Genomic DNA, 214,692 nt, shown 5'->3' with positions numbered 1-214,692 from the left:
CCACACTTGGTTGACTAGCTTCGCTCAGCCTCTGCCTCTGATCTGTTTTCTTCTATTTCTGTGCATCTTCCTTGAACCATCTGTTTCTCCCACCTTCATTAATGAAGTTCCCTTGGAGGCCCCTGCAGTGTTTCACTTAAAAAAGCAAGTTCTTCAGGGGCGCCTGGGTGGCTCAGTGGGTTAAGCCTCTGCCTTCAGCTCAGGTCATGATCTCAGGGTCCTGGGATCGAACCCCACATTGGGCTCTCTGCTCAGCAGGGAGCCTGCTTCCCCCCACCCCCGTGCCTGCTGCTCTGCCTACTTGTGATCTCACTCTCTGTCAAATCAAGAGATAAAACCTTAAAAAAAAATTAAGTTCTTCAGTATTTTTTAGGTCATTTTTTTCATTAGTTGGTCAATATTTAAGATCTTTTGGTATAAAATTTTTCAGCTAAATAGTGTTTAGTGATTCTTAGTCCCTTTGGGGAATAATGTAAAATGGTTTGTGGCTTTTGTTATAATTTTTCCTCAGCCTTTGACTCTGCAGTCCATTATTGGGGAACATGTATGCATTAAATACAGAATTAGGTAGAACATTTATAGTCAATAAGAACCTTTTTTAAAAAACAAAACAAAACATTTATTTGTCAGAGAGAGAGCACAAGCAGGGGGAGGGAGAAGCAGGCTCCCCGCTGAGCAAGGAGCCCAATATGGGACTTGATCCCAGATCCCAGGACACTTAACTGACTGAGTCACCCAGATGTCCCAATAAGAACCTTTTAAAAAATTTTTTCTGATAGATGATGAGCACCTGGCTGGCTCAGTTGGAAGAGCATGCAACTCTTGATCTTGGGGTTGTGACTTCAAGCCCCAAGGTAGGTGTAGAGATTATTTAACTAAAACTTAGAAAAAAATTTTTTTTAAATTTTTTGATAGATGACATTAATCTTTTGGAAGGGGGTTAAATAGTAATGTATTATGCCCACCCACCTTCCTCTTAAAATTGTGACTTACTGATTTAAAAGCACTTTGGGAAGAGATTGCCATCTCTTCAGCAAAGAAAGGCCAGTAGGCAGACGTGCAGATAACATGGTTTTCCTGTCGTAAACTGTGGATGGCTCTAAGAGACAACTGACCATGCAATTTTTTTTTTTTTAAGATTTTATTTATTTGGGGCACCTGGGTGGCTCAGTGGGTTAAATCCTCTGCCTTTGGTTCAGATCATGATCCTAAGGTCCTGGGATCGAGCCCCACATTGGGCTCTCTGCTCAGCAGGGAGCCTGCTTCCTCCTTCTCTTTCTGCCTGCCTCTCTGCCTACTTGTGATCTCTCTCTGTCAAATAAATAAATAAAATATGTTTTAGAGCACCTGGGTGGCTCAGTGGGATAAGCCGCTGCCTTCGGCTCAGGTCATGATCTCAGGGTCCTGGGATCGAGTCCCACATCGGGCTCTCTGCTCAGCAGGGAGCCTGCTTCCCTCTCTCTCTCTCTCTGCCTGCCTCTCTGCCTACTTGTGATCTCTCTCTGTCAAATAAATAAATAAAACCTTTTTAAAAATATATATATTTTTAAAGATTTTACTTATTTATTTGACAGAGAGAGACACAGCGAGAGAGGGAACACAAGCATGGGGAGTGAGAGAGGGAGGAGCAGGCCTTCCGATGAGTAGGGAGCCCGACTCGGGGCTCGATCCCAGGACCCTGAGACCATGACCTGAGCCGTAGGCAGCAGCTTAACGTACTGAGCCGCCCAGGCGCCCCCTGACTGTGCGATTTAACAGCAGAACAAGTTGGAGGTAAACTGTTCTGTAACCCACATGTTTGTTACCAGTCCTCTCTAATTTATTTTGCCTACAGTCCACAATTCTGAATCGTGAGTTCACTCCTTTGCCTTTTTGGGAGGAATGGAAGGCCAGTTCTAGGAGCACTGGAGCACCTGTGGCGGTGACGGCCGTCCCTGTGGCCGTCCGTTTAGCCACACATCCGGGTCAGACTCTCATTGTAATGAGGGTACTCCTCTCACCAGCTTCGGTGATTGCTCAGCTAGGCAGCCCCTTGCTTATCTGGCCCCGTGGAACAGCTGGGCTCCAGGAAGCTTCCTGTAGATCCATACGGTCAGCATCTCGCCCAGTCCCAGAAAGCACTGGGCACAGCGGACACAAGGCGAATGGTAGTAAGAGATAAAGAAAGCTGGGTGCAGAGACAGCATCGAGGAGAGTCACCAACAGCTCGGGAGACGGGTTGGGGCTGGATTTGTGGTGGGCACTCCCACATACATGTGCACTCTTTTCTTCAAGCTACTCTGAACTTGATCCCTAGATTAAGTCCAGCCAGCAGAGAACTAGCTGTGCATCTAGGCTGAACTTGGGGGTCATCTTTTGTCATAGCCCACCCTCAGAAATGGATTTTACGACTTGTATTGGGTCTAGAGATGATAAGGGCACTGCTGATCCCGTCTTCTGCAGAGCCAGTGAGAAACTGCCCTCCGGCCACAGCAGCAGGAACAGTCAGGATCCCAAGTCACTTGAAAAAGTCCCTTTTCCTTGACTTTAAATAGAACTTGCATATTATAGAGTTAAAATACAAAATCACTGCAGCCTAGTACCAGTATTACTCATACGGGCGCTGCTAGCCTGAGTTTTGAGTTCTTTAATGGGTTCATGTCATTTGTTTTTTTGTTTTTTTCTTTTTTAATGAAAAAAAATTTTTTAAAGATTTTATTTATTTATTTGACAGGCAGAGATCACAGAGAAGCAGGCAGAGAAAGAGGAGGAAGCAGGCTCCCTGCTGAGAGAGCCCGATGCGGGGCTCCATCCCAGGACCCTGGGATCATGACCTGAGCGGAAGGCAGAGGCTTTAACCCACTGAACCACCCAGGCGCCCCTATTTGTTTTTTGTTTTTTGTTTTTCCCAACTAATGCATTTTGAACATCCTGTATTTAAAAAGATGCCCTAGGGGCACCTGGGTGGCTCAGTGGGTTAAGCCTCTGCCTTTGGCTCAACCAGGGTCCTGGGATCGAGCCCCACATCGGGCTCTCTGCTCAGCAGGGAGCCTGATTCACCCCCTCCCCTCTCTCTACCTGCCTGTCTGCCTACTTGTGATCTCTGTCTGTCAAATAAATCAATAAAATCTTAAAAATAAATAAATAAATAAATAAAAAGATGACCTAAATCCTTTCTGGAACAAAGTATGACAGAAAAAAATACTCAGTTCCTGAAGTATGTGTTTGAGACTATTTAAAGATTTTATTTATCTTTAATAAATAATATTATAAATAAAATAAATAATAATGAGCCACCCCGGTGTCCAGCTCCCCACACTCTTAATAGTGCTCCCACTGCTCCCAACAAATAGTTCCCCAAGTGGTTACACCTCCTTCATAGAAGAAGCCTTAGGGGATTTGTCCCTAGTTTTTAAAATTTCTACAGTGCCTTTGGTGACTTAGAAATTGTATTTACAGGGGCGCCTGGGTGGCTCAGCGGGTTGAGGCCTCTGCCTTCGGCTCGGGTCATGATCCCAGGGTCCTGGGATCGAGCCCCGCATCGGGCTCTCTGCTCAGCAGGGAGCCTGCTTCCTCCTCTCTCTCTGTCTGCCTCTCTGCCTACTTGTGATCTATCTCTCTCTCTCTCTGTCAAATAAATAAATAAATAATCTTTAAAAAAAAAAATTGTATTTACAGGTGCCTGGGTGGCTCAGTGGGTTAAGCCTCTGCCTTTGGCTCAGGTCATGATCTCAGGGTCCTGGGATCGAGTCCCACATCAGGCTCTCTGCTCAGTGGGGAGCCTGCTTCCCCCTCTCTCTCCACCTGCCTCTCTGCATACTTGTGATCTCTCTCTGTCAAATAAATAAATAAAATCTTAAAAAAAAAAAGAAGAAATTGTATTTACTGGGACACCCGGGTAGGTCAGTCGGTTAAGCTCTGGTCCTGATCCCAGGAGCAGATCGAGCCCCACATAAGGCTCCCTGCTCAACAGGGAGTCTGCTTCTCCCTTTCTCTCTGCCACCCCCCTGCCTGTGCTCTCCTGCTCTCTGTCAAATAAATAAATACAATCTTTAAAGAAGAAGGGGGAAAAAAGGAATTGTATTTACTGAGATGCCAAGAGATAGATCTACTCATCTTTTTCTGGAGGGCTCTGGAATACGAGCTCCAACAAACCCTATCTAATACCTAAAATGGATGCTCACAAGATCAATATGGGAATTGAGCTTTACGATACCATAGCTTCTGTTTTATTTTATTTTTAAAAGATTTTATTTATTTGGCAGAGATCACAAGTAGGCAGAGAGAGAAGAGAAAGCATGTTCCTCACCAAGCAGAAACCCAATGCAGGGCTCGATCCCAGGACCCTGATACCATGGCCCGAGCTGAAGGCAGAGGCTTAACCCACTGAGCCACCCAGGTGTCCCCAGAAGGACTTTTATATCCTAAAGAAAACCCTCAGGAGGGAGGCCTGGGTGTCACAGTCAGTTAAGCATCTGCTTTCAGCTCAGGTCATGATCTCAGGGTCCTGGAATCAAGTCCTGCATCAGGCTCCTTGCTCAGAGGGGAGCCTGCTTCTCCCTCTGCCTCTCCCCCTGCTTGTCTGTGCATTCTCTCTCTCTCTGACAATTAAATAAAATCTCAAAAAAAAAAAAAAAGAAGAAGAAGAAGACCTTCAGGACACTGGAGGCCTTGTTATTATCAAGCTAAATTTGTTTTTCCCTCTAGCAAAGCATTAAGATAGTTGGAAATTTCCTGGAGGAGGGTCACACAAATCCCACCCAGGAGTGGGGGGCGGGTAGTGGGGGAGGTTGCAGGGGGCCAACTTGTACTTTGTCCTCAGCTAGCCTTCTGTTCCCTCATCAAAATTTGGTTTCCAAGTGCTTTATTTAAAAAGACTATTTAAGAAAAAAAAAATTATGCCTAAACCAGTAAGATGACACTCTCCTTCAAAACCTTCCCCATTCTCTTTCCCTGAGGTTACCACTGAACAACCTGTCATATATCTCTCCAGATCCCATAATATTCTGCAACTTGATTTTATCACTTAATGTATTACAGAGAGCTTTCCATATTAGCAATATGGATTTCCTAAACACTTTCTCTTAGGGTCACAAGGTTGAAATTCTTAAGTGTTATTCCATTAGAGATTTTTATGAGATCAATCGAATGCTCTTTCAGGCAAGTCTATTTTGTATTATTTAGACCATCATTCCAGTAAAGATTTATAATAACATAAAGGATGTGTGCACACCCGCCTCCTCTTAAGGCACTACTGCCCTTGAGACTGACCTCCAACCAAGAAACCATTTTTTCCCCAGCACTGAGGCTTATGTAAATTTCTGATCCATGACACTGAGAAAGTATCTTTCCCAGTATGCAGACTGAAGACATGTAGGAAGGTGTCTTTACAAAATAGTCACAGATTTATACGGAAGCATTCTTCATCTACCATCACATCACATACAATCAGAATGAGTGAAAGTCAATAAAGCCAACTAAAAATGAGCATTTCAAGGCACATTTACTCGTAATTGCCACTGTTCTTTACAGTTTTGGTGATGTTGTATATTCCATGTGCTGTCATACAATAATCCAGGTTAGAAGACTGACAGGCCAGAATGCCAGTTTACAGAGGATAATGAAGACGATAGTTCTGAAAAGGAGAACACTTACAACTGGTAGTTGGAATGCACATCCTATAAAAAAGCCTGTATAAGAAATTAAGATGCTATTATAAGCTTGTTTGGTTATTCTGGACTTAGAAGATTTGATAGCAACACATGGTTTTTAGGATACGCATCCTTCTGCTAAGAGACCAGAACGTTCATGTCTGCTGACCAAGACAGCTCCCATCCTGTCCCCTAACAGTGCTAAAGGATACAGTACAGTCATTTGACTCCACTTTCTAGACTTTTTTTTAAAGATTTTTATTTATTTACTTGACAGACAGAGATCACAAGTAGGCAGAGAGGCAGGCAGAGAGAGAGAGAGGAGGAAGCAGGCTCCCTGCTGAGCAGAGAGCCCGATGCGGAACTCGATCCCAGGACCCTGAGATCATGACCTGAGCTGAAGGCAGAGGCTTTAACCCACTGGGCCACGCAGGCACCCCTTTTTCTAGACTTTTAAGTACACTACTTTCCTTCTGCTAAGTGCCTGTCACAGATGTCATTACATTCAAATTATGTTTGAATCATGTTTGAGTCATAAAGCAAAGTAATTACAAACTGGTTTTTTAAACTTTTTAATTTGATGTAATTTCAGACTTAGAGTATGTTGCAAGAGTAGTACAAAGAATTCTCAGATACCCTCCACTCAGATTCTCCAAATGTTAAATGTTTTTCCACATTTGCTTTATACTTCTCCCTATCTCTAAATCTGGTGGTCCAAAATTTGCTGACTGTAAATCCTAAACAATGGCAACAGAGGGTCTGAGGAAAACAAAAGTCATTTTACAAAACAAAACTTTTTTTTAAAGACTTTATTTATTGGGGTGCCTGAGTGGCTCAGTCAGTTAAACACCTGCGTCTGGCTCAGGTCATGATCTCAGGGTCCTAGAATGGAGCCCCATGCTGCCTCCCTGCTCAGTGGGGAGTCGTCTTCTCCGTTTCCTGTTGCCTCTCCCTCTGATCTTGCTCTCGCTCTCAAATAAATAAATACATAAAATCTTTTTATTTTATTTTTAAAAGATTTTATGTATTTATTTGACAGAGATTACAAGTAGGCAGAGAGGCAGTCAGAGAGAGAGAGATGGGGAAGCAGGCTCCCCACTGAGCAGAGAGTCCGACGCCAGGCTCGATTTCAGGACCCTGGATCATGACCTGAGCCAAACGCAGAGGCTTTAACCCACTGAGCCACCCAGGCGCCCCAATCAATAAAATCTTTTAAAAAGAGAGTGAGCAGGGGGAGGAGCAGAGGGACAGAAGATAAGCTGACTCCATGCTGAGTGCAGACCTCTACATGGGGCTCCATCCCAGGACCCTGAGATCATGACCTGAGCTGAAATCAAAAGTACCTAGCTTGACCAACTGAGACCCTGAGGGGCCCCTAAAACAAAACTCTTCTGATACATTTGCGACCTCATATAAATTATTTGGGTTAAGCTGAATTAGTGTTATCTATCTAAGCTTCATTTGGTAGAAGTTTGCCAGTCAAGCTTTTAATTAATTAATTCACATTGGCTGTTACTGAAGAGCATTGCAAATTTGGATGTTCACCTTATTATACTTTTAGTAATTTCTTTTTTTTTTATTTTTAATGTTTTTTTTTTTTTAAGATTTTATTTATTTATTTGTCAGAGAGAGAGAGGAGCGAGAGTGAGCACAAGTAGCCAGAGAGGCAGGCAGAGGCAGAGAGAGAAGCAGGCTCCCTGCCGAGCAAGGAGCCCGATGTGGGACTCGATCCCAGGACGCTGGGATCATGACCTGAGCCGAAGGCAGCTGCTTAACCAACTGAGCCACCCAGGCGTCCCTCTTTTTTTTTTTTTTTTAAGATTTTATTTATTTATTTGACAGAGAGAAATCACAAGTAGGTGGAGAGGCAGGCAGAGAGAGAGAGAGGAGGAAGCAGGCTCCCTGCTGAGCAGAGAGCCCGATGCGGGACTCGATCCCAGGACCCTGAGATCATGACCTGAGCCGAAGGCAGCAGCTTAACCCACTGAGCCACCCAGGCGCCCTACTTTTAGTAATTTCAATTGTGCTCTTTTCTCCCTCAGTTTCCTGTAAGTCTTGCTTGCTGCTATTCTGTAAAACTGACATTCTATTCTAGTCCTTGTACAATTGCCAGAATTGCAAGAAGGCTGCAAGGCACATTTTCTTCTTTGTTTTAAATTCATACCATATAAGATGCAGTATTATGAGAAAAATAATCAATACTTGTGGATTACAAATGACTATACTATTACTAAATTGAATTAGGCTTCTAATCTATTTCCATATATCTTTAAAAATCATAAAAATCTTAAACCATAAAATCATAAAATCTTTAAAAAATATATATATATTTTAAAGATTTTATTTATTTGACAGATGGAGATCACAAGTAGGCAGAGAGGCAGGCAGAGAAAGAAGAGGCTTCCCGCTGAGCAGAAGGGGCTCCATCCCAGGACGCTGGGATCATGACCCGAGCTGAAGGCAGAGGCTTTAACCCACTGAGCCACCCAGGCGCCCCTCCTTATAGTATAAAAAAAAAAAAAAAGAATTTGTTTATTTATTTATTTGTCAGAGAGGGAGAGAGAGAGTGCGAGCACAAGCAGAGGGAGAAGCAGGCTCCCTGCGCAGCCTGACACAGGGCTCGATCCCAGGACTCTGGGATCATGACCCAAGTGGAAGGCAGACACCCCACTGATTGAGCCACTGGGGTGTCCCTAATTCCTTATATTCTTGAAGTGAAAGGAAAAAGAAAATCTCCCTTCAGAACAAGTTACCAAAAAAGAAAAAAGAAAATCTCCCTTCGGAACGAGTTACCAAAAAGGAGCAGCTCTCCGTTTGTAGCTGTTTTGCATTAGGAGTTTCCATAAAATATGCACTGTTGGTTCTTGTAACTTTGTAAAAGCTGGAGAACAGACTGATCTCTGTTGCCCCTGGGAGTTAATACCTGTGATTTACTTAAGTAACAAATAATGCACAACTCTTATCAGATGGAATTTTTTTGAAATAAAAACTGCCAATATTTCTGGCTTTGAGGTTCCTGGAGTGAATGACAATGACCTCTTGTTGTTTTCATTTTATTCATTTTATTTTGTTAAGAGATATTTTAAGAATTTTATTTATTTATTAAGGGGGGGAGAGTGACAGAATCTTTTTTTTAATGTGTTTTTCATTTAAAAAATTATTTATTTTCAGCATAACAGTATTCATTATTTTTTCACCACACCCAGTGCTCTATGCAATCCGTGCCCTCTATAATACCTACCACCTGGTACCCCAACCCCCCCCCCCCGTCCCCACCCCCCGCCACTTCAAACCCCTCAGATTGTTTTCCGGAGTCCATAGTCTCTCATGGTTCACCTCCCCTTCCAATTTGCTGCAACTCCCTTCTCCTAACTCCCCATAAAAGATTTTATTTATTTATTTGTCAGACAGAGATCACAAGCAGGCAGAGAGGCAGGCAGAGAGAAAGGAGGAAGGGCTCCCTGCTGAACAGAGAGACTGATGCAGGGCTCAATGCGGGGCTCAATCCCAGGACGCTGGGATCATGACTTGAGCGGAAGGCAGAGGCTTTAACCCACTGAGCCACCCAGGTGCCCCAGAGTGACAGAATCTTAAGCAGGTTCCATGCTGAGTACAGAGCTTGATGGAGGGGGCTTGATTTCGTGACCCTGAGATCATGACCTGGGCCGAAATCAAGAGTTTGGTGCGCCTGGGTGGCTCAGTTGATTAGTTGCCTGCCTTCAGCTCAGGTCATGATCCCGGGGTCCTGGGATCGAGGACTGCATTGGGCTCCCTGCTCAGTGGAGAGCCCACTTTTCCCTCTCCCTCTGCCTGCCACTCTGCCTATTTGTGCTCTGTCAAGTAAAAAAAAAAATCTTTAAAGAGTGGAACCGTTAGGCTACTAAGCCACCCACATCCCCCTTGTTTTTAGATTGAAGTATAATTTTTAACTGCTAAGGTGTACACATCAAAACCATATAGTTGAATGAATATTGTGTGCATATCCATGTAATCATGACCCCTGTCAAGATACAGAATGTTTTTACTTCCCTGCGAATTTCTTCACACTTCCTCCTAGTCTGAGTTCCCACACTGATACCATTCCGTCATGGCTGCTTAATTTTTTTCTTTCACTGCACTTCTTGTAATACGATCATATCATATCATATCTCTCTTTTGTAAGTTTTAAAATTTTAGTTCTTTACCCAGCCACTTGTGATTAGAAGGAAACGAATATTTTAAATCCTTCAGTTACTAATTTATAGAAATTATTATTCTTTGGTTTCTATCTTATTTTCTGTACTAGAGTATTAGAAGCTTGTGTTTTGTCTAGAAGTCTTTTTTAGTCCTCTGTGTATTGTGTTCCTTATCTAAATTTAGAATGTGGAGGGGCACCGGGCTGGCTCAGTTGGTAGAGCATGTGACTCTTGATTCCATGGTCCTGAATTCAAGTCCTATGGTAGATGCACAGTTTACTTAAAAAAAAAAAAAATTAGAATGTGGATGCCATTCCAAATCTTTGCAGCAACGCAAGAACACATCTCCAATACGGGAACTGATGTGGTATTTATAAGAAGGATCTTTTTTTTGTTTTGAAGATTTTATTTATTTGTTTGACAGATAAATAATAAATTATTTATTTATTTGACAGAGCAAGACAGAGCACAATCAGGGGGAGCTGCAGAAGGAGAGGGAGAAGCAGACTCCCCATCTAGCAGGGAGCAAGATGTGGGGCTAAATCCCAGAACCCTGGGATCATAACCTGAGCTGAAGGCAGATGCTTAACGGACTGAACCACCAAGGCACCCCTATAAAGATCTTAACCTGGAGGGGTGCCTGGGTGGCTCCGTGGGTAAAAGTGTCTGCCTTTGGCTCAGGTCATGATCCCAGGGTCCGGGGATGCCACCCCCCCCCCCCCCCCCCCCCGCATTGGCTCTCTGCTCAGCGGGGAGCCTGCTTCCCTTCCTCCTCTCTTTGCCTGCCTCTCTGCCTACTTGTGTCCTCTGTCTATCAAATAAATAAATAAATAAAATCTTAAAAAAAAAAATCTTAACCTGGAGTGCTTTTCTAAATCTACGAGCCAGAAATATTAAAAAGTAATGCGAGCTTTTACGTATAGGAGCAAATTTCCCATGACAGTCTGCATTTGCCTTTTTACTCTCTTCCAGCCGTAGGTGGAGGGGGACAGAGGGGAGCAGGAACTTTTGATCCTCTATTATTTCCTGAAACCTTTCCAGGAGAAGCTCTGCAGATTAATTTTGTCCTTTGGGTAAAATAAAGCTAACCTCCCAAGAGCCACTCTGCAGATTTAAAACCTTCTCCTTCAGGCTCTGGTTCAGTATCTTGAATTAGTGCAATACTTGCCGTTATTACTTTTTGTATGTTTATGTTTAAGAAATCTGCTATTGTCCATTATTATCCCGAGAAAATAAAAGTAAATCTCTACGGTTATCATTAAAGCCAGGTTTTCCTCCAAGAGTAGCCTTGACGGCATTTTATCCCTAATGCAAAATAGCTCTTTTCTGACTACAAGTGGAAATCGATCATCAGATACCAATTTATTTATCAGAACTACACGGGTAACAAAAGGAGGTCATCCAAAACTTCGGGAAGAATTTCAGGGCTTCAGGATTTCAAACCATGCACAGTTCTTGCGAAGATGTCTTTATTTAGGCAGACTGGGGGTCACAGGGCCCAGGGCTTGACGTCCTCCACTGACACCTCCCCATCCCCGCCCGCCCAGAATGTCCTCGAAGCATGCTTAGTTTTCCTTGAGCCAACTGTCAAGGCCAACTGCTTTTACCTCTTAGATCTGGAACTCAGATCGCTATATCGGCAAAAAGCCCGTTATTAAGCTTACATTCTTTCTTTGCTGGTAGAAAAATGGGGGAAACACAACCTGCCGGGACAAACTGCAAAGAGCGATGTAACATGTAAGCTGGTAATATTATTAGTGAGGGTAATCAAAACACAACAGGGATTTGGGACTAGTAACAGCGAGAGGTGGCGCGGGGAGCAGAAAGTTTTGTAGACTACGTAGCGCTGTCGTATCACTTTGTGGGGGACATTCGGGAGGGAAGCAAGCGGGTGAGTGATCAGACTCTCGTCCTTAGCTGTCTCCGGTCGGGGCCACTATATCCGCAGATGCATAGCCTGTTCCGCTGTGCGGGTCTTGCTAACTTCAACCAAATCTCCAACTCACCTTTCCCGGTTGCCCCGGAGCCACTTCGCTCCTACTAACACGAACGACTCCCAGCGCGCAGGCGCGGGGATTGCCCCTCCCCCCCCGCCTCCTACTAAGGCGTAAATCCTGCGCAGCCGCAGTTCCTCCGGCTCGCCTACTCCGGGGCCGCCTTTCTCCTGAGAGCTGAGGGAGGTCGCCCTGAGCGTCGCGTGTTTTGCTCTGCGACTGCGTCGCACAGTCTGACACACGGATTGCGTCACTTCCGCCCCCTCCCGGGAGGCGGCGCTAGGCCGGTGGCAAGCCCCCGAAGGGAGCCGCAGTAGTACGACGGAAGATGGCGACGAGCGGCGGCGAAGAGGCAGCGGCGCCGGCGCCCGGGGCCCCGGCGACGGGGGCTGACACAACCCCGGGCTGGGAGGTGGCGGTTCGGCCCCTGCTGTCTGCGTCCTATTCAGCCTTCGAGATGAAGGAGTTGCCGCAGCTGGTGGCCTCAGTCATCGAGAGGTACCGGGCGGCGGCCCCGGCGAGGCGGGCGCTGAGAGGGGGAGGGGAGGTCGTGCAGGATAGTGTGGACCTGCTTCCAGGGCCGCCTTCTGCTGCTGGGCGCCCCCCGCCCCAGCCCCGGCTTCGGGGCTCCCCGATCCAGGCGGACGAGGGCTTGTCCAGTGCTCCTTCCGCCGGTCCATGTAAATTATCGTGCCTCGATTTCCCTTCCGAGGAAAACTTTTGAAGACGCCCTCTTCAGAGGGCGTGGCTGGACCCGTTTGGGAGTGACTTCGGGACGCTTCGCGCTCTTCGGGGAATGTCCCCGGGGCTGACCCCTGTGTTAAGGTCATAGCACTGATGAGTTTGCATTTCTTGCCCGCACTCATCCCCCTGGCCTGGGCCAGAGCGGAGCCTGGGGTTTAAATTGGAGATGTGCCGCATAATTTAATAACGGTCTTTCCGTGGCGCTGTAATCACTGGGGGCACGTGCTGTTTCTGTGGTTGAAGCCACTAGTGACCACTCAGGACTTTGTTTTCAGGTTGCACTTACTGTATGTTGCTACTGTAACGGTCTTTGATGAGACCATTTCAGTGTTAGTCTGAGGTCATTTTCCCACAGAAACAGTGCCCTCGCTTGCGCGCGCGCTCCCTCTCAAAGTCATCTTCAGGCTCTTACAAACGGGGTCATTTATTGGTTTGGTATTAAATCGCTTCGTCATTTTCTCCAGATTTCTTAGATCGTGATAGTTGTGTTCAACAAGGCCATGGTATCAGGATGCTTGTGTTTTCCTGACTTAACATCGCTCAGAGGAGTCTTTCATTGGTTTAATGGTAGACGTGCTTTTAAAGGGAGTCTCACTTTTATTTTGCTAGTCAAACCTTCAACAATCTGCAGTTGCTGACTGGGTCATTTTAGCCTCTTGCCAGCAAGGGTATATCTTAATGTCATCCAGAAGGTTAGAAATTGCTTTTTATTACTAAGGAAGGCCCGTGACTTGACAGATTGTTTATTGCATTGCCTGTTGTTAGGTTTATGATGCTTTGTATGAAGTTGTTTTTTTTTTTTTTTTAAGTTGTAATAAAATAATGGCCGGGTTTGGTAATTTTACTGTTAACTTTACAGATGGATTTTCCTATCTAATTATTAAGCCCGGAATATTTTAAAGATGGAAGCAAGTATCAAGATACTGCTTTCAAGTTATGTGGCCTCTTTTTTAACTGTTTTAAACATTTGGCTTGGCGATATTTTTCCTACATTATGCTCATCATGTGACTTGTAAATATTTGCTCTAAATAAAATACTCTAAAATATATGCATTTATTTATTTATTTATTTCAAAGTTTTTTTTTTTTTTAAGATTTTATTTATTGATTTGACAGAGATCACAAGTAGGCAGAGAAGCAGGCAGAGAGAGAGGGGGAAGTAGGCGTCCTGCTGAGCAGAGAGCCTGATGCGGGGCTCAGTCCCAGGACCCTGAGATCATGACCTGAGCCTAAGGCAGAGGCTTGACCCACTGAGCCACCCAGGCGCCCCAAAGATTTTATTTTTAAGTTATCTCCACACCCAATGTGGGGCTTGAATTCTCAAACCCAAGATCAATACTTGCGTGCCCCACTAAGCCAGCCAGCTGCCCCTGCTTTTATGTGTGTGGTTTTTTTTTTAAAAAAAATTTATTTATTTATTTATTTATTTGACAGACAGAGATCACAAATAGAGAGGCAGGGGGAGAGAGAGAGGGAAGCAGGCTCCCTGCTGAGCAGAGAGTCCTATGTGGGGCTCTATCCCGGGACCCTGGGATCATGACCCAAACTGAAGGCAGAGGCTTTAACCCACTGAGCCACCCAGGTGCCCCTGCTTTTATGTTTTTATGGACGTGACGCCCTCCCATTCATCTGGTATTCCAGATCCATCTTTTTAAAACTAGAATGGTTTAGCAACTCTGTCAAGCTTGTAGAAGGAGCCAAAACCGAATATATCAAACTAGGTTTGAATTTTGCCAAGTGAGTGACAGTGCCCCCTCGTGCACCCTAAGGTAATCAAGAGTTTCCTGTGTTTGTAGACAGAAGTAAGAACTCTCTTCACAATTTAGGAAAGATATCCAAACTAATGGATGTTTACTAACAAAAGCTTTTATTGTAAGGCAGGATCCGGGAAGTCTTGCTTCCGGTTTTGTTGCTCAGTTCACTTAGAAAGGTGGTTCTCTGTCCTCTTTAGGGTCTCTGAGAGGAATATCATCCTAAGAAAAGTTTTCAGAATACCTGGTTTACAAGTTGTTTACAGTAAAAAACAACCAAACCTACTAGTGTTCAGCAGACGTCGGCATGTAGAGCAGAGGTCGGCATGCCTTTTTTTTTTTTTTTTTTGAAAGGGCCGGAGAGTAAATATTTGCAGGCTGTACATTCTCTGTGTGTATTAGTCAACTCACTCATTGTATAGCAAAAGCAGCCTTAACACAAGATGTAAGTGAATGGGTGTGGCTGTGTTCCACATCTTATTAGTAGACACTAAAATGTGAATTTCATATATTTATATGTCACAAAATGGTTTTAACAGTTATTTTTCAGCCAAATAAACATTGCAAAACCCAGTCTTAAATATGGGCTGTTACAAAAACAGTGCTAGACCCTGGTTTAGAGCAGAAGTTAATACCCTACTATTCTGTTTCTCGTAAGTTTCTGCCTTTCAAAAAAAAAAAAAAAATGAGGGGCGCCATGGTATCTCCGTCGGTTAAACATCCGACTCTTTTTTTTTTTTTTTTAAGATTTTATTTATTTATTTGAGAGAGAGAGACAGTGAGAGAGAGCATGAGCGAGGAGAAGGTCAGAGAGCGAAGCAGACTCCCCATGGAGCTGGGAGCCCGATGTGGGACTCGATCCCGGGACTCCAGGATCACGACCCGAGCCGAAGGCAGTCGTCCAACCAACTGAGCCACCCAGGCGTCCCTAAACATCCGACTCTTGATTTCAGCTCAGGTCATGATCTGGTGGTGAGATGAAGCTCAGCGCAGAGTCTGCTTGAGATTTTCTCTCTCTGCCCTCCCTGCGTGCACCTGCACTCTCTAAAGAAAGAAAGAAAGAAAGAAAAGAAAGAAAGTCTTTATTTAAAAAATAATTTTAAAGAAGATTTTATTTATTTGGCAGTGAGAGTGAGAGAGCACAAGCAGGGAGAGCAGCTCTAGGAGAGGGAGAAGCAGGAGCCTGATGTGGGTTCCATTCCAGGACCCTGGGATCTTGACCTGAGCCAAAGACAGACACTTAACTGAATAAGCCACCCAGGTGCCCCAATAAATAAAATCTTTTAAAAAAAAATGAAATGAAGGTGTCAGAATTGTGGAAGTATTTCTTGAATCTAAAGTTATTGCCATGGATTATAGGGCCAGATCAGAGCCATCACTGTACAGATGCTGTGGTGGGCTTTGTTTTGTAGGTAATCAAAGGGTTAGTAGGTGCCTAGGCTGCTACTTCTGGGATTGCTGCTCTCCTTTGGGGTCCCCTTTCTGTTAGCATGACTGCCATCCATGTTTCCCTCCCTTGCCTCCAGAGACCCGTTTTTCTGTTGGAATCTGCTATTCTCTGCTTCCCTTTTAGATGTCCTGACTCCATCTTTGCCAGCTCTTCCTTGCTGTGTGACAGCCCGCTCATCCATTGAATTCCTCCCTATTTAACCACTGGAGACGATGATTTGCCCTGAGACTCCTCCGTGCTCCCCCATTCCACTTGCCATCTCTAGTCTTTCATACCTTTATAGTTGGAATTGAACTTTGGGTTTGAAGAAGAGGTAGATAACAATGTCTAGGTCTAGATCCTGTTAATTAAGTTTGACTTCGTAACCAGCTGTGAAACAAAGGGGGAATAGATTTGTATGGGTAAACTGGGAAACATACTTTCAAAAGTGTCCTTTGATTTTTATTTTTTATTTTACTTACTTATTTATTTATTTATTTAAATATATATTTTATTAATTTATTTGAAAGAGAGAAATCACAAGCAGGCAGAGAGGCAGGCAGAGAGAGGGGGAAGCAGGCTCCCCACTGAGCAGAGAGCCTGATGTGGGGCTCGATCCCAGGACCCTAAGATCATGACCTGAGCCGAAGGCAGAGGCTTAACCCACTGAGCCACCCAGGTGCCCCTATTTATTTATTTTTAAAGATTTTATTTATTTATTTGACAGAGATCACAAGTAGGCAGAGAGAGAGGAGAAAGCAGGCTCCCTACTGAGCAGAGAGCCTGATGTGGGGCTCGATCCCAGGACCCTGGGATCATGACCCAAACTGAAGGCAGAGGCTTTAACCCACTGAGCCACCGAGGCGCCCCAAAAGTTGTTTGTTTGTTTGTTTGTTTGTTTTAGATTTTATTTATTTATTTGACAGAGAGACATCACAAGTAGACAGACAGGCAGAGAGAGAGAGAGAGGAAAGCAGGCTCCCCGCTGAGCAGAGAGCCCGATGCGGGGCTCAGTCCCAGGACCCTGAGATCATGAACTGAGCCCAAGGCAGCGGCTTAACCCACTGAGCCACCCAGGCGCCTGTCCTTTGATTTTTAAAAGAAAAACATACCCGAGTTGACTTAACAAGAAATTTATTTTCATTTCTACTGCCTTTTGCTAGCATTTGTTTTAATAGTAAGGATTGAAAATCTTTACAGTGCTTTTACTTTTCCAGACCAGAAATGGAGCTAGAATAAGCTCAGTGGAACACGTGCCATATTTGGGATTAGTTAGTATAATTGTTGAATGTAACCTTGTATTTTAAGGTCCTGTCAAACACAGAATTCCTTTCATAACTCTGTGTGAGATATGTTGGTGACCATGATTATCATTGAACACTTTGACCTTTCATAAGTTAAAAAAAAAAAAGTCTGTTTCCCATGAGCCAGCCCTTCCTAGGCTGTCCTGGCCTCTTAATGATGTCTCTTTCAGTCTCTGCCTCCCAGGTATTTGATAAAATTTAGGCCAGAGAGACCTACTTGGGAAGGCGGAAGCTATTACAAAATCTCTATTAGATAGTGTTTGGTCATTTCCTAAATTTCTTGAAAGGGAGAAAGGGATACACTGGTGTCAAGCTTCTGTCAGGCTATAGCACAGAAGTTCATGATTGACCTACAGGAAAAAAAAAGCTTGCCACCAAATGATAGCGTGTAATTGTGAGATTAGTCCTAATGTCTTATTGTACGTTCACCACAGGTTTGTCAAGAGTGAAGGAGGTGCCGGAAAGCTTTTAGTTCTTTGGTTAAATGTGTGGTACTCTGACATACAGCAGATGTTCAGTAAGCATATTTTTCTTAATGCTGTTATTCTTAAATTGTATTTATTATGCTTACTTGTTTCCTGATTGTGTCATGAAACAGGCATAGTGGATTCTGCTCTTGGGAGTTTATGACTTTGATGAAGGGAAAGGGGTGTGTGGAGTTTCCATAGTTTAGAAAAAAGATATAGGTAGTATGGTGTCTGAGGGGGAGAAGGAAGGTGAATCTGTAGGCTTTTATTTTGTCCTCTTGGCATTCCACCTCTTCCTGAAAAAAGCTAGATATTTCCAGACCTGAGCCAGTTATTTTTTACTTAGATGTCAAATTAGATTTCTGTGACCAGACTGCTAGCTGCTGTTTCCCTTTGTTCTCTGCCTCACATTTATTTTGTATGGGATATAAGCGTTTCAGATTCCCTGTTTTTCAGGAGTGTTTCAACCCCAGCGGTGTTGTGGTTGGAATGTTTGTTAGAAGAAGCAGATGTCTGAGGAAGATAGCTCGACCACCCAGAGGAGAGAGATATTTTTACATATAAGTCTTATTTTCCTTTCTCTTTGTTGTATTTGCCTGCAGTTCTTCATTCTTCCCCATTCCTACCTAACTTCTTGCCCTTTGTCCCATTTTTTCCATTTCTTTGAGTCTTCTGGTATCTTGGTGTTTTTCAGATTATTGGGGAATGAGGGTGGCAGCAAGTTTTAGACTACTCATACACACTTGTTTCTTTAAAATCAAGAGATATGATAATGTCCTTTGGGCCACATGTCCACATGTCCTACTCCCTCCTTCAAGTCTTTTCAAATTAATTTCCCCATGTTTATCCTTAGTTGCCCTAAGCAAACTGTAAGTGGAGCTTGGGAGTGCTACAGTTTTTTGCATGCCAATGTCCATCTTTCCTCAAAGTACATTCTTGTGTTTGTGTTTTTTTTTTTTTTTTAAATTGGAATAAGGCAGTTGTGCATTTCTAGAGCAGGAAAATCACAAAGGGTCAACATTGAACCAGCCAGTTAAATGAGTTTATTCTTGTATTATGGATGTATTTCATTATCTGAATGGAAATGAAAACAAGTAAGTTCATCCTTTGGGTGGGTAGTTTTTCTCTTAGTTCTAGTAAGCCTGTTCAGCCAAAGAAAATGGGGATAAGCAGTTCTGAACTTTTGAAGTAAAACAGAAGGTAAATGACTCAGTAAAATACATCAAATTACAGGGTGGGGAAACCTTAGAACAATGACTAAGAAAATACAAGGACGAAAGTGAAAGAACAACTAAGTGTATGAGGTAGAAGAGGGGATTTAGTAGAAGTTTTCTGCTGAGTAGGATATGACCTCTGCCAGTATGATGGCCACGAAGTTGAGCATTACAAGTGTTTAAAGGTTTCTGTTTCCTCTTTTTTTGTCCACCTGACAAGTAGAAATGATCCTTGGTGGGCAGGAAAGCCCTTACACATCATAGAGTCTCCATAAATATTTTTTCTTGGTGAAGCAGTTATTCTGAGATAAGGAACTGATCTTTGATAAATCCCCATTTATCCTAGATAAATCCCCACATAGCAGAGTGTTTGCAATGCCAGACTCCTACGTGCTATTTGAGGTGATTCATCACTCACACCGGCACCTCCCCAGTATTGAACTTCTCTTTTTGGCTCTTACGTTGATTTGGCAAGGGGATAGAGTCCTGACTGTGTACATTTCCCTTCAGAGTCTAATACTGGCTGGAGAATTAACTCACTGAAGAAGCTGTTTAGCCACAGCCTTCCGTTCTTTCCTTCTTTACGTTTAATAAGATAGTTTTGTTTTCTTTTGTTTTCATTGTCTTCTTGTTTCATGGGTTGTGGATTAGCATCTGATTTGCTAGAATTACATAAATGTATAGTTTTAAGATTTACGGGCTCCAGATTTTCATAGAAGAGGGCATTTCCTCAGCTCAGGATAAGGGATATGGTTAAAATCCCTGAATTTGTTGTGATCTACCTGTGTCCCGGTTGGAGATAGGAGGGCGTGGGGAGACAGGAGAGCTCTGGTACCTGGTGAGTTTTGGGTTTTAACATTAATCAGGTGATTTTTCCCTGAACTGTTGATTCTTGCATTATGGACTGGTCTTGTTTGGTTTTCAAAGTGGGTTATGATGACCTGTATTCCCATTAGCAGTATTTTGAGTGTTCTTGGTCTACTCCTTTTTGGTCAGCACATAATATTACTAGCTTTTGGTCTTTGGCAACCAGTGATATAAAACAAATTGGCATCCTGCTATGTTTTAACTTCTACTTCTTCAATTCTAAGTGAGTGTGAAAATGATTCCTGCCTATTAGCCTTTGCTACTCCTTAAGCCTGACGCACCTTGAGCAAGGTGCTTACTTTCAATTTGCTGAGCTTCCCTTTCTCAGTCTTGAACATAGGGATGGTAATAGTGCCTCCCAGATGGGGCTGCTGTAAGTACCGTAATGCCTGTGAAGGGGTAGGGTGTCTGGCGGATAGGAAACACTAAGTAAATACTAGCTGAATTATTTTCTTTGCAGTGAATCCGAAATCCTGCACCATGAGAAGCAGTACGAGCCCTTCTACTCCTCTTTTGTTGCACTTTCCACACACTATATCACAACAGTTTGCAGCCTCAGTGAGTATTCCATGCTTGTCACTCCCTTCTGAGGGCTTCGGGATGGGGGTACGGTTGTGTCTTCTCTTTGCAGGTCTCTGAACAGGTTGTTAACGAAGTCTGTTTTAACACTCCTAACCTGTTCACCCAGCAGTGGAGACCGCTGTCAGTCTGATAAGGCTCTGGAAGTTCCTTTACATAGGCCAACCAAGAGGGATTTGCAGAGTACTTGGTTTGGATGTCTGCTTTGTAATCGATTAAGTTAAACTGTACCTTCTTAATAAAAGCATTTTATTGGTTTCATACATGCACATGTAATTACTAGTGTGTTAATTTCTGGGGGTTGAGGGGGGATGGGCGGATACCAGCTTGAGGTTCGGATGCCACTGATGAAGGCACTGTTTATTTGGTTTTGGTGAGAAAATAAATTCTCCTTTTGTATTCTCTAGTATGTCAAGGGATTTCAATTTCAGTTCCCCATCTTTTAAACTTTTTTTAATTCTTAATTTTCTACATTTTTACATTTTTACTTATTTTGAAAAAAGTCCTTAAAAAAAAAAAAAAAACCTCTAACAGAGTTCTGAAGAATTTGAATTATTTACTTAAATAGTTTGCTAAGCAAGTAAAATGAGAGGAAGCTAAAGGTTGCTGGGTAACTGTTGTGTGCTATGGTGTTTATTAGCACCACTGGCTACTGGTGGAGGAATCACTTTTAGCGTGAAGAAATTTTGTGTAGGAAATCTCTTGTAAAAGACATTTAGAACCTATGGGAAAGGAGAAGTAGTATATTCTAGTAGTTAAGAGCTTGAACTCTAGAGCCAGACTTCCTGGATTTGATTTTAGCCCTGTGACTTTGGGCAAGTCATTTAACCTCTCTATGGTGTAATTTCCCTATCTGTTATGAAAAAGAGGGGGAGGGGGTAACAATAGTACCTACTCAAAATGTTGGTTTAAGGAATCAGTGGGTTAATATATTTGAAGTGTTTGGTACTTTGTGTGTTGTATTTCCTATTATAATGAATTTCCAGTAAATGTGAGATAGATTGATCTAGAAGCAGTGGATGGTATCAGTGCCAGGATGCCTTTGTTTGGCCCTTGGATTGTTGGTTCTGAATGATTTTTGTTATGGAATGGTGCTGGGAAGCTGGACACAGAGCTTGGGAGTTGTCTGGTTTGATGTGCTAGCCATGAGGCTGACCAAGCTGTGGCGGTGTGAGGTTAAGTCAAGCCCATTTCTTTCTCAGTTCCCCGGAACCAGCTTCAGTCGGTGGCAGCAGCCTGTAAAGTCCTGATTGAGTTTTCTCTCCTGCGTTTGGAGAATCCAGATGAGGCTTGTGCCGTGTCCCAGGTGAGAGTGATGGGTTCATTTGTGGCCCTTATTTTGAGGTAGGACTCTGACACGCTAGTGGCATGATGGAGAAGGGTGGTATAGAGCAGGGATTGGTGAACTTTTCCTGTACCAGGCCGGATAGTGAACAATTTGCTGACCATTTGGTCCCTTTTGCAACTAGTCTCTGTCTTTTAAACTCTGCCTTTGTAGTATGAAAGCAGCCACAGACAATACATAAATGGAAAAGCATAGCTGTGGTGCAGTAAACTCCATTTACAAAAGCAGACAGTGGGCTGAATTGGAGCTGTGGTTCACCAGCCTCTGGTATAGAGGCTGCAGAGGATTTTGCAATGATCGCAAACTTCCGTGTTCCCAGGGGTCAGGCACATAACATAAAACGGCTGAAGTGTGCCAGTTGAGAAGGTGCCCGACCCAGCTGTAGAGGGCCAGTCACTGTGCGGCTCCAGTCAGTCGTTGCCAGATAGCGGTGGAGACTCAGTTGCTGTATCTTGTGAATTATTATTATTATTATTATTTTTTAAAGATTTTATTTATTTATTTGTCAGAGGAGGAGAGAGAGCGAGCACAGGCAGACCGAGAGGCAGGCAGAGGCAGAGAGGGAAGCAGGCTCCCCGCCAAGCAAGGAGCCCGATGCGGGACTCGATCCCAGGATGCCGGGATCATGACCTGAGCCGAAGGCAGCTGCTTAACCAACTGAGCCACCCAGGCGTCCCTATCTTGTGAATTATTGAGAAAGATAAGAATTCTGGATTTGTCTTTTGAACCTTCCATGTTTTAAAAAGTTAATGTAACTTCAAGTATAAAAATAACAATCCAACAACAACACTGTGAGCATAGTCTGACGAATTTGCAAACCAGATAGGGTCTGAGGACCATCAGCTTGTGATCTCCGCTTTAGTGTTTTCCCCGATTTCAGTTCTTGATATGAACCTGAATTTGGCCCTGTGCCAGTGAGAAGTCCCAAAAGAGTAGTATCTTCTGAAAGACATATTTGACTTTGTTTTCTTTTCAGAAACACTTGATTCTCCTCATCAAGGGCCTGTGTACTGGCTGTAGTCGACTAGACAGGACTGAAATTATCACGTTCACAGCAATGATGAAATCAGCCAAGCTGCCACAAACGGTGAAGACCCTCTCAGACGGTGAGCCCTCACTTTCCAGACCCAGTTCTTTGACTGCTTCCCTGGCCAACTTTTCCTGCTTTGGCTTCTAGTGGCTCTCTGCTCATCCTTGGTTTTGGTTTTATATTTGCAGTGGAAGATCAGAAAGAGCTGGCCTCACCTGTAAGCCCAGAGCTGAGACAGAAGGAGGTACAGATGAATTTTTTGAATCAGTTGACGTCGGTTTTCAACCCTAGAACTGTAGCATCACCACCCATAGGTCCACAGACTCCGGTGAGTTACTCTACCCAAATGTCCTCATCCCTTGGAGCTTTTTTTTTTTTTTTTTTTTTTAAAGATTTTATTTAGTTATTTGACAGAGAAAGATCACAAGTAGACAGAGAGGCAGGCAGAGAGAGAGAGAGGGAAGCAAGCTCGCTGCTGAGCAGAGAGCCCGATGCGGGGCTCGATCCCAGGACCCTGAGATCATGACCTGAGCCGAAGGCAGCGGCTTAACCCACTGAGCCACCCAGGCGCCCCCCCTTGGAGCTTTTAAGATGATAATACTAGAAAAAAGTAACAATTGTATCTGATATTTGTGATGTAAAATGATGTATTTGCCTAGGGTAGAAAGAAATAGAAGAATACAAACCAAAAAGAAAAAACGAGGTGATTTTCTTTCTACTATTGATATATTTTTTAAAAAATTTATTTATTTATTTGACAGAGATCACAAGCAGGCAGAGAGGTAGGCAGAGAGAGAGGAGGAAGCAGGCTCCCCTCTGAGCAAAGAGCCTGACCTGGGGCTCGATCCCAGAACCCTGGGATCATGACCTGAGCTGAAGGCAGAGGTTTTAACCCACTGAGGCACCCAGGCGCCCCTCTACTGTTGATATTATTTTGATGATCATTCTTCTAAAATTTCTTAATGCAAATAAACAGATATAAAAGATACATACAGTTTTCTGTAAAAGGCATCACACTATTAATTGTAGAATATATGTATCTTCAAGCTCTATATTTTTCTCCTCCTCTTGGGAAAATAACTCTATTTTCCCTAGTATTAGTGAGGGATTCCCCTCCTCATTAACTGGGAATTCTCAAGAGTATCCATAGACCTTCTGCTTAGTTTGGGCTCTTGCTTAGATTCTGAACTGTAGGGCCGTTGTCAGCAGGTGATAATACCATGATAGGCCTTTCACATCCTTTGTTTCTCTTCAGGCTGAAGGGGAAAATGAGGAGCAGTCATCCACAGATCAAGCCTCTGCTATTAAAACCAAGAATGTGTTTATAGCTCAGAATGTGGCTAGTCTTCAAGAGCTTGGTAAGACTCTTAATTGTTGTCATAAAGCTGGTTTCTCTGCTTTCAAAAATTCCGTTAAATGGAATTGTAAGGTTGAGCCTTGTCATTAATGCAGGTGGCTCCGAGAAGCTCCTGCGCGTGTGTTTGAACCTTCCCTATTTCCTGCGCTACATCAATCGGTTTCAAGATGCAGTGTTGGCCAATTCTTTCTTCATCATGCCGGCCACAGTAGCAGATGCCACTGCTGTTCGGAATGGGTAAGGTGCTCCGGGATGTGTGCTTTACCTTCTAAAGCTGCTCTCGAGAGAAACTGGATAGTTGTTTATGGCACGCTAACTTTCTTTAATTATCAGATTATAGAAGCAAGGGATTCAAGGAGACACTTTGGTTAACCTCCTTCTCTGTCATGTTGTAGTTTTCATTCACTGGTGATTGATGTAACCATGGCATTGGATACCCTCTCTCTCCCCGTGTTGGAACCTCTCAATCCTTCCCGTCTGCAAGATGTGACAGTCCTCAGCCTAAGTTGTCTGTATGCAGGTGAGGGGTTGTGATGTCTGATCTCATATTCTTAGTTCAGTGCAAGTATACTTTCTGGAAGCCATGTGATCACCCTGTGTGCTCTTCTCTCTTCCCTTTCCTTGAGCCCTTACCCCTGAGGATCATCTGCTGTCTCATCTAGGTGAAAGGAGGTCTCCAGATGAATCCTGTGAATGATACTGCTGTTGCACAACTGTTGGCATGTGATGTGCATCTTTGCTTTCATAGTATATGCAGATAGTAAATATCTGTTGTATGGAAAGCAAAATGCCAAGTGCTGTTGGGATTTTGAGATAAACAGTATGTAATCCATGCCGTCAAGGAGCCTTTATCGAGAACAGTTAGGACCACATAGAGTAATATATAGTGGGGTATGATAAAGGCAATAAGAGAAATGTAGAGTAGTTGGGTGCACAAAGAAGGGAGAGATGGAGTCTTGCTGTGGGAGCAAGTCTCAGGAAGCCTTTACAGAACAGGTGGTATCTGTTTATATTGATAAATACAGCAGATGTTACCCTTCATGCTCCCGCAAATCCCCTTTCTTCCTGTTGCTCATGCTGCCTCGAGAGTGGGATTTGACAGCTGGTGTTCGCTCTCTTTTAAGTTGCTGTGACAGGGACTTTTTAATTCAATTCACTGATCCTTGGTTTTAAATACTGTAGTCCTGTATGTCTTAGAAGGTATACCAATTTCTGATGTTTACTTGGTTCTTTGAGTGAGGATTTGAACAGCTTTGGCAACCTCACCTTGGGGACACCAATAAATGCTGAGGTTGATCATCTCCCTACTTTCTTTCAGTAGCTTTATTTTGAACATCTGGATGCAAAAGGGATATAAAGAGAAAGGCACCTTAAATTGGGTAAAGCAGTAGTAATGAAGGAGTTCTGTAGGGCAGGTGGGATTGCAGCTTGGCTATCCGGAGGTAGAGGCCGAAGCAGGACTCAAAATATCCTCGAGTTTGGGGGAACATACTGTATAAGTGTGTGGAGGGAAGGGATGAAGGGAGAGAATATGTGATTAGTGGTTATTGTATAGCCAGAGAGAAAAGAGGACACAGTCACAGAGGTCTTAGAAATGCAGTCTAAGTCATTTGGACAAAGTCCTATAAACAGTGGAAACCACTGAAAATTCCGAGCTATATTCAAGCAGCAGTGTGCAGGATATTTTGTTAGGAGGAATTTTTGTAGTCATTCAGGCAAGACACAATAAGAGCCTGAGCTCGGGCAGCAGCAGGGGAATGAGAAACCTAAAGGTACATGGGAAAATGTGTTCTCCCCTAGATCGTCTCCAGTGCTCATTTCCTCATCCTCTGTCTTTGATTTTTTGCAGATTTTAAGTTGGGATTATTTAATTTTTAGGAAATTTCTTGAGTATCACACGGCTATCTGTATACTCAGTTAATATTGGTTAAAGAGTCCTTAAAATTTTTTAGTTGGATTAAAGATCCCAGGTGTGGGTTGTTGAAATTTGATGGCCTGGGATTTGACATAAAGACAAGGATTTGGCCTTTGTGCCTTTGAGGAACACCAGACATGGAATGTTTTTCCACATAATCTTGGAAAAATGGGAAATCATTTTGTGATGTTTTAAAGTTAATAGGTTTTATTTTATTTTTAAGATTTTATTTATTTATTTGACAGAGATCACAAGTAGGCAGAGCGGCAAGCAGAGAGAGAGGAAGGGAGGCAGGCTCCATGCTGAGCAGAGAGCCTGACTTGGGGCTTGATCCCAGGACCCTGGGATCATGACCTGTGCCGAAGGCAGAAACTTCAACCAACTAAGCCCCCAGGCGCCCCCAATAGATTTTATTTTTAAAGCAGTTTTAGATTTATAGAGAAGTTGAGCAGGTTATACAGAGTTCCTATCTACCCTCTCTCCCCAGTACTGTTTCCCTTATTATTCACGTATTGCATTACTAAGGTAATGAACTTTGTTATAATGATGAACCCAGTATTTGATATACTATTATCTGAAGTCCGTTGTTTAAGTCAGGGTTTCCTTTTGTTAGGCGGTTCTGTGGGTTTTGACAAATGTGTAATGTCCTGTACTTATCATCACTGTGACACAATGTAGTTTCGCTGCTCTGCAGTTCCCCTGGGCTCCGCCTAGTAATCCCGCTCTCCTGCCCGCGCTGCCAGAAACCACTGAGCTTTTTACTGTCTCCATGGTTTTAACTTCGCCAGAGTGCCCTAAAATTGGAATCAGTTATACATTATGTTGTCTTTACAGGCTGGCTTCTTCTGCTTGGAGTGCACATTTAAGTTTCCTCCTGATTTTTTTATGACTTGATCTCGCTCACCCTTTTTTATTGCTGAATAATATTCTCTGTGTGGGTGTGCCATAGTTCGTGGTAGAGCATCTCAGTTGCTTCTCATTGTTGGCAGTTACAGACAAAGCTATACGAAGTGCTCGTGTGCAGGTTTTGATGTGGATGCAAGGGTTCAGCTCGTTCAGGTAAATACTCCGGAGTGTGATTGCTGGACCGGATGGTAATGCTGTCTAGTCTTGCTCTTGTGGACATTACTCTCAGTTGTCAGATCATGGAATGGCTTGGGGGGTAGCTTGTATTTTCTGGACTTCTGGGACTGTGCCATGATTGGAATCTGTGCATCTTTCCCTCCTCCTCCAGGTGTGAGTGTGGCAACTTGCATGGCCATCCTGCATGTGGGTAGTGCCCAGCAGGTGCGGACGGGGTCCACGAGCTCCAAAGAAGAGGACTACGAGAGCGATGCGGCTACCATTGTCCAGAAATGTGTAAGCTGGGTCCCCTCACACCGGGGACCTCCGTCGTTCAGTGAGGAGGTAGTGCCAGGTCTACCCTCTTTCCGGGGAGAGGAAAGGATGTGGGGTCCTCTCCATACCCTTCCCCTCGGTAGCAGGTCTGAGAGGTGGGCATTCACATGATTCACCACGTCATCGTGGTGGCAGTGGACCTTGTGAAAGATGAGTCACTCAGTGTGCACGTGTGCTGAGGGCTTGCTGTGCATCACTGCGCTTTGAGCGGAGGCCTACAGTACACGAGAGAGTCTCCCAGAATGGTGGGTGCGTAGGATGCGTTCCTGTGAGGTGCTGCGATCTGATGGGGGCCTGGCTGTGTTGCTTTAGGTTGTGTGGGGGAGACATCTCTGAGAAGGTGAGCCGTGAGCTGAGTGTAACAAGGAGTCACCACCATGTGAAGGTCCAGGAAAGTGTGATGGAGTCCCGTCATTAGAAAGTGACTTGAGGATACTAAATTCTCCAAGTGAAATTAATTCGGGTGGGATTAAAATTTGTAATGAAGTAAGTCAGCTCGCTCAGATTTCTTTCTGTGTATGTTTGATGTTGGACAGCTCGAAATCTATGACATGATTGGACAAGCGATCAGCAACTCCCGGCGGGCTGGTGGAGAGGTAAGAAGTATGTCTCTGCTGCATTCCTGTCTCATAGCTCGTAAGATCTCCGCGGTCATCCTTTTCTTTTGTACTTTTTCAACAGCACTATCAGAACTTCCAGCTGCTGGGTGCCTGGTGCTTGTTAAACAGCCTTTTCCTCATACTGAACCTCAGTCCCACTGCCTTGGCCGATAAGGGGAAAGAGAAAGACCCACTGGCTGCACTCCGAGTCAGAGACATCCTTTCTCGAACAAAAGAGGGAGTGGGCTCTCCCAAACTGGGACCTGGGAAAGGGTACGTGTCTACTCGATGGCTGTTCATGTTGTGTTTTGTGTCACCATTTTGTATTGATGGGGAGCTAGGGTAAGCCTCTAATCTTCACATCAGTGGAACTGTTTGCCACTGTGCCTGGTTAAATTTAACAACTAAGGTAATGATCATTGTCTCCTCTCTACATCATAGCTGTGTGAATTTGGACAAATTGCTCATTTTTTTCTGAGTCTGCTTATCTCTAAGGGGGAAATGTCTGTGTAATGTAACTTTCAGAGTTTTTATGAGGTTCAAATCAGAAAAAAATGCCTCTGTTTTGTAAAACGGGCTGGTGTGACTTGCAGTTCATTACTCACCTGTGTGTTTGACCTGAGGGGAGGATTGTCAGGTCCTCTTGGCTTGTTTCCTAGAACATTTGCTGCCGTCCTTATGCAGTCTGGACAGTAAGCCCTGCTTTCTTGGAGAGGAGTTAGAGATAGAACTTCCATGTGGTTCAAGGTTTTACTTTCTAAGCCCAGGCATTTCTGCATTTTATTTATTTTTTGAGTCCCTACTACGTGCTGGGCTCTTCCAGGCATGGAGGATGTAGTGCTGTTCAAAGCAAATGTCTGCTTTCGTGGAGCTTATTTTCTAATTGGAGCAACCGTGAAGACAAGTACACTAGTAATTTCATGATTGATTCTTATAGGAGTGTTATGAAGAAAAATAGGCCTCAGCGAGGGGCTGGAGAGTGACAGGGGTGTTATTTAAGTTAGGATGATAAGGAATGGGCTCTAAGGACAAGGTGGAGAGAACATATGTGAGGTGACAGAGTGAGCCATGCAAATTTTGGGGGTACAGTTCAGATTTGGAGGTGGAGGTATGATTAACATTTTTTTCTTTAAAGATTTTATATATTTATTTGACAGATCATAAGTAGGCAGAAAGGCAGGCAGAGAGAGAGGGGAAAGCAGGCTCCCTGCTGAGCAGAGAGCCCGATGCAGGGCTCGACCCCAGGACCCCTGGATCATGACCTGAGCTGAAGGCAGAGGCTTAATCTGGCTGGGATCGAGCGGGGCTTAATCCCAGGACCCTGAGACTGTGACCCGAGGCAAAGGCAGAGGCTTTAACCTACTGAGCCACCCAGGCACCCCATGATTGACATTTTTAAGGATCATCAAGGTCAGTGTGGCTGGAGTGGAGCCCTTGTGGAGAGTGGTAGAAAGTTATGTCAGAGAGGTTGCCAGGGGCCAGATCTGCCTGGGCCAACTGTAATCTGTAAGTGGTGGAGGGTTTTCCCTAGGGGATTGATCTGATCTATTAATTCTTAGTGACCCAAGAACCCAGCTGGTGTGGGAATAAGACTGCAGGGACTAAGGCAGAAAGGAGGGAGAGTAGTTGGGAAGCTCATGCATTATTCCAGATGAGAGATGAAGGGAATTGGAATAGGGTGCTTGTGGGAAAGGTAGAGAGAAGAGGTCAAAGCAGCATGTGTTTGGAAGGTACAGCTGACAGGATTTGGTGATGACTTGGATGGTGAGTGTGAAAGATATGACATCAGAATTTTTTCACATAATCAATTGGGTTGTATAATTTATGGAGACAGGGAACAATGGCTTAGGGCTTGGGTGGCAGGAAGAGGAAGAAGTATAGAATTTCGTTATTGCCATGCTGAGTTTTTTTTTTTTATTTTTTTTATTTTTTTTATTTTTTATTTTTAAAGATTTTATTTATTTATTTGACAGACAGAGATTACAAGTAGACAGAGAGGCAGGCAGAGAGAGAGAGAGAGGGAAGCAGGCTCCCTGCTGAGCAGAGAGCCCGATGCGGGACTCGATCCCAGGACCCTGAGATCATGACCTGAGCCGAAGGCAGCGGTCCAACCCACTGAGCCACCCAGGCGCCCTGCCATGCTGAGTTTGAGATGACTTTCAGACCTCTTTTTGTGAGATGGTGAATGGGCTGTTGGTATGGATGTCTGGAATTCAAGGAGGAAGTCCAATTCTGGACCTCATTTAAGAGATTATTCACTGGGCGCCTGGGTGGCTCAGTGGGTTAAGCCGCTGCCTTCGGCTCAGGTCATGATCTCAGGGTTCTGGGATCGAGTCCCACATCGGGCTCTCTGCTCAGAAAGGAGCCTGCTTCCCTCTCTCTCTCTCTCTCTGCCTGCCTCTCCATCTACTTGTGATCTCTCTCTGTCAAATAAATAAATAAAATCTTTAAATAAAAAAAAAAAAAAAAAAAGAGATTATTCACTGAGTATCTTCTCTGTCCTGAGCTCTGTGTTAGTTCTGGAATGCTGTGATGTATGTTAAAAAAAACAAAACAAAACCCACAGAAACAAAAACACATTTCTTTTTTTTTTTTAATTTTTAAAAAAATTTTTTAAAAAAAGATTTTATTTATTTATTTGACAGAGAGAAATCACAAGTAGACGGAGAGGCAGGCAGAGAGAGAGAGAGAGAGGGAAGCAGGCTCCCTGCTGAGCAGAGAGCCCGATGTGGGACTCGATCCCAGGACCCTGAGATCATGATCTGAGCTGAAGGCAGCGGCTTAACCCACTGAGCTACCCAGGCGCCCCAAAAACACATTTCTAAGAGACGTGAAAAGGTCATGTCAGATTGTATCTAGGGAGTATTCTAATCGGTATTTTGCCTGGGCAGAGAAATCAAGGCAGGTTTCCTTGAGGAAGTGTTAAGTGAACTGAAATTTGAAATAGACGTTGGGATGGTAGATATTAGATACCAGGCAAAGAAGGGATATGAGCATGTTCCAGAGAGAACAGTAGTTTGTGATTTTTTGAATTTCTGTCTTCACACTTGGCACTGTAGCAGGAAATGGGAGGGCTCCAAAAGGTCTATCCTTCAAAGTAACAGTAATGTTTAAAAAACAGCTCTTGTTTCTTGACATTTAAAAACAAAATCTATACCTTATGTAAGTTACAAACCTTAAGAAAGGGGAAAATAAGTCATTCTAATTCTAAATTCTGCCTCCCAAACTGGTTAAACACTCTTCCAGACATTTTTCAGTGCACGTGATGTGCACTGATGTGCACAAGATGTGTATGTTTACAGAACAGGATTGCCTTTAGAAAATATCGTAGATGGGGCTCCTGGGTGGCTCAGTGGGTTAAAGCCTCTGCCTTCGGCTCAGGTCATGATCCCAGGGCGCTGGGATGGAGCCCTTCTTCGGGCCCTCTGCTCAGCAGGGAGCCTGCTTCCTCCCCTCTCTCTCTGTCTGTCTCTCTGCCTACTTGTGATCTCTTTCTGTCAAATAAATAAAATCTTCAAGGGACGCCTGGGTGGCTCAGTTGGTTAAGCAGCTGTCTTCGGCTCAGGTCATGATCCCAGCGTCCCGGGATCGAGTCCCACATCGGGCTCCTTGCTCGGCAGGGAGCCTGCTCCTCTCTCTGCCTGCCTCTCTGCCTGCCTGTGCTCACTCTCTCTCCCTCTCTCTCTGACAAATAAATAAATAAAATCTTTAAAAAAAAAAATCTTCAAAAAAGAAAATAAATTGTAGATAACTTTTCAGTGGTGCTGTTTCGGACTCACTATGAGTGTTTAATGGCTGGCGGTTTTCCACCCTATAAACATGCCGTTGTTAACTGATTACCCTATTGAAGCACTTATTTAGGCTATATTAAATTTCTTGTGTTGATAAACTATGCTTTGATAAGTTTTCTGACTATAAATCTTTGTGAACTTGTTTAATTATCCCCTTGGGGTAAATTCCCAGAATTATGATTGTTGGAACAAAATGGCATACTTATGTAAAAATTGCAGGGTTTTGCTAGACTGTTCTGATGGCACTCTCACTATCGGTATGTGCCCATGTGCCCATTTCTCCCGGTCATCTTTGACAGTGGCTGTCATTAATCTTCATGTTTGTATAATCTTAAAAGAGAAGGATGGTATTACATTGCTCCTACTTGTGTTTCTTTATGAGTACTGCTGTAACTGTTTTTTTTTTTTTTTTAAAGATTTTATTTATTTATTTGGCAGAGAGAGAGAGAGAGAGAGAGATCACAAGTAGGCAGAGAGGCAGGCAGAGAGAGAGGAGGAAGCAGGCTCCCCGCCGAGCAGAGTCTGAGGTGGGGCTCGACCCAGGACCCTGGGATCATGACCCGAGCCGAAGGAAGAGGCTTAACCCACTGAGCCACCTAGGTGCCCCATAACTGTGTTTTTTACCCCCATTTTCTCTTCAGTATTTCTCCTTTTTTCTTACTGATGGACATGAGCTCTTTGTGTATTGGGTGTACTAATTTTTGTCCTGTGGTCATTTGAACAGAAAGAAAAAGTTTTACTCACATTTAAAGTGTAAAACTTTGTTTTTATTCTCTTTAGTTTATGACTAGGTACTTTATAGAAGTTGGTGATTTTTACCCTTTTTCTTCTCAGAAGAATGACTTTTTTTTTTTTTAAAGATTTTATTTATTTATTTGACAGACGGAGATCACAAGCAGGCAGAGAGGCAGGCAGAGAGAGAGGAGGAAGCAGGCTCCCCGCTGAGCAGAGAGCCCCATGCGGGGCTCGATCCCAGGACTCTGAGATCATGACCTGACCGAAGGCAGTGGCTTAACCCACTGAGCCACCCAGACGCCCCAGAATGACTTTTTTCTTAATTGATGAGCAGTTTCTTATAAGAGGCTGTCACCCTGGAACAGATCGAAGAGATACCTAGGGCAGGGTGTGGGGAAACAGCGCAGAGCATCCCTGCCCTCCAACACATAGCACTTTTTTATTTCCCTCTGTTTATCAGCCCAGAAGCTCTCTGAAAAGAATGACTTTTATTATTATTTTTTAAATTTTATGTTTTTTTTTTAGAGATTTTACTTATTAGAGAGAGTACAAGCAAGAGGTGTTGCAGGCAGAGGCAGAGGGACAGGGAGAAGCAAGCTGTCCACCGAGCAGGGAGCCTGATGCAGGGACCCTGAGATCATGACCTCAGCTGAAGGCAGATGCTTAACCCACTGAGCCACCAGGCACCCAAAAGAATGACTTTTTAAAAAGTTCAGTCAACCTTTGAATGTCATCATCTTTCACATCACCCTGTAAATTCAAACCGATAGTTTGAATTCTAAAATGCTGGTGTTTGGAAGCCTTTCTGTAGTCCTGGAATCCTTAACCTGAAGCCTATGGGTCCTGAGGCAGGCTGTGAGTGGGCTTCAGGGAGATGAAGCTTTTGAAATTACATGTAGATATTATATGTGCATTTTTTTTTTTCTTCTGGGGACAGGTCCATAGTTTCTAATTTTAGTATATGTGCTGCCGAAGCGAGCACAGGTCCATAGTTTCTGAAAGGGGTCAAGGCCCCAAATGGCAAGATGCCCTGTTTTTGAGGTTATAATTTGTTTGTTTGCTGTTTTGTTTTTTTGTGTGTGTGTAGGCACCAGGGATTTGGGGTGCTCTCCGTAATACTGGCAAACCATGCTGTCAAGCTGTTAACCTCTCTCTTTCAAGACCTACAAGTGGAAGCTCTGCACAAGGTGAGGGCTCGTGCTTGGGGTCAGCATCTCCATTGCTGGCTTCACTCCTGGGGAGCTTCCATGAGCCAGCCGATCCTGTTAACTTCCTGATCAGTTGGAGGACATGAATTCTCTTTTGCTACGGTTCCCTTAAGGGCTGGGAGACAGATGGTCCTCCTGCGGTCCTGAGTGTTATGGCCCAGAGCACCTCCATCCAGAGGATCCAGCGGCTGATTGACTCTGTTCCACTGACAAACCTGCTGTTGACGTTGCTCTCAACCTCCTACAGAAAGGTGGGTGTTGTCAGTGCTTCTGAGAATCGGAAGCTCTTACATAACCCTTTCAAAATGATGGAGAAGATTGTATACTGTGACCTTCATAATCACAAGAGTTGTGGTAATGGTTTTGAAGATGAGCAAAATTCTTAAATGATTGCACATTTGAATCTGTTGTTGATTGCAGTGCTGTGATACATATGATTGCTTGGTGCTTTGAGACGGTTGTCATGCTGATGCAGTAGCTTAGAGGGCACTCTGGAAGCACTCCTGATTCAGTTCTTGTCCATAGCTTTGGCTTTGGAGTGCCTTGGTGGGATAAAGTGCCTCGAAGGAAAGGTGTGATTAGAAGGACTTCCTAGATTTAGAGGAAAGGAAAAGACACAGAGAAAGTGTCTCATGTGGTGAACGAGGTGAATTAGGGCGGCTCCATTTTTGTGACCAGCAGTTACAAAGCCTCCTGCTTTCCTAGGCCTGCGTCCTGCAGCGTCAGAGGAAGGGCTCCATGAGCAGTGATGCCAGCGCCTCGACCGACTCAAACACCTACTATGAGGATGATTTCAGCAGCACGGAGGAAGACAGCAGCCAAGGTAGAGAGGGCTCTTTTTGGTCTTCAGGAGACAGGCAGCAGAGTGCAACGGGAAGGTCCCCCGTGGCTTCCTTTAGTGTTCTGTTTGCCGTCTTCACCTGCCTAGTGTGGATCTTGATTTTCTGTGCCCTCAAAGGTGACATCTTACTTAGGAGTAACTTGAACTGTGGAGACTGAAGGACAGAAACTACCCTCAGTGAAGCCCTGATTGCTTTTTAGCCCTTCCCCTCCAAGATCAGAATACATCTCCATTCCTCTTTCTTTTTGTGTGGATGCATTTCGGGAACTCTGTTCTGAGCTTTCCCAGTGAATCTCCAGGGGCTGTGTATGAGGGACTTGGTTTGGCTGTTGTCATCGATGTGCGGCTTGGGGAGGAGTAGGGAGAGGAACTCCAGACTCTGTTGCAGTGAGCAACAGGGCAAAACGAGCACTCCCTCTTGTCTTAGTTTGGAGATTGAATAAGAAAAATGTCTCAGGTTCTTTATAATCAGGTTTGTGGGAGTAATGTATAGTATTGTGAAAGGTGCAGCTCTTACTTTGGGCATTACAAGTGATAGACAAGTAAAAATTTGTTTTTCAAAATGTTTGGCTTGTTGCCAGTAAAATGACAACATTGGGTTCCTTTAAGAAATACCAGTTTTATTGAGGTACAGTATACATCCGTAAAATCCTCCTGTTTTATGGGTACATTTGGATGAGTACTGGCAGATTTATGCAGCCACGTAACTACCACCTGAAATCAAGATATCCTTGTGTTCCTTTTGACGTAGACACTTCCACAAAGCAGATGTACTGAAAATTTTGTAAAAATGTGTGATTTTTATTACTTATTTCTTTCTCTGTTTAGATGATGACAGTGAGCCAATTTTGGGGCAGTGGTTTGAGGAGACCATCTCCCCCAGTAAAGAGAAAGTGGCACCTCCGCCCCCTCCCCCGCCCCCTCCGCTGGAGAGCTCTCCTCGAGTTAAAAGCCCCAGTAAACAGGCCCCTGGTGAGAAGGGCAACATTTTGGCTAGTCGCAAAGATCCTGAGTTGGTAAGAGTGAATTTCTGAGGTTTAGGGGAGGGAGAGATGGGGAGAAGGGGTGTGAGAAGCAGATTGTTTGAACTAAAACATTTTGTAGGTTGGATTAACTGTAATATTTAGATATTTTTTTCTTAAGACTTACGTGTACCCCTGGTGTTTGAGTTGTATTCTTGGTATTGTTTCTCTGATTGAGAGTTAGTAACATGACCTTTGGAGTTAGAAGTGGGTTTGAGTCCTGCTTCTGCCACTCCTGGCTCCGAGACTTTGGGCAAGAGTCTAAAACTTCTCCAAGCCCCAGTTTTTTTTTTTTTTTTTTTTTTAAGATTTTATTTATTTATTTGACAGAGAGAGATCACAAGCAGGCAGAGAGGCAGGCAGAGAGAGAGAGAGGAGGAAGCAGGCTCCCCGCTGAGCAGAGAGCCCGATGCGGGACTCGATCCCAGGACCCTGAGATCATGACCTGAGCCGAAGGCAGCGGCTTAACCCACTGAGCCACCCAGGCGCCCCTCCAAGCCCCAGTTTTATCTTCTGTTATATGGGAGTGATTGTACCTGCCTTTAGGGGTGTTGTGAAGAATGAAAGAGCCCTTAGCGTAGGTGTGGTCCATCCCAAGTGCTTGCTAAATTATTTGTTCAGGCAGCGTTTCTAGATGATGTACTATGTGTCAGCGCTGTTCTAAAGCTAGATTGATAAACAAGGCAGATATGGAGCACACTTTCATACAGCTTCAGCTCATCAAGGTTGTGGACATAAAATATTTACACAATAATTCAATTCATTTTGAGAAACAAAGAGCTGAGAATTTTGTGTGTGTATAATGATCATACAGGCCTCAGAATTCCTTCTTTTTTTTTTTTTTCTAAAAGGTTTTATTTATTTATTTGTCAGAGAAAGAGAGCACAAGCAGGCAGAGTAGGAGGCAGAGGAAGAGGGAGAAGCAAGGCTCCCCACTGAGCAGGGAGCCAGAGGTGGGACTCGATCCCAGGACTCTGGGCTCATGATCTGAACTGAAGGGAGATTCTTAACCGACTGAGCCACTCAGGAGTCCCAGAATTCCTTATTTCAGTAATGTCCTTGAGCTGAAGAAATTCAGGGCCTTAGAGGAATGACAGAAGCAAGTCTATCTAGAAACCTCTGTCTTCCCACAGTGTTTTCTGAAGTCTTGTGTTCAATTTGTGCCATTTTGTGTAACTGGTAGAATTATGTGGGAAAGATTGTCATAATAAATTTTATCCCACTGTAGGGGATTTAAAATCTGACCCTTGAATTCATGGCTTTTGTTGCATCATATCTGTGGACGTGTTTTAGTTCTCTTTATATTCAGAATTTGGAGGCAGTCTGGGCCTATGGACCTGATATAAGGTTCTTTATGTTTTTTTTTTTTGCAGTTCTTAGGCCTGGCTTCCAACATTTTGAACTTCATCACTTCTTCCATGCTGAACTCGCGGAACAATTTTATCCGAAACTACCTGAGCGTGTCTCTTTCAGAACACCACATGGCTACCCTGGCCAGCATCATTAAGGAGGTGGACAAAGATGGACTCAAGGGTCAGTAGGCAGGATAGGGGCTTGGTGGATTTTTTTCCCCCAGTGACGTTTGGCTGTTGGCAGGGAGGTGTGATGCATCAAGGGGCTGCTTGAATAATGAGTGTCCTTATTTGCTTTCCAGGTTCATCAGATGAAGAGTTTGCTGCTGCTCTCTATCACTTCAACCACTCTCTGGTAACTTCTGACCTTCAGTCACCCATTCTGCAGGTTTGTCTGCACTGATACCTTTGGCCAAGTGCTGTGTGTCTGCTCCCAGTAGGCTGTAGTGTTCCGATTACAAAAGAACATGGCTTGTTGCGGAAGCACCTTCACTGGGAAGAGTTTGAGAGATTATTCTAATATGTCCCACTGCCCCGTCAGGATCATTTCAAGACAGAAAAAATGTGTTCTTTATCCTCAAGTCGTTCAGTAAGCTTAAAGCAAAGGAAAAACTACAAAACCAGCTCCTAATGAGTGTCCTAGGAGACAGGTGGGCAAGATAGGTAAGAGGGCAGTTTATAAAAAAGGGAAATATCAGTGGCTAACAATCCCAGGAATTGCTTAACTCCACCGGTAATCCAAGGAATCCGTGTTGGAAATGTGTTTTTATTTTTATTTTTATTTTTTTTAAAGATTTTATTTGTTTATTTAACAGACAGAGATTACAAATAGACAGAGAGGCAGGCAGAGAGAGAGAGAGGGAAGCAGGCTCCCTGCTGAGCAGAGAGCCCGATGCGGGACTCGATCCCAGGACCCTGGGATCATGATCTGAGTTGAAGGCAGCGGCTTAACCCACTGAGCCACCCAGGCGCCCCAGAAATGTGTTTTTAAAAAGTCATTCAAATTACAGGAGGTAGATGCTTTCTGATACAAGCTTACTTGCAAACTCACCAGCAAAATAAAGCCTAGGATCTTGATTGAGGCCTTAAAAAATCTTAGGGTTTTTTCTCCCCACTAGTAAGTGATGTCTTGAATCCTGTATCTCAAATTCCTCCTTTCATTAGTTTTATATATACGCTTATTTTTACATTTATATTCTTTAAAATTTCAAATTATTTGATTGCTTTTAGCTTTATAGTAAATGATACCATCCTCTCTATATATAGTATTGTTGGGCTTTCTTTTTTCATTTAGTATTATTTTCCAAGATTGTATTGCCAAGATTCATCTATGCTATTGCTAATTCTGTAGTTCTTGTTTTGCCATATGCTGTGCCATTGTGTTTGTGACTGTACCAATTTATTCACCTCCCCTCTGCTCCCACTCATGGACCTTTTGGTTGTGTCAGGGTTTGTTGCTACTCCAGGTATTGCTGTGATCTTGTGCGTGTCCCCTGGATAACCAGGGGGTTCTCATGGGCAGATAACTGGGAGTAGATCTGGTAGGAAACCGAGTATGTGACTGTTGCAGGTAATGCCAGACTGCTCTTTCAAGTGGCCGCACCAGTGAGGCACCTGGCTGGTTCAATCTGGAAGAATAGGCGACTCTTGATCTTAGCATTGGGAGTTTGAGCCCCACATTGGGTATAGAGATTACTTTTTTAAAAAAAAAAAAAGCACCAAGTTTTACCATTACCAGCAATGTGTCAGATTTATGGATTCACTTTTTCTCCCACCATTTGACAATGTGTTTTTTCCTCCAATCCCAATGCGAGGCTTGAACTCATGACCCTGAGATCAAGACCTGAACTGAGTTTAAGAGTCCGACACTGAACTGAGCCACCCAGGTACCCCCCACAGTGTCATATTTTAAGAATAATTTTTTAATGTGGTCAGAGTTAGTGATTCTCAATCTCTTAGTGTGCATAAAGATCCCTGGGGAATTTATTTAATAAATGCAGATTTCTGTTGCTGCTACCCTTCACTTCCCCTGGAAGAATTAAATTTGGTAGCTCTCTCTAATAGTTTGCCCTAAGATTGTTGTGAAAATTTTTCATTATTCTTAAGATTATTTTGGTGGATTCTCAGAATCAGGACACAGTTCAGGGGTATGCACTTCCCCCAAGGGAACAAAATCTACGAATCTATTTCAAAAGGTTAAACATGATTCTTAGCATCCCAAATTATTTGAAAAATTCTTAAAAAATTTATTTAATTGTTTAAAAAGATAATTATAAAAACTATTTATACATACCTAGTGTTAGATGAAAGAAACTGCTTTGGGGGCATCTGGGTGGCTCAGCCGTTAAGCATCTGCCTTCAGCTCAGGTCATCATCCTGGGGTTCTGGGCTCAAGTCTGACCTCAGGCTCCCTGCTCAGCAGGAAGCCCGGTTCTCCCTCTCCCACTCCCCCTGCTTGTGTTCCCTTTCTTGCTGTGTCTCTCTCTGTCAAATAACAAAATCTTAAAAAAAAAATTATAAAACCTATTTATACAAACATTGCATTGGGGGCACCTGGATGGTACAGTCAGTGGAGCGTACCACTCCACTCGAGTCAGTGGACTCTTGATTTTAGTTCAGGTTGTGATTTCAGGGTTCTGAGATCGAGCCTCACGTCAGGATCCATGCTCAGCGCAGTCTGCTTGAGAGTCTCTCTCTCTCTTTCTTCTTCCACCCCTCACCTCTGTGCATGCACATGTGTGTACTCTAGAACTCTCTATTTCACAAATAAGTAAATGTTAAAAAAATGATTTTTTAGCAGGAAAGGGAATATAACTTGAGTGGTAAAGTTGTTGACGTGAGATGAAGAGAACAAAATGCTTTAATTAATATGTGGCCTCTCGCACTTTCTCAGACTATATATGGTCAAGATGTCCGGCCAAAGTTAGTACCTCCTTGCTGAGATCTAAATTTATTTAGGGAAGTTTCAAAGTTCATGGACTTGGCCCTTTCCTGCCTAAACTTGTCCAAATAATGGGGGAAGAAATACTTTCCGTAGAGAATAGGAGTTCTTAAGATTCCTGTAATGATGTTGCCCTCTTAGCAATTAAAAAATAATTCCAGACTTTGTGTGGACGTGCAGTTTGGCCTCCCATAATCACTGACTTTATGGAGAGCAAATTATCAAACCTCCGTCTTCATTCCATTTCCAAACATGGGACTTTAAATTCTTCCCTGAAATTTCATTGCTGTCATGGAAGAAAGTGAAGGATGGTTAATGTAATTTAACTACCTGCTATTGATACTGTTTCTCTGGAATCGTGTACAAAGTTCTTTTTTTTTTTTTTTTTTTTTTTTTTTGGAGAGAGAGAGAGAGAGAGAACGTGTGTATGGAACTGGGGCAGAGGCAATAAAGGGAGGGGTAGCGAGAGAATGTTAAGCCAGCCTTACGCACAGCCCAGAGCCCTGAGATTATGACCTGAGTTGAAACCAAGAGTTGGACGCTTAACTGACTGAGCCACCTAGGCACCCCGCATACAAAGTTATATACCCAAGGTGTCTAACTTGCGCTGCAAGACATACACAGTGTCCTTTAAGGGAGGTTAATGAAATGGACCCCACCCAGTCTTTGAAAGAAAACAAATGTAAGTTGCATCATAAAAATTTTCTTCATCTGTCAGAGTGATAAAAAACTGGGTCTGAGCTAGTAAGACTGCTAGGCTTTCTCTCCTTACAGAAGAAATTGAACCCTATTTATTGAAGATGATTTATGAACATGTAGCAGAAAGAGGACTTTCTGTCAAAAGGCCATGTGCTTGGTTGGCGTGGCCTCTCTGTTCTTTTCTTTCAAATTTGTTTAATAGAGCAGTCTACTAAGATGATTTGTGTCTTCTGAAGCCAAATGAGAAAGCAGGCTTTGTCTGGCTTTCCGTTGGCATTTTGCTCTATTGGCCATTGGTGATTAGCTCAAACTCGAGCCCTGGTTGGAGATAGAATTAAAAGGTTGGGGATCCAGCCCTCTAATTATGTGGTTGGTTCCTCTGGCAACCAGCCCCCATCCTGAAGCTGTTTAGGGGCCTCATTATCATAAACACACGTAATATTGAAAGGGGCTTATTACGAAGAGCAAAACATGTTCTTACCCCCGCAGGAAATGACAAGATTTTAGGAGCTCTGTGCCAGGAATGGGACAAAGACCAAATAAGTATTTCTTCTTGTATCACAATATTAATATTGTATCACAGTGTCACAGGGAGTTAGTGTTTAACGGGCATAGGTTTCAGTTGGGAAAAATAAAAAAGTGCTGGAGATGGATGGTAGTGATGTTTGCGTAGTATATATGTGCTTAATGCCTCTTTAACTGTATAGTTAAAAATGATTTAAGTGGTAAATTTTATGTTACTTTATTTTATCATGAGATAAGTAAAATAAACATACCTGGCACATAGTACTAGTGCCTACTAGAGATTAGCTGCTGTCTTTATTAGTTTGTTACTATTACTGTTATTCGTGTTATATTTATTAACATATTTAATGTCTTAATGTTTATTACTATTGCGTATAGGAGTATAATGATTTAATATTACATGGTGGTATATGTTCACTTATCCATTCACTGAGTATTCATTGAACACCTTCTGTATACCAGGTAGTGTTGTAGGCATTGTCGAAATCCAGATGACTGGGATTAGTTTGGGATCATGAGGAAAGGGGGTGATAAGGTATGGATAAAGGGCCTGCAGCAGAGATCTTGAGAAATTATTTGAATGGGGTAAAGGACATGGATAGGAAGGTATTGAGATACTGCCTTTTCAACCCAAATGAGACCAGAAGGGTGCTGTTGTCTCATAGAAAGGGGATGTCAGCAAGAACAATTGGCTTGGTGGTAGAAAGAGCCATATTGAGTTCGCAGGGAGCTCACTCTCCTAGGTTTGAGTCAGCTCTCGGGTTCTTTTCGCTCATGGATAGCTTATTTACTGCATGTTTGCTCAGAATGATCCTCTGGGTTCTTGAGCTACATGAGATGCATTGTGTCATTTTCTTGTTTCTGAAAAACAAGTTGGGGATCCAGCTTGTTCGGCCAATCTGGAAGCCAGTGTGCGGTACAGCTTAGTGCAAAACTTTCTCTTCATGAAGGAGTAAGCTAGAGGCAATGAGCTGTGGCGTTACCGTGGGATTGTCTTGTTTTCTGTTGGAATGGAGAATTTTATAGCCCTTTTAGTCCAGTGAGAAAAGCAGTTTGTATGTTCTTGTATACAAGAATTACATATGAGTTTTGTATAAGAATTGTGCATTTTATCAAAGTTTTTAGTTAAAATAGTTATGACTACTACTATTAAAAAAATCATTTTAAGCAAGATGGCATTTTGAGGTGCCAGTGGGTTGAAGACATCTAGAAGGTAGTTGAAAATGTGAATCTGAAATTTAGTTCTTAAAAAATTAAGATGGAGGGGCCCTTGGGTGATTCATTTGGTTAAGCGTCTGCCTTTGGCTCAGAAAATGGTCTTGGGGTCCTGGGATGGAGCCCTGCATTGGGCTTCCTGCTCAGCGGGGAGTCTGCTTCTTTTCCCTCTGTCTCTGCCTCCCACTCATGCTTATTGTCTCTTTCAAATAAATTAAAAAATGCCCCCCAAAATTAACATTGACAATGGAGTTTGGGAATTAAGCACTAAGAGGCAGTTGTTGAAGTAATGAGAACAGTTACAGGGTTGGAAGATGGGACCTGAATGAGGAGGGTGGAGGAAGAAAACCCTGGTATGCCAGCACTAAGCAGGGGTGGGGACAGGGCACCCGAAGGGCTGGAGGAAAACGCTTTAAGCCAGGCCTTTGTGGGTTTGCTATGGCTCAGTTTTACTTAGAAAGTCAGTTCCTCTTAGGGCTACTGAGAGTTGGAGTGGATGGGGAAAACCAGGTTCTGAGGAATGTTTGCTCATTTCTTTTCTTTCTTTCTTTCTTTTTTTTTTTTAAAGATTGTATTTATTTATTTGACAGACAGAGATCACAAGTAGGCAGAGAGGCAGGCAGAGAGAGAGGAGGAAGCAGGCTCCCTGCTGAGCAGAGAGCCAGATGGGGGGCTGGATCCCAGGATGCTGAGATCATTACCTGAGCCAAAGGCAGAGGCTTTAACCCACTGAGCCACCCAGGTGCCCCTGTTTGTTCATTTCTTAGGGCTCTGAGGCCTGAAACAACTTGACACAAAACCAAAAATCCTCTTAAAAAATATATCAACATTATAACATCATATCCTTCCACCAAATTCATGATGCACATTTTTCTGTTTTCTTTCTAGTCCCTATCTGTATAGTTGCAGTTTCGCAGTTAAAATCAGAATATCGATACATCTCTTTTTTCCGCTTTTTAAAATTTTACTGCTTCAAATATTGTTTTCCTTGGTCTTTATAGTTGCCACTATTATGGCTGCATTTTTCTTGATGTGAACACTTAGATTTTTTTCTGAAAAATTTTTTTTATTATTATTACAGGAGTGCTTCAGGTAATATTTTTTATATAGCTCAGGCATGTTAATTTTTTTGAATTATTTCCTTGAGTTAGGAGTTGAGAAAATCTTTAAGGCTGTGTGGAGCATAATGATTAAGAGTGCAGATTTTTGAGATTAACCTGGCTTGGACACTTGGGAATCATGTGTCTTAGGTCATGTTCTTAAACCACCCTGAGCTCTATTTCCCCCATCAGTAAAATGGAGCACATACCCACCTGACACTATAACTGAGCATTTCGTGGGACGGTGTGTGTGCAGAGCTTAGTCTGTGATAGCTACCCAGTACATTTGAACTACTTTTTTTTTTTTTTTTTAAAGATTTTATGTATTTGAGAGAGAGAGAGAGAATGTGCACGAGCCAGGTTAAGGGGGGCGAGAGAAGCAGACTTCCCGCTGAGCAGAGAGCCTGATGCGGGCCTCGATCCTCAGACTCTGGGATCATGACCTGAGCCAGAGGCAGATGCTCAACCAGCTGAGCCACCCAGGCACTCCATGAACTCTTGATATCTGTGACATTTTGAATAATTATTTCCAAGGAGTGGGGTCCTCTGGGATGTTTTATAAGAATATAATTTAATTTGACAGACTTAGAAATTTATCCTATATCCCGAGGTAACTATGATTTGTGTCTTCTGAAGCCAAGTGAGAAAGCGGGCCTTTGGTTTTCCATTGGCATCATGCTCAGTTTGTCTGTGTGTTTGAGAAGATAAGTTGCAGCTTAGATAACTGAGCTGCAAGTCAAGCTCATTTGAAAGACATGGTGCAACTGGAGGCAAAGACAACCCTGACTAATTTGGGTGCCTTGACATCTTAAGAGGCAGACTTTCTCTGCTGATACTGCTGTGGAATACAGGCGGCTGGACCTGTGAGTTTCAGGACCTTCCCCCTTCCAGTGTTACTTGTATATAACTGGTTGTGAAAGAAAAACTGTCAGCCCGTTTGGATAGTCATCCAGATTCTGCTGTCTCAGTGCATCGCCCCTTTTTAGGACCCCATGTCTGAACTAACTATAGTTGTGAACAGGGTTAGATTAGTAATTTTCCCTTTATAGTTTTCTTCTTTGTTGAGTGAATGACCTTTCTCCAAACCAGGTCTAAATCTGAATTTCTGCATGCTTTTTAAAATACTCTTCCAGGGGGCACCTGGGTGGCTCAGTGGGTTAGAGCCTCTGCCTTCTGCTCAGGTCATGATCCCAGGGTCTTAGGATGGAGCCCTGCATCAGGCTCTCTGCTCAGCGGGGAGCCTGTTTCCTCCTCTCTTTCTCTGCCTGCCTCTCTGCCTACGTGTGATATTTGTCTGTCAAATAAATAAATAAAATCTTTAAAAAAAAAAAACTCTTCCAGGGGCACCTGGGTGGCTCAGTGGGTTAAAGCCTCGGCCTTTGGCTCGGGTCATGATCGCAGGGTCCTAGGATCGAGCCCTGCATCTGGCTCTACTCAGCGGGGAGCCTGTTTCCTCTTCTCTCTGCCTGCCTCTCTGCCTACTTGTGATCTCTGTCAAATAAATAAATAAAATCTTAAAAAAAAAAAATACTCTTCCAGCATTAAAGAGTAACATTTAGGGCTCATGGGTAACCTTTGGCCTCGTTGTCTTTTTCCTAATGGTTTCTTGTATGTCTTCCTTGGCAGAACACACTGTTGCAGCAGCTGGGAGTAGCTCCTTTCTCTGAGGGCCCTTGGCCCTTGTACATTCACCCTCAAAGCCTCTCTGTGCTTTCACGCCTTTTGCTCATCTGGCAACATAAAGCCGGCGCTCAAGGTGATCCCGATGTCCCTGAATGCCTTAAAGTTTGGGACAGGTAAGAGAATTCCAGGAGAAGCCCTGCAGAGGTGGTTACGTGCTTTTTTCACAATCTGTTTGACTTCTTTGTGGTTAGCCCGGGGCTCTGAGACAGGTATGTGATGAGAACGGTACAATAGTGAGGGCAGAGGAGTAGGTTTCTGATGGGGTTGGGGGAAGATACGCTATTTAAGAAGCAGAAATACCTACACTGTGGTCTGGAAACAAAATCATCCCTTAGCACATGGGGGATATGGATGCAGTTATGAGACAGAACCTGAATCCTGAATGTAACCAATTTAATTTTGTCCTAATTTTTTGAAAGACGAAACGGGGAAGCCAATTCTATCTTTGGTTATTTTGCTCTCAACATGAAAACCAGAGTGACTTGTCTTTTTTGGACAACTTTTAAAGAATTTTTTTACTTGGGGGAAGCTCACATTAATCATCTAAATCCTCTTTAGATGGACCTATATTTGCCATTTTTGTTTACATGGTTAAGAGTCTTCAAAGCAGTTTGTTTTCCTAAAAGGCTTTGCTTTTCTCTTCCCCATACTATGATCAAATAGCTCTAATGCTGGATTTGAGAAATCATAAACCTCCTTGAATGCCAAAGACCCACTGTATTTTTCTTGATGGAATCTTGCAAAAAGGCCAGGGAGTGGGGGAGGGGGAGGGGGAATGGGGGTGAGGGAAACCCGTATTAAAACACAAATCTCTTTCCTAATAGCCAAAGGCAGTGGAAACAGTTGGCTCTATTCATTCCTTTTTTGCATAAAAGCTTTTGACAGATTCTCTGAATAGTGTAATTTATTTTTTATTGCTTTTTAGTACATTGAGTTATTTTTTAAGTGCTGTCATGCAGTGATTTTAACCTGTAGTGTAAACTCTCAAAGTAAGAATTAAGCTGTTGAGTCAAATTACAGAGAAAAGTTAATTGAACAGTTTCTAGTTTATAAAACTGTCCAGGTTTATTAATTAAAAAATGAGACACCTTTTGGGGGAGCTTACGGTTCTTTTTGTGGTTATAAGGGGCAGAAGGGGTTTTTTATGCTATTGCCACAGTCGAGAAGGGAAAATTATTCTGTGGCCGAATTTACCTTTTTTTTTTTTAAATTAAAAAATTTTTTTAAATTTATTTTCAGCATAATAGTATTCATTGTTTTTGCACCAGACCCAGTGCTCCATGGAATTCGTGCCCTCTCCAATACCCACCACCTGGTTCCCCCAACCTCCCACCGCCTGCCCCTTCAAAACCCTCAGATTGTTTTTCAGAGTCCATAGTCTCTCATGGTTCACGAATTTACCTTTTTTGTAGCCAAGATTGAGTTTTTAATCTTCTCTTACATGTAGATTTTTGTCTTCCTTGATTTGTTGTATTAGTGCCTGGGTTTAAAAAGGGGTAACTCTTCCAGCCCTTGACATTGTAACTCTTGGGGATGTTCTGACTTCCTCCACCAGACACGTTCTCCTTTTCTCTGTGGTAGGTTTTTGTCGACAATGAAGCAGAACGCCATGCAAGGGGTGGTGCCCAACGAGACAGAAGACTTGAATGTAGAGCACCTGCAGCTGCTGCTCCTCATTTTCCACAACTTCACTGAGAAAGGCCGGCGGGCCATCCTGACCCTTTTCGTGCAGATCATCCAGGAGCTGAGCGCCAACATGGATGCTCAGGCGCGCTCTGTGCCCCTCATCCTGGCTCGCCTCCTTCTGATCTTCGATTATTTGCTTCATCAGTACTCCAAAGCCCCTGTGTATCTGTTTGAGCAGGTATAGACGAACACATTGTTTTTGTGTTTTTCTTCTTCTTCTTCTTCTTCTTTTTTTTTTTTAAAGATTTTATTTATTTTTTTGACAGAGAGAAATCACAAGTAGGTGGAGAGGCAGGCAGAGAGAGAGAGAGAGAGGGAAGCAGGCCCCCTGCTGAGCAGAGAGCCCGATGCGGGACTCGATCCCAGGACCCTGAGATCATGACCTGAGCCGAAGGCAGCGGCTTAACCCACTGAGCCACCCAGGCGCCCTGTGTTTTTCTTCTTGAGTTGCCATGGTCCAAAGCAAAATGACCTGCTGACTTTAGGTTTTAGGCATTTGTTGTGATAGCTTCATGATTAACCTTAGGAAGTCCTCTGGACTTGTGTATGTGCACTCACACTTTGTATCTAGCTAGGAGCAGTAAATGTAGGTTATTTGACTTGATGGTTTTGTGAAAATTGGATTATAGGTTCTGTTCACAGGTGTCCTTTGAATTAACCCAGTTTACCTGGTGTCCAGCTCATCTGCCCTTCTTGAATATTTGTTAGCAGTTGAAGGATGGATGAGCAGTAAGTTTTATGGATTAGTGAACTCTTCTGTTGTAGGGATCCAGCATGAGGGTGGGATGGCCAGTTAAGGACTTTTCAGCATTTCCTAAAATGTTTGCTTGAGCCCTGTTCCCATCATACTTTGGCAAAAAGATGCTCCCCAAAGAAGTCACAGAAAAAGCAAAACATTATGTTGGTTTGTGAGTTTCCCCAGCTTTGATATATTGATTAGTTATCACACCTGCAGTGAGATGCGGAATGTGGCTATGTATCTTTTTTTAATTTGAGTATTTGTGTTTTAAAAGGTGCAGCATAACTTGCTGAGTCCTCCTTTTGGGTGGGCAAATGGATCCCAGGACAGCAACAGCCGCCGGGCAACCACCCCTCTCTATCATGGGTTCAAAGAAGTAGAAGAAAACTGGTCTAAGCATTTTTCATCAGGTCAGAAAGAAGATTGTCCGTAAGGCACTGACTCATTGGTTTTCATTGAGGGGATTGAATTTGGTGCTTACAGACTGTTTAAGATTTAGTCTGTTCCCTACAGGTGGCAAATACCAAGGGATTCAAACATTTTTAGAAATACACTGTCACATATCCCACATTGATTTAAAAACAAAAGGCAAAACAACATTGAGGAGTAAGAATTAGGAATTCGTGTGTCTACTCATAGAGTACAGTACTTGGATTCCTGCCGCTCTGAATGATTACATTTAATTTTCCATAGGACTATGGTTTGAGCCCATAGGCTAAATATCTTTTCGGGTCATGGTGGGATACTGTTCAGAAAATAATGGGAGCCGTGACCTTCTCTCTGGTGTCTCTCAGGAGCCGTTGTCCATTCTTTTCATGAAGTGCCTCTTGTGTTTATTTTTTGTGTGTGTTTGCTCATCCAGAGGCATGTTGCTGTTAAATGTATTTTGTGGAAAGTCTCATCAAACCTGTGTATGAATTTACTATCACTGGGATCTATTACTTAGTCCCTTTGAAACTGGGGAGACAGCATTTAAGTTTAGTATATGTGCTGCCGAAGCGAGCACGGCAGCATTTAAGTTTAATGCAGTTAGTAGAAGACCCAGTTTTAATGATTAACTAGGTGATTGTAAGAGCACTTCTGTTATCTTCTAGAGGAGTGGTTCTTAACTAGGGATGATTGGGCCCCTCCCCCAGTGCAGACCCTTGGCAATGTCTGGAGACCTTTTTGGTTGTCACAGTGGAGGGTGCTGAACATCCTGTCCTGCACAGGACTGTAGCAGTTACGTGGCCCTGGGTGTCAGTAGTGCCAAGGCTGTTTGTGTCTTCAAGTGTCCAAAGTGTTTTCTTAGTTTTTATATTTTAGACTTGTTAAGAAGAGTTGAGAATGAAACCATTCTTTTAATGAGCCCATTGTTTTTCAGATGCTGTCCCACAACCCAGATTCTACTGTGTCCTGTCCCCAGAAGCCTCAGAGGATGATTTGAACCGACTCGATTCTGTGGTACCAGGAATTTTAAAACCCCATTTTACATGTGGGTCAGATGGTTTCCACCAAAATCAGTCTGTCAGGGGAAAAAGGGAATGACTTGGTTTTTGTAATGAGGGAATTTGGCCTGTATTAGGATTTGAACTTATTCTAGAAGGAAAATGTTATTTGCCGGGCTCCACTTTCGCTGTAGGGGCACCTTCTTCCTGTCTCTAGCATCTTCATGTGTAGATATATTTTTTAAGATTTTATTTATTTTTCAGAGAGAGGTGGGGAGAAAGGCAACACAAGCGGGGGAGTGGGGAGAGAGAGCCAGGCTTCCTGCTGAGCAGGGAACCTGGAGTGGGGCTCGATCCCAGGATCCCGGGAGCGTGACCTGAGCTGAAGGTAGATAGTTAACGACTGAGCCTCCCAGGCACCTTCTAGATATTTTTAATGACAAAAATAGTTGCCTCATTCTAATGCCTGCCCTCTGTGCTCGTAATAGCCCATAAACCGAGAGAGGTCCCTGAGTGGGAATCTTGCTGCAATGAGAAATTCGTACCTATAATTTGAATGAGGTATTTTGCCAGTCATGAGGTTAAATGATAGGGTATGGATGGGTAGTGGACAATATATTTCAGAAAGTAAGAAAAAATATTTTTTTCCCTCAATATTAGGCATGTGATGTTCTTTTCTCTAAGCTTGTCAAGTATGATGAGCTTTACACCGCCCTGACATCCCTGCTTGCAGCTGGATCCCAACTGGATACCGTCAGGAGAAAGGAAAACAAGAACGTAACGGCCCTGGTAAGACCACTGAAGCCCAGGCTGATTATTATTACGATTATTTTTTAAGATTTTATTTATTTATTTATTTGACAGAGAGATAGCAAGAGAGGGAGCATAGGCAGGGGGAGTGGGAGAGGGAGAAGCAGGCTCCTCGCTGACTAGGGAGCCTGATGTGAGGACCTGGGGTCGTGATCTGAGCCGAGGGCAGACACTAAATGACTGAGCCACCCAGACGTCCTACCCAGGCTGATTTTTAAAGAGTTTAGAATGTGATAATTGGGTAGTGGTTCTATCAGAAATATCTTTTTGGGATCTAATCAGTTACTGAACTACCTGTTTCCAGAACTGATAGATGCTTAAGGTTTTTTTTTTTTTTTTTTTTTAAGATTTTATTTATTTGCGAGAGAGAGTGAGAGAGAGATTGGGTGTGAGCACGAGTGGGGAGGGAGCAGAATGGGCAGAATGAGAACCAGGCTCCCCTCTGAGCAGGGAGCCAGATGTGAGGCTTGATCCCAGGACCCGGGGATTGTGCCCTGAGCTGACTGCTTAACCAGCTGAGCCACACAAGGCGCCCTGATAGTTCAGTATTTTTATGCGTTTGGGTAGTTATATTCACTTTGGAGATAATTTAACCATTTTTACCTTTCTTTTTGTTACATTGAGGGACCTATATGACTTTGAGAGTTAATGGCAACCTAAGTATCAGACCTTCAGTGAATGGTGGTCGATATGTGACAGTGAAAGTCTTCCACTGGTGTTTTTTCCTGTGATTCCATGAATATGTCTCTACCTCTAGAAGCCATAAGAGCAGTTTAGGCCATAAAAAGGGACATCTGATGATGGGGTTGCTGGCCAGGATGATCTGCTCTCTTTTGGTTACTTGGTAAATTCTTGGGGAGCCAGAGTTGTCTTAGAACAGTGACTTTGGCCTGTGAGATGTGCACAGGAGGAGCAAGTTACTTATGTGTGTGTGTTATTATTTTCTGCCCCCCCCCTTTAAAGATTTTTATTTATTTGACAGAGATCACAAGTAGGCAGAGAGGCAGGCACAGAGAGAGGATTTAAGTTTATTAGGGTTTTGAACTTATTAGGATTTGAACTTATTCTAGAAGGAAAATGTTATTTGCTGGGCTCCACTTTTGCTGTAGGGGCACCTTCTTCCTGTCTCTGTTAGCATCTTCACGTGTTGATATATATTTTTTTAAGATTATATTTACTTATTTGTCAGAGAGAGAGAAAGAGACAGGGAGAGAGGCAACACAAGCCGGGGAGTGGGGAGGGAGAAGCAGGCTTCCTAATGAGCAGGGAGCCCGATGTGGGGCTTGATCCCAGAATCCTGGGATCATGACCTGAGCTGAAGGCAGACGGTTAACGACTGTCTCTGCTGAGCAGAGAGCCTGATGCGGGGCTTAATCCCAGCACCCTGAGACCGTGACTGGAGGTGAAGGCAGAGGCTTAATCCACTGAGCCACCCAGGCGCCCTGTTTTCTGCTTTGTTATTAGATATATTCTCTGTCAAAGACGAGTGGACCAGACTTGTGAGTCAGATCTGAGCTGAAGATCAGGACTGCACACAGTCTGCTCTAAGCAGTGTATTTGGAATGGTTCTTGCTGTCTGCAGGCTCAGGACACGATACCAAGTGCCACTGCTGTGACTGGTCTCTTTGCTTCTTCCAGGAGGCCTGTGCCCTTCAGTGTTACTTCTTGATACTATGGAGGATCCTGGGGATTTTGCCACCATCAAAGACCTACATGAATCAGCTGGCCATGAACTCACCTGAGATGAGTGAATGTGACATCTTACACACCCTGCGCTGGTCTTCCCGCCTCCGTATCAGCTCCTATGTCAACTGGATAAAGGTACAACGGTGTCACATACGGCTTTCTGCTGAGGGGTGACCAAAGCCACCATGTTCTGTGCTTGTGGGAACTTGTCAGTTTTTAAGAGTAATGAAAGCTTTAGACTCTCTCTGTATTAATCTCCTGAGCACTTTTTCTTGCTGTCCAAACAGGATCACCTTATCAAACAGGGAATGAAGGCAGAACATGCTGGTTCTCTCCTAGAACTTGCATCCACCAAATGCAGCTCAGTGAAATATGACGTTGAAATTGTAGAGGAATACTTCGCTCGACAGGTATGTTCGTTTTGGGTCCATAATGCCAGGATTTAGCTTCTGCCGTAGCCCTTTGCCACAGCTAATTAATATCTTGGGTACTTTTGAAGATCTCATCATTCTGTAGCATCGACTGTACCACCATTTTGCAACTCCATGAAATTCCAAGTCTGCAGTCCATCTACACCCTTGATGCTGCCATTTCCAAGGTCCAGGTCTCCCTGGATGAGCATTTTTCCAAGATGGCTGCCGAGACGGATCCTCATAAGTCATCTGAGATCACCAAGAACCTCCTTCCAGCCACGCTACAACTCATTGACACCTACGCATCGTTCACTAGGTGCGATGGGCTGCCTGACCACAGATGTCGGAAATGGGGAGTTTAGATTCTTGGGTGGTTTATTTTTCTTTAGAAGCCTGAAAACTCTTCAATTTGAACTTAGTGGTTCTACGTACTGTGCAGATCCTTAATAACTCAGAATCTTACGTTATTTCCTTTTTGTCAGCCTAAGGTTTTTTTCCCTCTCAGTAAAATGTTTTTTTCTCTAATATAAAGAAAGGGATGTCTGATGAGAGAATTTTCAAATAGTTCAGGAAGAGTCAAGAAGTTGTTTGATTTCTGTGAACCTTTAAATATTTTCTAGCATTTTACTTGTAGGATACAAGGAAAGATAATGAAATTTTCCCAAACATGTCATTTTTGTCATGCACTAAGATGAAGCTTTAAATGCTCTTTCAATTTCATATAGGTAGAGAAACAAATTTTGTAATGAGTCAGGGAGTGTTTTGAAATCCAGTCTTTTCCAAAATAATACACGTTGCAAATTTCATCCCCTGTAGAACTAGCTCCGCATGATGTTTAATCTACTTCCACTGTATGCAGGTGGGGAGTTTATTCACAAAATAAGATTTCTGGCTTTTTTTACATAGGATGAACTGGTAAAACTGGGTCTGACTTGCCACATGACATTAGCACACCGTAGTCAAGATGTGGCTACCCCACATAGCTGTTCTTACTGGGTCCCTTTATACTTATTTACTTTCTCTGGTCCCAGTGGAGTTTCACCGTTCAGCTCCTGCTCTGTGGAGCCTTTTTTTTTTTTAAGATTTTGTTTATTTATTTGACAGAGAGAGAGAGAGGGAGGCAGAGAGAGAGGGGGAAACAGGCTTCCTGCTGACCAGAGAGCCAATTCAGGGCTTGATCCCAGGACCCTGAGATCATGACCTGAACCGAAGGCAGAGGCTTAACGCACTGAACCACTCCTGCTCTGTGGAGCTTTTATGCTAAAAGGGACTTGGATCCTTGTGAAGCTTAATTAATGCCTAAGTTTGAATGTCTTGCAATAAGTAGATTGAGGCCTGTTGTTGGAGGCACAGTTCTTGACGACCTACAAGCAGTAGGTATGAAGAGCAAATGGGAGTGCTTGCTGTGTGTCAAGGACTTCTCTAGGTGCTGACAGGGGCAAGGAGGTGGGGTATGGCAGTAGCAAAGCTGAGCAAGTCCCTGCCCTCTGAGAGCTTCTAGGCTCCAATCTGGACCATTAGGCCAACTCTTTTGTGCACTAAGCTGTGAGTAAATATTCCTGGCAAGTGAGTTTGGGAAGTCTTGAGTAAGTAATGGTTGAACTGCTTTTGAAAAAGTATAGTACAGTTGACCTCGAACACCGTGGGGCTGGAGGCACCAGTTCCCCTGTGCAGTTGGAAATGTGCATAGAACTTTTATTTCCCCCAAAACTACTATTGATAGCCTACTATTGACCGGATGGGGAAGTGAAAGGACTTGAGTAGAACTGGAGTTAAGGGCGGTAGTAACCCTCTAAATTTATAGCTGTTTGTGTTTTCCTGAATTGCAGTGATTGTTTATTGATAACAAAGAGTCTGTTGGCACATATTTTGTATATTTATGTATTATATCATGTATTCCTAGAATTACGCTAGTGCAAAGAAAATGCTATTAGGAACATCGTAAAGAAGACAGAATATGTTCACAGTATTATATACTTTATTTATTTATTTATTATATACTTTATTTATTTGATGTAGATCACAAGTAGGCAGAGAGAGAGAGAGAGAGAGAGAGAGGAAGCAGGGAGCCCGATGTGGGGCTCGATCCCAGGAAGCCGAAGGCAGAAGCTTTAACCCACTGAGTCACCCAGGTGCCCCCACAGTCTTATATTTTATTTACTGACAAAAATAGGCATATAAGTGGATCTGCGCAGTTAAAATTCCTGTTATTCAAAGGTGAACCGTACTTCTCAGATCCTGCAGTATATACACAGCCCATCTTTCAGGGCCAGGGGGAGGTGGGTAGATAGTGTTCAATGTTTGCCAAGCTCATTTGTCCTGGAATTGTGTTTTGGGAACATTTCAGAGGATGGGATGTTCTTTGGAAGACAGCTGCCCCTTGGAATTTTTACAAGATCACAAAGGGGCAGGGACTGTAAACTACATTTAACAGAGGTGCAGGTGTTTCAGTTTGTCTAGGGCAGTTTCTTCTAACCGTGATGGGAGTAGATTCTTCAGCTTTCATGTATCCCCTGTTTGTTTTCTCAGAGCCTATTTGCTACAGAACTTTAATGAAGAAGGATCCACTGAAAAACCTTCCCAGGAGAAACTGCATGGTTTTGCTGCTGTTTTGGCTATTGGCTCTAGTAGGTGCAAGGCGAACACTCTGGGTAAGTGAATGTACTTTTTTTTTTTTTTTAAAGATTTTATTTATTTTATTTGACAGATAGAGATCACAAGTAGGCACAGAGGCAGGCAGAGAGAGAGGGAGGAGGAAGCAGGCTCCCTGCTGAGCAGAGAGCCCAATGTGGGGCTCGATCCCAGGACCCTGGGATCATGACCTGAGCCGAAGGCAGAGGCTTTAACCCACTGAGCCACCCAGGCGCCCCTGAATGTGCTTTTGAAATGCCTTTACCACTAGTAGGACTAGTCCTACCACTTCTCTAACTGTTTATTGACGTTTACCACTTAACTGGAACCTTTCTGTATGTTGAAAGTTGACATAGATTTATCTCTGTCACTCTTCTTGGGATCTTTATGAAATGTTAGTTTTCCCTTTTAACTCCATAGGAGACAAAGTCTTAGAGAAGTTAATTTGCCCAAGATCCTACATCTTGCAGGATGTGGCGGCTGGGATCCAACCCAAAGCCATTTGGTTCTAAAGCATTAGCCTGTGTTCTCCGTTTCATTTGTGGAGATGAGGAAGACTGGCAAGCTGCTGCTTTGTGTTGGGCAAACCTCTTCCCTGTGTTAGGAATGATCTGGTAGAAATGGAGGATGGGGAAGCAAAAGGGCCTGAGGAGGACTGGAGTTAAGAGCAGTCATTATAGTCTCGATTTATAACAGTTTGTATTTTCCTGAATTGCAAGTGTTAAAATACCCTTTCAGTGTTCAGGTAGTCACACTTTCGGAAATTAAATTCTCCTACTTCATGGAATGCTGGCGTTTTTTGTTTTTGTTTTTGTTTTAGATTTTATTTAGTTATTTGGCAGAGGGCACAGCAGGGAGAGCAACAGAGGGAGAGGGTGAAGCAGGCTCCCCACTGAACAGGGAGCCTGACATGGGGCTCAATCCCAGGACCCAGGGATCATTATCTGAGCTGAAGGTAGATGCTTAACTGACTGAACTACCCAGGTGCCCCTAGAATGCTGTTCTTTTTTTTTTTTTAAAGATTTTATTTATTTATTTGACAGAGATCACAAGAAGACAGAGAGGCAGGCAGAGAGAGAGGGGGAAGCAGACTCCCTGCCGAGCAGAGAGCCCAACATGGGGCTCGATCCCAGGACCCTGGGATCATGACCTGAGCTGAAGGCAGAGGCTTTAACCCACTGAGCCACCCAGGCGCCCCTAGAATGCTGTTCTTGATGTGCATTAAGAATCCTTGCCCTCTGCCTGGGTGGCTCAGTGGGTTAAGCCTCTGCCTTCGGCTCAGGTTGATCCCAGGGTCCTGGGATCGAGCCCTGCATCGGGCTCCCTGCTCAGCGGGGAGCCTGCTTGCTCCTCTCTCTCTGCTGCCTGCCTCCCTTGCCTACTTGTGATCTCTGTCAAATAAATAAATAAATAAAATCTTAAAAAAAAAAAAATAATCCTTGCCCTCAGGGGTACCTGGTGGCAAAGTCAGTTAAGTGTCTGACTCTTGATTTTGGCTCTGGGTTGTGGGATCAGGCCAGTGTCAGGCTCCGTGCTCAGCGGAGAGTCTGCTTGAGATTCTCTCCCTCTCCTTTGCCCCTCACCTTTCTCTAAAATGTATAAATAAACCTTAAAAAAAAAAAAAAAAGAATCCTTGCCCTCAGATTTGTCTTGAGAGGAGATCAAAGTGCTACCTATCGGTGGAGGGTGTGGGAGATGCTGAGTAGCGGTCTTAGCCTGACTTGTAGTCACATGCTCCCACTTTGCATTCTGTTTTCAGTTGTTGCCTTTACTTGCAAGATTAGAAAGTGAACATGATAGGAAATGAAAACCTTATAATTGACATTGTTAGCTATTAAGCAATTAGCTAGTTCTTGGATGTAGTACTGCTATTGAAAGATCCATCTAAGTGATCTTAGTAATTATGCTGACAGCTTGGGCAATGGTGTATCTTTCTGTGTTTGGGCTTGGCTTTAAAGTAGTATGTGTCATTCTTCTCCCTTGTGATGAGTCGTCATCCTTCTTGTCGCCTCCAGGTCCTACGCTGGTTCAGAATTTACCATCCTGGGTGCAGGCTGTGTGTGAATCCTGGAACAACATCAACACCAACGAGTTTCCCAACATTGGATCCTGGGTGAGTGTCTGCTCTCACAGTAGATGTGCGGAGCGCTAGCCGTTCTGTGCTCTGTTCTTATTCCTTAGGCTGAAATTACCTGCCAAGAGGCCTTGGTATACTGCAGTGTATTTACTATGGCTGAATCGATAATCAAAGGCTTGATTTACCCAAATGGTACTTAAGTGGTTGTTTTGTTAAGAAATCTGTGTTAGTGCGTTGTAAGACCGCTGTTTTATTACTCGGGGTCTCCATTTCCTTCTCTTCTTAATACTGGGATGTGAAGATTAATTGTATTAAATCTGAGGTACCTGGTACAGTCTTTGGCTCCTGAATTCTCAGTAAATGTGAGCTGTTTTCATTATCTTTTTAGGAAAAATGTCAGGAACCTTCTCCTTTTGTCAGAGTTTTCTAGGGTAGCTTTCAGGTTCTGGAGGCTGTTAGAAGACTGTGGAGTCTCCTATCAGTTTACTTGACCTTTGTGTCTGCTCTGTCCAAGTTACCTCTATTAATAGATTATTCCCTTGCTATAGTTCTTCGGGAGAGTCAAGTATTATAATCTTGTTATCCCTGCTTTATAATCATGAGCTCTATTTACATCACCCAGAGCTGTAGTAGAAGGATAATGAAGATATTTTAATGGAGGCTCTGATGCTTTGCAAAATATGCATCCTTCTTAATTATTAGAGATAGTAGTTTTAGTGTTAAGTAAAATATATTATAATTATTTGAAAACTGATATTGGGTATCTTAACTTTGTACTAATGTTTTCACTTATTAGCTTTTTTTTTTTAAAGAGGTGGAGGGAGGGGAGGGGCAAAGGGAGAGAGAAAGAAGCTTAAGCAGATTTCCCCGCTGCGTTTGGAGCCTGATGCGGCTCTATTCCATGACCCTAATAAGATCTAATGAGCTGAGCCGAAACCAAGAGTTGATGCTCAGCTGACAGAGCCCCCACATGCCCGAGAGAGAGAATCTTAAGCAGGTTCCATGCCCAGTGCAGAGCCCGACATGGGGCTGGATCTCATGACCCTGAGATCATGACCTGAGCTGTTGGACACTCAACCAACTGAGCGACCCAGGTGCCCCTTAACTTTTTAAATTTTGCGTTACCTTTGTACTAGTTAAAATTTGTTTAACTGCTTCCTTTGCTTCACCCCGCTTTCCTTCCCAGGATGAGTAATAGTGTATACTGAGTAGAGCCATTGTCTAGAAGAAACCTCAATGGGGTATTAGTTTATGCCAGTTGGTTCTTTTCCCCCCATGTGAGAATTTCATCCTGTGTAGATAGATGGTCTGTCCATTCATGTCTGTTTTGCTTCCTTTCAGCGCAATGCCTTTGCTAACGACACCATCCCTTCAGAGAGTTACATCAGTGCTGTGCAGGCTGCTCACTTGGGGACTCTTTGTGGCCAAAGTCTGCCCCTGGCTGCTTCCCTGAAGCACACTCTCCTCTCACTGGTCAGGCTGACCGGAGATCTTATTGTGTGAGTAGCTACTATGGAGTCCTGCGTGCTCTCTGGTCCTGTGTTCCTTCGTAGCTAAATGAAGATGGAGTGTCATCAGTGATCATGCTTCCCTGTGCCCTTCTGTAGCAAAGAGAGTCTGGTTTCCGAGTGGAGTGTGAGCAGTGACCTAGAATGTGATGTAGCAGAATACTTCCTTCCCTCTGGCAGGACAGACCATGCAGGCTTTAAATCATACCATAATTTTGAGGTGCTTTGGGTTGGAGTTTTAAGGTGGCAGTGATGTATGTCAAATCCTGCATCTCCAGAATCCTCATGGGAGTGAGCTTCTCCTCCTATGGGGCCTGGGGCAAGCCAGTGGAGGTACTGCTTTGGCTGCCTGTACATAGGGCCTGGGTGAAAGCCTCGATCACATTGCCTTCACCGTGATCCAGGTTCCAGGCAGTCCTGTGAAAGTTGTCTGGGAGGGGTTGATTTTCTTTTCTGAATACTGGAAAATGCATCTTATATTGTTTAACATTTTATTAAATGTGGTTTATGTGTGAAAATGGTTTTGTTTCTGATATAATCACAAAAAATGAAATTATGAAGTTGTATGATTATACCTATGTAAAAAAATAACTATCAGGGGAAAAAAGACGGGAATAAAAGTCCTCCTGTCTCAGTAAATGATTGAGTTGCCCTATACTTGCCTTTGCACCTTTGTGGGGGGAGTTTATTCACTAACATGGTTCTGTTTTCTTTGCTGAAGTTGGTCCGATGAGATGAATCCGCCACAGGTAATTCGGACCCTTCTTCCCCTTCTTTTGGAGTCAAGCACCGAGAGTGTCGCTGAGATCAGTAGCAACTCCCTCGAGCGCATCCTGGGCCCCGCAGAGTCTGAGGAGTTCTTGGCTCGAGTGTATGAGAAGCTGATCACTGGCTGTTACAACATCCTGGCCAATCACGCAGATCCCAATAGGTGAGCCTGATGGAGACAGTCAGGCTCCCATGGCCTCCTGCTGCTCGCAGCGGAATGTCCCAGCACTGGCTTCTCTGTGTCTTTAATTAATGGCTTATTGTGCTTTTTAACAGAAAGTTCTGTACTTGTGTGCATTTTATGTTCTTGTGAACACACACGAAAGGTTATTTGGAATCTGCTTTTATGATTAATCGTTAGGAATCAATGCTGAGCAAGCGGAAGGCTTAAAGGTTCAGATTTGGAAACTTTAAGTAATTGAGCAGATGCTTATCAAGCGCCGTACCTGATGTAATGAAGTGTACAGAGGAGCCTTATAAAATTTCTTTTTCTTTCTTGCTTCATAGAATTTCTAATACTTTTGGAACTGTACCTCTGAGATGGGTGGTGGGGAATTAGGCAGGTGGTCTCTCACCACCGTTTGACTTTGGTGGTTTAGGCCATAGCGATGTGGGTGGGCCCCCAAGAGCAGTGGAGGAAGTTGCAGCTTCATCCCACTGACAACTGTACTAATGTACATCCCTTCCTTCCTTCCTCTTTCTCTCTACTTCTTTTTCTTTCTTTCCTTTTTTTTTTTCTATAATTTGAAACAGTAGCAATGATTCTTTGAACTCTAAGCTGTTGACTACATTCTTTAAGGTTTTAGGAACTTTTTTGTTTTGTTATAGTTTAATGTGTTAGATATACTGAGCTCCTGTGTAGCCAGGCTTAATGCTAAGCTTTGAAATTTTTTTTTTTTTTAAAGATTTTATTTATTTATTTGACAGCGAGAGATCACAAGTAGGCAGAGAGGCAGACAGAGAGAGAGGAAGGGAAGCAGGCTCCCTGCTGAGCAGAGAGCCTGATGTGGGACTCGATCCCAGGACCCTAAGATCATGACCTGAGCCGAAGGCAGCGGCTTAACCCACTGAGCCACCCAGGCGCCCCTGAAATTTTTTTTTTTTTAAAGATTTTATTTATTTATTTGACAGAGAGCGATCACAAGTAGGCAGAGAGGCAGGCAGAGAGAGAGGAAAGCAGGCTCTCAGCGGAGAGCCCGATGCGGGACTCGATCCCAGGACCCTGGGATCATGACCTAAGCCGAAGGCAGCGGCTTAACCCACTGAGCCACCCAGGCGCCCATCTTTGAAATTTTTTTAAAAAAGATTTTCTTTACTTATTTGACAGAGAGAGGGAGAACACAAGCAGGGGGAGCAGCATGTAGAGGGTGAGGGAGAAGGAGGCTCCCCGCTGAGCAGGGAACCCAGTGTGGGGGTCGATCCCAGGACCCTGGGATCATGACCTGAGCCGAAGGCAGACGTTTAACTGACTGAGCCACCCAGGCATCCCTTACACTAAGCTTTTTTTATTTAAAAAAAAAAAGTGACTGTTGCTCTTGAAGTTCAGTCATAAAGTTTGGATTTTTAAAAAATCAGTATTAGGAAGACATTGAAACAGACCTTATTTCTGGTAATTTTTTTTTTTAATCCTCAGTGGACTAGATGAATCCATCTTGGAGGAATGTCTCCAGTATTTGGAAAAGCAACTGGAAAGCAGCCAGGCTCGTAAAGCTATGGAGGAATTTTTCTCTGAGAGGTGAGCTGTATTTTGTTTTACTCGGTGAACATTTTTTGAATGTTTTAGGTATTTTTTGCCTCAGGGAACACTTGAAGCCTGCTTTAGGTATTTGTACTGTGGGGAGGACTTAGATTAGTTGCTCATTCTTCAGGTTGAAGGGGTGACATCATGATGAGGAGTCGACTTCATGAAAAACTAGGGTCGTTGACTGACCAGTGACCAGTTCCCCTAGGGGAGATGACATTGTGAAGAAATAGAAGCGGATGTCTTTTTTATGAGGCTTAATGTGATTCTCCCCTTTTCCCCCCTTCTGCCTCCCAGTGGAGAACTCGTGCAGATCATGATGGCGACAGCCAATGAGAACCTCTCTGCTAAATTCTGTAACCGAGTTCTGAAATTCTTCACCAAACTCTTCCAGCTGAGTGAGTGACAGCTTTTAGTAATCTTCTTATGGGAACTTTGATGTCCAGCTAATACTGTGCATATATTCTGCCCAAGTATAACTACCGAGTAACAAGTGCAGAGAATCCCTGCAAGGAAGTTGGGAAGGAAGTTGAAAACTTGCTCAAAGCCTTTCTTTCCCCCTTTCCTGGCTCCCAGTCGGCACCTTCCCTCCTGTCCCTCACCCTCCTTCACTGACCGTAGCCTCTCGGTCTGTCCCTAGCTGAGAAGAGCCCTAACCCGAGCCTCCTGCATCTCTGTGGCTCTCTGGCACAGCTGGCTTGTGTGGAGCCAGTGCGCCTCCAGGCCTGGCTCACCCGCATGACTGCGTCGCCCCCCAAAGACTCTGACCAGCTGGATGTGATTCAGGAGAACCGGCAGCTGTTGCAGCTGTTGACTACGTACATTGTTCGGGAAAACAGGTAGAACAAATGCATTTGGGTCATAAGTCCCTAAGGGCCCCAGGTGAATGTTTGGAGCATTTGCTGCATTCTTCCCTTCAGGCATTGGTCTGTAGCGTTTTGAGCAATTCAGGAGCTCCTGCAGTCGACGAAGGAATCTAGTAGAGCTCCTTAATTTCTCCTGTGGAAAAACTTCTGCAGTGACTGGGCCTGTTAGTTGTCAGATGGGTGACTGTTCTGTGCTCTCATAGCTGAAGTCCAAAACTGGGTGCATATATGTGGAGTGGGGAGGAAGGGGATGGGGAGTGTCATGTGTTGAATGTTTAATTTTCAACATCTCTTACTTTTATAAATTTAGAAGTATAGTCAGATTCCTGTTGTTTACTTACTAATCTGCGGTTTCTTGTCTACCAGCCAAGTTGGGGAAGGTGTGTGTGCTGTGCTTCTAGGCACCCTGATCCCCATGGCGACAGAGATGTTGGCCAATGGTGATGGGACTGGTTTCCCTGAACTCATGGTTGTGATGGCCACCCTGGCCAGTGCAGGTCAAGGTGCTGGCCATCTTCAGCTTCACAATGCTGCTGTGGACTGGCTGAGTAGATGGTAAGATGCTGAAATTGGAGGGGCCCATCTATAGGCCCAGCATTGCTCTTAGAAAAAAGGGGGATAATGAATTGCAAGTTATTTGTAGGTTGGAGTGAGTATGAAAGAACTTAAGTATCTACCTGTTTTGGTTTTTTTTTTTTTTTTTTAAAGATTTTATTTATTTATTTGACAGAGAGAGATTACAAGTAGGCAGAGAGGCAGGCAGAGAGAGAGAGGAGGAAGCAGGCTCCCTGCCGAGCAGAGAGCCCGATGCGGGACTCGATCCCAGGATCCTGAGATCATGACCTGAGCCGAAGGCAGCGGCTCAACCCACTGAGCCACCCAGGCGCCCCTGTTTTGGTTTTTTTTTTAAAGATTTTATTTATTTGTTTGACAGAGATCACAAGTAGGCCCAGAAGCAGGCAGAGGGGAGGAGGGGGAGAAGCAGGCTCCCTGCTGATGCAGGGCTCGATCCCAGGACCCTGAGATCATGACCCAAGCGGAAGGTAGAGGCTTAACCCACTGAGCCACCCAGGTGTCCCGTCTCTACCTTTTCATTGGGGATTGAGGGAGTAGTTTGTAAGTGTTCATTTGAGACTCAGTCTACATTCTTAGTAGGGATTCCTCTTCATTATTCCTAGGAGAAGTCTAAGGAAAATTGTATCAAGTGTCAGTGATAAGACCAGAGTGCCCCACCACACCTAAGATCAGAGCACCCCACACCTTGGTGTTTTCTAAGAATGCCTTTGCGTCCCAGTGTCACAAATTGATGCAGGGTTCATGAAACTGCTTCCTTTTGTTTAGTTCCTTGGGTGATTTTTGTGCCTCCTCTGCCTCTCCTTTTTTTTCCTTTGGGACAGCAAGAAATACCTATCACAGAAGAATGTGGTGGAAAAACTGAATGCCAATGTAATGCATGGAAAGGTAAGCGAAGTGCAGCGTGACAGCAGTTAGGGAGTGATGATTTTTCTTTGTGGTCATGTAGAAGGCTCTTCTCTTGACTGGCTTCTGGCCCTGGCCAGCCTGCCTACAATTTCAAAGCCTTGGGCGTGTGTGTACCGTGAACTGCCTGCCCTCCTCGGCCTTCTGCTGGATCATGAGGAGTGATGGGGGGAAATAACAGGGTAAACAAAACATCCACTGAATCCTTCTTAAAGCCTAGTGAATTCTTGCTATTTTTTAGACATTGGTATGCTGTAGAAAATTGTTCCCTCCTCCTGCATTGGAACTGTGTGATCTGAGTAGGTTACTGACTGCGTTCTCAGCTCTAGTCTACTTACTAGAATCGTTTAATTTACTTGAAAGTTCAGGTCACTGCTGCGAGAAAGGTTTTAAACTGACAGAAATCATGCATACAGGCATTCTTTTCTCCCACCTTGCCCCACCATGAACCTGACATAGGTGGCTAAGAGCAGCTAAGTGGCTTCTGAGACCCAGCACTGTACCATTCATGTCTCCTTCCTTCCTTGCTAGTCTTTTGCCTCTCAGCTCTGAATTGTCAGATTGCAGAGGGAAGGGACTTAGAAATCTGAGGCCTTGATGCCAGGCTGCTGGAATTTTAGTCAAACATGAGCTACTGGCTGTGGTTTGTTGGAAAACTTTTTGCTTGATTTCTGAAGCTGTTCCTCCCTTACTACATTAATTTAAAACCCAGTAATGTAAATGTCTTTCACTAATGGTTAAAAAAATGTTATTTGTAGGTAAAAAGCAATGAGAGCCCATTCATACTTTTAATCTAGGCTTTTTTAAAATTGAGGTGTCCTTGATATGTAATGCTATATTATTTTCAGGTGTACAGCATAATGATTCGATGTTTGTGTAGGTTGTGAAGTGATCATCATAATAAGGCTAGTTAACATTTCTCTCCATACATAGCTCGAAATGTTTTTTTCTTATAATGAGAACTTCTAAGATCTACTCTCTTACTTTACAGATATGCAGTACAGTATATTGTTAAGTATGGTCCTCACTGTATGTGCATTATATCCCTGTGACTGTTTATTTCATAACTGGATGATTCTATCTTTTGAACGTCCTTCATCCATTCTCCACCCACCCCCTACTCCTGTCTCTGGCAACTACCATTCTGTTCTCTGTACTGGTTGTCTTTTTTTGAATGATTTTCGCCTCCAGTTTTATTTTGTTTTTCTTTTTTTTCTTTTTACTTTGCTTTTCTTATTTCAATTTTACCTCCTATTAAGGTGTAAGACATTTTGTAGAGAGTTATCTTCCTGCTTAAGAATGAATTCAGTACAGTGTTCAGTACATTAATTCAGTACAGTGTGTTGACTGGCTGCATGTGGTCACAGTATTCAGAGCTGAGGAAATAGATAATTAAAGCCTGTTTTTTGTTCTGCTTTTATACCATGTCTCTCTGATCTTGAGCTTTATTGGGAAGAGTTTGAGAAAACATAGTATACAGTAATCAAATATAGAGAATTGAAGTTTCTTGGTTTGTGATGGTGGTCTTCTCTTCCAGCATGTGGTAGTCCTGGAGTGCACCTGCCACATTATGTCTTACTTGGCTGATGTCACCAATGCCCTGAGTCAGAGTAATGGTCAAGGCCCAAGTCACCTCTCGGTGGATGGAGAGGAGCGGGCCATTGAGGTGGACTCAGACTGGGTGGAGGAGTTGGCAGTGGAAGAGGAAGACTCCCAGGCTGAGGATTCAGTAAGTACCACGTCACCATCTAGGCGGCCGTGCTGGGTTATTAACAGCTGACTGGCAGTGACAGAGCTCATGCTAACAAGCCGTTAGCCCTCTTTTCTAGCTCCTGTGAGTTTCAAAACTCTCCCACTCCTGTCTGCTTTCTCCCTGCTTGCGTAACTAATGGCAGACTGATTTTACAGGTCTGCAGAGCAAGCTGTAGGGATCTGATCTCTAAGGGAAGGGACTGTTTAATAAGCACATGGCGTCTTCCATCCAGAGTCACTTCCTCTGCAGTTACTCAGGTTTTGTATCCTAAATGGAGACTTAGGGATGATTTCTTCATGTCAGTGGTCAGGGTTCCTTTACAGAGAAAGTGTAAGATCTCATTTATTTATTTTTTAAAAAGATTTATTTATTAGGGAGAGGGAGGGCGAGCATGTATGAGCAGCGGGAGGGGTAGAGGGAGAGAGCGAGAATCCCAGGCAGACTCCTGCTGAGCACGGAGCTGGATGCTGGGCTCAACCCCACGATCCTGAGATCATGACCTGAGCCAAAACCGAGAGTCAGATGTTCAATCGACTGAGCCACCCTGGCACCCCAGATTTATTTTTTTTCTAACCGTAAAACCTTAATCTCTCATCTAGAATTGTAGCACGTTTATAGATGCAGATTATTTCCAGGAGTAAGTTTTATTGGTCATTTATGAATCGACTGTTTATTCTCTAGGGTGTATTTTTGGGGGTGGTTGTGTAGAAGGATTTATTTCTGATTAAAAAGGCTTGCTATCTTTGAAGGATGAAGATTCTCTTTGCAATAAACTCTGCACTTTCACAATCACTCAGAAAGAATTCATGAATCAGCATTGGTAAGTGAAGTTCTTTCTTTCAGTTGAGTATTTGTTGGGTCTTGGGCCATTGGCACTGCTGGGCTCATTTGCTCATTCTTATTCTTTGTAGGTACCACTGTCACACCTGTAAAATGGTAGATGGGGTAGGTGTGTGCACAGTTTGTGCTAAGGTGTGCCACAAGGATCATGAGATTTCCTACGCCAAATATGGCTCCTTCTTCTGTGACTGTGGGGCCAAGGAAGATGGCAGCTGTTTGGTGAGAGTTTGGAACATTTGCTGGGTTAGGAGGGGTGACTTGTTAGTGACACGGGAATGCTGAAGCCAAACTAGGAAACTGCCATATCACCTTCATGGTGGCCCGGGTCTAGGAGTAAGTTCTTGGTCTGTCACTGATCATGGCCTAATAAGCTCTTTGCTTAGAATGTTAGAACTTGCAAGGTCTTTAAAAATCTTGTAGTTTAAAAAAAAAAGCATCTTGCAGTTTTCTTCTAAGACCTGCCACAGTTTCATATGTTGTAATTAAGAACTGTGGCTGTGAGTGGTGAAGTATTTTTGTTACTAGGGGTGTACCATGAAGCTTAGAATTCAGGTGTTTGGATATCATTTCAGTCGTTGGCCAATTTCTCCTCCAGGTCTGGATTTCCCACCAAGATCTTAGGCAGTGTTTAATCTGTGTTTGTGGTTCAAGCTTTGGGTTTCTGATGTTTTCTGTCTCCAGGCGCTGGTGAAGCGAACTCCCAGCAGTGGCATGAGCTCCACCATGAAGGAGTCAGCCTTTCAGAGTGAACCCAGGGTGTCCGAGAGTCTGGTGCGCCACACCAGCACTTCTCCAGCGGACAAGGCCAAAGTCACCATCAGCGACGGGAAGGTTGCTGATGAGGAGAAGCCCAAGAAGAGCAGCTTGTGCCGCACAGTGGAGGGCTGCCGAGAGGAGTTGCAGAACCAGGTGAGGGTTCTGGTGGTGCCGGGGACACTGGGCGGAGTGCGGAGCCGGGTTGGTTGGTTCCCGAGCAAGCCATGTGCAAGGTTCTCCTTGCAATGCCCCTGGTGGGGCTGAGAGTTGTTTTCTCCTTTCTGAGTTTACTCATTTTCACGGGATGCATCTGATAGGATGTGTTGTAAGCTCTTGCCTCATAGGGAGGGATTTGGGACTGAGGAGCCCTACGGGGGTTTGTGGGAGGGTGTGTTTTAGCTGTGTAATACCCCAGTTCTCCTTTCTTGGCCAGGGTTCCTCATCTAAAGCACAGAATACAGAAAGTGATTTACATGATTGTTTCTGCAGTTTTTTCAAGATGGCGCGTAACTAGAGTAATTCTAGATGCACAGGAGAGAATTTAGCTAATTCTGTGTGAGGGATGTGTTCTAGCATTAGGGTGTCAACATGGGACTCCTGGTTTAGAAAGATTGCTCTAGAGTTAGTAGCACGAATCCAGTATTACTGAGAGGAAGAGGTGGCTCGAATATTAAATTGGAAGTGCCCAAATGGGTTTCTAGATTCTGAAGGGTGTTATTGGCAAGATGTATTACGATGAGTATGATCCATTATTTTTCTTTTCTTTTTTTTTTTCTCCCCACTTGTGTATTTGGATTTTTCTCAGGCCAATTTCTCCTTCGCTCCTCTCGTGTTAGACATGCTCAATTTCCTCATGGATGCCATTCAGACCAACTTTCAGCAGGCTTCAGCTGTGGGGAGCAGCAGCCGGGCTCAGCAAGCCCTCCGGGAGCTGCACACAGTGGACAAGGTGGTTGAGATGACCGACCAGCTGATGGTGAGTGTGGCAGGAACAGCACATAAGCTGAGATGGTGCGGTGTACTGGATCATCTGGGGAATATCCTGAGGATGGCCAGTCCCTAGCTAGCCAGCTGGAGAGCCACATGTGAGGTGTGTCTTCAGAAGACACAAGAGCTCATTTGGGCCAACTCAGTGAATAAGTCCACTTTTCATTTCATAAGGATATACGAACCCCCAAGATGTGAAGAACAACATCTGGGGACAGTTATACTAGTGAGACTTTTTTTCTGTATATATAAAGTAGGAGACCTAAGGTTTCAGTGGCTTACAGAAATCATGTTTGTTGTCTTCTGCTTATAGCCCTTCGGGCAACTGTCTTTAGTTCTTTAATAAGAAATGACTTAGAAGGGGCACCTGGGTGGCTCAGTGGGTTAAGCTTCTGCCTTTGGCTCAGGTCATGATCTCAGGGTCCTGGGATTGAGCCCCACATCGGGCTCTCTGCTCAGCAGGGAGCCTGCCCCCCCCACGCTTGCCTCTACCTACTTGTGATCTCTCTCTCTCAAATAAATAAATAAAATCTTTAAAAAAAAAGAAAAAAAAAAGAAGAAATGATTTAGAAGTTGTAAGTCAGTATCTACTTTAAAACCTATTGCTCAGCACCAAGAATAGGAGTTCTGGTGTGTACTGCCTATCCTGTTTAGCAACAGGGTAAAATAGTAGAAACCATGTAAAGTGTCTGTGCTTCTGAAAGGGAAGTGTACAAATGAACGAGGTATAGGACTAGATCTCACAAGGAGCCTGTTTTTTTTAAAAGATTTTAATTTAATTTATTTATTTGACAGAGATCACAAGTACGCAGAGAGGCAAGTGGGGGGTGGGGGTGGGGAAGCAGGCTCCCTGCTGAGCAGAGAGCCTGATTCAGGGCTCGATCCCAGGACCCTGAGATCATGACCTGAGCTGAAGGCAGAGGCTTTACCCACTGAGCCACCCAGGTGCCCCAAGGAGACTGTTTCTAAGGGAAAAGTATTCCCTCAGAAATACACACATGTACATGCACACAGATACTCTGGTGTTGTAGTAAAAATGAGTCCCAGTTTTACAGTAGTGGCTTTTAGACCTTGAGCTATTAAAGATGAAGCAAGTAAGTGTTGGGACGGTGTTGGTGATTCATAAAGTTGTCGACTCAGTTTTGCCAGGTCGGGTCAATGAGAAACATTCCTATCTGTTATCTCTATCATTTGATTTCCAAAAAGGGTGTTTTAGCATTTTAAGAAGCCAGTACTTTGTATTAATTAAATTTACCTTTGTGAAACATTCACTACGTTGTTTTTATCAGATTGACAAAATTGCTTTGAGAGGCTTACCTGACTGTCCCTGGGTTAGAGACTGGAACCTGTTACTTTTCGAATGACGGCATCGTGCAAAGTCTTGGTCCGCACGGTGGTCTTCATCCATAAAGAGTGGATGAATCCACTGGCTCTCTTTGGTGTACTCCTGCCTATTCTCTGCTTCCTTCTTTGCCAGGTTCCCACCTTAGGCTCCCAGGAAGGCGCCTTTGAGAATGTTCGGATGAATTACAGTGGAGACCAGGGCCAGACTATTCGACAGCTTATCAGCGCCCACGTACTCAGGCGCGTGGCCATGTGTGTGCTCTCCTCTCCGCATGGGCGCCGCCAGCATTTGGCTGTTAGCCATGAGAAAGGGAAGGTGGGTTTCCAGTTCTTTCCTGCTCATTTTAGGTCATGTTTATCTTAAGTGCTAACAAAACAGTTAGAGGACTATGCTTAGACTGGCCCCCTGGGAAAAAGTCTTTTGGGTTCCAAGAATGCCTTACAGGACAGAGCTCAGTGAGCTTTTCTACTCCAGCTCTTGAGTTGGTTGATTAAACTTAGAAGCAATGTGACTAGAACAGTTGCCGTTTGTGATGAGTAGTTTCTTACTCAAAACCCATCCTTCAGGCCCTTGAGAAAGGGCTTGTGACTAGTGATTACCGACGACAGCACGGCTCCAGGCGTGGCATGGTTTGGTTATGCTGGAGGGGAGGGCACAAGCCAAGAGATGAGAGTCTTCATGGGAAGACACAGTGTTCCTTATTTAGTTCTTTCCTGCCCTCCCAGCCTGCTGCGGACACAGGGAAGCTTATGTCGTTTTAGAGAGCCAGTCAGTAAAAGTTGGAAGGGTGGCAGGTGTCTTAACATTTTTCTGTATTCTGGCTTCTCTAGTACTAGTGAAGTTGTTTAAGTTTATCTTAAGTGAAAAACAAACTAGAAATCTGATTAAGTCTGTAAGATCCCTCTAAAATACTGCAAAGCAAAACAAAAACAAAAGAAAACAAAATAAAACAAAAATACTTAAAAAAAACCACAATACAGCAGCGCTGCTGTGGCCCAGCGCTGGTATCTGTTAGCAATCTGTACAACGAAAATTTATACGGAAAACTAGAAAGGACGATAGTACATAGGGACTGGGTAATTGTTTTCATGAACTGTGTATAAAGAGCTGGTTTCATTACTCCTCTCTTTTGTGGGCACCTGATGGAGGAAGTGAAAGGCATTCCATCTCCACCTGGAGAGAGGGTTTTCCTAAGAGACTTAGCTGTGGACTAGGGTCGCAGGGAAGGAGCTTTTGTCAGGCTCTGCGTTCTCTAAAAGGATGGGGGTTGGAATAAACTGGCAGTTGTCCCCTTGCAGATCACCGTTCTGCAGCTCTCTGCGCTCTTGAAGCAAGCAGATTCCAGCAAAAGGAAGTTGACTTTGACCCGCCTGGCTTCTGCCCCCGTCCCGTTTACTGTGTTGAGCCTCACTGGGAACCCCTGCAAGGAGGACTACCTGGCTGTGTGCGGGCTGAAGGTAATAACCTGATGCAGATTTGAGTCCTTCACACCGTGGACCCTCTTCTTCTCTCTCCCGTTTTCAGTGCCGCTTTCTCGTACTCATTGTTAAGATGAACATCTAAAAGCCTTTGGAATATAAAAGGACTTTTACTCTGGGTTTCTCCCAGCTCTTGCAGATCTTTCTTGTATTGAAAGTGATTTTTGTGTGTTCTTGGAAGCCGAGTGCATTACTGTACAGTGCGAATAATACCCGGAGGCAGGGAATGTCAGGGAGGACTTGAGAGAGCTGAGATGGGTCTGTTTACTTCCCGCCGTCTTTTAACTAGTCTGTTCCTTAAACCCTGTCCAGGACTGCCACGTGTTGACCTTCAGTAGCTCCGGCTCTGTTTCGGATCACTTGGTGCTGCACCCACAGTTGGCGACGGGCAACTTCATCATCAAAGCTGTGTGGTTACCCGGGTCACAGACTGAGTTAGCCATTGTCACTGCAGACTTTGTCAAGGTACAGTTACTGCTCTTGGGTGTTGTGGTTCTAGAATTGTTTTGTTTTAAAATCCAAGTGGCTGGTTATTATTATTATTATGTACTATCTTCTCCCAGGGTGTGGGCTAGAGCTTTCTGGGTGTAGGCAGTATGACATTGCTTTTCCAAGTGCATGGGTCTTGTCACAGAAGATGTAGATGCCTTTCTCTCTCCTAGTCATTCCTTGAGGGAAAGTAAAAAGATACTCATCTTTGTATGCTCTGTGCCTGATACTTGGCAGACACTTGTTGGAGTGAGAATTGATATCCCTTACTCACCGATGGCAGGTTTTCGGATTCGCCAGGGTGATTTGAGGGTGTGACTGAACTAGATCTCCCTTCCTTCTGTCCTGCAGATTTACGACCTGTCTGTTGATGCCTTGAGCCCGACCTTCTACTTTCTTCTGCCAAGCTCAAAGATAAGAGATGTTACCTTCCTCTTCAATGAGGAGGGAAAGAACATCATTGTTATAATGTCTTCAGCTGGTTACATCTACACCCAGCTCATGGAAGAGGCCAGCAGTGCCCAGCAGGGACCCTTCTACGTCACTAATGTGCTGGAAATCAACCACGAGGACCTGAAGGTTCGGGCAGGTGTCGCTTCTCCTCCTCTTCCTGATGGATTAGCTTGGTAGCTCCTCCATTGTTTTTCATTTTTCTTCAGTCTCTGACTTGTCCCCTATTAGTAGAAACTCTTGTCCTTTAGGACCAAACTGATTCACTGTGAAGTTTCTTGACTCTCATGCTTTTTCTAAGATTTGCCCACATGGCTTAGATTATGAGAGCCACAGTCATGATTTAAAACTAATAATCTGCAAAACTGAGTGCTGGTCCTGGAGGCAGCATGTGAGGTTAATGCAAGTGTTGTGTCTTTGCCCCAACAGGACAGTAACAGCCAGGTGGCCGGTGGCGGTGTGTCCGTCTACTACTCCCACGTGCTGCAGATGTTGTTCTTCAGCTATAGTCAAGGCAAATCGTTTGCAGCCACCGTTAGCAGGACAACTCTGGAAGTGTTGCAGCTTTTCTCCATCAACATCAAAAGGTGGGAAGGCGCGCTTCAGGCTGAGCTCCCACGGTGCCTGCGTTCAGCAGGAGGCTCCTCTGGCCCAGTACTGGTGTCTGTTAGGAATCTGGTGAAGCTTTGCCCCAGCAGGCCTCTTCCTTTTGAAGGCAAGAGGCAGCCAGTGTTGGCCGGTTGGCTGTCTGCATGGTTTTGTCCTCCACCGTGTAGACCCCAAGCTGTAAGAGGTAGTCTGGGGACTGCTGTCACTCAGGAGAAGCATCTCTAGTCAAGGCAGCATACCTCACTTGAGGGTGATTAACTGAGTTTGGAGAGGGAAATGGTAGTTGCTCTTAGACACTGATGCAGCCAAAGTGCCCTTTAAGTTTCCCTGCTGGGATAGTTGATCAGAACACAGCATAGTGTCCGCAGTGAGGGCGTGGTCGGGGGGGTAAAGGGGGACAGGCAGAGGCTTGTATCGGTGTCCGGATAGTAGAGGTGCATTTGAGGTGCTGAGTGTTATTTTAGGGAGCTAGGGAGAAGCAGCTTAGGCTTTCTTCCTGTCTCTCCTATCTGCCACTGAAGAGCCTTAAAAGTGCTGTAGGCATTGTTTCTCTGGCCTCTGTGTTGTGAAAGCTTACCTCGTTGGAGATGAAATCAAATGGGGTGCCGTTCGCACAGAACTTGGTGTGCCTGCAGATACTTGATGGGCCCAGGGGTCATGCACCTCAGCCAGCTCCATGCAGTGGATGACCTCTAGGCACATTGGGCCACCTCTTCCCTCAGACAGTGGGAGCCAGCAGGGGAGATTTCTAAACCAGGACTCCTGCAATGGGCACAGGGAGGGGCGGGGCGGGGTGTGAGTATATGCATGGCTCAGAATAAAGCTGAGACTTGTGGGTGATTCAAGTCCCTGGGCACATACATTGCTCTCGGAGTCAGGTGTTTGGTAGGTATGGCCTTTAAGTCGAGAAGACAATGACTAGGTGGTGATTGACACCCTGACTGTGGCCAGTTTTCTTGTCTGCAGTTCCAATGGTGGCAGTAAGACGTCTCCTGCCCTTTGCCAGTGGTCCGAGGTGATGAACCACCCTGGCCTGGTGTGTTGTGTCCAGCAAACTACAGGTGTGCCACTGGTAGTGATGGTGAAACCAGACACTTTTCTTATCCAAGAGATTAAGACTCTGCCTGCGAAAGCAAAGGTCCGTGCCAGAGATCCCACCGCTTGGCTGTGAACCTGGTCTAATTCTGTATTTCTGTATTTGTATATTTTGTCCCTTCCCTGACCCTTTCGTTAGAAGAGGTTTATGAAAGAACTTTCGCCTGTTTTCTCTCTGTCACTCTTCTGCACCCCCTAAATGACCTTGGAACCAATTGCTTCTCTGCCTCTTTCTATAGGTTCTGATCTCTAGTTATGGGAACTAATACCCTCCTTTGTCCCCTCTGTCAGATCCAAGACATGGTTGCCATTCGGCACACGGCCTGCAACGAGCAGCAGCGGACCACGATGATCCTCCTGTGTGAGGACGGCAGCCTGCGCATTTACATGGCCAACGTGGAGAACACCTCCTACTGGCTCCAGCCGTCCCTGCAGCCCAGCAGCGTCATCAGCATAATGAAGCCTGTTCGGAAGCGCAAGACAGCCACCGTCAGTAAGTGCCCTCCTGCAAAGACCGGTGGGGGGGTGCGATGGCAGTCTTCTAGTCGAGACATGGAACAGATGGAGGTAAGTGTGAAGAAGTGACTCAGGGCGCCTGGGTGGCTCAGTGGGTTAAGCCTCTACCTTCGGCTCAGGTCATGATCCCAGGGTCCTGGGATCGAGCCCCACTTCGGGCTCTCTGCTCATCAGGGAGCCTGCTTCCCCTCCTCTCTCTGCCTGCCTCTCTGCCTACTTGTGATCTCAGTCTGTCAAATAAATAAATAAAATCTTAAAAAAAAAAAAAAAGAAGTGGTGACTCTCCCACTTGCCTGTTTCGTAAAGGTAGGGATACGTGCTAGCTGATTTCCCCAAAGCAGTGTCCTGTTTCCTGAGGCCAGCGGTGTTTTTGTGGCTTTTAGAGACTCGTCATACAAATGACAAGCGCTCATTCGTTCTCCACTTGTGATCTGCAGTTCTCTGGTGCCCAGGAAAGAATGATCTCATGCATCTTGTGAGAGAGATTTTTCTCTGGGTTTGGGGAACGCAGCTTGCCTGATGTGAAGTCTGAGAATGAACCAGTGGAGGATAGATTGCTTCTCCTCGTCAGTTTCCCACTGAGTAGTGAAGAACCTGTCATAGATCTCTGAGCTGGGAGTCTTGCTCCTGACTGATAGAGGACGCTTCAGGGTGTGGAGACCTGAATTCAGGAATGAGTGATCGAGGCTAAGCAGAGACCTTTGCAGGGGTCGTCCCGTGACTGAAGTTTGTTTTATACTTTATTTATTTATTTGTTTGTTGGAGAGAGAGAGAGAGAGAACACAAGTAGGGGGAGATGCAGAGGGAGAAGCAGACTCCCCACTGAGCAGAGAGCCTGATGGGGGATTCGATTCCAGGACCCTGGGATCATGACCTTAGCTGAAGGCAGTTGCTTAACGAACTGAGCCATGCAGGTGCCCCTGAAATTTTAGAGTCCGTGTTTGAGATGACAATGTAGCTTATTCTCCTGTAAAGGAATAGTTTCTATTGTTTATTTATTTACTTAAAAGAGTTTTAATTATTTATTAGAGGGAGAGAGCATGAGCAAGAGAGGGAAGAGCAGACTCCCCGCTAAGCAAGGAGTCTGACTTGGGTCTCTATTCCATGACCCTGTGATCATGACCTGAGCTGAAGGGAGACACTTAACCATTGGTGCCACCCAGGCGCCCCTGAGTTGTTTATTTTCAATCAGCCAGTCACGAGGGAGCCTGTTGTTTCTAACTGCACTCAATACCACACCTCAATTCTTTGTCCTGCTGGGTTGGGGTGTGATTAGGGATGGTGACTGTTGGCCTGTGGGCCGCGTGCAGGCATCACACTGATGCAGACGTTCACATCCCGGTCGTCTGGAAGAGGTTAGAGTGTCCTAACCTGGTAGAGGTTAGGAGTGTGGCATCAGTCTGGGAGGGGCTTTCCTTGAGGGGTGGGTGCAGAAGTGGGAGTGCCGCACTTACGGATGCTCTGTGTCCGCTGGTCCTGTTCCCCACAGCAACCCGCACATCTAGCCAGGTGACATTCCCCATCGACTTCTTTGAGCACAACCAGCAGCTGACGGATGTGGAGTTTGGTGGGAATGATCTCCTGCAGGTGTACAATGCGCAGCAGATAAAGCACCGGCTGAACTCCACCGGCATGTACGTGGCCAACACCAAGGTGAGGACTGCGCTGTGTGGGGGCTGTGCCTGGGTAGAAGGACTTCTGGACGGTGTGGCTGGAAAACACCTGTCCTCTTAGAACGCAGGTGTGAAATAGATACTTAGAGTCACTAACCCTTGCGTTCTTCCTAAGTGGTCCCTGGAATAAATGGCTATTCTCAGCTTCTGCACAGAAGGGCTCCTGTTCCAGTATTAGCAGCAGGAGGCGGTTAGTGATGGAGAGAAAGTAGCTTGAAACTGGAGACTGTCCCACTCCCTGCCTCCCCCACCCCCCATCCTTGGAAGTAAGGAAATCCTTACCAAGAAGTTAGGAGGGTAATGGACTTGCCTGGGGTCACACACTTTGGCGCCAGCAGACGAAGGGTTACAGGTTTACCCTAAAGAACTTGTTGTCTGACTTGTGCCTGTCTCCCTCTAGCCCGGTGGTTTCACCATCGAGATCAGCAACAACAACAGCACTATGGTGATGACAGGCATGCGGATCCAGATCGGGACCCAGGCCATTGAACGGGCTCCATCGTACATTGAGATTTTCGGCAGGACCATGCAGCTCAACTTGAGTCGCTCCCGCTGGTTTGACTTCCCCTTCACCAGAGAGGAAGCCCTGCAGGCCGACAAAAAACTGAACCTCTTCAGTGAGTCGCCACCCCCTGGCATGGCCTCCCCTTTTCATTTCTCCATGGCTGTCTGGTATTCTGGGAGTCCTCTGCTCTCTGCTGCTCAGTGGTCTCTGCCATCCTCAACGTCTGAACTTCCCTGGAGATGGCCAGGGGAGGGGCGTGCTGAAGAACGGGCGGGGTGAAGACAGGGCAAACCCTGCCTCTGCGTCTGCTTTGGTGGGCCTCGCTCAGCTTTGCCGGCCTGGCTGCCTACATGGGTGGGCGGAGAGGAGGCAAGGTCAGTGCATGAAAGCAGCAGGTGTTCTTAAAGCACAGATGAGGGCCTTGCTCACATGCCTCCTCGAGAGGGATGTGTAGTATCACCTGGGCTTGGTGAGCTGTCGAATACTTTAAACACTCAGAGAACAACTCCCTGAGCCTGTCAATAGCCTGGCGTCTTCCTCTGCCATTTAGTGACCGCCTGTCTGATGCTCTTGCTCCTAGAAATAGCTGCTGTTAGGATGAATGATGATTTGTGTTTTGAACCAAGGGAGTGCTTAGAGCTCTCTGGGGAGTGGAAGCTGGGGGATGCAGTGCCCCGATCGCACTGGAAGAGTCCTGCTGTGATGCTAAGGGGCTCTTTTTTTTTTTTTTTTTTAAGATTATTTATTTATTTATTTGACACAGAGAGAGAGAGAGAAAGAGATCACAAGTAGGCGAGGGGGTGGGTGGGGGGAAGCAGGCTCCCTGCCAAGCAGAGAGCCCAATGCAGGGCTTGGTCCCAGGACCCTGAGACCATGACCTGAGCTGAAGGCAGAGGCTTAACCCACTGAGCTACCCAGGCATAAGGGGCTCTTCTGAGAGCTGGACTTCCTAGGCCTTTGGTCAGTGGGACTGTTTCACATATAGTCAGTGTTCCCTCAGGGTTCAAGTGCTGTTTGAGTCACAGGAGACAAGGTTCCTCCCTGATGAAAATTGGTGGGATTTGCTACTTTGCCCTCTTAGTCCGGTCTCTGTTTTGGAGGCGCTCACTTTTGCCCTGTAGAGGATGTGCTTCCTAGAGCTCCTCTCACTTGTTGCAGTTGGGGCCTCGGTGGATCCGGCTGGCGTCACCATGATTGATGCTGTGAAAATTTACGGCAAGACCAAGGAGCAGTTTGGCTGGCCTGACGAGCCCCCGGAGGAGTTCCCTTCTGCCTCTGTCAGCAACATCTGCCCTTCCAACTTGAACCAGAGCAATGGCACTGGAGACAGTGACTCCGCAGCCCCTGTCACCACCAGTGGAACTGTCCTGGAGAGGTACCCGTGCTGGCAGGGGTCAGCCCTTGTCCTCGCCATTACCCCCTCTCCCGGCACAACCTGTTCTGAGAGAGGAGCCTCTCGCAACTACCCCTAGTGTAGCCTCTGAGTTTCAGGTCGTCCCCCAGCAGCCCAACACCCTGTCTCCTTTGTGAGCACAGAGCCTGGCGGTGTGCTGAGAGCCATGGGATCCTAGTTGGCCTGGGGTGTCTGTGCCGTCTCTTAATGCTCAGGCACCCTTTGGAGGAGCCAGAGGTTGTGGAGTAGAAGATGCTTAAGTCGCCGCTAGAGATTTGGGTCCAGTCTTGCTGAAATTAGAGGGGAGAGTCTTCTGTTCCTTCTGATGTCATCATCTTCTCTTTGCAGCGGCCACTTAGGTGGTGATGGCACTGCTGGCCAGATGCTGGCTGCAGCACCTACAGCAGAGTTCAGAGCCTCCCCGGGCTCCCCCCAGTGGCCTTCTGAAGCATTGCGCTTGGCTGCTTTGTGCTAGGCGGCTGCTGGTTTGCCGTGATAGATGAGTCGACTCATGATGTAAGACGCCGAGTTTCTTACATCCTAAGTCGGAAGAGTAGCCTGGCTTGAAATCACTGCCTCCTACCGTCAGACTGCCCCCTTCCTTCTCTCTCTCTCTCTCTCTGTTTCTCCCCACCCCACCCCGTTCTTACATTGATTGCTTAGGATGTGTTTCTAGGTTTCTCTGAGCTTCACATTTTTTTCCTTTTTTTTTTTTCCTTTGCTTCTCCCCCAAGTTCTGAAACTGAGTCCCTAACCAAGCTGGACCGGTTAGTATGCCCTCTTTCTTTTCTCTGCACGGGTGAGTGTGTGTCAGAGAGCAATGTAACCAATGGTGTGGCTTCGCGTTGATTCTGCTTCTGTGGAAGAGTCTTCCTGCTTCTTTCTGTTCTGGTCCTTGCATGGCTGCAAAGCTCTCCTGTGTAAGAGTGGAGTGTGTGGAGGGTTGTATGTGCACACTTGGTGGTTGCCGCTCCAGAACCTGCTAGCTCTGTCTTCCATACCCCGTCCCTCCGCTCCCTCTCCACAGTGGGTGAGAAGGAGGCGGGTGTGGGCAGTGGGATGATGGGGAAATCCTAGCATCTGACAAGTTAGCGGAGAGCTTGTTCTGCCCAACTTCGTTTTATGCCTCAGGCCCCTCTTCCCTTGCTCTTGGTTGCTCTCAGCTACCCCTTGACCCTTTTCTCTCCAGCTGCCTTCTCCATACCGTTCCTTTTGTGCCCGGAGCCTTGGCAACCTCAGGATGTTGATCTTCTCACCATGGCACAGTAAACTCCCAGGAGTAAGCCCTGAGGAGCATGTTGCTAGGTGCCCTTTAACAGCAGGGTTTCCAGTTCTTTCCCAGGAGATAGTGGCTCAGTTTTCTAAAGATGCTTTGTTGTGCCCTGTGAATGTTGGCAATTGGCATGCTCCTGAAAACAGTTTGTTTTCTCCCCATACTTAACGGACTCACGGGAAGTGCCTTTGTACATTTTCTTGGAGATATACGTAAAATATAATGTGTACCTTCCCAGTATAAGCAGATGGTTTTAACCTTTCCCTTTGCTATCCTTTTGCCTCCTGATCTGTGGGCACCTGAGCTTTGGGTCCCATTGCATCAAGACTGTTAAGCCCCTCTCAGTGATCCCTGCCACAGGCAGCAGAAGGAAGCACACTTATCCGCTTTGAGGAAGAAAAGCCCTGTCTTTCAGTTACGGATTATGAACATGGCCTTAGGTTGATCTCCAAGTGGGAGCCAGGTTTCTTCTGGCCTGTAACACAAGGAAACGATATGCATGGTGCCTGTGGCAGGTCTTATTGTGCTTTGATTCTGTATTTGGCATTCATTAGCTATCCCCAAGGTCCCCCTGACTATAGTTCGCACAGGCTAAAGCACAACCAGAGAGAGGGGTGGTGGTTGTACTCAATCCAGCTTTTCTGTCTCCCTAGGCTGGTTGTGAGTTCTTTAGAAGCCCTGGAAAGCTGCTTTGCTGTTGGCCCAATCATCGAGAAGGCAAGTGACTTTTTCAAAGCGCATGGGAGCCTTCCAAAGAGGCAGGAAGTCAGTGCAGTTGTCAGAGGCCCGAGGCCTTGCAGCTGAAGAGTGTTTATAGCATGATCTTGATTTGCAAGAAAGCACCATAGAAGTCTATAGCTTAAGGCCTCTGTCCTACTTTTGGGGGATCCATTGTGAGAGTGTTTCATGGACTAGGATGAGTGCTGGCAAAAAGAACAGTGTTTCCAGGAGTCGTAGGCTTGGACTCAATTCCTGCTCTTGTCTTGTGGGAGGATTGTAATTTCTGAAATTTTTCATTTTGCTCTTAGCAGTTCATGTGGCATAATCTAGCCCTTGTGGTCTAGAAAAAAGGAAGGGGGAAGGGCAGCGTGTACACAGTTAGTTCTGCATGGATTTGGTGGGGTCAGCGTTAACCCTGCTGTCTTCCGCATCAGGAGAGAAACAAGAACGCAGCTCAGGAGCTGGCCACTCTGCTGCTGTCCCTGCCAGCCCCTGCCAGCGTTCAGCAGCAGTCTAAGAGCCTTCTGGCCAGCTTGCACACCAGCCGCTCGGCCTATCACAGCCACAAGGTAATCGTTCCCTCCCTGGATGCCCTCTGTAGCAGGGCAAGGTTTGGAAGTTTTGGTACTGACAGGGATCAGGCCAGTTGGCTTTTCATGTGGAAAGCGAGGAGGACACAGTGAAGTCATTGAGATGAGATACCCACACTCTCTAAAGTCTCTCCTGAGAAACGAACAACTCCCCCTCAAAACTGGGGACAAGCCAACTAATGGGCCGCTGGTTTGCATTGATTTTTTTTGTCACTAGTAGGAGCCGCAAGATCTAAGTGAGACTGGTTTCTCTGGAAAAGAGCAAGGGCAGGGGAATCACTGAGGTCCCTCCTCCAGCTGTGGCACAGCTCTCGCTTAGGTGTCCTCGTTTGTGAGGAAATTGCCGAATGGTTGTTGGAGAGATTCTGAGGGGGAGATCTGGGGTCGGGGGAGGGGGTTGGGTCTCACTTATACTGAGAGTGGGAGCTGAGGGCAGTACGTTGGGCCAGTTGCCATAGATGGCAAAGGTGACTGTTTCAGTTCCTTGAGGAAGAAGCCAGCAGCCCAGGCGCCTTGGTGAGCTTTTGTGCCTCCAGCCCAGAGGCTTGCGAAATGCAAGTTGAACCTGTTGAACCTCTTGAGGGATGGCAGATGTAGAAACAGTCCTTGGGCGATAGGAACTTACAGAGAAATGGCTTTTCTGCTCTAGCAGAATCATCTGGGATGTTACAATTCTAGAGAATCAGGCGGTTCCACATTTTCCCATCGTCCTTCAGTACTTAATGACTTTCGAATTTTGTGCCTTTAATGTTTCATGATTTAAGAAGTTTACCTGTACTGGACTGCTTTGAAGACTTGTTCCAGGTAGTTGGCGGTAACTAACCTGTTCTCCAGGTGGCCATCCTGATGACCTGCCAGCTGACCTTTTCTCTTTGTTTTAGGTATTAACTCTACCCAGCCCTTGCTTTTGGTTCATCCCCTGTGATCCTTTCGTTATAGGATCAGGCCTTGCTGAGCAAAGCTGTGCAGTGTCTCAACACATCCAGCAAAGAAGGCAAGGATTTGGACCCTGAGGTCTTCCAGAGGCTGGTGATCACAGCTCGCTCCATTGCCATCATGCGCCCTAACAACCTTGTCCACTTTACGGAGTCCAAGCTGCCCCCAATGGAAACAGGTGAACTTGGCCTACATGGTCGTGGTCCTGAAATCTGCTTGATGCATCTTCTATACCTTCTCCTCCTCCTCTTGTTGTTTCTGGCCTCTGCCCGACTGCATGCTGTGAGATGGGTTTTACTCGTCTTTGTACCTTGTAGGGCTTTTGACATTGAGATTTTACCATTTAAGCAAATACTTTTCCCACTGCTTAACCCTTGGAAAATCTTGAGTTTATTTAGTGCTCTGCATGTCGGATATAATCTGTCTCTGAATTACCTATCTCTTTGGGATCTTCAGGGCAAAGCTAAGCTTTGGCCCGGTTGCTTTAAAACAATAGGGTCAAATCTTGCTTTCGTGCTATTCTTTGGCCAGTGTTTTATTAACATTGCTGTGGGCTTTCTGAGTGCTTGATTGTGTTTCCTCGTCTCTCCTCATGTTGGCTGGGTACCTGACTTGTTTTGCGTTATCACATAGAGCTTATTGATGCCTCTACAGTTCTGTTACTTGCATACTCCCATTTGCTGTCGTCGAGTGGTTCCTCCTCCTAATGTTCTTATCCAGGAATTATGTCAGAAAAATCTCAGCTGTTCCCCTAGTTTTTAGAAGTTGAGTAGTTGGACCTGAAATCCCTGAGTCTGCTGTAAAGATCCTGAATGCTCCCCTTTCTACTTAATTCTAACATACAATGTTTTCTGTGATATTCCTTTCCCAGACTGTTTTTTTCCTAGATGTGCCTGCTGGAGTCTAGGGATAGTTGGCATATTGATTGGGGCCCCACTTGAAACTCCCTCCCCAGGCAAGCTTCCTTGACCTGAGTTAACCTTAAAACAAATTAAATTCCATGTCAGATTTACCATCGTTAATCATTTTCTTTCTCCTGTTCTATTAGAAGGAGTGGATGAGGGGAGAGAACCTCAGAAGCAGCTGGAAGGAGACTGCTGTAGTTTCATCACCCAGCTGGTGAACCACTTCTGGAAACTCCACGCATCCAAACCCAAGAATGCCTTCTTGGCACCTGCCTGCCTGCCAGGTACCATATTTAAAGGGATAGTTGAAGCCCAGTCTGAGTTCTGTCTTCGAACAGGCTGAACCCTTATCCTTTTGCTTCAACATCTGTCTCTTCCAGAATTAGTGGAAGATCAGTGCATTCTTTTAGACACAGGAGTTATAGCAGTGTGGCAAAGAAGTGGGATTTTCTGGTACTGTAGCTCCTCCTGTGGGGTTGAATATTTCACATAAAGAGGAATTTTTATGTTCCTGTATATCCTCAGTGGTAGTTATAAGTGTTTTAAAAGTGTTTTTGAAAGCTTGGGCAAAGCCACTTCAGAAGGTGAGAGTGAAGCATCATCTTGAGAATTGTTTTATTTCCCAGCTACTCCTGTGTTTGGCATCTGACTTCTCACTGTCCAAAGCTTAAGTGGAAAGGTAAGGATCCCAAGAGCAGTCTAGGAAAGTAGAGCGAGCCCTGGTGCCCGTTTGTGTTTGAGGTTGCTTGGGCAGTCAACCAAAAAGGTCAGAGGCCGAGTTTATCATCACCTAAGGTTCGGGGATTGTGGGGAACAAGTACAATCTGCTCACCTCTTCACACTTTCCTGCCCTGTCTTTTGATTTCCAAGAGTAGAGAGTTACTTATTTCTGTGAAGCAGGATACCTGCAAGGGCTTTTGAGATCGTTTCGGAGATGAGACGTTAATAAAGCAAGTCACAAATAATGCTGACAGCCTACAATCTGTACGTGTGTGCTGTGTGCGCACCTTTCGTTTTTCTGTTAGTCTGACCTTTATGTGGGGATCAGAACTGGCACTCACCTTTATTCTAGATTCTCAAGTAGCTGGACGTTTTCCTACCATGTTTTCCTCCCCTGTAGGCCTGACTCATATCGAAGCTACCGTCAATGCCCTGGTAGACATCGTTCACGGCTACTGTACTTGTGAGCTGGACTGTATTAATACAGCAGCCAAGATCTACATGCAGATGCTGCTGTGTCCTGTACGTATCATTCATCCCAGATGATTTTGTACTGGTCTGGGAATGTCTAGAAATTTTTCTTTTAAACAAGTTTGTTAAATTAATGAAATACAGTAGAAGGTTGTGTGAAGAAAGTTTTTAAGTGTTGATAAAAGCTTTATGATCTCATTCATTCCATGCAAGGGAAGGGTTTGAAATGGAGATGGGTTTTGTTTTTCTTGTTAGGTGCTAAATCCCAAGGGAATGTACTGGTGGTTGCTGTGTTGTTAGTGCTGTTACTTAAATGAGCCTGTGAATGAACATCATCAAGATGCATTTCCAGGGACGGTGTCATAGAGGCGGAGCGTTAGAAGTACTGACTTTAGCCCAGTGCTTAAGATGAGTCTGCTATCTGACAAAAAGCCAGAATCCATTTGTGGAGAGACAGTGTGACCTCAGTAGCAAATGACCTTCCGGTGTCTTACCAGGAACTGAGATTCGGGGACATGGGGGAAGGGTCTTACCTATGCCACATCAGGAAGTGGGATTAATATTGAACTTGGTCAGCACAGTTGCAGGTGAGGGTAGGTAGAGAGATACTCCACATGTGTGTCAGTGATTGGCCAGAAAAGAAAGTCCTTTGTAGACTATTTCATGAATTACAAATGTAAAACGTAAGCATGTTTTTGTTTGTTTGTTTTTAACATCAGGATCCTGCTGTGAGCTTCTCTTGTAAACAAGCTCTAATTCGAGTCCTAAGGCCCAGGAACAAGCGGAGACATGTGACCTTGCCCTCCTCTCCTCGCAGCAACACTCCAATGGGTAATGTGAGGTCTGGGTTTAGGCTTGTGTGTGCATGTGGTGGGGCTGGGGGAAAGGGAGGTATAGCCTTAGGAGGGATTGCTCATGTGGACCAAGGTCCTGGAAACTTCTGTTTATGTATCCATTGTTTTTACCCTACCTTATTCCATGAAGAATTTACGGGGATACTTAAAAATGCATATGGTAAGTAGAATAAAAAAAAAATTGAGGCCATAGGAAAATAAAGATGTAATAGTAAAAGCAAGTCAAGGATGCAGAAAATGTCTTTTTTATTTTTTAAGATTTAATTATTTTAGAGAGTGTGTGCATGCACGTGAGCAGCGAGAGGGACAGAAGTGGGGGGGGGTGGAGAATCTTAAGCAGACTACCTGGCTGAGCATGGAGCCTGATTCGGGACTCCATCTCATGACCCTGGGGTCATTACCTGAGCCAGAATCAAAAGAGTTGGACACTTAAGCAGCTGAGCCACCCAGATGCCCCTGGTGCAGAAAATCTCTATCATGAGATTCTTGATGTGGCTCGTGTTATTGCTAAGTGAGGGTCTTCTCTTTGACTGAAAGCGTCCCAAGAGCTTATAGCAAAATTAAGAATAGTCACAAAAATAGGGGCCCCTGGGTAGCTCGGTGGGTTAAGTCTCTGCCTTCGGCTCGGTTCATGATCCTGGGGTCCTAGGATAGAATTTTCTGCTCTGTGGGGAGCCTCTCTGCCTACTTGTGAGCTCTGCCCGTTAAATAAATAAATAAAATCTTAAAAAAAAAAAAAAAAAAAAAGAATAGTCAAAAAATCACATGACCATATTTTTTGTGGCATAAAAAAACTCTTCATTAAGGGCCAGCTTTGCTGCGTAAGGGGTAGTAGCCCCAGTGAACTTAACCTGCAATTGGTTTGATAGCAAATATCGCATGAGATTTCCCTCCTGATATACTTGCACATAAGTCAAGGGCATAACATTGAGCATTTTAGTTAAAGCAGTTTTGCAAAGTATCTGAATGTGGATACATTCATTATTATATAACTCTTTGTTGTTTAGTTTTGCTCCAGATGAAATTTCCACCATAAGTCACATGTGTAATTTTTAATTTTCTATTAACCCCATTATAAAGAGCAAAGATAAATACATTTGGCATATAAAAAAAATACAGTTTTAAGGGAGTTAATATGAAAAATTAATGAGAAAGATTCCCTTTTTTGGGGGCGCCTGGGTGGCTCAGTTGGTTAAGCCACTACCTTCAGCTCAGGTCATGATCTCAGGGTCCTGGGATTGAGCCCCGCATCGCGCTCTCTGCTAAGCGGGGAACCTGCTTCCCTCTCTCTCTGCCTGCCTCTCTGCCTACTTATGATCTCTCTCTGTCAAATAAATAAATAAAATTAAAAAAAAAAAGAATTGTTGCCTTTTCTTTTTAAAGGATTTTATTTATTTATTTGAGAGAGTGAACGAGAAAGAGAGCACATGAGCAGGAGCAGAGGCAGAGGGAGAAGTAGGCTTCCTTGCCAAATAAGGAGCCGGATGCAGGACTCAATCTCAGGACCCTAGGACCATGACTTGAGCCGAAGGCAGACACTTAAGTGAGCCACTTAGGTTCCCTGAAAAATCTTCCTTTCTGTAAATTTTTTTTTGCATTGCTTTTAGAATCTAGTGGGTAGTTTACACTAAAACCACATCTCCACTTGGACTAGCCACATGTGGCCGGGGGTACAGTTGCAGATCTAAAGGAACGTGTGCAACTCGGTGGTCATCTATAAATCTTCCTTGAATATCATTTGTTGACATAAGCTTGAGTTAGGCAACTGTGTGTGCTGCTTTTCTCTGGCGAGAAGCTCGAGTACAGGGAGCGGTGTTTCCATTTCAGGCCACGGTCGCCTGTTTTCACATCCCGCACAACCCAGTGAGTGGAAGTTGAGGGCTCCCCCCTCTCCTGACAACTAGGAGTCTAGCCCTGACTTCTCCTTTATGCGGGGGGCTTTCTTCACACAGAAGCCAGCTTGGGCAGGACTTGCAGTGGTGTCCTTCAGCTTCCACGCGGTGGTTTTACATTTCAGCTCTCGTTCTCCTCGTAAGGATTATGTAGCATGAAAACAACTACACTGACCCAGTTATCTTGGGTGGGAGTAAAATGATACTCTGAGCTACCGTGACATCACAGATAAACATCTCCGGTGTAGTATTTTCCTGGTCTTCCCAAGGTCTCCTGGGAGTTGGCAGGAGCTCATGGGGTCTCCTGGTTTTTATTTCTCTGCCCTTGGAAATCTCTTGGGAATCCAAGGGTTTTTTTTTTTTGTTGTTGTTTGTTTTGTTTTGTTGTTTTTGTTTTTGTCACATCATCGGCTATGGGAAGGTATTTTCCTAAGGGGACAAACTATCACTGCCAACCCCATCTTCCCAGATCCTGCTGGGTCCAGGAAGTGGGAGGAAAAGGCTGGGATGACCTCGAAGCTTCCCTCTGAAGCATAGGGCTCTCACTGGTAGCTTGTCTCGGGTTTGTGTTGCTTTGTGACTTATCGCACCACATGCCAAGGGAGGAAAGAACAGGCATCTTCAGGTGACTGGGGTTTCTCTGACTCAGGAGACAAGGATGATGATGACGATGATGATGCAGACGAGAAAATGCAGTCATCAGGGATTCCGAATGGTGGTCACATCCGTCAGGAAAGCCAGGAACAAAGTGAGGTGGACCATGGAGATTTTGAGATGGTGGTGAGTCTCTGGCAGCAGGAGAGGGGAGGACGAGTCCCACAGCTCTCTTCCGGCTCTCACTCTGTGCACCTGTAAAAGCTGCCGTTTACCATGGGACACTGACAGCGCTCTCTCTCTGCAGTCTGAGTCGATGGTGCTGGAGACAGCCGAAAATGTCAACAATGGCAACCCCTCTCCCCTGGAGGCCCTGCTGGCAGGTGCAGAGGGCTTCCCCCCCATGCTGGACATCCCGCCTGATGCAGATGATGAGACCATGGTTGAACTAGCCATTGCCCTGAGCCTGCAGCAGGACCAGCAAGGTAGAGGCCATGCCAGGAACAGAGCCGCCCAGTGGCCTTGCACAGCAAAGAGGGTTTGGCAGTTACTGATACCCAGCTGACTTAGCTTGTCCCCAGATTTGGGGAGAGGTTGATCTGGGTGAGAGCTGTTCAGAGACACAGGTGGAGAGTGAGAGGGACGTGGTGGGATTTGCCATCTGGGAGTCCGTCTCCTCATTTCCGTTAGTTTGGTCTTTGGGGATTATTTCCTCCCAAATCTGTTAGATTACTCCAGCCTGTGTCTTGCCTGAGCTGAAGGAAGCCTTCCACCATGTCTGTAGCCAAACTTGGTGGGTAGACGGTGGCGGCTGTTGATGAACTTCCTCTAGGCCAGAGGGGGTCACACGCTGGTGAGTTTAGGCTCCCGAGGGCAGCAGGTGGCCAAAGCAGCGCTGTGGAGGGGGATTGGAGGGAATGCTGTGCTCACTCTCCACTTGTTTCCCAGGCAGCAGCAGCAGTGCCCTGGGCCTGCAGAGCCTGGGGCTGTCCGGCCAGGCACCCAGCTCTTCCTCTCTGGACGCAGGAACCCTCTCTGACACCACAGCATCAGGTAACTGTCCACAGCAAGGAGCACGGCTCAGGGCCCCAGGACCCTCCAGCCTTGTTTCCAGTGCTGTGAGAGTGGAACGGGCAGCTGCTTTGACAGGCCATTCTGGACTTCCTGCTTCTGCCTTTGCTTTAGAAATACGGGCATGGAGGGCACAGTGCTGCAGCTTGGCAAAGGCGCTCATGGCTCTGCTTCCTCACACTTTGCATGCTGCCTGGCTCCTGCTGGTTCCCAGGGAGAGGCCAAGAGAGCGGCTTGCAGGGTGTAGGGGTGCAGTGACAGCTTTTAGGGCTCTTCACCAGAGTCTGGACCGTTTAGACAACAGGAGCAGGGAGAGGAGAAGTAGAGCTCGTGCCATGCACTGTTTTCTCTTCATTTACAAGTAAAAGTGAAGCCGCAGGAAGCCGAGTCCTGCCTCAGGTCAGCGTGGCTCACCGCCAGGGCTGTGAGCTTGGGAGATAGCGGTGTGTGGACAGTTAAAATGCGAACAGTTAAAATGCGTAGGAGCTCTTCAGATGTCCTTTTGTCTTTGCACTCAGTCTCTTTGCTGATCTGGTAAAGGAAAAGAAAATGTCCTGAGTAGAGAGTTGGACCAATTAGAGGAGGAGGGAACACCTGAATGATCCCCTGGAAAATCACCTGAGGAATGGAAGGGTTGGGTTAGAGTTTTCCCAAGTGCTGCTTCCCTGTGTTTCTTTCTTCTTTTCTTCCCTTTCTTTCTCTTCTCTTGGGAGTGTTACTCTGGGTAGAAGAGAAAGGGAGACATTGGCTGTCCCCTCTCACCTGCTGCCATGCGTGTCGCTTTCCTCACTTCTCGTTAGCTGTTGTCCCCTAAGGCTTGGAGGTGGCTGTCATGCTGTGCCGATTGTGTTCTCTTGTGCTCTGTGGCTGTCTTGGCTTTCCTCCCCCATGTATCTCATTCAGCATTTTCCTCCTGTCTCAGCTCAGCCCTGATCCTGGATGCTGTGGCTGTCTCTGGGGGATTTCCTTGCTTCATTCTTAGTGTCTAAGGAGGATGATGAGGAGGGGTGAAATTTCCCCATGAGCTCCCCTCTGGACCACCTGACCAAACCAACCAACCAACAAACCAACAAGGTTGATTCAAGAGCTCATGACAAGTGATTTTCTACCATAAGCACAAATTAACTGCTTGCAAAACAAATCTCATTAAAATTGAGAGTCCCATGCTTTGACTGGTCATGGGTAGTTTCTGATCTCAGCAGGTGTCAGTAACACCTAGACAGTGGTGGCCATGGGGCATTCTAGCTAAAACTGAGCGTCCAACTCACAGATTCTCGTTGGATCTCTGCGCTGCTTGCACTATAGTGTAGCAGCAAAGGAAATGCCCAGCGAGCTGGGGTTTCCCTCTGTCTCAGTACTGTTTGCAACGCTCCATGTATAGTGTTTGTTCCTGTTGCTGATGAACCAGCAAAGCCGATCTTTCCCTTTTTCCTTCGATGACAGGGTGTATAAACTGCATCGTGTCCTCTGCGCTATGTGGTTTGATGCTGTCGCCCCCCAGGAGGGGTTTTTTACCTGTAACAGCTCTCGTTACTCTCTCAGCTCCAGCCTCGGATGACGAGGGCAGCACGGCAGCGACTGATGGCTCCACCCTTCGGACCTCCCCTGCTGACCATGGTGGTAGCGTGGGCTCGGAGAGCGGGGGAAGCGCTGTGGACTCGGTGGCTGGCGAGCACAGTGGTAATGTGGCTGAACGTCCTGATCTCCTTGGGCAGGGGTGGAAACGCACTAGGAATCTCTCACTGGCTCCTGGGATTGATGTCAGCAAAGGGAAATTTTGAGGACTCACTGAAAGTCTGGTGGGATTAACTTGACCTAAATACTGGAGTTTCAAATGTTTAGTGATAGGAGCTTAGGCATGACGTGGTTAATGTTGGAACATTTTACAGGCAGATTTTAATTGTGTCTTATTGGAAGAAAGCAAGGATATTTGTTATCCCAAATCAGGAGTAATCTAAAATAGTTACGGTATAACCTTGAAATCCATCATACTGTGGCTTTTGTCCCCGCTGTTGGGGGGCAGTCTTCCTCTGAACATAGCGGGCTGCCCTCACTGTCTGCGGCTGACTCGGTGGGGCTGTGGAGTGAGGAAGCATGCCGTTTTGGTTTGACCTTATAAGCCAGCCTGTGGTTAAAAATCAGATAGCAAAATATTTTTAGGGAAGGGACTAAGAGTAGCTGATAATTCCTAGATTCCCGAGTCCGTGTACATTTTCCCTGGGTAGGAGATGGAAATGCATCAACAGCAGAGGTTGTTCTTGTAGGTGGATCTTACCTACCACAGAAGGGTGAGGGGCTGCCCTGAGAGTCTTGTAGCATAGTGCTCTCGGGCCAGAATCTTGAATTCAGTCCTTGTTTATTCTCTTCTTCACAGAGAAGAAAAAAATTCTCTGAACAGGCATCTCTGAACTATTGCTGACTTCAGAGTGTATTGGATTCTGTCATGCTTGAGGATTTGATTTACACTTTTTTTTTAACCATTTCCCTCTAGTATCTGGCCGGAGCAGTGCTTATGGTGATGCCACAGTGGAGGGGCACCCAGCTGGACCAGGCAGTGTCAGCTCCAGCACTGGCGCCATCAGCACCACCACCGGACACCAGGAGGGAGATGGCTCCGAGGGAGAAGGCGAAGGGGAAGGGGAAGGCGATGTCCACACTAGCAACAGGTTAGGACCTGGTCATTTGCAGTCAGGAGGCTATGGGAGAGTATTTCGGGAATAAGAGATGTTAATAGGGTATTTTTTTTTTTTTTTGAATATGCAGGTAATAAACTCAGGAAATGGTTCAAGATCGTAGGAAACATTCTAGGCCTGGCTTCTTTGTCCTAATTAGAATTACATCAAATTAACTGTGGAGAGATTACAACATATTCCTTCTCTTAAGGCCCCTCAATATTCCTTATTACTGTAAAGTGATTGTCTTGAAAACTTGTATCCTCCTGCTTAGCTCTCTCTTGTTTCATCATTCCCCATAAACTCACTTTGTAGCATTCTTTTTAGAAGTGGCACTCTTCTAGGCTCAACAGTGATGGCTATTACATATATGCTAGAAATGGCTCATTGTTCAGTGTGTCTACAAGGTAACAGAGAAATAAGGCAGACCAAATACATATTTACGTCTAGAAATACCAGTGGGAGGGCATTTGGCAAACTGGAAGTAATCTATAAAATCTGCTCCATCCCCTTCAAGAAGTTCTGGTGGTGGTTGCTACTGGATTGGTGGAGTGAACATAGCTGTTAACTGAGAAGGGGAGACTGGAGAAGCACATTTGCGATCTAATGTTTATTAAATTTGTTGAGGCCCCAAAATTTCACATTAGTGCAGTGCAGAAATAACTAGCATTTTGGATTCTATGATTTCTTTTTTTTTTTTTTTTAAAGATTTAATTTATTTATTTGACAGAGAGAGATCACAAGTAGGCAGAGAGGCAGGCAGAGAGAGAGAGGAGGAAGCAGGCTCCCCGCTGAGCAGAGAGCCCGATGCGGGCCCAGGACCCTGAGATCATGACCTGAGCCGAAGGCAGCAGCTTAACCCACTGAGCCACCCAGGCGCCCTGGATTCTATGATTTCTATTCAAATAGAAGGTCATTGAAACTGGCAGGCGTAAGACGTTTTCAGAGGACTTCAAGGAGTGTCTCCTATACTCCCTGTTTCCTACCGCTTCAGCTTCAGTTCTTGGAACATCTCTTGGATGAGGGTGACCTCTGGCTCCACTAAATGATGATATTTTGATGGAGTCTGTTTTTTAACATTTTACCATAAAGGGGTTTTTACTTAATCTTTTTCTTTTTCTCTTAACAGGATGCCTAGGTTAATTCCATGTGTTTGGAGATGTGGTCTTTGCGATTTTTTGTTTTTTGAAATTTATTTAAAACATTTTTAATCCAGTCTGCCATTGCTTGTGAATTGAAACAGTTAGGTTCATTTGTGATAAGTGTTAATTACTGATGAATTGGAATTTATGCCTACCATTTACTTCCTGCTGCTTATTTGTTTTGCCTGTTTCTGTTTTTTTGTCTTTGCAGTCCTCTTTTGGGTCAGTTTGCTATGTTTTCCCCCCTTTTTCTTTTCTGTTTTCTGCCCCTCTCCTACATTTGCAGGTTGTTCACGGTTTCCAGTCTTTGGTGGTTACCCTGGTTATTCAACATGTACATTTAACTTACCCAAAACTAAATTTATCTCACAGTTGCATCTTCTTCCTGCATAATATAGAGGACGTTGGAAGACTTGACCCCTTCTTATCAATTCAGGCTGTTATTTTTGTGTGTTTTAATTCTTTTTCAAAAAAGGCTTTTGAAGCTTTTTCAAGGTACTATTGCTGTTTTGTACAGTTTGCATGGTCAGTGTTTGTTCATGTTTACTCACATGCGTACCACTTTCTGTGCTCAATATTTGCCTGTGCGTGTCAGACCTTCTGTCTAGGATCATTTCTTCTTGAAGTGCGTCATTTAGATTTTTCCATGAGGGAAGGGCCACCACTTATAAAATCGCATATTTTCTTAGACTGGAAATGTGTTCATTCAGCTCACATTTTGTGGGCATGTTTTTGATGGGTCTATAGTTTAGTGCCGGTAGTTTTTCTCCCCACAAATTAAAATGATACCCACTGTTACTGTCAGTGAGAAGTGACCTGCTGTCATAACCGCTGTTTATTTGAATATAGTATCCTTACTGCTGCTTATAAGATCTTTATTTAGGATATAGTTCAGATGGATTTCTTTCTTTCTTTTTAAGATTTTATTTATTTATTTGAGAGAGAGAGTGAGCAAGAATGTGTGCATGCACGATTGGGAGGTGGGAGAGGGAGAAGCAGACTCCCCGCTGAGCAGAGACCCATGTGTGGGCCTGGATCCCAGGACCCTGAGATCATGACCTGAGCCGAAGGCAGACGCTTAACTGATGGAGCCACTCAGGCGCCCCAGGATAGATTTCTTTATATTTATTCTGCTTCAGGAGGGACTCCTGAATGTTTGGGTTAGAGTCTTCTATTCTAAAAAATGCTCATCTATTAGTTTCCTTAGATATTGCTTCTGCCTCATTTTCTGTCATTTTTCTTCCTGGGACTCTATTTACATAGTTTTACTATCGTAGTCTTTTTTCCATGTCTCATGGTATCTTTATTTCTTTAAAAAAAAAAATTACTGTGCTTAATTATTTTTGGTTTCTTAAGATCTATTTGAGTAGCGGGCATAAAACATGAAATAGAGGGCTCCTGGGTGGCTCAGTTAGTTAAGCGTCTGACTCTTGGAAGCAAGAAAAAAGTTGATGAGTTCGTGTGATGGCGTTGTTAGTACACCTGTAAATTCTTGTAAAAACTCAGCAGTGGAGTCATCTGGTTCTGGACTTTTTTTTTTTTTTTTAAGATTTTACTCCTTTATTTGACACAGAGAGAGAGATATGTATCACAAGTAGGCAGAGAGGCAGTTAGAGAGAGGGAGCCTGATGCAGGTCTTGATCCCAGGACCCTGAGATCATGACCTGGGTCAAAATCAAGAGTCAGATGCTTAATCAGCTGAGCCACCAAGAGCCCCTATAATTTTTTTTAATCATCCTTTTAATGTCTTTAGGGTCTGTAGCGATGTACCTTTTTTCATTTTTAATGTTGGTAACTTATATGTGTGTTCTTTTTTCAAAGGTCAGCTTTGCTTGGAGTTACCAACTTTATTTACGGGGAACCAACTTCGGCTTTTATGTTTTATGTCCATTCTTCTGTTTTATTTCCATTCTTCATATTTCCTTTCTTTGCTTAATAAGCTTTTACGGTACCTTTTGAGAGTTAATTTTTTCTTCTTTTTTTAGCTTAATAAGATAGAAACTTGAATCACTGATTTTAAACCGTTCATTTTATTTTTTAAATTTTATTTATTTATTTTTTAAATAATGGGTTTTTTTTTTTTTTTAAGATTTTATTTATTTATTTGACAGACACCACAAGTAGGCAGAGAGGCAGGCAGAGACAGAGTGGGTGGCAGGCTCCCCGTTGAGCAGAGTCTCCAATGTGAGGCTCGATCCCAGGACCCTGAGATCATGATCCGAGCCGAAGGCAGAGGCTTAACCCACTGAGCCACCCATGCATCCCAAACTTTTCATTTTAAATACGTATTTAAAACTAGGTATTTCTCTCTGAACACCTTTAAAGTCTTCTTTGGCTGGGGCCCATATATTTTGATGTGTTATATTTTTATTGCTGTTCAGTTCAGAATGTTTTCTAAATTCTGTTGTAATTTTCATCTTTGGCCCATGGGATATTTAGAAGTATGTGGCTTAATTGCCATACCTTTGGGGAATTTCTAATTACTTTTCTGTTACCAATTTAATTTACTATGGTTGGGGAACATACTGTGTGAATTCAGTCCTTTCAAGTTTCTTGAGACACCACATTGCTTCTAAAATGATACTCTGTCTTTTTTGGAATTTTAATGTTTTTTAGGAGGACTGTTTTAGGTAACCTAGCCATGTTAGTAGAAGTCTAAAGTGTCTTTTTTTTTTTTTAATTTAAGATTTTGTTTATTTGAGAGAGAGACAGTGACAGAGCTAGCGAGAGAGAGCAGAAGTGGGGAAGAAAGGGAAAAGCAGGCATTCCCCCCCACCCCTGCCCTGCAGAGCAGGGAGCCTGACAACAGGGCTTGATCCCAGGACCCTGCGATCATGACCTGAGTCAAAGGCAGACACTCAACCAACTGAGCCACCCAGGTGCCTCTAATGTGGTTATAATTAAACTTTTTTTTTTAAGGATAAGTTAATCGAGTAATTATTAAATGACTTACTTGAAATAATATAGTAACTAATTTGTTTTTATTTTAAGTCACTAAACAAATGGAACTTGTAATCTTTGGTATAGGGTTTACTTTTTTTGTGAGATTCTAAGAGTTTAAAAAGCTGTAGTCTGGCAGCATCTTGGTCCAGGTCCAGACTCTGCTCATTTTGTTGCCTTTTTCTCTCATACATGTGCATTCACAAGTATGTTCTGCCAATCTGAAGACTTGCATCCATCTCAGAGCTTGCTGTTTTATCTTGCCAGTAGAAACTGAACTGCTAAATTTGAGCTGCTGTTGTCCTGTTTTCTTTGCTGTGTCTTGTACATTCTTGAACAATTCTTTTTTTTTTTTTCTTTAAGATTTTATTTATTTGACAGACAGAGATCACAAGTAGGCAGAGATGCAGAGAGAGGAGGAAGCAGGCTCCCCTCAGAGCAGAGAGCCCAATGTGGGGCTCGATCCCAGGACCCTGGGATCATGACCCAAGCCAAAGGCAGAGGCTTTAACGCACTGAGCCACCAAGGTGTCCCATTTCTGAGCAATTCTTACTCATTTGGTCCCTACACAGCTTGCTTTATTCTTTGGATGTATGTGTGAACTTTTACGTGTGACTGTATTCTGAAGGACTTTTATTTATTTATTTTTAAAGAGATTTTATTTATTTATTTGACAGATAGAGATCCCAAATAGGCAGAGAGGCAGGCAGAGAGAGAGGGAGAAGCAGGCTCCCGGCTGAGCAGAGAGCCCCAGGCAGGGCTCGACCCTAGGACCCCGCGATCATGACCTGAATTGAAGGCAGAGGCTTTAACTCACTGAGCCACCCAGGTGCCCCTGAAGGACTTTTAATAGCTCATTCCTTTGAGTTATTTTTGGAATCATGGTCATTTATCAATCAAGACCCCATACTTAGATTGAAATTTTAATATTTTGAAAATAATCTAGTTATCTCCTGGGTATATGTTACACATGAAAATCAGTGTTTTAGGCATATGTACACCTGTGGTTTATTATACACAGTCTGTAAAGTAAAATGAATCGAGAACAGTTTATGAACTGTGAGAGTGAAGGCATTAATTGATGCCACAAATGTGTTCTTCATCTGTGTATGATTGTGCGTTAGTTGGGACTGCCAACCAGATTGTCATCAGGACTGTACTTAATTCCTTTTCATTTCGGTCCTCTCTCGAAGCAGCATATTCACTAGAGCGCCAGAGGCACACATACAGTAGGGAAGCCCCGCCACGTTAGTGCCCCCCTGAATATATGGGAGAATTCATGGGTCCAGTGTGGAAAGGGTAGAGTTGAGATTGAATTTTCCACTAGGAAAAATGGTCGGCGAGTTGAGAGGGTAAAGCAGTGCCAGACTTTCCGGGAAGCAAGAAAAAAAAAAGGACTGGGTCACTGCAACTGGACAACGCAGACTTTGTAGATGGAGGGGTCCCAGAAGATAGTGCCGGGAGGCAGGATGGGGTCATGTGTTGGAAAAGGCCACAGAGTGCCCTACTGAGAATAGCTAGGGCTGATTGCTTGAGAAATGCTAACTTCTCCTGTAGCGGGTTTTCAGGGCCATCCGTTGTAGTTTGGACTAGTTTGTTCCTTTCAACAGAGCGAGATTTCTCTTTCTGTGTTGGTGGTGTTACCAGATAGGCATTTCTGAACACTTTGCTAATGGTAGGATTGTTTCTAAGCAGTAGGCTCTTTGTTTACTTTGGTAGCAGGAGGAAACTGTTTTCAGCCGGTTCGTGATTGTGAACTAGCTCACATCTCATGTATTTTCCTTGGCCTTTTAGACTGCACATGGTCCGTCTGATGCTGTTGGAGAGACTTCTGCAAACCTTGCCCCAGTTACGAAATGTTGGAGGTGTCCGGGCCATCCCGTACATGCAGGTATCCCTCAGTTCACCTGGGTCTGTCCCACTGTGGTCGGACCACCGTTCAGCATGCTCACATCTCTCTTCTAGAGGCTCTATAAGGCTTTGTTTGGTGTTAGGTCATAGAATAATGGAATGCAATTTTGAACTGCAAGTTGTAGCCCTTAACGCTGTAGATGAAAAGGCGGAGGGTCAGAGAATTGAAAGAGACGCCTGCAGTCACCCAGCTAGTTATTGACAGAGCCAGGAGCAAATGTCTGCCCCCGAGATTCTTAGTGTGTAGTTGAGTCTTTATTAACACCGTGTTGGAATGTGGTCTGGTAGCTGTTCTCCCATTAGCTGCCTTCCCCTTAAGCGGAAAGTTCTTTAGTTTTGAGCACAGCCCTTCACCCTCTGTTAAGCCACTTTGGTTGGTTATAATGTAGTTTAGTCAGTTTGTTTTACAAACTCTTTGCAAAACATTTTTTGTGATGCCAAGGTTGGCATGTACCAAAATTGACTCTTCTGACTCTGGACACTTAAAGACCTTTGGATACCTTGGGATTTAGGATCTTTTCGTGGATTATATTTATGATTGATTGGGTAGTCAGGAAGATTGGGATTTCCTCTGAACCATGTGTGTTTGGAGTCCTCTTTAGGGTCCTGGCGCTCATGTTTTTCTCTCTCTGTTGACTTCCAGGTCATCCTGATGCTCACTACAGATCTGGATGGAGAAGATGAGAAAGACAAGGGGGCCCTGGACAACCTGCTGTCCCAGCTAATTGCTGAACTGGGCATGGACAAAAAGGTAAGATTGGAGCGTCCGGACATGTGAGAAACAGGGACTGAGGTCCTTCTCTTAGAGGAACTTCACTTAGTTTCAGGGATAATCACCCACTGAGGGCTCTAGTTCTGTTGATTGAACAAAAATGTTGGCAGTGCCTTCTTCGGCCCAGGCCTCCTATTGGATCTGGATGTAAATGAGAAACAGACTGAGTGCCTGCCCTCACGTACCTTTTGTAGTTCCCTAAGCTGAAAACAGTAAATTAGTTGTTTGTCTCTTAATACAGTCTCTTAAGCGTATTGGGCTCTAGGTAATCCGGATCTAGTCCTGCGGGCACCTGTTTTGACTCTAATTCCACGTGAGGAACAGTTATTGCTGATAGGCTGAGGGGAACCTTGTTGAGTGGATGCCTCAAGCTTAAAGTAAGTGCGGGCTTCTGGGCTTTGCGTCTGCCTACAGGACGTCTCCAAGAAGAATGAGCGCAGTGCCCTGAATGAAGTCCATCTGGTCGTAATGAGACTCCTGAGTGTCTTCATGTCCCGGACCAAATCCGGATCCAAGTCTTCCATCTGCGAGGTACTGTCGCTTTGAGCACGGGGGTGTGGGGAAAGGTAAGAGGATTGTCAGCTAGGACTGCGGGCAGAGGTGATAGTTAGAATAGGCTGTTGTCGCTGTAGAGGAGAAAGGAGTCTAAGCTGTCACTTCTTTAAGAGCAGAGCCACCACCTTTTCCAGAATCCCTTCCAAGCCCTGATCTTTGCCAGCCATCCCTCCATTGGAGGGGTTACAGGGTTGGAAGTTCCATTATTGAAAAGGGGGGACTGTTCTGCCAGCTGCAGGGTGGCTAAGAGTATTCCCCTACTGTGTGTTGCTATAAGGTATGGAAATAAAGCAGAGAGAAAGCAGTGTGTGTGTGGTGGAAAGGAGATTAACACAAAGCAGAGAAGGTAGAAATGGAGGCTGGACTGCATCCAATCTTAATGAGCTTATGAGCTGTGGGGTTTGCGGGGATTGGCAAGGCTCTCCTAATGGTTTTATTTACAGTGGCTTTTCTCCCACTTTTTTTATTCATGGGATCACTTACCCCATCTCCTTTAGAAGCTGGTTTGGTGGGGAGAGCCCCTGTCTGGAGGGTGGGGTTGCTAAAAAGTGCTTGGAGTAGAAAGTTTTCTCTCTCCTTGAAATGGGCTTCTTTTCTGGTTGCCCAGGGAAGAAGAGAACCTGCCCCTACCAGGGGAAGGTATCCAGTCCTTGACCCCCTTGGCCTCTAGCATGTGTGCGTGGGCGAGTAGAGCCAGGACCTGGGGTTGGTTGGTTCCTAACATGCCATTGTTGGAAAGAGATGGGGAGTGTTTGAATTAGTTGGGGGACTTCTAACTCAAGAGATGAGCTCCCTCCCCCAGCGGCCCACTCTGAGACTGTCACTGGTGGGTTTCCTACCCCTGCCCCCAGCGGTCTTAACAAGCCATTCTGCCTCCCTCCCTATTTCCCCCAGTCGTCTTCCCTCATCTCCAGCGCCACAGCAGCAGCCCTGCTGAGCTCCGGCGCTGTGGACTACTGCCTGCACGTGCTCAAATCCCTGCTGGAGTACTGGAAGAGCCAGCAGAACGACGACGAGCCCGTGGCCACCAGCCAGCTGCTGAAACCGCACACCACTTCATCCCCGCCCGACATGAGCCCATTCTTCCTCCGCCAGTATGTGAAGGTGAGGCCTTTCCCCGGACGAAGGACCGCTCCTGCCCTCCTCCAGAGCACTCTCCTCCTTGTGCTCTGCGAGGAGGGCTGAAGGAGCCAGGGCAAGGGGCTGCCGGAGGCTTTGATCTTGGTGCCGTTTAGTGAGTAACCACTTGTCCTGCCCTTCTGCTGGGGTTCGGACTCCTGACTGTAAAGCAGAGGAACTGAATGAAATCAGATAGACCTGTCCTTTCATGTTAACTTCCTTAGAAAAAGGGGAGCAGGGTAATGTCACAGGTGTGTGTGTGTGTGTCAGGAACTCCCCCTGCTGTCATCAGAGGCCGTTGAGGGAGCTAGTTTAGAAGACGGGCTTTCTGATCAGCTGAGTTTGGGAACAAACATTCCCGCTTACCAGCTGGGAAGCTCGGACAAGTTATGTGCAGCTTCCGTGTGCCTCGGTTTGCACACCTGGAAACCGAGGATTTGCTGTGTAGGGTCGTTGTGAGCACTGGCTGACCTGACGCAGGAAAGCCCAGCGCTGAGTGCGCCAGGGCCTGTCCACGTCCATCATCAGTGCCTTTTCTGCACGTTTGTGTCTGGGCAGCGGCACGAGTGCCCCTCGCGGCACACTCCCAGCTGCTTTGCGACATGGATAGAACAGGCGTAAAATGTGAATCGCATCATGTTCTTCTCTTTTCTTAACCCTTTGCTGGTTTTCTAGAACTTTTAGGCCAAAAAGTTCTTTGAGTACCCCACCTATGAACTTAACTCTCTAGCTGTGTCACTACTGCCCCCGGCATGCAGCCCCCGTCCTGTGCCTTGGCCCAGATGCGGCATACTGCCTTCCTATTTCCTGTCCTGAGCTGCTCTCCCTCTGCATTGCTTGCTTCCCCTCTGAGTTAATTCCTAGTCTTGCAAGACCTGGCTCACACGCTGGGTCCTGGGAAAAACCTCCCCAACGTGCACTTCCTGCTAGCAGGTCAGATCAAGATGGTCTTGCCCTCGGTCCCCAGAGTCCCCTGTGCACACGTGGCGTCTTCCCCTTGTTTGCACCCCTAGTTGCTTGGCAAAGACCCGATGAGTAACTAGTGGTTGAATACGTGAGATACATTGTGCCCCAAATCCTTGTAGGCTCTTCCTGGGGGACCATGTGGCCTGCGGGATAGCTGCTGCTTCCACCGTCCTCACACCCCTCAGCTGCCCCTCCTCTGTGGGCTATGCATTAAGTGATCCTGGCTGCCTTGGTTGGGTGGTTGGTTTCTTTCTTTTTATAAGATTGATTTCTTTCAGAAGGAGTGAGCACATGCGTGTGCACACGCGTGCATGCGGGTGAGGGGAGGGCAGAGAGAGAGGGAGGATCTTCAAGCAGACGCCCTGCTGAACGCAGAGCCTGAGGTGGGGCTTTATTCCAGGACCCTCAGATCCTGACCTGACCTGAAATCCAGAGTTGGCCGTACAACTGACTGAGTCACCCAGTTTATTTAAAGTCTCTTGATATCCTAGAAGGTTTTGGTACTAGGGAATAGAGTGCATCTCTCACAGGAAGTCAGAAATCCTTCACGGCCACTGTTTTTCCCATTAGAAGTTTAATTTTTGTGTAAGCAAAGTACAGTCAGCCCAGGGGCAAAACTCAGAGTGTAATTTTGGGACTTTTGAGGCAAGTGGGGTCTGTGTCCTGGAGCCTGGGGCCTTGCTGGGTTTAAACCAAGCTGTCAGGCAGTGATGGCTCCAGCTTTGAAAGATGCTGTTTACAGCTCTGGTGTAAGCTGTGCCTAATGAGCAGTAAGCCCGCCCTTTTCCTGACCATGGTCGTGGACGCCTGTCCATCATAGGTTCTTACACAGATGTTCTTCCCCCAGGGTCATGCTGCTGATGTGTTTGAGGCCTATACGCAGCTTCTGACAGAGATGGTCCTGAGGCTTCCTTACCAAATCAAGAAGATTGCTGACACGAACGCCCGCATCCCACCTCCTGTCTTTGATCATTCGTGGTTTTACTTTCTCTCAGAGGTAAGTGAAGCCCAGGCAGTGCGCCAGTCACGGAGAGGACATTGCTGTGACTGCCTTTTTTTTCCTTTTCTTTTTCTTTTATTTAAGATTTTATTTATTTGAGAGCGCATGTGGATGCAAGCACGGGGGCGGGGGTGAGGAGGAGAGGGAGAAACGGGCTCCCTGCTGAGCAAGGAGCCCAGTGTGGGGCTCGATCCCAGGACCCCGGGATTATGTCCTGAGCCAAAGGCAGACACTTAACCAACTCAGGCACCCTGGCTCTGATGGCCTTTATGGCCCCCTTCTGTCCTCACTGTCAGGAAGCGTTTCCCCTAGCCGCGCCGCTCACGCCAGGTCGGTCTTGCGCCGGGTGAGCTGTGTGGTGAAGCTGCGGAAGATGGCTGTCAGGACAAGCCACGGCTTTAGTTTCTGATTCTGTATGTTTGACTGTTCTGTGTATGATGGTAAGGGATGAGTTTTTAATAATTTGGATCCTGTCTGGAAAACAGAAAATGTGCTAGTTGAATTACAAAGAGATTTTAACGTAGGGAGTTGGCTGAACGGCCACTAAGGAACCGAAAAGAAAAACAGGGAATGTTGAGGTAACGTTCTAGCTGCAGGCAGCAGCCACCCCAGACCTGTGTCTGAAGAGGATTCGGTATGGTGGACCTGAGGAGGGGGTGCTGCTTCTGATACCCCAGGAACTCTGAGGGGATGTCATGCGGTTGATTCTGGGAGTGTGGAAAAAAGCCGATGATTAAAGCCAACTATAGTTGGTTTGTCCTTGAATACCGGAGAGCTGATGGAGGCTGCCAGAACGAAGGGCTGCTGTCAGGGTAGCAGGCAGACAAGAAGGAGCCAGTGTTTTTTCCTCGGGCCCTCTGGTATCCCTTTTTGTTCCCTCTTGCAGGACGTGACGGGGAGCCAGCTGGCAGAGAAGCAGTGTAGTTCGTGCACTTTTGGGCCGGCCATCGCAGAGCAGTGTGTAGCCGGGGTAGTGGGGGGAGGTTGGAGGCAGCCGAGGGACGGTAGCTCACAGTTCGCTGCCATCACGTTATCACAGCGAGCTTAAGATTTACTCTGGGAAGACTGACATGTTAGCAAGCCCCCAATGACCATTTTGGGTTGTATAGATGGAACAACAACCTAATCTTTTCCCCACTTCTTTGACCTGAAAGATTTTAAAGATGTTTTCTTGACCATTTCATTCTGGGTGGGCTGGAGTGGAGGTCAGCTTCCTTGTAGATTCCAAAGGACTTCCAGGAGGGGAGTGGGAATATTGCTATTTTCCCCTCTTTGACAGTTTTCTTTTTCCTGTCCACTCTGTGAGAAGTACTGAATTCACTAGAGTCTAGCTTGGCTATGAGGGAATAGCTTGGTGTGTGTTTCTTACAAAAGTTCAAGAAGGGGCGCCTGGGTGGCTCAGTGGGTTAAGCCGCTGCCTTCGGCTCAGGTCATGATCTCAGGGTCCTGGGATCGAGGCCCGCATCGGGCTCTCTGCTCAGCAGGGAGCCTGCTTCCTCCTCTCTCTCTGCCTGCCTCTCTGCCTGCTTGTGATCTCGCTCTGTCAAATAAATAAATAAAATCTTTAAAAAAAAAAAAAAAAAAAGTTCAAGAAGACCCAGAGCACTGCTGTTGACACAGTTCCTGAATCACTGACTCTCTGTGTTGCCTTTCCTCTCAAGTACCTGATGATCCAGCAAACTCCATTTGTGCGCCGTCAAGTCCGCAAACTTCTGCTCTTCATCTGTGGGTCAAAGGAGAAGTACCGCCAGCTCCGGGATTTGCACACGCTGGACTCCCACGTGCGTGGGATCAAGAAGCTGCTGGAGGAACAGGGGATATTCCTCCGGGCAAGTGTGGTTACAGCCAGCTCAGGCTCTGCCTTGCAGTATGACACACTCATCAGCCTGGTACGAGTGGCGAGGGGGACGGTGGGGCAGGGAGCCTCATGTGATGCGGCTCAGGGAGGTAGGCAGTCGGCTGGAGGAGTACAGGGCTTGTGTATATTCAGAGAACGTCACGGCCGCAGTCGAGCTCAGAGTGGGTCCATAATGCTGCATATTAAGTGTAGTTGGCTTCAGGGTCTGTGATTTCCCCCTCACCATTCCCTCTCCCACCTGGTAGTGGTACCTCCATTATGAGGAGGAGTGGTTTGGGCTTCTTACCTTGTGTCATTGGCTCATATGGGCAAGACTGACCTGGAATTTGCCAACCTCTGATTTTTGCCTTTGAATACTAAAGAAATGATGGGTCTGAAGGTAAATTGTTCAGACTTCGAGGAAGCAAACAGTATATTGCATGGTCGCTCTAGGTGAGAGTGTCTTCAGTATTCTCCTAAACTAGTGTCCTTACTATTGTGCTTTCACAAGAAAAAAGTAAACTGGGAGGGGAGGAAGGAAAGGAAAGAAAAAAGTAAACTGGATTGTCGTTTTCCGTCGTGGCCTATCTTTACTGCCGCTTTACTGAGTGGTGTGATGTGCCCTTGCAAACAAAGGACATTTGTGTGGTAGGAGCTGAATAGAGGAGGCTCAGTAAAAGGGACAGTGTGTGGGCCTTGGTCCCAGGTTCCCCGGGGCACTGGATCAGCAGCCTCGCACAGACCCTTCAAGGCAGCAGGTGTGGTAGGTGCAGGCTGCTTGGTGGCTCTACTCAGTTGTGGAGGTCGGTTTCCATTTCAGATGGAGCACCTGAAGGCTTGTGCCGAGATTGCTGCCCAGCGAACCATCAACTGGCAGAAATTCTGCATCAAAGACGACTGTAAGCAGTGCAGCGACTTTTGGTGGCTGTTGTTCATTCATTCATCTCTTTGAGAACTGTTTACTGAGGACTGCCCTGTGCCAAGCACTGAACTGGAGACCAGAGATGAGGCTATGAGCGAGACACTAAGAACTAAGACCTCTCAAGTTCTTAAGATAAAACTCTTGTTCAACTGAGAAGACAAGACAGAACTTCAGAGTGATAAGGGTCATAGATAAAATGTGGGGTGCTATGGGGGTATAGTAGGAGTCGCTGACCTCCAGATTGTGGAGCGAAAGCTAAAGAGGAACCTGTGGAATCCAGAGAATCCTCTTAGTTGAAGAAGTGGAGGCTGGGAGTCGATGCTTAGGTAGCTGTTAGGACGTTTACCAGCTCATTTCTGCAGAGGGCGGGAGTTCTGGGCAACATCTGGCAGAGAGGACTCGGAGTACAAGCTGGTGGGGAGGGGAGCAGTCCTGTCCGCGGGCAGACACAGCTCCTGCGACTTGTCCGTCCAGTGCATTTGTGTCTGAGCTGAAGCCCCATCTCCTCTGCCTGCAGCCGTCCTGTACTTCCTCCTCCAAGTCAGCTTCCTGGTGGACGAGGGGGTGTCCCCGGTGCTGCTGCAGCTGCTTTCCTGTGCCCTATGTGGCAGCAAAGTCCTCGCCGCCCTGGCGGCCTCGGCCGGCTCCTCGAGTGCCTCCTCCTCTGCGGCGCCTGTGGCTGCCAGCTCCGGACAGGCCACGACACAGTCCAAGTCCTCCACAAAGAAGAGCAAGAAAGAAGAAAAGGAAAAAGAGAAAGAGGGTAAGCATCACTCTCTTGTCTTGGTGACCTGGGCGAGGTGTTCTGATTTCTCTTGGATCACATGGCTTATGCTCCTCTTTAGAAAGGGCTTTTTTTTTTAGTTTTTAGTTTTTTTTTTTTTTTTGGCAGACAGATCACAAATAGGCAGAGAGGCAGGCAGAGAGAGAGGGGGAAGCAGGCTCCCCGCAGAGCAGAGAGCCCGATGCGGGGCTCCACCCCAGGACCCCGAGATCATGACCTGAGCTAAAGGCAGAGGCTTTAACCCATTGAGCCCCCCAGGCGCCTCCAGAAAGGGCTTTTATTCCGATTTACTAGGACCTATAATTCTCATGCTCTCCAGTGTCTAGTTTTCGTGTCCTTGTCAGTTACACCTTGAACATGTGGCTTCCCATCCCAAGGAATGGTTAAAGTATACTAAATGGTTTTAGTAAGCCAAGTTTGTTTTCCTGTGAAATAATAAATGACACTGGCTGCGTGGAGAGGTTGTCAGTGTCAAATGATGCTTGCAGACATGCCTTGTGAACTCTTAAATGCTCTGCATATGAAGTTGTTTTAGCTGATTCCTTATTATCAGAAAGACAAAAGCCTCTTCTGCTTCACTGCTTTTCATGGTCCTTGGAGGCCTAGGACGGGTGATCGGGGTGGAGAGCAGCAGAGGTGGCTTACCTTTTCCCAGTTAATTATTCAGCTAGCTGTTTTGGGTAGCAAACCTTTGAAAGGAAATGCCTCCTCCAGGGTAGCTGTGCGTGTGCTCGGTGCCCCTCCAGGGTGGCTGTGCACGTGCTCAGTGTCAGGCCTGTGTCGGCACTTTTCTCTATGCTTTTTGGGTAGCGTTATTGTCACATGTCTCATATGGGGCTGGCCTTGGTTTTCCAATACACCAGTAAAAGTTGTTTTCAAATTAGAACCATTTAGTTGAAGAAACTTAAACTTTCAACTCTTAGATTCCCTCCCTCTCCATCTGATAGCACTGGCTCTAAGACCCTAGAGCCTGCTTCCTGCTCTCCAGTCCTCAGGTCTTCCATGATCTTGCAGGTGAGAGCGCGGGCAGCCAGGAGGACCAGCTGTGCACAGCTCTGGTGAACCAGCTGAACAAATTTGCAGATAAGGAGACCTTGGTTCAGTTCCTGCGTTGCTTCTTGTTAGAGTCCAATTCTTCCTCGGTGCGCTGGCAGGCCCACTGTCTGACCCTGCACATCTACAGGTAGGGTCCTGGGCTAAGTTTTGATGGTCTGCATGGGTCCAGGAGATGAGCAGTTGATGTAGTTCTGTCTTGTGTTGTGTTACACACTCACAGTCACGGTGCCCGTATTTACATCAGCCTGGATCCCCTTGACTTACAGATGTCTTCATCTGGTTATCTGCTTTTAGCCATTAAACTGACATCATAAGCAAGACATGATCACTTATTCCCTGAGAGGGCTATGTTTAGAAGTTTGTAAGGTGACCAGGCTTGACTCTTTAGGCCACCTTCTAGAGACAGGAAAGGAACTGAGCTACACCTGTTAGGATCTGCTGTCGAAAGAGTGCAAAATGATTCGAACTTAAATGCTCGCTGTGGGGACGTAGGCCTATCTACAGAAGCAATACCTGGGCCTTGTTGATAAATAAAAGGAACCTCAGGGTTTTCTTCTTGGTAACATGAACTGTCCTTTATCTACAGAAACTCTAGCAAATCTCAACAGGAACTCCTGCTAGATCTGATGTGGTCCATATGGCCAGAACTCCCAGCCTACGGTCGTAAGGCTGCCCAGTTTGTGGACCTGCTAGGCTATTTCTCCTTGAAAACCCCACAAACAGAGAAGAAGGTAACAGCTGATATGTGGTTAGAGGGGCTAACTTTGCGTATTTGACCTTTTTCTCGCTTGAGTTAAGGACATTGTGACCAACCTGCATAGGGGGTACCCATGTGAAATCTCTTGAGATGGATCTTAAGCACAGCCACCAACTGTCCCACACAGATGACACATGCAACTAAGTACAGGCTGAATTTGCCTTAGCCAGCAGGAGATCAGGTGGGGAGGATAATACAGCCCATTACAATTGCTTTTGGAAAGAAGGTGTCCCCCTGGTTTTCCTGGCAGCCCTGATGACATCCCTAGAAATGTCTTTGCAACAGGATAACCATTTCATTACTTCTGCATGGGAATAAAAATGACCTTCATCCACAGGGTCTGAAAAGATGGCTGTTGCGCAAAGATTGTGGAAACTTGGAGGAGTTAGGCCCAGCTTTGTATGACTCTGGTGGGGTGGTCTTGGGCAGTATCAGCGAGACAGTAGAAGACCAAAGTCTTTCCCAGTAAGACTTTTCCTTGGGTTTTAATGTGGTCTTGATTGATTTCTGTTTCAGTTGAAGGAATATTCACAGAAGGCTGTGGAGATTCTGCGGACCCAGAACCATATTCTTACCAACCATCCCAACTCCAACATTTACAAGTGAGCTTGTTCCGCTTTGTCCCTATTTGAAGCTCCATTAACAGTCCCAGTTGCTCTCTCCACATCAGTTTTCTCTTACCCGAGAATCGATATACCTCTCTCTGCTTGGTCTTTGACTCACCCCCCTCATAGCTGGGGCTTTGCACACACAGGGTACTCAGAATATAACTGCTGATCTAGGTTTTGGTATGCGGTCATTTGAGAATGCCTCTGATTTTCGAGTGTCTAAGTTAGGTAAGATAGGTTTAAAGAAAATGGCTGTATTAAAAAAAAAACTTATTTCCCTGGTTTAATGGTGACTCTTTTTTTTTTCCCCTCTAAAGTTCATTGAGGCATCATTTATGTACCACAAAATTCACCTATTTTAAGTATACAATTCAAAGATTTTTAGTAAATTTAATTATAAAATTTCTTGGAGTCAGATTTTAATATTGCTTTTTAGGATTCCTCTGGCCTTAGAACAGCTCAGAAATAGGAAACATCAAGGGTTGATTGGTTGAAATTCTCTTCCTGTAACTTCAAGGCCCTACTGGGATTTCTTTCTTTTCCCTGTGTTCTTACTAGGGTGGGGCTCGCTTTAGGGAATGTTGAGCTGTGGCTCATTTGCGGCTTCTTCGTGAAGCTCAGTGCTTTCTAAGACGAAGATTTCCTTATGCTGAGACTGGTTTCTTCTTTAGCACCTTGTCTGGCTTAGTGGAATTTGATGGCTATTACCTGGAGAGTGATCCCTGCCTGGTGTGTAATAATCCAGAGGTGCCGTTTTGTGTAAGTGCCGTCTTTCCCCTGGGTGATCGTGAGGCTTGGAGGGCCCGTGGGTTTCTTGTTTGCAGAGGTTGAGTGTAGCTGCATAGGTATTCAGCCACCAGTGGTATGAATGCTTACCTGCCACACTTACCACCTTGAATAGAAACTTCATCCGTGGATGAAGAGTGGGCTGCAGTGATCAGTTTTGAAGGAGGCAGGATGAACCCGTGGCCTTGAACTGATACAGTGTTTTGTGTGTTACTCCCATGTCTAGTATATCAAGCTGTCTTCTGTTAAAGTGGACACACGGTACACCACCACCCAGCAGGTCGTGAAGCTCATCGGCAGCCACACCATCAGCAAAGTGACAGTGAAGATTGGAGATCTGAAACGGACAAAGATGGTGCGGACCATCAATCTCTATTACAACAACCGAACCGTGCAGGCCATCGTCGAGCTGAAAAACAAGTACGGGCTCTTCAGACTTGGGGAGGGGCAGCTTGTCAGGCTTAACACCAGTTGTTGGCTTTGATGGCTGTACTCGGGTGAAGCAGCATGTCCCTAGAGAGAGGCCTGGTATGTCTGCTTACCCACTGGAGTCCTGACAAGGGACAGAAGTGAGCTTGTGGAAACTTGTAGGAGTTAGGCTCAGCTTTGTATGACCCTGGTGGGGTCTTCTTGGGCAGTATCAGCGAGACAGTAGAAGACCAAAGTCTTTTCCAGTAAGACTTTTCCTTGGGCTTTAATGCGGTCTTGATTGATTTCTGTTTCAGTTGAAGGAATATTCACAGAAGGCTGTTCCTAAGGGTGTTCACAGAACACAGTTCCTAAGGGTGTTGACAAAGGTTCTTTTAAAATCCTGTCCAGTGGAGCCTGTGGCGTCTAAGGAAGCAATTCAGCAGCCTGTCTCAGGAGGGGAAGCTGAGTGGTGACTTCAAGCTTTTCCTTACCTATGTTAATTAGGGCAGTTCTAGTTTTATGTAACACCTGTGTTGGGAAGTAGTTGTTATTTCTTGGGTTAAGATGCTGTTTGCTCCCAGCGTAGGCAGTATCAGGAAGCTTCTCTGGCACACAGTCCTTCCATTTCTGCATGGCATGTTTCCTCTGTATCTGCCAGTGTTGGATCTTTCTAGCTCATGTTTCCCAGTGCCTTTATGGGGGGCACACTGTATGTGGGCCAGCGAAGGCGCCAGCATGGGGTAGAGTGTTGACTTCTGGAGACAGTGCTCTTGTTGACATCTCAGGTGTTGCTGTCAGCTAGAGGATGTGGGGAGGTGCTGCTTGAATAGTAAGGTGCTGTTCTGCATGGAACGGAAGTATTGGTATTATTCCGAGAGGCAGAATGTAGCTAGAGTTCACCACATCAGCAAACGGAATTCTTCCTGCTGGAAGCTTTTTTCCTTTGCAGAGCAGTTCACATTGGTGATCCGCAGGTAGAAGCTGTCCATTGGGATAACCCATTCCCTTTTGGAGGAGAAGGAAGATCTAATTTTCTGTTGTGTAGAGTCAGGCCAGCAGCTGGTAAAACTGACTCTGCGCCCCTCATGTTTCTTGACATGGGAAAAACTATGCAGCCTTGGCTTCTTTAACTGTAAAGTGGAGATCAGCCCACTCAGGGTATTTTTTTAAGGATTAGCTTGAGTTTGGTGTATGTAAAGTGCTGAGAACAGACCTAGCACACAGTAAGTGGCCAATAAATGTTATTTGTAATTACTATAATTATTCTAAGTGATTACATGCCTTTTCTTCTTCTGCCTCTACGTGGCACATGGTACAAGGCACCTCTTAGGATTTTAAGTGTCTGGGTGGCATACTTTTAGAGTAATGTCTTCCCTTGATATAGACTTTCTTGTTTTTCTAGAATTTTTTTTTTTTAAAAGATTTTATTTATTTATGAGAGAGCGAGCACAGGCAGACAGAATGGCAGGCAGAGGCAGAGGGAGAAGCAGGCTCCCTGCCGAGCAAGGAGCCCGATGTGGGACTCGATCCCAGGGATCATGACCTGAGCCGAAGGCAGCTGCTTAACCAACTGAGCCACCCAGGCGTCCCTTGTTTTTCTAGAATTTGAAAAATTATCTTGTATAGTATTTTAAAGCATTTGTGTTATATCCTTTTTTATAGAGAATGTTTTTAAAATTAGGTTGCTATTACTTGCCAGATCTCCTTTTCTTAGAGGAATCATTTCACTGCCTTAGGAGAACGCATGAGGACAGTCTTGCTCTTTGTCTCCTCAGACTGCCCTCAGTGGGGGGACGTGCATGGCTCTCAGGCCCTTGCCCCTCTAGCTGCCACTGTTTCTTCTAGGCCGGCCCGCTGGCATAAGGCCAAGAAGGTTCAACTGACCCCTGGGCAGACAGAGGTGAAGATCGACCTGCCCCTGCCCATTGTGGCTTCCAACCTGATGATTGAGTTTGCGGACTTCTATGAGAACTACCAGGCCTCCACAGAGACCTTACAGTGCCCACGCTGCAGCGCCTCCGTCCCTGCCAACCCTGGGGTCTGTGGCAACTGCGGAGAGAATGTCTACCAGTGTCACAAGTGCAGGTGAGGGAGGGAGTGGCGCCCCGGCCAGGGCCGTGTACGTTCCTTGTATCTCCTGCAAGAGTCTCAGTGTGCGCAGTTTCAGTGTCTGCTGCCTTCATCATAATTAGAGGGTTATGGGTCTGTGGAGTCCAAGCCTGGAAGGTGGGGGCGAGAAGAATGGTGCACACGTCCATTCCATGGTGGTCCAGGAGTGGGGGGGTGTCCCTTGGATTAGATCCAGGTCTTCTTTACTTGTTACCTGGTTGCGTGAGTCACCCTTGCCTCTTGTCGTCCCGATACAGTTCCAGAGAATGTGTGTGGCACTCATAGTCCCCCTCCCCCACCCCAGCCTCTGCTGTCCCCTGACTCAAACACTTCGGTTTTTCAGGTCTATCAACTACGACGAAAAGGATCCCTTCCTCTGCAATGCCTGTGGATTCTGTAAATACGCTCGCTTCGACTTTATGCTCTATGCAAAGCCTTGCTGCGCAGTGGATCCCATTGAGAATGAAGAAGACCGGAAGAAGGTGAGGCTGGGTCCGACCTAGACTCAGGGCATTGGCTTTAATGGGAGCTTTGGGCAGCAGGGCTGGGGAGGGTAGTATGCTTTTCTTCTCTCCTGAGTCTTCCTCAGCTCAGCTCTCTCTTCAGGGCCCAGCTTTTGGGGGTGAGCAAATAATGGCAGAGGGTATATTGGAACATGTGCTTTGTGTAGCACTTCAGAGAAGTGTTGGTTGGGAATGAATTAGGATGTCTGCAGGGGCAAATGACTTTAGATTTGGAAATGCAGGAGTCAGATGAGTGCCTTGTATTGGTTCCGCAGATGTCTTTGTGTTACAGCTGTTGGCCTTTCCTCAGTGTCTGCTTATCCGGGGGCTGATTCTCAGTTTGCGTGGTGTGGTGGGACTGGGGATTAGGTGGCAGTCAAAAGTGGGGAGCTTTTTGGGGCATCTGGCTGGCTCAGTGGGTTAAAGCCTCTGCCTTTGGCTTAGGTCATGATCCCGGGGTCCTGGGATCGAGCTCCATGCCGGGCTCTCTCCTCAGTGGGGAGCCTGCTTCCTCCTCTCTCTCTCTACCTGCCTCTCTGCCTACTCTCTCTGTCAAATAAATAAAATCTTAAAAAAAAAAAAAAAAAAAGTGGGGCGCTTTTGGGATTGCTGCTAGAAGCAGCACATGGGAAGCAGGACAGCATTTAGCTGTGGAGTCAGAAGGACAAAAGTTCCAGTTCCGGTTGTGCTTTTTTGGTGTGTGACCGAGTGTCAGTGATTTCTCGAAGCATTGCATGCTTACGTTATATGCTGTTATACAGTATGTTATACAGTTATGTACGTTATACAGTTGTTACAAATAACATCAAACACCATGGATTATTGTGAGGAATAGAAATAATGGATGTGTGAAATACAGCGCCTGACCTGTGGGAAGTATTTCAGGAAATGGTTAGCAATTGGGATCACTCAAGGAGAAGCCTTCACATGTGTGCCACTGTCTTTTCCTGCCAGGCGGTTTCCAACATCAATACGCTTCTGGACAAAGCTGACCGAGTGTATCACCAGCTGATGGGACACCGGCCACAGCTGGAGAACCTGCTCTGCAAAGTAAACGAGGCAGCCCCTGAAAAACCACAGGTAACCCCAAGCTAGAGGGGCAGGTGGAAAGGACTCTGGGTCAGAAGCAGGGGACTCACAGCTTGCTCCTTGGATTGCAGGACGACTCGGGGACGGCTGGGGGCATCAGCTCCACTTCAGCCAGCGTGAATCGGTATATCCTGCAGCTGGCTCAGGAGTACTGTGGAGATTGCAAGAACTCTTTCGATGAGCTCTCCAAAATCATCCAGGTAGAGAAATGGGAGCTACTCTAGAGTGTTTTGTCAAGCATTCCCCATGCTGTTTTCAGAGCCGTCCTCTTGCCCCGCTCCAGCAGCTGGAGTCTCGGGTTTCCCCTTGTCCGACTGGCTGGAAAGGCAGGGTCTGGGTGGCTGCACCTTATAACTTCTCTCCCACTGTAGGTTCGGTGCTTGGCAAAGACTTGAGGGTACCAGATTGTTACACATGTGGTTTCCTTGACCCGTTCACCAACCCATCTTTTACTAGAGGGCTTACTAATTTTAAAAAACAGGGTGTTAGGGTTCTGTTCCCTCCTCTTTTTCTGATAAGCCATGTTTGTAGGCTGGAAGGGGATGGCACACCAATGCCAGTCAGTGAGGGTGGGCTGGGCAGCCAGTGGAGTGTTACCGACCTAATCTCCATGGGACAGGAAGCTGGCCGCAGACAAGCCGGGTCCTTGCCCCCAAGAATTGCCTTTGGTGCATGGGCTTGGATCTCTGATCTTTGTGTTTGTTATGAGAGAGCATTGCGTGGGAGTTAAGGACATGTGCCTGTGATCAGGGGCTGACTTCTGCCTCTGCCATTTGCCTTAGGCAAACCAGTACTCTTAAGCCTCAGCTTCCTGCTCTGTAAAATGATGATGAAGTATCCAATTGGTGGGGTCACCAGAAAAGTTAAATTAAATAACGCATATAAAGTGGTTTTTCAGACCAAAGCTGATTTCCAGTTCACTTTCTCTTCTTCCTTCTTTTAATTGCTGATTTGTTTTTCTTTTATCCTTTTTTTTTTTTTAAATCGTTAGAAAGTCTTTGCTTCACGCAAAGAGTTGTTGGAATATGACCTGCAGCAGAGGGAAGCGGCCACCAAGTCGTCCCGAACCTCTGTGCAGCCCACCTTCACTGCCAGCCAGTACCGCGCCTTATCTGTCCTGGGCTGTGGCCACACATCCTCCACCAAGTGCTATGGCTGCGCCTCGGCCGTCACAGAACATTGTATCACGCTGCTCCGAGCCCTGGCCACCAATCCGGCCCTGAGGCACATCCTCGTCTCCCAGGGCCTCATCCGGGAGCTTTTTGATTACAATCTTCGCCGAGGCTCTGCGGCCATGCGGGAGGAGGTCCGCCAGCTCATGTGCCTGCTAACTCGGTCAGAGCCTGCATCAGGATTGTGGGCCCAGTAACCCCTGCTAGCTCGGGGGTGGGTGGTTGCAGGGACCTTAGGAGCTTAGGGGCAGTTTGTCATGAGGGAAGGAGAGGGAGAGATGCCCCAGGTCTGGGTGAGTGAACTCTGTGAGCATTTGGGACCAGGTTTCCTTGTAAATAGAGTAGTTGGCTTGTACTTTGTTGGTTCCAGTGAGGTTCCCTGAACAGTCTCTGGGCTCTGGTGAGAGAGGAGACGGGAGTGATCAGGCACTTGGACTCCAGATTCACATGGAAGAGGCCAGTGGAACAGCGGAGCCTAGAGATGAAGCTTAGGCTCGGTGTCTGATCCTCTGTGCCCTGGACAGCTTAGCTAACTTCTCTGAGCTGAGATTTTCCTTGACTGAAAAATACTGATGGTCGTAAATGCCTTAAAGGCTTGTGGTGAGGGTGGAATGGAGTAAGTCCTGTGGCAGTGACTTATTATGTGCAGTGCAGTCACCAGAGCTGGATTTACAGAGTGTGTGGCATAAGTTCTGGAACACATTAGGTGATGGGTAACCATTTCTTGCTGTCTTAGTCACTCACACAGCGGGGCTTTTTTGAGCATCTGCTGAATGCCAGGCGCTGTTCTGGACTTGGAGTGCGCAGTGGTAAATGGAGGGGAGTCCCTGCTTCCTGGAGCCTGCAGTCCAGCTGGGGAGAACTGCAGAAGCACACTTGCACAGTCTGGTGTCTGTCAGGAGATCGGCTTGTGAAGAGAGGCTCAGTTGGGGTGGCGCCCCTGACCACAGCGGGGATTGCTTCTGGGAGAAGAGGGTCAGGGAAGACCTCTGAGGGGTGATGCTTGAGGAGGCATGTGTGCAGTTGGGGACAAGCCAGGCAGATGTCTCAGCTGTGGCTGTGCACATAGGGCACATCAGGTGCAAAAGCAAGAGGCAGGGCTCTGCCAGGGACAGAGCAGGAGCTGCCAGAGGCTCATGTAAGTGGAGTGAAGGCCCCACATGGGAAATGGGCAGGAGAACCAGGAGTCGCTGGGGGCCAGGTCCTGGGCGATCTAGGCCATTGTAAGGACTTGGGATTTTACTCAAAATGGGGTAGGAAGGAAGAGAGTGATCTGGTACAGTTGACATTGTCAGGACCAATATAGATGTTGTTATAGTGGAGTGTCGGTGGAAGTGTGGATATCTTGTGGGAGATAAATTGGAGGCAGATGGAGAAGATGAGGAAAGTGTTGTGACCCATCCTGGTGGGACACTGTCAGATGCAGAGGCTGGAGGATTCGGTGTACCAGGCAGCACCTGGGGGCTCTGCAGCCTGGGCTGTGCACAGGGAGGAGCTCTCCTGGATGCTGGTGCTGCTCTCCCCTCAGTGACAGCTGCGGGAAAGGCGGCTGTGATGGGCACTTTGTTACAGACCCATGTTTTGTGGGGCCAGTCTTGTGGTCAGGCTCCTGGGGAGGCCAGGTAACCCTGGGCATTGAATGCCTTTTCTCTTTGCTCCTTCAGGTGGGAAGGAGGGACACAGCCAGTGGTAGATAACAGGACTCCTATTTCTTTGCTTCTCTAGAGACAATCCAGAAGCCACCCAGCAAATGAACGACTTGATTATTGGCAAAGTCTCCACTGCCTTGAAGGGCCACTGGGCCAATCCTGATCTGGTGAGCAGGACAACGGCCCTTTGACTCTTTCCTCTTTCTCTTTCTGCATTCCCTTGATTTCTTTCCAGGAGTCTCCCTGGGGTGTTTGGGGAGGGAAGGAGCAGCAGTCTGCAGAGTTCTCACCTTAGCATGACTGTCCCAGGTCAGAGCCAGCCCCAGACGGAGAGGAGGAATGGCTGGTTGGCCAGATGGAGGACAGGGGTCTCCACTTCTCCTTTCTCTTTTTCTTCATAAGATTTTTTTTTTTTTTTAAAGATCTATATATTTGAGAGAGACAGGGAGAGAGAGATCACAAGCGGGGAGGGTAGGTAGAAGGAGAAGCAGACTCCCCAGTGAGCAGGGATTCTGATGTGAGACTTGATCTCAAGACCCTGGGATCATGACCTGAGCCGAAGGCAGACACTTAACTGACTGAGCCACCCAGACACCCAATTCCTTTCTCCTTCTGACGGTGCCACCGGGTACCAGACATCTTGAATCCGAGTCCCCTGAGCAGAGCCTGGACATAAGCCCCAGTCCCGAGTCTCACCTGCAGACCTTCCTCTTCTCATGTATTCTTCCCTTGGCCTTCTAGGCAAGCAGCCTTCAATATGAAATGCTGTTGCTGACAGATTCCATCTCGAAGGAGGACAGCTGCTGGGAACTCCGCTTACGCTGTGGTAGGCTTGGGCCACTGCTGGTTAGGGGCTTTTCAGAGAGGGATGGGGGCTTTGGGTACAGTCTTAGCTACAGAGGTGGCGGGGTGGGACAGCTGCCACGTACAGCCTTGCTGGAGCCAGGTGCAGGGTGCTCTGTGACCGCAACTCGGCCTGTCCTTCCCATTCCTAGCTCTCAGCCTTTTCCTCATGGCCGTGAACATAAAGACTCCCGTGGTTGTGGAGAACATTACCCTAATGTGCCTGCGGATATTGCAGAAGCTGATTAAACCACCTGCTCCAACCAGCAAGAAGAACAAGGTATTGGGCAGGGGATCACAGAGAGCAGGGCAGGACGGTAGCCCCCTCCCGCCCCGGCCAGCATCGTGTCCTGCCTCGTAAAGGTCTGCCTTACTCTGCACTCAGCCTGCCCATGGCAGGGCACCAGTGCTTCCTTTACCATAGTTCAGCAGACAGGAGTTGGAAGATTTTTTTTTTTTTAAGATTTTTTTTTTTTTAAAGATTTTATTTATTTATTTGACAGAGAGAGATCACAGGTAGACAGAGAGGCAGGCAGAGAGAGAGAGGGAAGCAGGCTCACTGCTGAGCAGAGAGCCCGATGCAGGACTCGATCCCAAGACCCCGGGATCATGACCTGAGCCGAAGGCAGCGGCTTAACCCACTGAGCCACCCAGGCACCCTTTTTTTTAAGATTTTATTTATTTGGCAGGCAGAGATCACAAGTAGGCAGAGGCATGCAGAGAGAAAGAAGGGGAAGCAGGCTCCCCACTGAGCAGAGAGCCCAATGTGGGGCTCGATCCCAGGACCCTGAGATCATGACCTGAGCTGAAGGCAGAGGCTTAACCCACTGAGCCACCCAGGCGCCCCTAGAAGGAAGATTTCTCGGAGGAAAGTCAGGAGTAAGACAGACGTGAAAATACGAGAGCCTAGAACAGGGTGGTTTTCTGGAGGACTATCTTTCCAGTTATGTTGGAGGACTCCTAGCTTCCAGAAAGCACGGTGTCCTTTTCTGTCCCCGTGTGTTTGCCTGTGTGGCATTGCGCAGTGGTGAAGGTCCTAGGCTCTGAAGTGGACGTCTTGATTTCACGTCTCAGCTCTTCCCGTTTAATCGCGTGTGACTTTGGGCAAGTTCTTAACTCAGGCTCCTCAGTTTGCCCAGGTCTGAAATGAGGACACAACACATTAAAGTGTTGTAGAGAATCAGTTATTTGATGCAGGTCCGTGCACTGAATGCTGGCTCACGTTAGTCCTCAATGAATGCTGGCTGTGGCTGCGTGCGGTCTGCTCTGCGTAGGACCTGCCCTCTCTGTGAGCTGCTTGGCTCTCTAGAAGATCCAGTTCTCTGCTTGGCTGGTATGAGCTCGTTGAATCCAGGGATGTCCGTTTAGGAGTATTTTTTATGTCCAGGGCAGACTGTAATACCTAGCAGATGATAGCTACTCAGTGAATCAGTAAGTGAATGAGAAAAGCCCAGTTTTTATTCTAAAATAACCATAACTGAGCCCCAGATTGATCTCCTTGCACCAGTTTGTGGAAAACCCTGGCCATAATTCTTCCTCTCGGCCATACCTGAGGCTCTCTGTCCCTTACCCCTCTGTGGTCCTTAGGCCGTTTGACTCCTCCGTTTCCTGATGGAATCCTTTGATAGAAACAGAGTCCTCATCGTTTCAGGGAAGCTGCTTTCTGAGTGGTAAGCACTAGGGAGGAAGCTGGATCCTGAAGAGTTGACTACGTTTTCCTTGGCTCCCATCTTCCTAGAAAAAGGCAGGTTTGAGGGTTCCCACCTTCCTTCTCTTTGATGAGGTTTATTTCCCTTCAGAGCTCGTTCTCAGCAGATAAAATCAGTCCTTGATTAAAGAGGAACCCCATCCGCACATCGCTTACTCCCTTTCCTGAGTGAGGCACAGATTTTCAGAGTTGTTTACCTTCTAAGCACTGGAGCCCAGAGTTGATGTTCGTGCTGTGCTTAGTTTTAGCCTAGGGAAAGTATCAGTTCTCAAAATGTGCGCTCCCAGGTGCCTGGGTATTCCCCAGACTATTGAGGAATCTCTGAGGTTATCCCATGACCCTGTTTGCCCCCCTGTGGTCTGGCACTGTTGGTGCTGATGGTGCACAGTCACCGGAGGGGTGAGGTCACCAGAGGGTGAGGCTGCCAGGGCCCCGGTGGGAAAGGCAGTGGCACCCAGCTACCCTCCTAGCTGGGCTCTTCCATTGCTGTGCACTTTGGCTCAAGGGCATCCTTGAAGCCCAAGTGGCTATTAGTAGATCTTGACTCGGGGGTCCTCATGTTTTGAACACTCGGTGACAGCGTGGAAGGACACAGAGGTGCTCCTGCTGCCCACTGAAGTGCGGCGCTTGTCTTGAGAAGCACATGGTTGATTGTTTCAGATGCAGGCTGAGTCAGATGCTTTTCTTACACAGCCCCTGTGTGCTTGGGAAAACGTGTGCCAGACCAGCTTTGGTTATTCCGGATTGGGTGGTTGGGAGACATTTTCTTGAAAAATGAAAGAAGCGGACCTGTCATGTCCAGAGGAATTGACATAACTCATTGAGCCAGTATTTTCCGAATGACCAGCACATGCTGCAGAATCACGCATGGGTAAAAGATTGAGTTTAAGTGTTAAGGACTATGGGAAGTTTATCCGGTGATTTCAGTTGTCACGTAAGAGCTGCTCTTTAAGATTCTAGAACTTGCTAAAAGTAGTATCAAAGAAGGAAACCTGAAATTAAATGAGAAGGCTATTAAAACAGTCTTCTCTTTTCTAATTATGTATCTGTGTGCAGTTGGGTGTTTTTCACGGACTTTAACCCAAACAACATTTTCCAGCACTTGGAACACAGAAGCAGGTCAGAGTCCAGTTGTCTCATTAAGGCAGTCATTAAGCAAATTTTTAAAAACATAAAGTAGTGCCATTCCTTTAGATGATCTTCTCATTTAGGTACATAGGTAGTGGAATTATTATTTTAAGATGGAATTGGTAAATATTTTAGGGATCTCTCATGCTTAATTTTTAACATGGTAATTATTGGTAGATAGCTAGAACCACATGTACAAAAGCTGTTTAGGGTCCTCAGTAATTTAAGCGTAAACAAGTCCTGAGGCCAAAAAGCTTGAGAACGGCTGGCTTAGAGTTCTGTGTGGGTCTCTCTATTGTGCATGTTCGTTCTGCTCAGTAATGGCTCTTAAAATTCTGGAGACCGCTTGGGGACTCCTTGAAGGTTGACATTTAGGAAACTGAGTTGGGCTTGGGATAGGAGCTGTTGTCTGCCGCCGTAGGATGGTCTGGAGGAAGCCAGCTGCATCTGATCCTGCGTAGTCAAAGCAGCAACTATGAGCCCAGCGCGGAGATGCTGCTGCTAACTAAATTGGGCCAAAGTGCTTTAGCAGGAACACATATTGGGGCCTGATATGAATGTTGATTCTTCTGATCTTCATGCTTTTGTGTATGTCCCTCTGGGGCGTCTGTGCTGTTGTATTGGAGCCCAGCTTTCATCTGTGCTCTGAAGCTCCCCACCCTGTTTGGCTTTCACACTGTAGGATGTCCCCGTCGAGGCCCTCACCACAGTTAAGCCGTACTGCAATGAGATCCATGCTCAGGCCCAGCTGTGGCTCAAGAGAGACCCCAAAGCGTCCTATGAAGCCTGGAAGAAATGTCTTCCTATCAGAGGTCTGTCTGTCTTTTCAAGACATACCCTCTTAGCCCTGTCCTGACAGCCCTGCATTGCCCCCTTTCTTTCACTTCCTTTTCCTCACTCTTCGCTGTACCCCTGTGCCTGCCAGGGGTCGACAGCGATGGGAAGTCCCCCAGCAAGTCAGAGCTCCGCCACCTCTATTTGACTGAGAAGTACGTGTGGAGGTGGAAGCAGTTCCTGAGTCGTCGTGGGAAGAGAACACCCCCCTTGGATCTCAAGCTGGGCCATAACAACTGGCTGCGGCAAGTGAGTGACCTCCCCCTCTGCCCTGTCCCCGCTGCCCCGGCCCCCGAAGCCAAACAGCACATTTCTGCTCCTCCCATGTGTCTGTTCTGCTTTTGCTTGCAGCAGAGGGACGTTCTTGGTGGCAGCCGCCAGCGTGATAGACTGGCCAAGACAGGATTTTTCTGTGCCATTCTCATCAAGCTGGTGGGCTTGCCACTCCCCTCCCTGGCCACCTACCAGAACTTAGCCTCGGTGCCGCCCCCCCTTTTTCGCCTCCTCTCATCTCTACCTCCTGCTGCCCTCCCTCTCTTCTTTCTAGTGAACCCTATGAAGGATTAAAGTAATTAAGGGCATCTGTGGTCCATTAATACATAAAACGAGAAAGATACTGTTAGGCCTAAGCCGTTAGCTTATCGCTATCCCCAGAATACAGTTAGTAGAAATTTGTGCCGAGGAAAGGACTTGCCGGCTTCTTTTCCTGGCGCAGTCATCTTAGGCGTGTTCTCCAGATTCCTTGAGGGAGAAACTTTCTGTGAAATTTCGGGCTTCTGAGCAGCCACAGTTGCATCTGGCATCAGCTGGTGGCTGTCACCTTTGACCTTTCACTGGAGAGGTGCCCAGAGGCCTTCTGAAGGGTGGCAGTGGACTGTGCTCTGCTGGGGGCCTGGCGAGACCAGCTGTCACCTGAGCTGGGGCTTCTCTCCTGGGTCCCACAGGTGCTCTTCACTCCGGCGACACAGGCTGCGCGGCAGGCGGCCTGCACCATCGTGGAAGCTCTCGCCACCATTCCCAGCCGTAAGCAGCAGGTCCTCGACCTCCTTACCAGGTACCGCTCAGCCTTCACCTGGTCAGCCTTCCCCATGTTTCCGGGAGAGTCAGTAGGTCAGGGTGGCGGAAGGCACACCTGGGCTCCGTACCCATGCCGTGCTGCATAGAAGAGCGCAGGAACGGGAGAGGCCTAGAAGCTGAGTGGTCGCGCCGGGAGTGGTAACAGAGCAGCGGTGCCGGAGGTCTAACGAGCATATAAACGCACAGCCCGTGCCATCTTCTTCCACCCTCGCGGTGGCCTGGGCTTGCTGCGGCTGGAGGACTTGTCCGCTGAAGGCAGGGTTGGAAGGCAGTGGTCTTCCAAAGCCCATGCCATCAGCCACTAAACTCTGGCACTCTTGCCTTCTCTCTGAGCCGCTCAAAACCTCTGTTTCGCCTCCCAGAGAAGCACTGTGCAATCGGTCCAGAAGGGTGTAGCTGACTGCATCATGCTCCTCTTCGGTGCTCCGGATTGTCCCCACCTGTGGGGAGTTCCCGAGGGGGACTTTTGGGGTTTTCTCAGGTGCCCAGAAGGAAGGGGGAGTCCAGGACAGCAGAGGACGTGGGATGGGGGGAGGAGAGGGGAAGAGCTGGTGTCCCCAGAGCTGTGTTCTCACTGTGCCCTGTGTCTTCCGTGGCAGCTACCTGGACGAGCTGAGCATAGCTGGCGAGTGTGCCGCCGAGTACTTGGCTCTCTACCAGAAGCTCATCACTTCGGCCCACTGGAAAGTCTACCTGGCGGCTCGGGGAGTCCTGCCCTATGTGGGCAACCTCATTACCAAGGTAGCCACCCCTGCCCTGAAGAGCCCTTCCCCAGTTTTGCTCTCATCATAGTACCCTGATGTAGATTTCAGGCTACTCCTCTTTGCAGAGAAGAAATCTTTGTTGGAAAAAATCAATCTTTTTGGCTCTGTCGTAGCAACCTGCTGGGGTATTGTGGCTGTTCCAAGTCTTTAAGCTATCCCTTAACGTCACTGCCACTTCCCTCGGCTTCTCAGGAGTTCTGCAGGGGTTCAGTTCAAGGGGTCTTTGGAATAGAACAGTGACTGTGGAGTGTCTGGTTGCTGTTGTTGGCTCCTGGACCGCAGCTGGAGGGGGCCCATGTCGTCAGCAGTGCTGTCACTAATTGCTTGTCGTCCTGTGTAGGAAATCGCCCGCTTGCTGGCCCTGGAGGAGGCCACCCTGAGCACTGACCTGCAGCAGGGCTACGCCCTCAAAAGTCTCACAGGTAGACGTAGCCACTGTGCCCTTCCTTTAGGCAGCCTGGGTCTAGTTTGGGGGCTGACCTTAGTTCCTGGGGCACGGAGGTTGACGGTATCCTCCTGTGTGGACTTAGCACACATGTAAGCTCTTTGTGTCCCTCTTTAGGTAGGTTTATGTTTTTGAACAGCTGTTCTCAGTTGAGCAGTTCACTTCCTTGAGTGCCCACTCTGTGCTAGGAAATTGCCTTGGAATTGCTCATGACCTTTGGAAGATGTGGACCTTCCTCGCCTTCGTTCTCATTCAGAGCCCTTGCAGCAGCTTTTTCCTGTCCCCACAGGCCTTCTTTCCTCCTTTGTCGAGGTGGAGTCCATCAAAAGACACTTCAAGAGTCGCTTGGTAGGTACCGTGCTGAATGGGTACCTGTGCTTGCGAAAGCTGGTGGTGCAGAGGACCAAGCTGATCGACGAGACCCAGGACATGCTGCTGGAGATGCTGGAGGACATGACGACAGGTAGCACCGCCCAGTGGCCCGGAGCGGGGACATTGTTCCTGCTGGAGGACGGGGGGCAGGCGTCTCTCCACATCTGAGGAGGGAGGGCAAGCAGCTCTGGTTCTCAGAGCTGTGAAATTCCAGAGCTGGGCTCAGTCTGTTTAGACATTTAATTAATGAATTAATGTATCTATCTAACGTTTTATTTATTTGATGAGAGTGGGGGAATGCGCAGACAACAGGCAGAGCAGTAGGCAGAGGGAGAGGGAGCCCGATGTGGGGCTCTGTCTCAGGACCCTGTGATCATGACCTGAGCTGAAGGTAGTTGCTTAACTGACTCAGCCACCCAGGCATCCCCCATTTAGACATTTTATATAAGCTTACAGAACAGAAGGAACTATGTGTCCTCAGATTAGTGTCTTTTGCTGGTTCTGGAAAATTCTCTGCCATCATTTCCTCTGTTGCCTTTGTCCCGGTCTCTCTGTCATCCTTGTAGACGCCGCTCTCTCATCTGTCTCTTTACTGCTCCATCATGGGGCTCATCTCATGGTCTCTTTATGCTGACTCTGGAGAGTTCCTTCAGTTCTTTCATTTAGTTTGTTAATTTTTTTCTTCACTGTGTTCTTTAGTCTTAAACTGTTGAGTCCTTGTGGTTCTCTCTAGGTTTTATAGTCTGTTTTTCACTAACACTTCCCATTACTCTTGTAGTTTGCAAAAATGGCAAACATTTCTGTGTCTGATAATTCTAAGGCATGAAATAGTTATCCATTTGATTCTGCTGTTTTTTATTCCATCTCTTGCTTCTGGTGCCTAAATCTTTTTGTATTTTGTGATTTTTGACTGTGAGCTCATGCAACTCATGTTTCAAGGGGTTTATCTCTGGAAATTTTTTTTTTTTAATTTTTCGGAAAAATTTGTTTTTATTTTAAGGAGTATGAACGGGGGAAGGGGGCAGAGAAAGAGGCAGACTCCCTGGTCAGTGCCAGAGCCTGACGTGGGGTTTGATCTCAAGACCCTGAGATCATGACCTGAGCTGAGCTGAAGCCAAGAGTTGGACACTTAACTGAGTAAGCCTCCCAGGCTCCCTCTGTGGAAATTCTTTAGGAGCCAAGCCAAATACAGATTTCTCCAGTGAGGATTTGTGGCTGCTCCTGTGAAGCAGCTCCCAGCACTGCTGTCACGGGGTGGTCTTTTTTTTTTTTTTTTTTTTTAAAAGATTTTATTTATTTATTTGACAGAGAGAGATCACAAGTAGGCAGAGAGGCAGGCAGAGAGAGAGAGGAGGAAGCAGGCTCCCTGCTGAGCAGGAGCCCGATGCGGGACTCGATCCCAGGACCCTGAGATCATGACCTGAGCCGAAGGCAGCGGCTTAACCCACTGAGCCACCCAGGCACCCCACAGGGGGTCTTAAAGGAGGTTCTGAGCTTCAGCTTTTTCACACCTCAGGGGAGGATGGATTTTGAGCCACCAACCCCCGAGAAGGGCAGCCTGTTAGCTCTTTCAAGGGAGATATTTTCCCCCTCTACTCAATGCCACATCGTAAGGAAAGAAATTGTGTTTCAGTGACCTGCCTGGGGGATATGGAGAGTTATTTCTAGTTGACCTTGATGACACGGTATAGCTCTTTTTGGGGCCTCATACTTTTGTTGTGAGAGAGGCATTCCCATTGGGTTCTCCACATTGGCCAACCTGGGGCTTTGCATCTAGCTTTCAATTCCTGGCGGGTTGTGGAAACCAAAGCTCAGACACCAGCGTTAGAGTTTTGCTAACCTGCGTAGGTTTTGAATTTCACCTGGTTTTTTGTTTTTGGTTCATCTTTGCTAGTATGGCAGGTCACTGATAAACATTATTTAATATTTTACATTATTTTTAAGTGATGAGGAGTGAGAGTAGGTCAGGAAGTGTGGTCTGCCACGTTACCAGACACGGAGGCCCTTTGATGTATTTTCATCATGCCATGCTGAACACACCGCCCGTCATGGGGCTCGATCCCAGGATCCTAAGATCACTACCTGAGCTGAAACCAAGGGTTGGATGCTCAGCCAACTGAGCCACGCAGGCGCCCCACAGTTGGACCCTTTTGAAGCACAGTTCTTCCTTCTTCTGTGACCTGAGATTATCTCTTTGGCATAGAGAAGGCCGTCCACCTAATTGTTTTAAGACTGAAGCTCAAGTTATAACTTGCCTTTGATTTTCCTGGAGTACAATTAGGATTATTATTTGACATTTTGGAGTACCTGTTTTAGGCAAGGGGGATACTAGCTGAGTAAAGCACAGTTCCTTTCCTTGAGGTGATCATTTGAAGAGGAAGCAAGAGGTGTACACAGCCAACTATGATGCACTGTGTTGACTTGGGTGCTGGGGCTTTCAGATGGAATGTGGTCTGAGCATCGAGTCAGTCAGCTTCAAGTTTCCAATTGAAATATTGATACTGCCATGGAGGGCATTTGAAAACTGACCAGGAAGAAAGAACCTGTTGGTGACTGTACCTATAAAGTCTCATTGTGTGTGTGTGTGTGACGCTCTCTCCTAACTGACGTGGCCACTGATTTCTGGCAGGTACAGAATCGGAAACCAAGGCCTTCATGGCTGTGTGCATTGAGACAGCCAAGCGCTACAACCTGGATGACTACCGGACGCCTGTCTTCATCTTCGAGAGGCTCTGCAGCATCATTTATCCTGTAAGCGGGGCTTCTTCCTCTGCCTCCAGGGTTTCTGTGTGTGCCATTCTGCCGGGAAGCGTCTTGGTCATGGGCATTCTGATCAGCTGTCGGCCATTTAATCGGCATTTTAGAAAGCTCCACTGATGACACAGTTTCCTAATTTTCCTCCTCCTAATGATGGGAAATCTGATGACTTTCCTTTCGTGGTCTTACTTCCTAGATTTAAGGTCTAGGTCAGTCTTCTTAAAAATGGTGTCTAACCTCCGATTGCTAAGATCCTGTTGCTTTACCCATTCAATATGTTATGAAAGATGTAGTATGCAGCTAAAGTGAGAAGAAATCACTCTTCTTTGTTACCACACCTGTATTTGGTACGTACACACACGTTTGTGTGTGTGTTTCTCTCGCCTAGCTATCCAAGAGCATGGCGTGGTTCAACGACAAGGGTGAAAACCACCAGCGTCATCAGTTAATGATGAGAGGTCTTTGGGGTTAGGCGCACCTGAGCTTTATGTAAGAGAAGGACCCTCCTCTCGACGTGGGGATTATCAGTGGCAGAGTCATCCGGCTGCGGATGGGTTAGCATCGCTTGAGGCGAGCAGGAGGGAAGCCCCCCTCCCCTTGTTCAGCACCATGGCTTGGATGCATTGCCCTCATGCTCATTGTGGTAGGCTTTCTCCTCTCCCACCCTTGAGTTTCAGGGAAATGCTTGATATTGAAGGCTGTTTGAAGTGCATTTGGAATCCATTCTGAGTTTCCTATCATTATATCTTAAATGTGTAAGGGGCTGGGAGAGTTTGTGTTTCTCTCAGTGTCCTTGGAACGAAGTAGCGTTGTCTAAATCTGAAAGGTCTCTCCTGTCGTTCTGTGATGTCTTCTGCCGTTCCTGCCAGCGTGTCCTTTTCTCTGTCCTTCAGGAGGAGAATGAAGTCACTGAATTCTTCGTGACCTTGGAGAAGGACCCCCAGCAAGAAGACTTCTTACAGGGCAGGATGCCTGGGAACCCATATAGCAGCAATGAGCCAGGCATTGGGCCACTTATGAGGGATATAAAGAACAAGATTTGCCAGGACTGTGACTTGGTGGCTCTCCTGGAGGATGACAGCGGGATGGAGGTAACAAGCATAGGACGTTGCTACCATGGCTAAGAACTCGGGCTGGGGTCATACCCAGGTTCCTCCCTACTTAGTAGCCAGTTAACCATGGGCAGGTAGTTTGCTTCAGCTTCCTTTTTATAAACGGGGCCAGTGGGTCCCACCTACATACCTTACCTGGTGTTAAGGTTAATTTCCTGTAAAGGGCTCTGCCCAGTGCCTAGCATGCAGTAAGCAAATGGTTAGTGGCTCTTGCTTATCACGGAGTAGGAGTTTGTTATTCTTACTGTTCCGACAGAGACTTTTCAGAGATTCCAAGTTAATTAAGCTCCCTAAAACTAGCATAGTGGCCCCTGTAAAGATTTCTGGCCCTTGTCTGATACCTTGTGGTAGACGACCTTCAGGGTCTGGCCTTGTCACCTAGGGGTGGAAAGCATGTTGGGGAAAATAGAGAATGGTTTTTCCCCTGAGGGGGTCTCTGCGTGGGATCCTCGAGTCCGTGGTTTGGGATAAGGGTGTTTGCGGCCTCTGAAATTGTGCCCCAGATTGTGTGTGTTGTGCACACACGTGTAGTTTTTAGAGATGAGGAGTCGATGGGTCCAGAACACAAAAACGATGAGTTATCAACCACTGCTTCAAGTGTCCTTTGACCTTGAAATGTCCTTGCCTTATAATTATTTGGAATAACAGCTCATCTCCTCTGCTGTTCAGCTTCTAGTGAACAATAAGATCATTAGTTTGGACCTTCCTGTGGCCGAGGTTTACAAGAAGGTCTGGTGTACCACGAATGAGGTATGTGCTTGTTTCCTTGCTTGGATGTGGGGTTTTACTTTTCTGACTTAATGCAGACTTGTACTGGTAGGAGGCACTGTGAATCATCGCTGTCCCACTGGTGACCGCACTCCCACCGCTGGCCTTCCCTGTTTGTGGTTGTGGAGAAAACCAGTCGTCTTGTTCTCCTTTTGAGGCACCCGACCAGAGGTAGAAGAGCTTCAGGGAAAGATGAGCGTTTCTGACCGTGTGTAGTCGGACTGGGCAGTGTTGGAGGAAGCATGTGATGGGGCGTGCTTGCTTTATATCCTTTATACCCTTTATACACGGACACTTCTTGACTGAGACGAACTCTCTGCTTCTAGGGGCCTGGTCACTTAGAACATTTTCCTGTGGCGGCGTCAAGGAGCGAGCATGGTTCCGTGTTACTAGCTGGGGAATTGAGACGCAAACAGGCAGTTGTTCTTGAGGAGGGGGAAGGGAAGTGAAGGACATTCGGTGCTCTGGTCCTTTGGCCCCCTCAGTCCTATTTGACCCGTCCTAAGGGTCTCAGATACTCCGCTTCCTCCTCCCTCCTCTTTCTCTTCCCTTTTTCCCGTTCCTTCCTTTCCTCCTCTTCTGTTTCTTTCCCTTCTTTCTGTTTTCTTCGCGTTCCTTTGGTGGGGTAATTTTTAGTCAGTGAGTCAAACAAGGAACCAAGAGTAGGGCGAGCCAGTGTGCCGCTGAAGCACGGTGAACTTTTCTGTGTTTAGTCGCAGTATTTCTGGAGAGTTTAAGACACTACATTGGTAATGTCTGCTAGTATATTTTGGCCTTCAGTCTGTCACAGGCTTTTGCTTGTTTCCTTTCTGTTCTGCTGCTGTGCTGGGAGTCCTGGTCAGTTGGTACTGCCGCCGGTTGGCAGAGGTCCACATCGAAGGTTGCCCCATCTAGTGATCTTGTCGTTGACACTTGAGCCTCAATGCAGAGTGGTACAGATGTGATCCCTGGTACACAAAAAAGAAAGACCAAGCTTGTATGGCTGCCCTTGGAAATGGTGGCACAGAACCCAAAGAACATCCATGGGCAGCTCCCCTTTTGAACCACGAGGCAAGGAAGAAGTTGAGGGGGCCCTGCCTTTCACATTAGGACTCAGTCCACCGATGGGTTCTTCTGGCAAAGTCCAGAGTGTGTGGTACCTTTTTATCAGGGCCTTCATCAACTTGCCTTTTTTGCTCCACTCCTCTGTTTTCATGGATCAACAGCCTGTCTCCTTAGCTGCTGGCTAGAGCCTGTTCTGTTTTCCTTTTGTTTTTTAAGATTTCATTTATTTGAGAGAGCGAGAGATGCTCAAGGGAGAGAGAGAGACAGAGCGCACCAGCAGGGAGAGGGCCAGAGGGGGAAGGTGAGAGAGATCTCCGGGAGACTCCATGCTGAGTGGGGAGTCTGACACGGGGTCAGTCTCACAGTCCTGAGATCATGGCCTGAGTTGAAATCAAGAGTCAGACGTTTAACAGACTGTGCCAGCTAGGTGCCCTGAGCCTATTCTGTTTTCTCTGTCTCTGCCTTTGTTCTCCTGCTGTTCTTTCTGTAAGTTCCCATTGGGCTCCCATACTGGGAATCCTTCTACAAGCAGCCTTTCTGACTGGGAGGTTCTCTCCCACAAGGGTATCCTCTCCTGAAGCTCAGCATGGGGCTTAGGGGCCGGTAACTGAATTAATATGGTACCTGCTCTTCTACTTCATTTCTTACAGGGTGACTTCAGACCCGTTTCTTATCTCCAAAATGAGAACGATGTAGATGGGAGAGTGCCTAACTTAGTACCCAGTGTACAGGGACCTGTCACGATCCTTCAGTAAAACCTTGAGTAACTTGGGAAGAACCCTTTCCTTGTTACATGGTTACACGAAGACCTCCGGATCGGATTATGCTCTTGCTTTTGATTCCTGAGTCTTGAATCAAAGCTCTTTGATCTGATTGATCTTGCTTGTGCTGATTCTTTGGGAAGTAGTCCCCAGTGGTTGGAATTCATGCTCCTGAAGGAGGCACAGGCTTGGAATTAGACTGTGCTTATCATTGGATAACTCTGAAAAAGCTGCTTCACCTAGTGTAAGAGGATGATGTGAAGTGCTGGGTTAGCATAGAACTTAGCACAGAGTAAAACACTCAGTACATGATAGTGGTTATCGTTGTTATGTACAGTTTTAATGAAATTAAGCAAGATTGTGTTTATAAAATGTTTCACACAACTCCTGGCCCATAGTAGACACTACGTAAAATTAGCTGCTTTTCTTCTACGTGAATTGCAACACGCTTGGATTCTAGATGTGGTTAAGATCTTGTAGAGAAATAGAAGAACGAGGCCAGATATTGAGTCCCTGGCATTTACTGGACCTGTTTACAAGTATCTCTGTCCACTGCCTCTGCTCAGGGGGAACCCATGAGGATTGTGTACCGCATGCGAGGGCTGTTGGGCGATGCCACCGAGGAGTTTATCGAGTCCCTGGATTCCACTACAGGTAGGCCCTTCCCACAGACACTGCTGCGCCTTGTTGTGGTGGGGGGGGGGGGTCTGGGGCAGTGAGTGGTTCCCGACCTGGGATTTAGGGGTATTCTGAACACATTCTTCTCTAGCTCCAACTGGAATTGATGGGAGGTTACTTCTCCAACTGAAGAAAAGTGCAGGCATCTATGACTCGATTCCGACTCCTCGGGAGTTAAAACAACAACAAATTAGGGATAAAGTGTAGTTAGCAACACACTTGAGTTCAGATTTATTTTTAGTTTAGATTGTGTGTGTGTGTGTGTGTGTGTTTTGTGTTGGTGGTGGTGGTTGTGGTGCTTGTATTTTCACATACAGTAATTGTAATTGGCTTTAGTCTTGAGTTTAATATCCAGTTTCGATACTTTCCATTGCTACTTTCTGTTGCTTTTCTTGGAGATAAGAAAGAGGGAACTAGCTCTCAGCCTGGAAGAGGATTATCTGTTTTCTTTCCATCCTTCCCTTCCCTTCCATTTCTGTTTGGCTTCCCTTCTCCCTCAGATGAAGAAGAGGATGAAGAGGAAGTGTATAAGATGGCTGGGGTGATGGCCCAGTGCGGGGGCCTGGAGTGCATGCTCAACAGACTGGCTGGGATCAAAGATTTCAAGCAGGGACGCCACCTTCTCACTGTGAGTTGGGGGCAACAAGGTGGGAGCAGCCCTCTGCTTTGAGAGCAGCCCTTATGGAGAGAAGCTTGTGGCCACTGTGCTGTGTAACTCTAGAGGGCGGCATGGTGCCACAGGCCGGGGCAAGCCAGCCCAGGGCCTGGTAGCCTCCCTGAACCCTCTGGTCCCTTGGGTGTCCTGTGTGGTCGGCGTCTCCCACCGCCCCCGCTTCTTGGCTCTTGTCTCCCCACCAGAGCCAGTGCACTGGTGCTTTCAGCTGCGTCTTTTCAGTCACCTGTGGAGCCAGTGCCTGCCTGTTTTTCCTCGCCAAACTGCACTTGAGTCCATTATTTCTGCTGTTGCTTTTTAAATTGATGTTCTAGGTAGTTCTTTCATTTTTTTGGTAGGATCTTGCTTGGATCTTCATCTGTCTCCTAAGGAGTAGAGGATCCCAAAGGCACCATAAATATCACACTATTATTTTTGGCTCCGGAAGACATGAGAACGTGTGTTATTATAATCGTGTTTTAAATGACCTATGTGAAGATTTTTTTAAAAGCATTAAAAGAATTAAAATCTGAAAAATGTAAAAACCTTTCATATTTTGATAAAAGGAAAGTGTTACTTGATAAAAAAATAAATGACCTATATGGTTCTGAGTTCCCATAGGCCATGATCTTTGGGACCTTTCTGTTTACTCTTAGAGTCTGAGTTAGTAGTGGAATTTCCTCGAGACAACAGAAGTGTCACCTGTTCCGCTGGGAATCGGTGTCATTGCTATACTTTTAGAGATAGTAGAGACATGCCAAGCCCATGTGGACTGTTGCCAGAGAACATTGCTATTTAAGATGCCAGTCTGGCTGGAGAGCCTCCTCACCTTACTATATGTCTTCTCAAGAAACACTTTTCCTTACTGTTCCCACAATTCGGGAAGAGTGCCTACTGATTGTACATGACATTTTTTTCCTGCTTGTCCCCACGTTTTATACTCTTAGTTGGCCTCTTGAGTTTTGACCGGCTTTTCTTGGCAGGTGCTTCTGAAATTGTTCAGTTACTGCGTGAAGGTGAAAGTCAACCGACAGCAGCTGGTCAAGCTGGAAATGAACACCTTGAATGTCATGCTGGGAACCCTAAACCTGGTAAGGAGTATGGGCTGCAGATGACAGAGTGAGCCTCAGAAGTCCTGGGTGGAGGAGGGGCATCTCAACTCTGGGCTCAGATGAAATGGGTTTGTGGCCTTTTCAAACCCTTTATCTTTATCTGGATGATTGCCCCAGAGCATGGATCATTTAAATTGTCTCTTTTCCTGCTGGCTCACCCCTGTACTGCTGCCAGGACATGTAAGACCTTTCCTGGTCCCTTTTCTGAATTCAGATCAGAGATAAGAAGAAGTTAGTCTGTGAAACAGTCCAGACTCCACAGCGTTGGAGAAGTAATACCAGTATCCTCGGGTCAACCAAGATAGAGATCTGGAACATTACGATTTCATTGTCTGCAAGAGTCCACACACTTATCTCTCAACACACACACACACAGACACACGCACACACAGATACACACACACGCACACACACACATACACGTCTTTGGCAATAAGGCCAGGAAGGATATTGGTGAGGAGCAAATGCCATTAGCAGTGAGTGGTTGTGGTCTTACTCTCAGAGTAACTGAGTCTCCTCCTGCAGGCCCTGGTAGCTGAGCAAGAAAGCAAGGACAGTGGTGGTGCAGCTGTGGCCGAGCAGGTGCTTAGCATCATGGAGATCATTCTGGATGAGTCCAACGCCGAGCCCCTGAATGAGGACAAGGTGCGTGGGACCAGTCCATCTGTGTGCAGACACTGGGGGCATATACTGTGTCTCGTTGCGAGCAGCAGGCTTGTTTGTGTGTCCAGCTGTGTCCCCCAGGAATGATTGGACGTGCTCTGGTCATAGAAACGACAAAGCTCAACTAATGGTGATGTGATGGCATTGAAGCTTGAAGTCTGTGGCTTTGAAGGAAACGACACCGCTAAGGATATTCTTTGACTTGCAAGCTGCTCGTTAACAGACTGCTGGCGTGTTCCAGCTGATCTGGCCTTAGCCCGGCCCCTCATTGTCCAATAGAGGGAACTCCCAGCCCAGAGAAGTAAAGGGAGCTATTCAGTGTTCTGTAGTTGGCTGCTGGCAGAGTAAGGCCGAGAACCTGGGTCTCCAGCTTCCCAGTTCAGTGTCTCTCCACTGATTTCACCCTTACCTTCTCCTGTCCCTGATGGTACTCAGTGTTTTGGCTAGAGGTGTGAACAAGTTGAGTATAAGGCAGCCTTTGTTCTCCTGGGAGAGGGGAGATTGTATTAATATTTTTGACTATCTGAGATTATGAGTAGAGCCACAGAGAAACTTAGAAACTAGTATCAAGTAGAACTCACACTGTTCATTAATCTCCAGGAAGTACTGGGACAGTTTTTCTAGGGCAGCTTCTGATGGAGGTAGGTGACCTCTGGGGTTCAGATACTGGCTGGCCAAAGCCCTGGCCCTGTTTCTGAGCCTTTTGTCCTCTTTTCTGCTGCAGGGCAACCTCCTGCTGACGGGTGACAAAGATCAGCTTGTGATGCTCTTGGACCAGATCAACAGCACCTTCGTTCGCTCCAACCCTAGTGTGCTGCAGGGCCTGCTCCGTATCATCCCGTACCTGTCCTTCGGCGAGGTGGAGAAAATGCAGATCTTGGTGGAGCGGTTCAAGCCATACTGTAGCTTTGACAAGTATGTGCTTAGATTTCAGATGGCCATGTGAAGGTTCTCCCCACCACCCTGAGCTAGTTCTGTGAGACTTAGGAGAGGAATCGTGATTTACATTTTCGTTTGCTTGTCCCACCTTTAAGGGGTTCATTGTAAGTGGGGAGTCAGTATGTTGTGTTGGCTCAGCAGAGGGGGTGAAGGGACTGGTGAGATGGGACAGGGGCATGACAAGATGGAGAGAGTCATGTGTGCGACAGCATGAAAACGCGGGAGAACCTTGGGCATGTGGGAGACGTAGCAGGTAAGGAGGAGTGACAGGAACCAGATCAGCGGGCTTCTTGTATCATGCCAAGAAGTCTAAACTCGATCCTGTAGACTATTGAAAATCGTTAACCAGAAGGACAACATGATGCACATGTGTTCTCTCCTTCATACCTGGGTCTCTGCTCTTTGCTCCAGGTACGATGAAGACCACAGTGGCGATGATAAAGTCTTCCTGGACTGCTTCTGTAAGATCGCAGCTGGCATCAAGAACAGCAGCAATGGGCATCAGCTAAAGGATCTGATTCTCCAGAAGGGAATCACCCAGAGTGCGCTGGACTATATGAAAAAGCACATTCCCAGCGCCAAGAAGTAAGAAACAGCTCTGTCAGGGTGGCCGCTTTCCTTTCCTCTTCTGGTTCCTTTTCTCCATTGCTGTGGCCTAAAGCTCCATGCAGTCCCCTTTGACCCTCCTTAGGGTCTCCCTCCCCTTCTAGAAACCATCAAGGTGACCACTCAGCCACCGCAGAGCCCTTTGGGGCTGGGAATGGGGTGGGGGCAGCCTAGTGGTTCCTGTTTAGAATACTCACTTCTGTCTGGCTGCCTAGCTGATCTGGGTGCTGCTTCGTGATTCTTGAAGGCCTTCTGGAAGGGTCCCCTTTAAAGAAGCTGGAATAGAATCAACAGCTGGTTTCTAGGTAGGTTTTTCTCCTCTGGCCTGCTAATCAGCCCTTTTCCTTTTCAGTCTGGATGCTGACATCTGGAAAAAGTTCTTATCTCGCCCAGCCTTGCCATTCATCTTGAGGCTTCTTCGTGGGCTGGCTGTCCAGCACCCTGCCACCCAGGTGAGTGAGTAGCCAGCCTGCCCATGGACCTCACTCTGGAGGCGGGACATGTATGCTGAAGGAACCACACACTGTGGTCTCATCTGTCGTGGCTGAAGGAAGAGAACCACGTCGATTAGCCTTAGGATGTGACTTCCCCCAGCATGTAAGACCCCTAGAGTAGAGGGGCCTCGCAGGGGTCATCTTCCTGGTTCAGCTCTGTGTGGAGAGGAGTAAGCTATAGTGACTGACTTCATCTTTGACTCTTTCTTACATGGGGTTTTATTATTCCATGGGTCAGCTGAGCAGCGGTGTAGCTGAAGGTGTGGCTGGCCGGAGTGTGAAACAATCGTGATTTCTGGCTGTAGTCGTTGGGGTCATTTGGGACATTAACAGAACCATCACCGCCCTCTCCTGCTCTGCTTCGGGCAGCTGGAAACTTCGTTCTCAGAGAGACCCACCATTCCATTCTGCTGCTCATCCCTGATCTATCTCCCTGCACTGAGCGGGAGTATCTGGTACCCCTCACAGATCGTCACCGGCCCAGACAGGCGGTCAGGCTGGAGTTTTTCTAAATTAAACTTCATTTTGAGGTAATTGTAGGTTTTCCTGCACTGGTTAAGGAGAAATCCCATGTACCTATTTCTTGATGATAACATCGTATGAAGCCGTGTACAGTATCACAGTTGGGACCCTGACACTGATGTAGTCGGGACTCACGACAGTTCGTCATCGCAGAGATTCCCTCTTACTCCCTTTTGTACCCTCATCCACCCTGTCACTGGTCCCTGGCAGCTCCTGATCTGCTGTCCGTGGCCGAAATCCTGTCCCTTCAGGAGTGTTACGTCAGACAGCACGGAGCCTTTCGGGCTTGGCTTTTCTCACTCGGCACCGTTCTGGGGGCTCCTCCTGGGAGGAGCCAGACAGTCTGTTCTTCGTGTTGCTCAGTAGCGTTCCGTGCTGTGGGTTCCGCAGGCTGCCCCACCATTCACCCGTTGAAGAACACTGGGCTGTTGCCAGTTTTGGGAAGTCACAAATAAGACTGCCGTGAACATTCACGTGCGGTCGTTTTGTGTACGTGTAGAAGTCTTCATTTCTCTGGGCTGAGTGCGTAGGTGTGGAGTTGCTGGTTTGTACGGTGCTGGCGGATCTAATGTTATTAAACACGGCCAAGCTGCTTTCCAGAGTGGCTGCCGCATTTTATGTTCTCACGAGCAGTACGAGTGAGCTGCTGGCCCTGCATCGTCACCGGCGTTTGGGGGCACCTAGGCACTTCGATAGGTAGATGGTGATGTCTCACGGAGATTTTAATTTATATTTCCCTAATGTTTAATGGTGCTGTACATCTTTCCATGTGCTTTGCATGTCTTCAGTGACCTGCCTGCATATATCTTTTGCCCATTTTCTTTTTTTTTTTTTAAGATTTTATTTATTTATTTGAGAGAGAGACAGTGAGAGAGAGCATGAGTGAGGAGAAGGTCAGAGGGAGAAGCAGACTCCCCGTGGAGCTGGGAGCCCGCTGCGGGACTCGATCCCGGGACTCCAGGATCATGATCTGAGCCGAAGGCAGTCGTCCAACCAGCTGAGCCACCCAGGCGTCCCTCTTTTGCCCATTTTCTAATTGGATTTTTTTTTTTTGGATACTGAGTTTTGAAAGTCCTCGTGGCTGGTTTTTTTCTGTGAATGGTGTTCTTCATGGAATGTAAACCCATGTTCTTATTTGGTGATCGGTTCTGATAGCTCATTCCAAAAGTAGGGTAGGGTAGCTTGGCTGTAGGATTCTTACGTCTCACCCAGTCTCTGGTGTTTCGAATTTCTGTTCAGTTTGATGGGGGTGTTCATAATTAGTACATCTTTGTGGAGGTGATTCTTCTAGCATGGGAGTCGCCACATACATTAGTTTCTATGCTTCTGTCTCATCTGTTTATATGCCGGTGAGTCCAGGAGTGGGGCTGTGATGTGGCCATGCTCGGGCCTGCTGATTTCCAGCCTTTGGAGTTACTAAGTCAGATGACTTTCTTCAGACGAAGACTTTAGTTAGGGAGTCGGCATTCACACTTGACCGGCAGCATGCTGTTCAGCGCTTGTTGTGTACCTGTGACGTGCTAGGCCCACGTGACACTGGCGACCAGGGTGGTCACAGCCTGTGCCTCTGGGAGCTCACTGGTGGAAGGTAGAGCCACGTACCCGGTGACGAGTACAGTGGGAAAGGGGCCAAAAGAAGGAGGATGCTTTGGAAGAAAGTATGGCATCTGCGAAGGCTCAGGAACTGAAGGCTGCTGGGAGTGCTCGGGGCTTGGCGGCGGACGGGGCCGGAGATAGCCGACCCTGATGCAGCATGGGACCAGGGCACAGTCTCCAAAGAGAGGAGTATGTGTTTTCTCCCGAGGGCCGTGATCCAGGGCATGAACTGGAAGGAGGGGAGATGACAGATAGGAGAGACAGTTGGTTGCCTTTTATCGTAATCCAGGTAAGAGGTGAGGGCAGCTGAGCTAGCGTGAGGTAGACAGTGGGCGGGGCTCAGCGCAGTGTGGGAGGCAGAATGAATGGGATTTAGTAATTGGTTGCACATGAGGGGTGAAGAAGCTGGATGAGTCAACAACTCTGCTCAGTTTGGGGTTGGGCGACAGGGGAGTGATGGTGCCCCTGAAGGACATCCTAGGAAGTTCAAAGCTCGGTACAGGAGGGCTTGTTCCGTCAGACTGCTGATGTGCGTCTGCTTGCCCAGTTAGAGTGTAAGCTTCGGGAGGATCGGGCCTTTGTCTCCCCAGTACCTGATGCACGGCTTCCCGTGGATGTGTGCACGCGCACGCACGCACGCAGCGACCGCCCAGTGAGAGGCCGTCGGGGTGCTTGTGCACGGTTTCCCTAGACCGTTGTACTGTGGGCTCAGCATTTACGAGCAGGAGACAGGAGGTGACCTGTAGTTTTGCTGAGGTGCAGGTTGGAAGCGTACCGGCCATGAGGGCAGGTTTATAAGCGGCGAATGATCTCAGTTGAGTGCTAAGCTTTCACACTGCAAAGTTGGTTCTGTTGTTTGCCATTTATTGTCAAATCCATACGGTAGTAATTACCATTAACATACGTATGCAGGGGGTGGGGGGATTTTGGTGGGACAGGGCTCCTTCTCCACTCACCTGGAGAGCTTTGTCGAACCTGCCCTGGTTTCCGTGTTCCATTCTCCCGCCCGTGTCAGTGACATGATGCAGTCATGCAGTGACTGCCGGCTTTCTCAAGCACGGGGGTTTCGGGATGATAACTATTTGTTTTTAAGATTTTATTTATATTGTCAGAGAGGGACGGAGAGAGAGAGGTAGGCAGAGAGAGAAGCAAGTAGGGGGAGAAACAGATTCCCCGCTGAGCAGGGAGCCAAATGCAGGACTCAATCCCAGGACTCTGGGATCGTGACCTGAGCCAAAGGCAGACGCTTAACCAATTGAGCTACCCAGGTGTCCCTGGTGATAGATGTTTTTTAAAAAGTGTCTTCTTAAAAAAAAAAAAAAAATGTCTTCTTATCCCCACTTCCATTTGTAGTTGTATCTCTATCATCCCTCGGTTGAGAAAATCCTGTGTTCCTGGGTTTGGTGTGGACACAGGGCTCCCAGAGGAAGAACTTAGCATAGTCCCTATGAATGTCAAGGTCTGCTCTGCTCGGGTCCCTGAGCCCACCACGCAGGCCTCATTGGGCGCTGCTGCTGTAGGGAGTCTTACCTGAGCCCCTTTCTCTTTCAGTATGTTGGGTGCTTTACATCTGAATATTTGTGACTAATTTTTAATCTTCACTGCAACCATGACATTACTCTTTTTATTGTATTTTTTATTTTTTTAAAGATTTTATTTACTTACTTGACAGAGACACAGCAAGAGGAACACTAGCAGGGGGAACACTAGTGGGAGGAAGAAGCAGGCTTTCTGCTGAGCAGGGAGCCTGACGCAGGGCTCCATCTCTGGATCCTATGATCACTACCTGAGCCAAAAGCAGCCACTTAACGACTGAGCCACCCAGGCGCCCCATCCTCTTTTTTTTTTTTTAAATTTTGTTTATTTGGGGGGAGGGGGTGACAAGCCAGAGGAGAGGCAGAGAGAGAGGGAGAAGCAGACTCCCTGTTAAGTAGGGAGCCCGATGAGGGACTCGATCCCAGGACCCCAGGATCATGACATGAGCCGAAGGCAGATGCTTAACTGAGCCACCCAGGTGTCCCCACTATCCCCATTTTATAGACGGGGGCACTGGAGCCAAAGAGGAGAGTGACTGGTCAGAGGTCAATGACAGGGTCAAACCCTCTCCGTTTGTTGAAAGTTTTGAAGCACACAAAGGATCTGATTGAAACTGAACAGATGACATGAGATTGAGTACAGCCTGTTGAGTTTTCTAAACCTACAAGCTCCTGGATAGAATGCCTGTTCACCTAACTGGAAGCATATATCTCCCTGGTCTCTGCTTGGTAGGTTCTGATTGGCACAGACTCCATCACAAACTTACATAAACTGGAGCAGGTGTCCAGTGATGAGGGCATTGGGACCCTGGCGGAGAACCTGCTGGAGGCATTGCGGGAGCACCCTGATGTAAACAAGAAGATCGACGCAGCCCGCAGGGAGACTCGTGCTGAGAAGAAACGCATGGCCATGGCAATGAGGCAGAAGGCTCTGGGCACCCTGGGCATGACGGTAAAGCCACTCTCCAGGAGTCCCCGTGTTCTCGTCTGTGCTGCTGAGGAGGAGATAGCCATGCTTCAGGACAGAGCTGGGTTGGGGACAGTGGAGGTGAAGGCTGGCGAGGAGTAAGAGGGAACCAGGTGTGCTAGGCTCCGTGCCAGGTTCTTTACCTCCTGTGATCTTCCTGAGAACCCTCAGCAAGATGTGTGACTATGGTCCTGCTGCACAGATCGGACTCAGAGGTTAAATATCTTAACAGATTCAGGGAAACACTAAAAATGGGGATGATAACCCTTGCTCATGGAGGATTTACTGTTTGCCAGGCCCTGTGCTTAGGCACCTTACTTGTAAGACTTGATTTAAGCTCTCATGTGGTTCTATGAGGGTGATATTACTGTATTTGTTTTCTGGTTGAAGTAATAGAGGCTGAGAATTGAAGGAAGTAGGCCAAGGCGCTTGCTCAGTAAGAGGTGGACAAGAGCGTGAACGCATGTCTCTTGGACACCGTAGTCTGCTCTTGTTGCCCCACGTTGGAAGCAGCCGTGGGTCTGTGAGCGCCTTCTCCAGAGCAGCAGGTCGGGTGTCGGCAGCTTGAGAACTTCCATGGGAACCGTGAAGTGAATCCTAGTGCTCCAGCCCTTGGCGGCTGAGACTTGGGAGGGCTGGGACAAAGAAAGGGGGCTTTTCTGGTGGTGTGTGGCAGCCTGCAGGAAGAGAATAGCTGAAGAATCTGGGTCTTTACCCTCATTGGAAGCCACCTACAGAGGTTTCCTTTCCATGCATCCTCCCTCTAGTGTCTGTGGAAGGGCAGCCCTGCTCCTGAGCATCCCCAAGCTAGGGTGGGGGGCGGGTGGAAATCCCTTTCTGACATGCCACTTGGGTTCCCCCGCAGACAAACGAGAAGGGACAGGTCGTGACCAAGACAGCGCTCCTGAAGCAGATGGAGGAGCTGATAGAGGAGCCGGGCCTCACGTGCTGCATCTGCAGGGAAGGGTACAAGTTCCAGGTAGAGTGCTTGGCCTGGGCCTGGTGGGCAGCCTCGCTGCTTGCTTCGGTGGCATCGTTCTCTTGCGCGCCTCCTCATTCTTAGATGAGCTGGTGTCGAGGCCTGTCTCAGGGCCGCTGTCCTTTCGAAAAGGAGGAAGGCAGACTGCTCTGAACATGAGCCTTCACCATCGCCGTCCCCACCACTGCCACCGCCACCATCACCACCACCACCGCCCCCCACCACCACCCCCACCGCCCCACCGCCCCCACGGCTCCCACGGCCGCCACCGTCCCCACCGCCACCACCATCATCCCCATCATCACCGCCGCCGCCACCACCACCACGACCACCACCCCCACCATCGTTTGAACCCCCACTCACTGAATTCCTTCTGTGTGCTAGTCCCAGTGCCCAGAGCTTTCTGTAATTTTGTCTTTAAAGCTACAGAACCCCTAAATTATGGATGGGAAAACAAGGGTCACGTGACAAAGCCAGAATTCTAGCCCATGCTTCTCTGACTCCAGACCTGGGGCTTTAAAAAAATATATCATTCTGCTTCTAACCAGGATATCTGGTATCGTGGATATCAGGACTTCTACCAAACTAGATTTACAACTGAAAGGATCCGAGCAGCAAGTGACCCACTGGTACCCCTACAGGCCTACAAGGCATCCTCGTCCCTTCCAGCTCGAACGTCCTGCTTAGCGTCCATGCTACTGAAGGGCTGCAAGCCTTCTAAGTCCTGCTGATGGCACAGGCTCCTGGGAGCAGCCTGATAAGTTTTGTAAAGCAAGTGACTTACCCAGAAGGCACTTTGTTCTTTCTTTTCAGCTGTATAAAGCAGCCAAAAGAAAAGAGTGACCATGTAGACTTCCATGTCTGCCTTCCCATTCGCACAGCCTCTGCTTTACTTTGGTTGCTCCCCATGTTCCTCGTCTCCCTAGGGCTGTGCCTGGCCAAGTGCTTAACCGAGAGACCTAGGTGCTGACCCAGCACCGCTGCTCTGAGTACATTCCTTCTTGGTGGGGGAGGCCTGCGGGTCCCTCTCTTTGGCTTTGCCTCCTCCCAAAGCCTGCCTTGGGGGTCACCTCACCTTCTCCTGGTGTCTTTACAGCCCGCAAAAGTCCTGGGCATTTATACCTTCACCAAGAGGGTAGCCTTGGAAGAGATGGAGAACAAGCCCCGGAAACAGCAGGGCTACAGCACCGTGTCTCACTTCAACATCGTGCACTACGATTGCCACCTGGCTGCTGTCAGGTAGGCCCGGGCTCCTCTGCCGGCTGCTTCCTCACTTGTTTCTGTCCAGGCCCGTGCTGTGTCCGAGGGGGGGCAGCTTGCCCAGGGCCCTGTACTGGGAGGAGGTAGGATTCTGACCGTGAGGTTTTCGTCTCAGAAGTAGGGTGTCATGCCTTACACCACACAGGCCCAAGAGCCACCCGTGCCTTATGACTAGGAAATCCGCTGGGCTTGTGGCCTAAGGCTGGAGAAAGCAGCCTCGCCTCCCCGAAGCAGCAGTTAGCGCTCACTGCCCTGCCGTGGAGAGTGCTGAGCCCTCTCGAGCCGGGTGCGTGGGCGAGCTTCTCTCCTTAGTGGTAGCGGGCCTTTCCCCACCCGCACCCGCCCAGGTTGCCACAGCAGTCCCAGCAGTCACATGTCCCTGCTGTCCTTCCAATCCAGGCTGGCTCGTGGCCGGGAAGAGTGGGAAAGTGCCGCGCTTCAGAACGCCAACACTAAGTGCAATGGGCTCCTTCCGGTCTGGGGACCCCATGTCCCTGAATCCGCTTTTGCCACCTGCTTGGCAAGGTGAGTGTTGAGCGGTGTGCATGGCAGAAAAGAGGGGGTTGCCAGGAGAAGGGGGGAGATCAGCGATCAGCTTGGTCTGGAGACTGTTGCCGTCCTTGGGAACCCTGGTCTCTCTGCATGCTGGCAGGGAGGTTGTGTCTGAAAGAGGGAAGAGCTCGGCTGCGAGAGACCAGCACCCTCAGCATCTGGTACACCACGTGGAACTTCTGGTTATCCATTCCCTCTTCTCCCTTGTCAATCTCAGGGCATAAAACATGGGACCCTGACTTTGTTCTCAAAGTCGACATTTCTGAGATTTCTCTTCTGCAGCGTGTGCCTCTGAGGTTTAATGCAAATAGCTGGGTGGCGTGGGAGTATCAGATTCCTTTCAGGCCTCTCTCATTCTTCAGAGTCGAGTCGTTAAAGCTTTGAGGAGGTCCCTGCTCTTGCCGGTGCCCTGGGGAGTGGTGCCCCACCCCGCATCCTATTAGAAGGCTCAGGGATGGAAAGGTACCTACCAGTAGTAATGATGGGCAGTGTATTGAAATGCTTACCGTGTGCTGTTAACTATACACATTCATTCTCTGGACGAAGAAGTTGAGGCACAGAGAGGTCAGGTAAATCACCAAGGTCACACAGACAGAGCCCAGGCTGATGATGGCATACACTGACGTAGAAAAATACCTTTCGTTTGGAAGTTGAGGAAAGATACTTACAGATAGATCACCTTGTCAGACAGATTTGGCTATGAGACATTCTGTGACATTTGTCCATCAGGAAGTGGGCCCCCCCAAACTGCTGAGCTCCACTCAGAGCTTGGAGAGCATCCTGTTCCATCCTAGCAGAAAAGGAAATGTCCTCTGTTCCCATTTTCCTGTGGGTGCCCGTTCCCATCCTCGGCTCGGCCCTTCTCTCCTCTGCCTTCGTGGCCTTGGCAGCCATCAGGCCATGCTGTGCCGGGGCCTCTGCCTTCCAAGCCAGCTGTCCCCAGGGAACTTGTTTTGCTCACCGATGTTTGCTCTGTTGTTCTCCAGGCACAACACTTACCTCCAGGAGTGCACGGGCCAGCGGGAGCCCACGTACCAGCTCAACATCCACGACCTCAAGCTGCTCTTCCTGCGCTTCGCCATGGAGCAGTCGTTCAGCGCGGATACTGGTGGGGGCGGCCGGGAGAGCAACATCCACCTGATCCCCTACATCATTCACACTGTGCTTTACGTCCTGAACACGTCAGTATCTCAGCCCCGTGGGCAGAGGCCAGCCGGTCCTCCTGTGCCCCTCTGCCCAACAAGGTCTCCACTTCTGGGCAGCCGAGGGCTGTGTCTTTGGACTGTCTCTTATCCAGAGGGGAGCAGGAACTGGGCGAGGCCAGACCACCAGACTTCCTTAGCTTCCACTGCCCTCTCGCTTCCTCTCCTCATGGGACTCGGAGCTCTTGGGTGAGGGAGGCCGTGGGTCAGAGCTGACACAGTCACTATCAAGGGCACACAAGGTGTAACAGGAGAGGGTTTCACGACCAGGGCCTGCGGCAGAACTGGGGACCCTTCTCATAAGTGGAGACTGGACTTGCCATACCTGTTTCCTGTCCGGTGAACAGTGCTTCTGGCAAGTTGAGGGGCAGGGAGTGTTGAAGATTATTGAGAAGGTTAGCTGGTGACAGGAGAGACGGCCTGTGTTTATATCTGTTTTAGCCGTCCCACATGGAACAGTTAGGCTGATAGTGAAAAGTATAGTTTTAAAGAAGCAGTTAGGGGAGAGAATAATATTCATTCATTTCAGCCTAGATTTTTAAAAAGTGAATTAGGAGATTTAATATACTTGAGCTCTTAGTTTGGACAGTTTCGTGCTTTAGGCCTTGTTTTCCCACAAGAGTCTGACACCTGTGTAGGGCAGGGAATCAGCGGCTGTTGAAAGGCCGTGTGCCGTCTGCCCGAGGCAGCTGCAGGCCAGGTGAGGCAGCAGACAATTCGTCTCTTGTCCTTTCTGGTTTTCTGTCTTCAACAGTGTTGTTTTCCCCTTCCCTCCCATTTCCTGCTGAGATAGAAGGCTGACCTTGAGCCGCAGCCCTCATTGTTAAAAAGCTGCATAGGCAGGTCTCTGTCAGTGGGTGACCTCATCTGCTAAGCTGTTGAGACCGTCAGAAGAAACACCCACATCATTGACAGCACAGATGTTCCCACTCTCCCGACTGCTGCAGGCCTGAGCGGTGCTAATTACTGGTATTCGTGGGGCCTCTGACAGAGCCCGTGGCTTTGTGGAGACCTGCCTCTTGGCGGCTGTGAGGCCCAGTGGACCGCTCACTCCAAGGGGGGCACGGAGGCAGTGGGATTTGCCCGGCAGAAGAGAGCCAGCGACTTCGTGGCACTGGGTTTCTCAGGTGCCAGATACTAGTAACTCTTGCTCGAGTCCCTTGCTCAGGGAGGGAGTCCGCTGTGTCTCAGAGGCCCATTAGAAGCTGACCAGAAGCTTTGTGGAGAGGCGCCGTTGCCCAGCCCCCAAGCACTCCCCTCGTTGGTCACTTCAGTGTGGGGTGAGCTTGGTCACAGCAGGGCCTGGGTGGCACATTTGTGTCCACAGGTAGGAAGGTCACACTGTGAACCAGAGCAGAGTTGGGCATGTACTGTAGTGGCAGAGAGCTTCCGACTCCCAGTTCTGGAAAGTCAAGCTGGGAGCGTTCGTCTGTGTCATCTATGTCCGTTCTCCGGGAGCGGAAGGAAGCAGGGACACGGCCTCCTCCTGCGGCCCCACGGTGCGATGTCTGCTAGTGCTGTCTGCAGGCCTGGTGACTTCCATCCCCACCTCCTTTCTTTTCCTCCCACAGGATGGGGATAGAGCATCAGTGCCCTTGTGAGAGCACCATTCAGGCTGTAGGGCAGGAGTATGTGATTAGGAAGGTCTCCAGTGGTGTCCCCGTGCTGTTCCTGTGGCTACTCGCTGAAGCTGGTGCCGGGGCGGGGGGGGTGGTGTACAGAGTTGATTGAGAATGTGGAGGTTTGGCTTGGCATCTGGACTGCTGGGGTTCGAAGCCTAGGTCTTCCACTCCCCAGTGGGTGACTTCGGGCAAAATAGTTACCTTCTCTGCAAATTCCTCTTTGTTGTTTCCCTTCTGTGGAATCAGGGTATTACCTCTGTCCTAGGGCCGTTGTCAGGAGTAGGTGAGATGATCCTTTTTATGCTCCCCAGAGTGGTGCCTGGTGGTGAGGTTCATGATCACATCGCCACACTTCAGGCGAGAGGGAGAACAGGGGGCATTGCTCACCCAGAAGTAGATGTCGTAGACACATAAGAAAACACCGAAATGGAGTGCCCAAGTGCCCAGAGAGGGGACCAGTGTACACGTAGCACAGACAGCCTAGCTGTGAGGACTGCGTGGACTGAGCGAGAACGTAGGCGGGCTCACAGAGTCCAAAACTGGGCTCACATTGGCTCCTTCACTTGTGGACCTGCTGGCTTTGGGAAGGTCAGTTCACCGCTCTGGGCTTCAGATATTGTGGTAAAAAGGTGCCAACTGTCACCTTCCAGAGTTGTTAAGACCTTTGATGGGGGAGTGTTTGTGAATGTGCCCTCCATGTGCAAGGGAGCTCAAGAGCCAGTAAGTTGTTTGAAATTATTCCAGAGCTGAATGGGGGGTGGGCGCTGGTGAGGGAAAGGAACGTGTCACCGGGAAGGGCTTGGAAAGAAAGCAGCAGCCCTCGGAGCGGGGATGGGAGAGATAGTCAAAGTGGGTGGCTGTGTTCCATGATCCATGCGTTCCAGAAGTTTAAAAGAAGAAGAGAAATTGACCAACTTTCCTTTCTTCTTGCTGCTGATGCCTTGCTTCTACCCTGGCTTCATTGTGTCCCATTTGTTCCAGAACCCGAGCAACTTCGCGAGAAGAGAAGAATCTCCAGGGCTTTCTGGAGCAGCCCAGGGAGAAGTGGGTAGAGAGTGCCTTTGAAGTGGATGGGCCCCACTATTTCACAGTCCTGGCCCTCCACATCCTTCCCCCCGAGAAGTGGAGAGCCACACGTGTGGAAATCCTGCGGAGGCTGTTGGTGACCTCTCACGCCCGGGCAGTGGCTCCAGGGGGAGCCACCAGGTCAGTCTCTGCTTCGGGGGTACCGTCTTCCGGGTTTCCTAATGTCTGGTTTGTGTACTCCCTTTGTTCTACGTGAGGGCCTGCTCCCTCGACTCTGCCTTTTGTCCCTTCTCATCTGTCTGTCGTGCCGAGAGGCTAGGCCCAGTGGCTGGCAGGTGCCTGGCCACCTCTGGGTCTCGTGTTCAGCCACTAGAAAGGCGGAGCCAGGCTCCAGTCTGGACAATTGCAGAGAAGCAGCCAGCCTGGCACAGGGCGAGGCTACTGATGAGGAGGATTAGGGCCAGCAGGGAGCTGGGGCAGGTAACTGGGTTTTCCCAGTCCTGCTGGGCTGGCCTTTAACTGGGAAGGCTTCCGCATGGCTGCACTGGGGATTTTCTCTTTGGATCACAAAATGCTCATTATCTCTCTCCTTGGTCACATTTCCTATCCTGTCTGCCCCAAGTTCCACGAGCCTTTCTTGTCCTGTTATGTGGACGTGTCCCAAAGAGGGAATGACATTTCAGGAAGGAAGTGTCTTTGTTTTCATGACCTGGTGCTGTGATTTGGGTCAGATGGGCGGCATCTTAAGAGAAATGACTATAAACAACAAGAAGCCCTTGGAGATGACCGCAGATTTCCACACATTGCATGGACTCCGTGGGCACTCCTCTAGGCGCGTGGTGGCCCCGCGCAGTCTCTGCCTGTCCTGGAGTCCAGAGTAGGCTGTAGGTTTGTCAGCTTCTGCCACTTCTCTGGAGTGGAAGATCTGGGCTTGTCTGTCTGCTTTTGCTAGAATCTGAGGAAACATTTCCACATCTGTAGGCCAACCAGGGAGCAGAGGAGGAGCTTTCCAGACCCTGACAATGACAGACCAAGGGTCACAGACCGGCGGGGGCAAGAGTCGTGTGCCTGAATGGGCACATCCGGTACTTTGACCCCCACCAGCTCTGATTGAGGCCACTTTGCTGGCCACAGGTGCCTCCCACCCTCAGAGAGACCAGGTCGGGGTTCTGCTGTTGAGTCTGGCCGGTACCAGCTGCTCTGTGGAGAGGAGGCGAGTCTTGTCAGCCACCTCACCCCTCCCCCATTCCAGACGTAGCACCTTCCGGTGTTTCCCGGAGTCCAAAGCATTCATGCTGAACTAGCTGCTAGAAGTCAAAAGTTCGATCCGGAAGAGAACAGGTTGTTGATAAGCCAGCCTCAGCCCGTCTCCGTGGCTCGGAAAGTGGCTCTTTGTGGGGCACTGGCTGTCAGTGGCAGGTGTGGAATCTGAACCCACAGGAGCTCTTCTGCTTTCAGCGAAGAGACCAGGATTCATCACTGTCCCAGGCAGTTCAGGAGAGGCACGTGTGGCTACAGCTTATGCAGAAACGCCAGTGTGGGCTCTGCTCCCAAGCTGCCGTTTTCTCTGTGGCAGTTTAGTCACCTTTGCTAATTAGCCTAAAATAATTAAGTTGGGCAGGTCACTCACGGTTCCTGCTTAGCACAGCACGGCAGCCACCAAACCTGGCGTGGGGCAGAGGCCCAAGTGGACTCCCCTGAGACAGAGCTGGGGAGGTGCTGGGCGTGAGCCCCATATTGGGACACCCTCTGAGGAGAGACTATGCTGGAGGGACACTCAGAGGGTGACATCAGAGGGTGTCCCTGGCAGGAGGCTTTGTTGTAAGTCCATGATGGGGTGGGAGGCAGCAGCTGATAGAAAAACCTAGGTATTTGCACAAGAGAAGCTAGCCCCTTCCACGGTTTTACACAGAAGAAGGGTTCCCCTGCCAGCAGCTTGCCAGTAGTGAGGCCTGGGACTTCTTAGGCTTCTGTCAGAGCCTTATCTGGTGGCTTGTATGCAGCATGCAGAGCTGCAGAGGGGCGGATGTCCCCCTTGTCCCCTGTCCTGTCTAGCAGCCAACTTCACTGGAGGCTGCAGGGTCCCCATTCAGGGCCACTGGAGAGAGAGGGTGCTTTGGAGGACAGTGGAGTGCAGGGAGGGAACAGGAAGAATATTGAGCAAACAGAATTGTCTCACTTTGTTATTGTTTTACTTTACTTTTGTTAGTTAATGAATTTATGTTTGTTGCGTGTGGGCTTGGGTGGCCCATGCCCTGCTCAGCAGTCTCTGCTTGAGGCCCATACGGGATCGTCTCGGCTTCGGTGATAACCTCTTTGCCTGTCTCACTTTGCTGATTCTTACATACACTTAATACTACATTTTAGTCCCTTTAGTTATGAGCTTTGTTCCAGTGTGTTCTGAGATACAGGATTCCCACGACAAGGGCTCATCTAACTTTTACTTCGGATGTGAGGCAGTTTGCAAACAAAACCAAACCCTTGGTAGTAACTGAGCCCTTGCACTGATCTTTCACTGCCGGTGCAGAGGGGGTCAGGGCTCTCTGTCACAGTGGCTTTACCACTGTGATTCAAGGTCATTGTTCCTCACACCAGCATTGTCTGCCAAGAGGGCAGGGGACGGTGTCACAGGCCGCCCCCAGCGTTCTGAGGGCCTACTGGCCTTTCATCCTACACTGAATCACTGGGTTGAGTGGAGATGGTCCTGGGCAGGGGCAGAGGGTGTGGTGGCAGCTCTGGGATTAACCAGGACTTAGGAGGTGTCCTACATACTACTCTTGCCGCCCCCCGCCGCCAGCTCGCTGTCTTTCTAACACAGCCTGTGGTTGCCGAATCCCTATGCTTGGCTGGCTTGGGTCTGCTGTGTGTGAAAATTTTCCCGGGGGAATATCAGGAGTGAGGGAAAACCCTGTTTCCCACTTTGTTTATGAGGGCCATCAAGTCCAAGGGCTTGTGTGCGGGCTGAAGACCGGGACATGTGGGACCCCTTGGTATATCTTCAAGGCGGTGGTCTTGGGTGGCCACGTGCACCTTATGTCCCCCCGGTTCTGATTCACCCTGATCTGGAAGAGAGTCTGTACAACGGGTGTGTCGGGGATGTCATGGATCGTTGTCCCGGCTTCAGAGGTTCTTGCCCACAGCTGCTTTTTTCTGACAAGCTAGGCGGCGGGAGTGGAGTGGCGCACAGATTAATGCCACCCTGGCCTCGCTGCCGTCCTGCTCTGCTCTGTCCTCCTGCGTGTTGGGCCAGGGTCTTCATGGGCATGCCATCGGATTTTCTTTTCCAGGCTGACAGACAAGGCAGTGAAGGACTACTCTGCGTACCGCTCTTCCCTTCTCTTTTGGGCCCTCGTCGATCTCATTTACAACATGTTTAAGGTAGGGAAGCCGCTGGAAGCTCGGCTGGTTTCTGCGAGGGTGTGAAAGGTCTGTGCTGCTGGCGCTGCGTGTGCTCTGCGGCCTGGTGGCGGCTCCTCCACGGCCTCTTACCGGCGGCAAACCCCTGACCGGGGAAGGACCCGCACGCTCGCTGGAGCCTGCCGTCTGTGACACACGAGTGCAGCCGAGGCCGCGCTGCCCTCCGCGTCGCCCTCGTTCGTTCTCGTCCGCTCCGTCTGGGTAACCTGCATTGCCTTGTGCGAGTGTGACTCACTCCGGCCCAGCTCACAGGACGGACACCGCCCTCTGCCTCAAGGGAACCCTGGGGTCGGGGGCTTGCCGCTCAGTTGAGGCCTGGTTAGTGTCCCTTTCCTGGGGAAATGCAGATGGGACCTGTGCCAGGAAGAGCGGTCACTTGTAGCTTGGAGGTCACGTGACGTGGTGCATCATTAAGGGGCTACAAGAGGAATGACACGAGACTTTGTTGTTCCTAGAAGCAAAACACGTCCTCCAGGGAAACTTTGATGTGGGGGGAAGGAGAAGGGCTGCTTTTTGGCACTGAGAGCTCTTGACTGACTCGAGGCATTAAGTAATCCAGCCCCGGGCCTGTCTCTTGTTGGTTCTTGTAGAAGGTGCCTACCAGTAACACGGAGGGAGGCTGGTCCTGCTCTCTAGCGGAATACATCCGCCACAACGACATGCCCATCCACGAAGCTGCTGACAAAGCCCTGAAGACCTTCCAGGAGGAGTTCATGCCAGTGGAGACCTTCTCGGAGTTCCTCGATGCGGCTGGTCAGTGTCAAGGATTTATCCGTCAACGATCTTTTCCAGCAGAATCCACGTGTATCTTAGTGGGGCTGATCTTAGCTTTCATCTTCTCAGCAGCAGACACACAAGCAAGATCCGGGAGGGAGATGTAAACACCAGGCCCTGGTAGTAAGCACAGCGGCTGGGGCATGTGGGGACTTCGTGCCTCCCAGGCCCTGGGCTGCTCACATGTTTGAGGCGGTACCATGGTTACCCCCACTTTACAGATGGGGTAACTGAGGCTTTGGGGATTAGTTCTTTCCTGTGGGACATACCTGAAAAATTGGTAGCGCCTCTTTTAAATTCCTGGCTTTTTAAGACAGTTCAGAGAATTCACATTGAGCTGACCTGCCTTCTTCCTGCCTCTTGGGGACTGAAACTTTTGTCACAGCTACCCGGGGCAAAGAGGGGAGTGTTCAACTCGAATTCTAAAAATAAGTGGTAAATACCAAAGCAGAGCAAAGAGCTTCTTGCTTGGAAAAACACAGCAGCACTTTGAACTGTTGTCTTTCGAGACACCCTTAGATAGTCCCTCATCCCACAGCTGGTGAGAAGGAAGTTCTAGTTCTTTCCTGGCTGCAGATGCTGCTTACAAACTTGTCATCCTCCTTGCAAACTTGGCATCTCATCAGCAAGCCCCAGTGACGGCGGCAGAGGTGGTTGGGGAAATGCAAGCAGGTTGTAAAGGTCCCGTCAGGCTGCGGGCGCTGGTGCTTCAGAGTCCGGTCACTGCCGGCCTTGCCGGGGGACAGCTGTCAGAGCCAAGGCCAAGGGGACAGGACCTGCCTTGCTCCTGCTTTTTGTGAAGTGTAAAGAAGCTAGAAAAAAATTCTCCTCAGATTTCGCTGTCAAGAGAAAGCCTCCACTAGCATTTTCCTATCTGTTGTCCACCGGGAACCATACCCTCAGAGGTCCGGAGCGATGCTTCTTGGGAATGCCACTTTCCTCCCAGCTCAGTGCCACCTGTTGGAGTGCCCCACGTGCTCTGGGGCTTCCAGTGTGGCCATGCTCTGAGGTGGCCTCTGTGGAAGTTGAGCATAGCCACGTGCCTTTGTTGGCCTGGGGCCGACTCTGGGATCTGGCGGTCACACGTTGGCACTGCTCAGCTCAGTGTCTTAACTGTTAGCTTTGACGTTTCGTCCCAGGAGCGGTCCCTGCCTAAGAGCAGGTGGCCCGGGTTACGTGTGTCCTCAGTGCTGCGCTCTGCCTGTCACCAAGGCCTGGGGCTGTCTGAACCCAGGCTGTGAGTGGGAATAGAAGAGTCTGAGTAAAAGGGGAGGAGGTGGCAGGGGAGGAAGGTGTTCATCTCATTCCGGGGCTTCCCAGCCGCCCTGCAGCTCATGGCAGCGCCCGTGGCCTGAAGCCGGGGAGAGCGGGAGCCCGACGGGCGGGGAGCCTCTGTTGGCTTCACCCAGGTCCGGGTTTTACAGCACAATTTTGTTGCTTTGTTTAAACTGGTAGAAAATTTCAGAACATCAGACACACCCTACTCAATGCAAAGGCAAAAACAGCTTCCAAAGCCAACAAGGGGTGCTGGGTGCCAGGCTTCACTCCGCCAGTGGTGCTGCGGAGAGAGCTTCGGTGTGCGCGGCGCCGGGCCTCCGGCTTGACTGCTCAGGACTGTGAAACGGGAGCTCCCTGCTTGGTGAGGGGGGGCCACAGGGGCCACCGAGCACCTTCTGTGCACTAGCACGTCCACGTCTGTGGCCTCATTTAATCCTCCAGTGACCCAGCCAGGACTTGTTACTGCCCCCATTTGCCGGTTGCGGAGACGGAGCTTCTGCGCTCTGGCGGCTCACGAGAGGTTGGGACGAAGCCCGGCTGAGCCCGGCGGGGGGCGGCCTACTACCCTGCTCTCCTCCTCCTCCCTGCCCTTGGGGGGCACCGGTGTTAGCTTTTCCTTGGCCCTGACCCCTCCGAGAGTGGGCTGAATGCTGTGGACTCTCTCCCCTCAGACAACCCCTCTGCTTCGCACTCGGTGTCAGCGGACTGGAGGTGTCGCCCCACCCCCTGCCGCTGTGCGGTGGTCCACGGACCCGGGTTAGGAGCTCTGCCCCGGGCAGCCCTAGGGTCGGCCTCTGCTGTGTTAACACCTTTAAACACGCAGTGGCGCCCAGTCCTGGAACACAGCTAACTCTTCTGACAGGACGAGAGTGCTTGCTTGGTGACTGTCTCCCCAGGGAGCGGCCGTGTCGGAGCTTGTCGGGGCACACCATGTTCTCTGCACGGCTGGGGCAGCCGTGACTCAGTGGGGCCGGGGGCTGTGTGTGCCAGTGCCTAACCACCTCTGCCCTCCCGTTTTCCAGGCCTGTTATCAGAAGTCACCGATCCCGAGAGCTTCCTGAAGGACCTGTTGAACTCAGTCCCCTGAGCACCCCACGGAAGCTGCCGCGGGCAGAGACCGAAGCTAGCTTGCCTTCCGTCCGCCGTGTTCTTCCCTCCTGTGCATTGACTCCCCCCGCGGGACGCTGCGGCATCATTCCTCCCTCCCCCCCCATGTCTTCTTGGAGTGGCTTGGGACTTTTAGGCTTCCTGTTTTATCTTGTGTGTGTGTTGCACTAGCTATGAAGTTGTCTGTAACCCGAGCCACGGAAGGACCCGTACGTACCTAGGAGCCACGAGCTGGCCTGGCCGACTCAGCACCTGAGTGTGCACATCTTGAGAAATAAACGCCTGACTGACTACACATTGAGAGAGAAGGTGTCGCCTCCTGCTTAAACCCGCCCTCAGTGCCCCTGGCTGGACGCTGTCCTTGGCCCCGCGGCGCTTTCTGGTGTGAGCACAGGAAGACTGACCTAGCCGAGTCGTCGTTCTTGTCAGCACCAGACGGAGCCCGTTTGCTCTCGGCCGGCAAGCCGGGGCAACGTGTTTGAGGAGTGTGAGCTTTCCTAAAACAGACCCCTCGGCCTCTCTTAGGTTTTTGGCCTTAAGAGCTGGAAGCTGGTGCCTGCAGTCCTCGGCCGGAGGCAGGCACGGTGGAGTGAGGGCGCTTGACGTTCCTGCTCGCTGTGCGTCGGACAGCTTCAGGGTTGCTGTGTTAGGAGAGGGCCCGGGTCGTCGCTGCCCTTTCCTGAGCCACTCTGATGTGCTCCAGTCTCTGCGGGGCGTGTGTGTGTGCGTGTGTGTGCGTGTGTGTACGCGCGTGCACTTCTGGTCTTCCCAGTGGCCCTGCAGCAATGGGCCTGGGGACGTCATCGTTGGTGGGTCTGTTCCCCCGAAGCTGTGTCCCGCACCACGGTGGCAACTGCCTCTGGAGGCCTTGAAAGACACTTTCCCGCGCTCGTGGGCAGCGGCCCTGTGGCTAGGGAGGTAGCAAGATGCATAAGGCCGTCTCTCCAGATTCTAGGGCAGGGCTTTGCCAGGTGTGGCCTCGTGGGGAGGAGGAGCTTGCTCATGGTCATCTTTTGTTTTCCATGAGCCACTCTGCCAGCCTTCTCTGAAGACCACTGCCACTGTCCCGATGCCCAGCTTATGTGGCTCGTTCCTCAGGCCAGACCTTCTGGGACAGGAGGTTCCTCTGGGCCCCTTTAGAAGATGTGCACATCCAGGAGGACTTGGTGTCCCTCCCTCAGAGCTGCTGACCAGATGGCCACAGGCAGGCGGGAGTGTCCTGCTTGGTGCTTTGCCAGAGACAAAGGCGATCGGTGGCAAAAGCCCAGCTGGCGGCCCAGACAGGCGGGAGCGTGTGTGCCCGCGTGCACAAGAGCACGTCGGTGTTGGTGCTAGGCGAGGAGCTTTCTGGGGCACTGATGGGCGCTGGGGAGGGGCTCTCCCTCCTTCGCTCAGATGCCAGCTCAGCCGCCTTGCATGTCTCCACAGCCTGTCCTGTAAGGTGGGACTGTCGGCAGGGGCAGCGGAGGGCAGCTGTGGGGCCGGGGGCTCAGCCGCCTGCCGTGTAGTAAGGAAATGGCTGCTCCTATTAATGAATCAGTTTTCAGTCTACCTGAGTTTGCCTTTTTCTTTAGCAAAGCTCTGTGTCTCAGCTGAGGTCCAAGTGTGTCTAGTAGAGGAGGATGAAGGCCCTTGGTCTTAGGGACACCGGCTTCTACCACTGACCGTAGCAAGCTCACAGCCGCGCTCGCCCTCGCCTCCTGCGGGCTGCTGGTCTCCCAAGGGCCCGTTCCAGGTACATGCTCATGTGCTGGATCGCTGTTCGGTGACCTTCCAGCAGGGGAGAGATTGCAAAGCCAGCAGGGAGAGTGGGGGAAGGGGCCAGGGTCGACAGTCGGGATGACCCTTGCTCACCAGGTGCTGGGCCTGCTGTTTCGGCACCACTGGAGCTGGAGCCACCTTCACAGTGACCCCTTAGGGCGTCGTGAGTGTGGACAGGGCACCTGCAGACGCTTATCCACAGTCTGGTTCCTTTGGCCTGCAGGCCGGAGTTGCCAAAGCTCATTGCAAGGTGTTGGTTTATTTTTCTCTGCCCTTCATTTTTGTATTTCTTGCAGAGGCCTCGGGGAGCTCTGGCTCCAGCCCAAATGCCCCAGCCTCTTGCTTTCACTGCTGCAGCTTTCCTGTGACTGCCGCCGTCGCAGATGGGCAGCTGGTGTGGCCGCACAGGCCCTGTGCTGGTCCCAGGGTGGCGCCTTAGGCGGAGCTTGGGCGGGAGAGGGAACTGGTCCAGGGACAAACTCAGCCTTCCGAGCCCTTGCCTCCTGACCTCAGCGTCAAGGGATCCCCGGCAGAAAGCCACTTTGTGCCTTCCTGCCCTGAGCCATCTTCTGGGCTCATTGCTTCTTGGGCCCCTGCAGTGTGTCAGCCCCTCAAGTCTGTAGATGGCATGTTAGCGCTTTCCTCCTGGGGTCGCTAAAGCCTCTGGCGTCCTCAGTCTGCGTCATGTCTCTCCTGGCGGCTGGCTTTCTGAGTTCAGTTCGCTGTGAGGGGCTGCCTGGGAGGCTGGGTGACCCCGTCTTCACAAGGCCCCTTCCCCTACCCCCAGTTACGTTTGCTGAGAACCAGGGGGCTGGGCCAAGTCCTTTGCACGTGGTTCCCATGGGGACCCTGCAGGTTATGGTCTTAACCCACCTTGCTTGAGGTGACAGCCCCCAGAGAGAGTGTCTTGCCTGCTGGGGGTCAGGAGCTATGGGTGGGACTCCGGAGAGGTCTCCCCTCCCCTACTTGACTTCTGTACGCAGGTCTTTGCATCAAGTTGGCACCAGGCACGTGCTGAGGGTGTGACGGCGTATCATCTCTGTCCCCATAGAGCCCAAGGTTCCAGCAAGGGGCACTAGGTAGGAACAGGTAAAGGTGGGCAGGCAGGTGGCAGTACGGGGCTACAGCCACCACACAGGATGATCATGGGGCGATGGGGTCAGCGCGTCCCCTCTAGCGCACCCACGCCATGTCCTGTCGCCCACTTGGAAGGGGCCAACCCCAGCAGGGCACCGGGTCTGCGTTCGGCTCCCAGCTGTCCCTGCTGCTGTGGCCAGGCGGGCACTTTCAGAGCCCAGCCCGATAGGGAGATTCACTCTATTTTCTGGTTTCAAAGTTACAGACTGTCCTGTCCTCCTCTAGCCACCGGTCACCATGGCTGCACCCTTGTCTCAGGAGACCCCTCATGGCCGTCTCTGCTTCCTCTCCGCCCCGTGCAGCAGGCTGAGTTCAGGCCGATGCTACCTTACTTGGACTCCCAGTTCGTGCGTTCACTCTACGGTGGAGCCTTGGCTCTGCCCCCAGCCCGTGGCCGCGTGTTCAGTCCCGCCCCCAACTCGCCACCGCTCCAGGGGGAGTCCCTGCTGTGCGCTTGCTGTCCCTCACCGTCCCGGCAGCACCAAGGGGACGGCAGATGGGGGACGAGGCCAGGACCGACTCCTCCAGCTTCTCTAGGCCACCTCGACCCTCTTTCTGCCTCAAGCCTGGTTTATCGAGGCTCAGATGCAGCGGAGGGAGCAGGGCGGCCTCTGGACAAGTAAGAGGAGGAGGAGGAGTCTTCCCTAAGTGCCCGCGAGAACCAGGCTCTTCGTCCGCGGCGCCTCTGTCAAGCCCTCGTCAGAGAGCGTTGCTGGCGGGGAGAGAGCTGGGGACACTAACGCTAGCGGGAGGCCCCGGGGAGGGGCTAGGGGTGGACGCAGCTTGCTCCCTCCTGTCCCCGAGGCCGGGGGAACCTGCGGCCGTCTTCACTGGCATAGGCAGCTGGACGGCAGGGGTCTGCCGCGTGCGCTCCGGGGTCGTCGTGCTGTCTCCTCTCGGCCGGCTGTGGGCCGTGCCATGTCACGGGGAAGCGCGGGGCTCGGAGACGGCTCGGCTGTGCTGTGCACCGGCCGGTGTCCTCTCAGAGTGAGCGGGAAGGGAAGTGATGCCGTAGAAGGTCCTAGAACTGAGCACGGCCCAGGCACAGGTCCCCTTAGCTGATCGTATTAGTGTATCGTCACATCGGGGATTGCAGACCAGCCGAGGTCGGGAGCGCTTGGGAGTGTGCCCGCCTCGCGTCCTGGCTGTCGGGCGGATGTTCGGCCTGGACGCGCATACACACGTGGGCACGTGCCCGCCCGTCCCACAGCCGCCCCGGAGCCCGTTGCTTTGGTGACTCTGTTTGCTTCCCGAGTTACTTCTGCCCCTGCCGCTCTGCATTCCCTGTCCCGGGTGCCGCTCCCTTTCCTGCCCGGCCTTGTCTGTTGCCGGATCTTGGAGCCTTGCGGCCTGGAGCTCGCCCGCTTTGGCCTCCTAGAAGCCTGGAGCGGCTGTGTAAGGCCTGGCCAGGGGCAGAGCACGGGGGCCCAGGCGGTGAGGGGAGGAGCCTGCCATCTGCACTGCCCCGGACGACCCCTGGGCTGTGCCCGGCCACTGTTGGTCAGGGCTGGCATCCTCCTACCTCTCACCTGTGCCTCTTTGCTGGCTTTGGGGGCACAGAGAGGAAGGGGGACTTGCTTGAGGCCCATATCCCACGCCCCTGGGTCCAGGGCACTTAGGCCGAGGGACTACTCCTGGCCTGTCACCCTGAGTGCCTGAAGAATGATTTCCACATACTGGCTGACAACAAGAAAGAGGGACCAGGGATGGGCTCAGAGGAGGGAATGTTCTCTTTGGGAAGAGAAAGTGGCCAGTGGGGTATGGAGCGCATGAACTTCAGCATCAGGAACGGGCCCTGTGCTTCTGCCTGAAGTGGGGTGGTGGGTTGGCCCGGCCCCTCAGGAGCAGGAGAGCTGAGTGCCTGGGATGTCCCAAGCAAGAAAAGAGCTGGGCGATGCCAGGGGGCTGGGACAGGGCCAGAGTTGGCCGGTGTTGACCAGCTCACAAGGCAATCAGCCAGTGGGCCCAGAACTCCCACCACAGGGCTCGGCGCTCTGGGTGTGGGCAGCGCTGAAGGCGATGGGACTTGAGGGGCTTCCTGGTGGTTCTTCGGACCCTGTACTTCAGGTCCCTCTGCCACCTTTGCCCAACGTCCTTGTTATCCCATCTCCCTCCCCTGTCCCCCAGCCTGCTCGGTCTTCACGAGGGGCTCCTGCTGGACCCCTTCAGGCTGTTCACCAATTTAGATATTTGGGGACCCCCCGATACTCATATGTACTGGGAAGCTGCTCCGGGCCAAGCACTGCGTCAGACGTGATCTCGGCCTTGGTCACTTGTTCTTTCACTCAGGTGAGTTCACTGGCCCAAGGCTGCACAGCCCGTAAGGGGGTCCAGCCAGCTGGACCCCTGCTCATTCACCTGATCTGGGCATGGATTTGGTCACATCCACCCAGCTCCCACACAAGGGACCGCTCTGGGAGCCAGGGCCCAGCCAAGTGCCCACAGGCAGATGGGGCGGCCACGCGCTGGGAACCGTGCAGAGGGCGGGACAGACGGGATGCGAGGCCCTGGGAACAAGCTCCTGGCTGGGCTGATAGGGCGGATCCGTGGGCCCCACTGGCCCTAATGCCAGGGCAAACAGGGCCATTAGGAGGTAGCTTTTGTTTGGTGGGGCCCGAGCGCCGGGCTTGGGAGCTGCAAGCGAGCGGCCAGCAGCCCGGTCCCCAGTCACATGGCTGCCCCTCAGACCCTCTTCGTGGGGCAGGAATCTGCGCGTTCATGGGGACGAGGTCACAGCCCTGGGGAACGTGACTGCACGCAGCAGGACAAAAACACTTTGTTTCCTCTCCTGGCTCCGGAAGTGATGGCCGGTGGGCTGATTCTATTCATGGCACCGACGCCAATCCTTCCCTCCTTCCCTGCTCCCAGTAGCCAGAGGGGCTCCGGCTTCCTCAGTGAACTCGCAGGTGGGGGTCCCAGCCTGCAGGGACCGGGCCCCCCAGCCTTCCCTTTTCCCTTCCTCTGCTTTCCCTGCCTGCCGCGCCCGACACTCACGTCTGTTCCGCACGCACCCATGGAGGCGGGCAGGAGCAGCTCTGATAAGTGGGACTAGAGGCTGGTGGGGGGGGGGGGAATGCCTCACCCAAAACTGGCCCTCTGGTAAGGGTCGCCAGAGGAAGCACTGAGGACCAAGCCAAATCTGAATTTCAAATCAATGATGAGAAACTTTCAGCGTAAGTATCTCCTAACTACTGCATGGGACCATTTTCTAAGACTACAAGTATATTCCATGCATCGGTTAGGACATGCTCATAGCATCCTAAAACATTTATTTATTGATCTGAAATTCACATTTAAGTGCATGGCCTGCATTTTTATTTGCTAGGCCTGGCAACTCTAATTCCAGTGGTTGTCAAACACAAATTGAAACAAACCCAGGCCCCGGTTTTCAGGGAGCCTCCTTCCACTTCTGTGGGAGAAGTAAGTCCCAGATGCAAACCCCTACAGTGGGCTTGAGTGAGCACCAGGTGCTCCGGCCTGGATGGAGGGAGCCTGGTGTGCCTGGGCAGCCCCACAGGCCTGGAGTGTAGGGGAGGGGGCACCGGGGCTGGTGAAGAGGTTCCTCCTGAGAGCCGGGAGGAGCCTGAAGGGTGGTGAGCAGGGGGAGGCAGGGGTGAGAAGCCTCAGCTCTGGCCTTTTGTCCCTGGACTCTGCGGAGACCCCAGGGCCTGGCCCCAACTCCCTCCCCAGCACATGCACCCCCTTCTCTGCCCCACCAAAGCCGCTCAGCTCGGGGGTCATGTTTGAGCTCAGCTGGCCGTGCAGGCTTGGACCCAGTCCTCTCTGGGCTTCAGTTTCTTCCTACGTAAGGTGAACGTGCCTCATCTGGTGAACCAAGAAGCCACTTGCACAGTACCTGGCAGAGGGGAGGCTCTGCAAACATGATGTGTTGGGATCGTGAATGACTCAGCTCTGTGAGGGGCTTTTGCAGATGTGGTTTGGCTTCCACTGAAGAAAATGTAGCCGTCGGCAGGGCTCCTGCAGTGACAAGCCGTTTGGAGGGAAGGAGTCTCCTATCATTGGAGACATCCACCAGAGCTGTGCATCAGACATGCCATAAGGGGGATGATGTTGTTGAAGGTCATTTCCGAATCTAAGGGCTGGGCAGCAGGTGAGGAGTTCAGGGGCTTTGAGGTCAGACAGTGCTGGGTTCTAATTCTGCCTCCTCTGCTATGTGTGACCTTGGCCCCCTACTGGCCCCCTACTGGCCTCACCCTGCTGCTCAAGTTTAAGCCCCTGTGAAAGTTTAGGCCCACCTTTGCCCTGGGCTGCCTCCCACGGCAAAGGTGACTGTGTTTGCAAAGTGCCCAGCACAGAGCAGATGCCCACGAATTGTAGGTTCTGAGAAGCATCTCCCCAGTGTGGGAACGGAGGCTTCGGAGGCTTTGCCGGGAGCCACGTGTCCCCTCCCCGGTCACTCTGGTTGTCCCCCAGCATGTGGGGCAAGGCTGCAGTGACAGTCACCCAAGTGTACTTAGAGTCCAAAGGGGACCTGGGGGAGGCGGCAGGTCAGAGGAGAGAGCCCGCCTACCCCCAGGAGCTCCCCAGCACCCTTGGGAGGGTTGTGGGGCCCGAGTCTGGGCTCCGTGGTTTGAGGCAGCTGTGAGCCTGACGGGCAGGTTGGGCATCGGGCCAGGCTGCCCCAGGTTGCTCCGGCCCTGGGGGAGCTGCCGGCACAGGACACACACACACATGTGCAGAGGCTTTCGTTTTATGAACTGGAGGGTGGAGGTGCACAGAATGATATCCAATTAGCAACTTTTGGGGAAACTGAGGCCTGAGAGGGGTGGGACTCGCACAGGCTCATGGGTATCCGGCGCCGTGGGGCAGGCAGCCTCATCAAGAAGCTGGCGGAGCAGAGGCCCCAGACCTCTGGGGCCACAGGACCCGTCCCTACCTCATACCTGCCAGCCAACTCCTGGTGCCTCGTTCCTGGATAAATCTCCCCATTCCACAGGGAAGGAAACTGAGGCCGCCCTGTCAGATCAGAAGCGGCAGCGCAGAGCTGAGTCCAGAGCTAAGTCTGCTTGGGGCCTCAGTGCAGAGTCATTCACCCTTTGCTACCTCACCTCCGTCCCGTCCCAGCCGGACTTGGTCTTGGATACGTCTGGCCTTGAGCAGCCGGAGGGGTGGAGGCCATCGGGAAGAGCTTCTCGCTGTCCCAGCGGCCAAACGTGGCAAATCAGTTCAAGAAGGGTTTTTGGGGGGTGAGACACATCTGGCTCGTGTTTGTACAGCCCGAGCATAAGAATAGTTTGTACGTGTCTCTAAAAGGTTGGCAGAAATACAAAGAACATGGAACACAGACCGTATGTGGCTGGCCGAGCCCCAAACACTACCACGCGTCTCCTTGGAGAACGTGTTGGCCCAGCCTGGTGCGGATGGAGGGTCTGGTGGCTTACAGAAGGGAGGCGGCCTGGCGACTGACCCCCACATCCCAAGTCACTAACACCCTAAGCCATCCTGTGCCCGAGGTCACGCTGCTGAGCATCGCCTTGCTGGGAAACCCCCGCAGGCTGACTCCCTAGTGTGTCCCTGGGTCCGCCTGGGGCCTCGGGAAATAGCCCTGTGACCAGGGATGGGCCGTTGGTGTTTGCTGTGGGAGTCGGAGTGGCCGAGAGCTCCCCCGGTGAGCGCCAGTCAGCCCGAGCAGTGAGGGGACCCCGCTGTCTCGCCCACCAGCACGTCCAGAGAGGAGGTCCTGGGGTGCTGGATCCCGTCGGGCCCGGGGCTCTACCGGTCTTGTCTGTTGGCTCTGCCCGGGGCTGGCTGCCCGCGGGGTCCAGGCGTCACGTCAGCCCGTGGTGAGTCCTGTGTCCTCTTCCTGGGAAACCTCTCTCTCGGAAGCCTCCAGAGGTTTCTTCTCCGGTCTCGGGTCAGGAGCTTGGCTCAGACAAACCCGCGGGTCTCTGGGGCTCCCCCAGCAAGGGGAAGGCGGATGCTGTCGGGTGGGCAGTGACTGTGCCTGCCCCATCCAGCCTGGGGCCCCCCGGCACACCTCACTCCCGTGCGCTTGCTAACAGAACTGGTCACGTCGGCCACCGCAGTCCACCTGGACAAGCCTGTGTGCCCCATGGACACGGCCATCCCCGCCGGTCCCCGACTCGATCCCCCGAGGATCCTGTTTCTATTTGCTTTGGCTTCAGAGTCTGGGCAGGGGCATCCGCGTGGCTAAGGGAGGCTGGGAAGGCGAGATCCTGGACAGCCTCGGGGGCAGTGACGCAGGGCCCCTGAGACTCAGATGCCAGGTAGTCAGGAGGCCAGACAGAACGACAGCCGTCCACTTCAGACAGACTGGCGGCTACCTGGAGGGACAGAGAGTGCCCATCAGAGGGCAGCTTCAGCCTCAGCCGGCCTGAGTCCCTTCCTCCAGGAGGACATAAGACCCTGGACAACAGGGTTAAGTGATATGATGACCACTGAGCAGTGCTGTCACCGACCACCCTGCAGCCGTCACCGGGAGCCGCCGGTGCCCTCTTGGTTCACAGGACGCAGGGCCGGCATCCAGGGGAGGCTCCTCAGAAGCCAGGACTCAGAGTCCCAGTGGACGGAGGGAAAAGTGGGAGAGAGAGGGAGACCCCGGCAGGTTGGTGGAGGCGTGCCAGCGTCGGGAGGATTTCTCCGAGGAGGAGGAGGAGGCCTTCGAGGTGGGGGTTCCTAGGTCAGGGGAACAGACCCTCAAGAGGGACCAGGGACGTCTGCGGTGGGGATGTCTCGAGAGAGGCCAAGCCCCCGAGGGCGGCGGGTCAGCAGCTGATGGAGCGGGTGGACTGGATGAGCCCGGCCCTTTCTCCAGCTGCTCCTGGCAGCCCCCAGAGGCTCCCCCGTCCTTCCCCAAGGACTGCCAAGGGAGCTGGACAACAGTGCGGGTTCCGGGGCACCCCCAGCCCTGTCCCCTCATGTGCCGGGCCGGCTGTGGGAACTGTCCCGCAGCGCGAGTGATCGTACAACCCCTTCTTCTGTGAATGTGTGGCTCGTCCCGAGTCCTGGGGTTCAGAGGTGGACAAGGCCGCCCCTGCCCGTCACAAGCGTGATGGAGGAGCTACAGCCCGGACTGCAGTGATCCCTCACCGCGTGTGCGCCGGGCCTGCGCCACCGCCCGCAGCTCAGGCAGGGACCCTCCCCGGGGGCTGCTAGCGGCCACAAGATGCGAGGTGCAAACACTGCTTCGGGTGGAGTCCTGGCTCCTGTGCTTCTGGGGGGAGGTGGCCCCCAGCCCCCAGCACCCGCGTGAGCTTGAGGGGCTGCCCGACCCTACTGCGTGCCACAGTCCTTCCTGGGCGGCCACCAGGGTCTTCTGGCCCCAGCCCCCTGCTTCGGGCAATCTCTGTCTCTTGCCACTCTGCCTGCTCTTTCCATGGCCTCGTGCAGCCTTATTCACCCATTTTACAGATGGGCAAACTGAGGTCCCAGTTAGGGGTGATAGGGGACCTTTAGGGCAGGGCTCAGTGCTTTCCAGAGACTGATGGGTGCTTTTTTCTTTTCTTTACGTGTAGGCTTCAGGTTTTTGGTTTTTGTTTTTTTTAATTCACTTTTCTTCCAGAAGCTCTCCACCTGGCCCAGACAGCTCTGCCCTCTGGCAATGGCTTTCCGAAGCATTCAGGCCAGTGGTCTTGGAGGCTGTTCCCACCTGGGTTTGTCCGGCTGCCACCGAGAAAGCTCATTTAGCTGCTGCTTCCCACCGTCTGTCCTGTAAACGGGAGGGCAGGTCTGGCGGCTGGATGGGGTCTGGTCACAAAGTCCCGGCAGACTCAGCTGAGGCTGGGGATGGTGACTGCCAGCCCCTCAGGTCCAAGGGCCCGGCCTCTAGGGATGCCGTTGGTCAGTCGGTCAAGGAGGGCATCACGTAGCACGTTCCTCTTGGTGTCCACTGAGCGCAGGAGTGGACAGGAGCTAGGGCTTGTGTTGGAGGATGGAAGCCGGGACGGAGGGGACACTAGTGGCAGGAAGGGGTGATGACTGCGGGGCAGAGGGAGGAGACACCAGGACTGAGTCCTAAGCAGCTAGTAGGAGTGAGACCAGGGTGGGTGGGGCAGCAGGGGGACCAGGGAAGGGCATTTTAGGCCAGACAGCAGAGGCTGAAGGGGCAGGGTCGGAAGTAGCATGGGGTTATGCAGGATTGCAGGTGAGTGTGGAGCACTGGGGTCACCCCCCCCGGGAGGGACACGAGGCCCAAAGCCCATGGCCGGGCCCCGTGAGACCTCGGTGAGCTGAGCTGCGGGAGGAGCCACCTGCCAGGGTGGGAACTGCGGGGCTGCCTCCCACGAGTCTCCTCGGTGACATCTTCCACGGTGACATCTCTATCTGGAACACCTGCCAGCCCAGGCATCGTAAAACCTGCTCAGAGAGGGGGTCCTCCTCCCTGCACCTCGTCCTCCGGAAAGCCTCACTGGCAAAACCCGAGGGTTTCCTGGCTCCTGGCCTCCTCGCAGACATGGACGCGAGCCCCGAAACGGCCCCTCGGTGTGTGGACAGGCCTGGGAAGGGTGACAGGTCTGGGACCTGTGACACAAGCATGTGATGCATCTCGGCCCGCCTCCCTCTGGAGTCGGGGGCAGCCTGTTCTTCCTGCCCCACCACCAGGACAGGCTGCCCATTGCTCTCGATCAAGCAGGTCCCCGGCCAGAAGGCAGTGACATCACCTCCTCTTGGGCAAGCTTCATCTGCCAGGGCGGAGTTCCCGCCAGGGAGAGGCTGGCACGTGTCGGGGCACCTGAGCCAGGCAGGCTGCGGGGACAGGGAGGCAGCCACGCAGCCAGGATCCTGAGGTCCCTGTCTCTCGAGTCTCATGAGTGCAGGCCACGGTCCTCTCCCGATGGCCCGTACCCTGGTCTCCATGGTGCAGGAATTCTCGTCCAGGACTCTGCATCCAAAGGTTAGAGTTAGGGTAGCTGAGTCTCAGGAGACGGAGGAAGCCGAGATTTCGCTGGTGCTTGTTCCTAAGTGCCGGGGTAGGGATGGTGGGGGGTCAGGCAGGTGCCCCCCAAAGGCAGTGGGGCCGCCTGGCCTGTGAAGAAACAGCTGTTACCCACACTGACCTTTCTGTTCCTCCAACAAGCCAAACCCTTTCCAACCCCAGGGCCTTTGGTTGGGATGAACACTCCTTCCTGAGTTTCATAGACTCCTTCATGGCCTTCGAGGCTTGTGCACGTGGCATCTCCTCAAAGGGACCTTTCCCAGGCACTTGTCCAGGGCTGTCCCCCATTCTCTCTACCCCATCGCCCTAATTTACTGTCTTTGTGCCACCTGTCCCATTCTGAAGTTGCCAGATGGACAGCGTGGTTGTTTGTTAACGGCTGGCCCCTGTCTGGCTGTGTCTTGGTCACGGCTCTCTCCGGCTTGGGTGTAACTGCAGCTTTAAGCATCAGCTCCCCGGTACCCGAGACGCTGAGGCAGGAACGCAATCCCGTTCTCTCCGTACTCTTGGCATTGAACTGGGGATACCTGGGGGTATTTCTACCAGTAGCCTCACATTAATTTGGCCTTTCAAGCGAGCACCTAAGGGAAACTGAGGCAGCTCTCAACTCATTTCTGTCCCCAGCCCCATCTTCCGGACCTGAGCTTGGCCCTCCCTGTTCACAGGTACTATCCCAGGACAGGCACCAGGTGGCTGGTGTGCCCCAACGGGCCCTAGTGCCTGGCTGGGGCCGTGTCTCCCGGGGGCCCCTCTGTGTAGTCTGAGGGCTGAGTGAGCTCAAGATGAAGGAGGAGGGAAGGAAGCCAGGAGTGGAGTGAGCTGTGGGAGGCTCCTAGGTTCCCCGGTCAGTGGTTTTCATACCTCATCCTTCTCCAGCCCAAGTCTACAGAAAGCCTTGCCCAAACTCACCCTTAGCCTGTACCTGAAGAGCAGCCCAAGGTCTAGGTCCGGGGACACTGTCCCAGGGGGAGCTGGAGTCCTACCTGCCTGGCGTGCCCCCTCCTCAAATAGTGGCCCACAGCTGCAGAACAGAATGGTTACCCCTGGTCAGAAATGACAGTCTAGTTTTACAGATGGGGAAGCTGAGGCCTGACAGGAGGGACGGGCCCTGGAAGCGCCACCAGGACCTGTGCATGGGCCCCTTCCCCTTGGCCTTGCCATGCCCCGCCCACCATGTATCCCTGCCCGCCAGTGGGGGGCGTCTGTGTGTGGCCGGCCCTTTCCTGGGACACCGGAGCACCCTCAGGGGCAAAGTCAGCCTCTGATGGCCCCTGGGGCTGGCTTTGGCCTTGTCCCACACCCTGGGGGGGGGTGTAATACCCCGCGGGGGGGGTCCCTTCAGCTTTCTGAAGGGGTTGTGAGGAGGGGAACGTGCTGAGACTCAGTGCCCCTTCCGTGGCTTTTGGGGGACAAAGGCTGTTCCCACCATGGGGAGCGGTGTCCCTGGCAGGCCAGAGACGAGGCTCTGTGCTGAGCTCAGCGTGGGGCTGACTCACGCAGGTTTCCCTCCCAGGGGCCCCGCGGAGTCGCCCGGGCCGCAGGAGCCTGGCCTCCCTGGGGATCCCACGAGGCAGCCTGGTGGCACGGGGCCCCGTACACGTGCGGGCTGGAGTGGGCCACCTGCCTGCCCGGCTCGCCTGCCTGTGACGAGGCCTGAGTGGAGTCACAGGCATGGGGCTGGGGGCGCTGCCCTCACTCACCGGCCGGCCTTGGCCCTGGGCCTGCTGACTTGGGGTTTTGTCCTGCGTCGGGGCTGGGCCCGCCCTCGGCGGAGGACGTCTGTCTTGGGTGCTCCTGGCATTCACAGAGGAAAATGGGGCAAGCGAGGAGTAACCCCACGCAACACCCAGCTCCCCCCTAGTTGGCTGATTAAACCAAGTCGGCAGCCAGGCTTCTAGGGAGGACGGGCGTGGCTCCAGCCCCCGCCATCGGATGACCAGCTCGGAAGGGCAGGGACTGAGCTGCCTGGCCCTGCCAGCTGTGACCGGAGCCACACACTTGGGGGTCCTCGGGAGGGGCTCAGGGCCGAGGGAAGTGGAGGGGTTGGGTGCCGGGGGAGGGGAGGGCAAAGGGCCGGCTGGTGGTGGATTGCCGTGTTCACACCACTAGCTGTCAGGTTTCTTTCCCGAGCCTTGGTTTCACTGACCACACAACGGGTTTGCTGAGCCTGCCCTCCTGGAGCCGCTGTGGAGGCTCGGGGAGTTTACAGAGGGCTTTGTACACTGTCAAGGGCAGCAAAATGGTGAGCTGTTTTATCACCAGCCCTAGGCAGGTCTGTCATTCCTGAGCTCCTCCGCGTCCCGAGGTGGGGGTGCCCAGCAGCCCTCCCCAGGAGAACCTGTCCCAGCTGAGGCTGACGGCGTCCTCCATCCCAGTTCCAATTTCCAGCTGGGGATCCTCCTTCGGAGACAAAGCGTGCTGCTCCTCAGGCCTTGGAGGAGAACACAGTGGTGGGCTCAGGGTCTGCAGCCCAGACATCTGCTTTGGAATCTGCGGTTTGCTATTTCCTGACTTGGGTAGAGAGAGCGTCCACGGGGGAAGCGTGACCCCAAGGACAGTCAGAGCCCACGCAAGGGCAGAAGGCCGACCCCATGGAGGGCTGGCCCGGTGGGGGTACCAGAGCCCAAAGGGGTGAAAGGTTGCCCACGTGGGGGAATGGTCCCAAGGGGTGCCAGAACCCGAGAGGGGTGAGGAGGGCACCCCGTGTGTGCCCGCGGGGCTGTGCAGGGGATGAGGTGGGGACAGCCGTGGGAAACAGGTTACATACGAGGGGAGCAGCCAAGTTGGTAAATATGGTAAGGATAAAGGAAGCCAAACTTTGTCAACAGAGAAGGGGGCTGCAGGTCCAGAAAGGGAGAGAAGGGGCAGGAGCCCTGTGCGGTCGGACTGCAATTCTAGGTATCTGTGTGCATGCGTGGTTTTCAGTGGGAGAATACGGAAAAAAATACAGATTGAAATGGGGGCACAGGGGGCCGACTGGGTGGCTCAGTGGGTTAAGCCTCTGCCTTCGGCTCAGGTCATGATCGCAGGGTTCTGGGATCCAGTCCCATGTTGGGCTCTCTGCTCAGCGGGGAGCCTGCTTCCCCCACCCCTACCCCCACCTCTCTGCCTGCTTGTGATCTCTGTCAAATAAATAAAATCTTAAAAAAAAAATGTGTGCACAGGGTATTCCCCACGCAGACACACGTGTGTATACATGTGCATGTGTGTGTCTGTACAGATAGATTTCCTGCCCCTGCCCCTGCCCCCTGCTCTGTCTGCTGAGAGGGCCTGGGGGCAGCAACTTCCCACTTGCAGTGAGCACATCTAGCACTCAGATGTTGGCTTCTAGGTACCATTCTCCACCATAGGATCCAGGGTTCTTTGGAGATGTGGCTGATTCTAAGGGAAAGTATACGATCCGACTGGGATATTTTGTGGCAGAAAGCAAGGAAATGCTCAGAGAATGATGGAGACATGCCCCAGTGTGCCCCAGGAACCACCTGAAGGGGGTCACCCCAGGCCCTGGCTATGTCTACGATCACAAACAATGGTGATAATGGATTGTAAGCTGTTGAATACAGTAAGCAGCCATGGGTCCCTCCTGCTATAACTCAGAAAGAGAATCAATTGAAAGTCTGACAAATCACAAAATACTTATTAATATATTGCTTTTGCAAATTAGACAAACACACAAGCGAGTGGAGCCCATTGTGGGGTCTGGGATCCCAGCCTTGGGGGCTCTGCGAGCTCATGCCCCCTTGTCCCCCGGTGAATTTACCTGTGCTCAGAGAGGTGCAGTGACTTGTCCTGGGTCTCTCAGTTCACAAGGAAGATTTGACCTGAACTCCCAGGAAACTTCCCTCTCCCCAGGTCGCTTTCTAGATCTTGCCACCATCTCAGAGTGGGCGGGGGCAGGGGAGGGTGGGGCTCTGTCTTGCTTTAAGGTGGGGCAAGTTAGAAACCCCAGGCTTGGAGCTTCCCAGTAATCCATGTTCTTGGGCCCTGAAACCCCCCCCTAGAAACAGACTTAGTGGGCAGGGCCTGGGACTCTGAATTTTCAACAGAGCCCCAGGTGAGGTGGATGCGGTCACCACCGTGGGGACACCTGGCTCCCAGATGCCCCCTCCTGCCCCTGTCACCTCTGTGTTTGGCTCCCTGCCAGGTTGGGTCTGGCATTGCCGCTGAGGGCTGAGGTCTGGGTTAACTGCCGTGGGCTGAGCGGGCCTCACTCCTCAGGTATGCAATTAGCAGCCCCGAGAACAATGCCCTTGTTTTACTCATTACAGCTTCCAGCTGCCTGGTAATTTGCTGCTGCTTTTACTGCAGTGACAAGCTCTGGCTTGGGAACAGGGGGCGGACCTGTCTCCTTTCATCCTGGCATTCCCAAACACCTGCTCAGGGGGCTGTGGGAGAGCAGGGACGATGCCTCACACGGTCTGGGATAATCTGGGGAGCCTTCCTGGGGGAGGTGGTTGCCAGATGGCCATTGGCAGAATCCAGAAAGGGGCTGGAATTTGGCCCCATACTGGAGATGTAATGGTAGATAGATGGGGACGGGGGCACCACCCATGCCCTGTGGGGCTCCGTCTGTTGGAGGCCAACAAGTAGAGAAATCAGTGCAGTCAGGGGCAAAGGAGGTAGCGGTCAAGAGGGGCCCCAACTCAATTGAGGTGGGGCTGGGATCAGGGCAGGCTTCCTGGGAAGAGAGGACATCTCCATTGAGCCCTGAAGGGTGAGAGAAGGTAGTCCAAGAGATGGGGGTGGGAGCAGGCTGGGCAGGTGGCTGTTCTGGGCAGAAGGGACAGCAGTTGTAAAGACCCATGAAGCTGGTGACATAGAAGGGCCTCAGTGGCCATGTTGAAGGGTTGGACCCCAGCTGAAGAGTGAGGGGTGGTAGGCTCTGGTTTTCCAGAGTGGGCTTGTAGCACTATTTCCCATCTCTCCTGCTCTTCTTCCAACACGACCTTGACACTCTTCCCATCCAATGCTGGGTCTCCTACGTCCCCTTCCCTTGAACGTGGGTGAAGCTTTGTACATGGCGGGACTTAGAGTCTGGCACTCTGTGATCTCCAAGGTGAGGTCATAGAAACGCCTTTCCATCTCACCTCTTGGGATACTCACTCTTTGAACCCGGCCATCACGCTGTGAGGAAGCCCAGACGAGTCCACTTGGGACAGACCATGTGTGGGTGTCCGGCCCACAGCACCCCGAGGTCCCACTGACCACCAGCACCAATCAACGGCCAGACGTGTGAGCAAAGACTCCTCCAGATGGTTCCCAGGCCCAGCCCTCAAGTCACCCCCGCCTTCCAGCTTCCCCAGCCGAGGCCCCAAACATCATGGAGCAGAACTAAGGCATGCTCCCAGTCGGCGCTTGACCCACAGACTCGGAGGGCAGTCACGTGGTTGTTTCCCGGCATTGAGTCGTCAGCGCTTTGTTGCTGGGCTCTAGCAACCGGCACAGGTGGCCAAGGGTCACAGGACGCATGCAGGGGGCCGACAGGGTCGGAGGGCTGCTTTGGGAAACTCACCCGATCTGCAGGGTGGGGAGTGGGCTGGCAGGGCTGAGACTGGAGATGCCAGGTCGGGGGTGGGGGGCGCTTGGTCAGTGAATGAGAGGAAACTTGAAGCCCCAGCCCTGAGGCCACGTGGGTCTGTCCCACCCTCAGCAGTGTGGAATGGCCGCCCCCCTGTGCCCAGTGACTGGTCAGCCTCTGCCTGCACATGCCCGGGGACCTGACGCTCATAGGTCCCCAGGCTGTCCTTTCCTCTGTCCCTCTGAGTGACGTAGTGTCTGTCTCACATCGAATGGCAATCGGCTTCCCTGTAGCATCTCTGTGTCAGGCAGGAATTCTGTCCTTGGGATTCCCATGCAGGCCCTCTCTTCCACTCTGCTCAAGGATGTGACGACAGGAACCCCACAGCTGACCCTTATGTAAGATGAACAGCTCTGGTTGCTCCTCACGTGGCTTTGAGCTGCGGACCCAGGTTCGAGGCCCAGCTCTGCTACTTGTAGAGAACAGGGATTAACAGGAGCGCCCACCTCCTCTCCCTGCGTGAGGCTGGCATGGGGGAGTATGCAGGAAGCACCTGGCATGGGCCTAGGGCTCGAATTAACTCAGACAGTAGGGCCGCACCTGGGTCCTGCCTCCGCTCCTGGCTGTTGAGAAAATCCAGGGGACCTAGGGTAGGAAAATGCTTTACAAACGGAATTGCCGCGGTGGGCAACGCTGTCACTCCACTATTATTATTCCGAAGCAACTCAGCATTGGCTTCACCTGCTCTTGGGGACCAGGAAGTGGCCAAGGGGGCAGAGGCCATCCTTCAGGGGACACTGGGAGGACAAAAGCGGCCCCGTGCTGGGGGAGACTCTGTGCTTTGCCAGGCTCACCATTTCCCCCTTGGTGTGAAGTCACAGTGGGTGGCAGGGCCTTCCTGAAAGGGCCCAGGGTGCTGAGGGTCCCGGGGGGCTGGGAGGGATGGGGTTCACAGTTCCCCCAACTCTCCTTTGTACTCCAAGACCCCACTCCAACGCCTGACCTTGCCCAGGCTTCCCCAGACGCTACCTGGGCAGGTCTACCACCTTGACCATGTTGACTCCGGGGGCTTGGGCTTCCAGAGGTGGAGGGAACAAGGGGGGCTCCTGGGGCCTTTGTAGGAAGGGGTAGGGACTGGAGGGTGAGGGTCCTGCCTCCCCCTCCCTGGCTTCCACCCCAACTTCTCCACTTGGATCTGATTTACATAAGACTTGGAAAAATATCTTTTTTTCTTTTAAACTAAAACGAGGTTTTAAAAGATCTGCTCGAGTCCACTGAGCCTAGAGAGGGGAATGGATTGCCGAGGTCACTGGCCAAGCAGTGGCAGAAACGCCACCAGAGCCGGACGGAGTAGAGATCGGCTCGCCGCTCCCACCCGCGCACATCTCCCACATGCTGCATTACAGGTGGGGCACTGGGGTGGGAGAGGGTCATCCAAACTAGCCAATCCGTGGGCTCCATTTCTTCTGTCCCAGGGGTTGGCTCAAGGGTGGGCACGTGACCAAAGCAGGACCAATCAGAGCGAACTTCAGGGCTGTGGGGGGTGATGGGGAGGAGCCCCGGGGGCGGGACTGAGCCCCCCTGAGTGGGGCTGGCTCTGCAGTAGCTCCGGGTAGGGGGAGGGCCAGTGGGCCCTTGGTGGGTCCTTGGGGGTTTTCAGAGCAGCTGTATCCAGCCTCGCCTGCAGCTGCCTGACTTTTGGCTTCTTTATTGTTTGGGGCAGATCTTTAGTTCAGCCACCCCACAGCGCAGGTGACAGCATCTTCCTGCGCACCCGGATGCCCTGCTCCTTCCCTTGCAACCGCTGCGTGCTTCCAGGCTCTTGGCACTTTGACCTCTGAACCCCTCTGGGTAGCTTTCAGCCGCCACCCCCCCTCTGAAGATTCTGGCGGTGGGACCCGGGCTGGCGCCCACACGCCCCAGCCCTTGGAACTGGTGGGGCTGCCTTTCTCTCCAGGGCCACCCCCTTCAGCCCACCCACCGCCCCCAGAGCCCCAACCCCAGGCACTTCAGACCCTGACTCATCCACCCACCCAGGCCTCTGCACCTGAGCTATGAGGAAGATGCCTTTCCAGCCGAATTCCCCGCTCAGCCTCTGGCTGCCCGAGGCACAAGGAAGGCTCAGAAGGGGCTGCCTCCCAGCAGGTCATGACCCGGCTGGGCTGCAGCTGCCTGGAGGTCACCCCGGGGCTCTACCCACAAATGTCTGCTTGCGTTGAGGGTAGCAGCGGCCATTTATTACCTGCCCACTGGGTGCCAAGGCAGTCCTTGGCTTAATGTGCACTCTCTCCCTGGGGGACCGGCTGTGTGGGCACAGGGACTCGGAGCCCGGTGCCTGGGCTCAAATCCTAGCACTGCCACATGCTAGCTGTGTGGCCTTGGGCGAGTTACTTCCCCTCTCTGTGCCTCCACGCTCCTGCAAAGTTGGGATGCCGTATGACGGACTCTTGCAAGAGAAGCTGACTGTCCCGCATCTAGGGCTTAGAACAGCCGTGCTGGGCCCGTGGCGGGTGCTCTGTAAGGTCCGCGATGGTGAGGATCCCCGTGTCACAGATGGCAAAACTGATGCTCAGAAAGGATGACTAACTTGCTCAGGGCACACTGCTGAGCAAGCCAGGTCTGTGTCATTCCAGAATCAATGACCCATTTTATTGCCACCCGAGTGGCGTTTTATGGCTCTCAGCACATCAGCTGAATGGCTTTCTGCAGCTGGGACCGGCCAGGGCCCTGGGGTTCAACCCGAGGCAAACATCTAGGGACTCTAGCCCAGCCTTCAATCCCGTCCCATAACATTAGGGGCTGCCCTGAAGGTTGTCCATACCTGCGCTGTCCAGTGTGGTGGCCTCTCCCCCCATGTGGCCGTGGGGCCCTGGGGCCGTGGCTTGTTGACGTGGAGCTGTGCTCGAAGTGGAAACTGGGTACTGGATTCGGAAGTTATAGTGCAAACAAAGAATGAAAAATCTCCTTCCTGCTTTTTGATATCGACTGCGTGTTGGGCTGATAACATGTGGGATATAGTGGGTTAAATAACATGTATTATTAGAATAAATTCCACCTGTTGATTTTTCCTTCTTTATATGGCCACCAGGACATCCGTGACTCACACCGTATTTCCCCCAGACCATGCCGATCTAGGCCATTATCCCATTTTACAGATGAGGCCAGGGAGGCTCAGAGGTGTGATTTGCTTAATTTCAGGATTCCCATGGGCGGGGCTGAGCCTCCAAGTCCCGCCCCCGGGCTGCTTCCGGAGATGGGAGAGGGCGCTGGCCCAGGTGATAAAGAGACTAGCCCCAGAGCTGGCTTCTCCAGGCCACTGTGCCTCTGCCTGCCGCTCACCAGCTGCCCCTTCCCCACCTGCACCAACTCCATGCTCATGGCCAAGACCACCACGTCTGTGAATCTCCCCACCGCCCCCCGGTGATTTCTGAGAGGCCTCTGCTACCAACCCTGTCTGCTGGAGGCAAACGCCGCTGTGCTGTTCTAGACGGAAAACCCATCTCGGCCTCTAAAGACATCCTACGATGGAAGCGCTATCACCCAACTGACTTGGCTCATTCGGGACTCCAGCTCTGTCTCCTCAAAGTCCTCCTGGTGTCTAACCCATACCCCTCATGCTGCAGTGGGGGCCTCTGCCCCCAAGGCTGGCCTCCGAGGGTTTTCTCAAGAACGGGTGTGGTGGGGTCATGAAAGAACCCCATGGAACATTGGGATGGGGGAGCTCCTAGCAGAGGGAACGGCTGCTCACCGCCCTGATGGTGGCTGCTGGATCCCCCGCTCTCCGTAAGCACTCAACAGGCCTGATCTCTCCCTGGGGTCTCCTGAGCCCTCACCTCTGGGTTCCCAGAGCACATGGTCACCCCATCCCCGGAAGACACTCCATAGTAAGGTCAGGTAGACCAAAGCGGGGGGGCATTGACTTTCGAATAATTGACCACAACTCACCATAAAAAATATATTTTTCATCACGATCTGGCATACAGCACACATACACCTTGTTTATGAAGCAAGCCGTCCCTTACTATGCACACTTTTTAAAACTCTTTTCTACCTGCCTCTATTTTTTTAATTTTTAATCTTTTAAAATTTTTTCTATAAACATATAATATATTTTTATCCCCAGGGGTACAGGTCTGTGAATCGCCAGGCTTACACACTTCACAGCACTCGCCATAGCACATACCCTCCCCACTGTCTATAACCCCACCCCCCTTCTCCCAACTTCCCTCCCCCCCAGCAACCCTCAGTGTGTTTTGTGAGATTAAGAGTCACTTATGGTTTGTCTCCCTCCCAATCCCATCTTGTTTCATTTATTCTTCTCCTACCCCCTTAACCCCCAACGTTGCATCTCCACTTCCTCATATCAGGGAGATCATATGATAGTTGTCTTTCTCCGCTTGACTTATTTTGCTAAGCATGGAACCCTCTAGTTCCATCCACGTTGACACAAATGGCAAGATTTCATTTTGATGGCTGCATAGTATTCCACTGTATATATATATATATATATATATATATATATATATATATATACCACATCTTCTTTATCCATTCATCTGTTGATGGACATCTAGGTTCTTTCCATAGTTTGGCTATTGTAGACATTGCTGCTATAAACATTCGGTGCATGTGCCCCTTTGGATCACTCCTGCCTCTATTTTTTAAATGCTGCTCATAGTCTGCCATATCGATTTCACACCCCACTAATGGGTAACAACCTGCAGATTGAAAAACGCTGGTCTCTGTGGGCCAGAACTCAGGCTCTGGGGACAGAGTTGCCTGTGCTGGTTTCTGTCTGAAAGGGAACACGCTCATCCCACGTCTGGGGCTGTTGTAAAGGCTGGGCAGAAAGTGGCGGGTGCGCCTTGCACACAGTAGGAGCACAAGAAGCAGGTGACAGCTGCACCCGCTGCACAGATGTGCCCGTTGGGAGGGTGGGCAGGGTGGGACGTCACCTCTGGGCTATGATTTGGGAAGCCAAGTCTCAATGTCTAGGATGGATGTGGTCAAGTATTACCATTAGATAGTCATTCCTTTGGCTTGAACATTGCCCTGCCCGACTCGAGTCCTTTGATGTGTAAGTACACCTTGTTGGGGAGCAGTAGTTCTCAGGTCCCCATGACTTTGCACAGACTCTCCCAGCCTTGAAGGAAAGAGGGAAGGAAAACGCGGGGCACGAACGTGCCTCGAATGTGGGAATGAGAGACCTGAAATGTTCTTTCTGGACACCCGGATATAATGCCTGATCTCTCCTCCTGACTCCCACCCTGCCAGGCCAGCCAGCCCAGATCCCTCACTGAAGCGACGCTCTGGGGTGTGGATCTGGCTTCACCACACACAGAGTGCTCTTGGGTTGGTCCCTGGTTTCTCCGAGCTCAAGATCCCCCCTCTGTAATCCCATGCTTGTACTCCTCGCCTCACTGAGTGCGGGTGTCAGGCTTCAAAGAAAGGGTACGTGCAGAGTATCTCACACAGGGGGACACAAGGCATCTGAGTCAGCCCCTCCCAACACATCTCCCTTCCCTACATACTCCCTAAAACCAGCTCTTGGGAAAAAATCTGCCATGGGAAGCAGTGAGTTCCCCATTATTGGAAGTATCCAAAACAAACAAACAAAACCAGAGAACCAACATAGTTGTTCTGGAAGAGGTTAAGATAATCCTGGTTTCTCGGGGCGCCTGGGTGGCTCAGTGGGTTAAGCCACTGCCTTCAGCTCAGGTCATGATCCCAGGGTCCGGGGATGGAGCCCCGCATCGGGCTCTCTGCTCAGCAGGGAGCCTGCTTCCCTCTCACTCTCTCTGCCTGCCTCTCTGCCTACTTGTGAGCTCTCTCTATCAAATAAATAAATAAAATCTTAAAAAAAAAAAAAGATAATCCTGGTTTCTGGCACAGAGTAGGCTTTGTACACGGCTGTGGAATAAACAACCGTGATTCTTGTATTGGGAGGGAACCACACTACTACAGCCACCATAGAGGAATCCCCAGGAGCTTATAAAGCCTGGATGCCTGGATCGCAACCCTGCGGATTCGGACTTAATCGGTTGGCGGGGCCGGCGAAGCGTATGGGTCTTTGCAACATCTGGGGGATCCCACATTTGAGGACAGAACAGCAAATTTCCTTCTAACCCCAAGATTGCGAGTCTGTATCAAAGTCATTGACACTTTCTGTACATTTAAGGGAAAGTTATCTCCTATACGATGAGATAGAATAAACGGTTTCATACATGGTTTACGAAGTGCTCTCAGATGGCAGAGCCCAGCTGGGTGTTCTTTCTAAGCAGAAAGTGTTCAGCGGGGTCAGCTCAGCCCTAATGTTGAAGGGGAGGGGGCCATCGGCATTCATGTAAGTGGTCCAGGAGGGTCCACGGAGCACAGTTTGGGTGCAGAACCTCTGGGAACCACTGAATCGCAACAGGAATCTCCAGTTTGATGGGACCTGACTCAGGGGTTCCGGGTCTGATGGTGGAGGCACAGCCCCTGCCCTCAGGGGGCTGCCAGCGGGGAGATGCCTGTCTCTGCTCCCAGCCTCATCCAGGGTTTTTCTATCCACCACCCTCATAAAGTAAAGGTTCTAGCGAGGGGGGACGTGGTCCCAGCTGCCAGGGAACTAGCTGAGTAGGTCGTCCTTCCCCCCTTGGGGAACTTTCTGTAGAATTCCTCTCTCCGGTATCCTTGGGCAGATGCGAGAGACCCGCCGACCGAGTCTGATGCTCTCCCCAATCCCTGCCCTCCGCTGTCCTGGCAGGGGACCGAAGCGGAGTCCCTGCTCCTTGGGAAGCTCCTGGCCACGGGGGTTGGCAGCTCACGGTGCCTCCAGCTCTCCGGATTGTAATTGTCTCTTTGGTTGCTTGTCTCCCAATGGGCAGGGACTCTGTTAGTTTTCTCCGGATCCCCAGGTTTGCTGACTGACCGGCTGATGGACCTATGTCGTGAACGGATGCATGTTGCAGGCAGACCCTCAGAGAAGCAATGTTCTCTGCTTATTTGTCCCCGACAGCCTCAAACCCCTCCTACTTCTCTGCTTGGAGTCCTTGAGTTCCCAGAGAGGATTGCGTGCATCTGTGCGGGTATAGACACTCACTGGCCTTGTCACAGTATGCCCGGAGGCCAGGTGGAGACCTGGGGCCCCACAGGGGAAGGGTCACAACTCTACAAACAGGGACACTGAGCCCTTCCCAGCACGAATCCTGTGGGGCCCAAGTGGGGGTGGGGTGGGGGTGGGACAGCTCCCCGCTTCGTGGCTTTGTGGGGGATCCCTTGCCTCTGCTCTCTCTTGGGTGGGAAACCACGCGTAGAAAGAGCTGGAAGGAAAGGCACCCAAATAGAACAACACTTGTCTTGGTGGGAGCAGGGGACCCATGATCACTTCTCTGCCATTTCCACAGTCCCCAAGTGTGGCCTCGATGAAAAGCCTACTGCATCCTCCCATACTCCTGAGCAAAGCCTGTCCCGTTGGGTCCCCAGAATGGTTCTGCCTGTCCCCTCGGGGTTAATTTAATTTCTTGAGAGGCACTGGAACGTTCTTCAGGCACGGCCTGCCAGCTGCCCACGGGTGCCCTGGTTGGTCTGAGCTGTTCCAGCTGCGGTGCTGGTGCGGGTGCGGGTGGGGGTGGAGTGGGGTGGGGAATCTCTTCCTGTTGCCGGTACAGGGTCTGTGCCAGGAAGTGGCCCAAAAGAGCCCCAGGGGTGACCCAGTACTTGTCGCTATCTGACGGCTGGTCTCCAGGGGAGGCTGCATGGTGCCCGCGTGCTGAGGTCCTGGCGAAGGGGAGAGGGCACAGTCACCCGCCTGCAAAACCTGCCGCCCTTGTGAACTCCGGGCTTGTGTCTTCACTGGGCCCCGGGATCTTTCTCTCCGTTATCAACCCATTCGTTCCTTTCTCCATCCCTGTACCCAGCGGCTGGCTGCACGTTCCTGCCTGGCCTTCCTCACCGCTCTTCTGGTCTCTTCTCCCCTCCCCTTGGCCTGTTCTCCCCCAGGACGCTTCAGGGCACACCCCCTTCTCTGCGCCTGGCCCCACACAGAGCACAGAGGCCAAACGTTAAATCAGCAAGACCCTGGCTTGAAAGAATACATCGTTGAGTCAGGAAGAAAGACGGGAAAGGGAAGAATCTGGGTGAACCGTGTCCAGTGAAGGAGTGGGGCAGGGGAGCAGACAGGGTGGGGTGCGCAATGGCTCTATCAGGGCAGGCTGCCCGGAGGAGGCAATGCTTGCAACACAGGAGTTGGCTGGGGAGGGAGTGGAGAAAGACAGTCTGGGCCAGGAAACCACAGGGCTGCCAGCACCACCCGGGTCACACTCTCCCCTTCCCTTCCATCCTGCCCCTCACCTCCTCCCAGAACCACTGTACAAGGTCACCAGGTGGGGGCAAGGTGAGAAAGGGAATTCTCACCAGCCACTCAGTGGGAGGCTACTGTGCGGTGAAATTCAGAGCTAAAATCAGCTATGGGGATTATCTGGGAGCCTCAATTATCCTGGCTTTAGTTTATCTGTCTATCTCTTCCTGGCTTTATTGCGGGGAGTTAATGGGATTAGCTATGATATTGCTTTGGGCGGGAACCAGGCGTCCCAGAGAAACAGCCCCCATTTTCCCTTCTGGATGCCATCCCTTACCCCCACCCCGCCCTGGCCTCCTTACAGGGGGCACCCCCGGGGCCACCTGGTCAAGGGGGCGGATCCAGCTCACCCGGGTATGAGGGACAAAGCCTCGGTTCTCCGCAGAGCCTGCTAATAAAACTCCTCCATTAGGAGGTGACCTGCCTCCCAGGAGGGTTTGTTTGCTTTTAAAATAAGCGATAAATCGAAACGGACTCCTGCACCCTATGGCGAGCTCCCAGAAGGTACTGAGTATTCTGTGCTGAACTCTGGGGAGGGGTCCAGAAACACGAGCTGATGGGACCCGAGTTAGCGCAAAGCAGAAGGAAGTCGCAGTGCCTCAGGAAGGGGGCCGGGATGCGTGGCCAAGTCTTGGCTCCCGGTGACCATCTGCTCTGCAAAATCTAATGTTTGACTTGCTTTGGGCTCCCCACCAGGACGGTTTGGCAAGAGACCCCAGGGGTCCTGACTTAAGCGCCAGAGGTGGGTATCTCATCCTGAGGAGGTCCTTGGAGAAATGAGGTGTCAGGAAGCCCCCCACCCTCCTGGCCCCCCACCATGCCCTGTTGGGTCCCATGAAGGTCACAGCCCGGTGCTGAGCCGGGCCCTGACTGTAGGGGGCCGGGGGGTGGTCCTGCCGGGAGATCGGAAAACATGACCGGCTAGACAATGAGTGGGCACCCCGTGCGAAACGGAAACGTGCGCCCCTTGTGCAGAAGTTGTTAAGAATTAGGGATGGGGGACATAAGACACTATACCAAGCAGACACTTTGGAGCTCAGGGCCCCAGGCAGGGTCCTCCCCCGCCCTCCACAGGGCCGGCTTACTCACTCCCAGCAGCTGCTCTAACAAACCAGGGGGCTTGAAATGACAGAGGTGTGTGTTTCCCAGTTCTGGAGGCTAGAAGTGTTGGCAGGGGCTTGCTGCTTCTCAGCGCTCCGAGGGACCCTCTGCTCTCGACCTCTCTCCCAGCTGCTGGGGTGGGTGAAAGCCCGTGGCGCCCTTGGCCTATAGAAGCATCCAGTCTCGGCCTGCACCCGGCCGTCTGCTCCCTGAGGCCCTCACGTCCTCTTTCCTCGCAGCACGTCTGCTTCTGTGTCCAAATATCCTCTTTCTAAAAGTCCATCCGTCACGATGGGTGGGGCCCATCCTCACGACCCCATGTTACCTGATGACCTCCATGAAGACCCTATTTCCAGAGAAGCCCATGTTTTGAGATACGGAGGCGTTAGGACTTCAGCATACCTTTTGGGGACTCAGTTCAACCATAACTCGGGCCCTACCAAAAGGCTCCCTTGGGTCCGGGTCAGCTGGGGGACATCGAGAGACACTTGTCTGTGCCCGGCTCTGTCCAGGGGCAGATGAAGCTGCTCTGGAGGGGTTTCCTGTCCCCCCCGGAAACTTCAGAAGGAGGCAGACTGGTTCTCAGGATGTGGTGGCCGGCAGGTCCCTAGAGGGCTAGACTCCCAGTGGGACTTTGATGGGGATGCAGACCCTGACCTCCGGCTATGTCATAACCCACCCTCTCCGAGGGAGGGGGGGGCGGCCACTCCCACCCGCACCCACCCAGCGGGTCCTGTAAGGAGCTCTCGGGAATAGCCCTTGCCCAGGAATGGCAACAGATACCGTCCCTTTTCCCAAAAGGATGCTGCTGTGGGGCCCAGGCTGTGCTGAAAGAGAGGGTTTGTCTCCTGCGCGGCCACTGCCCAGCCACCAACCTTGAGTCCCCTCCCTGCCCCCACCCGGGGGTCTGTTTCTCCACCTGGCCCGCCGAGGGGTTCTGCGGCTTCCAAGACAGCCCAGAGGACAGAGCCCGCGACACGGCAGGGGCTCAGGGAGAGGCAGCAGTTTGAACCCCATTTTGAGGTGTCTTGGTAGAAAAGCCGCAGTCTGCCTGGGAGGGGTGCATAGAGGCCTCACAAACCCCTCCCCCTGGGGGCTGGGAGGGAGGCAGATGTTTGGGAAATGACGGGATGGGGGGCGAGGGATGAGTCCGGAAGGCGGGGCGGTGTCCTTGGCACAGGAGGCTTGGGCTGGGTTCGGGGCCCTCCACCTGGCACACACCTGGGGCTCTTGTTTTTTTGGCTCAAACCAGGGATGCTGTCATCCATTCTTTACGAGTGATCATTAATTACCTCCGAGAAAAAACGCCAGCCATGGGACTCAGGCCTTTTCCCTCCTATTTCTTTTCTTTTTCTTTTAATGAGTGTAATATGCGCAGTAGGGACTTGTGGGAGGGAAGCTGCTCCCTTTTTAGGGCAAGGCGTCTCCCCTTCTCTGACTCATCACCTTGCTTTCCAGCCCCCAAGCGCGCACCTTGCCTGTTAAAGCTGTCGCGGGCGCCGCCCCTCCCTGGGAGGGAGGCCCCCACCCTCATGTTTGCGAGGCCGAGTCAGCAGTGAGGTCAGCCCTTGGCTTGGGCTCAGACAAGCACCTTCTTGCCTGGCCTGCCCGGTTCCCACTGGCACCCCAACTCCACCCCGGCGGTCGCGTGAGCCTGCACGCCGGGCAGGTGGTCAGCCCTTGTTGGCAGATGGCGACTCTGGGCTGGGCTCTGATGGGGGCACCGGGCTTTGAGGGTGAGGAGGGCCCCGTGCCTTCTAGGCCAGGGCCCACGGGCACTCAGAGGTTTCCATGCACCAGACCGTTTGCACTTGGATGCCCTGGGGAATGAGGGGGGCAGCGCCCAGCTGCCTGAAGGTCAGGAAAGGTGAAGCTGGACATAGGTCCTGAAGGATGGACCAGAAGCTGCCAGAAAGGGGGAGGGAGCATATTAAGCAGAGGGAACAGCATCAATCAGAGGGAAAGCAAAGGCCTGGAGACAGGTTTCGGGGAGCATGAGCAGTTTTCAGGGTGAGCCCCGGAGGAGAGAGCGTGGAGCTAGCAGGGCCGGGATAGTGGGAGGCTCTCGATCCCACCAGGGAGCTCAGGCCAGGGCAGCGGGGATCCCGGAAGGAGCTGAGGCGGGGAGGAGACAGGTCCCGGTTCCGTTTTCAGGGCAGCGGTGCTGGTGGCAGGGTGGGGAAGATGGGCAGCTCGTGGCGATGGGGGCAGAAAGCCAGGGTCAGGGTCATCGGGGAGGTAGAGGTTGGCTCTGGAGCAGGCAGCTCAGGAGAGGAAGGAGGGAACGGGCTTGGCAAGCTCAGGGCACCTGGTCCCTGGAAGCAACAGGTGCTCTTTCTAGCGGCCACCCCCCTCCATTGTTTCTGGCCTCCATGCCACTGGTCCATGATGTCTCCCACAAGTTAGCTCAGGCAACGTGTCCCAACGCGTTCAGGCCCACTGTCTGGCCTGTGTCTTCCCCATCGCCCCAAGGACGGCGCGGGGAGTGGGAAGTTTCTGCTGCATAAATGAGGGGTCAGGCCAACTGAGGCCGAGAAGGGTCCTAAGCTCTCCTGCTTCTCCGGGGTGGGTGGGCTCCGGAACCAGTCCCCACACCCCAACCCGGGGCCCTCCCGTGGCTGCCTTCCGTCTGCACCGTGGGATACTGGCCTCATGTGCTGCGGGAGAGAGCACCGGCTTCTGAGTCAGACGCAGGTTCAGGGCCCGCCCGGCTCTCCCAGCCCCCGACTGTGTGATCTTGGGCAAACAACTTGACTGCTCTGTGCTTTCAGGTCCCTCATCTGCAAGGTGGGCTGACCCTGGGCCAGTGTGAGACTTGAACGCATGGCATGTGACTGTGTAATATAATCATGAGCAAAGCCCCCGTCTCTGCTTGCCCACCTCCAAATACGGAGAACCTCAGGACGTATGGAAGACTCCAGTCTCCTGGCCTCCAGGGCCATGTCTGCCAGAACACCTAATGCCCACTTAGGGAGCAAGGACCTGCATCTACAGCAGCAGCTTCTTCTTCTTCTTCTTTTTTTAATTTTACTTGTTTATTTGTGAGAGAGACAGAGCATGAGCAGAGAGAGGGAGAAGCAGAGGCCCTGCTGAGTAAGGAGCCCGACATGGGGCTCGATCCCAGGACCCTGAGATCATGACTTGAGCTGAAGGCAGAGGCTTAACCAACGGAGTCACCCAGGTGCCCCTCCAGGAGCATCTAAATAGCGGCCGCCCAAGGTCAGGATCAATGTCTGGTGACAGCCTGAGCCAGTGCCCTCTGGCCCGAAAGACGGTCATGTTGCCTTGTGCCCGAGGGCCACCGTGTCTCGGGCCCCAGGGGCCCATCCCATGGGCTCCCTGCTCCGTCTGACCGCGTCTCCTCCCAGGGGCTGGGCCTTGGGATCAAAGCAGGGGCCTGGTCTGTGCTGTTTCTGTGGGTCAGCCGGCGGCGGCAAGAAGTGGGTGAAAATAAATCCGTGATAAAACCACCCACCAGCAGCGTATCTTTGCGTCTGCGGGGGGAGGGGGGTCTTAGGCCCGGGTCAGTAGGATCCATCCCCTTCTATGTATTTTTCTGGCTCTTCCTAAGGGGAGTGAGGACTCGGAGGCCGTAACTCCCCTTAGGAAACATGCCAAGGACACGGTCGGACTCTACACCAATGTCCTCCAGCTGTCGTCAGCAGCGAGCAGCCACGTCCACGTTATCTTGTTAGAAGGAAAGATCCAGGTCCTAAAGAGGGTGTAGACTCGAGTCCTATCTTGTCAAATACATAGAATAGACACGGCCAGAAAGGGTCCAGAGTGAAGCCCACCAAGGTCGCGGGGAGCAGTGTTTTCTTTCTCACTGGTGTCTTGCGGGGCAGTGCAGGACGGGGTTTGGCAAACTGTGGCCTGAGGGCCACGGGCTGTCTGTGGCCTGTTTGTGTAGAGCCCGTGAGCTCAGCGCGGCTTTCACATCTTGAAGGCGTTGAGAAAACAAACAAAACCCGGAAGAGTATGTTAGAGAGAACATATGCGACCCCTGAAACCTCAATTACTAGGCTCTTTACAGAGGAAATTTGCCAACCCTTGGTCTAGAAAAAAACCCCAAAACACACGAGCGTTTCTCATGGCTGCAATAGTTAAAAAAAAAAAAAAAAAAAGAATAAATAAATAAATAACAAAACAAAACAAAAAAATAGCCATGTGTTTCCTTTCTGAAATTTTGTCAAATTTAGTAAAATGCTAAATTCCCTCTTAGCGAACAGAGGCATCCAGAATCCGTTTTCTTTTTGCTAACGCACGTATGGGTTAAACACTGTGCGGGGCTCAACCCTCCCTCTGCTCTCCCCTCCCCCCTTCCACATCCGGACGGGGCCCCAGCACCTTCTCTGGGCCAGCGGCTCCCCATCTGACCTGAAGACAGTCCCAGGGACAGGGCACCGTGACTTCTTGGGCTGAAGGCCCACGGCCAGGGCCAAAAGTCATGGAGCGGGAGCATGGGCTTTGCCTGGGTTGGTGAAGGGTGTTCCAAGGAGGGCTCGGCTGGGAGTTTACCCTGGGGACCCAGGAGCCAGGATGGACCCCCGGACGGTGATTCAGAATGCCAGCCGCCTGGGCCAGAGCGCCCTGGATCAGTGTGGTGACCAAAGGGGCTTGTTTAAGGATTTTATTTTATTTTATTTATTTACTTTTAAAGATTTTTATTTATTTATTTGACAGAGAGAGAGAGATTACAAGTAGGCAGAGAGCAAGGGGAAGCAGGCTCCCCACCGAGCAGAGAGCCCGATGCGGGACTCGATCCCAGGACCCTGAGATCATGACCTGAGCCGAAGGCAGAGGCTTTAACCCATAGAGCCGCCCAGGCGCCCCTTGTTCAAGGGTTTTAAGAGTCTCCCATCGACACCTAGGAGACGGGAGCGGACGTTGCACGGCCAAGACCAAATGAAATGGGGCTCGGAGAGGCGTTTGGGGAGAGCAGAAAGCTGTGACGCGGGGATCCGTGGGGGGTAAGACTGAGAAGCAGGGCAGCAGAATGCCAGGCTGAGGAGCTGGGCTGCGACGGGGGTGAAGGGGTGCCCTGAGGGCAGCCTCACACGGGCTGGGGGGTATGAGGCCCAGAGGGAGGCAGGGAGGCCAGGAGGCTGTGGCACCCACACCCCCCTCCCGCCCAGCCGGCTTCTGGCAGCTCCTGCTGGCCCGCCCGCCCCCACCCCCCGCCCTCCCTCCCATCAACTCGGTCAAACCAGTAGAGGGAATTGGGAAACGGCTGTGTGGGACAAGGGTGGGCAGGCCGAGGACACCCCTTCCTTCCTCTTAGTCACTGAGTCTTACTTTCGTACATCTTTGCAGCCTTAGTCACGCCTGACATGAGCGTGATCTCCCTTAACACCCCGGAGAACCGAGGCAGGGAGCCATGTGGACAGGGAGGCAGGCTCTGGCCTCAGGCTGCCGACACCTGCTGCCCCTTCTCCTGGGAGCCGGGGTTCAGCCCCAGGAGACAGACACACAGACCAGGCCCGGCCATGCCTTTGCGCCTCCAGGATTTCTGAACAGCTCTCGGCTGCTGGTACAGGACTGGAGGCAGTGCTGGGGCTGGGGCAAGGCAGACGGTGGTTTGAACCCAGCTCTGCCTGGAGGCTGTGTGACTGGAGGCCAGTCCCTTCACCTCTCTGGACCTCAACTTCCTTATTCTAAAAGAGGGATAATGGAATAACGCACTGCGTAAGGATTGCCTGCTCTCGTAAGGATGGCCTGCTCTCGTGCCGGTGAATTCCACAGCAGGCTTGCAATAAACATTCCTTCTGTCCTTCGCAGACTTAAAAGGAAACATGTGAGGCACAGGCTCTGCCCTCAAGGGGTTGCCATGGGACAGAGACAGAGTGACGCCCTTGGGACAATTAGGTATGCTAATGGAGCTGAATAGCATCGTAAGACTTTGCTCTGCCCTTGGAAACGGCAGTTTATACCCCACACCTTGGTGGCTCCTGTAGGTCATTGCTAACTAGGCTCTGGTCACACAGCACTTGGGGACGGCTGCTCGAACCTGCCAAGTCCCACCGCGGGGCCCTTGGATGGGTGGTCCTCTCCGCCGGCCGCCCTCTCCTTCTTGCTACCCGTCCTTTGCCCACCCCACTGGGATCAAATTGGCATCCAGGGGACAGCTCCAAAGCTGCCCTTAGGGTTTAGACGGAGGGGCCCAATCTGGTCTTTGCAACGCCCTGGGGAGACCTTAATTATTCCAAGAGGTTGGAATAGGCAAGATTCCTTTTAATTCACTTTGATTAAAAGAGAAATGTCAGCACTTGGTACTTTGTGGGTAGGTAGAGGAGGGACCCGGTGCTGAGAAGAGGTGCCAATAGGCTTATGTCCTCACTGTCTTCACTGCCCCCACCGTCTGGGTTCTAAGGAGGCCTGTCCCAGCCTGGAAGAGGTTGACAGCTCCCTCCCTGGCATGGCCACAGCCCTGGGGATTCTAGTGAAGCCTCATTGCATTGCTTCCCAGTGACTGGGTCACATGCCTTTCTGCCCCGCTGGCCTAGGGACCGTCTCCGTGCTCCTCACCTTCCCAGCCACCCTGCCCAGGAGCTTGGCGGTGTGTGGTGCACCCTGCCGAGCCAGATGGGGGGGATATGAGTCAGAGCGCTGCCCCTTGTCCCTAGTTCTTTGACAGCTTTACCAAAGTATGATTTAGCACTCCATAAATTTCACTTGTTTTAAATGTCTCCTTCAGCAAATTTTGGTAGATATGCATGGTTGGGCATCCACGTCCATAGTCAAGGTTTGGGATGCTTCCGGCACCCCCAAATTCTCTCATACCCCTTAGCAGTTAAACACTGCAAACACCAATAAATACTGATGTAATTTCCTCCACTGTAGATTTTCTTTTCTGAGAATCGCAGATAAATGAAATCAGACTGTACGTCATCCTGGATGCCTGGTTTCTTTGCTTAGGATAATATTTTGGAGATTGTATCCATAAGCTGTTCCTTTTAACTGCTGAATTTTATTCCAATCAGATGGCTGTATCCCATTTTATTCAACGTTCGCCTGTTGAAGGACATTGGGTTGGATCCGTTTTTTTTGGATTATGAATAATGTGGTTCTGATCATTGACGTACAGATCTCTGTGTGGACATAGATGTTTTCAGCTTGCTCATGTAGAGACTAGAATTACTAGATCATGACATAAAGTGCTTTTTAAGAAACTGTGAAGGAGGGGCTCCTGGCTCTATCAGTCGGAAGGGGTGTGTAACTCTTTATCTTGGGGTTGTGAGTTTGAACCCCATGTTGGATGTAGAGATGACTTAAATAAATACAACTTAAAAAAAAAAAAGAAAATGTGTTTATATAGAAAAGAAACCAGTCAGGCTGTTTTTCAAAGTTGCTAGACCTTTGGCATTCTCACCCACAATGCGTGGGGTGCCATTTTCTTTATATCCTCACCCAAACTTGGTATAGTCAGGGGTAGTGTTTGGTTTTTCATCTTAGCCCTTCTGGTGGGTGTGCAGTAGCCCAATGTCAAATGGGAGTGGTGAAGCAGACATCCTTGCCCTGCACCTGATCTCAGGTAGCAAGCATTCAACCTCTCGCCACTAAATCTGATACAAACTGTGGGTTTTTGCCAAATGCTCTATCAAGTTGAGGAAGCCCCTTTCTGTTCTGAGTTGGCTGAGGGATTTCCCTGAGAGTAAATATTGCATTTAGTCAAATGCTTTTCCTGAATCTCTTGAGACAATTGTATGATTTTTCTTCTTTATCAGATAATATGCTGTAATATATGAATTGATTTCGGGATGTTATGCTAACCTTGTGTTGATAGGATGAATTTCACTTGGGCATGATGTGTTATCCTTTGTATACATTGCTGCATTTAATTTGTTGATAGTTGTTAAAGGTTTTGGTATCCATATCATGGGGGATATTGACGTCCAGTTTTTTCTTCTTGAGATTTCCTTGTCTGGCTTTGCTATCAGGATAACAGTAACCTCATTACATGAACTGGAAAATGTTTCTTCTTCCTGTATTTCCTGTTTTGGTAAAATTGGTAGTCCTTCTTCCTTGAATATTTAATAGGATTCACTAGCGAAGTCATCTGGACGTGGTCTTTCCTTTGGGGAAAGACTTTAAACCACCAATTCAATTCAATTAAACCAACAATTCGTTAGTTGGTTTTGACATTGGGAATTTGTGTCTTCTTTCTCTTTTGTGTTGATGAGTCTAGCTAAAGGTTTATAAATTTCATTGATTTTTACTGAGAATGAACTTTTAGTTTCATTGATTTTCTCGTATTTTCTATTGTATTAGTTTCTGCTTGTCTCTTTGTTACCTCCTATCTTGTATTCCTTGTCTTAAAGCCTATTCTGTTGGTTATAAATATGGTCAGTCCAGTCCTCTCATGCTTCCATTTGCATGGGATATCCTTTCCCATCATTATACTTTCTTGTGCAAAGCCTATAGTTGAGTCTTGCTTTTCAATCCAATCAAAGCATCTCTGCCGTTTGCTGTCAGGTTTAACACATTCATATTTATTGTATTACTGACATCGCTAGAGTTGGGTTGCAATTTTGGTGTTTATTTTGTACTTGTTTCTCTCTTAGTTGTTTCTCTGCTTCTTCCATACCTCCTACTTTTGTGTTAACTAATTTTTTTAATATATGATTTTAATTCTCTTTTTGATATTTTTGTGGGTTTTTGGTGATTGATGTAGGCACTGCACTATTCATCTTTACCTTATGGCAATCTAATTCAAGTTAATAATAAGTAACTTTCACCCACTCTGTACTAGCATAGTCACATCCACTTTCCTCTGACTTACTATTGTCATATATTACTTCTATTTACGTTATAAACACAGTGTGATAATTTTTGCTTTCAACAATCATATATTTATATTTTTTAAGATTTCATTTATTTATTTGACAGAGAGAGTGAGCACAGCAGGGAGAGTGGCAGGCAGAAGGAGAGGAAGAAGCAGCTTGCCAAACGATACAGGCCTTGATCCCAGGACCCCAGGATCATGACCTGAGCTGAAGGCAGACGCTGAACGACTGAGCCACCCAGGGGCCCCAGCCATACATCTTTTAATGAAATTAAGAAAATGCGAGAAAAAATAGGCCACATAATTACCAATTCCAATGCTTTTCATTCTAACCTGTGGATTTGGATCAGGTAGCATTTCCCTTTTCGCTTTTGTTTAAAGTTTTCCTTTATCTTTTATTGTAATGCAGATCTGCTGACAGTGCATTTGCTCAGTTTTTATTAATCTGCAGCTTTCTTTCATCTTTATTTTGCAGGATAGTTTTACTATATAGAGAATTCTTTGTCGACAAGTTTTTTCTTTTGTTACTCTGAATACGCCATTACAATGTCTTCTGGTATCCATTCTTTCTGATCAGAACCCAGCTACTTACATTCTTAGTCCTCTATATGTGATGCATCATTTTTGTCTTGCTTCTTTCAAGATTTTGTCTTTGTCTTTCAACAGTTTGCAATATATCTAGGTTTGACTCTCTTTGTGTTTAACTTTCTTGTTGAGTAATAGGATCTGTTAGTCAATGTTTTTCACCAAATTTGGGCAGATTTTGGCCATTATACGTCAAATATTTCTCTGCCCACTTCTTTCTTCTCTCTCCATCCTGGGCTATGATTAAACATATGTTGGAATGCTGGGGACTGTCTGGCAGATTTCTGAGTTTCTATTGATTTTTCCTCAATCTTCTGTCTCTGTGGTTTTCAATCTGGAGAATGTCTACTGGTTTATCTTCAAGTTAATCTTTTCTCTCTCCTATTATTTCACATCTACTGTGGACCTCATCATGTGGATTAGCATTCTTTTTCAGTCATTGTACTTTTTAGCTCTAGATTTTTATTTGATTTTTTAAGTTTTAATTTCTCTGTAGAGAGTTCCTCTTTGTTCACTTCCTCCTAGTATATTTTCCCTTCATTCTGTGAATAGATACTCTTTTAATTCTTTGAACATATTTATAATAGCTTTTTTGGAGTTTTTTCCATCTATATTTAACACTTAGGCTTACTCAAAGTCAGTTTCTACTCACTGCTTTTTTTTTTTTTTTTTGCCAGATATGAGTCACGCTTCTCTGTTTCTTTGTGTGTACAGTTATTTTGGTTGAAAGCTAGACACTATAGATAATATGCTGTGGCAACTCAAGATTATTTGGTTTTCCTGAAGTTGTTAGTTTTTTGTTTTCATTAGGCAGTTAACTTACCTGGACTCTGGCTTGGTCCACAGAGTGTGCGACTCTTGACCTGGGGGGGTGTAGGTTTGAGCCCCTCATTGGGTGTAGAGATGACTTGGAAATAAAATCTTTAAAAACAAAACCAAGAACTTATGTGCACTCAAGCTGCAAACTGTTTTGCATCGCGAAGCCGCTAATGCTTCTGCTAAAATAAAAATTTTTAATTTTTTTCTATTTTCAGTTGGCTCCATAGGGGTCTCTCCTGTGTCTGAATAGTTCAAGGTCAACCAATGACTGGGCAAAAGTTATGGTCAGCCATTTCAAGCTAATGAGGATTTAAACCCTGTGCTATCTAAGCTCTGGGTGGGTTGAGGAGCTCGTTCAAAGGTTCGAGTTTCAGGTCCGCTAAGAAGAAGAGGGAGAAAGTATTCAAGGGGCCCTAGGCTTTCAATTTTCTCTGACTTCTTTGTGCTCTCCATATTCGTGCTTAGCTTAGCGTTCAGCACAAGATGTGTGAGGAGTTTGTTGTTCTCACCTTTCTACGGTTCTCAGGGTTCTCCAGAGAAATAGAACAATAGGATATATAGATACAGATAAATAAGAGAAGATTTATTATGGGAGTTGGCTCAACAAATTATGGAGGCTGAGAAGTCCCACAGTCTACCATCTGTGACTTGGAGAACAAGGAAAGCCAGGGATGCAATTTGGTCCAAATCTGGAGTCCTGAAAACCAGGGGATTGAGGGTTTAATCTAAGCCTGAAGGCCTGAGAATCTGAGGGCTGATGGTGCACGTTCTGGTTTGAGTCTGAAGAAGACTCAGAAGACTTCCTGAAGGCTCAAAACCAGGAGTGCTGAGGTCTGAGGGTGGGAGACGATGGATGCCCCCGTTTAGGCAAAAAGAGCAAATTCATCCTTCCTCTGCCTCTTCGTTCTGTTCAGGCTCTCGGTAGTTTGGGGGATGTGAGGGCAACAACTCTCTTGACTCAGTCTACCTACCCAAACGCTAATCTCTTCTGGAAACACCCCCACAGACACAGCCAGAAGTAATGTTTTGCTAGTTATCTGGAAATCCCTTAGCCCAGTCAGGCTGGCACAGAAATTAGCCATCATATACAGCTTTTTCGCTTTCAAAATCTCCCCGAAAATCTTTGCTTTCCAAAGTTTCCATGGGCAGCCCTCCATCACCAGTGAAGTGATGGGTTGTTGCTGCCCTTGCTGGGAGAAACCCGAACACCACCAGACACAAAGGTCACAAATTCACTCCTCCTAACCTCAGCAGCGCTTTTTCCTGAGTAAACACTAGCCAAGTTGTTACCTGCCTTGGGTCATTTCCAGTGCTTTGTTAACAAAATAATTTTGTCATGTTTTATACTTGTTTTCTATGGAGGAGAGTCTCCCGCTGATATTAGAAATCTTGCTCATTGCATTTTTTCAGGATTTTATTTTGTTATGCAACTAAAGCAAGTTCATCATAAATAATTTAAAAATAAGATAAAAATAATTTAAAAATATTAAAAATAGTCTACTAACAAGAGATAATTGCTGTTAACATTGTAGATACATCCTTTTATATACAATTAAGGATATACATTAAAAAATTAAAAATGGGATAATTTGATGTGTACTTTCTTACTGTGTTAAAACACCCACGACATAAAATTCACCATTTTAAGTATACAGCTCTGTGGCATGAAGTATATTCACATCATTGTGCAATCACCACCGTTGTCCATTTCCAGAACATTTCCATCTTCCCAACTGGAACTGGGTACCCATTAGACATTTTCCTCTCTCTCAGCCTCTGGCAATCCCCATCCTACTTTCTGACTCTATGAATCTGACTACACTAGGTACCTCATGTAAGTGGAATTATGCAATGATTTGTCTTTTTGTGACTGGCATATTTCACTGAGCATAATATTCTCAAGTTTCATTCATATTGTACCATGTGGGAAACTTCACAATTAGGTCTGAAATATATTCCATTGTATGCATATACTATATTTTGCATACCCATACTGGGTCATTTCTCATTGGGGTTATTTCCACCTTCCTGCTCTTGTGTATAATGCTGCTATGAACATAGGCATGCATAGATCTGTTCCAATTCTTTTGGGTACATGCCCCAATGCAGAATTTCTGGATCACAGGGTAATTCCATTTAATTTTTTTAAGGAAAAGCTTCAGTATTTCGCACAGCAGCTGTACCAGCAATGCACAAAGCGGTCCAATCTCAGCAATCCTCACCAACACCTGTTATGTTTTGTTTTTTGATGATAGCAATGTTAGTAGGTATGCAGTGGTATCTAATATGGTTTTGATTTCATTTCCCTGTTGATTAGCAATGTGGAGGATCTTTTCATGTGCTTGTTAGCCATTTGTAATATCTTCTTTGGAGAAATGTCTGCTCATTTTGCCCATTTTAAAATCAGGTTATTTGTTTTTATGTTGTTGAGTTATAGGAGTTCTTTATATATTCTGGGTATTAATCCCTTATCAAATACATAATTTTAAAATATTTTCTCCCTTTGTATGTATTGTGTTTTCAATCTGTCGGTGGTATCTTTTGATGCACAAGTTTTAAATTTTGCCAAAGTGCAAATAATCTATTCTTTATTTTGTTGCTTTTGCTTTTGGTGTCACATCCAAGAAATCAGTCCCGAATCCAATGTTGTGAAGACTTTCCCCTATGTTTTCTTCTAAGGGTGTTATCATTTTGGCTCTTCATTTAGGTCTTTGATCCATTTTTCAGTTAGTTTTTGCATGTGGTGTTAAGTAAGGGTTCAATTATGTTATTATTCTTTTTTTGCATATGAATATCCAGTTTCCCCAAAGCCATTTGCTGGAAAGCCTGTACATTTCCTATTGAATAGTCTTGGCACTTTGGTTGAATATTATTTGACTGTATTAGTGAGGGTTTATTTCTGGGCTCTCTTTCTAGTCCCTTGGTCTATATGTCAGTCTTTATGCCAGTATCATATTATTTTGATTACCATTGCTTTTTAAAAAGATTTAAAGTATTTGACAGAGAAAGACACAGTGAGAGAGAGAACACAAGCAGGGGAAGTGGGAGAGGGAGAAGCAGGCTTTCAGCCGAGTAGGGAGCCTGATGTGGGGCTCGATGCCAGGACCCTGGGATCATGACCTGAGCTGAAGGCAGATACTTAATGACTGAGCCACACAGGGGCCCCTACCATTGCTTTGTGGTACATTTTGAAATGAGGATATGTGAGAATTCCAACTTTGTACTTCTTTTTCAAGATTGTTTAGCCATTCAGGTCCCTTGAAATTTTGCATAAATGGATTTTTCTTTTTCTTTTTTTAAATTGAGGTATAATAAATTGACATAAAACATTATATCAGTTTTAAGCATACCACATGATCCAATGGTTGTACATATTGCAAAATGATCACCACAGTAAGTCAGTTAACATCTGTCATCATACATACTTAAACACTTCTTTTTTATGATGAGGACTTTTACGATCTATTCTCTTAGCAACTTTCAATGCATTTTTTAAAGACTTTTATTATTTATTTGGCAGAGGCAGAGAGCACAAGCAGGGGGAGCAGCAGGGAGAGGGAGATGGAGAGGGAGAGGGAGAAGCAGGCTCCCCACCAAGCAGACAGCCCAGCTTGGAACTCGATCCCAGGACCGTGGGACCATAACCTGAACTGAAGACAGATGCTTAATCGACTGAGCCACCCAGGGGCACTTTTTTTCTAAATGCATTCTTTGTTTTTTTTTTCTTAAAGATGTTTCTTAGCAACTTTCAAATATGCAGGGTGGATTTTCTATTTCTGTGAAAATGTAAGTGGGATTTTGATAAAGATTCCATTGACCTGTAGATGATATACACTACTTTTAAACTATCTTTTTTCACAAAATATTATGAATATATGAACAGTATATCATAAAATCTTTTTTATGATAAAGATTTATAAAATATTTTATTTATTATAAAGATTTATAAAATATTTATTACAAATGAAATAGTAATTCATTTGTAATGGCTGCATAATATTTGTAATGACTGCATAATACTCCAATGTGTGGCTATATTATAATTTATTTTGTCATACCCTATTGTTCAGCATTTTGGTTTTTTCCCATTGTTGATATTATAAAAAATGCATGATGACTAGCCTTGTACCATTATCTGTTCACATATGGCCTTTTTCTGGGGGTGGGGTGTCATCACTGAGTTTTATTTTTTGAAATTTTTATAGACTTTATTTATTTATTTGAGAGAGAGAGAGAGAGCACAAAGGGAGAGGGCAAAGCCGACTCTCTACTGGGCAGAGAGCCAGATGTGGGGCTTGATCCCAGGACCCTGAGATCACGACCTGAGGTGAAAGCAGACGGTTAACCGACTGAGCCACCCAGGTGCTGAGTTTTTTTTTTTTTTTTAACGATTTTATTTATTTATTTGACAGAGAGAGACAAATAGGCAGAGAGACAGGCAGAGAGTGAGAGGAGGAAACAGGCTCCCCACCGAGCAGAGAGCCCCATGCGGGGCTTGATCCCAGGACTCTGGGACCATGACCTGAGCCGAAGGCAGAGGCTTTAACCCACTGAGCCACCCAGGCGCCCCACCAGGTGCTGAGTTTTAATGATAGAGAGAACATTGATATGAAAAGGAGCTTTAAAACTGTTTTGTTATATCTCCTCCATTTTACAAATGGAAAACCGGAAGGTCCCACAGTGCGAGTGATTTGTGAATGGGTCGCATCGAGCTGCGGCCGCGTTTGAATCATAGCTCCACTGCCCGGTGGATTTATTCAGACGACTACCTTAACCTCCCTTCTCGGGGAAAGCGGCAGTAACAGAACTCAGTTTGTAGGGCAAATGGGGCAGCTCTGAATCCAGCACAAAACAGACATTCCGTGAATACTTCTTCCTCTCGCTGGCTTGCAGGGAGCTAGATAGACCCCAGGGTCTTTCCTAACCTAATCTTCCTTCTGCAATCAGAAGCCTGAGATGCTTTCTGGTTCCATAGTGTCGCTGGAAGGGAAGGGAAAAGCCCTTTCTTCTTTTCCTATCTAACCCCAGCACTGACTACTTTAATGAAGTGATCACGATTTATATTGATCCTGTACCATATTTTATGTATTATATTTTATTTGTATTGGCTTATATTCTGTGTGATATAAAATGATGGTTCATATTCATTATCTGCCAGGCACTGTTTGAGCACTTAAAAAAAAAAAAAGATTTTATTTATTTATTTGACAAAGATCACAAGCAGGCAGAGAGAGGGGTGGGGGGAAACAGGCTCCCTGCTGAGCAGAGAGCCCGATGCAGGACTCCATCCTAGGACCCTGAGATCATGACCTGAGCTGAAGGCAGAGGCTTAACCCACTGAGCCACCCAGGCGCCCCGAGTGTTAATTCATTTAACAACTTGTTGCTGAGAAAGTGAAATCAGCTGGGACCGGATCTGCGGCCATCTGTCCGTCTGGAATGGCGGACAGGGAGAAGGCTGGCTGCCAAGAACCAGGAAAGGATATTCTCCCGCAGCAGGACAATGTGCTGCTGCAAAATGTCGAAACGACTCGTGTCTTTCACGTTTTTCTCCAAGGAACCGCTAAGATCACAGGCTCCTTGGAAATTTGCTGCTTGAACTTTTGTCGGCAGGAATTTGGGGAAAGAATGGAAGGCAAGCATGAAACGCCCCCACCTTTACCCTGAAGATCTAAGTCACTTTGACACAGAAAAGCAACCTCATTTCCAACCCGAGCATGGGGGTTCAGACAAGGGGTTTCTGAACACGCTACCCCAGCTCTGTCCTCACCTTGTCGTTTCTAAGGAGACGGGACTCTGGGTCCGCTTGCAGTCCAGACTCCATGTCCATCTCTTTCAACACGGTCCCCCTTTGCTTTGAGGTGCAAACACCTGCTTCGTTTAAATTCCACCCTTCTCCCAAGTTCTATGGTAACTGTCTTTGCTTCTGTTCGGTCCCTTGGGTGTGTGTTCTCCCTCCTTGCAACGGATTGATAAATCTGACTTTGCCAGACTACGGCTTGTTTTTGGTCTTAGCTCGATTGGGCTGGGGTGCACTTTTTAAGCCTCAACTCCGAGGCTGTGCTCGAAAAACGAAAAACACAGGCTGCGTGTCACCCCTGGACCAAGCCTTCTCAAACTTGAGCATCCCTCCGAATCCCTCAGAGAGCTCGGTTGAGCACACATCGGTGGCCCCCACCTCCCAGAGTTTCTGTTTCAGGAGGTTGGGATGGGGAACCTAGAGGCTGGGGGCTGGTGCTGTGGATTCCAAGGGACCACAATTTGGAAACAGCGACCTAACTACCCCGCAACACCTTCGCCCTGTGGAGTTGCTAGGACTAAGTGAGACATGTGAAGAGCTTAGTTCAGGATTTGACCTAGAGCAAGTACACAATAAATGTGAACTATTAACTATTATTTTTGAATGAACCACTCAGATTTTCCAGTAATCCATGCGCCCATCTGTTGTTTCTTCCAATCCACTGACAAGTTCACTCTTGTGGTCCTCTAGGAGCTTAGGATCGGGGCGGGGGGTGGTGGTGGCGGATAGACAGTTAATTAATTGCAACACAAGGCAGAATGAAATAAGCTCCTTGCACAAGTGTTGAAAACACAAACTCAGCATCATATTATAAATATGTAATTTTGTATATTTTCCCCCACCAACTCTTTTTTTCCCCATGTCATGATTATAAAAACTTCTGAACCAGAAACATGAGACCGTGTCTGCTGAATTCTCTGTAACCATTCTATTGTTGAATTCTCTGTAATCATTCTACTGTTGGACGTTTAATTTCTTCCAGTTGTTACTAAGATAAAGAACTCTCCTGTCAAGATCTCTGTATCTAAACTATGTTAAGGCCACAGATGACTTCTTTAGGAAAAAGACCTAAAATGGGGCAAGGGAATGGGTCCATAGGCATGAACTTTTAGGACTCTCCCGATAGCTATTGTCAAATTTCTGTCCATCTTGGAACAGGAGGGTTGCTGGAACGAGCTTCCGGATGGCAACATCTGTGCCCCTTTCAGCAGATATCTGTGATTCTAAGCACCAGGCAAAGATGACGAAGGTTCTTGCAGTGGATTCGGTTTTGCCTTTCGCGGCTTCTTGCTGTGGCTGTGTGCGCGTGTTGGCCAGATATCCCTGGGCATCTGGCCGCCATTTTCTTCCTTGGTTAGAGGGCAGTCTCGGGCCAGTGTTTGCAGTGCTGTAAGGAACTTAGTTAGCTTCTACTCCCAGTGCTTGATGGTGCATGAATTGCTTTATGGGTTTCAGTGAAACATGAAGCTAATGGGAGTGAAATCATTTCCTGGTGACCTTTATTTAAACCAGAGCTTGGCTGAAGTTTGAATAAACTGAGGCAGGAAGTGGTTAAGTTTATGATCAGCTCTCATTCAAAATAAATCACTCTTCAAAGGGAATAGCCACCTCCGCCACCATGATCAAGGACAAATGAACTGGCCTGGCCTGTGTGTATAGAAGTGGGCATCAGACATCACCTGTTCAATCCTGCCCTGGCTTCTAAGGACTTGTGCAAACCCCACAGGAGAAACCTCCCCAGATGCCCACAGCCCACATTTGTCTCTGCACCCCCTGAGGGCTGCCCTAGGCACTGGGCTCTTTGCATGCCTCATCTTACTCAATACCCACACCGATTGGCGGCCCATTTCACAGCCAAGAATACTGAGACTCAGAGCAGAGCGGGAACTTGCCCAAATGACAAAACAGGAGAACAAAGGTTGGAAGCCAGGTGACCTGAGTCCAGAGGGTCATCTCTGGACTATGTGCCCAGCCCAGACTCTTTTCCAACTTCTGATTGCTTCTATCAGGCTTGAAGCCCTTGCCTGTGCACCTGTCCTGACTCATTGTTATCTCAGAACTCAGATGCTTGACTCGCTATTCTCTGCGTAACCCAGGCTAAGCACGGGGCTGGACACAGTGAGGGTGCTCAGAGATGCTCGAGTCTGTCTGCTTTGTTTTCTCTTCCTTCTGCCATCTCTCTGCCTCTAGAAGGAATGATACTGGGTGACCCAGCTTGTTTCAAAAAAATATACGGAGGAGGCAGAAACCTCTTCTCTCTACCCCTGTAGTTCAACGCTTTTTAGAGAGAAACCTGAGTAATCAACATCACCCTCCCCGATCTTCAAGACCGCAATAAAAGTTCTAGATAGTTCAACATTTAATATTCACAAAGTGGATCGAACAATTTCATCCCCAGCCTCCCTGTGCTACACGCCAGGCTGGGAACGCCAGGGGGAAGCGGATGGCCTTGGCTTTCTTGGCGATCCTCCCTGGGTTAAGATGATAAGCACTAAGCATCAAACGTGCCCAAACTTACCATTTGGTGGATTGTTAGTAATATTAGTAAATAAAATGTTAAGATATTTAAAGCATATAATGTGATGAATGGATATATATAGGATTCCTCCCACCCAGGTAATTAACACTTCCATCATTCACGGGTGTGTGTGTGTATGTGTGTGTGTGTGTGTGTGTGTATTGTGAGAACATTTAAGTTCTACTCTCTTAGCGAATCTCATCTATATGATCCATTGTTATCAACTCCCTTCACCATGTGGGACAGACCTCCTTCTTCTCAGAGCTCAGAATATGTACCGTTTTACCAGCCTCTTTCTATTTCCCTCACCCCCTGAGCACCTGGCAACTACTTTTCTCCTCTCTGTTCTCTGAGCTTGACATTTTGTTTTTAGACTTCTCGTACAAGGGATAGCAGGCAATACCCCCTCTCCTTGTCTGTCTGGTTTCACTTAGCATAATGCCCTCAAGCTCCCTCCGTGCGGCAAATGATAGGCTTTCCTTCTTTCTTGTTGCCCGTACATACGTACACCGTATCTTCTTATCCACTCACCTGTTGGCAGACCCTTGGGTTGTCTCCACGTCTTGATTCCTGTGAATAAGGCTGCGATAAACCCAGGAGAGCTTTCTTTGAGATCCTGTTTTTATTTCCTGTGGCTAAACACCCGGGAGCGGAACTGCTGGACTGGAGGGTAGTTCTATCTCCACCCTCCCTTGTAAAACATCTCCCTCTGTCTTCCTTAATGGCTGCACCTGTGTGCATCCCCACCAACGCAGCGCAAGGGGTTTTCTTTCTGCACATTCTGGCTGATGCTTGTCATCGCTTGTCTTTTTGATAGCGGCCATCCGACAGGTGTGAGGTGGCAGCTCAGGGTCGTTCTGATTTGCATTTCCCTGATGAGGAGTGAGGCCGAGCACCTTTTCATGGACCTGCTGGCCATCTGTATGTCTTCTTTGGGAAAATGGCAAACCAGTTCCTCTGCCCATTTTTTCATTGGATTGTTTGGGGATTTTCTTTTTTTTAAAGGGAGATTTTTAAAAAAATGATTTTATTTTTTTATTTGACAGACGGAGATCACAAGTAGGCAGCGAGGCAGGCAGAGAGAGAGAGTGGGAAGCAGGCTCCCCGCTGAGCAGAGAGCCCGATGCAGGGGCTCAATCCCAGGACTCTGAGATCATGACCTGAGCCGAAGACACTTTAACCCACTGAGCCACCCAGGCGCCCCTGTTTGGGGAATTTTGGCTATTCAGTTGTGTGAGTTCTTTGTACGTTTTAGATACTAACCTCTCGTCAGGCGTATGACTCACACGTAGTTCCTCCCGCTCCGTGGGTTTACCTGTCATTTGACTGGTGGTTGCCTTTGCTCGGAGAACCCTTTTAATTTGATATTGTCCCACCTGTTTATTCTTGTTTCTGCTGCCTTTGCTTTTGGGTGTCAAATTAAAAAAAAAAAAATCATTGCCGGGACACCTGGGTGGCTCAGTTGTTAAGCGTCTGCCTTCAGCTCAGGTCATGATCCCAGGGTCCTGGGATTGAGCCCTGCGTTGGGTTCCCTGCTCGGCGGGAAGCCTGCTTCTCCCTCTCCCTCTCCCCCTGATTGTGTTCCCCCTCTCTCTCTGTGTCTCTCTCTGTCAAATAAAATAAAATAAAATAAAAATCATTGTCAAAGAGCTTACCCCCTTCTGTTTTCCTCCAAGTAGCATATTCTTTATAAGACAAGTATTGTCAGGATACTGGACATGACTTTTCTTCTGCTCTCAGGACGAAATCAGGGCAACCATCGCCAGTGCGTGTCTACTTTGGGCAACCACCCAAGGATCCCTCCGCCCCTCCTTAGCCACCACCCAGTGGCCCCCCTGTCGGCTGTGTCCCGCGGAAGGCAGGTGCCGAGTTCAGCTGGGCTCCTACTGGAAATCTGCTGTTCTACCCACGGGGCGGAGGTTCGCTATCACGAAATCAAATCATGATAGTGTTCTTTAGAACCACAGAAAAATTAAAGTAAGGGAAAGACTATTTTCAGCTACAAGGTTCTCCCTACCTATGGCCTTTCGTCCACACCAATCAGTTCAAGACGGCATCAGGTTTCGCCCCAGATTAGTTTGATCTGTTGATATTTCATAGTGTTCTCGGCAAGGCCACTTGAAGACACGGGGGGAGCTGCTGGCTTGGATCGTCAGAGCTAGAATCTGCCCTCGGGGGCTGCAGGCTCTGTCCTGATTCCCGCCTTCCCATGCCCAGTGCTGTGTTGTCCGAGTTCCCCCACCCCTCCCCCCTGTGCTCAAGGCACGCTGCCCTTCTCCTACAGAACAGGCCGGGGTTCTGCTTCTCTGCAAGGGGCTCCCTCACAGCTTCTCGCTGCCGGGCGTATCTCCCATCTCCCACTCCGTTGTTGCTGCTTTGGGAGGTCTTCCCCGTCCTGCTCCTGCCCACCCCAGGCTGGGTCCAGCCCCCATCACGGGCTCTTCGAGCACCATAGAGCTCGGCGCTAATCACGGCTGCATTTTAATATTCGTTTATGGAATTGTGTGATTCCTCTGTGTGTGTGTGTGTGTGTGTGTGCATATGTGTGTGATTCCTTACCACAATCTCAGTTGTGCACAGTGCCTGACACATAGAAAGCCCTTAATGTGTATCTATCTGTTGGTTGAAGGATTGTGTAATGCTGGCTATTTTTTTTTTTACAATCCCGGTCGTAGTGACATCGTTTCGCAAACGGAGAAACCGAGGTCCAGAGATGGGACTTGCATCGGCCGTTGACCTGCAGCTAGAAGGGGGCGGAGCTGGGGTTTGAACCCGGACCTCTGACTCAGTCTGGCGCCCTTTGCCCTCTTGCAGGCTGCCAGCTTCCCTCGAGGTCTGGCGGGTCAAACAGAAATAAAAAGTTCAGAGGAAATTCACCGCAAGGCAGTGTTTACCCGCGATGAGTTCACCCCAGGGCGGTGAGAGACTTTGCAGAATAGAACCGAGAAGAAAATACCTTTGCCATGAATGAGCTGGACTGCTGGGCCCTGGCTGACTCACAAGAAGTTTTCACTTTATAAGGACTTTCTTGGGGTCCCCTGGGCATGCCTTTGGCCCTGCGTCCAGGTCTGGGAGAGGGTAGGTGGGGTGAGAGCAGGTTGCGCGGCTCACGGCCCGCAGGCCCGGCTCGGCCAGCTGTGTATCCAGGGGCCCGTCCCTCCCTCCTCTGTCTGGAACCGGTCTCTCCTGCCTGGTGTGTAAACGGGCTCGCGCGAACAGGACCCACTCAGTGGGTCCGACTGCCAGCTGCTCCTCGGGCGTCTGGACCCCGCAGAACCCTGCCCGGGGGCCCGGGAGTCCCGAGGGCTCAACCGTGCTCCATTCACCACTGGCCCATCTATCTGTTTGTCCTTCTTTTTGACCACTCCTCTCCCCTTCTGTGTCTTTTGTCCCTGAAGTCACTGAAGGGGCATGGCCAATGCTGTCTGCAGGAATGTGGAAATTCACGCCAAAAGCTGTTTCTCAAAGGTCCCCCAGCCCTGTACCCGTGGAGCTGTGTTCTTGGCAGAAGGAGGGTAAGGGTTCTTACTGTTCCCTTGATGCTGTGGTCCCCGCGAACAGCACTTCCTGCCCCTGCCTGGCCGCCTCCTCCCAGGGCACCTACACTGACCCCATCTTCCCTCCACTTCTTGCAAACAACCTCTCCCGCCTGAGCTGCTCGGGAAAATCCACGCTTGTGCCCCCGGGCCGACCTCCAGGCAGCCCCTGGCTGTGTTCTCAGCCAGGCAGAGAGAACTGTGGAGACCCCCAGTCACTTCCATGCAGCCCTCATACTCCTCACAGCCTGGGAGTTTGCGTCCTCAGCATCCCCCGTTTCAGAGGTGGAGAGGCTGAGGCTCAGAGAGGTAGAAATCTGCCAGGATCTCACAGCTGGAGAGACGGAGTGGCCCGGAAATGGTCCCTCCCTCCTGTGTCCATGGACACCTCCATTCCCTCGGACCCCAGCCCGCTGCGGGGGTTCACATCTGGGATCAGGTGGAGCAGAACCTGCAGGAAGAAAGTTAGGAATGCACGAAGGCCATCTCCGGGATTCTTGGCACCTGCCCACTGATAAAAATCACTGCGGGGTGATGTCACACATTGGTTACCCATTGATCGGCGTGTGTTTCTGCTTGTTCAGCTCGGTAGGAATTGGATAATGATTAAGCCAAAGACTGAGGGTTAGGAAGGGGAAGGAAGTGTGGATTATGACCTAGGGTCCCAGACTGCCTCCCCTCAGGAGGGAACCTGAGCAGTGACTCAGCAACCCCCGTGTCCAGGGCCCTGTCCCCTGCCGCCCTGTAGCTGGGCCAGGAGCTGACTGTGGCTTTGACATCAGGCAGACAGAGTTGCCGGCCATCCTGTGTCTGCCGTTTCCTAGCTTGGGGGTCTTGGGAAAGTTTGCACCTGTCCCTAAGCCTTGCATTCTCCCTTGTACGATGAGAATGTAAAGCCCCCTACTTCATAAGGGGGTCAGGAAGATAACAGGAGATGACCCAGGTTAGGGGTTTGTGTGGATGCTCCGTGAACGTAGGTTTTCACCCGCTCCTGCCCCCGCCGGGAGCGTCAGCGCTCACTTTCATCAGCTCCGGAGAGAGACAAACCCCAGATCTGAAGCCCACCCACCTCGTTTCCTGCCTGTTCAACCCGGAGAAAGTTACGTCCCCTCCCAGAGCCCCGCTTCATCTGTAGTAAGAGGGATGATGACACAGCCGCCGAGGAGGGTTTTAGAAGGTTCAAATGTGATAGTGCTTGATGGTACCTAGAATGTCTCAGCCTCTTGGCTGAGTGTCAGGAGTCTGGTTTTTTTGTTTGCTTGATTTTTAAAAGATTATTTATTTATTTACTTGAGAGAGAGCACCAGCAGGCGGAGGGGCGGAGGGACGGGGAGAAGCAGGCTTCCCGCTGAGCAGGGAGTCCCATGTGGGGCTTGATCCCAGAACCCTGAGATCATGACCTGAGCCCAAGGCAGAGGCTTAACTTGGCTGAGCCCCCGAGGCGCCTCTGGGAGTCTGCATTTTTAGCAGGCTGTTGGGGATACCGATGCCCGGCATTTAATGAATCTCTGTAATTGTTTGTTCAGTCGACAACCATGTCAGAGCTGGGGGCTGGGACATCGGCTCCTGTCCCCTCGGAACACAGGCTGCCATGGCTTCCAGGTCAGGGCCCTGGGCCAGCCTAGGGGGGGGTCATGCCGCCGACTACGGGGGAGGGACCTCGAGCTGGTATCCAGGACAGGGAGGAGGCAGCTGAGGGAAGTGTTCAGGGAGGTGTGCGGCGGGGACCGAGTCACACAGACACGCACTAGAGACAGAGTCTGCCTTCACCGTCATCCCTTTATAGCCTCCCACGGAGAGCACCCAGGCTTGGGAGGCAGGGAGAGCGGAAGTCACAGCTGTGCCATTGACACGCTGTGTCACCCACGTGCTGTGTGACCTCAGGGAGGGACGCGCCTCTCTGGGCCTCAGCTTCCCCTTCTGTGAGGTGGAGGTGACGTGTCCTATCCTGAGTGCTCTGGGCAGCGGGGAGGTACAAAGAGCAGGTGTGGCGTCCGGCTTCCAGCCCCTGGCTGGCCACCGTGGGGTCCCTCCCCTGGCATCACGGAAAGCCAATGTCAAGCGTAGGGGTCCTGGTCTCCCGGTGGCCTTTACTGGCACGGGAGCTCTTCCCCGTGGCTCTCCACACGCCTCCCCTCCTCCCCCGGCCAGACTTCCAGGCAAGAGGAGATGGGGAAGCATGCCAGGGTCCCAGGGAGACTGGTTTTGTCAGAGCCTGAGACCTTAGCCCCCTGCACTGTCTGATAAGAAACCAGAGACCTGGCTGAGATAAGAAGGCTGTTATCATGGTAGACAGACTCCTCCTGGGATGAAGAGAGGAATAAAACAGCCTGTTTGTCTTGCCCTGGCAGGACACCCAGTCGGCTTGGCTGCCAGGACCCAGGACCCCCGCTGACCTGACTTCACAGCGGCCCTTGCCTTTTGCATCACAATTGTCAACGAGCTGAGGCAGGTTAGTCAAGAGCCCCAGAATAGAAACCAGGAGGCTAGGCCCACTCTCCTCTCTGTGGAGGATGTGACCTCGGGCAAGTTGCTTTGCCCCTCTGGGTCTCAGTTTTTCTATCTACAAAATGGAGAGTTGGATTGCACTCTCCAGCTGTAACCCTTGATGAGCCTACGGTTCAGATGTCCCTCACCCTCCACACCGTTCCGGAGGAAGTACTGAGGACAGGAAAGATGGTCTGGCGCCAGGAAGAGAGTGAGGAGGAAGGAGCCCAGCTGTCCGCAACTTCTTAAGCACCAACCAACGTTTGGAAAAAATCACAACGGCATCTTGCAAATAGAGCAGCTGGTTGATGTCCGCAAAGCAGGCTGGGCATGGTCTCCCGATGCCCTTGGTTTCCTCAGTCCTTGGTGTACCTGTTCATTCGGGTGGGTCCTTCCTTTCTCCCTCTGCTTGTTCATTCTTTCACTGAGGGGTTCACCCAGTGATCGCTGGCGGGGATTCTGACGCTGATTTGCTTGGGTTCCAACCCTCGCTCTGCCAATGCCTAGTGGTGTGTCTGCCGAGAGTTGCTGGACTTCTCTGTGCCTCTCTTTCTCCACCTGTGGAATGCAGACCACGTACCTGCTTTGGGGGAGGGGGGATGGTGGTTTCCTGTCCAACGCGTTAATGCATATGGTGTTCTTCAACCAGCTCCCGGCAATTACAAGGGGCACTGTTCACGCTTGCTGCTATTGTTCCTTTTTTCTTGTCATCGTTTCCTAAGTGACAAGCATGTGGCGGGCCCTGGGCTGGGCAGCGACCTGGGATTCCAATCTGAAGGGCAATCCCCAGCCTTGAGGAGGTCACACAGGCATTAACAGGCAATTGCAGTCATGTGGTCAGTGTTGTGCAGGTAAGCTCAAGGCGCCATGGGAACAAGGAGGAGGGGCACCCAGCCTGGGTGGGGGTGTGCATCCAGAAGGATTCCTGGCAGTGATGTCACTCGATGCACATGGGTGCGGAGACGCAGGCACCTGCGGGTCTGCTAGGAGGCGAAGGGGGTGGGGTGCCTAGAAACTCGGGTGGAGGGAACAGCTTGTGAATCGGCTTGGAGCGGGAAACGTGGATGTCGGGGGGACACATGGGGTTTCGTCTGGCTCACTGCGGGGTGCGGGGGGTGGCAGATGGAGCTGGAAGGGGAAGCAGAGCCTTCAGGATGCTGAATATTCCAGGACGACTAAAGAGCTAATATTTTAACAGTTAGGCCAGTATCCCTAACTTCTAGGATCATGCTTGAAATAAAGAAAAAAACTTTTCCATTAAATGGACATTTATTTATTAAAAAATCATGTACATATGCTACCAGGAAAATACATCATGTACATTATAACACATTACAAATTTATTTCATATAAAATATATTTCATAACAATTTATTTATATATAATTTCTCACAAAGAGAAACACTAATTGGATTATTTTGCTTCCCCCCCCTTGAATTGTATGATATTTTGATATTAAATCTTTATCAGACATAGGGTTTGCAACTGTTTTCTCCCATTCAGGAGACTGCCTTTACAGTTTGTTGAGGGTTTCCTTTGCTGTGCAAAGGCTTTTTAGTTTGAGGTAGTCCCACTTGTTTATTTTTGCTTTTGTTGCCTTTGCTTTTGGTGTCAAATCCCCCAAAATCATCACCTGGACCAATGTGAAGGAGTTCACTGCCTGTTTTTTCTTCCAGGAGTTTCATGGTTTCAGGTCTTACGTTCAAGTCCCTAATCCATTTTGAGTTTATCTTTGTGTGTGCTGGGAGATAGTGGTCCGGTGTCACTTTTCTGCGCATGGTTGTCCAGCTTTCCCAATAGTAAAATATTAAACACGAGATAAAGTGAATGCATATAAAGAGAAACTCTTATATCTTTTGTGCCTTGAACCGATGGTTCTCCTTGTGCATTTCCTGGAATGCATCCTTCCTTCCCGTGAGAACGTCAAAGGAAGGTATATAGAAGGGAGTGGATTTTTACCTTTAAAAGACATCATGACTTTTATACATGCTGATATTCCTGCAGTCCTCGAAATGAAGAATAGTTTATATTATTAACCTTGCAGGCACAAAAAATTGTAGGGCGACGACTGTCTGGGTTGACCCAGCACTGAGTGCTTTCCCATGACACAGGGTCTTTAGTGAAAAAACAGGCAGTGTTCTGGGTGTGCCCAGTCACTCTACTGGTCTAGAGCAATCCTATTTTGTAAAGAATACAAAAGAGTGGGGGCACCTGGGTAGCTCAGTTGATTGAGTGTCTGCCTTCAGCTCAGGTCATGATCCTGGGGTCTGGGGATTGAGTCCTACATTGGGCTCTCTACAAGGAGTCTGCTTCTCCTTCTCATTCTCCATCTGTATTTTCCCCTCCCCCTCTCTCAAATAAATAAATAAAATCTAAAAAAAAGGAATACAGAAGAGTTTTTAGAGAAGCACTGGAAGGGTGTTCATCCAAAGTATATATATATTTTAGATTTTTTTTAAAAAAGATTTTATTTATTTATTTGACAGACAGAGATCACAAGTAGGCAGAGAGGCAGGCAGAGAGAGAGGAGGAAGCAGGCTCCCCACCAAGCAGAGACCCTGATGCGGGGCTCGATCCCAGGACCCTGGGATCATGACCTAAACCGAAGGCAGAGACTTTAACCCACTGAGCTACCCAGGTGCCCCAAGTTCATCCAAAATATTAACAGTGGTTATCCCTGGGCGATGGTACTTTATTTCTGTTTATTAAATGATTTATTTTGGGTTTGATTAACTGTATTAAATATTTTCTCAGGAGAAATATGTATTATTGTGTGATTTCTAAAACATCAAAACAAGAAAGTTGAACCTCCCTTCATGTGCAGGGCAGAGCTCAGACGGGAGCTGAATAAGGCAGAAGTCCTTGGGCAAGTTAGAGGGTGTGGGAGAACAAGGTGAGGGATGAGAAGCAACCTTGGATTTGGCAGTCGTGGTGGGGCGGGGAGAAATAATGCATTTGAGAGATCAGTGTGAGAGACAGTTTGTCCCAAGATCTCCAGGGGATGCTGGGATAGAACCAAACCCTGTGCATATTGTGTTTTTTTTTCCTAGACATACATACTAATGATAAAGTTTAGTCTATAAATTAGGCAGAGTAAGAGATTAGCAATAATCAATAATAAAATAGAACAATCATAAAAAGATACTGAAATGAAAGTTACAGGAATGTGGTCTGTCTCCTGGAAAATATCTGATCCTGCTCTACTCACCCTTCTTGGGATAACACAAGATGAGAACGTGCCTGGGGGATGAGATGAAGTGAGGTGAGCGCTGTAGGCATGTGACATAGCTTTAGGCGACTGCCGACCTTCTGATAAAACATCAGAAGGAGGGTCACCTGCTTCTGGACCGCCATTGACCACGGAGGGCTGAAGCCTCAGAAAGCAGAACCAGGGATATCGGCAAGTTTCCCAATGGTGCTGTTAACTGAGATGCGTAATTCGGGAGAAGCGGCAGTTTTGAGAAGGAGGTCTAAAGAGGAGGGGCTGGAAATCTGTGGTCGGCTTGGTTTGGGACACATGGACGTGCCTGTGGGACATGCAGGAGGAAACGCAGGAGATGAATCGATCCCTGGAGCTCAGGCAACCAGCCCTTTTTCTCAGCTCAAGCTACCATGACCAGCGCTCTCCCTTTGAAAAATTGTCCAGACGTTCAACAACATGCTCTACTGGCCTGGGCGTCCCTTCTGACTCATGGCCTAGTTTAAAAGGAGTTAAGTTTAAAGACACTCAGCAGTAATCCAATGCTATCACTTGTGAGCAGCAGCTGATGACTCATCTGAATAATATGGAAAGTTTCTCTTCTCTACCTTGTAGCTGAAAAAAAAAAGTTTGGGCACCCCCTTATCATTTTTTCCCCCTCCAGAATCAGTGTGGTGATTTCAATCCTTTGAAATGGATTGAGACTGGTTTTATGGGCCAGCGTCTGGTGTATCTTGGTGTGCTCTTGATAATGGTTGCTGGGTGATTGGGTGGCATGGTCTCTCCATGTCAATTAGGGAAGTCAGTCGACAGGGTTGTTCAAGTTTTCTATATCCTTGACTTTCTGCCTACATGTCCTCTCAAGTATGGGAGTGTTAAAACTTCCAACTCTAGGTCTGTCTATTTCTCCTTTCTGGACTGCCAGGTTTGCCTTATGTATTTTGAAGACGTGTTACTAGGGACATACATATCTGGGAGCTATATCCTCTTGACTGGGGTTGATCTGTTTCTCATTAATACTTCTTAATCTCTGGTCATATCCCTTGTTCTGAAGTCTATTTTGCCTGATGCTAATATATCCAGTTTTCTTATGATTAGTGTTTTCTGACTATATACTTTCTCCTCTTACTTTTATCTGTCGATTGAAAGTGGATTTATCATAGGCAGCTTGTAATTGAGTCTTGCTTCTAAAATCTAGTCTGGCCATCTCTGTCTTTAAATTGGATTGTTTAGACAGTTTATGTTTAATGTAATTATCAATAAAGTGGAGTTTAAGTCAACTGTCTTAAAATGCTAAGCAAAATAATTCTGTCAGAGAAAGACTAATACCAAATGATTTCACATATATGTGGAATTTAAGAAACAAAAACAAACATACAAAGTGGGGGAAAGACAGAAGCAAACCAAGAAACAGACTTTTACCTATAGAGAACAAACTGATGATTGCCAGAGGGGAGGTGGGTGGGGAAATGGGAGAGATAGGGATTAAGGAGCACACTTGTCCTGATGAGCACTGAGTAATGCCCAGAATTGTTGAATCACTATATTGTTCACCCAAGACTGATATAACACTATATATTAACTATACTGGAATTAAAATAAAAAATCGGATAAAAAATTATGATGGAAAAAGATGACTGTCTAAATAAAATTAAATAAATTATTTAAAAAAATCTACTATCTTGCTACTTGTTCTCCATTTGTCCCGTCTCTTCTTTTAATTTTTCCTTTGCCTGGCTTCTTTTGGATTAATTATTTTTATTATTCCATTTTGTTTTCACTCTTTGTTCTATTTTTAAAAGGATTTTTATTAATTTGAGAGAGAGAGAGAGCATGAGGGGGGGTGGGAGGAGCAGAGGGAGAAGCAAACCCTCCCCAACTGAATAGGGAACCTGACACAGGGCTCAATCCTAGGACCCTGAGATCATAACCTGAGCCGAAGCAGATGCTTAACTGTCTGAGCCACCCAGGTGCTCTGTCTCTTTGTTCTATTTTTTTTAGTGGATGCTTAGGGTTAATTAAATGACCTTACCTTATCACATCATATTTGCATAATATTATGCCACTTCACATATTTATTAGGGTCTGATCAGAAAAATGGTACTAGGAGTGATCTAGAACGTGGGATTTATTATAGGAATTTGACCTTATATAAATATATGGAGCTGGCTAAACAATCTGTAAAAGGCCATTTTCTTTGTGTCTGGTGCTGGTTTACCACAGACTGAAGAGAAGGCAGTTGGGAAGGGGAGATGGATTTAATGTGGGGAAGTGTGGGTGAGAGCAGGAACAAACCAGCACCCACCTATCATCTCTCATTTCCTCTAAGGTGCCAACTTAAGTGATGTGAATGACCTATAGGACAAACTGGGGCTTTACATCCTTTACCTAAAGACACCTAGTCTAGAGATCAGAGAAACTTGAGGAACAATCCAGCAGGAGGTAAAGCAACTGTCGGCCCAACTCCTACCTCCCAATGACAAGGTGACCCAGGAGTTAAGAGATAGAGTGTGTGAACTCTGTCTGCTGTTCCCGTACCAACATTTTGAGTGGGGGGCGGGGGAAGCAAGTGGCAATTGCTTCATTCCACCTTCCAGATGTTGCACAAAATGCCTTGTGACCCACACTAGCTTGGAACTATATAGGGAGAGGAACTCTGGGAAACGGTGTTCCCAAAATAGCTTAGGTGAGTTGACCCAAGACAACTCCACTACAATAGATCATATAAGAAACTTGTACCAGCAATACATTTCCATTCCCCATTTTGTCCTTTTTGTGTTATTATTGACATACATTCGCTTTTTCATTATAAACCCCAGCATACACTGTTAACATTTTGTTAATCTCTCTCTCTCTCTCTCTCTTTTTTTTTTTTTTAAAGATTTTTATTTATTTATTTGACAGACAAAGGTCACAAGTAGGCAGAGAGGCAGGCAGAGAGAAAGGAGGAAGCAGGCTCCCCACCGAGCAGAAAGCCTGATGTGGGGCTCTATCCCTGGACCCTGGGATCATGACCTGAGCCAAAGGCAGAAGCTTAGCCCACTGAACCACCCAGGTGCCCCACATTTTGTTAACCTCTTAAAGAAATTGACAAACGGGGAGAAAAAAGACCTTTGTATTTATTCATGTGTTTATTATTTTCTGTAGAGTCAAGTTTTCATCCAGTAATATTTTCCTTTCACCTGAAGAATTTCTTTTACTATTCCCTATAGTGAAAGGCTGCTGGTGACATATTCTCTCAGATTTTGTTTTTCTGGAAAAGGTTTTATTTCTTCTTCATTATTTAAAGGATATTGTGGTTGAAAATCTGGAATTTTAGGTTGAGAACTTTTTCTCAAAGTTCAGGTTGAGAACATTTTCTCAAAGGAACCACACTTCCTCCTTTCTAGAACTTTGCTGCACAGCTTCTAGCTGCATGCCTGAACTCCAATCTCCACATCCTCACATCAGCAAGATTACTGTAGCCTGCTTGGGATCCCTTTCCTGGAACCCTAGTCTGGAATATGACTCCATGCAGAAAACCAGGACAATTAAGGGGTCCCCTCATTTGTTTCTCTTCTCTTAGGGATCACATCCTTCCATGCCTGTTTTTAAAAAGTTTTTTTCCTATATCATCCTGTATATTCATCCGTTTTCTAGTTTTTTGGGGTGAGTAGGTAAGTTTGATCCTTGTTATTCTATCACAGCCAGAAGCAAAAGTCAGGAATTGATATAAAGAAAAACTCTCTAATGGCTCTTTAAATGCTACCCATCTCTCATGAAGTTCTTAATTTCTGTCTCTTCTGTGTTTTATGCCATCACACTCTGCCTTGACCTATAATCACATACATATGTGATTCGGTGGACGACATGGGCCGTGAAGGTGAGCAGAGTCTCTCTTAGTAACTTCTCTGAGTCTAGTACATGATAAGCCCTTGGGAAGTGAGACCGAGTTTCCTTGTGTGGCAGTGAACTGAAGTGACTCTGATGAGGTAATGGGTATCCCAAGCTGAAACCCAGAAGGACTGGCTCTCACCCTTGTGTGATCAATGGTAGGCATACTCCCAGGTAAAATCATGAGGGTGCACAATTCTCCCTTATTAGGCAGGGCACCAAGCGATTGGTTAAAAGAATCCAAGCCTGTCCAGACTTGCCAAATACATCATCGTGACATTAGAGCTCACAAAGCCTCAGCTCTTGGCATAATGGAGGTGTTTGACCACAGGTGCCCTGACAGTGTCACATGATCTCCCAGACTGAGGCCAGACCATTCCCCAAGGGGCAGGTCCTGGAGTGTCCAGGAACTCGGGCTGTTGCTGCTCTTGCCCACTTTCCCTGGAAATGGAGCAAGGATGGGGAGGGACACAGTCTGGGTCCTCGCCCTAGCTAGGTGACCTTAATCAGATGACTCAGTTTCCCCACCTGCAGATCAAGCCTCAGACAGGTTGGTCGCTAATGCCTTTTCCCGCTCTCAAGAGCTGGATCTTGCACCTGATGGCTTGATGGTCCTGGAAGTCCGTGATTCCCTCAGCTGCTGAGTCTAGGCTTCTGATTGATGGTATTTGGACACTGGTTTTTTGTGGCTCTGTGATTAGAACAATCTGTAGCTCTTGAATGATCCACGATGCTGTGAACCTAAGCTTCCATAGTTCTGATGGCCACAGTCAGTGACAAGTGTATGACACCATTGTGTGGCTCTCTGACTTTGAAGCATTCACCTCATTGATTTCCATCAGCCCCAGTGGTGCTAGTGTGCCTGGGACCCAGACTGCTATCTGCTCAAGAACTCGTTCCTCATTCCTCGCTCCCAGGGTCATTAATCCGAGTGATTCACTTGCAGGAGCCAGTGAGAAACAGAGATGCAGTGAATGCCAGCCTGGTCGCCTTTGGCCTGAAAGGGCTTGATTGTTTGCCTGCCTGAGAGAGCTCTTGTGCTCGGCTGTTTAGTGAGGGCCCGGCTGGGCCAAGCCTGGCTGGGCTGGCGTGAGGACACAGAGCAACACTGCACTGTGCCCGTGCTAGAGGAACATTCTGCCCTCCCCGCCCTTCATCCTGGATGACACCGTGCACTGTGAAGAGAGATGAGCCCGGGGCCCAGTGGGCAGGGACCCATTGCTGATTCTGCTCCTGGTTCCTGGGGCCACCTCCTGCTGGGCTTGTGCCTGTTTTGCCAACCCTGGGTGGTGGCCCTGGTTTGCCTGGTTTCTGCCCTGACCTCCCCTGAGAGTCTGCTGGGCCTGGTTGTGCTGTCTGACTGGGGCCTATGGACACGCCCCCTGGAATGGCTTGTTTCTTTTTCATTTTCCTGTAAGTGAGGACCCAGATGCTTCTTCCTGACCTTTGGCCTTTGGATCTGGGACAAACCTCTGGCAATCCCATGATTCTTTCCCTGACCCTACTTACAATCAGATCCTGATCCCCAGGGACAGGCCAGAGGAGAAGGACCCCTCCCCCTGTCACCTGTTCCTCTGTGACGACTCACATCCCCTCCCTGAGCTGTGGGCTCATCAATCTGTAAAATTGGAGCATGGAACCTCCCTCCCGGTGACTGTGGGGAGAAATCCATGAGAACCCATGGGCAAGTGTGCTCTGGGCTCGAAGGCTGGGGATTACTGTGCAGGCAACAGGGTGCGTTCTCCAGGAGCCCATGTGAGCCACACCACAGAGGGGTCCCCTGCCCTGGGGAGAATGTCCGGTGGGCACCTGGGTCTGCCTTTCCTAGTAGGAATTGAAGACTTGCTCCTTCTGACAGAGGAGAATGTAGTCAGGAGAAATCCATTCATTCATTCATTCATTCATTCAACATTCATTAGTTCATTTGTTCATTCATTCATACATTGCCAGTCACTCTTTATGCCGCTGGTTTTTGTCTTGGCAATTCTACCTTGAGAGTGATTTCATTACACTCTGGACTTGGAGTGGCGCAGGGTGGGGAGGTGGGAGCGGCCACACCAGCTCTGCCCCCCTGGGGGAAAGCATTCCAGGCAGGGGTTAAGAGTGGTCATGTTGGAGTCAGACTCCTATGGGTCTCTGCCATTACTCTCCTCACTGAGTGGCCTTGGGCACATTGCTTAGTCTCTCAGAGTTTCTGGCAGCTCAACTGTAAAAATGGGGGAAAGTAATGAGGATCCCTCTTCCAGAGTTGCTGTGAGGCCTGAATGTAATCAGGTGTAGTCCTCAGTGGCCAAGGATGAGCTCCATAGGTGGAGTGGAAGTTAAGGTCATAGGAATCAGGTGACCAGTTTGAATTTCAGCTCTGCCACTTGCAGGCTGAGGGGCCTTGGGCAAGACGTTTGGCCTCTCCTGCCTCAGTTTTCTGTCAAATGGGACTCATAGGGATATTGTGAGGTTAAAATTTTTTAAAAGGTAGATCACATAGCACAAGGCCTGGCATGTTGGAGAGCTTGATCAACTCTAGCCAGTAGCATTATTAAATATTTCTTATGGTACCTGAGGATTTCATTCAGGAACTTCTCAAGGAAGCAAATGCCCCTGGATGGCCTTGGAGAAAGACTCCGGCCACATGGGAAGCAGGGATTTGTCTTGGAAGTTGGGATTTCTTTATATGGAACGAGTGTCCCACACCTGTCTTCCAGTTGGCCCCACTGGAATTTCTAGATTCCTAAGTTACCGGTGAAGGAGGCTCCCCTCCTTGCCCCTTGAGTTTCCAGGAAGGGTTTGGTCTCTGTTTTGGTGCCTTGTTGTGGGGTTTCCATGGGGAAAGGGAGCCTGGAGATTGCACTGATCTCAACTGCAACACCCCTGGGACCAAACCCGGCTCACCTTCCGGTGTGGGAGGGGGCAGGGGGAGGGCACAGCCAGGGCTGGGCCTGGATCAAAAACCCCTAACGGATCAGCACTGCTGGGCTCCAGATAAGCAAGAGGACAGCCCCATCCAGGTCGTGCCCATCTGGGTGCGCAGCCTTCTTGACTCTGTCTGTTCTAGTCTGTTCTAGTTCCCGATGTCTTGGGGTGCCTTGGTGGCTCAGTGGGTTAAGCCTCTGCCTTTGGCTCAGATCATGGTCTTGGGGTCCTGGGATCGAGCTCCGCATCAGGCTCTCTGCTCAGCAGGGAGCCTGCTTCCCTCTCTCTCTGCCTGCCTCTCTGCCTACTTGTGATCTCTCTCTCTGTCAAATAAATAAATAAAATCTTTAAAAAACAGACAAACAAACAAAAAAGAGAGTGAATCTGAGCCTGGTACCCAGGCTCCAAAAGCATACATTCATTCACTTACTCATCCCAGATCTCACTGAAATTCCTGCGTTGGCATTTGGGGAGAACAGTGGTGGACTTGCCCTCAAGCAGCCCACAGTCCAGAGGACCTGGTCAAGTTATAACCCAACTGAAACAGCAGTGTTGTGGCAGCTCTTTCTAAAAAAAAAAAATATATATATATATATATATATATATATATATATATATTTATTTATTTATTTATTTTAAGTAATCTCTACACCTAGTGCAGGGCTCGATCCCATGACGCTGAGATCAAAGAGTCACATGCTCTTCTGACGGAGCCGGCTAGGTGCCCCGTGACAATTCTTTTGTGTTTGGGCATAACCCCTTTAAGAACATGATGAAAATACAGAAAAATTTCCCCAGGAAATGCAGTATGCACAAAATGTTGCCTACAATTTTAGGATGTTTGCGATTCCCCAGACGTCCATTCAAGAAGCTCAGATCAAGAATTCCTCCATCCTAGTGGGAAAAGGGTTGAGAGAGCCAAGCCAGGAAGCTGTAGAAATGCAGAGTTAGGAATTCGGGAAAGATGGGGTGGAGAGGTCCTACTTACTCATTCAACAAGCACTTCCTGAGCACCTACGAAATGCCATCCATCAGAGAGACGCCACCAAAGAAAAAGGCCGAGTCCCTCCTCTCCTGGAACTTATGATCTAGTAGGGACAGACAAAAAAATAAATAAGAAAACAAATCAATGAGCACAGGGATGTCTGAAGGGGATGAGGAGCCCGCTTTAGGGGAAGTCCCAGGCGGAGGGAACAGTTAATAGAAAGGTCCTGGGGTGGCTGTGAAAATATAGGGCTGGCAGAATGCGTGAAAGAAAGCTAGTGTGGCTGGAGTTTAGCGAGGGGTGGGAGATGGGCGAGGCTGTTGAGCAAAGGCCGTATCCCAAGGCCTTGGGGTCCCGGGTAAAGATTAGGATTTTGCTGGGAAATCCTGTTTCTCTTTAAGTTCAGAATTTTAAATTTGTACAAATGAGAGCAACGTGCACATTTCTTTTCACAGCTGCCTTTTTTTTTTTTCATCCAGCAATGCTTGATAGCTGTTGAATTTATTTATCTTCATCTGTTATATAGGATTATATGGTCATATCCTTATCCATTCTCATACTGATGGGCCTTTAGGCTGTATCCTGTTTTGTGATTGCAACTGAATCTGTAATGGAAGATCAGTGGGTTGAAGGGTGTGCACGTTTCCAAGCTTATAGGAAGTTGCCAGATGGCTCTCTAAAGTTCATGTACTAATTTAGATTCCCACTAGCAGCGTCCGAAGGTTTCTATTTCTTTATATCCTTGCCAACAGTGGATATTGTCAGCCTTTTAAGGTTTTGACAATGTTTTGGGTGTAAAATGGTAACTCACTTTAATTTGCATTTCCATGATTACTAGCGAGGCGAAACGTGTAATTTCCTATTTACTGGCTCTTGGGAGTTTCTTCTCTTGAGAATTGTCTGTTTCTATCCCTTGTCATTTTCCCACAAGGATGTCTCTTTCTAATTGATTGGTGGACGTTGTTTATATATTCGAGTTACTAATCCATTGTCTTTTATAAATGTTGCAAAGCTCTTCTCCCACGCTGTTTACTGGAGGGTTTTAGGGAGAGGAGTGACATGCTCTGATTTACATTTTTAAAGATCACTCTGGCTACTGTGTGAAGAATGGATGGGACGATGGGCATGAATGAAAGTGGGGAAACCAGTTAGAGGGTCATTGCAGTGGTCGCAGGATGAATGACGGTGGCCTTGACCGAGGGTCATAGGAGGGGAAATAGAGAAAGGTGGACAGTCCCAGAGTACATTTTGGAAGTAGAGTTGATAGAACCTGTTGATAGATTTGATGTGGGGCAAGAAGAAAAGATAGGCATCAGGATGACTCTTAGGTTTTTGGCCTGAGCAACTGGGTGGATGGTGGTGCCACTGAGTGAGACGGAGAAGGGCAGGTGGAGAAACAGGTTTAGGCTGAGAGAGGGGGAATAAACAGTTCTGTTTTCAACACGTGAAGCCCGAGACAGCCTGTGGATATCCAAGGAGTTAAATCGAAAAGGGAGTTCGATCCGTGAGTTCAGGGGAAATAGCCAGGGCTCGGGATAGACATTTGGGAGTCATCAACACATGGACCGAATTTAAAGCCTTGAGACTGGGTAAGGCGGAAAAGTCAAGAGGCTCCCAGGTGAGCCTCCGCACGTGACAACATTTAGAGGTTGAGCAGAAGTGGAGAATCAATAAAGAATGGCCTAGAAGGTAAACTCCATGGAATGGGTTTTGTTCTGTTGACTGTATCTAGCAGAGGACTTAGCAAGTAGTAGGCTTTTAATAAATACTCGTTGAAGGAATACATGACAATAAATGAATCAGGAGACTGAGAGGGAGTGGCCAGTGAGATAGAAGAAGAGGTACTCTAGAAGCCAAGAGAAAGAGAAAGGTTTCAAGAAGGCAAGAATGGTCAGTTGTGTTCGACGTTATCAAGAAGTTGCATAAGAGCTGGACAGAGAATGGACCCTTGGATTTGGCAACACAGACGTCACTGGTGGCTTTGACAAGAATAGTTGAGGCTTGAAAGAGGCGGAGAGTGCCAGATCCTGTGAGGTCGGGGGCAGGGTGGGGGTGGGGAGTGGAAGGATGTTTAGACCAGTGGAAGAGCATGAGACAATGCCAGAGGACAAGCAGGGCGGGTTCCTGTCACTGCAAGTTGTTCCAGCTGAGGGGACGGTAAGAGAGTGGCCAGGAGGGATGAGGCTGGGGGCAACGGTAAGACAGGTTGAGAGGCTGAGGGCAGCCCAGTGGTTTTGAACTTGACAACTTGAGTCGTCTGGAGTTAGTGGGTATGTGTCCACGTGTTATTCAAGACTCAGGGGACAGAACTCCAATTCTAGTTGACTTTTTTCCTCATGTAACCGAGAAGTCCAGGGATAGATCCTGGCTTTAGGTGCAAGACTTGGACTGCACTCTTGGTTCTCTCTGTGTTGGCT

The 214,692-nt window shown here is 48.7% G+C and overlaps 1 protein-coding gene across 5 annotated transcripts; it reads left to right on the top strand.

Moving 5' to 3' along the window:
• Positions 1-12,127: 12,127 nt before the first annotated feature.
• UBR4 (ubiquitin protein ligase E3 component n-recognin 4) lies at positions 12,128-150,305 on the top strand. 5 transcript variants are annotated; one of them, XM_044237288.1, is made up of 107 exons: positions 12,197-12,297; positions 20,036-20,133; positions 21,357-21,460; positions 22,476-22,605; positions 22,718-22,857; positions 23,785-23,887; positions 23,982-24,123; positions 24,282-24,406; positions 27,036-27,160; positions 27,736-27,795; positions 27,881-28,071; positions 33,412-33,511; positions 33,646-33,783; positions 34,238-34,355; positions 35,202-35,389; positions 36,769-36,928; positions 37,050-37,135; positions 44,854-45,023; positions 46,492-46,774; positions 47,610-47,745; positions 48,699-48,778; positions 49,423-49,551; positions 51,211-51,393; positions 51,546-51,668; positions 51,758-51,987; positions 54,201-54,322; positions 56,318-56,415; positions 57,721-57,878; positions 58,609-58,818; positions 60,289-60,390; positions 60,694-60,794; positions 61,037-61,235; positions 61,629-61,817; positions 62,660-62,723; positions 64,279-64,470; positions 65,244-65,314; positions 65,406-65,553; positions 66,016-66,243; positions 66,896-67,066; positions 68,555-68,737; positions 69,721-69,879; positions 70,213-70,365; positions 70,741-70,968; positions 71,269-71,426; positions 72,415-72,586; positions 72,835-73,036; positions 74,549-74,712; positions 75,133-75,349; positions 76,396-76,612; positions 77,365-77,397; positions 78,557-78,620; positions 79,058-79,192; positions 80,153-80,327; positions 81,201-81,338; positions 82,175-82,296; positions 82,965-83,076; positions 85,641-85,771; positions 85,893-86,070; positions 86,534-86,638; positions 88,199-88,336; positions 89,148-89,322; positions 95,205-95,301; positions 95,965-96,072; positions 96,508-96,624; positions 97,543-97,752; positions 99,581-99,730; positions 101,395-101,622; positions 102,391-102,469; positions 103,010-103,255; positions 104,291-104,459; positions 104,919-105,063; positions 105,606-105,691; positions 106,369-106,456; positions 106,710-106,903; positions 108,740-108,979; positions 109,347-109,485; positions 110,461-110,586; positions 110,667-110,795; positions 111,587-111,930; positions 113,493-113,583; positions 114,158-114,242; positions 114,412-114,539; positions 117,778-117,907; positions 118,021-118,178; positions 118,874-118,983; positions 119,606-119,747; positions 120,111-120,192; positions 120,505-120,678; positions 123,217-123,338; positions 124,238-124,435; positions 125,126-125,206; positions 127,596-127,683; positions 128,208-128,335; positions 129,343-129,450; positions 129,997-130,116; positions 130,859-131,049; positions 131,485-131,658; positions 132,032-132,131; positions 136,560-136,778; positions 137,659-137,772; positions 138,869-139,011; positions 139,432-139,557; positions 140,571-140,765; positions 143,390-143,614; positions 146,722-146,812; positions 147,442-147,604; positions 149,926-150,305. In XM_044237288.1, exons 1-107 carry the CDS (start codon positions 12,257-12,259, stop codon positions 149,988-149,990), a joined length of 15,441 nt encoding a protein of 5,146 aa, XP_044093223.1. In that variant the 5' UTR covers positions 12,197-12,256; the 3' UTR covers positions 149,991-150,305. The 5 variants fall into 5 exon arrangements, with proteins under 5 accessions (XP_044093221.1, XP_044093220.1, XP_044093223.1 ...); XM_044237287.1 differs by having other exon boundaries at positions 81,198-81,338; XM_044237286.1 differs by lacking the exon at positions 77,365-77,397 and having other exon boundaries at positions 12,128-12,297; positions 81,198-81,338; positions 88,205-88,336.
• The last annotated feature ends 64,387 nt before the right edge of the window (positions 150,306-214,692 follow it).

Source organism: Neovison vison, chromosome 2, assembly GCF_020171115.1.
Source record: "Neovison vison isolate M4711 chromosome 2, ASM_NN_V1, whole genome shotgun sequence".
Taxonomy (NCBI): Eukaryota; Metazoa; Chordata; class Mammalia; order Carnivora; family Mustelidae; genus Neogale; species Neogale vison.
Note: the sequence above shows the minus strand (reverse complement) of the source record. Positions and strands in the feature narration are given on the sequence as shown.

Bases quoted from the DNA above. Each gene is read 5' to 3' on its own strand.
- UBR4 (XM_044237285.1), top strand. From the start codon at position 12,128: ATGGCGACGAGCGGCGGCGAAGAGGCAGCGGCGCCGGCGCCCGGGGCC. The intron at 120,193-120,504 runs GTAGACGTAGCC...CTGTCCCCACAG, and splicing joins CGCCCTCAAAAGTCTCACAG to GCCTTCTTTCCTCCTTTGTC. The intron at 132,132-136,559 runs GTGAGTGAGTAG...TCTGCTTGGTAG, and splicing joins TCCAGCACCCTGCCACCCAG to GTTCTGATTGGCACAGACTC.